The following is a 288,358-nucleotide window of genomic DNA, read 5'->3' on the forward strand; positions in this document are numbered from 1 at the left end:
AAAAAGATTAAGCTTTGCATTAAGCTTACAGCTGTGATCAAGGGTGATTGGACCTAAAGCCAATAGTTTGTAGCACAGAAGACAAAGCTAAGATGGATGCTAGCATTCAAGTATGGTCCTGGTAGTATTTTCACTCATTTAGTACACTTTTAGACTGCAATTCAGGTTTCAGGGAGCACTTAAGCTATGGGTAGAGTTATGGTTAGAGTTAGTGTAGGATTAGAGTTATTTAGACTTAAACTGGCTTTAGGGTTATACTGGTTTGTTAATGCAGTTCAAGTGTCAGATTAGGCACAGCTTTAAAGTTTGGTGCGAGTTTGGTATGAGGCATAGTTGTGAGGTCAGTGACTGGCATTAGGATTTCTTTCAAGGTGATAAACCAAAGGTTCTGATGCAAAGTAATATAAAAAACCTACAATCAACATGCTAATTTTTCCCTTTTATTTCTTGCTGACAATAACTGTGATTCATCCGACAATTAGAAGTCTTCTGGGCAACAGCAAAATGAGTTTGAATAAATCTGGAGACATCATTTTCTAATTACACCACAGGACAATACTCTTGTACAGAATGTGTACAACTGGATAGGGGTTACGTTTACATACTGAAATAAACTGGGATTAAGTTGGGCTTTTTATTTTCAACGTTATTTTTTTTAATTGTAATAACTATTTTTGCATAAAAATTCAAAGATTTTATTTTTATTATAAACTCTTATACTTTTTTTTAAACATTATTTAAGACCTATTTTGTGGCTTACTGTCATGGGTTTTATTTGCTATTTTCCAAATTTAAATACCTTAACAATAACATGACCAAGCGCCTTCTGTCACGGTAATTATCTCTAGAATATTCCCAAAATTAATTTTGTGGTTGTGTCGCCAGGTTGTCTGATACTGTATTTGTAACAAAACGGTTGACTAAACAAAACTGCCAATTGAAATGATGCTTAACACTCGAATTTAATAAGGTTACAGTTTAAATACAGTATCCTAATATTGAATACTGGGGAATTTGTTTTGGGTAGTTTGAGCTAGCTAAATTTACGTGCAGAAATGCGTCATTTCGTCTGACAGTAACATAACAATTGTATTGGTAAAAACAAATCAACCTTATTGGCTTTATTCAAAACCTTCTATCCACTCAAACTTACCAATGAGGGCATTTAAATTGGATCCCGGAAAAGCATTGTTCCATGGTGTCATGGGAGATGTAGTCCACGGCCGTCATCCATCCCGCTCAATTAGAGCAACAAAAAACTACAAACCCCACGGTTTCCAGCGGCTCACACGCATGCGCGTGGAGGCATTGTTGAAGTCTGACGTTGTCGGCGACGCCATGTTGCTTGTTTGAAAGGAAATAGGGAGTGCTGCTGCGGGTGATTTGCAGTTCAGGCTGGAATCCGTCTTCATCTGGGTTTTTGTTGCGTTTTAAACTGGGAGGAGAAACGCGGAAAAGCCTCGCAGCAGCTCCGCGAACGACAGGAGCTGGGTAGTGGAGACGGGGGACCACCGAGAAGGCAAAAAATACGAGGCTGTCTCCGCAGGACTCGTCTCCCCTGAGAGAAGTTAGAAGAGTCACCGGAGGGGTTGGCACTTTTTTTTTAGCCCTGTTTATTTCCAGCTACGAGACGGGACTTCGCCCGCGTCTCGTTTTTTTTTATTTCCTTTGAATTATTTCAGTCCTAGCGGCGTTCTTCTTGTTGGTGCTGGTGGTGGTGGCAGCAGCCGGATCGCAGTCATGGCTTGTGGGGCGACTTTGAAAAGGACTATGGATTTCGACCCCCTGATGAGCCAGGCGTCCCCCAAGAGGAGGAGATGCGCCCCCATGTCGCCGTCGGCGTCCACCGCGTCCCCCCAGAAGTACCTGCGCCTGGAGCCGTCGCCCTTCGGCGAGGTGTCCTCGCGGCTGACGACGGGTACGTGCGCCCTTGTCCCCAGCGCGCGAGCGGCAGGGGCCCCTCGCGGCCGCTTCCTGCCGCCGCTCGAGCGGCGCGGCCCCCCGGAGCCGCTGCTCCGCCAGGCCGGGGCACAGGTGGGGGTGGGTGTCGGTGTCGGGGGCCTGTGCCTTGATGACTTTCTGGAAAAAAATAAGCGTGAATTCAGCCGGGCTGGACTCCGCAGGTCCAGCTTTTGTTGTTTTTTTTTGTACTCGTGTGAAACTCGGGCGGTTGAAGAGGACGTGTCTCTCTCTCTCTCTTTTTTTGGTTTGTTTGTTCGTTTCTCTCTCGTGTCCCTGCTCTGCCGTTCGACTTTCTTTTTTTTTTTGAGATGTGAACCGTTATGTCCGGGGTTCACTCGAAACGCGTCGCTCGTTGTGTTCAAACGCCAGTGTTTGTAGGAGGCACAAACATGGCCTCGCCACACACGGGTAGTCGTGAAACATGGCTGCACTAGGGCTTGCGGATAAGGAGATGGGGGTTGGGGGGAAGAGACCGATCAGCTCTGTTAGAGAAGTACGCTTATTTTTCGGTCCGCTCCACGCAGGGCGAGCTAAACCTTCCTGCTTCTTCACGTTTGTGTTTCCAGCACAATTGCTGATCCGCCGCTGGATGTGAATCTTCCCCCTTCTCTCGCCCGACAGTGCTCGGGGGGATTGGAAACCCGGGTTCTTCAAAGCCAGATCGATTTTTCCCCGTTCTTGGCAACGTTATATGTGAGGATCGGCGGCGCCTAATGAGGTGTAATTACAGCCATTTGTTTGGCAAATGCCTCGGCTATTCGCCTGCTATTCGCCTGCGTTAAAATGGTGCTCATTGGCGTTTTAGCTCAAGATGGAGGCTTTGATTATTTTTTTGTTTATTGGGGTGGGGTTTTAAGAAGCCGAATTGGATGTTGGGTGAAAAAAAAAACACCTTGAAGTTTGTTTGAAACAAGTATCCCGGGGGTTGCGCCTCGTTGCAGTGACTGGGTTCGGTATTTCAGAAGGCCTGGGCATAGATAGGCGCCCGATCATTTCCCAAATTGGCCTCTCTCAGGTCATTGTGCGGTTTGATAGTGGGAGAAGTATTTCAGGTGTTATTACTGGTTGACTGGTCGTTTTGCACCAATATCTGACCCACGGTTCTCGGGTGCTGGGTGTCACATGGTGGACTCCTCTAGACTCGCTTGGGTTTGTGACGTGACGAAATGTGCGCAGCCCCACTTTTCTCGTGATAAAGACTTTTCTTTTTTTGTGATACAAGGTGTTGCAGAGTTTTTCGTGATGTCGCTGTGAGCTCACGATTCCTTTTACAGCTGAAAACTGCTGTTGGTTTCTTGGTGGTGTTGCATATGTGTCAGGTCTGCATTCAGCTCCGATCTTTTCAGACTTCCAAATTTGAAAATCTCTGTGTGTTGGCGTAGTAAAGTACAAAGTGTGCCCAGTAAGATTGGAATAGTTTGGGTAGTATGTTCAGTGAAGTTTCATTTTTTAATGTTTATGGTTTCGAGTATGGCTTAAAAACTCTGTTGAGGGGAGTCTTCTAGCTAGGTGTCACAGATTGAATGCAAACCCAGTTTCCCACATGTAAGGCTTCTGAATGGCTCGGCAGTGGCTTGGTGCAGAAGACCAAATTGCTTACAAACTAGAGGCCATTCTGCCCATTTAACCGGTTTGGTAGTTAGCAGTCAATTGATCCAAGGGTCTCATCCAGCTGTTCCTTGACAGAAGCTGAAGTGGCAGCTTCAGCCACAAGGCTGGGTGGTTTGTTTCACGCTCCTTCAGTCCTGAACCTACAGCCCCTGGTAAGTGACCCTGAGGGTCCTAGCAGAGCTTCAGATGTCTACTTAGCTGAAGTCTTTAAATCCCATGCAGTGTTTAAGGAGAGGAAGCAGAGGGGGTGCTAATGTACCCTGGCTGCCATCGAGCAGGGCCATTTACCACAAGCGGTTGACGCTGGTGGTTTTTGTGCTTTTATATACGCTTCCTGGGACGAGGGTGTGTGGGGAGGGCTTGAGCATGAGAGATGTGCTACTTTCTCTTGTTCAGTGGAGGCTGTGAGTGAGCTGTTACAGCTTATCCAAAGACAGACCTGACAGTTCTGCTTGCACACTAACCAGAAAAACATTCTCAGAGATGTTACCTGACATCCCTGTGTTTTGATCATTACAGCTTCAGATTCGTGTTCATCTCTGAAAGATTCACTGTTATCCTGTGTGGCAGAAGCCCCTGGGTTGTGATGCTCCCTTAGATCTTCAAAGGATTTCTGTACTGAGGGAAATGCTTCAGTAAAAGGCTATTTTGTAGATGTTTATTTCAGAAAGAACTTGAACCTGAATGTGTTGGCTAAACATCCAGCAGCTATATCCCCCTGCAGCTCACCACTGTCAACCCAGGGAAGCTCAGCAGGTGTGAGCCTGGTCAGTACCTGGATGGGAGACCTCCAGGGAAGAGAGCTAAGGCTGCTGCTGGAAGTGATGTGAGTGGGGCCACTAGGGGGCGCTCAACCAGCAGTCTGTGTGCGTCCTAATACCCCAGTATAGTGATGGGGACATTATACTGTAAAAAGGTGCCGTCCTTCGGATGAGATGTAAAACTGAGGTCTTGACTCTCTGTGCTCATTAAAATCCCAGGGCATTTCTCAAAGAGAGTAATAATAATAATTGCTTATACTTATATAGCGCTTTTCTGGACACACCACTCAAAGTGCTTTACAGGTAATGGAGACTCTCCTCCACCACCACCAGTGTGCAGCCCCACCTGGATGATCAGCTATCAGTGGGGAGGAGAGCAGAATAATGAAGCCAATTCATAGATAGGGATTATTTGGAGGCCATGATTGAGCCATGAACAAGATGAATCATGGCTTCCTAGTAATCCCCGCCTGTGAATTGGCTTCATCATCAGAATTGTTCCATTCCGTGGTTTTTTGGGGGATATTGTCCATTGGGAGGCTGATTTATAGGAAACCTGGTCTTCTCTTTCAGAACAAATCCTGTACAACATAAAGCAGGAGTACAAGCGCATGCAGAAGAGGAGACACCTAGAGAGTAGTTTTCAGCAGACAGATGCTTGCTGTCCGCCCGACACACAGCCCCATGCGGCCATTCTCAGTGGACCCACTTTGCCAGGTACGTGTGAAGTTGCCCACTTATTAATTTATTTTTAACACAGATGTTCAGTTCAAAATTCAGACTGAGCAAGTTGATTTTTAAAAATCACAAGTTATAGTAAAGAGCTTTGTGGTCCTTAGAGATGAAAAGTGCCTTATAAAATGAACAAGTAATAGGTTTATTCCATGCCGAAAAGAGAAGAAAGAAAACGTTTTGGCTGTGGAGCCTTCTTCGGGTGTGCCTTATAAATGCCAAGACTTTTTGTAGTTTCATGGCTTATCTTGTCTTCCCATTTCAAAGTCTTGGTTGTTTCCCAGAGCACAGCTAATGAGATAGATGGACCACGGTGTTAAAACCTGCATCTACTGGCTTATGCTTTATGGTGCTGTCGTTTTCAAACTGTGTGGCTCGTAAGGATGGTTGCATCGTTTTCTTACTGCTTGGTGCTGTCATTGGGTAAAACCAAGTTTAGTTCTGCCACCTTCCATTTCTGTTTCAGAAGTTTTGGTGGTGCATCCTGTAATATTAGAATTTACTAAGTCAGACCGGTCCAAGTACAGATTATGTCTTAATGGAATTGGTAGACCTCATATTTCTAAGCTCCCTGTCCTCTACACCCTTTTAGAGGGTGAGGTCGGTCTTAACCTTCCTGGGGTTTAATAATGTGATTTTGAACCTGTGGGAGTACCAGTTACAATATAATTTAAAATGGGCTTTTTGAGGCATAGATTATTCTCCCTTCATCATTATTTCAAAAGAAAGATGTTGAGACAAAAAACTATTTTTGCAAGCAGCTGCTTTCACTAGGTCATTTGTCTTTCAGTGAGGCGATGAAACAATTACTTGAATCCTGACCCGTGACAGGTTTCGCTTATAATTGCTGAGACAGGAACATGCTTTCAGTTTTCATGCAGAGCTACTGCTCTGTGTAAAATCGCAGTATTGTCCTGTATATTGAGAGTCAAGTGTGTACCATATGCTGTCACAGTATATAGTTCAGTGGTGTGATTTGATGTCAGTGTGTGTATTTTCAATTTGTCTTAAACTGTGATAGTCACATCAGTAAAGCCATAGATTAAAATGCTGCATAGCTTTGTAACTCCTGTTTTTAATCATTATCTGTGGTCTTGAATGTTTCATGGACATAACAGGTGTCTCTAGTAATGTGTTTAAGGTAATTTATTAGGGTTCAATGATGTTAGTTCTGAAGAGATAACTAAATCAGTTCAGATCATTTCAGTGTTCAGTCATGCATAATGCGACTGTGACAACCTTGTGCAAATTCTCTTGATGTGTAATGAAGAGTAATGCTTTAATTCTCCAGTTAATTTACTAGTATTATAAGATGACTCGCTGCTTTTAATAACTTCATTCCGATTTTGTATTTCAATGTAAAAATACATCCATCCAACCAAGATGGGTAGAGGGATTCATCCCAGGGGAGTCTAAGCAGGTTTGTGTTTTTAAAGGTACGTCCTCTGGAGCCTCTTCTCCATCAAGAAAAGAACAGCCTTTATTTACCTTAAGACAAGTTGGAATGATCTGTGAACGTCTATTAAAAGAACGTGAAGATAAAATTCGAGAAGAATATGAGGAAATATTAACTTCAAAACTTGCAGGTATGTGGTCTTTTTGACTTTGTAAGTCTTGTCCTGGCTGAAGTATGGAGTCAAGACCAATTTTATTCGAATTTTGTGCTGTTTAGTTTAATATTGGCGTTTTGTCCCAAGATTAATTTTACATGCATTGTTGTCCGCAGAACAATATGACGCTTTTGTGAAGTTCACACATGACCAGTTAATGCGACGATTTGGAGAGCAACCTGCTAGTTGTAAGTATTTTGTGTCCACCATTAAAACTATAAAGAGGAAACATCCGAAGAACACATCCTTTACTTACAATTCAATTATTGTTGAGTAAATACACAGGATGTACAGAGATTTGGATATTTAACAACTGAAAATGATTATCAAGAATAAGTTAATATTTTTAAAATGAATAATTTTCTGTGGAATGTAGTGCTTTAAGGATCATGTTCATAGCTCATTATATTAGAAGTTCGTAACTTTTAAGTAATTAAGATTATGGCTAAGATATGTGAAAAACTAATAAGGTAGTTTTTCCTCTTCTCTGCAACTCGTGTGTTTTTATTGTGCACCAGAAAACCCTTACATGACGGAAAACATGATAGTTTAGTGGGTAAAGATGGAGGAGTCCAGATGACACTCCTGAAACTGTAGGTAATGATTTTTAGAATAGCCCTGTTAAGGGAAGTGATGATTTATATGAATCAATTTTTCATGTTGCAAAAGTTAGATTATTCTGATAGTATGTAATGATTGGAATTTAAAATGAAGTTACACTATGTACAGTCAAATATCAGTTTTTTTAAATGGCACTGAAGGGTTAAAGATTAACTATGAAATAAGATTTCTACCTCATTTCAGAGATTAACATGTTGAACCTTGATGACTTGTGGTTTAAGCTAAACGTTCCTATATTTATAGATTTTGATTTTTAAAGTGTATGGTCAGTGGCATCTCACTTCATTCCTCTTTTTCTTTGCCTTGCAGATGTTTCCTGAATAACTGCTTATACTGGACTGCCAGTTCCCTTTCAATTGCTGCGGGCTGGGTATTTTTAGTGAAGACTTGTAGCAGTGCCATATTTCCCCTTTGGGCACAGGCTGTTTCAAGCTTTTGTCAGTGGTAACCACTTCTTCAGCAACCGGTATTTGGAGTGCTCCCTGATGTTAATGTGTATATGGACCTCTGCTACCTACTACTCTTACCAGTGGCCTCCTTATGTTTCATTTGCTGTATTAATATTGATTAGGCTTTTTTTCTGATTCCTTTTATAAACATATCTGGCATTCCAGAATCTGCCCTTCATTGATTTTTTTTGGGTGTGTGTATCATAAAGCAATGTAGTATGCCATGTAAGTTTAGCAGATATTTAGGCTGGGAAGGGGTGGGATGGTCAGAAGCCTGATGTTCGCATGTTTGCAGATGCCCTGGTTGTTGTTCCCCTCTTTCTGGATTCCAGGAGCCAAGGGTGGGCATTACTGCATGCTGGGGGACATTAATTGGGTTCACCGTTGGTTCAGTGATTTATATATTTTCCTTCTTAAGATACGTTTTTTATTTATTTTAGTAAATGTTTTTTCTGCATTTTTCATTGTATCATTGTTTTACTGCCCATGTAGCATAATGGACTTAAGTTGGATAAAAATAAAATGTTTACATTTGATTGTGTTCTAAATATACAGCCTTCTTTCCTGTCAATTCCAAAAGCATGTTTCTAAGACCTGATATGACTTAACTGATTTTCTTCTCCTGAGGGTTACAGGAGTGACCAGTGCAAAGACTAAAGTGGATTTTGCTTTTGCTTAGGAATCGGCAGCAGCACAGTCATTTTCAAGCTTAAGCACACAGCCAGTGCTAAGTGTGCTTTTATGCTGCTTATGTTAATGTAATTTGTGCTCTTGAGCACTTCATAATTCCAAACTTCTAGGGGGAGTCAGAATAAAAAGTACTCTTACAGTAACGGCATGTAACCTATGTTGGGTATATAGGCGACAATTACCAATTTGCCCAAAGTGGTGGCCTTTAACCCAGCACAGCTGTGTCGTATGGATTTCATAGACCTGCATGGTAGAACAATTGTGTATCTGACGCAGGCTCTGAGATAGTCCTCCAACAGAACTGCAACTCTGGACTTTAAGCCCTGTCACATTCACAACCTTGAAATGTGGTCTCCTTGTTCACCACACAGAAATCCAGCTGATGGATCTGTTACGTGTTTCATGTTCTATGTTCTGTGACCTTTGCCTGGATAAGTGTAGTGAAAATTGATTTTTTTTTTAAATCCAGATGTTCATTTCAAATTTAAATAAATTAGAACTAATTATGCCCTCTGCTCGCTATCACTTTCACCAGTGACATGAGGAGCACAGTTAGGGGGAACTTGACCCTCCTACTCGTGTCTCACTCTGCTATCATGAAAAGGGAACTGAATAGCCATTGCAAAAAAAAAAAATTGCAAGACTGTTTTATGTTAGTGTTGGGGTTTTAAATGTTTGCCATTTTTAAATTTACAATCTTGTTTTTTCATTACACAGAAATGTTAGGATTTAAATGTCAGTCCATGAATGTAAATGAGTTGGAACCTTCTCTAAATACACTTCTCACCTGCTGCCACTAACATCCATAGTGTCCGCCTGTCCATCTTCTGATTTATCCAATATGGGGTTGGGGGGGCAGAGTCTATCCTGGTCAGCTCACCCCTTTGCACCAGGGATGGAGTTTATTCAAGCAGATGTGAATAAAATGCTGCTAAACTACATACTTTTTCTGTAGCCACACTTCTGAGCTGTATTGTAGCCAAGACCAAAGCTGGGTAGTAGATGCCAAAGTCTAAAAACTATGTTCATGATTATATCTTTTAAACCAGAATTTTCATAGTAACAGCTATGTGTGATTTTAGTGGATAAAGTGGTGGTTAAATAGGGTGGAATTGTAGTTTCAATATTTTTCAATGACTCAGACTTAAAAAGTGCACTAAAAATTGGTCCCCGGCATTACAAAAACTAAATTTATCATGAGAAATGTTTCAAGTTATTCAAGTGCGATGAAGCCTCTACTCAAACCTTCAACCAATTTAGTCAATTTATGAACACAAATTTCAAAACCAGTACCTAATGAAGGAGAAATGTGCGCCTCCAAAACTTTCAACAGATATGACAGCTGAGAGTTGTTATTTTGTCCATTACATTCTGAGTATTCTCCCTTTATTCTTCATTAACTGGCTTGTATTGATTTCTCAGAGCAGTTAAATGCAGCCACTGCAGAGAATATGTACCATAATATTCCCTTCTCCCTCTCTCAGTGCTGAGCATAGTAAGCACACTGAGACAGCAAGCGGATGTCTGGCCCAATGGATGTGAAAGTATCAAATCGCACATGAGCAGTATCGGTATTAATCACATAGTGCCAGACAGAAACTTTTCATTCTGAGCAGGATAGATTACAGTAGGTTTTGACAGTAAACAAGAACGATGGTACCAAAACAGTTAATCCAATTTAAGAATATTTGAAGTGACAGAACCATCTGAAACACCCTTCTGGCTATGGAGGGTACAGGTACATGTTTGCCCTGCGATGGACTGGCATCCCATCCAGGGTGGATCCTGCCTTGCACCTGTTGCTTGTCAGGGTAGGTTCTGGCTTCCCCTGCACCCCCGTACAGCGGTTTAGAAAATGGATGGAATTTCAGTGGAACACACTCTAATCCGATGTCAATGCAGTTTTCCTTTCATGCCCACCCTAACTGCCCGGTGCATGGACTTCATTTCCAGAGAGCTGGCCCAGGTGGCGCTGTACCTGAAGGAACTCCCACGGTCTGTGGAACCACAGCTGAGCCAAGCCTTAATGGTGGAAAGGGCCCTGTCTGTCACTTTGATCAACCAAAAGTAAAACACTTTTCTGAGCGAAGGAGATGTTAAGTAGCTAGAACCACTTGGGCAATACAGTTGGACAAATGCTCCACACAAAGGCCTCGAGATAGACCAGAACAAGGGATTCCACGTTTTCTTTTTTAGATTTCAACACTTTCAGCCTTCATCGACATATAGCACATCTATACTTCATGAGAGCCACCTCAGAAAAATATCGAAAAAGGTATTGCACTGTAGCGCATTTGTTTGGATCCAGCTGCTTGTAAATACTGTTTTTCAGCTAAAGAGAGCACGAATTAATGATCTAGAGGGGGATAGTTTGTCCCTGGAAAAGGATTTGTTGCATCCCTCCTGCAGAGACACGGTTTTAATTCTTGCCAAACCGCTTTTAGTTCTTAACGTGTTGTGTATTTTACATCATTTGCGGAGTTACAACACGAAGGACACCACAGAGGCGATTTTTTCTGGTTTAATATGAATAGAAAAGTAGGCAGGTTATTTCAATGGAATTATTTTCATCGTTTTAATGTAAAGAAAAAAACCCGAATAGCATGGCATCCTGCCCGTGACGAAGTATTTTCTGAGTGTGTGGGGAGAAAACGTCTGGGTTTATTATATCCAGTACCGAAGGGGGGCGGGGGGCTACAGCGGCCTAGCAGCCCCCCCAGGTCAGTCGTGCCACGTGGTCCGTCTTCTGCTTCGTGTTTTTCACAAAGCCGAGGAACTCCAGCTCCGACACCGCCCGGATGAAGCGAGCACTGCGGGTAGGCGTTGAGGAAGAGAACGGAAGAGTGGCCGTCTCCTACTGCACAGGCTTCTGCTCTACACCGCCGGCGGCTCCCACCTCCCCGCACTCAGCTCCTCGGCACACTTATTATTCTGGACCGGAAACAGCTTGAGTTTCCTCACCCGTCAAGGAGAAGCACCTCAGGAGCTCAGGCCTGCCCGCACTCTTAATTTCAGTGCAAGAGAAAAGTTCCGTGTAAACACGTGTTGATTAGTGGAATTTAGAAACCTGGCCTGCTCGGGAGGGTGTGGTTACAGAGACAGCAGAAAAGAAGGATTTAGACTGGAGGAGGGTGTGGGGGCAAACTCGCCTCCGGGGTGGGGGGGCTGGCGTCTGCTTCCTTTTTTGTTCAGCCCGAGTCGTTAATAAAACATTGAACTCATTATTTTCTTAGATGTATACAAAATGTTGCTTAACTTCTTCTACAGTTGATAATTCCAAATACCCACTTCATTTAAGGTAGTTGCTAAAGAAACATCCCAGAGCCGAAGAATGTAACGAAAAGAGATTGTGAGCAAAAAACCAAATGAGATAACATTGCGTTTAAAAAACAATACTTGTTTCTTTACAGAAGTGTCATTACATTCATGTCTGTGCAAACCGACACAGAAATACTGTTTCTTCTCCCTTCAAATGACAAGTTTCCTGTGTAATTCTAAATTCAAATGTATTTGATGTAAGCACAAGAAGAAAGTTTTTGTGCTTAAATATTCAGTGATTGACCAACACCTACAGTAACACTAGCAGTCAACCAACAGTAGGTACAGGTCTTACTGTGAAGGCATCGTAAAGCTTTTTCTGTTCAACGTGTAAAGATTAGGCAACCTATCAACATGTTTCCATGCTTAACATGAAGAATGAAATAGGTTTAGAAAGCCGTATCTGTTTAGGAAATGGTGAAAAAGACACGTGGTTAACCTAAGAAAGCACAATCACTGGGTGTAACAAGACCCCTACGCGTGCTCCTTTTGACCAATTAATTTACACAAAGAGGAGCGTGATAATATTCTCCTGTTGTTAATGACAATGGGACATTGCATATACAGTATATTGCAACATATAGTATTGATATAATTGGCAATATTGTTTACTAAGTAATTATTGCAATTAAACACAATGTTATCTCATTTAAAGGCAATATTATCTTTTTTAAACAAATGTTCTCCTGTAGTTTGAACAGGCTTCCTTAGGAGGGCTCGGTTTGGAACAAGACAGCAGCCCCGACCAACACCCGCAATTGAACCCCAATCCTCCTGACAATATAGAGAAACTTCCACAGCGAAATTCTTGCCACCCATCTCCACACAGACTCATGAGCATGAATGCCAAGCGAAGATGATTTAGAAAAAAAATCAATAAAGCCTTGCCGATAAAATCGGATTTTGAAAAGGGCAATCTCTAACCAATGGTCCGTATCAAGATAGCCCTCAAAAACTGAAGCTCTGAAGCTTTTACGGTTTTAAATTAACTTCTTTAACCTTGGGGATACAAAAAATGTTCCAAGGAGAATGGACGTTTGGGTCTCAAAGCACTGTACCTGCATTTCTGTATTTCTAAAAGATGTTTTTTTGAAACAACTGAAATATCCACTTCTGAAACCCAGCATACAGTAAATATTAACAGCAAAAAAAGACTTTCAAGCTCTCGCGAAAGTGAGAAAGGATACTGCTTTTCTTCGTCAAATGTCCCAGCCTCAGTGCCATCACGGTCTTTGCCTTCAGCTGCTGCGACAACTGTTCTGTACGCCTGTCCAAAGCAAACCCATGCACACGAGTGAGTCCTGCAGTGCAGCACTTTCACACACGGCAGAAACCTTCACCAGCTATACCACAAGAACTGTGCGCAGAACAATCAATGCACATCCTGATTTGTTGAAAATATGTGGGCCACATACAATAAACAATCTGTTCATTTCGGACTTTAATCTATACATACTCTATGGTACTGCTCCGTTCTTTGAAATCTATATGAACTGAAGGGTGCCTAATACCTAAGATGACGTGTGTAAGACATTACTGGATTACAAAAGACAGCGGTCAAAAAAACAGTTTCACATTCTTTGCTTACGTGCCTTCATTTCTGCACAAATTTACTATAACATGGGTTAAGACCATGCAATGTCTATAATCCACCCCAATACAATTTTGTGTCCTCATCTTCCTGGAGCTTTTGGTTGAAAAGCCCACCAACACCCAGACCTCGCCCCTGTGCAGTTTGCTCCCTACCTCCAGCCAGTCGTACAGGTTGATGAGTCTCCCGCACTCCAGGTGGAGTTTATACACAATGCAGATGTCTGGAGCTGCGTTAGAAATGGCCCCTTCTTCACTCTTCAGCGCGTCGTTCTGCAAAATCGGTGTTTTTACAACTGGTGAGCCGTCTTTCCTTCGGCAGGTTCAACGGGTAGCACAGGAATTTTAGAGACAAGCAAGAAGACGCCAGATTTGCAAAAAACAATCTCTCGGCGCTATCATCACAGCAGTGGCAGTGTGCTCTGAAATACCATTTAGAGTGCTGTACCAGAAAAAAAAGCACTTGAGATAAACAATCAAATATTAAATATATTTAATCATTTTGAACAATTGTGCTCACGACATGACTACTTCTGAACAATACCTGCATCTGAGGCTACCCTACGCACAGGGCAAGGACTCCTGAACTAACTGCAACTGCACAGATTACAGTTACGCTCTGCCACTGATTTTTTAATTGAACTTGCAACTGAAAAAGCACATCCTCCCTTAAAAGCTGAAGAGCTTGTATGCAAGGTAGCTCAAGATGAGTGGCAATGAATTAACGAAGGCACAATATATAGCATTCTAAACCAGAGGTTAACAATCCTCGTCCCGTGAAGTCGCACTTTTCGATTTGTATCCCTCCTGAGCACTCCATTATAATAAATGAGCCCCTAACAGATGAAATTATAGGTTTAATCTGAGCTCTTTGCGTTCAGCTCCTAAACGTGCTGGAGGTTGAATTTTAGCTATTGGCGGCCCGTGAGTAAGGTCTCCAACGTTCCAGTGGCAAGAGATCTCGCCAGGTGTCTGAGCCGAGCAGCCGGCTGGTTCAGTTAAGGATCTGTTCGACTCGAGGGCTGGGCTGCGGGGACCTGCTGCGAGACCGTGGGGCTCCAGGACCAGGGCTGGGGCCCCCCTGCGCGAAGAGAAACGAGGCGGGGGGGCATCACCTGGAGGTAGCAGTAGGGGCTGCTGAGGGCGGTCTGGATGGAGGTGCGAGGCGCAGCGTTCAGGCGGCAGCGCACAGTGCCGTGGGAGCTGTAATAGCACACCTCGTGAAGAGCCTGAGCTTCCGGAGGCACCAGGTGCTTTCTGGGAGGAGAGACGCAACACAATAGTTACATTTACAAAAACTGCCAACACCTGTTTCATTAGGACGAAACCCAGAAGTACTGTACCTATACATCACGCAGATTTAATAATAAAATAATAATAATTATTACTAATTGCTTATACTTATATAGCGCTTTTCTGGACACTCCACTCAAAGCCCTTTACAGGTAATGGGGATCCCCTCCACCACCACCAGTGTGCAGCCCCACCTGGATGATGTGACAGGAGCCAGTACCAGTACCAGTACACTCCCCACACACCAGCTCTCAGTGGGGAGGAGAGTCATGAAGCCAATTCAAGATGGGGATTATTAGGAGGCCATGATTGATAAGGGCCAATGGGAAATTTGGCCAGGACACTAGGGTTACACCCCTACTCTTTTCAAGAAACGCCCTGGGATTTTTAATGACCACCGAGAGTCAGGACCTCGGTTTTATGTCTCATCCGAAGGACGGCGCCTGTTTACAGTATAGTGTCCCCGTCACTATACTGGGGTCCCACATGGACCGCAGGGTGAGCGCCCCCTGTTGGCCCCACTAACACCTCTACCAGCAGCAACCTTAGTTTTTCCCAGGAGGTCTCCCATCCAGGTACTGACCAGGCTCACACCTGCTGAGCTTCAGTGGGCTGCCAGTTGTGAGTTGCAGAGTGATATGGCTGGTAGCCACCTAGATTTACTGACTTTTCAAATCAGCCACATGCTTCATTATCGGGACAACTCAGCCAAGGTGAATGTCAACACACACTGATGTTTGTAAAGCAAATTTAAAAAGCACGTACTTGACAAGTGTTTCTATAAAGTCGAGGGCTTCGTTTCGGAGAACTTCAAACCGGCTAAGTTTTTTCGTCCTCCTGGATTCTTTCATCTCCAGCAAAGTCTGGAACGAGAAGCGTTTGCTTCTTGAAGTTTACAGATAACACTAAACATCTGCAGTCATAAGGATAAAAAGTGATGGCTTTATCAGAAATTGATGCATTTCAATATTTATTCAACGTTGGACCAATCTTTGTGTTGAAATTGCTGAGTCTCCGCAACACTTGGAGGTCATGGGTGGACAGTGAGCCCCGACGTCTAACAGTTCAAAAAAGGAGCACATTTTCACATTAAACATGTTAAGAAAGAAAGCTTCATGTCAGCCACAGGCAGAGGGACATCCCCACTCTCGACCTCCGATGTGCCCAATGTTGTGGAAATGGACCAGGTTTGTGAAACCAGCATTTTGTGCTTCTACACCAGGTATTCAGTATCAGTGGTAACAATTCTTCACTGAGATAAGTGAAATCAAAGCCTTCACAGGCAGTATGCTGCTAATGCGATGGTGTTGTATTATACGCAGACACTACACTGGTGTGCTATTTTGATGCAAACAACAAAAATACAGTCGTGATCCATCAAGCAAGAGAGTAAATAACTCTCTGCTCTCGAAAGCACCTGCGGCTCATGTTGGATTGTACTCGGGGTAAACTGTCCAATAACACAAAAGAAGCCCTCATCGCTCGTGAACATGATTCCCTACCTTCTGCAGGTGGAACAGGTCCGTCTTCTTCTGCAGACGGGGGCGCGGGGAAGCGTCTTCTCCTTCCTCTGTGCACTCTCCCTCAGCAGAGCGGTCTTCTGCGCGGACAGGAACACATCAGGAAAAACCTCCCCCCACCGCAGCTGAGGAGCTAAGTCCCAGGAGGTGAACTCGGCCCCAAGCCCTTTCTCCGACACCTCACTCACTTCTATGACGAAGAGCCGCGGGGGACTGAAGGTGCGCCCCTGAATGCTCACGCGCTGGGATTAAAAGCGTCTTGGCATGCTCACGGATGCCATCCCTCGATAGTTATGGCTCACAGACAATATGCTGTCTGTTGTTGCTACTCCTGCGCTGCTTCGTATCCAGTGGCTAAGTGTGGGTCGGCAGAGAATTCCTCAAAGAATTGTTCATTCTCCAGTCACTGTTTGATTCAACTGAATATCACCTCATCTGTCCCTGTGCAAAAGTAAGGCCATACTGTATCATGTTCATTCATGTTGAGAAGTCTCGACTCAAAACGGGCAGGGTACCCTAAATAAGGAAAACGTGACAATGTTTCTGTTTTTTCAGAGCTTTGTACTATTAAATATGTTTCATTTAATCTTTCCCTGTACAAAAACGACGGTACAAGGATCATAACACATTCATTCACATTAAACAGGATTGATTCAAAGTGGGCCAAGTAAACTAAATTTGGCAATAGCTCCCTCAGTTTGTTAAAAGCTTTGTACTGTTAAATACTTCATATTTCAATGTACAAAATACACTCTAAGTAAACAAATATTCATCAGTGGAAATGTTATAACAAAATAATAGATTTATATTAACACTTTGTACCTAGTATAAATATGGATCTAAAGCAGCTTAATAATTTTTTTACAGAAGTTTGAAAACTTATAATATTCTCAAGGGCAACTTTGTTCAGCTTTGATAGGTTAGAACACAAAACTACCCCTGTGAAACACAGATGAGAAATGGGACACCCCGAGTGGGAACCCCCATATGAAGGGCACGAGACTGCAAGTGTGGATACTGGGACACAGCCAAGGTCTCCTGCACCCTGTGTACCAGGGGGGTGCGTCCCATCCAGCTGCCCACTGAGATAAGGAAAGAAAGTTCCCCTTTCACAGAAATAAATGCAACAAGTCTCCCTTACAGAGCTCCAGCTGCCAGTGTGGTATATCCTTACCCTCCCTAATATCATTGTCAGGTCTACAGAAGGCGTATCTAAATGGAGGCCTACAATAAGACTACATGTAGTTTTTATTCTTGCGAGAAGCATGAATGATCTGTAGCGGGCGTTAGAAGCACCATAATTACAACCCAACACCGTTTTATGTGCAATACAACGGCGATTCCGTAACTTACTGTCCAGCTGCTCAAATCTTCCGATGAAATCGTTCAGTTGTTCCGACACGCATCTCAGTTCCTTTGACTTGACAGATTCCAGAATTCCTGAGCATTGCCGTAAAGCTGCCACAAGCTCGTCTTTCGCCAGTATCCTAGGAGAAATCACAGTGTAATCTATAAACCTGGCGTTAACAGGAATAAGGTTAAAAACTGGAAATATTAATGATACTGACCCCACAAGACCAATAAGGCATTTCATGTAAAAGGTACCACATTCTAAAGTTACAGGAAAAAATGTATGGGATACGTAATGTATCACTTGCATGGAAAAATATTTTTTTCCAGTTGTATCATGAATGGGGGGGGGAGGGGCGAGGGGTGGAAAGGGAAACTAAAAGTAATAGACAGACCCAGATGTCACAATATGTTGCTGTCCTGGAGACCTCACACTGGCTTCCTGTCAAATTCCATGTGGACTTTAAAATCCTCATGCTCACCTATAAGGCTCTGCATGGCTTGGCACTTCAGTACCTGTCTGAACTATTATCGCCCTACTCCCCACCTAGCAAAGTTCACTCTTCTCATTCTGGTCTCCTTACTGTCCCCCAAGCCCGTCTACATTGTATGGGTGACAGGGCTCTGGAAGTCTCTCCCTAAGGATACTGGAAGCTCTGGAAGTCTCTCCCTAAGGATACTGGAAGCTCTGGAAGTGTCTCCCCAAGGATTTCAGAGCGTTACCTTCTCTAAACTCCTTCAAATCCAGACTCAAAACCCTCTTCTTCAGAAAAGCCTTTACTGAACTGGTTCCATTCTTTACCCCTCAGCTCCTACTTTTCTTAGTACCACCATCCACGGTCTCCTCTGTGTATTGTAATTGTGTTTTATCTGGTGTATTCTTTTTATTTATTGTTGTTGTCATTCTGTAAAGTGCTTTGAGAAGCCACCTTTAAAGGCGCTATATAAAATAAAGTTTATTATAATAATAATAATAATAATAATAATATTATAGGACAGAAAGGATCAGAGGTCATTTTGGCTTCAGAAGAGTTACATTACAATCACCCCCCACCCTTCACACTCACAAAACCCAGACTTTTCTCAGTTCCACAAATTGAAATAAAAGTTTAAACTTTGCTGGAACCAGTAATTATCTTGTAGGGGAATTTTGCCCGCGAGCACAACAGAGTACTCTACTTATAAAAGGCCGAAGACGGAGAGCTGTCTCACGGGAGCTGTGCCGTTCGAGTTAGATAATGAGGTCTTTCCGTGACCCTCCGTCGTCCTCCCACTCGTCAGAAGTCTTTTCACCCTCCCCTCTAAAACCATTTTAGGCACGGGCGTCCTCGACAACGAGCCTAGTCTCTCCGGACACATTTACCTCAGCAGCTGGAGAGCGGAAGCATACTCTTCACATTCCCAAACGTTCCTCTCCAGACAAGTGACATGCAGCTCTCGGATCTGAGGAAAACAAAAAAAAAAACCGGACGTGAAAGGATCTAAAACCGACTACTGGGCAGCCGGTTATGCCAGTGCGTGTGTGTGAGATGGATGAGGCAATCATTTTTTTTTATTCCACAAGTGGAAAATGACCCTTTGTATCTTAACAAATTAGTCTAAAGCAGAGCAAATGAGACAGGACACTCGTTATTCCTCTGTCTCAAGCAGCTGTATATCCACTTGCATTTGGTTTCCGTTTGTTTTCTTTAGACCCCACTCTTGGCTATCAGCTTGACACTGAGCAGGTATTTGGTATTTGAGTTGATAGGGTCAATTCCTTCGAGAATTTTTTCCAAGACTTGAGACCTCAAACTGCCAGGTCTTTTCCGTGCTAAAGAGACTGAGATTTTATCCTCTGAGAAAATCTAATCTTGCATCTAGCAATCAGGTATTTCTCAAATCATGTGATGCAGTAACAGAAGTAAACAGGTGAAAAAATCTCCTTTTAACTTGAGAAAACTACTTTTCTTTTTCTTTCTGTGTCATACAGTCTGTTGCCTTTGCAAATTCCTGAAATATTTTACAATTTCATTGAGCGTAATCCCTCTTGCATCTTTCCGTGCTCACCTGTTTACCCAAGGGGTGCTTTGGAAGGGTGGCAGTCAGGGTGTGCAGGCACCTGAGGACAGGGTAGTACTGCTTGTGGTAAGTGTGAAGATCTCGAAGCAGTCTTTGACACACATCCTCAAATGAATTTTAAAACAAAAGAATACATCAGTCTACCTCACAAACCACGCTATCGAACAGCACGACGTGAAAACTAATTTCACTCATTATCGAGCTCAGAGGATACTTTAAACTCTGCGATGCTAAGGTTTTGTCACACAAAATCTTATTTCAAATAAGGAGGTCAAGCCATGAAAAGAATTCACTGCAAATGTATCCTACAGATGCCCATGCCAAGAACGCTATCCACTGAACACCTCAGAAAGAGATCACATCCTTAAAAAAAGGCATTTTAAAAGTCAAGAGACACATGACAGCACACAACAATCTACCTAATGTTCCTTTCAAATTTTAATAACCTTAAAAAATTACCTGAAATAAAAACCTCAATAAAAATAAACCATACAGATTACAATTAGGGAACTGTGCTGATCTATGAGTAGTTCAGTCCCCTTCCAAATTATTTACCTTCAAGTGCTGATCATTTGTTAACAACTCAATCTGCTCTTGAGGTTCCTGATTTTCAATGTACCTGATGAAAAATGATGATCAGAACGTGAGAAGCAGTATTTGGAAAAAGTCTATCTGTGAACATGGTAAACTTTCAGCACAATCAGAAACGTTCAGATCTCTCTGAGTGAGCAAAAAAAAACTTTTGTTCTAAGATATACATTTAAAAAGGCACAGCTACTAATTATAAAGTGCATGCATTTCTCAAATATGTAGAGAAGCTCCACTTTATATAAAATCATAAAACATATATTGTGCACTTTTCTGCATTTCATCATTCTGATTCGGCTGTCAAGTTGCATATTGATCCAAAGATGTTTTCCAGGTCTTGAAAGATTCCTGGGACTCTGAAACAAGCTGGGCACTTTGTTCCAGATCCTCCCAGATCCTTTTTTCCCAGGAAGTATCTCCTGCCTTGGGCTCCAGCAAGGAAGGCAGTTTTGTTACCTGCATTATCTTCATCAATAGCTTCAAAGTTTAAAAATTTCTGCAAATCCTCAAATATTGTAATTTTACATTGCATTACATTGGGGTGGTGGCTCTGTGGCTAAGGATCTGCGCCTGTGGCTGGAAGGTTGCCGGTTCGAATCCCGCGGATGGCAGAGGAATCCTACTCCGTTGGACCCCTGAGCAAGGCCCTTAACCCCAGCTGCTCCAGGGGAGACGTATAAATGGCTGACCCTGCGCTCTGACCCCAAGCTTCTCTCCCTGTCTGTCTCTCATGGAGAGCACACTGGGGTATGTGAAAAGTCATACCTAAAACAAAAAATTGTATATGGCCAATAAAGTGATCTAAGTGACATACCATCCTTGAGCTGTTAAAGAACTCTGTCCATGTTTACTTAAATCCTGACAAATGCCCACAGAAAATCAGTTCCCATTTGAGATTATTAAAATAGACTATACTAGCTTATATAAGCAAGAAGGTCAAACAAAGTTTCATCTGACTTTTCATCAGCAGATGCCATGGAGCTGGTCCAGCATTAGATGGTTACTGTACATGCCCTGTACAGTGACTGAAAGGCAACACTCTGAGGTTTTGATAGTTTCAAATGTCATGGGAACGAAGAACCCAAGTTCATGAGTAGTCTTTCTGTAAACAACTTCTGCTTTCCCTTCAGATAAAAAAAAAATTTGAAGAAAAACTCCAGTTCAAAGCTAACTTTGCAATATACAGTTGATCCAGGGCGAATCTTAATTGAGTCAAAAATTAAAATAAAAACAACAAATGATGGTTGGACAGCTTGTTCCAGTCTCCATGCGGCCCTTTTAGTGTCCTTCTAAAAACACAAAACCCCCATAATCCTTTACTTGATTCCTGTAATTTTCATGAACTTTTACCCAAACCTATCTCCATTCATTCAAGAAAATTGTGTGGTCACTGTCAGTCATTGAGGTGGGTTCATTGATTATTTGTTCTTTACATATGACAGGGTACAGCCTAGAGGTGGTGCGTGCCAATTAAAAAAAAATAAAAACCAAATATCAGAAGAAATCCAACGATTCTACACACATGATGGGAAAATGCACCGTTTCCCTTACTAGAAATTTTGTAAATGAGTTGCTTTTCACAAGAACTTTGTGGTTTAAAAAAAAAAAAACAACCGAGGGAATATTAGAAACTGCAATCAATAAAGTATTTTAAGTTCTACTCATTTACCATGCATAATGTAGAGAGGGTGAATATTGTAACCAAAACCCCATTAATATGAAGCTGGAGATCTAAAATCGAAAGGGGCCTTTATTGTGCAACTGAAGAAAAGCGACAGCAAAGCGGCAGGGCTGCGATGTACCTCATGAAAGACGGCAGCCGCCGCACTCCCTCACAGTTCTCGTGGCTGAGCTGCTGGGCTCGAGACAGGGCTTCTCTTTTCTTGCAGCACAGCACACTCAGGGGCGAGTTGTAGAAGTGCTCCAGCAGGGCCAGCTGCCAAGGCAACAACCCCCGTTCAACACAAGCAGACGCAGCGAAGTCAAGCGGAGCAAAATCGCCCCCCGCAAATCGACACTGTTCACGTTCAAAGGGCAACTGCGCCCACAGTTTCTGGGGCTGGTTATGGAATCTCGAAAACAAAATAAATTAATTGACGGTACAGAAAAATCTGACAAAATCTGCAAAAAACGTGAACTTTGTGAATGCAGCGTATGGTCGCCGTGTTGTCGCAAACCCCTGGTCTCACTACGGGCAAGAGCACGTGTTCACAAGAACTGTGACATGAATCGGCCCTTCCTGCTCACTAGTCACTTTGATGACTGATGTACTGTAACGTACGAGTGAATAAGTACAGGTTGTGCAGCAGACATTTCACTGCAGAAATGTTCCAACGTGATCTGCACGCAGAGTTAACAAGTAGTATTTGCTGGCAAAACTGTCTTCGAAGTCAAGAGCAATAATTCTATTGGGTGAAAGCAATGTCTTCACAAGCCTGCTCGTTTACAATGTAATAAGATGTCATCTGACTTTTTATTGCCTCACTCTGAATTGCAGAATATGGCGCTTTGCGTACCTGGAAATTAGGTCTATTTTGTGATGTAAATTGGAGGTTTTACAAGGTACTGTGCACATTTTACTTTCATTGTGGTTTGAAATGCACTCAAAGCTGATTCTTTCGAACCTTGAAATATAGAAACAGTGTTGCAGTTCCCCTTTAAAGGGCTTAACATTCCTTCATAACCTTACAGAATAGCAGGGAACACAGGAATGAAAGATTCGGTATAAATAACAAGGCACATCTTTTTACAATTTAAGGAAACTACAGAGTAAATCTGAGATTGGTGATGTCTTTGGGATTTTCTTTTGTGTGAGCTCTACAGATTTCCAAAATCAAGATCAGATCTCATATGAGGGACAGTTTGAGAGTAAAGACAGTGAAAGCTCTATCTTATAAACTACCTATTTATATATATATAATAATTAAATCCATGTCATAACTGAGAAGAAATAAAATCGGATACTCAAACCCACTATCTTAATGGAATGAATCCTCACACTAGGAACCTCACTGAACTCCCAGTATCACCTGAGCTCAGTCATATGTAATGGCAAAACCAGTAACATCTTTCACCTCTACCTCACCTGCAGGCCTTTGATGAAGTTCCTCACTGAGAAGTCATGGTACAGAAAAATACCAATGAGAACACGCAGCACCTTGCCACTCAGCTTGAGAGGGAACTGAGTGGTCAAAACAAGCTGTGGAGGTGAAGGGAAACAAGAGTTTATTCAACGTGTTTGATAGAGCAAATCAAACACAAAGGCAAAGGCTTTAGAGTCTTAAACATCATACAGTACAGCCCCATTTGAAAGTCTCATCGTGAATATTGGTGATATGTTTTGTTCAACATGGAAAAACAAATCGGTGACTTATGACCTCACCCTGCTCAAAAATAGAACTTGGTGTAGAAATCGGAGTCTGGCCTGGTGCTATTACTCCAGAACTGGCTTAAGGGAATTTTAAACAGGCAAGTGCTGTTGTGCATGACCCCTCAGAAATAGCTGAAAGGCGGAATAACATAATCAGGAATAGCCACTGGGTGACAAGTGGAATGGTGGCTCGTAAACCTCTGTTCATGGTATAAACATACTGGTCTCTGACTATACAACCCTCTGTAACACTGCTGCAATTCAGGGCACTGTGGGAAATACACCTCGTACTTCCTCGTGTGCCTCTCCTTTAGTGTCCTCCGGGAACATCCATTTCTGTCACCATTAAACTCATCTCAAACCATCTGTGGACTGCACTGTGACTCCTTGCAGTCCTACACTGGGATAGCAACCTTACCACCTATTTCCCACAATTTTCTCAGGTGTCCACCTTCGGTTCTGTTACAGCACAGAGATTCATCTACAGACCTTTTGTCCACATTTGCCTAAATACTGACAAACTGCCGATAGCAAAATCAGTCCCAATTAGAGACTATTAAAATTAGTCTGTACTTTAAAATGAAGTATAAACAAAGTTCAAACAAGGTTTAATTTTGGCATCCCCTTTATTTTCAACTACAATAACTAAGACATGAAATAAAAAATTCACCTGCCGAATTTTGTATGAGACAATTAACCACCAGCTCCTGAACACTGAAGTATTATTAAAGAAAAACAAAGATACACAATTTAAAACATTAGCATTAAAGCTGCAAACGTACTACACCTCAGTTTAATGGGAACAAATTAAACAGCAGATTTTGTCAAGCAAGTCGGAACACAATCCGCTTAAACAAAACTGACAGAGTGGTCCTGTGACCCAAAAAGACATCTCCGACAGGAAAACACTGGGGGTCCACCGCTATATCTGGTGGACACAGATCGCGAGAAGACAACTCACCGTCCAGTGTACAGAGGTACGATTGAACAAACGAGACACAGCCTTTATCAGAAGGCAAAACCCCAAAACATACTGATCTAATACACAACTCCACAGGAAGTTTTCACTTGGATGTTCCCATAGCAATGGACAAAGACAGACCCCCCCCAACCCAGCCCCACTGCACAAACCAGAAACATCAACCCCCAGTCTCTCCCCAGTTACAGAGACGCTTCTCGTTCAGAAGGGGAGCGGAGACTTGTGCAGCAGAACCCAGTGGTGACAAACAGGGGCTGAGGCTGATAAACAAAGCTCGGGTGCGTCCATCTTACCCAAGATGAGGAGCAAGACCAAACAGCCCAGTTAAACTCCAGAGTGTGCCCAATGGCCAGTCTGTCTTTTTGGGACTGGCCATTGGGCACACTCTGGAGTTTAACTGGGCTGTTTGGTCTTGCTCCTCATCTTGGGTAAGATGGACGCACCCGAGCTTTGTCCGCGTACAACAGCTCCTTCAATATGGTCCCACTACGTGGACGATCGCGGCGCCACGCGGCTGCTGTGCCCCAGCTCGGCGCTCCCCGGTTACCTTGTCGATGACCATGGCCAGGTGCTCGGTGCAGGGCACAGACTGGAAGAGCTCGATACACAGCAGGGAGGACACGGAGTGGGGCAGCACGTGGTGGATGGTGATGGGGGAGGTAGCAATCCCAAAGACGAAAGTGAGGGGCAGCTTCTGGATGTACTGGCTGGTTTAGACGGACACGAAAGAAAGCAGGGAGGACAGTTTCATTTCTCAGGTCTCAGGTTCACGTTTCTTGACCCAATGTTCTACATGGGACTAGGATGTTTAAGCCACCAAGCTAAAATGAGCTAAGAGGGGATGAAGGACCTCCTGTTCGGAACCTGCTCGATGTTTAATGACCGAGGTTCGTCTTAGAAAGGCTGAGATCAGCGAGTGATCACTAACAGCACAATCTAAAAAGTAATTTTTCGCTCCGTTTCTCAGCATGTACACTGTTCTACTGTGGTCATGGAAAACCTCTAACCCTTAAACCATTTAGTTACTGTAAGTTTCTAATGTGCTCAATAGATGATTCGCGAGACTGCTATCTTTCACTCAGATGCCTTGTCATTACTCCCCCTCATTAAATCATTTTGGTCGTAAGAATTGACAATTAAAGAAAAAAAAAAGCATTAAATTTCCTGGGGTACAGACATTAAACCGTTTCAATACTTGCACCATTCGGCAATCTCCTGCACAGCTCTTCTGGAAAAGTTTGGAAGTTTCGTTTTCATTATTCTTCTGGAAAAGCAATCATTACCACATATTTCCAAGAGGTCCTCTTTACACCATTACGCCTCTCATCTTGTTCTGAAATAAATCTGGCCAGCAGTCTGGGTTCTAAAAGTCACGTTCAACGGTCAGATCGCTGCGAATGTCAGAGTACAGCTGCTGCTGCCTTTTCACATCACATCCACCTCCTCTTCCTCCTTTCTCTGCTCCTGAAAGTTTCCCTAACTCTGCTTGCGATCAGCGGTTTTGGTCGATAGCCCCTATAAAGCAGTGTCGCTTCCAAGCAGCCTGCTGTGAATACGCTACAACAAGTGTAGGCCGGCGTGTGTGCATGGACACCCGCTCTTTACATTCCCCATGTGCCACAAGACTCAACTTTCATGCTGTGCCACACACATGTTGAATGAGGAATCGTATAAAACATGTTACTCAGAAATCTGCTCGGTGCTCGCCGGTACATGTTGCCTCTTGGGAATGTCAGAGTACAGCTACTGCTGCCTTTTCACATCACATCCACCTCCTCTTCTGTTGCGTTGATGAAGGGGGCCAATTGAACTGTGGGGCCCAGGACAGCTGCCCCCTAGCGACTGCACCTGCAGGTCCTCCCATCTGCACCTACAGTTGTCTTCGCTGCTACTATCTTGCACCCAGAGAAAACCCACATGAAATTAGGGAGAGCATGCAAACTCCACCAGGTTAGCAACCCATCTGGAATTTGAACCCAGGGTCCTGGGGAAGCAGGGCAGCCATGCCAACCACTGTCCCACCATGCTGTCCAACACTAATTATTTCACAAAACTTCGATGGCTCAGGAATGTTTGTGAATGCAGATGACCTTGGATAAGAGGTGCCAGACAAGCAAATAACCATAAGAAGAAGAAGAAGAAGGTCTGGAAAGCTCCAGCTTCTAATTTCTTACCTGCAAATGATGATGAAGTCTTGCAGCACTCTGGGGTTGAAGCTCTCGAAGTCCTTAAAAATCACCACAACGGGCGGGCCCTGTCCGACACCGTCACCAGGAGAACCGCGGCTCTTACACGGAGAAGGCACAGCAGCTTTCTGGACAAAACCAGGCACAAAGGAGGGACACCATCACACCCACACCCTTATACAGCGTGCACTGTATGTAACCAACACTCACACATCTCAGTGGAGCTAAAGACATGGGCACTTGCATCCCGCGTCTGAACACGGCTAGTTCACCTTCAGTTGTAACTGCACCCTGATAGGATGAAACCTCCTTCAGTTGTCTGTGAATAGACACCCTTCATCAGCAGTTCATCAGTTGTGTCCTGCGTTTCTCATTATACAAGCTGTGCCAATAACATCACGGACCACTCCTCTACAAAGATGTCAAACTGTGCCGTTTTGGCAAAAGGAATGAAAACAATTGTGTAAGGGTACCAGTGTATCGGACAGATATTAAACTCGTGGTCTGATACTAATGAATGGGTCTCGGGAGAAAACTGTTAGGAGAGGGGAAAAGGGATGTAGAAACGATGTAGAAATAAATGAGAGGCAGTTTTAGCACTCCTACGCACAAAGATCAATTTGTACCTCTGCCTGTAGGCCAGTGCTCTGCAGCAAGCGGACATCAAGGAACGTGAACATGGACAGTGGGCCTGTGTTAAACCTCTAGGTAGCAGCTTGCTTGCATGATCACAATATGTCTTAACATTGCTTTGGAATGGTCAATACTGATGAAGAATGACATTTGACACCCAGCCGGTCAACTCAAAGTGCCCCAACTAGCTCTGTCGGTAGAGCATGAGACTCAGTCGCAGGGCAGTGGGTTCGTGTCCCATGTCAGGCGCCAGGTTCTCTAATAACCCATACAGGGCGGCAGCAGGGGTGGGGTGGTGTTGACGGTGGAGGATCACGTTTCCGTGCCAACTATCTGAGGGTGAAAGACACTGGCTCGACGGCACTCCTACTACCACCACCACCACCAGGTCAGCTCAAATCTTACACCTGCATTCCAAAACGTTATTTTTGTTTTCTTACACCTGCATTCCAAAAGTTATTTTTCAGCGTCCCCGATTTCCACAAGTCATATAACATTCATTCCACATCTACAGCGGTAACTAAAAGCCGTTACCGTTTCTAAAGAGGGTGTCTGGCGAGACATCTGCTTTCAGTATCCCACAGAAACGCATCTCAAAATAGCAACCTTACAGCTGGTAATAATATACTTGAGGGAATAATCTAATTACAGACGTTTATCATCTGTTCCTTTATTCATTTTATTTACAAGTAGTGCAACAGTATTACATACATTTATATTAACTTAATATGATGTGTATGGACTGTTCTTCTAAGACATTGTTGGTCCTTGCGTCTATTTTCTTTGCAATTTTAAAAATAATTAGAAGTAGTAGTTTGCATGCTTTTTTTTAAGCTCCCAAAAGGATCTTGTGATGAAAAAACTGTCGCAATGTACACACTGTACACTGTACACACTGTCGCAATGTTGCATCCCAGAAAATCCAAAATGCGAGCTGTGACAAGGGTTTGGGATGGCAGTCTCTCACAAGTCACGTGCACGAGCTGAGACCCTGGTCCCTACATCAGCAAAAGGATGCGCATGGCAAAAAAAAGGTCAAATGATGGGCAACTAAGCATATTCTTCGATTATCAGAATTATTATTACTTGAATCTATCCACTTAAGGAAGAAAGGACTGAAGCCTTCAAAATACAAGAATAAATTAAGGCGTGCATTTTGGAAAGAAAATCTGTTTACAACAAAAGCCCAATGCAAACAATTTCTGTGGCTCTGCTGGTGAAGAGATTAATTCACCATCTGCTGGCATTTCACAATCAGGCCAGACTAGGAAAACCAATGGGGGTCACTTAACATCACCACAATGCACTCTCTTATCACTGGTCGGGAATTTCAGAACCGCAGGCAGATTTGCCAAGACAAACGTGGTTCTCCACTACCCTACACTTCAGGAGAACTGGTTCTCAAGACGAAGTAAGAGAACAGCTCACAAAGAACGAGGAAAAACAGACTGACTTCTGTCAGCAAAAGCTCCCAGGGCTACCATAGCTCTGCTCCACTCAAAACAGTCTATCCAAAGCAGAACGGAAACTCAACTCGTCAACTCAGTCTGTTTCTTCAGACCTCAACATAGAAAAGACGCGTCCGCGTCCTACCTTCTGGACAGCCTGGTACCAGTCGCAAAGTGTGGCCAGGGAGCAGTGCGCCCGTTTCCTGGGCAGGTCCGCGGCCTCGGACAGAGCCGGCTGCTCCTCCTCTTCCTCATCCAGAGAGACAGTGCAGCCCATCAGCTGCAGGAGCACCTTCTGGACCATCTGCTTGAGGGCTAAGACCACACACACACACACACACACACACACACACACACACACACACACACACACACACACACCGGCGGCATTAAACACTTTCCACGGCAGGACGCCTGCCAGTCCAGGTCAGGTCAGGTAAAGACTCAAGGCCAACGCCAATCGAACTGCAGACATGGAGATCACGATCACGATCACGTGCAGTGCTGGTCACCAAGGGAACTCCGCTCATTTTTACACATAAAACACTTTACAGACCTCCACCACTTCAACAGAGTCGCAAGAAAATAATGATTTCTAATGAGGGCTGCCTCAAACCTCCATGACAACACATTCCAGTACAATTACTGAAGCCAACTATTTGTTCAATCAGACCGTCGGTTCCGATTACTGTAGAAAACTGCACGTCCTGACACAGATCTCCCACATATCCCTTAACTGAACTATCTGCAACGCACCAGAACACTCCTTCGACTGCAGGGAGACCACAAAGGGCGTCGCAGACTGCTGCAGAAGCTCAGACAAGCGCCGAAGGGTCACGTCGTGGTCAGGCACGTTGACCCCTTCAAGAGGAAGACAAGAGAGGCAGGCTGCTTTACTTTTCAGACGGATCGGCTGAGACCTATTCCCGTCATCACCTGCAGTAGCTCTGCACAACACTCAAAATGTTCAAATCCTATCTGAACCATCAGAAGGGGGGAAAAACAGAAAAATGACACTGAATCATTACTCGGGATTTACCCCTCTTGATTTTCTTCACATATAAAGTGCACCGCATCACTAAAATGTTGTTCTCTTGAAATCTTTCCACAGTGTTTATCGTCTGAATCCTGGAGGACTCTTCAGCCTCATTCCGAACCCGTCAACCCCTAAAGCATTAACTGACTTTGTGCTTTTTGAATAATAAATTCTCTTGCATTTAAATACTGACATACAGTCAACCAAGGCCACCCGTACCGGCAGGTCACTGCGTCGCGCCCGACAGGACTGACCTAGCACCAGAGCCGCAGTGGGGATCTCGCTGGACCTCATTCGGGACGCCCAGTCGTCCGCAGTCGACCGGGAGGTGGCCGTGGACTTCCGGGCGAACTCCAGCAGGCGGTCCAGTATTTTCTTATTGAGTTCTTCCTGAAATACCTGCGTACGAAAGGAAGTGCCAATCTGGTTTTAAAAAAAACTAACAGACCAAGACAGCTGGAAGGATTTGCATTTCTCTTTTTAAAAAAATCAATAAATAACGGGAATCGCAATTTTTTGAAACCCTCGTGATTTTGAACTGGCCACTGCTGACCACACAAGGGGAGAGACGACGTTGACAGACACTCGCCGTGAGGCGCTGTGAGCTCCAAGGTGACTTATAGTACTGCCAGCACCACGTGGAGAAAAGAGTCGGGGTGTTACCCCGGTGTCCTGGCCAAATTTCCCCCTGGCCTTTACCAATCATGGCCTCCTAATAATCCCCATCTCTGAACTGGCTTCATCACTCCACTCTCCTCCCCACTGAGAGCTGATGTGTGGGGAGCGATCTGGAGCACTATGGCTGTAAAGTGCTACATTACCTGTAAAGCACTTTGAGTGGAGTGTCCAGAAAAGTGCTACAGTATATAAGTGTAAGCAATTATTATTATAGCACCATCAGCACCACGTGGAGCAGAGACCAGAAGACAGGAAAGTTTACATGGGAGGGGAGGCTATTCCTTCCATTTGGCAGCTAATTGACCCCAAGTCCGCTTCGCGAAGGAACTTGAGTTATTGGCTCAAGCTATCGGGCTTTGGCCTCATGGCTGCTTGTTCCAGACTCCCACGGCGCTACGAGCAAACAAGGGCCTCGGTTTCAGAAGCATGTCCACACAGTCACTGAATGGCTCGTGTTTCACCGCGTCATCTCCTGCTGACGTTCCCTCCAACCTCGCAGGCCCTCGGCAGGTGGCCAAGAGCGGTGTCCCGTTCAGCTGTGGGGCCTGCGCAGGGAATCGTAGTGTCTTTTGGCCGTGAAAGGTGTGGACCTGTGGGTTATGGCTTCAATGTCATGGCAAGAGTCCTCACCTCAACCTCCGTCTTCATCTGTTCCCATAGCGACTGACAGGTCTGGAACCGCAGTGTGCTGGTCTCCGGGTCAATGTTGTCATTTTGAAAGTAGTCCTCTGAAAACCAAATTGAAAACATAAAACAAATAGGTTGTTTTTTTTTTTGGGGGGGGGGATAGATAGCCTGTCACGCTGTGAGTAAATAAATAAAATACATACAGCTTTAAATTGTGGTTACTTTGACACATTTTACTAACTTATTAACTGCTCCATAGAATATTTCCATAAAGTATGCTTTTCAAAAACTAGAATGCAGCTAGATATAAACAGCTAGACATTCTATACCATATTTACAAAGTTTCAAAACCAGTCAAGAGTAAAGTTCTTCTGAAGTTCATATAGTATTCAGGAATTATATTGCCTTAGCCCAAATCGTCCCATAGTCCAAACGCAGCCAGATCTGTGCAAATATCTCTTGTCTCTTATCTCTTGTCCACCCAGCACCCACCTTTCCAACAGCCCACTGCCAATCCAGTTGACAGTTTTGCTGTCAGGGCTGTAAAGCTGCAGGGGCTTGTGTTTCACACCTACCTTCTCCACCACAAGCCCCTGCAGCTTTACAGCCCTGACAGCAAAACTGGACAACTGGACATCTGTCAGGCCATGCTTATTAGACGGCAGGCACCCGCCAGGACCAGAGGTGGACACACTGACGGGCATGAGTCACACCTGCGTGATTTCAGGTCACATGGTACTACGCCAGCAATCCGTACCAGCTTGGCCTACGTTTGTATTGCTAAACCTGCGTGGAGCCATAAAACAATCTGAACTCATGGGATAGCATTTTTACTGCCTCTCAGCCTTTATATAACAATGGTATCAGCAAAACATAAATAAACAAGCTATTATTGTAACGATGTCTGAAATGAGGTGAGAAGTCTATTAATAAAACAAATCTAGACTTCTGATTAGCAAGTATACTCTGTGTTATTAACACCATCAGTTAAACAGCAACGACGACACGTCCGTAAGGCAATGTGATCAGCACTTGAGAGGGAGCACGAAGATCACTCACCTATTGATAGAGTCCTCCTCCTCTTCTTAGAACTTGGCTTAAACACAAAGCAGCCCTAAAAATAGATGTTTAAAACATATTCGGCGCAATCAGGGTTTTAAGGAGTTTAATTATTCAGATATTTGTGCACTGTTTTATTTTCATTTTTCTTAATATCAGACAGAGGCAGCGAAGAAAAAGAAGGTCAGAAGCGCGCAACAGGCCGCCCGGCGCTCACAGGCCAGACGGCATTCATCTTGACAACCTCAGCAGACATCAGCATGGACCGACTGGCAGCCCAGCCCGCTGGTCTTAAAAGCAAAGCACAAGGTGTACTTTCCCACAGCATGTTGCACTGCTGCAGTAAGCACGTAATTCACCCCGATCTGAAAGCGCAATGCACATGTACTAAGGCCCATGAAGTCCAGCAGGTCCTGGAGCTCTGGAGGCTGCAGTCCAGCTCAGACTCCTCAGGGGTTTACCTGAACTCAACACGGCACAAGTCAGGGAACTGCAGTTTCTATTACAGTTCACGAACCAACCAATCACTGCTGACAAGTATAATACAGTGATAAGAACTCCATGAAGTATCTGTGCACTTAGAAAATTTAAGAAATATAAGGAGTGGGATAAGCCTAGTTTATGCTAATCATAAACCATTCAAATTAGCTGGCAGCGTTTCCTAACAGGCATTCAACACTAGGTTTGACACAAAGTATTGACCTGGACGTCACAGATGAAGCCATAACATCGGCCGAGCCTTGTATTTTAACTAAGACAGAGCGCTCACAAAGTGTCTGTAATCTCGATAATAAGTTCACCTGTGTTGGATGATTTGGAACAGGACCATTCAACACAGAAATGCAGAGCCCAGGTTCTTGACTGCTATGGTTCATGGTCTAATTGTCTATTTGTAAAATTTCTGACTAGTGGGTCAGAATTTCGCGTGGTCTCCCGGTTATTAAGTAGGGAGAAGTAACAGGTTCACCAGCCCAGCCCTGTGAACCATCCGTGAATTCCACACCCTGGCCGTTCAGACGTCCAAAATCTGCGTCCTTTACAGCCTCAGAAACGTAAAATGTAAATTGCTTTTTGCAGCTTTCCAAATGCTTCAAGTTAAGTTCACGACATTCTACTGTAAGATGGGCTGAACACCACTTAGTGCCTAAAATTAAAACAACAATGTAGAGATAATGATCAAATAGCATCTAGACACCTCAAGTCCTAATTCCAACATTTGCTCTAGTAATCAAATATGTAAGGGATACAAAAACAGAGCAAACGCTTAGCCCCCAAACTAACTTACTACCTTGCATAGAAACGCACGATTTAAGAAAACAATGTTCTGACACTCGGGTGAATTCACTTTTATAAAATATTAACCATTTTTTAAAATGATAAGAATACTAATATGAAGAAAATATTTCAGCCTTACTTTCGACACAGAAGAAGTGGCCATCTGTAAGCTCTTTTAGCCTTAAAAAGAAAACCAACCCGTCTCTCAAAAATGAGCAGCGCAAACGTGTTTTCCCGCGGTAGTGACGTATGAGGTCACGGTGGGCGGATTCGGAGACGGAGCGCTTTCATTGGCCGAAATACAGACGTAAACGTAAGTTCGAAGGTCAGATAAGACGCAAATCGGAAGCATGGACTGAAAGTCATCTACAGTATCTCAAACAGAAAATGAGTTAGGATGTATATAGCAATCAGAAAAATTACAATATTCTATTCAATCTGATTTTCATTTTACACATGGCTTGCTATTTCAGACGAACGATTGCATCAAAGGTAGTTCTCTGTAGTTATACCTCTAAGTTTAGATGTTGGTGTCAAAGTCATATTTGTATGCACGACTGACATTCGTGTTTTGTTTTTCTTTTTGCTGGTATTTAGCAGGCATACAAGTGTGCCTCTGTCGTCTAACTTTTCCTTGTTATTGTAAATAATTTAGTGACGCATAACTGAAATGTCTTAGATTGTAAAATTGTAAGTTATAGGAGATTAGAATTTACAATGTTGTTCTCTGTCAAGGTTACTGTAAAGAAATTGCTTGTGCACGTTGTAATACTTGCGCTTTCTGATTTAGCTATCCAAGGTCCTGGGGTCATCAGAGGAGTCCTTCATTGCAGCAGTGTCGGCTGTCCCTGTCTCAAAAAAACAGTTAAGTGTGTCCCTCTGTCTGCTCACACTCCAGGTTGAGTTTGCCATCAGTCAGTCAGCACTCGTTCACTTTTTTTGTCCTGCACCGTGAATTAATGAACACATCTCGCGTTCCCGGAATATCTGCTTCTGCCCACTGTTGCTCCTGGCTGCGGATGTCTTTCCCTCGGAGTTTCATGCTGACACAACCTCAGACCCCGTTACTCGGGAAGAATCAGCAAGTTGGGCTGTCTTGCTCACTACATGGACCTGAACAATCACCCCTCTTCCATAGTCACTGAAGTGTCTTCTTGCACCTATTCGAACCGTCATTACAGACAACCAGGCCCGTCCAGGACTTCTGTACATAACACTAAGCATTCTGCCTTGTTATTTGATTAATTGATCTTCCAGTGCGGAAGCCCTTGATTGAGATCCCCCATTTATTTATTTTTTGTCCACTCTTTTTTGTAGTATTTTCTGTAACTTTTCATTTACTATTTTAAGGGCCTTCAACAGCAAGTTTAGAATTGCTGTGCTGTTTTCCAGGCAGTCCCCTGATTTCCGTGTGTCTGTGAGTTCCCTGGTGCAGAATGGCCTGCTCCAGTCTGCGGGGGATATCCAGACTCGGACAGAACTGCTTGCTCAACAGGTATTGACCATAGTGCTCCACACATAGGTGATCCCTCAGCTGTGGGATAAATACATAAAAGAGGGATGGGACTGATCTATTTAAAGCTGTGAATTGGAAGAGCAGTTTTTCATGAATAATTTGTACTGACTATGTCTGCGCATTGTGATGTGTTATCTGACCTGAAATCTAATGTTCTTAATTTCTTAATACCTGAATCTTTCAAGCAATTGTTTGGTCTTCAGCTTCCCCAGCAGTTACAAATTCAGAAGAAAAACACCTATTTCTTTAACCCAAAAAAGGTGGAATGCAAATTATTGCCCCACCCACAGATTAAAAGATGCCTGAAGTTCAAGAGGCATAAATCCATCCATTTTCTAATTTATTCAGCATAGAGTTGAAGGGGAGCTGGAGCCTATCCTGGCAAGCAAGAGACAGACCTAATCATGTTAATAAATAATTTTAATTTGTGTTGTGCTTTCATTAACATTCAGAAGGATGAATTTATTTTAGATAGAAAGACGTTTGTCCATCTGTTTTAAGTAAATGCATTATATCATTTAACTCATATTTTTGTTCTTTTAGATAAAGAGAGACAGTGTGGTTGAAGATGTTGGAGTTGGCACTGGAGTAATCCATTTTAAAATAAACCGAGCACTCTTGGCAGAGGTGAATCTTACTAGTCTTTACTGGGTTTTTAAGAACTTTGGTAATTTATCAATTTTTGGAAATGCTGAGGTGTAGATAACACATCTATTGCTTTGTGTCCTTATTGACACTTTGAAGGATGCAGTTGGATGGTTATTGATGTAACATTCCTCCATTCTCAGGACCATGATCTGAGGTATAAAATTAACTTTCTAGCAAACAAAAGAGAAAGATGTACGTGTAGCAAGTGGACTCTCCTTGTCTCTTAGCTCTCAAATATTCTTGAATGTTTAAGTATTTGTCTTTAATTGAAATCTGAATGTGCTGTTGTGCTTAATCACACAGTTGAATGAGCTGATGGGATTATTGGACATGAAACTACAGAACAGAACTACAAAACAGCTACAACCATTATATTCCTTTGATTATTAGTGTGGGTGAAAAAAGTGAAACACTGGAGCTGTTTTAGTTTCATATTCTTTAAAATCCACATATAAATCGCTGTTTTTTGACAGCATTGCTTCTTACTCTATGTTATCCAGGAAACAAGCGCTGCTAACGCTGGCTTGCATCAGCAAAATAGTGTTGGTTTCGAGGTCCTGGCCTGCCTTGAGTAGTTATGAGATCGGGCATGAAGGTCATAATGTTGCTGTCAAAGTGAAGTGATCTTGCACTGGAACAAAATCATGTATTTTCCAAATGAATACAGCTACAGTACTTAATTGTAACCAATTAAGTACTGGCTTTGAAAACCAGAAGTGGTCAGATATTTAGAAAGTAATGTAAAGAATCCCCTGAGCAGAATTCATCAAGTTCCAAGATGACAAAACTGTTATTGTGATGTGCCGTTTTTTAAGCCAGATAGACATTTGTGTGTGTCATGGGCACTGATACAATACACAGAGGAAAGTTTTCAATAAAAATTAGAAGAATATGTGAAATATAGCAATATGATGCACCAGACAATATGGGGTTTTGTCCTTCAGTCATTCTGTGATCCAACTTGGGCTTTCTTGAGAAATTAACCCCTACGAGTGAAAGACACCTCAAGTTCTTATGCTCACAGAATAGAATTTAAGGGAAGGTAGTATAGGAAATGTGTTTAGATGAGATTGGGCAGTAAGGTAACCCCTTTGACATTATGCCAGTAAAGTTTTGTAATAAATGTGTAGCTCTTAAATCAGAGAAATCCACGTGTTTTCATTTTTTTAGGGAAAGGAAGGAAAATAAAGCTAAAAGTAATATTATCATATAATCAAGCCTTTGTGGAGCTTTTCTAGAAAATTCAGGATTGAGACTCTAGAAAAATATATAAAGCTAGTGATGCACATAGTAGTTGTCTTCGGTTGCAAGGCATCTACACTGATTTTTTTTATGTCTCGTTTGTCTCGTTTTGTTAGAAGGTTTTACAGGAGATATCCATCAAAGGTTCAGATTTTGGCGTGAAAAGTGAACTTTTTAATCAGCAGCAAAAAGGGAAAAAAACCGTGGTAGAATTCAGGTGGGTGATTTTCCTCCTTATGATATTTTAGACTCCCGACTCGTACAATACATCTTACTGTTGACTGACAGAGAAAACAATACTGCTGACACCCAAGCTCAGTGACCTCATGTGGGCTTGTTAGAATCCACATTGTAGGCACTTCGAAATACTAATTAAAAGCTAGTTAGTGTACTTCCTACACTCCAGCAAAGCCAGCACACGACATAGTCATTCTCCCTTTCTTCTGCATTTTTCGGTTCAGTTAACACTTTACCAACACCAAACTCCACAATAAAATGTTCGTACCATTTACGGAGAGTACCAATACAGAGAACATTTTAGTGTGTGGAGAGATTAACGTAATGCAGAACATCAGAAATAAGACAATGTCTCCACTTGTCAGATTAACCACTTGCTTCTTAACTGAGTCAGTTTCTGTTTCCTTATTTTGCTTAGTTCCCTTTCTGTTAAGAGGAAAAAAATTGCTTGTCTTGGTTGTAAATTGCCTGTGGTGTAAATGAATGAATCTGTGGAATGTCTTCTGTCCTGATCGCCCTTTCTCCTCGTGATCGTGATTTGTCACATTTTTGTTTCACAGTTCACCGAATATTGCAAAAAAGTTCCATGCTGGACATCTGCGCTCTACCATCATCGGTAAGGCTTCTGCAGATATTAAAATCTTCTCCCAGTGATGAGAGTGTTGGTCCTGGGCTTCCAGAGGCTGTTCTGTTTTCAGAACCACCTGGGCCCAAATTATTGCATCCATTCCATCATTCTCTTACCAAGCCCGTTTCAAGCTGTTAACCATTGCGGATTTAACAGTGCAAACAGAACATGAAAGAAGTTGACACAGCAGGTAAACAATTACCTACAATACTTTAGCTTGGGTTTAGACTACCTAGATCAAATGCAGTATCTTTTATTTTCACAGCTATTGACCTCCTTAATTTGGATAATTGATTACATATTTTACTTTATATATAGTATATCTTTTTTTCATCATATATAAATGTTTCTTATTTAATAGGTTCATGTTGTGTTGGATGTATTGTGTATTGTGTTATGTCTTTCAACTGCCTGCAAAGCAAATTTCCCATCTGGTACAATGCAAGTAAAAGTAAAGTAGCATATTACAACTCTGGCCTTTGTCCTTCCACTGCCTACTTAGGTGAACAGCACTCATCACAAACCTCATCTCCTTCTGTTCTTATTTAAACACTACTGTCAAGATGAGCAACACAGGTGAAGGGGTCATCATTGAGCCCTTGCTTAGTGGATCAACGTCACACGCTCACTACATGGGTGTTTCTTGGAAAGAGACGGAAAAGTTTAATGTGTTTTCACGCCAGTAGGGGACAGGCTTCTCATGGGAAATCAGCTCGTTCATTAATCCCCAGGCTGTTCCTGAACTATTGGTTAAGAGTCTGTGGCAATGGGAGTTTCTATAAATAGCTTTTGCTTAATGAAAGATGACTGAATGTGTAATCCATAAAAGGTTGCTAAACATATTTAAAAAAAAATGTGAGAGATTTCACTCAGTTTTTGACGTTAGCATGCATTCCGTTTTCCACAGGTAACTTCATAGCTAACCTTAAGGAAGTCCTGGGCAACTGCGTCATTAGGATTAATTATCTGGGTGATTGGGGAATGCAGTTTGGTGAGTGCAAATACATTTTTCTATTCGCTATTCAGAGCACCAGATGAAAAGTTCAAAGGCTCACGGTTGAAACACCCGAAGGCACATCTTTGCGAGTTCTTGCGGGCATTTGCAACAAGAAGAGCAAGGTTTTGGGTCATGCACACCAGACATCCTCCTGCTTTGTTCTCAGGAAATTGAGCTTGAAACAAAAATCCCGCTTTTACTGGGGGTGTGTCTTATACAAGAAGAGAGAGGAGTTAAGGCCAAATAGCATTTCATAGCAAAGTGGTTTGAGTTTTGAGGTCTGCGTTTTCTTTTTTCTTTTTTTCAATCAATAGCTTTTACAAAGGTTAAAGGTTTTAAAAACAATTAGCACTTTTTTTTCCTATCATTTCCATTTGCTTTGATTGTCAATGTGTGACATAGTTGAAGGCTTTTCAACTTGTAGAAAGAACCCATGGAAGTGACTTGGGATATTTATATCGGGAACTCGATATCCGTGTCGAGACACTGAGCACTCCTCTGGAAGAACCCCATTCTCAAGGATCTCTAGAACATGAATCCTCAGCATAGTAAAGGTTACAAGTGAGAGGAGTCCATTTGGTTAAGCTGTCTGTCGCTCCTTTGGCTGACAATAGCTAATTGATCTGATTGTATTGTATTGTATTATTGTTATTGGATCATTCGTTACACTGTGCTGTGTTGACTGTGTTAAGCTGCTGTTGCACTGCAGTTTCCCTCACGGGATCAGTAAAATATCTCTCTATCTCATCCATCTGTTCATGAAAGTGTCAGTGTACGGGCTTCCCCAGTGTGACTTGTTTCAAACAGTGCGTAGAGGAAGGACTGTTGGTCTCCACAGTGAAAATAGTGACATTTGACATTGAACAGTTTTTTAAAAAGCTGTTTTACTGTTGTGCAGAACAGAATTCCAATAATTTCAGTAAGATATCTAATATTTGATCATTGTAACCCTATTGGTACATCTCAAAGTATCTGAAAGCAGTCATGCTGTATCAGTTTTAATGACTGAAAAGATAACTTTGCTTGCAAGGTTTTTTTTAAGAACCACAAGTCAAGGTTTTCAGATGTGTATGTGTGTATACTGTATTAATTGGTCACAATTAAAACTTGTTTATGGGGAAAAACTGTTTGGTGGTTTTAGGTTCTTAGATGAACACCATTACAGTTGATTCATTTTAGTTAAATGCCTATTATGTTGTCACAATACAGATGTACATCATACTTTTAATATTAAGGAATAAAATGTGCACCATTATTAATTGCTTCCATTTGTCTGTTACATTTACATTTTATTTTATTATTCAAATAGTGCCATTAATGAGATTATTTGCTCTTTATCCCATATACAGTACTGTTTTCTCAGCCAAATGTTTTGGAATAGTTTTCTTGTGAAAACTGAAGACTTGTTTCTGCTGATGGCTTTGTTGTTATTCCAGGTCTGCTGGGAGTTGGCTTTCAGCAGTTTGGTTCAGAGGAAGAGTTAAAAGTAAACCCTCTACAACATCTGTTTGATGTAAGTTAACATATAGTTGGATTTTTAAACCTCTTAATCAACGTTTCTCTTCTGAGAGTACACCAAGATTAAGTTAAAGTGATACTTTCAAAGCCAATGCAAACCATTGTTACTGAAATTGCAATCATAGTCTGATGTAACTTAGCAACAAAATATTTTGATGTTCGTAGGCCATTTGTGCAACACACAATAATTGCAACTGCCACAAAATGGAATGGTTTGAAACCAAAATAAATTTGCTAGAAATGCAACAAAATTAGAGAAATTATCTTTAAATTGTCTCAAACTTGAAGCTAAGCACTTTGGAGAGTTTTAAGAAACCTGAAACTTGCTCTCCCCTGTCTATGTGGATGACACACAGAGGGAAGCACAACAGCAGAGAAATAGGAGAATTCTCTGCATATTTCCTGATAGTAGGATTAGACTATTGTTTCCTTAAAATTGTGTAATAAATCAACATGAATTTGGTTTCATAATATTTAACTATGTCCAGGTCTTGGGGATGCTGTGGTGTGAAGGGAGCTATAAAGACAAAACTTCCATAACTGGTATAAAGCGAGAATTATCTCTATGTGCTTCATTGATTTCTTGATCTCCTGCTGCTGTCTGCTCTGCAGGTGTACGTGCGAGTAAACAAGGAAGCTGAGAGAGATGAGAACATGCAGGAAGCTGCGCGGGAGTTCTTCAGGAGGCTTGAAACGGGAGAGAGTGGTGCTCTGTCCCTGTGGCAGCGCTTCAGAGAGATCAGTATTGTAGAGTACAGACGAGTCTACGAGGTTAGAACTCTATTTAAGTGCTGTGCTTTTTCTCTTTCTGTTCATCGCCTTAGGTCAGCTTTTTCAAAAAGGGTTTCTCCAATCACCTTTCCTGACTGTGTGAAAACACAGTTGTTATTTGTATTGTTATTATTTGCTCTGCGTTTCGTGAACTGGCCATCTGCACTTCAGTATGAATTTAGTAAATCGTGCAGAGGCTCCGTTTGAAAGCCATGAGTTCATTGCATGTGAACTTTGAAGAAAACTAAGTAAAAATGACAAAAAGGCCTCGAAGTTAAGGGGTAAATGTACTCACTCTGTTAAAAGACACGGTGTGAGGCCATAGTAGATGTTGAACCAAAAGGATTGCATGAAAGGTGAAAGTAAGACCGGGCTAAACCCAGTCTTCCCCAAGTCCTGAGCCTTTTAGTGAAATATTTCCAACGGGAATTCGTGTTTGCAGTGCAGATATTTTCAGACTAACCCATTTTGTTGGTATTTTATTACAACTGTGAAAAAGAAAAGAGTAAATAAAACACGCTGACAATGTAAACGTTATCCCCCCACGCACAGACACTGTTTCTAAGAAAAAGTCCGCAACCCCTGGTTGAAGACGCCTCAAACCTCTAAAACGGTAGACACGAAATAATTCAAGTAGGCAGCAGCGTCAGCATGCGTAGGCCGCAAAGGAACAAGTAAAGGGTTATTCCCTGCTGAAAAGAGAAGAAAGTAAACACAGTGTTTTGGCTGTGGAGCCTTCTTCGGGTGTGAGGAAGAGAGGGAAGCCCGCTCTTTCTCACGCCGAAAAAGAACACGGAGAATGTGAAATGTTTTTTTTGCCATGTACCCGCCCACGGCATGCTGTCTGATTCCCGATCTCCGCTCCCTGTGTGCCCGCGCAGCGTCTCGGCGTTCGCTTTGGGGAGTACTCGGGGGAATCGGCCTACCAGGGGAAGACCCAGGAGGTGCTTCATCTGCTCCGCTCCAGGGGCCTGTTGAAAACCACACCGTACGTCACAGGTTTTGGAAAAACTTTGCAAGATAAAACTAGAGCAGAGTTTAAATAGAGCCCTTTGACAGAGGTTAGACCTCCGTAAATGAGATGTAAATGAGGATGCCCTTTCCTTTGAAACAAATGGGGCTAATATGTGAATCAACGTGCTCGTTTCATACAAGTGCAAATAACAAGGGATGTTATTTGAGAGGGACGTCACGGCGGCACAGTTGTTAGCCACACAGCACTGGGGCCCTCAATTCCAGACCTGGGGGTGCTGTCTGTATCTCCGGGGAGTTTTTTTGTTCTCCCTGTGTGTGGGTTCCCTCCGGGTGCGCCGGTTTCCTCCTGCAGTCCAAAGACATGCTGGTAGCTTAACTGGCTTCTGGGTGGATGCATTTTCTCACAGTGATCAGCAGCCATGCAGAATCTGTGCATGTGGGTTTACTGGTACATTTAACAGTGTGGTGAAGCCTGAACAGAGAAGGTAGTACATAGATAGCAAATCAAAGGAAATTACAGAATAAATACGGGTAGGACTTTTTTAAAACTTCATCGCTGACTTGCATGTGAGTCATTTTACTCGTCCAGAGTTCCCGAAAGCTAGCCTGCAACGTGCCTGTTGAGATAAAAGATGTATCAGTTTTCTTTTTACACATGGCGGAATTCCGCGAATTTAGGACAGAAATAAGTACACAGCACTAGAGAATCGGAATAACTGATAGTCAGGAACAAAGTGAGAGAAAGTAGCTTTGTATTGTTCTTGGTGTCGGAGGCTTGAGCTGAATGTTTTAACAGTGAGCTGCGCAGCAAAAGAGCTGTAAGAAATCATTTCAGTTTGTAGGGCACTTTTCCTAGGACGCTTGGTGAGGTCAATTAAAAAAACCGTGCCATAAGCGAAAAGGTTCTTTAAACTGTAAAGAAAGATGTTAAGAGAGAGTGGAATAAAATATGTTCTTGTATTTACAGTGTATGTTCCCATAATCTGCGGTGATTGTATTCTGCTTGCTTTAAGGACAGGAACCGGTGTAGTTGACCTTTCCCCAGCCAAGGATATGTCGTCGTTCACTACCGTCGTACGCAGTGATGGGACTTCTCTGTACATTACCAGGCAAGTTGAGCAAAGGCCTTCATACTGCCTTGACTGGCTCAGTCTTTAACTGTGAAGGGTCGGGATTAAATAGGGCCAGTTTAATCCATGTGTTAAAATTCTTCAGTTACACCTGCCTTTTCTTTGCTAAATCATTATTTAAAGTTCATTGTGGGCACGAACAGATTTAAGTTCAAGGAGAAGTGCTGTACCTGGCCTTGCGCTGGTGTAAATGATGACAGGTTTTAGTTTGTATTTGTCTATTGTATTTTACAGAGATCTTGCAGCAGCTGTAGATCGGAAGAATAAATATGATTTTGATGAGATGATTTATGTGGTAGGTCTTTTTACACTCATTTATTTTTCCCCCATTAATTTGAGAGTAATATGCTAGTCCAGTCCCATCAAAATTGCTCAATCCTATCCTCTCGCTTAAAGTTTTTGTATTTTCCCCCAACCAAATTTCAGTGTGCAAAAATGAAGTTTCCAATTTTATGTTAATGATGTTGTATGCTTATATTTAAGACAGATAAAAGTCAGGAAACCCATTTTAAGCAAATTTTCCAAGTCCTTCAGGCGATGGGATTCCAGTGGGCAGAAAGGTAAGAGGTTTAAATTATTCTGCAGTCTTCCCATCATGAGAAAGAAACATAGGCCTACCACCAAGTACACTAACCTACCAAATGTTTGAGTCTTTTAATGACTTTTTAAATCACAATTGTTTCCGCGTAACGGTTTTTACATCTCCTGGAAATGTTAAATCTGTGCAACAACTATTTTAAATCTATGTTAAATCTTGCACTCGTGTCTCGGGCTGTTTGTAAACGACGGTGCCATTTTTCATTCATCTTTCGGCCTGCCTCCTGGCCGTACTGACTGGGTTGGCTTCCCTGCAGCTGCCGCCACGTTCCCTTCGGCCTCGTGCAGGGGATGAAGACCCGAAGGGGGGCCGTGGTCTTCCTGGAGGACGTGCTCGATGAAGCTCGCACGAGGATGCTCCAAAACATGAGGGACTCCAGAAGTAAGGAGGGCGCAGGGACCCCTGCACTACAATTATAACGAATGAATGAATCGATCAATGAATGGATGATTGAATGGCTGGTTGGTGGATTGACTGATTGGCTGATTGACTTGGTTGACATAAACAAGAAACTCTGCTCAACAGGTGTTCAGTTAGAGTGGAGTGGAGCTGGTCCACACTGCTTGTTTCATTTTCTTTCTCATTGTCCTCGGCATGCTTTGTGAAACGGCTTAGGGTGTTGGGCGCAAGAAGTGTCGCAAGCGAAGAACAGGTTCTGCTCTTAATCATCGGGTTAAGAGTCAAGACTGCAGATGAGCTGCGCTGTACACGCCTTACAACACTCACTGCTTTATATTCTTTCATCCTAAAAACACCTCTTTTCTTCTTCAACTTAAGGCTCCTGTGATTTGTGTAGTTTTAGCATCCTGTTTGTAAATGAGACCATCAGGCTTGGCTTAAAAACCTGCTCCACTTAAACCTATTAGGTAAACCAAGTGTACACTATTAATACACCTCTTGCTTGTATGAAGTTGATTAATTCACAGGAAACAAAAAATTAAAGATTTAAACTAAAGAAAAATTGTGTGTAAAACATTGCAAACTCAAACCATTGATAATATTGTGACAGTGTAGGCAATGGCCATTTACAGTACACATAACCCTTTTTCAAACAGTGTTTTTCTGTGTCTGATTATCACTGCGACCCTGAGCTTCCAGGAGACACTACTTAAGTAGGCATAATAATTATACCAAAATATAGCTGATTCATCAGCAGGTAAGGTTGAATGACAGTTGGACTATCCCATCTTATTAAACTGGATATCGAAATTTGCCTTTTACAATATAGTCTTAGTGACATTTCAGAATCAGGCGTTTAATGCGGTTACAGTGCACAGATGTTAAAGTGTGTGTTTTCTTCTGCCGCCCATATAAAGTCAGTGGAAGGCGAGTGGTCAGGCTCTGTGACATTATTCTAACACACAGCTGGGGTCTGGCTGGCTGGGACTCTTCCTGCCTTTCCCACTGCTGTCCAGGGGGGCTCATCTGCTGTCTGCAGAGTTCCTCGTCGCTTTCTGCCCGACCGCTCCCCCCTGGCTGCATCCTCCGCCGCCTGCCTCTTCCCAAGCAGGACCTCTGGAGCCAGGCTGCCTGCCTTTTAGAGATGGTGCTCTTGACACACACGCGATTGGCAGCCCATTTGCAGATGAAACAGTTTGTCAGTGCGGGAAGCTAGGAATTTCCCCCCATTGTCACATTCCTTATTTGACCAATCCTGACTCGACCCCGGTGGAGGGCTCGGACCATTTCTCTGACCAGGCGGGTTCCGGTTACAGCCGCTGGGCCCACCTGCAGGGAGGCGCAGGAGCTAGTTTGGACACGGTGACGTCAGCGCCCTCCCTGCGCGCAGCAGGGACCTCAGCCGCCTGGGCTGGGGGAGGTCTCCTTTAGCTCGCTCGCCTGGCTCCCTGTTGCGTTACGCCGGAGACCCGGGCTCGCGCCCAGGTGTGGCGGGACGAACCGGCGGAGGGCACGAGCCCGCGCGGAACCGCGACGGTCACAGAAGCAGCAGTCGTGTTGTGAACATTAGACAGTGGCTGTCTCGTGAACAAAGCCCTGAACGGAGTGTGTGTTGGCCACACTGCAGATTGAACTGAACTTGAACTTTATTGCCATATGTAACCGGTACTGGCACAATGGAATTCTTACTGACAGAAAGTCTCTCGATTGTAAAACAAGTGTAAAAAAGACAAAGTGCAAACAGTGCATCAAGACAATATACAAACAAACAATAGACAATGTGCAAGTAAACATGTAGACAGTTTGAATGTAAACAATACAGACGTGTAAACAATGACTGGACATGTGCAAGAGATAAGAAATCATAAAGAGGTAGATAGCGATGGTGTAGGTGTGGTCCGAGGGGGATGGCTAAATGTGTTCGCCAGTCTCACTGCTTGTGGATAGAAGCTATTGAAGAATCTAGTGGTAAGTGTCCGTATGCTCTTATATCTCTTGCCTGAGGGCAGTGGGGTGAAGAGCTCAAGAGGTTTCAAAGTTCATTAACGTGTGTGTGAACGTGAGGCCCCTTTGTCCTGTCCGAATCGCCCAGTCTAATAGCAGCTCCTGGCTTCTGAATGAAACGATTGGGAACGTGTTTCTTTTTTCTGCAGCAAGCAAGGACCTGGAAGACCCTGAGGGCACTGCAGAAAAAGTGGGTGTCAGTGCACTAATCATTCAGGTAAGTAAGTTTTCCTCAGTGCTCATTCTGAAAAGGACTGCCTCAAACACAACAAACAAACACATTTGAAAAACAACAACTGATAAATATTGTCACAAATGGGGGGCTAGGAAAACGGTGAAAATCAGTATTTGACCGAGCGGTTTAGTCAATCAATGAAATAATTATTCAAAACCCCCGTCTTGTAATTCATTTCTAGTAATTACCCGAATGGCTGGTGTAACTAGAGGCAGGTGAATTCTTTATTCTCTGGCGCAGCTTTGTTGAGAGGAGTAATAATCCAGGCACACTTGGTTAAAACAAATATTTATTACAATCACAAAACACAAACTACACTACACACCACGTACAACACACAAAGTTACTTTATATATACGGTATTTACAAACAAGGCGTTTCAGAGGCCTGACATTCTGGTCACCCAGAAAACCCCAGACTGCTACTAAGCCCTAAACTCTTAATGCCTACAGAGGCCGCACAAGAGATGAGCTGCTTTCTAACTAAATACAAAGTAACCTGCAGTTAAATCTTTCTCTCTGCACCCTGGATACCACAAAATAAATGGGAGCCTATATCCTTATCCATAAAATGCCCCCTAATCAGGAAAGACGTTTCTAACTGAGGTATCTTTTACCCAGGAAACCCAAGTCCCCTAAAACACAGAATAGCACGCTCTGTCTAACAAGGTTCAAATACTGAGCTCCAGTCAGGTTTGATTTGGATGATCATGAAGTAGGGGCTCTCACCTGGGGCAAGCTTCAAGTCCCAACTCCTCCGGACTCCTCACTCTGCTCTCCTTCCTCTCCTTGTTTCTTCCTTCTTTCTCTTGTTTCCTCTCTTTTTCTCCTCTTCTTTGTGCTCTCTTTCTGTGCTGCTCCTTGACAATCATTAATCCACAACTTCCCTAAGTATACTAAGGTGTAAACTTTACTATTGCTCAACAAACATCCTCTCTGATTTGAAGTTAGAAGTATCTACTCTTCCCAGTGTCACAAACTTTATCTAATATCTTAGAGACACTTCTAAGTCACCTAAAGCTGTAACAATATTTACATCATATATTTGCTATTCTGTAAAACATTTGCTGTGTTAATCTTGGCAATGGCAGTATTGTCCAGCCTTGAGCGATGGTGTAAGTGCAGCTGCCTTACAGCTCTCAGGTCCCTGGATGGATTCTTGACTGCAGTGCCCTCTGTGTGGAGACTGCATGTTCTCCCTGTGGGTTTTTCCTTGGTTACCCTTAAGGCCCTAGGTGACCACTCCCTGTATTTTTGCCGAAAAACTTCCTGAAACGATTTAGATACAGTGAAACAGCTGGCTGGACAAAGAAATTAAATTCTAGGGCCTACAGTCACATGTGTTTGTCATGAGAGATATTTACCAAGGCACCGTGCCCGTCCTTTACACAGCCACTGGGAGTGGGCCAGCGGACCAGAAATGCAGAGATCACACAAAAAAGCAGATTCTGACTGGTTGTTCTCCCACATTTCCAGGACTTTAAAGGCCCACTTCTGTCTGACTACAGGTTTGACTGGGACAGAGTTCTCCAGAGCCAGGGTGACACAGGAGTGTTCCTCCAATACACACATGCCAGGCTCCGGAGGTAAGGCACTTGTCTCCCTGCTTGGCCTTCTGTGGGTTTCTCCAAAGATACTTGACATTTCCTGTTTCTAGAACACTGGACTAGTTACAGAGGAGGGGAGGCCAGTGGACACAATTAGTCGCCGACTGATCCGAGAGTCTCATGCAGCCATGTCTTGAAAAAAGGTGGATCTTTGACAACATGGCTAGGTAGCTTGTTCCAGTCTCCCACAACCATTTGTGTAATAACAAAAGTACCTCCTGTTCAACTTTGCTAGTGTTTCTTGTGGGGTGCCGATCGATGTTACACATGAAGTACGTAGCTGGCAAGGAATGTATATTGATTGTTCACACCTTTTTACTTTTGTTTTTCTCCACTGTAGTCAAATTTAAAAGTCATTTCTGGTTGTCTCTGGAGTTTGAGGGGGACGCACCCAGCCTTTTTTCTGCTGTTGGTCTTTCCCTCCTGTTGTGTCTCTTCACAAGCAAACCAGACTGAAGCAGAAATACTAAACACGAATGAAAAGCAAACAACTCCTCCATCCTTAAATGCGTATACAGTACGTCATTGCCTGGAGCATAAGAAGGACAATGCGGGAGGTCCAGGCTTCTCCATTAACTGCAGGCCACTTCATTCACTGATATGAACTGAAACACATCTTTGCAGAACTCGACACAGTAATATCCTACTAAGCTGTCTGTTCCCCTTCCTGGGTATTTGGTGACGACTACTGTGCAGTGGTACCTGAATGACAATTGCCCTGTCTTTCAGAATTCCTGACACCTCAACTGCTTCTCTCCAGTAACTACTATGGTTATAAAAAGTGTAGGATCAAATCCTTCCTCTTTCTAAAAGAATTTTTGTGAATGTTGTTTAATGGGACAGATTTAATCCTTTGTGGGGTCTGCAAACGCCTTCTGCTTTGGTAAATTCTAAAATACGGGATGAAGTTAATCTCCTTTCGGTCTTAACGTAGGCTTTTCCCACATGGAGTTGTCCCACCACAGTTTTGACTGTTTCAGTTTGCTGAGAATGTGCGATGGTGGAGAAGACAGGAACTTCGATCCTTCTCATCTTCAGGACCATGAGGCCACTGCTATTCTTCAGCACCTTCTACGGTAACTTTAATTGTCTTAGACCATAAAAATGAAAAATAAATTTGGGAAATGAATCCACTTGTGAATCCACACCTTCTACTTCAGCATGGTCTTTGCGTTCTACAAATTGCAGTTCGCATTCACTCAGCGTAGTGTCTTCATTTTGGTCATTGTCAAGCGACCTGAGTTTATAAGCGTTTCCTCTGGCCCTTTCAGGATTGAAAACGTTTGAATATCTCAGGTTAATGCCTCCATTTCTGTTCCTTAAGGCTGAAATTCTGTAAAGGAGTCGGACTGGGTAGCTTTCAGTCCTGTCAGTACCCTGGTTTGTCTCGTCGAAAAGAAGCAGGACTTGCGGTGTCGAGCAGTGTTGGACATCCGGTTTGCCTGCGTGGTTTTGAGCTGGATAGCATACAGACTGTGTTTTCCCTTCCACGTCACAGGTAGTGTGTAGGGTGATGGCAAATTTGTTTAAGAAGCCTTGGTATGCTTATGCAAAAGATCACCATATACTCTTGTTTAGTTTGTTGTGCAACTTGTTCGCGTGTGCACCTGCTAAGTGCTGAGTGTTTCCATGGGCAGACAGGAGCTGGAGGAGACTTGGGCTGTGCTCAGCGAGGATGAAGGAGTTTCTGCACAGCTCTGTCGGTGCAGCTGGATCATCGTCCTTGCATTGCTGGGCCTATACGAGATTCCTCGTATCTTCCCTGAGTGTCCCCGAGCCCAGTATCACTCCTCCGATCAGTGCGAACGTTCCAATAATTGCAGGTTTTAAAGGAAAGCATGCAGTGTCCTTAATTCTCCTCCTCCACATACACACCCTGTGCTGGTACAGGCTTTGTAGCTGTGTCAAATTTGTTAACAATTGAGGGTTTCATCTTGGGAGGGTGTGAAAAAGAAAATCATGGGTTTGCCGCTACAAGAAGTGCCTGCTGAAGGGTTAAGTCAATAACATGTAAGTGAGATGACCTGCTAATACCTGTTAAGTTAGCTTCCTGCTGTTTAGGCAAACAGAACTATTTACATAGTTTTAACCCACTGAGAAACAGGTGGTTTGATAGTGCAGAAGTGCGAGAATTACACAATCTCCAAAATTCATGGTTACGGTATGGCACCAATCAATTCATAATATTGAAAATAGTTGCTACTTCTGTAATGCTTTCTTAACAAAATTCCAGGCTTTTGTTGTTCCCCAACAGTTCAAATACCCATTAGCTGCAGCTGTTTAACTGTGGGTGATGAGTTTATGAATTACTGGTTTTGCCTACAAGAATTATTTCTGTTTTTCCTTAGAACCCTGGATGTTTTTTTTTTCACCTTTGGATTTCAATTGTTTTCTTACACCCCAGCACTCCACCTCAGAGCCTGAGTGAGGCATTTTCAAATCTGTCCTGTTTAATTGAGGACTTCCGGGAGAAAGGGAGTTAATCATATACCCGCGAAAGCCCCCTTTTGTACAAACCTGTGCCATGAGCTCATATTGTAAAATGAGGCAAGGCTGTTTAATATGGCCTCATAAAGTGACAAAGTACATTCAGTCATTGCTGTCTATTATCAGAGAGGGGATTCTTGGTAAGGATTATTACAGACCTGTAAAATAAACATCACAGAGTGCATCTGCAAAGACTATAAAATTATACAGATTAAAAACAGACTCCTCTCCCTATAACTGCTGACTTTGCATGCACCCAGATGATATTGTGTACAGTTCAATTATACATTAACATGTAATTTTCTTCTGTCTGTAATCTAGGAAAAAGGTTTTTGGTAAAAGGGCTTATTTTGACACTTCATTTCTAGAAAATAGATTTTAAAGAGTTTTATCACTGAAACATGCACCATATCATTGGCCACTTGGGTTCTGCCTTTATCAAAACACATTTAGATTGTTCACCATATAAAACGTACAATGTGATTTCAGGGGTGCCTGTGGAAATGAAGATATTGGCTGACGCAGACTGTGCTGTGTGCTTGTTCCTAGGTATGATGAAGTTCTCCTTCAGTCTTCACAGGATCTCCAGCCCAAACACCTCGTCAACTTTCTGCTGACACTTTGGTAAGATTCACACACCCTTCCGTGCTGTGTGTGATTCCTGAAGAATTGTGCGTTAATTACACGCGAACAACACTTTGTTTTGTTTTGCAGTCGTCTGGCGGCTGTGGCTCACAAGACTCTGCCGGTGAAGGGCAGTCCCCCTGCTGTGGCCCAGGTACCTCACACTGCTGTCGAAGAAACCACACAAAGCCCCTGACAAACTGTGCTTTCTCCACAAAAGAGAGAGAGAGGAAAAGAACAATCCAGTCAGGAGTTAGCAAACGAAGCTGGAAGATCAGTGGCTGAATAGGAACACCATAACCCTGTATTGTACTAATCAGTTATTGGAGAAGGATGGATGGTTTTTATTATCGCACACAGCAGGGCCAGTCTTCTCAGGAATGAAGGGATGACGCCTGATGGTCTGTTTGTGCATGGCCGGGACTTTTATTTTTAAAAAAAATGTTCTTGTTCCGCAGGCAAGGCTGCAGCTGTTTCGGAGCACGTGCATCGTGCTGGCCAGTGGCTTGAGGATTCTCGGCATAACGCCCGTCGAGAAGATGTGAATTCCCAAACATTTCCATCTTGGATTCCTTTCAAGACCTGTTCATACCTGAAATGTAGTGATGTAAGATACTGAACCAATAAAAAGTAAGTTTTCAACCGCTGTGCAAGTTTACTCATGGAAAGGCCCCCAAAGGCTGTGCATATCTAATGATGGAATAAGTTTGACATTAAGACGGGTTTAAAGCGGGATAAAGTCATTTGATCCTTCTAGTTTATGTGGTCTAGCTAGAAACGAAGGATGTCATCCAGGCATTTCCTTAAAGAATCCTGGGTGTCGGCTACAGCAACATGGCTGAGGAGCTTGTTCCCCACTCCCACCACCCTTTGGATAAAGAATACCATACCTCTGTTCTCAGTTTTAAATGCACTTTAATGTTATTTCACTGGTGTCCTCTGGTTTGTGTTTTATTGTCAGTTCTGAAGAGATCTCACAGGTTGACTGTCCGGTACCTTTGTGGATTTTGGAAACTTGAATCATGTCTCCCTCGGTTTTCTCTGCTAAAGACTAAAAAGGTTCAGTTCTTTCAGTCGGTCGGTATGGGACATTCCCTTTAGCCCCTGGTCTTGCTCGTTTGATAAGACAAAGATCTATACAAGCATTGCCTCTTGCATGTTCCCATTAACTGTGCAAGAAACCTGTCAGCAGCCCAGTCTCCACTGCTATCGGCTGTACTCAAGTTTATGGAGGGAAAGTCAAAGTCTTCCACAAACTCTACTTCATGTTTTGCACTTGAATTGTTAATTTTATTACAGTATATAGAGTACAGTGCTGAATTATAGTTTCTGGTCTATAGCATACTCCTAACACTATACTTTTGGTATTTTTTTACCAGTTTCACTTGTATACATTCTTGTTTCTCCTACGTTTAGTTCCTGCACTTGAATACTCTTTTAAAGATATATAGTGCTATATTTGAATACTCTTTTAAAGATATATAGTGCTATATATCTCCCCCTCTTCTCTCCTGTCTCCAGAACAGTGTGCACTAAAGTTGTTTTTCATCTTCTTTATTTCATGTTAGCCATGTTTCTGTGATTCCAGGTATAGTATAGATCAATAGGTGTTATGTGAAAACCGGAAATAGCTTTTGATCACTTCCAGAGATCTGATAAAATGAATATGACCCATCAAGGATGGGTTTGCTGCATCCAGGAAGGTGCTTCAAGTACAGTGAAATCAGAACCTTAAATGTGAACAAGAGCACTTGTTTTAGGTTTTTTGTACTGTAAATTGGGGATACTTGTTTTCAGTTATGCAAGTAAAGAGGGGTATTCTAAAAACACCACACCCACCCTCTCAATATGAAAACGTACAGTAAGTTGCAACAGAAGTCTCGACAGGAGGTGCTGTACCCACTACAAAGCTGAAAAACAAGACTCCTACAAAACATGAAACCAAGTAAGACCACCAGATTCCCATCATACCAGCTCCCCTTTGGTCCACTTCCAGGGTTAATTAGGCAGGAGATATCCAGCTCTGCAAAGCCTTGTGGAAACTACTCCATGGATTCCTGAAACTCCAGCCCACCATCCCAAGTATGTTTTTGTTAAAAAACTAAACACTGCCCCCAGGCTTTAAGCTCATGGTCGTTCTGTCTTGTGACTTTTCCTCTTGGGCCAGACTATTCAGAAGCACGTGGCGGTTGTGGTGACATTTGTGTTTGTGAAGCTGGTCATTGTTTCTGAGGTCCCATGCTTAGGTTTGAAAATGAAAATTAGGCAAAATTCCAGTGAACAAACTTAAGATTTTAAGTTTAACAATTCTGTTCTAATGAATTTAAATAATAATTAAAATATTTTGCAGCCAACCTAGTGTTTCTCAACCCTGGCCTTCTGTGAGTTACAGGCTAATCAATTTAAATTTTAAATTTGATTGACCGAACAGATTTAGAAATTTGTTTAAGTGCTTAATGCTGTAAATGTTATCAACCCTTTACCACTTTCTAAGTTTGAAAAAAACTCCACTCATTTGGGAAATTTAGAAGAACAGTAACCAATCTGTCCTCTGCAGAAGCACCTACACTTATATAGCGCTTTTCTGGACACTCCACTCAAAGCCCTTTACAGGTAATGGGGACTCCCCTCCACCACCACCAATGTGCAGCATCCAGCAGAAAAGATATAAAGATAGAAATAATGTAGCAAACGCTTAACACGCTGAGGAAAGTGTAACATTACGTATGCAGAGGACATTAGGAAGACTATACTTGAAGAACAAACCAGGACAGTGCAGAAGTCATAAGCCTAAAAAAACAAGCAGATAGATTAGGTGACATTAATTAGGCTCAATTATCACCAGAGTTGGGAACCACTGGCTTAAACATAAAGGAGTAGCAATTTAGTATTTAACAGTGAATGTCACATTTCTCTATTTGTATTAAATGGCCACTTGAGCCTATTTGGGCAAAAGCAAGCTCTTACTTTGGCAGAGTATATCAAGTGGAGAACTCTTAGAAAAAGATACATGACTGGTCCACTTATAGCCATATATCAGTGGTAAAAGGTTTTATTGAAAAACAAAAATTACTGAAACTTGTCTTAACATTTAAGAACCGGTTAAAATCGGAAGTGGAAACTGGAAACAGAAACAGTAACTTCCAGAAAAGGATGCTGTGCTGGCAGCCATGCTGAGAGTCCAAAACGTTTCTTCCTCTCAGTAAAGACAAGAGTGGTATTGTATCCTGTGTGCTGGCTGACTTATTTATCAGCAACCCCCAGTGAAACAAGACAGTTGGCTTGATATTTTGTTTAGCAATAGTGCAAACGTCAGGCCAGGTCTTCACTCTAACTAACTTATCTGGAGAAAATATAGTTATTCAGTGCCATTAAAGTGAATGCTACTGCATTTGGTGACAGGAAATCATAATTACAGTTGCAGTTCAGAAGAGCAGTGATTTGGGAAACACTGAGAAGCTTATCAACTGATACTGAACGGCAATGTTTCAAAATATTTCCATTACACATAAAAATAAGTGCCAGGTTGTGTGTTATAGTTTAACGCTTGCTGCTCCCTGCTCAACATAAAAATCATCCAGTGATAATTGCTGCATTAAGTTTAGAATATCAATTCATTTTTAAATCAAAAGACACTATTTTGTCTCCAATTATTTAAAACCGGTTTTCTTGTTTAACCTGTCTGGCAACAAACGGCATACATTTAAAACAGTGACAATTGAACAATCATTAACCTGCACACTTCACCCCTGCTCAGAGTCTTTCAAAATCCCAGATGTTATACTGTGATAGTTTGACCAGAAATCTTGGTGTATTCAATTACGCTTCAGTGTTTGGATAATCCAGTCTGTGTTCAGAGCTGAACAGCAAACTTCATGTCTGGGATATCAATCCTGTTTGATTCCCGGCGACAGACTGCATTTCATTATTCTTGCTCAAAAGGTAATATATTATTTTAACAAAACACCTATTATTCTTGGTCTGTTGAAGTTTTTTTTTTTAAAAAGCCATTACAAAGGCTTATCAGTCTTCTTTTGCTTAATAATACAAGAACATCCACTGGATCAGAGCACCCAAGTGTTCAGTTACTGGACAGACACCACTGTAGCTCAACAGGGATCTGAAACCAGAATTAAATACATAATCCGCACATAAAGTTGCTAAACAAAGTGTTGGCACCCTGTATCTAAAACAAACAAAAAAAATACTGCTTCTTTTAAAGTTGATGACTCTCTGAATCTTTAAGATGCTCTATTTACAGTGGTATCTGGGGCAGGGGTCCCGGATTCTGGTCCTAGACAGCCCGTGCCTCCTCCGAGTCTCTTCGAATGTGACGGCAGCCCAGAGGACAAAGACTTGACTCGTAGCACCGCAGGCGTCACACAATTTCAACAGAGGCATGCACACGCTGGAAATGTGTGAGGGATTCCTGCTGCGCAGATGTCTTAGAAGTCTGTGCATCTGTCCAGCTGAAACGGACTTTTTGCAAATGTTGTGGAACAGATGAGGTTTTAGCAGACACAAAAGTCACATATTGTTCCATATAGATTAATATCCTTTTTGTGTACATGGCCGATTCTCTCGCTACAAAATGATGCCCGACGAGCAGTATTCTTACTCTAGAGATTCAAGCGTGGTTGCTTTTTGGTGGAAGCCGGAATTTTGTTTGTCGTCTCCAGAGATTTGGTCTTCAAATATAACGCTATTATGCTGAATGGTATCATATATGGTATTGAATGTGTTGCTTAAATCTCTCTTTGCTAACCTCTAGGGTCACTGAGAATACATTGTGAACCATCCAGGGAGTTACCAAAGTGATGTCAATCCAGAGACGTCACTGCTATTTGCCCACAGAGGCTGGGCGCTTGGCAAACGGCCTTAGGTGACTCAGGAACTGCCCGAATTTGGCAGCTGTTCGTGATATTGATATTCTTCTCCGATTAAGGCTTTAAATGTTTCCTTGTAATGTGAAGAATACTCAGCCTTTCTAATACACCAGCTGATAAAGAGTTTAAATAAGGAGTGGCGTTGAAAAAACGTGTCGTTCATCTTTCAATGATAAAAAACGACGGCAACTATAAAAAAACAGGTTTCGAAGCACAAAAAAGGGAATTGTCCTCCTCTGCTCCTCGACGACTCCAAAAATAATTTACCGCGAGGATAAAAAAAAAAAGTGGCCGTTCCTTCCTTGCTTGTCTTGCGGTGTAAGGAACCGCCAGTCCAGCGAGCAGCACTCGCGGAGCTCCGTCACTTTCCTTCGCCACACTGCCGGCTGCGCTCACACCTCCAGCAGCTTGGCTTTCGCCTCCCGCTCCACCTCGTCCCTCACAAGCTTCGTCGTGTCTTGCTTCGGCAGGCCGTACAAGTATATGGAAATACACACCACCAAAGTCCCGGTCGCAAAGGTAGCAGCTGAAACAAGAGGAAGGGAGAAGGCGTGAAAGCGTATTGCCCAATTCTAACATGAAATTTGGGGGGAGAAAAAAGAGGATTTGACGTACAGTGGGCAAAGCAAGTTCAAGTGCAAGTAATTAAAAATAAATGGCAAAAACTGAGAATCCTCCTCAAACAACCACATCAACAGCCAACGAGAACACCAACCTCAAATTTGAAAACGCAAAACGTGCATTAATTATGCCCGATGATCTCCGTGCAGCCAGTTACTGCGTTGAAGAACATGCTGCACGCAGACAACCAGGCCAAACGACACACAGGTACACAAAATATTCAGAAGAAAAAGACAGCAGTCGCTTTACTCACTGATCTGTAAACCGAACAGGGTCACTGAAGCGATGGTGGAGAGAATGATGGCAGCAGCCGCAGAGAAGCCCTTCATTATATTGTCGGTGTATTTCACCACTATCGAGGTGTACAGGCCGCCCACGCTGGACAGAACTACAACAAAGGGCCCCGTTCGTCAGCATCTCTTAAAACTACACACTCGATTTACAACAATAAAAGACTTTAAAATGTAATCGGCTTTGTCATTCCCAGGTACACAAAATCCAAATATAACTGTCCTGCGCTGGAAAACCTTCGCTGGCTGCCAGCCTCTCACAGGACAGACTTTAACATTCTCTGGTTGGCTGACCAGGCGCGTCACGGTCCGTCTCCTGTGTACTTTCAGGAACTGCTATCCCCACCTGGCCCACGCTGGCAGTAGGCTCTGGGACTGCGCATCGTACAGTTAGGGGCCCGAGCGTTTCACTGGCAGCCCCACGTCTCTGGAATACTCGAAACATACATCTTTTCAATAGTCTTCCAATTCGTAATCTATTTCTTTCAATGACACATTTAAAATGTAATTGTACATGGTATTTTCAAGATAGATAAGATTTTATTGTCCCCTGAGGGATTTTTTTTATGGACACACAGCACTCCTGTACATTTAAATAGAATACAAAAAAAAACATTGCACATCCCTCTATTGCACATGTACAGTATTAACACATAACAACATGTAACATCACTACATCATGTAACACCTCACAAAACATACTGCACTCAAAGGGGTTGTAAGAACCCACTTGAAGTTGTTTTGTGCTCCCAAAACTTCTTCTAAATGTATAACGTATGTTAAGTGCCTTGAGAACACTCTGGTTTGAAAAGTTCTACATACTGCAAGAATAAAATTGACTAGAAACGTGGCCATCTTTCCTTGCAATGACACTAAGTAGACAGAAAAAGAACTTAAGAGCAGACAAGGTGACCACTCCTGGTAACCATGTTCTGGTAAATCCTTTCCCAGTGAAATAAATCATAAAGGAAGATGTGAAGATTTTAACACAATGCTGCTAAACATTTGCGTTTAAGGTGAGTGGTGAGTGGGTTCCTGGCTCAAATCTGGCCCGAGGTGTGCTGTGTGTAATTCGCATGGTCTCCCCACATCGGTGTGGGTTTTTGCCAGATATTCTGTCTCTGACTGCTGCTGCGCCCAGGAGTCAGGACAAGGACTGCCTCGTGCCCTGTGCTTCTGGGATAGGCTAGGTTTCTGGCTTTCAGATAACGAATGGAGGCATTGTTGCATCAGGCTGATGCTCAAACGGGTAGAAAGCTGTTAATTAAAATAACATGCTGCCCCATGGGGCATCAGCCCAACAAGCTGGAATTAATAGGCTAAGCAACACTGCGTGGGCAAACCACCTTATTTTAACGGCACTAGAACTTCTGATTCCTTGACCGAATCAATTTAAAAGCGTTAAAAACTGAAACCGTTGTAGATTTGATAGTAAAGATTATTCTATTGTTGTTGAATAACCTCCACGTCAGTATGTTTTTACAGTTAGATCAGTCACAGCTTATCGTTGCTAAAAGCCTGAATCTCTTTGGTATTAAGAGAAAATATTTAATAAATCGTGTTCACCTTCTATAAGTCAGAAGCCCAGTGTAGCACAAAAATAATGCTGATCTTTTTTTAAAAACTTTCATCATGGAACACATGCCAAAACAATAACCCAAATACCCTGGGGTATTGGAAAGGAACTTACAAATGACAAGGCAGACCCATGGTGTGTAGCCAAAGAAGAAGCCCTTCTCCATCACTGCGGCTCCGTCAGTCGCAAAGACTCCTATCAGAGTGACCACAATTCCAGACAGGTACATCTGGATGTTTCTCACCCACAAGGACGTGTCTGTGCTCTTGAGAACCTTTTCAAAGTAGACCCCTGGCAGAGAGAGAGGTCCCAGGCTCTTTAATCACAACAGCATGGAACTATTAACTATGGTAAAGTCCTAAAAGACCAGAGGGCAATTATTTCAACAACACCAATAAACAAAACAGAAGCGAAAACTCATGTCAGCTACTTAAAGATTGAACAATACAAACCACAGACAGGGGTATTCAAGAATACAGACATACACTTTAAGAAGATCGCTTTGTCAGTGCAGGCTAATGCAAACCAGTGCTTTTCAAGAAATTAAAGGGCAATACTATGGAATAAAGATAATACACATAACAGAAGTAACAAGGAGAAAAAATGACGCGGCCAAAAAAAACATTTATAGGGCTCTTCATTTTTTATTTTACTTTCCAAATTCACCCGTGTCTCTATAAACAGTAATTAGCAATTCGCAGTCACTGAATAGTCACTACATCTCAATACAGTGAAAAGCATTTATTGCTCTCTGAATTAAGGGTGACTTTTATTTCATATTTTAAACATTGCATGCTATAAATATCTCCATTTTGCAGAAAGACTGTCATCTCGATGTTGTGTACGCCACCTGCCAATGTAAATAGACTCTACAAGAAAAAAACCCACTCTAGGCGAGATCTGTGAAACCGCAAGACTTGATGAAACTTGAGTTACACAGGCTCTGGAATCAGTCATCAACATCACCTGCAGCTCTGCTCCACACACTTATGAGGCTGGAGACGCAAAGAGCTCAGTTTATTTAACAAGAGCTTTAGTGCTGTAAACGGGGAAACGGAATGTGCTTATGGTTGAGTGTACAGGGGTGTCATGCCATCGAAAATAAAACTTATTAATTATTAACTTAATTTCTGAAAATGAAGAGCCCCTCCTCCACAAAAGATCTTACTGAGCAAAAAACATGCAAAGGCACACTCAAAAATAAGAGCACTGGAGAACCACTCCAAACGCACACAAACCTGTTAACAAGGGCAGATACATGCCATACAGCTCTGCTATAAACCAAATCCACACCTCGACAAGGGTCTAAAACTCAGTTCCTGGAGAACCCAGCGTCTCCCCATTTAATTAAAAACTGTCCTCTCAATTACATGCTGGGTCTAATTAGTTTGCCGTTATTTCTAACTTCTAACTACCAATCAGGCTAAATTAGACTAATGACGTCCTCTTTTCTGCCACCACCCTCCTCAGTATTAATTACACATTTTTCTATGGGGAAGATTTTATTATTAGTGAAAATAAGGGTACAGGTACATAAATGGCTTCTTCCAAGATGTGGCTGGATGAGACCCTTGAATCACTTAACTACTAACTACCAAATGGGCGATATGGGCTAAGGACACTCCTTTTGGAAACATTCTTTTGTAAACGCATAACACCATCCTCTCTCATCTGTAATGTGAGCAAAACATGGCAGAAATCAATGAAGTTCTTCCTTTTAATTTCAATAACAACATCTTTGTGTAATTCCACTGGCTCTCCAAATAATAATTACAGGGACACACGTGCTTTTTAACGCTGACTCTAAAAGTCAATCTGTGTTTGATGGGTATTACAAAAAGCAACTAAATGCTTAAACAGTGTTAAAACTAAAAATGTTTTTTGCCTGGTAACATTGAAGAAATGGCCTTATTTAAACAAACATGCCCATGTACCTGCAAATCCGGAGCACAGAACAGCAATTGCAACAGCAACAAAACCCAGAAATGGGTTTTGCTCAACCTGTAAATGAAGAAATACATTCCTATAAACCATCATGATATAGCACAGGAGAAATAATACAAACTTCTGGTCTTCCTGAAGTGATATGTATGTGGATGTCAGTCTAATGAATGCACAAATACCGTGTAAGAAAATACAGATGTTTCATTCAGAAGTAAAATACACCTTTCATATTGATTTCCAACAAACACTACCTTCCATAGATAAGAAATACTTTTATTTCATAGAAATACAGGCTCCCCATTAACAAGAAACGACTTCTAAAGAACTGAATCTTGGCAAATGCTGTAAACGAAATATGTTCCACATTCACAGACACGTAGTGCCATGTGTCAGTCATTCGTTCCTAAAGAAAGGATTTTCCTAAGTCATCAGATCTAAATCCACAGTCCTGTGCCACAGAAAGGAACAAATTAATTCACTGCTACGTTATTTATAGTGGCGTTGACTGTGGTCACATCTCTTCTTCCATTATGGAAATGAAAAGATACACATTTCTATATAATATCTTTACTAAAGACAAAACCTCAAAGGTGATAAACACTTAAAAAAAAAGTTATGTCTCTCCATGTCCAGCTGAACGTGTGGTCTGTGATCTGTCAATGCATACGGAACATGTTTTGTGCGTCTTTACTCCCTGGCACTCCCCTCAAAGTGAACAAACACACGTTTCTGAAAGGTCACAACAGCCACCAGGCAGCTGAAGAGAGATGGTGGTGAGTTGTGTTGAAGGTCAACCCAACTCTGTACCTGAACTTTAGTTGCCACTGAGGGTTCCCACTGGACAAGGGTGACTCCGCCACACAGCATGAAGACGGAGAACCACTGCAGTTTACTCAGGGATCTCTGCAGCATCAGCACCGTGCACAGGGCAGTGCAGGGGATCTTCAGCTGGTAGGTCACCTTCATCGAGAAAAACAAGGAGTGAGGGCTAACGCCAAGTGCTACACTCAAGCTACACTCACCTCCTGCATGACAGGCACTGGCACGTCACTACAGATACAACTGCTGATGTGCCACAGTATTACAATCTTACGCAGTCCCCACACAGGGCACCAGCAAATGAAAGGCCTCCCCAGATGCTTAACAACTGCCAGCCTCCCACGAAAGGAGGGGCGCAAAGATTTCAAGACAAAATCCGTACACATGTGCAGAGAGCCCACAGTCCCTTAGACAGATCATAAATTGAGCATCAGAAGAAATGCATCACTTTGAAAATGTGTCTTAAAATGTACAGGCATACAGTAAGTAAAATAAACAGATTTGGGTTACTGATTAAATGTTTTGGGCGTCACGTGAACTGATCTTCCATCACCAACAGTGATACACTGTTGGTCACTATGCCTGTCACATTAGTCTTGTGCACTAACAGGGGAAGTGATCAAGCCATCAGAAGCCCTTAATTGAGCAGTCTCTATCCAGATCATTACTTGCCATGAGGCCCTTCCCTGATGGCCTGAAAAAAGGAACCCAAGCTGTTGTATATTATGGCACCATTTTATAGTAACTGAAAGAATGCAGAGATTTGTAGTTGTAAATAAGTGTTTTCATAGTTATCGGATACAAAGGGGAAATTGCACATTGTGTTATCTGGAAGAGGTTTATTTTCTTACAGAGTTCGCTGGGGAGGCTTAGAAAAAGTTACGTGAAATTCAGAGCAAAAAGAAAGTAGAAACTTGTTTCAGGTGTCATGTGGAACACAATGAGTCTAATACCAAACACCACCTAATGAAACGAACACAGACGACAGATCTGGAAACCCATTCTAATCCACATGACGTCCCTTAATTACATGAAGATGACAAAACAAATCAATGGCAAATGAATACTTTTACACTTTTACACCAGGCGATATAAGGGTGACCTGTAGACAGACCAGACTGAACAAGACCAAGGTGGAATTTAGCCAGGGCATCAGGGCTGACATTCCTGTTTTCACAAATAATGCTTTTAGTTTGGAGTCTCCGATCTCAGTACTGACCACGCCCAGCCTCGTTGAGGGTCTGAGATCGGACGAGATCAGGCTGGATAGTGATCACGTCTCCCTCTGGAACATCACATTCATTCACAAACAAAAGAGGGGTAATTTCACAATTAAAAAAAAACTTGAACGAACACCAATGCGCCTTTATAACTGAGAACAGGAGGCACATCTTTACACAAATGGTTGTAGCTGTGAAAGCCAGTCTCATTGCTCCTTTAGAGAGACAAGGTCTTTATTATACCCGGGGGGGGGCAAGTTGTTTTACAGCAGCAGTGTTGGTGTACAGACGGACAGAAGAAAAAAAGACAGGAACAACAATATACATGCATATTTGCATAGAGGGTCAAGTGTTAAGTAACGATATGGCTACAGGTATGAATGAGAACTTCAACCTGTTGGTTTTGGAGTTGGGGAGTCGGTATCTGCGTTCTGATGGGAGTAACTGGAAATGATTAAACAAGGGGTGTGAAGGATCGTCGCAGATGGATTTTGCTTCACGCAGAACATGAGAATGATAAATGATGGAGAGGGCTGGGAGATCAGCCCCAATGGCTGTTCACAAGGCTTGTTCTTGCTTCTCAGATTCAGGTAGCCAAACCAGCAGATCAGGGTGAAAGGGTAACAATAACAATTTCTCAAATACGTCTGAGAAATGGGTGGATGTAACCCACAGGTGAATAGGTAACTGAAAATGGAAAGAGGCTGAATGACCTCCTCTCACCTGCAAAGCTTAAGTTTTTATCTCTGGGTTTATAATAATAATAATAATAATAATAATAATAATAATTGCTTACACTTATATAGCGCTTTTCTGGACACTCCACTCAAAGCGCTTTACAGGTAATGGGGATCCCCTCCACCACCACCAGTGTGCAGCCCCACCTGGATGATGCGACATAGTGCGCCAGTACACTCACCACACATCAGCTATCAGTGGGGAGGAGAGCAGAGTAATGAAGCCAGTTCAGAGATGGGGATTATTAGGAGGCCATGATTGGTAAGTTCCAGGACGCCAGGGTTACACCCCTACTCTTTTCGAGAAATGCCCTGGGATTTTTAATGACCACAGAGAGTCAGGACCTCGGTTTTATGTCTCATCCGAAGGACGGCGCCTGTTTACAGTAAAGTGTCCCCGTCACTATACTGGGGCATTAGGACCCACATGGACCGCAGGGTGAGCGCCCCCTGCTGGCCCCACTAACACCTGGCCATGTGTTTATGTGTAACAAAAACAGCTCTGTTTCATACATTTGCCCACTTCCATCTAAAGTACTTTTTAAATCAAGACATACATGTATAGCACAACATCAGGGGCATGATGCCTACAGTTTTCTATGTAATGAAAATCTGTGTTATTGTCCTGTCTTGTAATCCGTACTGTAAGTACTGTTTAGTGATGTGCTAGACTTGTGCTGAACCAAAGACTACACTGTCTGTAAAAAATAAAAATAAAGTGAAGGTCACTAAAAATATTACGTGGATTTTCATTGACCATCACTGAAAAATGATGAGATGGGCCACAAAAATAAAAGTTAGCACCCTCTGCAAGAGCTCCCAAGACCACTACAGGAAGAAATAAGAAAGCCCTTGATTCCTGTAAAATGGAATTTGTGCTAAAACATCAACTGACATACCCACCTGATACACAGCGGCATCGAGATTACTTAGTGCTATGAAGGCCATATTGTTCTGAACAGCATAGACCACAGATGGAACACTGAGTTTTATCAGCTCTTTGGGACTCCCACAAATGTTTTCAGTGATCGATAACTTCAGCCTCCCAAAGCTCCCAGTTTCTCTGCAACAAGAAATGTCAATTGCAAAAACATGCTACTAAGAAAGCACAGAAAACAAACCCTGACAACAATGGCATGAATACAGCAGCCGGAAGTGTCATTTTTGTATAATGAGGGCTTTCAATGCACTGAGAGGGTCCACCTGTCATTCCTCAGGTCCTCGTGCTTCACTCTGATTTCAAGTTCAACTGAAATCGCTTTTCCTGTCCAAGACACCACCAAAGTAAAGACCAGGCATGCTTGAAGAACAACAGTGAAACTGCTCTCGTCAAGCAATGACTAACCTGTTCAGTTGTACAAAGGTGAGATGTGCAAACAATGAGACAGATACTGCTCTATGTGTGCACCTGTGCTGCTTCCCTCTGAACAGGTATGTTTAGATACACTAAATCAGCCCAATCATGGCTTAATGATCAAAGACAGAAAACTGGCCTGACTTGAACTGAACCCTCACGTACGCAACAAGAGCGACTGCCTCATGTTTACTCACACTTTATACCTGGTTATGAATTGAGAAACATCATTCCAGTTGTCACAGAGGAGGTCTGACTGTGTTGCACAACACTGACATTTTTTTTATCTGAGTCTGAAACCATACCTAAGGTATTCATCTTTTGAGCAGCTGACCTTAAATGTCTCTGCTCCCCAGCAGACAGTTATTAATAAAAATACAGTGCCTTTCAACTGAATTGGCTGATTTGTCACCTTTGATTGATTCAGGAAGATAGATATTAATATGAATATCAGGCACTTCTAAATAGTTTTGGTCGTACAGTTTGGCCAGGAGCCAACTCTTCACAAAGGGCATATCTTGAATTTAAGTTCTTCAGTCATGGATTACATCATTTTCACATGCAGCTTTGTAATTTGATTTTTTGTGATGTGTGCTTTCCATGCATGGTAAGGTACATTCAAGATGCTTGCTTAGAAAAGCTCTACTGTATAGAAAATAAAGTCTCTGATTAGTATAAGCTAGTTTAGCGGTATTTGTCTTCGGCGGCTGCTTTGGCTGTGCTCACTTAGAACTAAAGGGGACTGTCAAATCCTCTCCTAGTCGGCCCCTTTGGTTTTAAGCTACTCCATATATGTTCGCTTTACCTGCGATATACTACATGTTCAGGTTGCGTAGAAACTTATCACAGTTGAGCCAAAGAGACCATTTATCTTCCGACTCTGGTATTTCAAGTGCCAAGTAGGGCAGACGGTAAGCCGGTTAAACCCACTCATTCATTAGTGAGAAAAACGTAACGGTACTTACTTCGCTAACATTCCCAGGCTCAGAATTAATTTAATAACTTCCGTACTGCACACCGCGGTAGTGGAGAAATACAAATCCGACGATAACGTCCTGGTGTATCGCAGCACCACGATATAGCTCGCCGCCACCAGCGTCATTACTGCCAGGCAATACATCTTGAAAAGAACAGTTACTTTTTCTGAAAGACACAACAGCGTATTCAACTATTCAAAACCTGCGTTTCACTGTGCCGCGGTGATGTCCGTTTTAACAAAGGCACTTCCAAAGTGAACTTCATTTAAGTAAAAGCAAATTTACGTAGTTACTTGTTAAGTATTCCAACATGTTCAAAAACGCCTCATACTGTATAGCATCAATCACGTTTCCACAGGTCCCCTATGTGCAGAACTACTCGGCAAAGAGGCTATATGAAATGAGTGAACTAATTAATAACGTTAATAAAACACTTCAAATAATGCCACTTTATACATACACGGTACGTGTCACTAGCGATCACAAAATTAATTTTAAAATCCTCCTTCCAAAAACAAAAAGATACTGAAACCATGAAGCCTATATGAACTTAAGTGAAGTTAATTTAAAACAAATCTGGTAAAAATCTCTTTTAATCAATCATTACCTTTAGAAGCTATAAACCAAAAAGCCTGTATCTTAGCAATACATTTTAACAAATAACCAAACCTAAAAAAAGGAGATCCGTTTTTCCCAAATTATGGAGCAAAAGTAATATTTACTTACCGTGAGCCATGATTATCGGTTGATATTGCTGTCCGTTATTGCAGCAAATAATATATTCTGAGAACAAATAACTGCGACGATATTACTCACATGCTACACAGATCAATAAGTCTACATACAGTGTTCGTACTACATTGCTTTCAGAATACAGTACAGTATACATTGCACGACGGTCGTGGCTTTTCTTCTGTCGTGACGTCAAACTGCCGAGACGGAACCGGAAGTTTGGAGAGTGACGGATGGTGTCCTGCGTTCTGTTATCTGGGCGTCACTGCTCTTGCGATTGCATCGCTATGGTGAAATTGTTTTCGTACAGGGATGCCGCTGCGGGCAATGGATTTTAGTAGTGATAGCAGAAACGGGGCTTTTGAGGGATCGAAACAAATGAAACGATCGAGTCGGAAAAAGATTGAAACGTTCGAAACATCGCATCACAGTGACATCTGGCGGCCAGATGGTGCTCAGAAATACCCCGTCTGGCAGACGGACGGGATCGGATCATGTAAACTGTGGATGAAACTGCAGGAGGAACAAGGCGTTCGTTATGACACTATAGACAGTGTTTTGGAGAAACATGTGCAAAGAACAGAATGCCTATGACAATGTTTTGTTTTGTAATATTCAATAAACAATGATATTGTTATCATCTGTTGTCTTAATTTCTTGATTAATTAATTTCTTGACCACACCTACTTCACCTACCTTATAAGTTTTTGTGCACATCTACGGTCACTGCTTGTCTGCATTATGTGTTTTATTAATTCTAACTGTACTTGTTTACCTGTATATTGTATGTTGTCTGTATTTTGTATATTTTAAAGGTACAAATAATAGGTTTATTACATGCTGTAAAGAGATCGTGTGTGTAAAAATTATCTTTGCAAGCATACCAGGCAACTTAAACTTCCACATCCTAGTATGCTGCAGTAGAACAATTTGTACACATGATCTACAGCAAGATGTTCTTCCTCAATCATTTGCACAATATCGCATTTGTTTCTAATAATAAACGTACATTACATCAATCGCGTTTGAAAACCAAAGCGCTAATCCAAAATCAAGGGCAGTGTACAGGCAGAGGTTCAAACAGGAGCTCACAGGGTACTGTAGACTAGGCTCACAGTAATAACACGGCTCAGTACAGACACTCAGGAGATTGAGGCAAGACATCGCGAAAAAACTGAGGCTTAGACAGGCTTTATATAACTTTTACAACTTTTCGAGGGTGTGGCAAATGAGGTGACGATTAGCACCCACTCAAAATCGGGGAACAGAATTTTGTAACTTTCATTTATGTGTATTGGGTCAAAATGTTCGGATCCCTGACTATTATCTTGTGCTTAATTTTCTCTATGCCTAATCACGACAAAACATTTGAAACATTTCGAGGCTGCAAAGGAACAAGTAAAGGTAAAGGAAACAACGTTTCGGCTGTGGAGCCTTCTTGAGGAAGGCTCCGCAGCCTAAACGTTGTGTTTCCTTTCTTCTCTTTTCAGCATGGAATAAACCTTTACTTGTTCCTTCATAAGCGTATTTTTGCATGCTGTCTTTTTTGGGTCGTACGTCAGTGTCACCCTCATACTGCAGTCCTTTGTGGTATCGGGATTAGCAAACACCGTTAAGGATACAAAGAAAATTATTTAAACAAACAGACCGTACTCAAGATTGGACAATCCCCAGACAGATGTCGTTAAAAATAATGTGTTACATGTTTTAAGAAAAAAAATCAACAATTTAAGATGGGAAAATACCTAATTTGGAGAAGTACTTATGAAAAAAAATACATTTACAACTCCTCGACTGTGTAGGATAGCAATAATAAAAGCAAATTATATGTTTTTGTGTGTGATTACTATTGATCTATAAATGTAATTAAAACGTTTGTGTATCATATAGGTATATGTTGTACTCCCCGTTGAATAATCTGCTGGAAATTCAATGGCACGTTTGAAAGAAAATATTTTTCCACAACTTCAGACTAGAATTCATGCGAGTTAAAGAGTAATACATCCGACAGACCACTGAAGCTCAGCAGGTATAAGCCTGGCCAGTAGCTGAATGGGAGACCTCTTGCAAAACTTAAGGTTGCTGCTGGGAAGATGTGTTAGTGGGGCCAGTAGGGGGTGCTCACTGAGGTCTATGTGGGTCCTAACTGTATTGATGGGGACATTATAATGTAAAAGGACATCGTCCATCAGATGAGACGTAAAACTGAGGTCCTGACTCTCTAATTATTTAAATTATTTATATTAATCATTAAAAATCCCAGGCTGCTTTTCAAAAAGATAAGGTGTGTTACCCCAGTGTCCTGTCCAAAGTTTCCCTTGGCCTTTACCAATGATGGCCTCCTAATAATCTCCATCTTTGAACTGGCTTCATCACTCTGTTCTCCTCCCCCATTGACAGCTGTTATGTGGTGAGCGTACTGTATGCACTATGGCTGCTGTCACATCATCCAGGTGGGGCTGCACATTGTCCAAAAAAGCGCTATATAAGTGTAACACTTTCACATGAATTGAATTATTAAATGTAGCACAAGCAAAATAACAAATATACCTTTAGCCTTTATTTTATTTGCATACTTGTGGGAGTAGTTTCACTGATCCAGATTAGCTGGTTTAATGGTTTACCTAAAGTAACATTAGGTAGTCCAAAATTACAGATTTGGACAACCTAATGTTACTATAGGTAAACCATTAATCCAGAACTAGTGCTAATAGGGATCTGTGAAACCAGTCCATTGTACATACACTAATGTAGTACATAGATTTATAAAACAAGTATTTTTTTATATTCTGTTCAAAACATGTTATAATATTTTAACATCACTGAAATAATGCCAGGAGTGATTACTTTTATAGCACCAAAAACGGTATTTTATTCATCCACTCCTCTTGTCAAGTTGGTTTTGACCATGTGTGTTGTTTTGGTATTGCCTCCACGCAGGCCAGCCAGGTACACCCTTGGCTTGGGTACATTAGTCACATTATCTCTCTTAGTCTGGCAGGCAGCCTGCTTGGGGAGGTACACCTGGCTAATGTTGTCCCTTCTCATGTGGCTGAGATTCGTCTGCATCGAGTGGGTTACTTTAGTACGCAAATTGGCCTAGAAAAAAAAATACAAGTGTTTTATAGAATTGTGTTAAAATTATTCAATGATCTGGCACGATTTAAAAACATTCATCTTTTTATATTACACCTCACAGTACACAATGTATCACATAGAGACAACGCACATGCATGGTTAAAATAAATGAATACTGACCAACTTGATTGCCTTTCTTCTCAGCTCCCATTCATTCCATTCATAAGACTTCACAATGTTCGTTTCCACAAAATGGGTGTCTGTCTGGGTGCCACTCTCACTTTTTGTAATTGGTTTTACCAGCAGCTTCTCCCCAGATTTCATCTGTAGAAACAAAACTGCCTCAATATCATTATTGTTATTTATTTGACTAAAACTAATATCCAAGGTGTTTTACAAGTTTCACAATTAAAAAAATTATTGATTACACTAGGTAAACAATACTGTAGTTGATTTAAGATAGGTGTTTTAGGATAGGATTTAAGATCATGTACAAAAGCCAACCGCAGTAGAACAATGTATGTAAATGTGAATAAAATGTTTTACTATGTATTGAATGGATTTCAAGACTGAAAATACAATAAGGAGAAAGCTAAAGTTGCAGATGAATGTATGCTGTTCAAGTTAATTCAATATTCAAGCTAATGATTTTAGATTGTTTAAAAGTTAAGCATCATGATTATTATTAGTAGTACAGTGCTCACCTCTGAATAAGGAGTTACGGAGGAAAACTGGTGATGGAGCTCTAAGAGTTGTATCAGCTCTGCAGATTGCTTAGCCCTTTCTGCAACCAGAGCTATATACCCTTCTGGATCTTCAGCAAATCCACATGCTGCCTCAGTGGAACTAAAGATGTAGTATTTATCCCTGTGTTTCAAAATTCCAATATCTGGATTACCTGGGAAGAGTCACATTGCTGTCATTTTCTTACCTCACGATAATGATTAACACGAGGTGGTACCTAACTAATAAAGCTTTTTGCCCCTGTACAAACACATAATCCAAACTGATCAGAATGGTGACAAACAAGTGGACGTCATTTGTCTTATTTATCCTGATTGGTACTTAGTAACCACCAATCAGAGTTCGGTGTCTCTTCACACCTTTGTTCCTCCTAAATTTTGACAATTTGTCACATCTTCTTGTTAGAGATTGCAACAAGCTACACATCCAGGTTGTTGAAGTTGGTAACATCTTCTTTCAAGAAATGTCTGGATCCTCAGACGACTAACCACCAAATGGGCTAGATGGGATGGATGGCCTCCTCTCATTAGTAACCTGTATTATGTTCTTAAATTAAGAGGAGTAAAGAATGCCAAAAATAACAAAATTGGCTCTGAGGCAATTTGAGATAAACAACAGAGCAGATTGCCATCGTAATGTAGCAGTATGGGGGACAAATGAAAGTCTCTTTGGATAAAAGAGTTAGCCAAATGCCTTTACTAATTAAAAGAAACTACACCCACGTCCACCTAAAACAACAAATTGGAGATTTTTAAGGTAACAGTATGATATAGTTTATTTTTATTTGAAAAATGTCTCTGTCAAGAGTGATTTGCTGCAGGCTGAGGTGAATACCTCACCTTAACCAGATCACGCTTACATTCTATACACATTCCATATTTTCTAATATTTAGATGGATTAGCCTGATGTAGAGACCAAATAATATTACTATCGGCACTTAAATCATATATGGCTTATAAGTTCACTATCTTATTCAATATTGAAATCAAAAACAGATTCATGCCTTTAAATTGTTTTAAATTAACCATTTTAAAAAGGGTTAGAAAAGCTGATGGTCTGCAGCCGTTATACACCATATGCAGTTTGTGTGTCCTGTATTCCACAGTACCACAGTCATGCTTCTTCAACAGATACTGCTCGTGAAGGGAAAATGTGCTGTAGGTGAGAAGTTCTGTCTTTTAACTGGAGAAGCCTTGCCAGATTCTGATAACAGTAACCGTGCGTTTCTGTAACTCAGTCAACATACCTGGCAACAAGAGACCATTCTTCTTCACTAGAGTGTAGCCACAAATTCCCCTGTACTGAAGAGGCAGCTTATCAAAGTTAGCTGTCGTCTCAGGAAAAAGCCAGTCTTGGTTTTTATGCTCACTAGCAATGATACGGTTTCCTACAGAAAAACAAAAGTTCAAAACAGTTCTTGTAGATCTAGCTTTTAATAATTCTAATTAACAAGAATTATGACAAGCAGGGCCATAATCATAACAGATTTAAAAGCTTTTTTAAGCATGAAATTATTCACAAGCTTCTCAGCTTGTGTTGTTTTCACATAAAGGAGATCAGGTGGCCAGCCACCTTGAGCAATGGTACAACTCTTATAAAAATAGCCTGCAATGTTTTATCTTGGCAGATTTAGAAACACTAGAGAACATACATTTATAGCTTTGTTCTAAAATTCAGACATGTTGTTCGGGTCTTGTTATATCATAAAGTGCCTTGCAAAAGTATTTAGACCTAACAATAAAATTGCTAGACTAGAAGATGAATTACATATTTGTATATGATTGTTCTTAAAGGACTTAAACTGTACTGATGAAACTGAAAATATTTACATGTGAAGGAGGCTGAAAGTCAGCAAAACATGCAAAGAGATATACAAAGTGATATTTACTCGTTGCATATGTTTTCAACAGTACTTGGGGGAAATGCCCTTGCCAGCAAATACTGCTATTTCGTATTTTTGGTAAGGTCTCAACCTGCTTTGTACAGCAAGACCCACCTGGCAAACTGTACCAGCTCTGCTATGTTCTTTGGGGATTGCTAATGACTGCAACTGTCAGGCCTCAGCATAAGAAGATACACATTACAGATGAGAGGCCAATCAGTTCATCTGACCAGTTAGGTAGTTAGTATCTTATTGATCACAGGATCTCATCCAGTTGTTTCTTTGAAGGAAGCCAAAGTATAGGCTTCAACCACGTGACTGATTAACTTATTTCCCTAACTAATTCCTTATTTAACGACATTCTCAAAGTATTGTCTGGAAAATGTAAGCAATGCATAAATAAACGAACACCCAAGTCGTTTCATAAGCAGCTTTTTCTAAAACTCAGTATTTTCTATTTTGTATATTTTTACTACCTGTACAAAAAAACATGCACTTGCCTACATTTGTCATCTGCCAGGTATTTGCCAGGTGAATGTGATCTAAATAATTTTAAATTTAAATTTAGCGGTGTTAGCTAGCTTTTTACTGTAAAATGGTATTCGCCCATCTCAACTAGTTTCCCTCTAATATCTACCTCAAAGCATCCACAGGTTTGTTTCTCTATAGCTATTGAAGTGCTGTCAACCTTCCTGCTAACAAGAACACATTTTGTGGTCTATTCAAGTCTTTGACTGGGCTGCTCAAGGACATTCATTCTTTTCTCATCTGACCACTCATTATGCCTTTGGCGTTGTGCTTCAGTAATTGTGAATTTGTATGGTTACTAATTGTACTTCTTAATCGTGAAGTTTTGACCCAGTTGTTGATTCCTGTTTTTCCTCTAGGATTTGACTATCCTTTCACCATCCCTTCTCTCTCAATGCGGAGAAGCCTCCCAGTTCCTGCGGATGATAAGCGTCCCCATAACATGTTGCTGCCACCACCTTTGACAGTTGGGATGGTGCAGGTGATGTTCTGTGTCGGGTTTGCATCAGATCTAACACTTAACATTAAGATCAAAAGGTTGACCTTTTCACCATAAAACATTCTAGAACACATATCCAGTATGTCTCATACAAGATTTAAGATGAGGCATCCCGTTTCCAACTCATTTATGCAAACCACATTTGTGTAGGGACTGTGACACTATAATTGTATGCCCAGTGATGCCCATTCCAGACACATGTTTTTGCAGATCTTTCAGGGTCACTGATGGCTTCCCAGTGGGATCCCTAACGCGATTCTTCCTTGCCTGGGTGCTCAGTTTTCTATTTGCGTTTTACTTCTTAATGATGGACTTCACTGGTCTCAAAAGGATAAATAACTTTCATATGATCTTCTTGGTCTGCATGGCGAATTTTTCATATAATCATATGAATTGTGGCTTGAAATTAAATAGCTGAGAGAATCTACAGTGATAAGACACATTTACCCTGAAGCCAAGTTAAACCACCTTGATTACACCTTACTTTAATTTAGTGACTTTGCAAAGTACTCTTTTGTGGCTCTTCTGATTTGGGGTTGCCACAGCAAAGGGACTGAATACTTATGCAAACTGAGAATCTTCTAATTTTCTTTAAAAATCGAATTCACATACTATCAGTATTTTTTAGCTTTTGTCAGTTTGGTCCAGATTGCGCAGATTCTAACTATGAAGTCTTGGTTGATAGTGTCATGATTGCGAGCTCAGACAGCACCTTTTTTTTTAATGGGTTGTGAATACTTTTGCAGGGCACTGCTTGACCTACAGTATAATAATGGCTCACAATAGCTTATGACTAACACTGTGCTCCGACTTAGGAAGAAGTGTGCAAGATGCCTCTGCCCACCTGAAGACTGGATCAGTCTCTGCTCATCACTCTGTACCTCCAGGCCTTCTAGCAGGGGCTCCAGGAGGGGGTCTGGAAGGAGCTGGGCTTGAGTCTCCAGGAAGGGCTGCAGGCTGGCCACCGTGTTACTGAGAACACTTAACAGCACCATCTCGTCCTGCAGCCCTGACCATAACTTCGAGATAGCTGTGAAATGGGGCTAATAAGAAGACAGAATGGCATTGAATTAAACCAGAAAACAAAAAAACAAAACAGTAACAGTTATTAAGTAAGAGGACAGACTGCAAATTCAGCAGGCAAGTGCTGTCAAACTAATGGCCTAACACACGGTCTTACCTCTATTTCTTTTACAAACGAACTTTTGAGTGAAAAGAGGAATCCCACGCTTAAGGACAAAGGTTAATAATGATATCACCTGTAAATGCACAAGCTATAGTAACAGTACAGTATGATGGTTTATTATTGAAGACGACAAGATAAAAATACATCTGTATTGCACATACAATTATCTTTTGTGAAAAGTTGTGTGATGATGGTGGTGTCTGAAATCTGTTTCTGAATATGCTATCTGCAAATTTAATGTTTGACTGTTCTTATTAGCATCTCTATTTGGATCGGTTGTTGTAGTTTAAGAAATTCTACTTCTGTCGCATCCCATGTGATGAAAATTCTACTTCCCATCACAGTCTGAAAGAACAGAATGGTACAAATTTAAAACAATTCTTCAGCACTTTACAGACACCTACATAAACCTGTGCAGTGGGAACAGCAATCTTAGCTCGCACTGTGGATTTCAGCTCATTCATCTGAACTCCAAGCTGTCTCTGCAGAGATTCCACTTGCTTTGCGCATGTCACCACATCAGCCTAGAAAGATTAGCGCAGAGTGAAGACATCACTGACATAATGCACAGATACAGTATATTCAAAGCTGCTAATACAGATAGAACATATAGTATAAAACACGTTTCTAATTTTCTAACCAGTTTTTCCAGTTCAGGGTTGCTGTGAAGCCAGAGACTATCCCAGCAAGCAATGGGCTCAAGCAGAAGACAACCTAGATGGGATCCCATCACAGGGCACACATGGACACAGACACAGGCATGCACACACTCACACCAGGGCCAGTTTTCCCAGAAGCAAAGTAATTCACCAGTATGTTTTGGGAGCTATGGGAGAAAACTAGATAAACCTGAAGGAAACCCACACAAACACAAACTCCAAGCAGATAGTGCCCTAGGAATTTAAGTTTGTACAGTACGTATTTCAAGAAAAAGAAAAAAAATATTTTTAATCAGTACATAAGGATGAAGGGAGAAAATACAATTTGTCAATAGGAAGCTATATTGCTTTTAGCTCCCTAAAATTTACCTTTGGTCTATCTGTCCAGATATATAATATAAAACCCTCCATAAATGTTAATATTCCCTTATTATTATATTACCATAATAGTAAGGTATTCACCCCCATTTAATTCAATAGAAAAGTAAAAAGCAAGTTTTAATCATCTGGAATCCTGGTACAATAGACCTGTGTCGTGATTAAAATTGTATTTGTCTGTTTATTCCTCTTACTTAGATTTCTGCACAGTTGTAGTGCATTGCTTGTTCTTTAACAAGTTTACATCCTGTATATCACATAGTCATTATAGAGAAAAAAATGAAAGGTGGAGGAAGAGCATTGTGGTTCCTCTTATTTCCAAAACAATGTCAAACATTCAGAAACTGTCAAGTATGGACAATTTATGAAATTGTATGAGCCGTGTCTTCTTAATGGAAAATCATGACCTCAAATGGTATTTTAGTGGAAGTTGAACTTCTTGAAGTTGTAAAAAAAGAAATCCCATTATGCTGGATCATTGCAGTCCAATACCTTTTTCTTACTTATTACTTCAGAAAATGAAAAACCTTTCGTCTTACCAGGATGATGTTTAAAAATGATTCATGCTGTCGAACATTATATAAGGCCTGTTTCAAGACATCTGGCTGGACACTATGACTGCTCCCTGCGCCCTCTGTGTGGTCCAGCTGCTCCAGTATGGCCGTGTACTGATACGCCAGATTCTGCGTCACCTTTAGCTCTGACTCAATGTGCTTGCTGGTGGCCGGAATGGCCTCATTTAGGATTGCAGGCACTAAACATTAACAAGAAAAGTCATAAGCATGAGGAAGGCCTTTTGAGTATTTGCAGTAATTTTAAAAAGTACACTTTACAATTTTACGTATTTGAAACAAGATTCAAAAGAGTACACTTTGTAATATGCTTTAAAGTATGGAAAAAATGCCCGATCCCGCGCACTAACCACAGTTCTTTTAAGAGCATTTCTGGCCTTACTGACGAAACGGGAGCCTGATTTTCCTTGTTAAAAGGAGAAATCTGTTGGTGATGAGTAGAACTCACTGTCCTCAATGCCTTCCCCTCCCTTCCCGCTGTCCCTGTTGAAGAGGCGGATGCCTGTGACAATCATGGTGAGCTCACTCAGCTGCTGTTCTTTATCCCGCTTGATGAGGGCCAGGAAAGAGCCCAGCTCAGACTGAGGGAACACACTCTGCAGGGCAGCTGCAAAAGACATCACTATTAGGTCATGCTCACTGCTCAAAAAGACACAAACAGAAACTGGTAGGAGCTGTACAGGCACGAGCCTATTATTTCAACATGAGAATTCGTTGAAATAATACAGCTGGCACTTTTCTTTCTGAATTTACTAAAAATACAAGGCACATTATTCTATTCTATTCCTTTTCCCAAATCAACTTTTAACCCATGGTATTTAAATGAAAATATAAAACTAAACAAATACAAAGAAATAATATTTAGAAAAAAGATTATTATACTTTCTGTTACCTGACTGCACAACATTTGCATTTTCCATCTTCATTTTGAGTTGTTTTTTCCACACATTCTAACTTTTCAACTGCACTGTAAAGCATGCACCTGTGGCCTATAATGTACCACCAAGAGTTTAGTGATTAATATTTTATTTTAAAATGTAGGACATTAATGAGGTTGCATCATGCAAATAGAACATATTCATGACTTTTGGCTAAATTTCTGGTTCCTTGGCAAAGAAGTCCAAAAGTCGCCCTAAGTTTCAGGTAACAAGCCTCAGCACCCCAGACCCATGAATTAGGCCCGGTGGACCGTGTGCTTCCTTCTCCAGGTCCTGGGTGCCCACCTGTGGCCTCCCGCACGGTGTTGATGTCGGTGGGAGAGCCCAGGCCCGAGCGCAGCAGGACGTAGCTGACGATCTTGCGGTAGAGGCTCTCCAGCTCCTCGCGGCTCCGGGCGCGGCTGTCTGTGATCTCTCGGCTCGCCGGCGCCAGCCTGGACTGCAGCACGCGCTGGTTCTCCTCCAGGAACTCACCTGGCCGGCCAGGGAGGGGAACGCAAAAAAAACATACAAATAGGCCTGAGGAGCTAAAAAGAGGAACGTTTTCATTTAAAAAATCTTCCTGCTGATATATTACTATTTTCTCAAATCTTTGGACTTGGATACAGGTAACAGTTTTTAGTACATGAAAGAAACTGAAACAGATACTATGTGTAATTCTACCGATGGAAAAACAAAACATGTTGAGGGTATGCTGTTGTATGTAAATCTAAACAAATAAAATAGCATTTTCATTTTTCATAATTTAATTGATCACATTCATTTCTCACATGAAAATACTTACGTCGGGTTGTGTAATTCATGTCAAAATAAACCTGCATTTTGACTGTATCAAGAGATGGGCTTTTTTGATCCAAAAGTCTATCCACGCAAAGCTGTAAAGGTTTGTAAAAAACAACAAAGTAAAAACAGGCAATATTAAATGTATAGTTTATATCAGATTTTTTTCAAGAACAACAATAGTGCAATAATGTAGGAATGAATCTTCAAAACTATTTTTTGACTGGCCTTTAGATGGAGCTGCAGAATCATAAAACACATCTGTGTGTTTACTATGCTGTAACTCATCTTTCAACTGACATAGATGAGTTGCCAGCTATTTCATCATAACCCTGATCAAAGCAGTTTTGAATACGGTTGATTAAGTATATTTTATCGAGATGATTTGAAGATAGAATCCTCCTTTACTAAGAAAAGCTGAGTTGCAAAAATGTTAAAATTACCTTGATTAATTTCTGTACATCTTGTTTTGTAAGAGTTCGATCAACGTTAAATTCATTCCTTGGATCCAAAACAACCGCTTTTACCTGTGCAATAGAATGCAAACTTTAAAAGAATAATAAACACTTCAGGAGATGTAGCAACAATGTCAATAAATAAATAAACACAAATTTGCCTAACTCTTAATATATCCATCTATTTTCTAAACTGCTTTATACAGTACAGAAGGCGAGTCAGAGCCGATCCGAGCAAACAGTGGAAGTAAAGCAGGATACACCTGGATGGGCAGACACACAGACACAAACACACACAATCACACCAGGAGCAATTTACAGAAGCCACTGAACCTGCCAGTACAGTATGTCTTCTGACTTTGGGAGGAAACCAGAGCACAGGATAAAAACACAAATAGGCAGACAGGGAGAGAGGAACAGACTGAAAAGAAATAGCTGGAAAGAGGAGAAGTGTTTGAAAGGACTTTGTTTGAATCAACCCTAAAGACCAGATTCTAGCTAAATATCTGAACCTTGTTAAAGAGAGCTTGCAATTCCATTCTTAAGGGAACTCTTATTGATAGAGATGGAATAGGGAGTTATATGGACTTATAGAATAGGTAGGTTACCATTCACTTTGGATCATCCAGATTTATAGGAGGGCTCCATTTTGTATTCTGTTTTATTTAGGTTTAACTTTCTTTTTGGCCTGTAACCCATTATAGGACTTCTGAGTACTTGATTAGCATTCTGGGTGATCAGGATGTAGACACCTTGTTTGTAAACAGAATAAGTTGTACGTTGTGCTGTGTGTTGTTTAGTTTGTGTTATTTTCATTGTTAATAAATATTTGTTAATCCCAGATTGCCTCTGATGAATTACTCTTTCATCACTCTTTCATCAGAGCTGAACCCAAGAACAAAGAACTCAAGTACATCTAACTATACCAACCACTTGGGTAAGTTCTAACATCTTTATAATTTGGGGTTCATAATTATTTATTTTAATTATTGTTTACCCCCCTCTATTTTGCACTTTTAACTTGTAACTGCCTATTAGTAATAATAATGTGGCAATCCCTATGTTTCTCAGTTCTAACTAGGATACGCAACCCAGCCTAAAAGCTGAACAGTTCCATTTTTTTCCTTTATGTCATCGTGAGCTTCACCTTTCTGTGCTAATTGCAGTTCTGGTGAGACAAAAACTGTATTTGTACTTTATCCAACCACATCATGTGGTCCCATTTCACTTGGGAGTTACCTAGTTTCTGTTTGGCCATTTTGAGTCTTTCTATGTTGTCCTGGAGCTCTGCCACATACTGTACCACAGATTCATGAGCAGACCCTTAAATGGCAGACTTCAAAATATTGTCTTGATGACGCCTGGGCGTTTTGATGATTCCCAGTTGTTGTGTCTGAATGTAAGTTATTCTCCCAAAACACTTTTCTGACCACAGACATAGGCAGAAGCTTTGTTCTCTTCCTGGTAGGGCAGCAACCATCACATAAGCCACAAATATCATGTTATTTTTAGACCTGTTGATGCAAATCTTTTACCTTTGCTCTTTTGACAATATTCTGGCTTTGCTAATGGCAATCTGATAATCAGTCTTTTACATCTGTGTCCTCCACACTTTTAATACGCAGGGGCAAACAGACTGACGTCAAGACGTTTCAAGAAGTGTCTAGAAACATTTGAGCTTTGTGAGAATACCAGATGACTGAAAACAAGAGAGAACTGAATATGCAGCAATTATTTTGTATACCTTTATGGGGTATAAATAAATTTGGATATTGTGCATTTAGAAGTGTTATTATCTTTCCAGTGTTGCTACTGATGCATCTAGTACCACTTTTCACAATTATATCACATTCTAATTCAGAATTTGTGATCAAACATGATGTATACTGAAAGGTTTGAGCAGTCCAGGCCAAACACCTAACCATGAACTCGCGGAACACTAGCACACTAACAAGCACGAGAAAAATACACTAACAGGGAGCACAAGGAAAGGAAAAACAAGGAAGTGTTTCTGAGAGGTAGCAGACAGGACATGCTTGACTAGTTAAGCTGAGAAGCTGCGTCAGCACGCGTAGGCTGCAAAGGAACAAGTAAAGGTTTATTCCGTGCTGATAAGAGAAGAAAAAACACAATGTTTCGGCCGTGGAGCCTTTTTCGGGTGTCATAACTTGATATACTGTTACACATGTTCGTTTTTGTTTTTAATACCAAAAAACGCATACCAGTATAATTCCCGTATAAATAAAATCAATTTTAGTTGTTAAAGGTTGAGCATCCTGGACTTTTTCCAGAGCCCTGCTCATGTTTATGAAAGAGAATAAATGGCTTTTTACCCTGTACTGCTCCTATTGATTTCCAGTTCCGCCAGATTTGTCCATGCACAATTCTTACCATAAAAGCCACCAGTGTTTCGGACACGGCCTGTCCTTTGCCAGCACATTCTTGAGCAATTTCACGAATAATGTTTTTGATGACACTCTCAGCCTGTGCGCGTGACATCTTCAAGAGCTACCGCAAGGAAAAAAAAAAAGTTTACAACTATTTTCGCTTTGATTCAACAAAACAAGTTCCATTGCATTTGAACAGATTCGCCTTGCGGCTTTGGTATTATTGCAATAATTATTTTTACTCTTTTTCCCGTACTACTGTATATCTGAATGATGTATTTTCGGAATTTATGCATTTATACAGTATTTATCCATGAATACTTGGTTAATTGCACTGGGTAAAGGCATCTGCGAAGAATATAACATGGGAATGACCATCTTTGTGAACATTATGGCCGTATTCCCACAACAATATACAATAATACGTCAGGACCAGGAAACAGCTACAGACATTAAGCAATTTTTTTCATTAGTGCTGAATAAAACTCTACATTTCCCCACTTAGGCTGATTCTTCTGCTAAATGTGGCTTCTCGACTCGAGACGAGGTTCGTTTGATGTGTTTTGAAGCCAATTCAAGGTTGTGCGCGACTCATCACCTAGTGAGGATAAAAAAACTAGTTTTAGGTACCGGTCTGGACATCTTATTCCTTCTTCACGGAAATGAACATTTATATTCATAGATGTCATAAACTGTATTTGTGTTTAATGCATCAAACATCACCTGTTTAGCACATATATATTGGGAGTCTCCTGTTAAACGCAATCGGGAACCATGAGCAGGTGGCCAAGCCGGCTCTTGTGATTAACGTACATGTTCGAGAATAAGGTCGAGTGTTTGTCTCTAAAGCGCGTAAAGAAACACAAACCATATGTTACATATCGCCAATATAAACAGAGCTACGACGTTTCTTTTTATTGATGACATTAATTTATGTTTTTAAGTTAAAAAAATAAAGCCTACATTTCGACACGACTCATCGAGTCCAAAGTGCCAAGTGTCCTGGCATGCAAGAGATCAGCACTTTTGAGTATTTGGTGTGCATTGTTTGATTGCAATAGAAAAACTGGAAACAGACCAAATGACTGTAACCTCCCGGCCGCCACGATTTATCCCACACTTTACAAAAAAGGTTACAGTCACTTGAAAATCCCTCGTTAAAACTAAAGCAAAATAACATTATAACAGCCCCATGGGTCGGTATAGCAATGTGAAACATGTATGATATGGAAAAAAAACTGCAGACGAACATTTCTAAAGCGGAAAACAAACTTTAACGCCGGTTCGCCCTACCTGGTCTCTGCAGCAGGTCCCCTGTTTACTGGACGGTTGCTATGGCTACCTAGCAAGAAGTTTTTTTTTGTCGACTCCGTTCTCATCCTTTAATGTAGAGCTTTACAACGATTATAGCAATAAAATACTCATTACAGATTTGTACTGCGTTGCGAGTTGAAAACCATTAGAAAATCTGGGAACTGAATGAATGAAACCCTACGTAAAAGCGTATATTCCGCTTGTAAACGTTGAACCTTACCGTGAAGCGACATATACCTGTAGCAGCAGCATGTTTGTACTATTCAACTGCACGCTACTTCAATATCTGCGAAGAGACTATACAAATTTAGCGTATTTAGTCGGACTATCGGAAGTTATAAACCTCCCCCCACCCCAAATTATCCACTTCCCGAGTCCGTAGTAAGATGCTATCATTCTCGGAGAAGTGAAAGACCCCCTAGTAAAACAAACTGGTATACACGCAAATATGTACAGTAGATATAAAAGAAGGGTACCGCCTGTTTCTACACGACGGATATCTTTCAAAACTTATTCATGGCAAATTAAACGGAGGAATTAGTCAACAAAATCTACTGTATATAACTATTTAAAAACATAACAGAAACTCTACCCGTCTTTTTCCAGAATGTCTTCGAGTACCAAGATTACAGAGATGTACTATTTTTGTACTACGTTTTAAATTGCAATAAAAAAAAAAAAAACAAGCGTAATGTGCCAATCATTACTTTACCCTACTGGAAAATACATTAAACGCATTTAGCTGTCTCTGCCTTTGTTCCCGTTATTCTTGCTAAGTGTTTTTTTTTAAATCAATTTTATGAGAAAGTGAAAAAATAGAACTATTTACAGAATTTAATTCACTATTTGCAGATTTCTTTTATTCCAAATGATCCCCACTCTTCAAGTGCCATGTGAGCCACTTTGCACTTTTGAATGACATACCACTGAAGCACAGCTCTCACCTGGGTCACATGCATCAGTCTTCTGCACCAGCAGGTACCCGGCTATATAATATATAAGCAACCATGACTCGGGCTCCATAAGGAATCTGGGTTCATTTTAATGACTAAAAACACCTCTTGTAGGTGCACAATTTCTTTACTACATCTACCATACTTTCACACAAAAGCTGTAGCACCCTGAACACAACTGGCACCCCACTGAAGCGCAGCTTGTGTGAGCCTGGTCAGTACCTGGATGGGAGATCTCCTGGGAAAGCTAAGTTTGCCTCTGGAAGAGGTGTTAGTGGGACCAGTAGGGGGTGCTCACCCAGCAGTCTGTGTAGGTCCTAATGCCCCAGCAGAGATGGGGACACTCCAGTGTAAAAAATAAAAGCATTATCCTTCAGACGAGACATAAAACTGAGGTCTTGACTCATTAAAAATCCCAGTTTTTCTCAAAAAAAAGAGTAGGGTGATACCCTGCTGTCCCAGCCAAATTTCCCATTTGCCTTTACTGATAATGGCCTCCTAATAATCCCCATCTGTGAATTGGCTTCATCACGGTTCTCCTCCCCACTGAGAGCTGGTGTGTGGGGAGTGCACTGGAGCACTGCCTGCTGTCGCACCATCCAGGTGGGCCTGCACATTGGTGGTGATGGAGGGGAGGCCCCATTATCTGTAAAGTTATTTGAGTGGAGTGTCCAGAAAAGCACCATGAGTGCAATAGTATTATATAAAATAGGATACATTTATGTGCACCAATCAGTGCTTAAAGATTGCTATACTCTACTGGGTAATGATAGATCCTTCTGAAGAAAATTCTGAAGAAAATAAATATTTATTATAAAAATACAGATATTATACATTCGCACAGTATATTTGTTTTGTACAAACGATAGTGGAGGTCTGGTAACCTGAGGAAATGCATTGATATTTTAAAAATCTGGACTCCTGGATGAATCAATTTAAGGCTACCACAGACGTTTACCCATTGCCAAGGAAATATATTTTTGGAAAAGCTTACGGATACACTTTAGCTATAGATGCCCTTAAGTGTTACTTTACTTTTTCTAAATTATGGGAAACAATATAATATTAAGAAGTCATGATAGCCATTCTAAATTAAAGCATTTATGTAACATTTTTCCTTTTGTGCCTGGTTTAAAACCTCAACAGCATAGACCTCAGATTCTAAGGACAGGTCTGAACAGTGCTAATGTCTGGTCACCTTTCACAACCATTTGGTCAACATTCAAAGATTCAGGTAGTAAAACATCCTCAATCTGAACATCGGTGGTCAACTGTACCTCAATAAGAAAATGGTGCATTTAGGCTGAAGAAAGTATAAACTCAAAGTGCTTTAAAAACCAGAAAATGTCAAAGACCGAAATCTACTTGTCCAAATTGCATACAAAAATCTTAATTCCGTGGAGAATGACCATAAAGCACTACTTAAGCCGTTTAGGGAAGATGTTTAGATTCAATTACTAACGATGCCTAGGCAGATCCTTTTTCAATAGGAAATACCTTACCATAAGGCAATTTAATAAATGCCATTTCCTGCAATACAAATGATAAAGTTGTTAGCATTAAAGGAAAATGTACATTCCTGTCCTGTGTGTCGGATCACTTGCCCAGAATTAGCTAAGGACCCATCTGTCTTTCAAGCAGCAAGTAAACATTGAGAAGACAACACAAAAAAACATTTAAAAATGAATTAAGAGAAAAATAACATTTCCAAATGGCTTGGTGCACTAAAAGACAGTCTTACGTCCTTAACACATAAGTGGACAACAGATATTTAACATATAGAAATGAAAAAAAACAGTGACGTTAATAAAGGCATCAGATCCATTCCCCCATTACATTTATTCATTTGGGCCCAGTCTGTTCAGACTAAGGTTATGTTTAAAGATTAAACCACTGTAATTAAAACTACTGGGGCAATGACCAGACATACCAGGAGTTTCAGAGATCAGCTTTTCATGCCAAGTTCAAGCTTTATTTGTACTTGGTTTAACTGCAAAGACTTAAAAACAGCCTTCTTCAAAATAACAGTAACATTGCTTATGTCCTGTCTAGTCCAAGAGAAACTAGCCTGTGATGCTGGTGGCAAAATTAGCTCTCAACGAATCTATCAAGTAACTAGACAGTTTCAATGAACAAGCCTTTTCACAGTATCAAGTGCACCTTCCATTTTATTGCAATTAATCTTCTTAAAATAATTAGCAGCATGTTTAAATAACTTGTTAAACGGGTGCTGAACCCCTCTAGTTTATAGCCCTTGTCAAAGAACCTTCCACCACTTTGAGCTTGTTCACCAAAAAAATCACATGGAACATTTTTGCAAAGTTAAAACCCGATAAACAGGACAAAACCTGCTCTACCAGCAGAACAAGCAAATCCCTGAACACTTTTCGGTAGGACATTTAAAATAAGAAAAATATGGCACTATTAAAATCTCTGTATAATACAAAATTGCACTTGAAGAAGATGAGAGGCCCACTTGGGTGAGGCTCAGAAACACTTCCTGAAGACGACCTGGGGGCCGAACTCCTCGTACTCGGCCTGGGTGATCCACGCCGTGGAGAAGGAGGGGAGGCTGGCCAGGGCGGCGCCCCCGCGCCACACCGCGCAGTCCCTGTCCTCGGGGCTCACCACCCGCACGCTGTCCCACAGCTCCGCGGGCGCCATGGCGCCAATCTCCTCCCGCAGCCGCGGTGCCAGGCCGGCCAGGAGCGTGTTCCCGCCTTCAACCAGAGCACACACACACACACGCGCACGGCTGTTAGTCACCTCGAGGCACCGCGCACGAGCGAGGGGAAAATAAAAAAAACTCAGCGGAAAGCACCAGTCATTACTGGACCCTACTGGAAAACACATTCAACTCATTTAGCTGTTTCTGGCCTTTTAAAAAAGTGTTTATTTTAAAAAAATCTGTTTTATGAGAAAGTGAGATGGAAAAAATGAAACTATTTTTACAAGTTAACCCACTATTTTATTTTATTTTTATTGCAAATGATCCCCAAACACGCTGCAAGTGCCAGTGAGCCACTCTGCACTTTTGAATGACATACCACTGAAGCACAGCTCTCACCTGGGTCACATGCATCAGCCTTCTGCGCCAGCAGGTACCCGGCTATATAATATATAAGCATCCATGACTCTGGCTCCATAAGGAATTTGGGTTCATTTAATGACTAAAAGCACCTCTTGTAGGTGCACAATTTCTTTACTGCATCTACCTTACTTTTCACACAAAAGCTGTAGCACCCTGCAACTCCCAACTGCCAGCCCACTGAAGCTCAGCAGGTGTGAGCCTGGCCAGTACCCCGGACGGGAGACCTCCTGGAAAAACTAAGGCTGCTGCTGGAATCTCATATACCCTTATAAGACCCGCTTTTAACATGCCAGCCTGCGTAGCGTTCAGGCGGGCTAAGCTATGTCGCTCAGCCATCTAATGTTGCACATGCCTGATGAAAGGCCGGAGCCCGTTGCAACAAAGAAAGCGAATTACCTGACAGAATAATATTTCCCACAAAGCTTTTCCGGAGGTCGATGTCGCAGCGCAGAATGGAACGGAAGATGGCCTCGTGCATTCCATAGTGGTCTCTTCCAATCAGTCCTGGTCTGAAAAGAATTTCAGGGGCTCTGTTAAAAGAAAAAAAAACTATTAGACCCGACAAAGTTCTGACCTGCAGCCACATAAGCAGCAATGTTTCAGCCTGATCTTTCAAACAGGTGGCAGCTCCAGGCTGGGAACCAGTCCAGGCTTTGTGGTTTGAGGCTTGCATCATGTTGTCAGAGGACTGTAGTCAGAATACAGCTGCACTTTTCTAAAGAAATTCCACGAGGTCCTCATTCCACCAGTGTTAATCAACACCTGAATTACAAGCAGATAAACTTGTCTGGATAGCCTTTTTTCCTTGAAAATTGCTTATAAGTCATATAACACTTCTGCTTATACTCATTCAATAATAATAAAACTTAAACCCTACAAAGCTTTGACCTGCAGCTCCATAAGACTGGTTCAGTTTGATCTTGAAGTGGTTGCAAGCTGCTGGTTTTTGGATATACTGTATGAATGTATATCCAATGTGTAGCCAGAAGAGATAAGGGAGACATCTGGGAGGTGAGAATATCATTTTTGTATTTTTGCAAACTATGCAGTCTAGTGGCTTGTAGTTGGCTTTGCACCCAAATATACAAAGATGCTGCCCGTCCTTGGTCAGTAGGATTAAAGGGCATCTATGAGGTACTGTAAGCTGGCTGTGTGCCCAGAACATATGAAAGGAACTAACTTTTGTCTAGTCTGCAACTTAGATATGATTAATAACAAGATTGGCATGTGTTGTCTGATCATTCGTTCAGAATGTTGTAGTAACTTGTTTGTTTTTGCGGTATAAAAGACCATCTTTAGCTACTTATTTTTTAGTTCAGTGGCTCCAAGCCCTTCTTCCATATGCATATAAAAAGAGATACAGTACTCCTACTACACAGACACTTGGACTTTGTCATTCGGATGACAACACCAGTTTTCAACCAAGGTGGTGTCATTTTTAGGACCTTTCACATGAAATGATTCATTATCTAAAGCTGCGGCTTGCTCCGAATGCACACTAACATCCCATGTCCTGACTATGGAATCTTTACTGTACACAGGCTCAAAACTGCAGAATTTCATCCCTCCAAGTTGAAACTGACTTGAGATGTACCCAGCCACCAGCCATTTAAGCTGTGCTTTCCCCCTCCCACAGCCTACGAGCAGGAAACCGTGCCACAGTGCCAAGGGTCTGAAGACAAGCCTATTATAAAGGGCTCAGGAGAGAGCCAGCGTGTTACCGGAGAGCACACTTACCTGAACCTCTCTGTGCCTAAACTGATGACCCGCCCGTCGGGCAGTGTGTACGACATGTCCACGCCGGCGGCCCTCCTCGCTCCGTTCAGCTCGGCCTCGTAGTCCCGAGCCACACAGCAGCACCTCTCCTTGATCTCCCGCACAATCTCGAGCTCCGCCGTGGTGCGGAAGGCGAACCCTCTCTCCTGCAGCAGCTGTAGGGGCACAAGACCGTATCATTCCTTAGACCTGCGTAGCGCCTTTCTGGGCACTCCAATCAAAGGACTTGACGGGTAATGGGGATGCCCACCAATGTGTGCAGCCCCACCTGAATGACACACCAGCCCGCTCACCACACACCAGCTCTCAGTGCGGAGGAGAACAGAGTGATGAAGCCAGTTCAGAGATGGGGATTATTAGGAGGCCATGACTGGTAAACTACAGCAGGAAATTTGGCCAGGACACCAGGGTTAACATTCCTATTCTTTTCAAGAAGCACCCTGGGATTTGTAATGACCACAGAGAGCCAAGGCCTTCACTGTGAAGTTACAAAGGCATGAATCGGCAGGTGGTTTTGGGGAGTTAATAGCTTCTGCGGCCTTTTCCACATCGTTAGCTCAGCTGCGGCTTATACAGCAAAACAAAACCACATCTTCTACACCGCTGGATTTCTCTGTCCAAGTTTAAAAACGTGACAGCAGATTTGACAAGTCTGTAGCACTCTGAGCTGATCATTTTCACACCCTTGCCTTTATTACATGGTAAAACCCCACATCCATGCGTTTTCTCAAAAGAGAAACTTTAATGCTTGAAATACCTGAAAAACCTGTGATGGTTTCATACATGTCAGATGATCAAAACGGAGAAAATGCTAAATCCCCAAATATTTAACAATAAAATTAAAAAAGTAAGTATTTATGAGCTGAATTACCTAAACTAGTAGTAATGCCTCAAACTAACTGTTTTACTGCCATGTTTGAGGCACTCTCTCAACCCTAAAGGTACCAATTACTCACGAGATTCAAATCTGATGAGAATCCATTTGCAAGGAATAAAACCATACCTCAATGATTGCACGCGATCTCATTCCTACAGAACTCATTTCCAACTCTTGTTTGATGCACACGGGACGGAAGTCTTAATCATCTCTTTAGAAACGGTTTCTCTCGCACCTTCGTCAGATGCAGGGTGACGTCCTGCCCAGCCAGAGTGAAGCGCTGCACTGCGTGAGGCAGACTGTATCCCTCGAAGATGGGCACACTGTGGCTAACTCCGTTCCCAGAGTCCAACACCACACCTTGTGGAGGAGGGGACAATAAGAGAAAACCTCCATTCAGAACCGCCCCAAGCGCTCAAGGTGCGACCTGCAGGGATACCGCCGTGGCCAGCGCCATCATACCTGTGGTTCTTCCCGACGCATAAAGGGCGAGCACTGCTTGCATAGCCACGTAGGTGCAGGGCACGCCGAACGCCTCAAACATGATTTCTACCATTCGCTGCCTGTTCTCGCGGGGATTCAGAGCCGCCTCGGACAGCAGCACAGGATGCTCCTCGGGATCGACATGCAGCTGGTGATGGAAGGTGTGGTGCCAGATCTGCCATGAAACAGTTCATCAGAACCGCACTGCGGGTGAACTCCTAATCAGATGCCAATCACTGGAATGTGAACCTGTGGAAGTCTGGACTGCAATTCAATTGTGCTGCAGCCAAGCAATAAGTAGAAAGTCATAGTTACCTTTTCTACTTCGTCCCAGTTCTGTATTATTCCATGTTTCATTGGATATTTTAGAGTCAGAACTCCTCTCATGTGCTGCGCTTCATGTCCAATGTAAGACTCCCGTTCAAACTTCCCATTCATTACCTCCTTAGAAGGGAAAAAATATATAATTGCTTACACTTATATAGCACTTTTCTGGACACTCCACTCAAAGCGTTTTACAGGTAATGGGGATCCCCTCCTCCACCACCAGTGTGCAGCCCCACCTGGATGATGCCATAGTGCGCCAGAACACTCACCACACACCAGCTATCAGTGTGGAGGAGAACAGAGAAATAAAGCCAGCTCATAGATGGGGATTATTAGGAGGCCAATGGGAAATTTGGCCAGGATGCCGGGGTTACACCCCTACTCTGGGATTTTTAATGACCACAGAGAGTCAGGACATTGGTTTTACGTTTCATCCGAAGAATGGCGCCTGTTTACAGTATAGTTTCCCCGTCACTATACTGGGGGCATTAGGACCCACATGGACCGCAGGGTGAGCGCCCCCTGCTGGCCCCACTAACACCTCTTCCAGCAGCAACCTTAGTGTTTCCCAGGAGGTCTCCCATCCAGGTACTGATCAGGCTCACACCTGCTGATCTTCAGTGGGCTGCCAGTTGTGAGTTGGAGAGTGATATGGCTGCTGGCAGTCAATCACAGTTCGCCCATGCTGTGCCTGCCAGTCCTGTGGAGCTAATCCTCTTTCCCACAAAGAATTTTAAATGGGCAACTGAACTGGAAAGACTTCACTGTTAGCCAGACACTGCAACCAAGCCACTGCCAAAGGCCAATCTCATTACTCATTACCTCTAACAAGAGAGCCATTTCTCCCTTCAATTAATTCATCAGACATGCACAAAATGTCTCATTAAGCCCTAGAAACTGTAGTTCAATCTGCCTCTTTACTGCGTAAAGACCTGAATAATCTGAACTTGAATGGTAATTACTAGGAAAGTCAGTCTGGGGTAACCAGCTGGCTTGTGGCTTAATAGGTCTATCCTACCGAAGGATAAGACATTTTCTATGCATGGGGAAGTCCTATTTCTACAATAAATGTGTCAAAGTTCAGTTTAAACAAGTATGCATAGTGCTGAGTGACAAACTGATATTCCTTGTACAACAATCACCCAAACAGAAAATCTCTTACCTCGTATTTAGGCCACCCAATGACTGTGGGGAATATGGTAGTCGGCAAATCTTGGTCAGCAAAGCCGGCTTTCATGAGGCTTGAACCAGTATCTAATACGATGGGGGTCTTAAAGTCATCAACCTATGAATTTAAGCAAGAACCTGCATTATACAAGGTATACTAGAGCACTTGTTTTCATCAACTGTGAAATTTACAACCCCCCCCCAAAAAAATAAGGAAAGTCCGCAATGTGCTTCTTTTCAGTTATCAGTTTGGTTTCTGAAAAGTTGGATCACAGCAAGAGGCCCCAGTATACACGCCACTAGCGAAATCGATCAACTGTACAAAATCTGAGGTTTTCCACTAAGGAAAATGTATTTAAAACTTGTATAACTATTAGAAGCAGAGGCCCAGGAATGTCATTTATAGACTTAACTGGCATTTACCTCTACTGTAGTTAGCTCAAAATGCTGTTCATTGAAAGGGAGCCGGCAAGCAGAGGAAACTGCAGTAGCACTGTAGTGTGTCAAACATTCAAGTTCTGGGCTGCGCTGGTCTCCGGGCTCCCTTGCTTCAGCCGAAGCATTCATCGGAGATAAGGTTCCTCCGTCGATGTCATTAGATTCAAGATATAAACACTTCTCCCCGCTCAGCGCTGTAGAAGGACATTTTACATCACAGTTGAGAGCAGCATCAGAATCTAATTCGGCCTCCAAAGGAGCAGGTCTAGATGCTGTTTTTGTGGAAGAGGCCTTCATATTTCCCAGTCCCACATCTCGAGGAGTGACCTCTGAAGCTGGGCTTCCTTCTGTTGCAGTTGCTTGATCACCGCTGGGTTTTCTTCCAAGTGAACCAACATCAGGCTTTTCAAGCTGCTTAACGGTCCTCCTTTCCCTTGGTTTTGGAGGTTCCTTGCGTGTTTGAGCCTTTGCTGCCTCAGCAGATACATCATTATCTCCATCAGCAACCAGGGAAACCTGATCAGTCTCACCACTGTGATCCTCTAAGTATATGTTCGGCAGGCTTTGTTCAGCTTTCGGTTGTAGAGACACTCGTCTTGGTTTTGGTACTGGAGTCTTATTGATGATGCCACCAGGGTCAAATCCATCACTTCCTACAGGTGGTACAAAAACTGCATCTGTACTCTTATCCTCTTTTACAAGACTGCTTCTTCTCTCAACACTGAGATAAATCAGGCTGTCAGTTCCCGGTGTGCTTAAACCACTGTTCTCAATCTCGCCCTCTCTTGTGCAGTCATCTAAAGTATTGAATGTCTCATTTCTAAAGCTGTCAGACAATTTGACAACTGAGATCTCAGCTGAATTACAAGCTGGTTTACACGTCGCATCAGCCATGAGTTTTCTCTTCAAACTTTCAGGACTGACTGCACTATGCGAAACAGAGCTTGAGGAAAGTGCTTGTCCTTGGAGCATCTCTCCATGAGCATGTCTGCTAACACTAGCTTCACTGACATAATTAAAAGAGGTCTCTGAATTTGTTATGCAGCTCAGCTTCACTGGTTTATCATTAGATTTATCTGGTTTATCAGTGTGATTTTGGTCGCTATGCGTTAAAGTCTTCTCTGTGATGCGACAGGCAGTGTCAGCACTGTCCTCTGGGTGACGAGAGTCAGTATGTACAATGTCATGGGGCTTGTCCTTGTCCTTACAGCATGATGCAACAAGAACTTGATTCTGAAGTGTTTTATCTTCTGGGGGTTTCGACCACTGCGAACTGCTGCAGGCAGGCTTGGAGCCCCGACCTGATCTGTGCTTCGGTTTGGATTTCCGAGCTCTCTCACTGTCGAGACTCTTCTCCATCTCTTCCACCTCGCGTTTCTCCTTTTCCAGTTCTACCAAGAATGTATCCCTCTCCGGCCTTGGCCTGCGTGAACCTTCCTGGGAGCAGTGCCTTTCATTCCACAGCTCCTCTTCCTCGGAGCGCCTCAGCTCAATTAGTTTGAGGTTCTCTTCAAAAATCTGCTCGTCAATGATGTGCAGGCCTTTAAGCTCTTCGAGCAAACCAGAACTACTGGAGCGGCTGGACAGTCCTCGACTCCCCGCCAAGCCCATACTGGCTTCTGTACTGTTCTTTGGGCTGAGATCCGCTGCACCATTCCTCTGGATGGTAGTGCCAGGTGGGCTGTGCAGAAACTCGGGGTCGGTGGTGACAGGCAGGGGGCAGCCCTCCATGCCAAGAACGCCTGCTTCTGCCAGCTCAGTGGAGGTCATCGGTGTCTGGGAAAGAAGTAAAGCAGCTGTCACACTGACAATTCACATCCCATGAGACAAAGCACGAGATGTTCTCAGACCAAACGTGTCCAGCCTCTCACTGGTATCTAATACATGCTGGCCAAAGCAAAAACCTCTCCAGCAAACTATACCTGTACTGAGAGTTCTCGCTATGCATATTGAAGGCATGACACTGCAGATGACCAATCCTTGACCTACAGAGCTACAGTCAACATGTAAAGGCCAGGAACATGCAAGCTTTGATCAATTTAATACTAAACTAGCTCAGCAAGGACCAACCATGGTCCTTGAGAGCAAAAGGGAGGTGGTATTTTTGCACCTCAAACGATCGCCACTTAAGAGGTCAAACCAGATTGTTCCAAGGGCTTAGAACACTTCATCTTAAGGGTGATCCGTGAAGCCTGCTGGACTGTGGCTCTGAAGGGCCAGGGCTGGCCACTCCACACCTCTTTTAAACCACAACAGAACATGGAAGCAGCATGAACTGGACTAAAAGGAACGCGTCAGTAAATAGGTTGAAAGCATCCTATGGTTAACTTTAAAATCACAATACCTAGGGAAAGGCCTTGCCTAACATGCGGATAGCCCGTGCGTCTTCAGAAAGCAGTTATTGTTTTACGAGTCAGCAGTGGTCTCTCTAGTTCTTACACACTTGCAGTCCAATGTGAAACGTCTTTGACCCAACGTCCTAATGATTTCTCCCTCAAACACACATGGGGGAGTCATTAAATCAGAACTGACTAATGACAAAACACTTATGCATCTATTAGAAAAGTAACCTAGGGTATGCGGAGCTTACACCACACTTCAGAAGAGCAGTGCGAACTATAAACCCTACCACGTTTAGCCGGTCTTCACTGCCCCACAATGCCCACTGCTTGCTGCAGCTCTCCGTCTTCACCAAGAGATCCAGCATCTCCTCTTGCTTCAGCACGCTCTCTTCTTCCTAGTGTTGGCACACATTACAAGGGTAAAAACCATTACCCACAACGTGCCTGTCTACTGTAACACCTCACACACTGCTCACCAGATACCTACTGTATATTCAAGAGCATACTGCTGTAACATCTGCTAATATCCTCGCAATGGTTAAATAACACTGACATGCCTTCAAGGAAGCAAAACAAGCTTCACCAGTACTAAGCTATTGGCTGGCTTCTACTAAAAAGATTATCTTGGGTCACTTTAATGGAAAATAGCATCTTTTCCTCTGATATCTTGGATGTTATTCCAACGTGCTATTTCATGGAGATTTAAGAATTAAGGACATTATTCCAGGGGTTTTTATAAGCTTCTCAAACTGCAAAACTAAACATAATTAAAAAAAACATTTTACACATTTAAACTGAAATTTAAGCACACCATTTTAAGTTTTGCCTTACATGTACAGTATCTGTATACGAAAGAAAGCTGTATCGAGTTGGAGATAAGAATTTACTGCACATCTCTTAAGGATCATTTCAAAACGCATTGTGCTCACACCCCATCCTCCTGTTTTCACACTGCTGCTTAAACAGAGCTAAATACACTAGCCTCCAGAATGCCAGCTGCCCGGTGGAGGGTTTTCTCCACCTCCCTGAGGCTCTCCTGCTCTTTCAGGTCCCAGTCGCTGAAGGAGTGCTCATCAGCCACGGGATTCCACCACCTAAGGAGATTCCACATAAGTAACTCCAGGATTTACTACTTTAGCCAAAGCCATTCCCAATCGGAAACCGGATTTTATCAATTCACAGAGTGAGCAGCATTCATCTGCTCTATCTAATGCTCTTCTGTTCTTTGCCGTGTGGTATGGGACGCTGTAGAACAAACCTCTTCCCTGGGGGACTTTCAGAACTTATGAAGATCCATCAGCACATTGAACTCAAATGCTGCTTTCCCAACCCCCCAAAATTAAATAGCAGTTTCAGGTTTACTTTGGGGAACCTTCAAGACAGCAACACACACCAGCAGACAATTACATTTACACAGTTGAGGTAGACGATGGCATCCCCCCCCAAGTGAACCAAAGTGTGAAAGGTGCTGACAATGGTCATACTGCCCAAGACCAATTCAACAGCAAAACAAACACTCAGAACAGCCACTGCTGTACGTAAGGAGCCATTTCAGCACAAGCACTGAGTATTGTATCACACAGACACTGGGGGCAAGGTGGGGGGGGGGGCTGGAGCAGAATCAATATGCAGGCACAAGTATTTTCTACCCGAGACGTTCATCCAGAACTAAAATATCAGGACTGACCAACATTTCTGTGCCTCTTACCTTTACAAAGGCACTTCCGGATCTTCAGAAAATTACTCATTTGAATGTGACCTTTCATTTGACTAGGTTATGTTTGGGTTTTGTTTTTTAAGCCACAGATGTAAAAGGAGTTTACAGGTTCCTCTGTACTAGCCATCAGAAGTGTGGAACAACATTTGTAAAAAATTGAAAGAATTATCTTTAATTAGCCCGATAGTTGGGCTTCTGTTGCTTGTGAAACTCGTGAAATTTCACACTACCTGACTTTGAGGGAGATCTGGACGAGGGCTCCGTCTTAATATAGCATCACTCCCTATCAGTAAATCCTACGCATTTCACCTGGAATGCACCGTGATGCAAAACAAATATACCACAGAGGCCAGAACACAGGATACTTGGGTTCCAAAACAAACTCGTGTCCAAATTGTTTGGTTGAACCAGATATGAAGGCCCCTTCCTAAGGACACCTTAAATCCCATTATGCCTCAATGAAGATGTAATCTCCAGCAGCCATATCACCCTGCAACTCACAACTGGCAACCCACTGAAGCTAAGCAGGTGTGAGCCTGGTCAGTACCTGGATGGGAGACCTCCTGGGAAACACTAAGGTTGCTGCTGGAAGAGGTGTTAGTGGGGCCAGCAGGGGGCGCTCACCCTGTGGTCCATGTGGGTCCTAATGCCCCAGTATAATGACGGGGACACTATACTGTAAAAAGGCACCGTCCTTCGGATGAGCCGTAAAACCGAGGTCCTGACTCTCTGTGGTCATTAAAAATCCCAGGGTGCTTCTTGAAAAAAGTAGGGGTGTAACCCCGGCGTCCTGGCCAAATATCCCATTGGCCCTTATCAATCATGGCCTCCTAATAATCCCCCTCTATGAACTGGCTACATTACTCTGCTCTCCTCCCCACTGACATCTGATGTGTGGTGAGTGTTCTGGTGCACTATGGCTGCCGTTGCATCATCCAGGTGGGGCTGCACATTGGTTGGTGGTGAAGGGGAGTCCCCATTACCTGTAAAGCGCTTTGAATGGAGTGTCCAGAAAAGCACTATATAAGTGTAAGCAATTATTAAAATTATTATTAATCAGTGTTAGTTAAATAACAGCCCTCCAATCGTCCTATACTACACTATCTATACTGGCATAGCCATTACTGTAACTATTTAAACACCATTACAAAGAAGATGGGAAAGCAACCAAATACCACTAAATGTCACTTTGCACAAGCCTGGTATGAAATGTCAGTAGAAATTTAGCAGTCTAAGACTTTACACTTTGGAAAGACTGCAGCCAAGGGCCAGTGATTGGTTTTAAAAGCCACACCTCTGATGATGGCCGTCTGCTTTGGGTGTGGTGGTGTGAAGGTCATAGGTGTCCCAGAGCAGAGTTCTGTCGGCAGATAAGTTCAGTTGGTCCAGGCTGTCATTCAGGGTACTTGAGAGAGCACAGCAAATCGGGCTCAGTGAAGAGGAGCTAGGCAGGAGGCCCTGAAGGACTCCGGCTTTTTCCTCCATCTGAATTCCACACTCCGTGAAAGCCCCTTCTCCTCCAGAGGGCACATCGCAGACAGGACTCTCGGTTTGAGTTAGCTGGTCTTTCAATTTCCCACAAGCCTCCAGCGCCTCGGATATCCGCGATGCAGGAGGACCAGGAGACTCGTTTTGGTCTGCCTCCTCTGGCCTTTTTGGCGTGATGGTCACAGTATAAGAATTCTCCAGGTCCTCAAGGGGAAGGCTCAGCCACGGGTTTTTAGGCCGGCTGGCAGATCGCTTCACCTTGACTTCAAAATTCAGAGAGTCAACCAGAACCCTTGGAACGATCTGGATTCTGGCCAGCGATCTCCTCCCGCCGCCGTCGTCCTCCCCCTTGCAGTCCTCCGAGTCGGAAACGCTCAAAAGGTCTTCACGAACGTGGGGCTGGCTCGCAGCCGATCTAGAGAATTCTCTGACCCCCTGGGGCCTGTGGGGCACTTCCCAGCTCTCCCTCACAGCACCGTCAAGATGGCAGCTTCCAGCTCCATCAAACCCCGAGTCAAAAGAGCACAGCGAAGGTGGCTTCCCAGACACAGCCAAGGTGCCTGTGGCGGTGCTCGGGAAATTTTGCCTTAAGAGTCCCTTTCCTGGCTCCCACTTGTCCAAGCTGATATCACTCTGAGAAATGGCTTTGGTGGGGACGTTTCCCCCAGAGTGCACATCGGTCGATCCGGTGTCCCCACAGGCCTCGAAGGAACCACAGGTGTTCTCTGCGGTGGGGATTTTCTTGTCCAGTCCTTCAAAACCCTCAGCGCCCGCCTTTTCACCGCACTGAGGGGGCAATACTTCAGTGCTCTTCAGAAACTGCAGCTGCCACTGAAGGGCCAGCTGTAGGTCATGCACAGCGATGGCTCCTGGGGAGGTCAGCAGTTTCCGCAGAAGCATGCATCTAGGAGGAGAGTTAAAAAGGGTACGAATTTATAAGGAATCCAGACACTTGAGCTTGATGTGAAAGCACAATGGATATTTTTCTATGTAGCATTTTGGAATTTCATCTAAAATCCCCAATTGCGAAGGGGGAACTGCAAGACGGAAGGAAGAAAGAAGTCTCACCGCTGAGCGATCTGCTTTCCCGACTGCCGCGGGAGGACATCGGGAATGGCGTCGCACAGGTGCGCCAGCTGAACCAGCTCCTCCATCTCCGGCGCGGGGTTGCGCCTCAGGAAATCGCCCACCTCCCGTTCCCACGCCGCCATGCTGGCTCGGGCTCGGGCTCCGGCTCCGGCTCCGCTCCACAAGGGCTCGTGAAAGAAATTCTGAGACAGGACTGCGCTGTGCCACCTCTTGGCCTGTTGGGGGAGGACAGAAAAGATGAACGCTGAAATATACACATCACAGCACGCCTCGTCTTAAACAGGCCCTTCAATACAAAAAGCTGGCAGTCCTGATCCTCAGCAGCAATGAGGTGACTTAACACGAAAATATTTACGTGTTGCTAATAAAATATTCATAATGCTGAGCTATCATTCTTTACTTTTATTAAGTCATTTTAAACCACCATTCAACTGATTTTATACATCATATGCACAAACAGACTTCAATGGCAGCAAAATACTTCCTTCCACAAGTCACAGTACAGAAATTGATATGTCTGGGGAAAGTAAGGGTCTGAACCAGCAGTCAATGACCCTCGCCTTCTTACAACGGCTGATCCAGTGTGCACACTTAAACACAAGGTTAACACAAGTAAATGGCCTGTAACGTTTCAAAAGAGGATGTTTTCATGGCAGATAAAACAGAAAACCCAAAGTGAGGCTTAAGTCGAGACACGTACTTTATTAAAATAGTAGTGAAAGTCAGACACTGCTCTGAGGGTCTGTCGGGGTAGTTCAACAGCAGCACGGAAGCTTTCTTTCACCCTGTACAACTCTTCAGCCCAGCCCTCTTGGCTCTGTCCTTCCCTGAGCACTGTGGTTTCAATGAGTGTCTGCAGCACATCGGCACGCTGAAGCAGGGCCTGCGAACAGAGAGCGTCTGTGATGTAGCCAAGTCCCGCAGCACGCCTCTGAGCCACAGCAGCGGAGTTGCACACTCCTGGGTTCAAGACCAAGCCATAACAATGAAATTCATTTAAGCCAAGTGACTGAGGACAAAAAGGTGTTGAGACAAGTGTGTGTGTGGTAGGGGAGTCACTTACCAAACCAGGATTATAGATTATGGCCTCAAACTCAGACTTGAAAATCTCTGCTTTGGTAGCATCTTTAGCTACCTCAACCCTGTAGGACTGCAGATTCTCCATTTCTTTCCGAATTTGTTCCGTGATCTGTTTGAGAAGGGGGGAAGAAACATTTGGACAATGAAACAAACCTAATTCTCAGTGTACCGTCACTGCAAATAGTAAATTGTATGATGTTAGCATGCCCAGAGGGGTTGGGCAGCCAGTTGACCTTGGACCGCTAGAGGGTTTTTTTTTCCTCCTTACTGAGGAGTTTTTGGTTCCTCTCCTCCGTTGTCACCTGGCCTTTCTGTCTTGTAACGTTGTGTATTGTCACACAGCTTAAGTGCCTTTGGGCAACCCTGTTGTGAAAGGCGCTATATAAAAATACATTGAATTTAATTGAATAAAGCAGCTTAAATGTAATACTTAAAAAGAGGAGTAAAAACAATCCTGGTTTAAGTTTTGGGAAAACCACACTGGCGCCAAGACGTTTTGACCCCACAGGAAAAGGCCGGGCTGTACCTGCAGGGCTTCACTCTTGCGCTGAAGTCTCGCCAGCTGAAGCTGGGCCTTGGACAGAGCCTGCTGCCACAGTAACTCCACCTTCTCCACCGCAGCCGTTATCCTATAAAGACAGCGAGCATAAAGATAAACCCGCTTCCCTAAAGGAGCACAAGCAGGAGTCCAGTGTGGAATGTGGCCTGGCTCTGTGGCTGTTGAAGCCTCCCATCCACTCCTCTAAATTCCCCCCTCCCCCGACTGACACATTGCAAACAAGCTCTTGCCCCCCAGAGCGAACCAACTTCACTTGGGTGCAGAGGAAAATGAATCTGCAATGTACCGTACATACTGTGGTACAACTCACCGCATGTTAAATTGGAAGAACCGTAACCAAATCCACCCTTCGTCACCCTTACACTCAACCGATTACCGCTGAAGAAAAATTAAAAGCACACAATACTCATTAAATGTTAAAGCTAGTTGTAGGTTTTAAAATCTCACAAAACAAGGCTCTTTGTAAGCGAGACACTGGTTGCCAGGCTTCCAGACAAGACGAAGGCACCAAACCGGCAGCTGCACCTGCTATAGTTCTCCAGCATCTCGTAGGCGGTCTGGGTGAACAGGGCGGTCCCGGCCATGGCCTGGTAGCAGGGCTCATTCTCTGGAAACCGCAGTTTGTCCACTATCTGCTTGCAGTGCTGCAGTAACTCATCGAGGCCGAGATCCCTGGCGTTCACAGGGAAGAAAGAAAAACCCCTTCGGTGCGGCTCCTGATCTGAACTCCACCACTTACATTTGCCAAGGCACGTCATTAGTCAAAACAAACAAACATGGCCGATTGAGCAGTATTAAACTATTTTAAATCCAACAAATGCAAACCATTCAGCAGCTAAATAGTAGAATTGACAAACGCCAAATTGTTCTTGTAAAAACAAGCATTAAAAGATTGTAACAGGAGCTGTGAAATCTTACCCTTCCGAGTGAAAGTACAGTACAGAGGGCTCTGAAAAAAACCCGTGCTTACAACACCCATGAAAGGTTTGTGCAACGACCCTTCCTCATTCATATAAAAAATGCACAGGTTCTCCTTCAGGGACCTGCTCACCTCCTCAGTGCCTGAAACCGGGCCTCGTTTCTGGAGCAGTACAATAGGAGCTCCTCGAACCCACGAGGAACTTCCTGCTGAGATAACTCCTGGATGGCAGCTATATAGGATGGCAGCCTATGCACAACTGAAAAAAACTCCTTGACAAAAGCGTCGATTTCCTACAGTGGGAGGAAAAAAAAACGTATAATTCAACTCTTTTTTTTTAAAGTAAACTTTGCCATATTGTCTTGATGCACTGTCTGCACTTTGTTTTTACACTCGTTTTAACAATTGAGACTTTCTGTAAGAATTCCATTGTACCAGTACATGTACCGGTTACATATGGCAATAAAGTTCAAATTCAATAAGAATTGAACAAAAACAGTTATACTGAACCATTTTCAGTGCATGTAGTCAACCATATATTCTTTCCTAACTTGCCTTACACAACTATGACACAGCTTATATCCATAGCAAAACATTACCAAGACCTTTGAAATGAACACGAAGCCATTTTGGTGAACGTCAGAATTTACTCATCTTGGCAACAAGCAGAATCCAAGTGTAAACCTGTTTCTGTCCAAACCCACAGAGAAAAGGATTTCCTCTATTCCACTGCTGTAAAATCCCTGCACCTTCAATAACCAAAAATGGTCACCTGAACACTGAGTCACATCTCGGTAAAATGTGTACAATTTGAAACCCTAGCAATGATGCTTTTTAAGTGCACCTCAGAGCATTACTGAATATGATGAAACCAAATGAACAGAACCGCCTTTTCAGTTGTTAATGAGGTCAGATGAATTCCTTTCAGTGCTACGCAGGCTTCTCCTTGGTAACAGACAAAAGGCTGGAACAGCATTGCATCAATTCATGAATGGAGCTACAAATGGAACATTCCCCACAGCTGGGGAAGTCATGAGATGACGCTTTAAAGCCACAGCGCACAGAAAATCCTGTGATCTGTAAAGAACACCAGAAGCCTCATAACATTGGAGGAACATGCAAAAGAACTAAATGTAAGTAACGGCTTCATAAAGGTTAGGAGAGACTTGAATGGAATAAGGGGCCTTCGGACTACAAAGTACAAGTCCTTTGACTCGTTCCTTCCGTTTGTCATAACATCGGCTTCCCAAACGAATCCCTAACTTTCAACAACTCCATTCACAAAATGCCCATAAAAAACAGAATTGGAATACTGCTCATGACTACAAATGTTTTCTTTCCTCTTTACGCTTCCTTAATAGTCTTTGGAAGTCATTTTAACTGGAATAGTTCAACTAATTTGGAAGTAGTCTAAAAAACACAATACAACTTCAATTGAAAGTGGAACCTGCTCGTTTGATGGTACCACTATTTACACTCAGTTTTATGAAACAACTGCTTACGTCTTAAATGTATGAAACTGCTGTAATTTCAAGAACTACCTTTTACTACTTTTAAGCTGTACCAAGCCATAGGACCATCCCAAATTGATTAACAGTTACCACTAATCAATTTTTTTCTAACCAAAAACAAGCAGTTCATTCAAATAAAACTAAGTGCAGGACAGACTAATTCTCAGGAACTAGACATTAGACATAAAATGCACAAATATTTGCAAGGACAAAAAGACCACTCACTTCTTTGAATTCAAATGCGAAAACAGGTAAGCTGAAATGAAATTCACGACTACACAAAAACATCCAGAGCAGCAATGCGACTACACTGAAGTCATACACTATCTTAGAAATTCAGTAGTTAAATAAATCCTACCTTGATGAACTGCACCCAACTTCTGTGGCAATAAACCAGGTAACCACCAAGAGCAGCAGTTAACTGGCTGCGGTCAATGTAATTATACAGCTCACAGACCTCTTTCAGGAGAACACACTGTTGCAAGAAACAAAAACACTTGACATTCATTCATGGACGTAATTAAATGTATTTAGTACTAAACTCCATTGTGGAAGAAACTTTCAAAAACTTAAAATTACACATCAGACACTGCAGAACTCATGCTCTATATTCAAATAGGCATCTTACCTTATAGGGAGCTGAGTTGTATTTCTTGGAGGGACTCAGGCCTAACACTTTTAAAAGATGTTTATGTACATCCTTCTTTTTGGACTGGATTACATATATTGTCTTAATGGTCCTCTTACATTGCTTTAAAAGAAACGTGATGAAAAGAAATGTTAGTATTCTGTAACCACTAAAAAAACAACTTTTGGCAGTTTTCTTCAATTTACAATAATAATTCTCAAAAATGAGAAAGTATAGACCTTAAGTTACTGAAATTTGAAAAATTATGCCCAAGAGAAGTTTGTTCCACTTATTAGCCTAGTAAAAGCTTAGAAAGCTCAAAATGTGAAAGCTGAATATAAAAGACAAAAGCGAGCAGATGCACTGTTTCCCTAACTCAAAGCCAGACAGCCTTGGTTAAGCATATGGTCACCTGCGAGTTTAATAATAATAATAATAATAATAATAATAATAATAATAATAATAATAATAATAATAATAATAATTGCTTACACTTATATAGCGCTTTTCTGGACACTCCACTCAAAGCGCTTTACAGGTAATGGGGACTCCCCTCCACCACCACCAATGTGCAGCATCCACCTGGATGATGCGACGGCAGCCATAGTGCGCCAGAACGCTCACCACACACCAGCTATCAGTGGGGAGGAGAGCAGAGTAATGTAGCCAATTCATAGAGGGGGATTATTAGGAGGCCATGATTAGTAAGGGCCAATTGGAAATTTGGCCAGGACACCGGGGTTACACCCCTACTCTTTTCGAGAAGCGCCCTGGGATTTTTAATGACCACAGAGAGTCAGGACCTCGGTTTTACGTCTCATCCGAAGGACGGCGCCTGTTTACAATATAGTGTCCCCGTCACTATACTGGGGCATTAGGACCCACATGGACCACAGGGTGAGCGCCCCCCGCTGGCCCCACTAACACCTCTTCCAGCAGCAACCTTAGTTTTTCCCAGGAGGTCTCCCATCCAGGTACTGACCAGGCTCACACCTGCTTAGATTCAGTGGATTGCCAGTTGTGAGTTGCAGGGTGATATGGCTGCTGGCATAGTTTAAGTGCAATTAAACAACGATGTTTACCTCAAGCAGCAAGAGGGCTTCCCCAATAGACTTTGCTGCCGTTAGCGTAGCTTGACGGAGATCGAGCACCACCGAAATCAAACTTTCCTTCTCCTGGTATTTACTGGAAAACAAAAACATTTACAGTACTCATTCATTCTGTCTGCACAACTGCACAACAAGTGATCAGCAACACTTTGGAGGCAGCTATTTCCCTACACAATGTAAAAACGAGGCAGATATTGCCACAACCGAGCCTAACCCCTCCAACTGCATTCTGCGCAACCCATCCGTCCCCTTTCTAAACACTTCTGCCAATTCAGGATCGCAGGGCAGCTGCATCCCAGCAAAGAAATGGGCGCAAGGCAGGGTACGCCCTGGGCAGGACACCAGTTCATCACAAAGCACACACACAGGGCCAATTTTCCCAGAAGCCAACTAGGCTATCAGTATGTTTTTGAACTGTGGGAGGAAACCAGAGCACACAGAGAAAACCCACACAGAAAACACAGGGAGAACACATGGTACAAGCTCGCATTTTAAGCAACCATTTTCAGACATTTTCTAGAAAACTAGAGGAAGGAGGACACCAGTCGCTGAGGGTCAGATTCCTTTCAATTAGCAACTACGACCAACAAACCAGGTCTGACTTCAAATTAGAGCTAGCAGGTAAAAATCAGAGGCGAACAAAATCAGTGGTGCTCAGGGAACAGAGGTCTCAGCGTGATATTCCCTGTTCCAAAGGCAGAGTGAAGACTGAAAAGCATTCATGCTGCTTACTTATGCAGATACAGGAAATATCTTATGAAACTGACAACGTCTTCTTTCGCGAGATCAGTAGTTAATTTGCTCTGCTCTTCGGCAGGAAATACAACAAGTGGGCATCCTTGTTGATCAAAGCCACCTGGAAAAAAAAAAGGAAAGATCTTAATGCACAAGAAAACCAGCGCCATCAAAACATTTGCGCCATTGTGCTCATTTAGTTCCTAGTAACCATTTGTCAGCTCTGAGGACAATGCTGTGCCTCTTGCACCACAAAACACTCCCACAACCCTGTGTAAAAGAGTGCCTCCCTGTTTGGGGTTTTAAAAGTACACTACTTCCTCAGTTTCCCATTTGTATTGTCTGATGCCTGTTTTACAGGTGATTCTGCAGCAGAAACATGAACAGAAAATAAAACGAGACTACGACTGCAGTAACGTGTATACAAACACCTAAACGTCCCCTTGCTCTAAACAATTCTCTCAGAACCCTACCAAGATGGGGTTGCGGTCTGATTCATTCCCCAACACCAGGTTTCACTGGAGCCAGGCAGAGAAGAGTTTTCTTTTTAATGTAACTGATATAGAAAATTTATTTTTTGACGTTTTTACCGTGAAATATGACCGCTCCCGAGTTTAAAACCTGATCTGCAGGCAGTTGCAAACAGGGAGAAGATCCCTGGATTCCTGTGCGGGGAAAAGGAGAAATTTATGAAGCAGCGCCAACCTCCTTTTTTACTGTTTGCTGTTTTAGCTCCAAGCAGGAATTCCAGCTATTCCACTTCCTCGTGAAGTTAGCTGAAATAGGTGTCCTTGTCAATGAATACAATGAAAAGACTGCATTTCAATTTGGCTAAACCCCCAAACCAAAACGACACGTTTCACTACAAATGCGTCTAGACGGTTAACTTTTCAGCTCATGATCAGAAATACGAGAGGGGTTTAAAAAGTACGCTGCACCCAGACTGTGAACAAAATTGTTCAAAGTGAAGTAAATGTCTCAATGTTAAGTCACAAGTCTGTCTAATTCACAGTCAATCTAAGTGTACAGTATATGATGACCCTTATCGTAACACTATTATACGGTTTTACACATGAACTTCCACCCCAGGACCGAATTGTTAGCTAGACCTAATGGTCAACGTATTTCATAAGCAATTGTGGAGCACAGAACACCTCTAGCACCATTTGGAAACCGCTTTTTAATATCTTCCATGGAGATATATTCGGTTTCTGTACATGGGCGACTTAAACCTTAAAGTTCACACATAAGCTATAACAGGACAATCGACGTTTAAACTTTAAAATAATCTAGTACGATGCTGGACTGTTGACGTTTTAAAAGAAAAGCTTGGAAGTGTTTGGACTCCATTAGACTAAGCTACTACTGTAACTGATAACTACTAAACAAGTAATTTCTTGTGAGACATCATAGCCATTTCATTAAAGAAAATGATCAACTTTGGGAAAGACAATTCCCGAGAACATGATACAAATGGCCATTTATTATAATGCAGCAGCAGCAGCTGGTAAAGAGAAACTGAATTGAACAGCAGATGAGAAACGTGTGATCTGCAAGTATTGTAACGCCTGTGCGGAGTTTTTTCATGTTTAAAAAAATTAGGCGTTTTAATCGGGCAATACAGAGTTACCAGTAACTAGACTGTACCAGTACAGAAGTTCCCTACCTGTTGCGTTGCTACTCATTGTGTGAATTCTCCAATACACGCACAAGGTAACCCGGTTTCCATAGTTTGAGGCTACACGATCCCTCTATATTGAACACGGACGAAGAAACTATCGGCTCGTCCTCTCCGACGTGCAGGTTTTGGAAATAAAATGGTTTTCAAAGCAACCCTAAGGGAAGATAATTAGGATGCGTCGCCCTCGAGTTTCCGCCATATTGCGCGCAGTCCGGTGAGGATCAGGCAGCTGAAGGATTACCTACAGCCCGTGGGGAGATCCAATTTATAACTTAGCAGGGGCCCAGGACTGACCAAAGCGGTGTCAAGGGGGGCGTAGTACTTCACGAAGCGCAAGAGAGGGAAAGAAACTCTTGTATGTTTTTTTGTTATTCGTGGCAGGTATGTGTTAATACCGTCATTCATTTGTTTTACGCGCCTGCTCGCTTAATATCTGAGCAGAACCCACACCGTTCGCAGTTCAAAACGGACTGGTCTTGAAAAGGTTAATCAGTTGTGAAGTGAAGATCACCTAGCTGGCGAAGCGATGTTTGCATCCTTAACCACTACCACAAAGATGATTACTGCGTTGTACTATAAATGTCACCTCAAAGACTGCGGAGAAAGTTCCTTTTTACTGCTATTCTAATAAAAACCAAACACAAACTGCAACAGAGACGTAAATTACGCTTTACAAGAAATGAATGCTACAAGGCACTGATTTGCAAATGTAATGAACTGCACGGTCAGGGAGTCGTTAAAGTAAAGGCACATTTGCCTCAGTAAAAATCTGTTGAGGTATACTGTACATACATTGTCTGTTAGTGCAAATGGCCTCTGTTGACATAGAGAGCCGTGGAGTTCCCAGCACTGGGCGGAAAAATATTTTGTTTCCAAGCATGGATTACCGATTGATGATAAAAAGTAAATAAAATATTCTGCACAGTTTTGTCATACCTCATGTTTCACTGTACTTGTGCCGGGACCAACGCATATTAACGATGTTTTTGAAGAAGTGAACTGAACGGAACTGCTGACGGTTAAAATACTGGGTCTCAGGTTTGAATGTCACAACTTTTCTGGATGAGGATTATCTCCGAGGACAGTAATGTTCTTGTGTATAGATATATATATATCACAAAAACCTATCCTATTTTTTAAAAAACACACAAAGAGGCTTATTTTATTATACCAGTCAAGGTGTATGTTTAATAGCATTTTAGGGTGCATTTATGTATAGTATAATCAGATACAAATGCACTAAAAAATTTGAGAACTATAGGACTGGGTGCAAGAAGGCCAAAAATCTCAAGAGTTTTCTAATTACACTGATTGACCATAACCTACAGTACCACCTGACAAAATGCACCTCATTCCAAAATGAAAAGCCTTGAGTAGTTTAGTCCAGTTTGAATGTGAACTTTTTACCTGCGACCAGGCTTTTACGACAGCTTCTTTACTCTTCTCAAACTTCTTCAAGTACTGCTGGTGTATCTTTCCACCAATCTCTGTAAGTAATGTGTCATACACCTTACAACGCAAGCTGGGAAAAGACACGTGACAAAATTCTAATTAAATTGTATTGCAGTATACTCTGAGTATGCTGTACCTATTATTTTGATGTGGGTATAACATTGTGTCCCAAGGGGTTTTGATTCTTCATACAACTTGCTGATGGAGATTATTATTAGCACCTCCTTTCTGCATAATTCTGTCTGACACACCTGTGGACTGCAGAGTCCTAAGGAAACAGGTTCCTGTATGTGACATGGCCTCCCTCCAGCTGGATTACTACAAATGCATTGGTAATCTGATACTAGTTTAACAAACTCATTTTTCATTTCCAGGCACAAATAATTGTTTTCTCCAAATGTTGTTTCAGTAGGAAGCAAAGCTGATTGATCATGAGTCGACTGATTGTGAGGTGCCATGTACTGTAGCAGGACACCACAATAGCCCTGTGTCCACTCCTGTGTCCAATGAGTTCTGGAGTGAAGCTATTGTGATGCAGTAGAACCCCATTGTTTATGTTCTTCCCATGACAGAGAGCTGACAATAGAGTCAATCTTTCGGCAGAAGACTTAGAGGAGTATAAAAGTCCGGACCTCTAAATTCAAAGAAAGCTTCTAACTCACAGCCATAAGGTTCCTAAACTGCACTTCTTAAATCCTCACACCCCCACCGACACCCCCGTTTTTACACTGAACTCAAAATATTGCCACTACTTGAATTTTGCACACCACTGCTATGGGAATACTTAAAATTACACCTACTGCCATGTTTCTGTCTCCAACTACTTGTAATGTCATTTGTCAGGAGAGGAAAACACACAAATAAGCATGTACTTGGGTATGTAAGACTATAAACCTGAACTTGTTGGGATATACAGTATGAATATTAACTAGCTGACCATTTCATAAAGTCAGTAAGTAGAATTGTCCAAAGGTTTCTAATTTTGCTTTGTTTAAATTAAATCAGAATAGCCGCCCTTACTACGCAAAAGTATAATTGTATTCCAGAAATAATATATACTGCTTGAAGTTTCTCAAGAATTTTACAGTTCAAAGGTTTTACAAAATATATTTCTAATAATAATAATAATAATAATAATTGCTTACACTTATATAGCGCTTTTCTGGACACTCCACTCAAAGCGCTTTACAGGTAATGGGGACTCCCCTCCACCACCACCAATGTGCAGCATCCACCTGGATGATGCGACGGCAGCCATAGTGCGCCAGAACGCTCACCACACATCAGCTATCAGTGGGGAGGAGAGCAGAGTAATGTAGCCAATTCATAGAGGGGGATTATTAGGAGGCCATGATTAGTAAGGGCCAATTGGAAATTTGGCCAGGACACCGGGGTACACCCCTACTCTTTTCGAGAAGCGCCCTGGGATTTTTAATGACCACAGAGAGTCAGGACCTCGGTTTTACGTCTCATCCGAAGGACGGCGCCTGTTTACAGTATAGTGTCCCCATCACTATACTGGGGCATTAGGACCCACATGGACCACAGGGTGAGCGCCCCCTGCTGGCCCCACTTACACCTCTTCCAGCAGCAACCTTAGTTTTTCCCAGGAGGTCTCCCATCCAGGTACTGACCAGGCTCACACCTGCTTAGCTTCAGTGGGTTGCCAGTTGTGAGTTGCAGGGTGATATGGCTGCTGGCTAATGATTTTTGAGTATTTTTATTGCATAGAGCCAATGTTTTAGGATTTATCTCTAGTATAAACTAGTCAATGGCCATGTTAGCAAAGACTTTAATCTATGTAATCTCAACCAAATCCGCTGAAAACGTCTCAGAGGGACTTTGCCTTTCAGATGTTGAATCAAACACAGGCTGTAGACCCACAGTCCAGTACTTCTGTTGACATTCATACAATGTATAAGTACTGTATATTGCTGCCTTTCACACAGCTTTAGAAAGATGGTGTTCAGGAGCATGGAGAATACATCTTATTCATAAGACTGGATATAAATCCATCCATCTTCTAACCTCTTTATCCAATAGAGGATTGCCAATAAAGGACCACTTCACCACCATGGTGCCCTGGATATAATCCATACAGTATATACAAATTTATATTGGTTGAGTTTATTACACTGAAAAAAACATTTCAGCTTAGAGTTTAGGAACTCTAGGAATACTGCTAAGATTAGATAAACATGACAGACAGTAGAAGCAAATTTAAACAGCTTACTTATTTAAAGGCTATATTTCTTTTTAACTGGAAAAAAAAGATTTACAAAACAGCATTAAAATCAATGGAAGGAAAATCAGAAATGTATAACACTACAAGCATGATAAATTAAAAGAATATTGAAAATGACTCTCACATCAAAAAATACATATTTATACACTCTCCGTGCATTTGTTTACTGTAGTTTTTGACGTCTTATTTTATCACCAGTGTTGTATTGGGCATTACAGCTGAAACAGTAAATAACACTGGTAGGTCAGTTCCATTATACCCAAGAAAGCAATGCTCAGAGCACATAATCAATCCCATCGGGATGATTTTCTTCTCATGTGTCTTGTTCCTTCGCTGTCAATGGCTTCGTACAAGTCTTGCTTGTTCTCTGTGGTGGCATGAAGATATCCAAGGTATCCCACACACAGTGAGAGTGTGAGCAGTCCAATAGCCATCACAGGCTTGTTCTGTAATTTAGAAACAACAACATTACATATACTGTAGGATAAGCATCCGACATGTTGCAAAATTATTCAGACCCTTGCTCAGTTTTTACATTTTGCTTTAAACATGCAGTCATAACAACTTAAAGTAACAAATAATATATACGGTACACAACCTACTCCACACATTCAAAAACAGAAAGCAAGAAGCAAATAAACATGAAAGATACTGGAAATACAAAAGTTATGGGCATATAAGTATTCAAAGCCTTTGCTGTGGTAATTCACAAAAAATCACATTAACAAACCACACAATTATCTGAGTTGTCTCTGTTAGTAATAATAGTGGTTAATGATCAACATTCATTTTTTTGAAAGAGTTGTTGTTCATTGGCAGTGATGGAGAAAATGTCCATGGACCAACCATACCCCTGTCATTACACAAAAGGAGTTTGTATGGAACTGAAAAAAAAACTTGTTGAATCTAACATGGGATTTTGCAACAAAGCACCTACATGACACTGTAAGTGTGTGACAAAAGGATCTGGGTCAGACAAAACAAAATCGTAACTTTTTGTCTAAATGCAAAACATGACATTATCTAATGCAAACCAAACATGGTGCATCACTCAGTCAGCCTCATCCCTGCTGTTGAGCATGGTGGTGGCAGCATTATGTCATAGCTCTGCTTTTCATCGGCAGGTACTGGGAAGATTGTCAGGAGATGAAGCAAACAGGGAAACTTGCTCCAGACAAATTCTGGCTTCTTAAGCTAAACCTAAACCGGGGACAAAAATTAACCTTTCAGAAGGACAATGATCAAAAGCAACACTGTAGTGGCTTGAGTATAAGAAAGCATTATAAAGCTGACCTTTATAAGTTAAACTCCTGACTTGAATCCTATTGAGAATCTGCAGACGGGCTTGAAAACTGCTTTTCATAAGCAATCTCCAAGCTACAGTACATGAGAGGGTTTAAGCAAGGAACTATGCATTTACTTACAGTAACTCAGTATTGAGTTATAACCCAATGGACATAAGGTGATCGGATACTTCAGAATCACCATGTTCATGTCAGTGGAAAGTGCAAGCTGATGGAGTAAAAAAAAGTGAGCAGTCCATCATAACTTCCCACATCATCAGTGACAGGACATCGTCCCATGAAGATAAGGCACTTCCGCTTAAAGGGAGCAGATTTCTAACCAAATAAGAACTGAAATTTATCACACTTCCAACCAGTGTTATCTTGATGTTTTCTGTCTCACAATGACAGTACTCAGCATTTGACGTTCATCACTTGCTCTTTGGTATTCATTATCCTTCAGCAGGCCTGAACAAACACTGAGCCACGAGTCACTAAAGCTCGCTAGCAGCCGCCGGGACCCTTACTGGTTTGATGAAGAGCTCGGGGTTGATGGCACGGAACAGCGTGGTAGTCTGAACTCCCCTCAGCCCCGGGGCTCTGTAGCCCTGCTCCTTCGGCAGCTCGGTCTTTGCCTTGCCCGGGTCAGGAGAGGGTGAGGACATGGTCAGGGCCTGCACACAGAACCTGCACACAAGCACGCATCACTGTCCTTGGCTGCTCCCGCTCACAGATGAAAGCAAGTTATGTTCCGCCGTTAATTCACTGCTTAAACCTTTAAAATCCTGCTGCACCATCTTACATCCTGATTAGAAGAAGGACCGTGACATTAATATAACAGAGAGAGATGTGTTCTGCAGTGTCATGTACTGGCCCATGGTAACTGTGCATTACGCTCTCAGAACTCTAAGGCACTGATTTTCACTCCTGGTTCTTGAGGGAAACTGTATCTGTTCTCTTAATTGGTCTGCTGTCAGTGTTTCCAGCTCTTTTCTTGGCCATGATTATAAATTACCTACGAACCCTTTGGGACTGTGATTCTTATACTTGTCCTAGAAACTGACACCTGAGAGATGAGATCATTGAATTACACACTACTGACTGGGTCGGTGTAACACAAATCAATTGGACCAACGAATAAACTAATACTAAAAAACAATAAATGTGCCCTCATCACACACTTTTGTTATACACAGGGAATACACGTGGCCAAAAAAAATAAAATGTATAAAATGTACAATCAAGGTCTTTAAACTTCGTCTTCCGAAGGAAACATATTCACTTGTTAGTTAGAAATAACAGAATAACGCGCTGTGCTCAAGCCCCTAAGCATTATTTAAGCACACGCATAAAGCTAAAGAACTGTCGACTGTGAAATTTTTGAACGATTATGTTATTAACCAGAAAAAGCAAATGATCAGTGACTGCTTATACACACCGAAAGTGCAGTTTTATTGTGTCTCGTTGAAGTGGTTCATTTTATTGACTAAATGGCTGACAATGATGACAAAAGATCCCTATTTATACCTTGTACATTTATGTCACATATAACCCACCTGCTGGTTCATATTCATTGAGTATTTAGGTACAATACATACTCTTTTAATACTCGATATATTTGGCCTTCTGTAGCTACGATATTAAGCACACGAATTCATGGTTCCCTTTTCACTATTATCGTATATCTGCTTAGTTAATGTCTGAAGCAGTAAATACGCCTCAATTGTCCAGCGCTCATATTTTAAACCGAAATCAAAAGTTAGTTACCTGCTCACTCCTCTGTAACAGGCAACAACATAAAACAACCTACTTCCATCGGGAAGAAATTGTGAAGAGCGATGAAAATACTTCGGCAAACGAGACAGCGCCCTCTGCTGCCGGGCATACCGACACGGTACATTGAAAATACTGTACGTTGCCAAGGAAACCCCTCGCTTATTGGTGCTCCAGCAGATCCAGTAGATCTCTAACTATACCGATGCTAACACAAATATCCGTGTCATAAATTTAGAAGAGCTGTAAAAATGTATTCATCATCCAGAAGTGTTGTTTTTGTCCATCAGGTTTGAGCCACAGTTGCTCCAGGGTGCTATGTTAAAACTTTCATAGGGTGCTATTTTGCAGTTGCCACTATGAGCCAGCTGTTTTGGTTTGAATGAACTGACTGACGTGAAGGAATAATTCCATTGCCGAACAGCAGGAAGAAAGCTCTGCTTTTGCTAAACAGCTGGAATGTGGCTGCTGACCTGATCATTTTTGAGGCCCGGTAAAAGATGCCTTCACTGTAATTGATCTGCTTTTTAAACCTCATCTGCACACAGTCCTTGGCATCACCAATAACTTAAAGTACATTATTTTCAACAACACACATAACTTGATGTAGTCTTTCCTCAACATGTTAAGACATCACTCCCTAATTTCCGACTGAATAAGTCTTACGTGAAAATCTTCAGATGAAGATGAACAGACAGCCAGAGAGCTGAAAGAAAATGTCAAATCTCAACTGAAACAGAAAACTGAACTCAGCTTGTCAGCAATGAAGAACTTTACTGGGTCCAGAACAAACAGACACAGAGGAAAGTGGTTCCCCCAGATACAATTTGAGTGGTCGGTACTTTTTAATTAGCACCTGATTATGTCCTGGAAAACAATTGACTTTTAAATGTCTATACGCAAAAGGAAAACTGCATTCATAAAATAATTTTCCACAGGTGGGCCTGCTTTTGTAAACTGAGGCAGAAAAAGAGCCTAACTTTGATCTGTAAAAAACTACATTCAAATAAAGAAGATTGACATATTCTGTCTGATGAATTTAAAAAGAAAACTCTTCACTTCCCTTCAAAAATACAGCTCCTGTCCCAAAATGTAGTCTTGAGTCCCTACTGTGGCCAGAAACTGATTTCAAACCATTTAGTCTTCACATGTTATATTATCATACTTAATAGAATTCCTCAAAAATATCTCATCTGTGTTTGTATTTTTTGTTATCTTCTGCAAACGTTTTGATAGTGAATCTGAATCCTTTACCTTTTCTGAACCAAATGGAAATCCTGGACTTTATTTGGGCTATCTGTCAGTTTTGAGTGAGGTTTGTGTGTGAACAGCCTCTTCAGTCATGAAGAGAGACTGTGGGGAATGAGCTGCTGTCCTCAGTCACCTGGCCAGCTGGAAGAAGACAGTTTTTGAAACCAGAGTGGAGGCCAGCAGGTGACTAGAAAACATCTGTTCTCTAGAGACAGAGGGCTGATCTTGTGTTATATGATTGCATCAGAGGAATGGAAGTGTCTGACCAACCTGGTGTTTAATGGATACTGGACCTTTTGAGAATTCTGGACATGTGTTTTGAGAAGAGACTCAGACTCAGATTTCAAATTTTGACATTTGAAAATACTGTAGCTGTTTTGAGAAGAGTCTCCAAGAAAGACAGTGAAAGAGTTTCCGAGATAAACTTAAGTTTTTAGTAAAAAAGTTCGATGTGAACATTGGTGTTTGGAATCTGGTAAGCAGCTAAACTGCCTGGTTATTGTTAGAGAGGGAAAGGAAAAGTCAGATGTTAAAGGAAAACCTTAGGCTTTTGCTTTATGTGTTTTTTGGTTTACATTCATTCCTTGCACTGTAAATAAAGAATACTGATTACTATCTCATGACTGCACGTGTGTGGTTTACTCAGGACCTACCTATTAAAAGATAACTGCTATGGATTTGTATTTTACACCCTTTGCTGTGTTACTACAGTATGTACTCCATTTTACCTTTTATTTTTTGCATTGCTATAAAAAAGCAGACGCCGAAAGAAATGAATCAATGACTGTCCACTTGTTTTTTTTTGACTGTGTGTTCTAATTATGTTTCTTCTATGGCATAATTCTTATAGTTTTCTTACCAATATGCACAATTTTACATTTACTTACACGGAATTTAATTTGCTATGTACAGTAGAATGTTGAGAAAGGATCTTCAGTTAAAATATTGTTTTACCAAATATTTTTTATTTTGTATCAAAGAATATCTTTTCTTAAATAGCCTTTCTCAAGACGGCTTATATTTAACAATTTATTTCTTTGAGACACAGTGGTATATGGAGTACAAAACATGATTAAAAAATCAGTGTATGTGAAATAATAAGAGAACCTCCAGTTTACATAGCACAATTAAGGGGGCAATTATAATCAGATGGTTAAACAATTGGGAAACAAGTCAACAAGGACTGCATTTGGGCAGTCAGGAATCTACTGTTCATAATGGTTAGAAACTTTGAGATTGGTATTTACCATACAGATTAGCAGAAACATATCGTGCCATGTTAAAAAGAGATTTCAGAGGACCTCAGAAAAGTTCATGCTCGTGAGCCTGGAGAAAATCATTTCAAAATATTTGATCATATCTATACACTGGTGGCTCTGTGGCTCAGGATCTGCGCCTGTGACTGGAAGGTTGCCGGTTCGTATCTCATGGCAGGCAGCGGAATCCTACTCCATTGGGTCCCTGAGCAAGGCCCTAAACCCCAAATGCTCAAGGGGCGCTGTACAATGGCTGACCCTGTGCTCTGACCCCAAGCTTCTCTCCCTGCCTGTGTGTCTCATGGAGAGCAAGTTGGGGTATGTGAAAAGACAAATTCCTAATACAAGAAATTGCAATAAAGTGATATTGCCAATAGAAAATATTCAAGACTACAGTGATCATATCCAGGACCAGTCATCCTAAAGAGGAACATGGGAAATCATCTACAGTATGAAGTCACAAAGAAGACCAGAGTAGCATCTAAGGATCTCCAGGCCTCTATGGTTGTGGCTAACGTCAGTGTACATGCCTCAGCCATCAAGAAAAGAATGAACGGGAATGGTTCAGATAGCCCAGAGGATAGAGGAGGGCCCAGAAGAAACAAAAAGAACAAAGACAAAGAAGCTAATCAGAAAAGCAGATGTACCTTAGAATGTCTGAAGAAGACAATTTGCATTCTGGTCTGGCCAACTCAAAGAATGGACCTAAATCCCATTGAACTGTTATGGTGGAACCTGAAGCAAACTGTTCATGCGAAGGAATCCCTCAAATGTCACTAAATTCTTAAAAGCCATCGTGAAACACTGCTAAACAGTTACGTGAAATATCTAGTGGAAGTAATTGCTGCTCAAGGGGGTGCAACCAGTTACTAAATCTAAATTATTACACACTCCTTCACAAACTCATTTACGGCTGGATCATTCTTTTAATTAAATCATCTAGATACTGTTATGTCTTTATTTAGACTTTCATGAAGAACTAATTATGTTTTTTCTTGCTAAAATACACAAGGATCAACCAACATTAAGGGTTCCAAACTTTCTTGGTTCCGCTCCTGCCTGCCATTTTCCCTATCTCATGTTAGGAAGTGTCTTTCAGGACCCTATGCAGACAGCACAATCCGGAAGGGGGTGAACAGACACGGGGAGGAGACGAGGAACTGGGCTGGTAGACGAACAGGGGGGCATGACAAGTGTGCACTGGTGCTCAGGGGGGCGTGGTCCAGGCGAACAGATCCGAAGGAGTCCAGGGGGAAAACCGGGGCGAAGTCTAAAAGTCCAAAAAACAGGATATCCAGAAAAGACAACACGACAAAAGTTAAAAACCGGAGTGGGATCCGGTGCAAGGACGGGGAATAAAAAATGGGTAACGGGACCAGGTGCTCCAGGCCCTGGACTCGGCTGGTTCGGGACGCCGATAGGAGGCCTATGCCCTCGAGCCGCGGGCGTAGGGTGACTCGGTGGTAGGTGGGCCTCCGGGCGTCCATGTTCCAATGCAGAACCCGGAAGAGAGTGAGCATCTGGCTTTTGAGGTGGGCTGGAACAGGGAGCAGGTGCAGAAAATCAACTACAATGTGAAAGAGCCAGAGCACCCTTAAGGGGGAGGGACTACAGTCATGACATCTCTGTTTACTGACCTAACAGTACTGTTTTGGATGGTTATTCCTTCAGGCTTGTACCATGGGGATATATGAATTATTGGTTCCTCACACCTTGATGAATGCCAATCATTTCTACATGGTTATGGGTTGAATGGTATCAGAATGTTTAAATGTCTTATCATCCGTATCCCATTCTGCAAGTAAATGATGGGCACTCCTTAAGCGTTTGCACAACTGCCTGAATAGGCCCTGACTCACCTGTGAGCCCGTATTGGGAAATGGATGCATGGATCCAATTGCTGATAACTAATCTGATAAATTCAATCAGCATCCAAAAGGCCATGCAGAAATCAAGATGAACAATAACAGAAACAGAAGTGAGCACAGAGACCAACTCTTTATGGCTTTATGAAAAGGACTGCTGACTTATTATGGTAGTGGAAATGCTGAGTTCCTATCTGTGATATCAGCAAGGTTATAATATGTAACTTACTTGTGTAGTGATGTATTGTTTGGAATAAGGAAAAAGGTTTCCATTCGTTCTACAATTGTTAAGCGTCCATTTAGGGAGTATTTTAGCTCTGAGTAGGATTTTTATTTCATGAGACACTGGTTCCCTCTTTCCCTTTTAAGGTATGCACGCCTCAGTTACAGGGGAAATTGTGTTCTTCTGTTTCTGTCAGAGGCAGCACTCACAGATTTGTAAGTATCTGTATAGTCATGGAGGTTGTGTGTAAATTGTTGTAAATAAATATTTGTTCTTTTTATGTTTTTATGTTGATGTCATGGGGTTATTATTTTGTTACCACACTGAAAGGAGTGTGGAACAAAAGAAAGGAGAGTTTAAAATGTGAAAAATCACAAGGTTCTGGAGCTCTGGGTAAACAGGTACCTTTACCACTAAGGATGTTATTTGCTGTCAGTGCTACAGTCTACATTATTTAAAGATTTTTATTATTTGTGTAAAATCTTAATTATTACAGAAAACTAGGTCATGACACGATATTTCCTCTCATTATTGTATTCAATTTCAATCGTTTGCTACTGTATTTCCAAGAACTTCATCAACTTCCCATGAAGTTTGTCCCACCATTTATAGCCAGCAGCTGTATCACCCTGCAACTCACCAATGGAAACCCACTGAAGCTCAGCAGGTGTGAGGCTGGTCAGTACCTGGATGGGAGACCTCCTGGGAAAAACTAAGGTTCCTGCTGGAAAAGGTATTAGAGGGTCCAGTAGGGGGCACTCACCCTGCAGTCGGTGTGGGTCCTAATGCCTCAGTATAGTGATGGGGACGCTGTCCTTTACATGAGACATACAACTGAAGTCCTGATTCTCTATGCTCATTAAAAATCCCAGGGTGTTTCTCAAAAAGTGTAAGGGTGTTACTCTGGTGTCCTGGCCTTTACCCATCATGGCCTCCTAATAATCCCTCATCCCTGAATTGGCTTTATCGTTCTTTTCATCTCCCCATTGATAGCTGATGTGTGGTGAGAGTACTGGTGCACTATGGCTGCTGTCGCATCATCCAGGTGGGGCTGCACACTGGTGGTGGTGGAGGGGATCCCCATTACCTGTAAAGTGCTTTGAGTGGAGTGTCCAGAAAAGTGCTGTATACTTTTATATAGTGTAAGCAATTATTATTCGTAGTAATGTAGAACAGTCCAATTAAAAAGATTCCCACATTAAAAAAATGAATTACTCTCAACCGACTCAGAAATACAACGGTGAGAAACAAGAATCAAAATCGCTTTCACAGAATACAGGGCAAAGTAACCTTAGATTCTGCTTTTCTTTCTTACTTCACACAAAATATTACTTGCTTTTGTTCCCTTCCGGTTTCTTTCAGTCCTGTCAGTTTTGTTTTGAGCATTTCTTCAAAATAGCAAACACGGCTCACTTTCTTCCTCTTCCTCATCACGACGAGTAAACTACATGAGAATATAATTGGGGATGTTAAGGACTGTAAAATATTACACCTGCAAGTTCCAACTCCATTGATTATGAAACTTGGCACATTTTATCAGGGGAAAGTACTGTAAGAAAAGGGACACAGCATGCTAATAGCATTCTAAGTATTAAGGTCCTCTCTACCACGGTTTATATCACGATTTGGTTTGAAATAGTTCAAACTAATTTAATCCTTGTAATTTTCTCTAGCTATCAATGTAATTGAATTTTACATCAATTCACAGATAATTTAATGTTACATTACATTTATACTTTGCTAAGCTGCTTGATGACAATAAACTTACTTCTTTGCAGCTAGTTTATTAATAAATCATTATACGAGATCAATGACACATCTTTCCGTGTTGTTAATATTTAAAGACACTCATCCACATGTTTGACAATAACCAAGCATATTAGTCCAGAGCAGACATTCTACAGCTTCAGAACTGGAGAACCTCTGTACCCGAGAGGCCTGGCCGAAATACATGTACAGTAGATACTCAAATTGCATTTCCATGTGTTTTTTACACATTATGCATATTGGTAAAATATACATACGGTATTCATACACATGTCAGTTTTGTTATTTCATTACAAAAAGAGAGCTGAAGAAGGTACAATGCCATAATCCATTGAAAAATAACTATTCTGTTTTGCACTCCACGCTGGTTTGCTTGTCTTTTCAAAACCACGTCTCTCCCTGCTTGCAGGACGATACGGTCATTGTACTCCGGAGTTTTATTTCCTGCGTATACTGTATGGATCACACCACAAGTTCACATCTGAAACGAAACTAAATCAATGGTTTGGATAATTTAAGCCCTATTTGTTTTTTTCCGCATGAGCGCGGAGTGTTGGGGCTTTGGCACCGACAGGTGCGCCAGCTGCTCAAATAGAAACCATTTCATTTGCTTTTGCACGCACCTGGACTTTTTAAAAGTACATTTTCATTTTCATTCTTTTCTTCTTCCATTAGGCAGTCAGTTGCTATTTGGTGACTGTATTGTTAATGACAATTACAGACCGCACCCTGCTCATTGCAATTTCACCGCTTTCACACCCCGTTTTCTTGCGCACAATGCTCCATCACAAACAAACCAGATTCATGGTTCTTATTAGCCCTGTCGCTCATATGTTGTAGCAGACACCAGTTGCATGACCGCCTCTTAAATTGCAGTGGAGAATAATGCGTTTTGATAAATGTTATTAACACTCAAGGGGAACGAACGATGTGAAAACTTCCAAGCGGTCATTCGTGACTCATTCACGACGATATACAGAAAACTGAAACTCCTGTCAAGGGGCTTTCGTTGAGGTTTACTCGAAGGACCCCAGTTACCACAGTTTTAAACCACACAGACCTCTTTCTCTGGGTTAAGTCTGTAGGATTCACCGGGAACGCGAACTTTGTAGATGGTTAATGTAGTTTGCGCTCCCCATGACCGGATTGCGCGGTACGAGACCTGCTCGACCTGTCAGAGAAGAGTGCGGATCCTGTATCCGCCTTATCTGTCACCTTGGTTTTCTTGCAAGACCGTCATCCTTGACCGCCAGGGACAGCCTGTGATTGGAGTCAGCGCATAGGGTGTGTGGAGGCGTCGCAAATAAATAAAATGCAGAGATGTAGAATGCGGGAGTCTCACTTGTTGCAGAGCTAGGGTTAATGCGCGAAAGAGTTCAAATCTTAGAGGTAAAGCTTGAGACATCTTATGGATTTTGACCTGCTTGTCCAACGGCTCTATATTTCTTCCCGGCACCTATTTAGAGTAAATATTCCTGCTGTTTTTTTTTTGCAATTCAGACACCAAAAAAGACAGTGCTCCTTTAAAAAGTATGTCTCCCCCTCCCCTTGACGACCGAAAAAGGTGTGGTTTGGCGTTAGTGCCAGGCAGGTGTATTTGACAGGCAAAGAGGAGCATCAGATAACACCTGAGACCTGGGCTGTAGATACCGCATAGAGATAAAACCTCTCTCGTTACCAAAACTCGAAAACAAAATTGTTTCACTAGTGGCCACAGGTAAGTCGAATTTTTCTTCAGGCTCTTATGACGATAATTTTGCATGTTTCTGCGCATTGAAATGTTTATGCGTTGCATTCACCTTTTGAGAGTGTATCTTCACTTTCTCTGGAAATTAACTGCGTGTAATTTTCGTTTTTCACGGAACAGACCATTCGCGATAAGTGAAAAATAAGGGAATGTGAGAATCTTGCAGACGTCGCCTTCATATTAGACACATTATGTAATAATTACTGTTCAGTATAATCATTCTATCTTTTTAAAATGAGATGAACGAGAGTTACCAAAAGGATGGTGGCCAAATACTATTCTATGAATAATAACAACAACTCTATGGGCTTATATTTTTTCGAAGTGGAATGACCGAGTTTTAAACCCGTACCTAGTTGAAATATGTAATAGAAAATAGCGAGTAAGTGATGTAAAACCACAGACACAACGAACGTGTCTCTCTCTAATACAACAGGGGTTGTGTAATATGCACTCTGCATGTATACCCAGAAATAGCAAAGTAACCTGGAATGTCCCCTAATTTAAATTAAGATAGTATTACTGTAATATCTCTCGATTTCTCTCAACGTATAAGTATGTTATATTAAAACCTTTCATACAAATCTGGTTTATAAACAATTTACAGATAATGATGAGGCAAGTGGTACATTATATCCATGATGAATATAATTGAAATATTGGTATATTTCATAGCTGTGAAATAAGTTATTTTGCAATTACAGTAGGTAGTAATGGACCACGCTGTTTAAAATCCTCATATCGGGTGTTGAGAAACATTTTTGCATCTCATTACCTATTTGATAAAAACTAAGTCTTTATAGAAACATAACTGTAGTTAAGCAAGTTACTGAACTGTGGTAACATTTACTTGAAAGTACCTGATTTCCCTATCATTTAAACAATGTGCACCCCATAAAAAACTAGTTTTCCAGTCTTTTATTTGAATACTGCAGTTAAACATACTCTGATAAGTTTAACGATGATCGTAGAGCAGTCTTTCATTTAATGTTTCCAAGGAAGTTTTTAAAGAAATTGCAATATAATCTTCATAAAATGTAAATTGTAACTCATAAATGCGTGGGTTACCTAAAACTCATTGATTAAAATCTATCTTTGCTGAGAATCTCAACCATCACACGCACACACTGCAAAATTAAACTTAAAAGCAGATTTCTAAGCGCTAAATGGGCTTTTGCATTCGGTAATGCCCATCATAAAGTTTCTGAACTAATCTTAAAAACGGAAAACAATAGTATCTTTTTTTTGGACCAATCATTCAAAGCGGGCCCACAGCCCACCAGACAGATTGTACAAATGGCGACTGCAGAAGACCCAACACCCTTTGCTTTCCCCCCTCTACAGTGCAGGCTCCTCGGGGAAAGCGACCATGAACTGGGGATTCCTGGAAAACGTGCTGAGTGGAGTGAACAAGTACTCCACGGCCATAGGCAGGATCTGGCTCTCCATCGTCTTTGTCTTCCGGATACTGATTTACGTGGCGGCCGCGGAGCAGGTCTGGAAGGACGAGCAGAAGGATTTTGTGTGCAACGTCAACCAGCCCGGCTGCGAAAACGTGTGCTACGATTACTTCTTCCCCATCTCCCAGGCCCGGCTGTGGGCCCTGCAGCTCATCATGGTCTCCACCCCGTCCCTCCTGGTGGCCCTGCACGTGGCCTACCGGGAACACCGAGAAAGAAAGAGCAAGAAGAAGCTCTACGTGGACAAGGGAAAGATCGACGGTGGCCTGTGGTGCACCTACCTCATCAGCCTCATTTTTAAGACCGCCTTTGAGGTGGGGTCGCTGCTGGCCTTCTACTTCCTGTACAGTGGCTTCGACGTTCCCAAGCTCCTCCAGTGCGATCAGACCCCTTGCCCCAACACGGTGGACTGCTTCATCTCCAAAGCCACCGAGAAGAAGATCTTCCTCTACATCATGGGCTGCGCCTCGGTCCTGTGCATCGTCCTCAACGTGTGCGAGATGTTGTACATCATCTCCAAGCAGTGCTGGAAATGCTTTTCCAAGAGCTGTGTCCCGCTGGAGGAGAAGGTCCACTGCCAGTGCCAGCAGCACCCAGGAGCCAACGGCTCTACAGCCTCGAGCCCAGACTCGAACAGCTGAACAACCCGCGGTTAAAAAAACGTCTTGACACACGAGGTGTTACCAGCGATTGTTTTGTGTGTGCACAACTGACAGGCTAAAGCAGGAATTCAGAGGAAGGGCTGTGGCGTCTCCTTAGGCCAGACAACACGAAGCTGTCAAGAACCCATCATGAGGAACGGGAGGCACAGAGGACCTGCCTGCCCTCATCTATTCACTCGTGAAATTTCTGTCTTTACGTCCTGCTCAAATTCGAGCAAAACACTCTGCCCACTCTGCAACTTCCTTAATCAGCGCAATGTTGCAGTACACATAAAAAATGACTTTCGTGGCTTTTGAAAGCAGTTCCTCTGGAATATTGTGATCCTATTCTGCTGTTGTCATTAGAGGAGTTCAGCGGAGTGGAAACAAACTACAGCGAATCTGAACAGCAAACAGGAAGAGAATGGCCAACAGCTACAGTGGTGCCACTGCATAATTCAGCCTCAATAAAAACGAGATGATACATAAGATCGTACCGGGTGATACATTTTCTAATACGATTTATTAATGTTGGTTTTCGGTAAGGTTACGTGTCAAATCGATCATTAGAAATGTTAACACATAATTTAAGTTATACCTGACAAATGATAAAACCTTGTTAATTGCAGAAAACCTTAAAAACCATTCATGATACAGATTTCTTATGCTTTTAATTACATTAAAACCCTACTAGTAATATTCTTTATAAGAAATCAGCAGAATTATGTCCAATCTAAAATATGTCAAATGAATAGAGTGATTTCTAGATTTAAATTAGATTTCTAACATAGGCTGACAAGTTCAACTTGTTACACCCTCAAGATCCAGCATTCACATGACTTGATTTCTTGATGTTAAACTGGATATATCCTTTCTGCTGGACGTTTCTTTATGTGAATGAGTGCCATTGTAAACATAAGCTGCAAGAGTGGGCTGGAGGCTAAAAGACCATCCTAATCACCAAGTAGGACTCTTCCCGTGCTCCAACCCTTTGTCCCTCACCCCTTTTGAGAAATCATCTTAAGAAACTAAACTGCATGGCTCTTCCCGAATCTGCCTTATTTAACTTTTGTATTTAATTGGATCTTCTTCACCCTTCAAAATGTTCCAGCTTTGAGACCAGCCTTGAATTCAGCCAGCTGTAAATCACCATGAGGATGATTAAGAAAGGGGTATGGCAGAGCCGATGGACTGGTGGCTGGGGTATCCTGCTTTGTGCCAGTCACTTGCCAGAACAGGCTCCGTCTCCCCCGGGACTCTGAATTGGATAAAGCTGTTAGAAGATGGAATATGAAAGACCATTCATTCAGAAAACATGAAGATCTTTACCTGTAAAATTGAGCATGAGGCTGTATTTATCATACAACTTATTAAACAGCTGCAAATAACAGCAAATTGAAGTCCAGTAATTTAGATTCAGCAATTAAAAAAAACAATGACAGGTATTAAGCATGTAACAAATACTATCACTTACAATAAGCTCACAATATTTAGACTGTGGAGCCTTCTTCAGGTGTGAAGAAGACCACACCCGAAGAAGGCTCCACAGCCAAAATATTGTGCTTATTTTTCTTCTCTTTTCAGCACGGAATAAACCTTTACTTGTTCCCATCGGTTACAATACTCACTTGCTGTGCAAGACTCATTTGTTTGTAGAAATGGCACTGCTGCTTTTTCTCATACCTCAAATCTTAATGCTGCTTGTGTGTGCCAGGTTTATTTTTCAAAGCTGTGTGTTACTATCGTTGTGTGTGCCCTGCCACGAACTGCTGGCCTGTGCAGTGTGCAGGCCCACCTCACATCCTGTTCCTGCTGGCTGGGGCTCCAGCTCCCTCTCTAAGGATAAAGCAGTTTCTGAAAATGGAAGGACAGTTATCTTTGTCCCAGAGTCTTCATTTTACACACCATTTTAAAACGAAATGTTCTATTCTTCAGCTGGCCCTTCTGGTGAAATTCAACAGGTGTGATCAGGCACATGTAGGCTTTTGAGATGCGGCACAACAGAGGAAGATGGGGGAAAAAGCAACACATTGCAAATGTCATCTCTGAAAAGGAGATAACCCAATTGATTCACAGTTATTCACATGAATACTAGAATACAACAGAAAGACATACAGACTTTATGATGTTCAAAAGAACTACATACTATTGTTATTGATAATTGCAGTATTATTGATAAGGACAGCTCTTCAATTTCTATTTTAGACAATCATATCAAGTGTTCTTTTTAATTTACTTTCTATGACATAGCATCCTCTTTCTAAGGCTCCTATCATATTTCCCCATGCAATAAGCGAACACTTGAAGGTTTGTGACAGACTAAAACATGAACCGGATTCTGAAACTTTTAGTTTAGCAGGAAGTGTTGAAAAACTGAAAAGAACTATGGCCTTGGCTTTATAAGCCACGTAAAAAAGTCAACATCCATTGCTGGAAGAAGAAATGTTTCTGTAGTCCTGTTTCTCACGATATTGTACATAGAGGCATATTTTCATTCAGCATGAAAAGATGAACCAATATTTGCTTAAATAATGCAAACAGCCTTGGCCTTTGCCATCAGACTAAAGCCCAAGATGTAGCTTGAAATGATACTATAACTAAAGGCAGCAGTGTGGAGTTGTAATTAAAGCTCTGTACTCACAATGGCATGAAGTGTGGGTTCAAACCTCAGGTATTCAGATTGCTCCAATAAAATCCCCAGCTGTATCAACTGGTACGCATGGAATCTTTTTTGGTGAGGTGTCCGATAAAAATCCTTTTAGCCCCACTTACCAATGTTTTACAAATAAAGTACATCTGTACAATGTGTTTATGGATACAGGAAACCCTAACTATGATATACAATTCACCACAGATTTAGAGGTCACAGGACAAAAAAGGAAATAATGTTAAATAATTATAATTATAATATGCTGCTTATAGTCATGAATTTAGACTCTGCAGATCTTTGACATTCACACATTTGGTATTAAAATTCTGGGGATAACCGGAATATTTTAGTGAAATACAGGAAAAGCTTATGAAAATCTTGATAATTATTCTGTAAGTCAATAAAATTACTGTACTTTTATTGCATCTCCCTTTTGCACCCAAAGAAGTGTTTTTAAGGTTATCAACTTCTATCTAAATACACAATTTTTATTCTCCCAAACCTGATTGTCTTCTCACATAGTTTACTGTTTTGATGAAAGATTAGAACTGCTTAATGTATCAACATCTTCATTTCCTTTGTTATTGTGACCTTGTAATTTGGCTTAGTGCCCATAGGCGGAGCGGTGGCACTGTGGCTGAGGATCTGAGCCTGTAATAATATATTAATAATAATAAACTTTATATAGCACTTTTAAAGGTGGCTTCTCAAAGTGCTTTACAGGATGACAATAACAATAAATAAGAATTTATTCTGTAGCTGTAGGGTTGCCAGTTCAAATCCCGCAGCCGGCAGAGGAATCCTACTCTGTTGGGCTTCTGACCAAGGCCCTTCACCCCAACTGCTTCAGGGGTGCTGTATAAATGGCTGACCCTGCGCTCTGACCCCCAGCTTCTCTCCCTGTCTGTGTGTCTCATGGAGAGCAAGCTGGGGTATGTGAAAAGACAGATTTCTAGTGCAAGAAATTGTATAGGGCTAATAAAGTGATCTTATCTCTTATAGTCACAGGCTAATCTTCATAATTTATACAACATTGTTGATGTTTTCCCTTTCAAGTTACCGAACAGCACCTTTTCTGAACCAATGAGCTCTTCCAAGGTGAACATTCATAAAAAAAACAAGGCTTGGACTTCCAAACAATCTACTTTCTTGGATGTTTCTTGGACAGCATGATTATTCTGCCATAGCAATATTTGCTTGCACGACTACCAGTTTTTCTGCATCTGCTGCCAGTGGACTGCATTCCATTTTTACAAATGGGACATTTTCAAAAACATGTATCGTTATGTACTTGCTGTCATAATTGCAGACAATCGGATTCCATCTCCAACGGAACTGTGGCAACATATGAAAATCCTGTTTACTGCGTTCGGTAATGTGGAGGAGGTAACATGTAGCTACAGGTAATGGCCAAAACAAAGAAATGTCACTTAATAGGAAGTTTGGCCACAGTGTGCAGCCAGTACGGCCTGGAGCAAAGTGTGCGGTGGAGCAATCAATCTACTGGGGTCTGGAGTTAAACAGAAAGAATGCTTAATCCATCTCTGGATTATGGGAGGCACCGTTCCTTAATGAGAAGAGTCAATCAACCCAGACCTGGTTGCTACAGGTAGAAAATGCTGCCGCACCCATTGCTCCAGAACATCCCACAAAAGCTGGATTGGGTTCAGATCTGGTGACATGAGAAGACTACTACATACTGTATTGATGACATCAGAGTCATGCTCATCACAGCACTGGGTGCCCACATGTACTCTGTGGATGTGGGAACTGTCATCCTGGAAGACAAACAAGGCAACAAACAAAAAAACAAAATACAAAAAACTAGGTGCCCCCATAATTTTGACTGCCCCAGAAACACATGGTATGTGCACAAAGCACTACACTCTTAAAAGAAAGGCGAGGGTTGGATGGGGGGGGTGACCTCTGCTATCTATTGGACCAAAGTGCTGACTCGTGTCTAGATCACTTGTTGAGCATCACTTCATTCTGGAGCTTGACAGGGGAAGGTCAGATATTCATATTCAATACAGAATACACATCAGCAAATTTCTACTTACAGATCTACATATTTAGAACACAAATAAGATATTTAAAAGGAACTTATGCTTTGCAAGGAATTGTGTTGTTTCAAAATGTGGACCCAGCCCTTTCCAATGTACACAAGGTTAGAGAAAACAAACGGTAGAATGGAAAAAGTAAAATTACAACGTAGCTACTGTATGCTATGAGAAAACAAAGCAAAAACCAAGTTATCCCACCTTAATACCCAATACCATAGTAGATACCGTGGTGGACAAAGCGATCATCAGGAAGAATTACTGATACACTTTCATCGGTGTATTGGACACTGTCAAGTGCACTGGAACTGCTGGTCAATGCCTCCAAAGCCTATGGAGAAACTTAAAGCTAAGAATTCGGTGTCATCTATAAAAAGACAATACACCCCTGTTCAACAGCATCAGATGGGAACACATTTGATGTTTCCAGCACATGCAATGCAACTCTTTTTTTTTGTTTTGGTCCATTCCTTCTTGTAATGTTATTTTGTAAGGAGTGGTTGCCTTGGAAGGTGAACTATAACTTCAAAAATGTAAGTACTGTGATTTTAGACATTACACTGCATATTTTGGTAGATACCTTTGATAAGGATGTACTTTTGCTTTTGTTTCAGTATCCAAGTAACAGTATCTCACTGATCATGCAAATGCATACTGGTCAGATGGCCTGACTACTTACAGTATACTCACATTTACAGCTAGTACTTTTTAGTGGAAGAGCTCATCCATTTATATCTGATTTTTTAGATTCATATATTATTGTCCTTGAGGATTAAAATGAGATACCTAAAAATAATGTTTTAGTCACATACTTATAAAATTAATTTTGAAAGTGACAAATACCAGTAAACATAAAACAAAAAATAAAAATAGATGAAATCTGTAATAAAACTGAATTTAATAGGTGTGACTTACAGACTGCTGGTGGCAGTAGTTTTTCCAAAGAATAAATATATACACAAAACTTATCTACAACTTACAATTTACATGGTAAGTGTACGAGAGCAACCAACCACAGACAATACTTAACACTTTAATGGGAAGAAATAAAATCAGTCCTAATTTTTACAGAAAGGCTTTGTTGCAAAAAGTCCCATGGGGATATATTGAAATTCCATGACTTGGGTGTCATTTTTATACTTTTTTTTTTTGCAAAGGCAACTTAATTCGACAAGAGAAGCTTCATGATTTACAAACATGCTCTAAAGTTCAATCTTCCTACACTTTAACATGGAAACTCTAAAAAGGACAGCTTAAGTGTACAATTCATCTAATAAAAGAGCCAAATGAAAGGCTTTATTAAAACTGTTTTACAAAATTAAAACTAAAATCATAATACAATATTTACCTTTTATCTAGTAGGTTCCAACCGAGGAACATGATAGTGTCGAATGTTTAACTATGCAAAATGACTTTTTTAATTCATGATTTTACAAACCAGTCTGCAACCTGCTTGTTGCAGTTCTAATCCTGAGTTCTAAGCGTTGGTAATGGAAACATTCAGCCTGTCAGTTTACACTTAACTGTAGAGCCATTTTTTAAGTATAACTATAGGTCGCATTTCTTGAAGCTGCTTTAGCAAAAGGTCAGCACCATCAGAAAAGGTTTTGTCCACCACAATTTTCACATTTTTTACCGATGTAAGATTCAAGGGGTTTCTAAAATCTATTAGGTTTTGACAATCTCTGGTCCTAATGTGAGTTTCAGATGTTTTACAGATGATATTCTCTGTTTTCTGCTGCAGGGTTCTTGGCTGCTTCGATGCAATGTCATCAGGATGATTCTCCTTAGCTTTCCTCTTTGGAGCACGTGAAGACTCTTCAAGGAACTTTAGGAAAGAGACTTCAAATCCCATCGGCTTGAATGTACTCAAAGCAATGTTTTGCTGTGGTTGCTGGGGTTGTGCAGGAGGGCCGGTAGTCGAGGTGGTAGATTCTGAGCAATTACACGCATTGCTTCCTTCATCGTGTAACTTGGGTTTTAACCCTTCCTCGTTTTTCTTCTCTTTAATCTGTGTACATTCCTTGGGTCTTTTTTTCAGGGGTCGGCCTCTCTTGCTTTTAACCAACACGTTCGACACAGTCAGGGCCCATTTCCGTCTGGCTTTCCTCTTCCTAGTGGGTTTGACTCCAGAACTTTCATCAGTGGACTGCTTGGCATCGGACAATTCGGTATTTTCGTCAGCCTCATCCTTACAGGAAATTGCTTTTGAGCTCTCAGTTTCACTTCCTTCGGGGCAGGTCTCCGCTGTATCTTCATTGTCTGAAGTCTCTGTCACAGTGCCCTCCGATTTCTCAGTCTCCCTGTCTCTTTTAGTCGATTTTGCTTTATACCTGTGATGTGAACGCTTCTTGCAAAGAATAAAATCACCTCTTCGCTCCTCTATGTATCGATCTGTTAGACTATGTGTTGTATAGTGTCTGAAGATGTTGCGTTCAGAGCTTACAACTGAAAAACAGCCTTTTATCATGCAAGGAAACTGTAAAGGGAATTTTTTAGTACACATGGCCAAAGCTTCCTCATTGGTTTTCAACGTAGGTCTCTCAAATTTTGTCCAGAAGGCTCTCTTTGAACTATTTCTTCTCCTTTTGTCATTTCTCTTGAATTTTGGCTTCTTATTATTTTGAACATTCTCTTTCCCATTCAGTTTAACTCCAGCGGACTTCGACTTCTTGTTAAAGTGTTTGATTTTAGATCCAGTTTCTTGGCTATATTTTTTCCTTGGTCTGATTAAATGGGCTCTGTGGTACTCTCTGTGCTTTTTCAAGAGGTGTCGCAACAGATTGGATCTGGTGGCATAGACACGGTCACAACCCTCACAGTCGCATTTAAACAAACCTTCCCCTCCTTCACTCTTGAGAACTTTATTTTCATGGTCCCCTTGAATGTGGCTGATGTACTTCCAAAATGCAGTAAAAGAAGCTGTGCAATTAGCCTGGTCACACTGAAACCTCCCCAAGTTCATGTTCGACATCAGAGCTCCAGCTTCATCCAGGCTAAATTTGTGAAGATGCAGGTAGTGCTGCAAGAGACTAGTCACTTCTGGGAATATTCTTGAGCAGTCTTTGACTTGGCACCTGAACTCTTTGATCTGATGCTCCTCCTCTTCCACCTCATCTCTGACCTCATCCGATTCTTCTTCGTTGTCGTTGTCAAAACGAGGCAGCTCAGACTGATGCACAGCTCTGTAATGAAGAATTAAGTTCTGCTGTATTGTGAAGGCAGCAAAGCAGCCTTGGTGTACACAGCGGTACGGTCTGTATGGACTGTAAGAACAGACAGTCTCATCGTCTTTTGCTACTGCTTTTTTTTCCTTCCTTTCCTTAGGTTTTGTCTTCCGAAGTTTTTCGGTTTGGGGTTTTTCCACTTTAGGCTTGCTCAATTTAGGCTTCTTCAACGTGTCTGGGCCACAACCTGCTGCCGAGAATAAACCAAGAGCTGCTTGTCCTGCGGCAAGTATCCCTGCTACAGGCTGCTGTGCTACAGAGGCTCCCGCAGGCAGAGAGCTCACGGTAGGCTGCCCAGTGACAGCCAGCCCCACTGCAAGCTGCCCTGCTGAAGATTGCTCAGCTCCAGGAAGTAGCACTGGAGCCTGTGCTTCTACAAGAGGCCCAGTGACAGGAAGGGCCAGTGGAGATTGGACTTCTGCTGTCTGCCTGGCTACAGGTATCTCTGGCATTGGCTGCACAGGGTGTGACAGCTGGTTATCTTCTGATAGCTCCCCAATGGCCTGGCTGGGTGCCGAATTCCCTTCGAATGAACTTAAAGTGTATTCTGGTTTCTTCACAGTCACATTTTCTTCCATCGGAAATGTATTCTGTACAGTGGACACTTCCGATGGCTCCTTCTTAAACTCTAGAGAAAGACACACCTGCTTAGCACTCTCATTAGCTTTCATCTGACTCAAGTCGGGCACATTCTCAACACAGAGAGGATTATTTTTGTTCGCTGTAACTCCACTGTTGCACAACAAGCCAGGAGGTGGCTTTTCAGATTTCCTGCTATATGGACGTTTTATTTTCATCCTAATCATATCCTCCTGTGATAAGCAATGCACTGTCTGACAATGTGCTCGCAGATTTGAGTTTCTGGTAAACGTCTTATTGCAAATCTGACAACGAAATGGAGCAAACTTCAATTGGTTCTTCCGGATCTCATTCATCATGTCTTCGGTGTAATTGTGCACTTTAGAATAGTGTTTGAATAATGCATCCTTTGTCATAGCACTGTAGGAACAACCTTCACTTTCGCATACAAACGGCTTAATAAGGGTTTCAACGGACTGAACTTCCTTGGTTACAATAACGGGCTTTGGAGCATCCACATGATTATTTAAAGTTACAGCATTGGCTGCATGACTATCCTCATTACTTTCTTTATTTAAATTTAGTCTCTCAAAAGCTCTTTGAATTTCCATTATTTTTTCATCATCTTTTTCAATGCCACAGCCTGAATCTTGATTATTTGTAGACTCTTCCCTTGGAAGGGACACTCCTGGGCCCAGGGGGGACTCCCCACTAGGCAGAGAGTTACTCATCAATGCCACTGAAACATCATTCACTGCTACTCCATCATTGTTCATTTTAATTTTCTGCTCACTGGTGGATGCGGTCTGAATCACCTCGGACAACTCTGAGCTCTGCCTTCTCTCAACAAACTCCGAGTTTTGCTGTAAACTGGTATTTGCCACAGGATCTAATGGTTCCAATAAATTCCCTGTTTTCCCAGACTTTAAAAGATCAGCAGCCAAGATCTGGGCACGCAATTTTTTCTTCACATTCCTTTTCTTTTGAGTAGCATCATTAGGCTGATCCTGTTGTACTTTTAAAGGCTGCTGGGGGATTGCTGGAGCCACCTGTAGCAATGGATTTGACAATAAATTCTGTGTTAGGCTAGCCATTGCAGCCAGCAATCCATCATTCGGTAAGATGTTTTGCTGCAGGCTTCCCGTGTTAACCTGTGGGTCTTCATTTCCTTTACTCTTCATTAGGAGTGATTCGGCTCTCAATATTTGGTTGAGATGGTTTGTTACAAGGCTTAGATTATTTAAAGAAAGCTGGGAATTATTATCTGTTAGCATCTGTGAAAGCAGAGGATCAGAAAATATATCATTACAAAACCCAAGCTCTCCTCCCTTGGGCATATCTTCCCCAGAGCTATCATTTTCTGTCTTTACTTGGATTTTTCCAGTGTGTTGTATGACTGTGCTTTCTGGCAAACGTCCATCTGATTGGAAAGTACCACAAGGATTCTGAAACGTCTGCTGTGAAATTCCAGAGGGCTCAAAGAGATTTGGAATGGTTGCAGTTTCTAAAGATTGCTTCAGAATCTCATTATTTTGTTCAACTTCACTGGAATCACAAGCTGCACCATTAGCTTGGGGGAAAATCACATTCGGGAAAAACCTTCGCTCTGTATGGTCACTGGGCTCTAGTGACTGACTTGACTGGTCTTTCAAAGACATACCGGGGTTCAGGTTTGCAGATAACTGCTGATTAAGAATAAGATCAGCAAGAAATGAAGGAGGTATTGGATTCTGCTGAAACTCTGGAGTCATACTAGTTTCTTCAAAAGGTACACAATGAGAACGCTTTGACAAATGCCCACCAAGTGATTTTGGACTGGGGAACTCTCTGAAGCACCTACTGCAGATGAACTTGCCATCTTTTACAATAGCTGGCCACTTTGCTCTCTTGTTGTGTTTGGTTCTTTTTACTTTCAGAGTTTCATCTTCTGATTTCGGCACACTAGGCAGCCTGTGTTGGATAACATTAGCTCTTGCCTGCATGGTATTATTGCCTTGGGATGGAAAAACGGAATCAATACTGCCTTGGACTGGTGGATTAGCTACTCCTTCTACCGGAGAAGAGAAAGGAGGTAAGGAATTGCTTCCGATTTGTGGTAGGAGAAGAGGATTCACTGGAGGTTCTAGCTGACCTGATAGAACTGATGGTACCTTCAAGCTCTCCAAGTAGGAAGGCAATAATGGATGGGATATATTTTCCATTGCTGAGGGCAGCAAAGGCTTCGTCAGCTCTTCCACGTTAGAAGGCAGATTAGGATTTGATGAATTAAGCTGGGGTAGTGCTATCTTTGCCATACTACCCACTTGCGGGGATTCATTAGAATTTATATCATTGATCACATTTGAAGAATAACGTAGATGTGAACTTTCACATGAGGTGGGTGCTGTTGGATTGGAGCCATGATCTAATGGCAAATGTGGACATGCTTTTTCAGCATTATGAGTTTGTACATCAACCCGATCTGTTTCATTCCGTGTTGCTAAAACTGAATTTGTACTTTCTACTAACTGTGGGGTTAAAAGGGAATCTGAATTAATGCTCAGTTGAGGCATCACAGTTGGTTCCACGTTTCCATCTGGTGGCGAATCCAAAACCTGACCTCCCCTATTATGCATCTGTGGTACTACAACTGAACTGGACTGAGAAATCAAAGTTGGATTTATTGAACAACTTGCTTGAGCATTTGGAAGGGGGGTTACTGTATTGCTTCGAGTGACTGCAGCTTGATTTGTTACACATACTTGTGTCAGAACATCCAACGTAGTTTTGTTCATCTGAGAAGACAGTTGACTGGCAAGAACTTGCAGATGCAAAGGTAACAGTTTCGCAGGACTTTCAGTTTGTAAAGTGAGATTTGGAGTGTTTTCATTTTGTGACAGCAAGAGTGGATTAGCTTCAATTTTTGACTGTAGTGGTATACTTTGGTTTTGAGGATTACCTAAATGGGACAACATGATTGGATTTATGATGTTCTCTATTTGGGTTGGCAAAACCTGGCTTGTTATATTTGCTGCGAGTGAAGTAAAAGCTGGGTTTGCTACTGTAGAAGTGAATGGTAGCATTGTGTTTGTTGTATTAATTTGTGAAACGGGTATTTTGCCCTTCTTAGCACTTGGAATTAAAAAAACAAGCTTCCCATCACTGGAAACATTTTTGATAGGAGTCCTTACAACTTTCTTGTTCTTGCGAGCCAGTTTTAATTCGGCATAGTATTCAGGGTGTGCTGCCTTCATGTGCTTACTGACGCTTCTTGTAGAACTGTAGTTCCGAGTGCAAGTCTCAAACGTGCAGTTAAACCTCTGGACAACCTTTACAGAACCTTCCATACTGGCTTGTTTTTCACCTTCAGCTTTCAGCACACTGCTCTTGTATACAGACGGTGGAATGACATTTATTCCTCCAATCACAGCAGCAGGTAGAGAACTAGTGTTTGGAACAGTCACTTCCGGAGATACAGGCAGCGGTCTGGGAACGGTCATTTCACCTAAACCCTCGGTTTTCACAGCTGAGACATTATTCGGGATTTGCTGTAAAGAACTAGACAGTGTATCTTGCGTGCTTTCGTTAATCTCGTTTGGTCCGCTTTTCAAAAGCGATTCCGGCTGCTCTAAAGGCTCTAGTTCTGTGTGGTCAGAATTCACAGCTATTCTTCCATTATCACAAGCTTCATTAACAGGCAATGCCTGCTGAAAATACGGAGTACTATTTTCCGTACAGCTGCTACTACAAACTGGCTCCTCTTTTGTTTTGGCTTCCAATAAACTTAATTCTAGTGGATATATGTTTGGATGTAGCAAAGGAGTCTGAGTTGCATCTGGAGGCTGATTCAGATGAAACCAGTTTGGAGTTCGGTTAGGTAAAGAATCCTGATTGTGTAACAAACATTTATTTGCATCTTGTAAAACAACAGGTTGAGGAGGTGGTAGTGCAGTTTCACTCGAATCTTGTAAAATCTTTTGGGGAGGTAACAGAGACAGATTCTGAATCAATGATTGCCGGGCAGGGAGTGGAGCTGGTTGAGGGTCATGTATCATAGCTTGGTATGGATCAGATAGCTGAGATGGATTTTGTGACAAACTTCGATCTGGGTCTGGCAGCAGAGTTTGTGTTAAGTCCTCTAACACATTTTGACTAGGGTCTGGTAAGTCATTTGGAATTGGCGTTTCTAAAATTGAAGCATGGAGATTTGGTACTGGAGTTACATTGAGATGCTCTGTATTGGCTTCATTAGCCTCCTTTGACAGATTTTGGGACGAATCACACATCAAAGCCTGAGAGAAGTCTTGTATGTTCTGAACTGTGTTTTCGATTTTTATCTGCCTGATACCTGGTTGCAGAGTCTCATTTGGCAAATTAAATGAGCTTGATTCCACTGATGCATTCTGGAAGGTATCTGACATTTTGGGTGAGTTTGGATCCAAGGACATAGCTTGGCTTTGCTCTTCTAAGTGAGACTGGTTTGGGGCTGGAACTTCAGTCGTGTTCAAATCTGGTAAAGGGATCAATTCCTCAGTGTTAGGGGCTTCTTGCTTTGTGACATGATCTTCCTGGTGCACATCCAACTGAGCCTGAGAATGGAAGATTTTACCACAGTTGGGAAGTTTGCAGGTGAATGTATTATAATGTTGGGCTTCATGATCATAAAGCATGTAGGCTTCATAAAAAATCCTCCCACAGTTTGGAAACATACATTTGGCCTTAAATGCTGTGTGTTCTTTCCTGTGCACCAGCAGCTCTGCATTACTCAGAAAACTGGACTTACAATTTAACTGTATACAAATATATGGCTTTGCGCCACAGTGCATTTGTAAGTGATCATTGAGGTGGGTGACACTAACAAACTGCCGACGACAATACTGACAAACCACCTTCTTGCTTTGCATTTCAAGAAAACGTTTGGCTTCTTCATTGTTTTTATGAGCCTTCACATGCGCTATCAAATTTTTGAAGTACTTGAATCCCTTCCTACAGTTTGTTACAGGGCATGTATATTCCTCAGTGTATTCTGCCCGATACAGAGCAAGGTCAGGCTTTGGAAGTTTTGTTTTGACCGTCTCCTGACTGTAGCTGTTTTTAGAAACTTCAGCATCATTTGAACATGGACGGCTCTTTTTCTTGGGCTTGCTGTCCTGCATCTCATTGGTTTTAACTTTCTGAGGTACACAATTGGGAAATGGCATTTTAGTAGGACTTCCTAACTTCCTACTAGTTTTCATAGCAGCTAGCCTTTCTTTGCATGACTGTTTCACATGCGATGTTACATGGGGTACAAAAAGCTCTTTGCAGTCAAAACTTTCTGCACATATGGGACAACTGTAAACTCCATCTTTAACATGCTTCTGAGCATGGCGTACAATCCTGTGACCAAGAAACTCTTTATCACACAGTACACAGTACTGCATGTAGGCCTGCCAATTTCTAAACCTAGCAGATATAAACCCTTTCTCCCTCAGTTTCTTTATTTCCCTTTTCTTCTGCTTTTCATCAACAATTTCATTAAGCACATGTGTTGTATCCAAAAAACAATCTGTGAGATCTTTAAACTCTTCGGGACCTTTGGTTCCATCTTCATCCTCGAGCTGATCGAGAACTTCACAGTCATTCAGTTCGTCGATAGATGAAACAATGGAGGCCTCCTCACCCATCAATGCCAAGCAATGCCTTTTCAGAGTCTTCCAATCCCAAAATTCAGGATCAAAAGGCCACTGCGTCTTAAACACCAACAAGAGTTCACAGCGCAGTGAATTGGGTACTGGGAGGTTTTCCTCTTCAAATTTCTGGTCCGGTTCATTGTAGAGTGTCTCCACAGCATAATATGAATCAACAGTAGGCTCCAAAAGGAATTCAGTAAGCTGGCAGGCACGCTTCACTTCCAGGTCATTGGGCAACAAACAGGAAATAGTTTTACAGATGGTGGCTTTTATATTTGCATTATCACCCGTCTCCAAGCGTAGTGCTCTGACACACAGTTCAATGCAGACTGGCAATCCCACATCTTGTACCTGTGAAACACAACATTAAATTAGTAGCTAAAAACTTTCAAAGAATAAAATCTAAGAATTTGTGGTATCTTCACATTGCATTCTCACTTTCTGCACTTCCTAGTCTAAAATGCAAAATGACAATCAGCTACAGAGAAAAATCATTTATTTGAGACTATAAGATACAACTCGTGCTGCAGACTAGCTCATTGCCTGGTTACGTTCCTTGTTTTCTAATCATATCTTTAGTATTATCATTTCCACTTCAAATATATACGATACATAGAAAAAGGTCTCTTCTCTTACATGAACTTTGCAATCTGAATGACTCAAAACTCACCTCTGACTGGATAACCTTGATCAAAAAGAAGATATGATACACCGTCTTAGAAAGTAGAGACATTTGACGACAGTGGTCCAGAAACACTTGTGTAGATCGTTCCAACCTTTGCAGTAGTTTGCTCCAAAACAGTGTGAGTTCCCTGTGATGAAAACCTTGTGTTACACTCAAACATTTAGGGATCCTTTTACTTTTAAACAGAAATCTCTTCAGAACATATTCTTATGTTTTATTAAGTATCCAAGTCCCACAATCCTACAACCTTTGTAAATACTGAGAATTAGAAAAACAAAAATCACACCAAACCCTAACCCTAAACCTGGCCAGCTACCATTTTCCGCTCTTTAGAAAATTGACTTGTTCTCTAACTAACCCTATCCCTGACTCCTGGGGGTGTCACGTGGTGTGGGAAGATTATGCAAACCTGGAATTGACAAACATAATATAACTCAAACAGCAAAAATATTTGATTAAAATACTGCTAGGCAATAAACAAAACTCAGAAGTACAACATACACTACCATTCCATTCTGCATTATATTAGGCTTAAGGAATTAAGCTTTATTTAAAGTACTGCTGAATATATTTTTTGAACTACAACATTATGGTGTAAAATTCAAAGCATAAATCCTCGGGGAGGAAAAAAGAACATCGTTCTAATATCAGAAAGCTTATTTATCCCTGACTGCTCGAAAGCATACTGGCATAACACATGAGATTCAAACTTAATCTTTACTTTTCATCAGGGAATTCCCTGAGAGACCTGGGAAGGTCTGTAACTAATACCCCAGGGTGTCAAACAGCTGATGAGTTGATGGCAGAAGGGAGACAAACCCTGTCCTCCCAGATCCTGATGTTCAGAATAATCTGTAAATCGTGTCTGTTGCCTGAAAAAAGCAACTATGCTTGACCCATAGTTTACCTGGATAACATTCTGCAATTAGAAGTTAATATTCCACTTAACTATTTAAATCTTTTTTTAAAGAATGAAGAAACAACTGTTAAAACAGATTAACAGATGATCAACTGGGTTTTGAATAGTTCGGGTGGGTAGCTGCGTCAGCATGCGCAGGCAGCAAAGGAAAAAGTCAAGGTTTATTCCATGTTGAAAAGAGAAGAATGGAAACAACATTTTGGCTGTGGAGCCTTCTTCGGGTGTGGCACTGAAGAAGCCAAAATGTTGTGTTTCCTTTTTTCTCTTTTCAACATGGAATAAACCTATGAATTGTTCCTTTGGGCTTGAAATAGTCACATACTGTATAATCCAAAGCGCAGTTCTTAGTTTCACCTTTCAAAGCATTTTGATGAAGAACATTTTAAAATTTTAGGTTAAACCATGATTTTCCATTTAACCTCATTTTACAATTAAAGTTTTTCTCTTAGAATACCAGAGATACCATCCATAACATGCATTACTAACAAGATAGATTACTGTGTCTCTCATGAAGTGCTCTTCCCTGCTGCGAGTTCCCTCATATAATAACACTCATCTTTCAGCTCTGGTTGCCAGAACAGTCACTCACCAGGCGCAGTACATATCTCCTTGGAGAAGCTGCCGAGTTAGAAAGGCTGAGCACAGGCTCAAAGCACCTTTCTCATCTCCCTCAGACTCCAGGTTGCAGATCATTTCAAGTGCATCTTTACAGTCCACTTCAGAAATCTGTTTTGAGGGTGAAGGTAATGGAATACATGAAAAATGAGACATTTACAAGTCTGTTGTAACTGCAGTGATGGAAAACCTTGGAATCCGAAAAGCAATTAAAAATAACTTCCTGACAGTGGGCATTTCTGAACGCCAAAGCATAAGCCAGGAAGAAGATAGATAAAATGAGGTCCTAGCAGGTTTAACAATCTCAATTCTTGCAGATTGTTTCAAACCAAAACAGAAATATTTTAGTACATTTCCATCTAAACCTGTTTTTTTTCCCCGAGACTGTTTCACAGGTACTCTGATTGACCGTAGTTCAGTTGGAGTTGCATGTGAAACACCTGACAGCCACGTTATCGCGCCCAGATGTCAATCAAACCAAGTAACGGATCGAATTTGAAAATGTGCCTTCAGTTTGTTGAAGACAGAACATTTTCGATTTTTTGCAACACAAAAACAAAATAAATTCCAGTTCACTTGGAGACGGGCGGCACTAAACAGCAAACCAAAAGGTGGAAGGGTGTCATCCTTACATGCAGTGCAGGCTTTAAAGGACCTAAACTCAACAAGGTAAGCAGTTCAGAAGATGATTTTGAAACGTTTTTCTGACTGCTGCTTTGGCTGCCAGGGGACCAATTAATATCTCAGGATTAATGTATTGCTTTAACAGCATGTGTCTTCTGGTATGAAGCTGCTTGGTTAGTACTTGGAGGTCATCCCAGTCACACCCCAATATCAAGTATGATCTATTGCAGTGGCTCCCAGTCCTGTCCTGGTGACCCACACACCTGATGGTTTATGTTCCAGCCGAGCCCTCAGTTACACAATCAAACCTTCATTAATTTAAGAATAACAATAAGATGAATTTGAACTGTTTGCTCCCAGCTCTTAAAAGATCTTGGCGCTTTAACTGCTGTATTTTGTAAGTGAAATCAAATCCCAAACTTGCAAATAGAAACAAAAAGCAAGTATCCGAAGGAAGCAATTTCTTAGACCAGGTAACACTTCAATTATCTCGTTAAAGTGGCACGGAATGAAACCCAGCAGGTGTGAGGGGCACTGGGGCCAGGACTGGTGACTACTCATCTACTGCTTCAGCACATACATTCTTAGGCGCAACAAAACAGATGTAAGTTTACGATAATGTAGAATCAGTTGTTTTCACAAGATGGAAAAAATCTTTTTCACGATCGCACGGTTAGGGATCACGGTCTCTTCTATAAAGACCAACGTGGTTGGCAAGCTTATGGCGAAAGGCTAGACCTCTACAATACCTGCCTTCACTTTTCCATTCGCATCTCACAACTCAGGAACCGCTCAGGAGTTTGCCTCAAAAGGATACTGATTTCCGGAGAAATGCACAAACTTCTTGAGGTATAATTACGTTTCTTTGGCAGTTACTTGAGAAGCACCAAATAAACCAAAGGAAACCAGAAAGAAAGCTTCCGCTTAACTGCATGGGAGCCGAACCCAGGTGGACAAAATGCCACATCGCAGCCTTGCACCACAATTGTGATCTGCAAGTGCACTCAACAAACACATTTGAATTAAATGTTCCAAAAGAATGTAATCCCTGCTGATATTCATATTTGCACGGGTAGTTCACAAGCCCTCAGCATAACCAGGCCGCTAGATACACTGGTGGTTCACTCACCTCCTGCATGACCTGCTCTCGCGGAGCTACTGAACAGAGACAGACGAGGTAGGTCTGTTTAAAGCTGCTCTTTGCCCCAAACTCTGGGTGCTCCGCGCACACTTTCGCTACCAAAGCCGCCTTTTCGATGTGGTTCTCTTTGATAAGGTGCTTTACCCGCATATCCAGCAGAACTGCACCTTCCTGTTCAAGGAACTCCCGAACTGAGGAGAGAAAAGAAGGCTGTTGACGTGGAATGGAAACCCGAGCAACACTGTAACTAACAGGCGTCCGTAAGAAGCAGCAACATCCCCGATGCTGAGAATCAGGAATACTTGTTGCACAATTAAAGCTCTTCTTAAACAATTCTGAATTAAGAAAATCAGAAGTACAGGTATTTTTTCCCCACTTACACAAGAAATGTCTGCAGCATAAAGTCAAAAAAGCATACACCCATTAACTGAAACAGGTTGAAGACAACCTGTATTTTATTACTGTATTTTTTCTCTCATTATGTTATAAGGTTTACAGCATAACTATAAGAGTTTTTTTTACAACATTTCCACAGTATGTAATCACTACTAACCTATAACATTCATTTTTCCCCCAAAGACATTAAGAGCATTTTTTAGTTCTTATGAACTAAGTTCTGGAAAAGCCATTTTTATAAACGATAATTACCCCTTTTCCACTACTAACCGCTTTTAACCTGGCCCGTTAGCTATAAGAAGTTTGATTGGGGATTGACGTCAAACTTCATGCAGCAAAAGAAATTTAATTCCACGCTGGAAAGTAGAAAAAGAAAAAAAAATGTGGTTTTGGTTGTTGAGCTTTCTTCAGGTGAGGGAGAGGTGAGGGTGCAGGGGCAATGGAAACCAGACGATAGTGCCCTAACAGCCTGAGACCTGGAAGACGAATTCCTGGAAAAATGTGAAAAGCTGCAAGCTATAAATGAATGAAGGGGTTTTTAGAGCTGATGGAAATGTTGGAGGATAGACAACCAACACGTTCTGGAATAATGTCCTAACACCCCTGTAAAAAGAAGGCGGACAGGAAAGTCACCATATTCATGGGCATGAGATGTTAAATAAGAAACTATCATCTTGGAGAGATCTTCGATTGTCACTGCTATGAAGCGAAAGACAAATTAGCCTGGATGAATTGATCAGGCTGGAATTAACCCCAACTTGCTCCTTTGTCACGGAGGTGAGTGGAGACCATTAGGACCCGTGGGCACACTCCTATAATGTGCCAATGTTTCTGAATGGCATGTTGAAATCTCATTGTAAGCTGCAGGTTTGCAGGCACCCAACAGATCCCAGGAGTTGCCATCAAGAGAGCTGAGGCGAACTTGGGTAACTCATGCCCACTCCTGCCCTCGCCAGTACCACAGTGCTATTTGAGAAGTCTCAGCTGCAGTCACATGGCACTGCTCAGGTACGGACATACAGAACTTAAGTAAATAACTCATACAAAAGCTTAGACCAACCCTTTTCCACTTCTGGTGTCTCCTTTGAAAGAATGGACTGTAATGTATCATTTGCCCATACACCCCTCTCCTTAGCAATGGATGAGAGCATATGCAGTTCACAGTTTCCACTGTCCAAAAGTAAACTGTGTGCCTTCTGCAGAGAGACAAAACAGACAGTTATGTGTATAACTATCGACATCATCGGCCCAAAGCATTAAGTTTTCATGTTTCAACAAAATAACATCTCACATGCTCACATAAAAAAACACTTAAACTGAAACTCAAATACTTTTTAGAACAGAGCTCATCAAAAATATTTCCAAGACCCTATTTTTAAGCCCTAAAGTGGGGGCAGGCAGAATGCCCTGAACAGGTATAAATAAGCATTAATGAAAAACAAACTTAAAACTAAATCCCAGACCAACTGAGTGATACAGTTATATAACACTTTCAAAAAAATACAGATTATGAAGCTCTCACCTGCACTGAAAACTGAAACTCCTGCCATAAGGCATTTGGGATTTCCTCTGGCAGTGAAAGCAGAAGCTCAACACAGCTCCTTCAAATAAAACAAATGAACATCAGGCCCACAAATTCTGAAAGAGACTTTTCCCTGTGCGGCAGCACGAACGGTTAAAGGAACCCCTGCTTCAGAGACAAAAACAATTCGAGCTTTGAGAAGGAGGTCTTGGTTGACTGGCAGACAAAACCAATCAACTTTTCTCTTAAAACAACAACAAAATTAAAGTCCTGATGATGCTTTCATGTTTGTTTGATTTGGCTTCAATGTTTCTTTACATCAGTGAATTAATGTCTAGAGGGGAGATGCATCTCTGGATGTGCCTCAGAATTACAATCAGGCATAAGATAAAAAGTATACCAAATACCCATTTCGTCATACTTGGATATTAGTACTTTTGCACCAGCCCTGGGAATCGTCTAATGAAAATCTTTCTCTAGAAAGTGCAATTTGCAACAAGATGGGGAAACATGCTGCTGAGGTGTGGGGCTGGATACTTTTCAACAAGGAAGAGCAGATGGGGAAAAAGTCCCAAAGCCACAACTTAAGCAGCTAAGTTGCAGTCTAATGATAAAAGGCAACAGGCTTTTGAGAAGCTAAAACAGGAATCACAAAACAATACCTTCACTTGCTTGGATGATAAAAACAATAGAAACTAATTAAAATGCATTTCACTGGGAAACCATAACGACCTGTTCAAAGTCATTATTTAAATGAATTAAGTTCCCCTTTAATAGACTTATAGAATCAATGGCTCCCATTCCAATACACTGTCATTAAAAGAAATGACTTGCTGGGTTTAACTAAACCAAAATCAGAAAGATTTTTCCTCTTCAAATTCTCATTTTGCACCAGCTGCTGTCACAACCTGGAAGTAAACTGAAAACTGTGCACAGTAGCTTTTAGTAGTAAACCTTGTGCATGGCAAATAAAACACTACCGTAAACCACTACCACACAGTTTCACACAAGCATTAAAGAAGGTGAACGACAAATACTTACAATGTTAACCGTTCAAGTACGAGGGATACATTTTCGCATTCGGAGGTGAGATAGTGGCGTGCTTGAGCGTAGCTTAGGATGGCCACCATGTACACTTCCACTAAAGGCAGGGGATCCTCCGAGATCTTCCATCGCCCGGCGTATTCTACCAAAGTCTGTGGAGAGGACACAGCGCACAGCGTCACATGCTGAACAGAAGCTTTCAACCAACGGAAAAAAAAGCTAAGCAAGTTACAGCGAGCAACTCCACACTAGCTTCAGATGGGATACATGCACTCCTGTCTACTCATGTAACAGTAGTGGCTGGTGATCTACCAGTAAGATGAAGCAGAATTATGAAAATACTGGTTGGGGAATGAAGGGTAAAGAGCAGCAAACAAAAAGGCTGAATCCAGCTGTGCCACTTTAGCCTTTAGGAAAGAAAATGAGCTTCACCTTTTGTCCCACCTTATTTACCGACTAGCTCAGCACAGGCGCACAGCGGTTAGCATCCTAAAAATGGAACCCAGGCCCCCAGCGCTGCAGTGTTATCCACATGGAGTTTCCTCCCAGAGTCCAAAGACGTACTGGTAGTTTAACTGGCGGTCCTGACGCGAGGGTCTGTGTCCGAGTGGGGCCCGAGTCGGACTGGCATCCTGTCCAGGATGTACCCGGCCTTGTGCTCACTGCTACCCAGGAGAGGCTCTGGCTCCCCCGAGCCCCGGACCCGGATAAGCCATCACAGAGAGCGACGTGATGATCTTCTGACTGTCTAACAAGTAACTGCGATTTTGTTCTTTACATCTCGGTTCACAGCAACAACTCCTCCAACCCACACACACACCCACTCATCAAGCTCCTCTTTCACCTGCTGCACACTCCAGTGCCTAAACAGCAACTATGTGACAGGAATGTTTACATAATTCCTTCTCCGCTCTTAAAAAGGTGTTACATGTAATAATCCTATGTAATGCAGAACCTGTTCTATTAAAGCAGTTTTAGCACCTCTTATGAAACTTACCTACCGCAGAGAGAAAACGGGCAGAGATTCTATTCAGAGTATTTTAAGATGGTTGGTTGCTGCTGATTAGGCAACTTCCTAAGCTCTTGCAGACGAGCAATAAAATACGTAATGTGCCAGAGCTGCTGAGTATAACCCACTCAAGGGACAAGATATATTTCATACAGATGTACCGATATATATTAATGCCATAATTATGTACAACTGCTGATAAACTGTGGCAACTGCCATGCAAGTCATATAAAATGAACATTGCTTTCCACGTGACCAGATCACTAAGAAAAGATTATAAAAATACACAGTGATGGAGTCAGTCCATTAGCAACACATTACAACCGGGGGAAAAAAAAAACATTCTAAGTGAAACTAAGTAAAACAGCAGCAGATCTTTATCTTGGGAAGACACCACTATTACTGGGCTGATCAACAACAATGATGAGTCCGCATACAGGAGTGAGGTGGAGCTTCTTACAAGATGGTGCCTTGACAACAATCTGGCCCTGAATGTTACCAACACAAAAGAACTGAATGTGGACTTCAGGAGACCCAGAGGGAGTCAGGCCCCAATCAGCATCAATGGCACAGCAGTGGAAACTGTCAGCTGCTTCAGGTTCCTCAGCCTGCAGATCTCCACTGACCTGGCTTGGACTCAACACTGTAGCCAGTCTGAAAAGGGCACAACAGCGCCCGCACTTTCTGCAGTGCTCAAAAACATCCGGTACGGGGAAGCAGCTCCTCATGAACCCTTACTGCAGCACCATAGAAAGTGTTGTCCCTCACTAGTGGTTTCACTGTGTGGTACAGCAGTACTGCCGTGCATGACGGAAACGCACTACAAAGGGCTGTCGCAATGGCACAGAGGATCACAGGATGTGATTTACCATCAATCGGGGAGATTCACATCATCCGCTGTCTCAACAGAGCCCGATCCATCATTCAGGATCCCAACCATTCCCTGTGCTCTGGCAAGCAGTACTGCACTATTAAAGCAAAGGACCAACAGACTCAAGAACAGCTTCTTTCCCACTGCAGTACGCATCCTCAACAGCTAACTGCATGTCTCAGACTCGTTACAAACCTGCACTATGCACTTTTGCATGGTCTACCATATTTGTTTCTCACTACTATGTATTTATTGTACTACAATATTTATTGTTCCTGTTGTTAATATTTATTATGTTTGTAATGTACCGTCTACATTGTGTGGTGTTGTCCGTGGTACTGTGTATGTCCCGAGAGATCAGCGTGTTTAAGAATTCCAATACAGGTGTACATATGGCAATAAACTCCTCTACTCGACTCTCTCTACTCTCCTCTCCAACCCTGGTAGGACAGAGTAGGACACTAGCAGGTTTTATAAACAGCCACCAAATCATCCTTTTTTTAAAAGAAAATGTAGAAATGCTAAACCGCTTAACAGTGCTTTTCTCTTAACTAAAACGAACAAATAAGTTCATTAAAATCTTCCAATATTTAAGATGGCATTTGGGAATTATAACCGATAACTCCTGTTATTGTTTTTCTTTTGTTGTACAGGGCCTTGATTTACAAGTTCTGCTTAAATGACAGACTTGCCAATCTGCGTTTTCAAATAGTTCATTGGCGAGAAGTATAATTTGGTTTTCCTGTGGAATGCATCTTCTTCATCCTTCTTCATGTTACAAATGGAAGTTCTACACAACCACGCAAGTGCATTATAATAACAAAATGCTTAAAACATTTAACAGAAAAATTCTATCCTTAGACACCCAAAATTGTGTTCTGACACTATATTAGGCTAACCGCAAATCAAATGTCCTTTTAAAATTTAAGAAAATACGTCAAGATTTACTGAATTAACATTCTTTCAATCAAGTCCGATTAAGGAGGGATGGCTTGGGTGTTCTCATTCTTTCATCAGACATCACACAAGATCAATGCAAATCGCTACCTAATGATATTGAGTGATCAGCTTTACCCCATGTTGCAGCATTTTTCCTGGGTGTCCCCCAGGGTGACAATGCCCTCACCCACACAGCACGTGCAGTCAACCAGTGTTTGGAAGAACCCGACACTGATGTTTTCCCACGCCATGACCTTCTCCTTCTCCAGATCTGAACCTAGCCCGGCACTGATGGGACTTTCTAGACCGACCCCTGACACAGCAGCTTCCAGCTCCGCCAATCGAGCATGCGTTTCTCCTGGAAGAACGTGGCCACGTCACTCCTCTGGAAATCCCAGATGCCTGTAGACTCTAGGTTGGATCCAAGCCCTGTTAAGTGACTTTACATTGATTCAGCTCATGTTTGCCCACTATCTGTAAAATGTAATCTAATTGAGCTGAAATCTCAGTTTACATAATATAAAATGTAAATACCTCAATACCAATTTTCAAGTTGGCACTTTACAATTATCACTGACTTGCCTTGAATGTCTGAGTGCGTCTCCACCTCCCCCCCCATCGTACCATCTTTAGTAGACAGCTAGGTCTGAAAAACGAATTTATGAAGGAGCTTTACATGTTTCTGCATCCTTGGCACTGGGCAAGGGAGTCTTTCCTCCATGCCTCTCTCAGCCCAGACATGACAGCAACAACGCGATCCCAGAGAAACGCAGGCGGATAGGCAAAGCTGGTCTGCTTTGAAGTGTAAGAAAAAAAATGGCCATTAGAGAGCAGCTTGAGGCTTTACTGCCATTTTACTTGTTTCCTTGGCAGCTGCAGGGCCTTCGGAGCAAATTCCTTTTGTCTATGATCCACTGAACCACACGTCAGCTGCTGCAGCAGAGCACCTCTCCCCCCGAGGAGCGTGGCTTGCAGGTCTCGTTCTGATCAGTATTGATGGCAATGGCCTGCTTCACCCGCGTGATCAATGAAGCTTGCCGGCTGTGATATGAAGCTTTAGAAAAAACAGTTCATTAAGGCTACGGAAAGTGGCACCAGAGTCAGACTGTAAAACTGCATTTAAAATCAACTGCTACATGCAAAGAAGGTAGCAAGCGATCTAATATTCAATATCCAAGTGTTTATGATGTGTTTCAGAGAGGCTGCAGAACGACTGCCCGTGCAGCTGGTTCAGGGGCTAGGATCTCATCCAGCAGTTCAGAGAAAGTAACAATGAAAATATCCGCTTATTGTGATTTTTGTAATTAACCTGTTTTCTTTAATTAATAGACAAATACACTGAGACATGCCACTGAAGCACGAGAGCACTGCTTTCACCGACTGTCTTCTCAGACAAACACTCCCTCTGGAGCACATCTGAGAAACTACATACAGGCTGCCCAACGATAAAGGGCTCCAGGCAGAAACTCCAGTTTCTGTTCTGAATGCACGGGTGAAAAGAGGATTTACATAAAGCAATTTTCACCAACAACACAGAAACCTTCGCCCCAGACGGCTTTACAATGGAAAGCAAAGAAAATAACCATACATATTTGACCATTTATGTCCCAGGATCTCCCTTGTGTACCATGTCTATGTTTAAAAAAAAAAGTGCTGAAACATTGAAAACTGAAAAAGAAAAAGGTTTTGGCTATAGAGACGTCTTCAGATGTCACGGCAACAATATTTTCTTTTTAGTCTTCATTGTGGAATTAATCTTTACTTGTTACACTACAGCTTGCATGGCGATGCAGATCCCTTCTCCAATATCTTCTTTAAACACTATACGCACATCTCTTAGAACGCTGTTTTTAATTATTTTTTATGAAAAACATAAAAATAAAAACACGCCCGTCTTTGAAGTATCCAGGAGGTACACGCGTGATGGAAATCCCTTCAGTGTTATGGACCATTTCCAGAGTGCAAGCGCAGTGTGAAGCCTTTCAGCCAACACTGTTTGCTCCAGCGCTTCCCTTTTGCCTTGTTTTCCCTTTTCTTTTGCATTTTTTAGACTTTGCAGGCCAAAAGGAAAGCTGCTATTAAAAGTGGCAAAAATATCAAGATTAACAATATGGATGTTAAGATGCAGATTATAAAATCAGTGAAGGCTGGCGAGTGTCCTGTAGATACCAGTGGCAGTAAAGCCTTTTGTTTATCAATGCTTTAAAGGGATAGTCCAACTATTTTCATATTTCGGGGTGAGAAAGAATTGGAATTGATCGGAGCAGTTCACCACATGAAAGTAAAATGTACACAGCAACATGTTAAACACCCAATTGACTCCCGGTATGCTCAGCGCCATGTTCTGCAATTCAGAATGAGGCAACAAGACGTCTGATGACGTGGAGCGGCCCCATCGCATTGTAAACAAGCAGGCTTGTGAATACATCGCTTTTAATCCAACAGAAGTATTGCTCCCGACTTCGAGATGGTTTTGCTAACAAATACTACTTACTTGTTAACTCTGCATGCAGTTCATGTTGGCACATTTCAGCAGTGAAATGTCTGATGCACAACCTGTACTTATAGTACAATCGTACATTACAGTACATCAGTCATCACAGTGACTAGTGAGCAGGAAGGGCCGCTTCACGTCACTTCTCGTAAACTCTCACTCTCGCTCGTGGCAAAACCAAGTGTGTGTGACAACCAGGTCGAACTGCGGTACGCTCACAAAGTTCAGGGTTTTGTGCTCAATTGGGAATCTGTGAAATTTTGCAATACCATACATGAATTTGTTACTGAGATTTACTAACGATCTGAGAAATGGATATTGCAGTTCTCCCCTTAAAGAGTTATGCATCAGTATCAGTATTGGAACTATTCCCAATAAACGTCAAGCCCTCGTGTATTATTCACTGGTAAAAAAATGCTATGAAGAACCCATCTCTGTTAGGACCATGTTATAATGAGCTCATAAAGCTCTCAGCTTCTCTGGAATGCAATTTCAATATTATACTTTTTAAAACCCATTTCCTGTCATTCTTAACAATGAAATTATAGAGCATTACAACTCAAGGCGTTTGAAGGTCCGATACAAGACTTCCATGATACAACCAAGTAACTTCACACACTTTAATAAGGGACATGTGGTTTAAATGTATTATTCTACTGATATTGGAATGAAAAGTGTAAGCAGAATCTAATAACTCCTTACTTTATACACCAGGGTAACTGGAGCCAATATGCTCCAGCTGCCTCATTAAGGGGAAAACTTGGGAGTAGAATTCAACCTGGACACTGTAGTAACATTTCTACTGTTTTCAGAAGTTCCATGGGATCTTTAATGTTCAGGCAGTGGAAAAAACTCTCCACTTTCTGCGACAACTTGTTAAGGGGAAGAAGGGAGCCACAGAGGCTGGTTCAACAACATTACAAGTGCTTCAGCCTCCACAATGTAAAACAGTAGGGATTCTGCATCTTCTGACCATGAAGCTGTTGTAGAGTTTCAGGAGCACCTAAGAGAGCTCATGTAAAAATCAGAATAGTTTGCTTTTACACTGGGACGCTAATAAAAGGGCTTGTGTCAGAGCACATGACTTGGATTGACTGATGTGGGCTCTGTGGCTGGGAGCTTGCCGGTTCAAATCCCACGGCCAGCAGAGGAATCCTACTCCATTGGGCCCCTGAGCAAGGCCCTTCACCCCAACTGCTCTAGGGCCGCCGTATAAATGGCTGACCCTGCGCTCTGAGCCCAAGCTTCTCTCCTTGTCTGTCTCTCATGAAGAAAAAAGTTGGGGTATGTGAAAAGACAAATTCCTAATGCAAGAAACTGTATATGGCCAATAAAGTGATCTTATAAACTGAAGTGCTACTTGAGCTAAAATAATTTGATTTTCAAACATAATGCCCCGATAATATGTTTACTGCAATTTTCTTTCTGCGTCTAGCAGATGTTTTTAAAATGCAAACAATTTCTTCCCTATACACAAACAATATTTTGCACTATTTTATTATGCTAAGAACGCACAGCATACAAATATACATGAGAAAGCCTTTGAATTTCTATTTGTGCCTTGGGGGTTGTAAGAATAAAGCCCCTACAAACTTACATCCTGTGTTTTTGAAAAATCCTTTAGTGATGCATTGTACTTGTGAGTCATGCTCGTCTTTCAAAGGAATTAGAATACTGAGAATCCTCTTCTGCAATTTCTAATACAATGTAAGTTTAATACCAGTATTGATTTAATATTCAACACACTCACAGTTATTTGATGCAGTACAGACTCTGGTGCGTACAGTTCATTGCTAATTAACACAATAATGAAAATGAGGAGTGAAGTTCTGGGTTTCTGCAGAGACCAGCAGGTTGCTTCGTCAAATAAAGCATTTTCAATTTGCAGCGGTTAAGAAAACCATAAAGCAAAATATCCTTCACATAGCCTTTAAGAGAAATAGCTTTCAGAACTTGTAAAATACCTTGAATAAGAGCTTAACTGTATGAACATATAACTACCAAAAATTAATGACTTCAGATTGTTAGGGTTTTTGCTTTCAAAATACAGTTGTCTGGTTCTTTTTTGCAGGAGCATGAAATTATTTTTCTTTAATTTTCACCCAACTTGTATTTCAGGAGGTCAGCTCAGCTTGTGTGGTTTAAATCGTTCAAAATAAAACATATCAACATCTTCATTACGAACCAGTGCATTTTCTGCCCTGCAAACAACACGTTTCGAGACAGCAGCACTTTTAAAAGAAGGACAGATCTTTCCTCGTTAGCTCTCCAAATTCTGAAAATATCACCCGCAGTATGTCACAGCTGCACTGACACGCTCAGCAACCCTCTGGGCTCCCTTTACTGCTGGGAAGTACAGTGAAGAAACTTTCGCAGGTTTCATAGGTGCCAACATGGTGCACCTTCTGATTAATGGCAATATAAAAATATATCTTGTACAAGCATTTGAAACCAACAACTTGATCTGAAAATTGAAAATCACTCCTGCAGCAGTTTCGTCTGATTGGAATGATTTCCGCTCAGCTGGAAACAATTCTTTTTAAAAATCCTACAAGTCTGTTTTACAACACTGCTATATACATTCCAGTATTCACCCCAGTACAAAGCCAGTGTCAGCTCATAAACTACTGGCAACACTGGCTCTGACAGCAGTCACATTTGTCTTTATTGCTGTGGATTTGTTAACACCCAGTCTACCAACAGCACTACTGCTTTGACCTTCCTGCTCCTTATCAATCAAGAACTTTCATTTCATCCTCTAAAGATATTCAGGTGGGCGGCTGCGTCATCACGCGTAGGCTGCAATGGAACAAGTAAAGGTTTATTCCATGCTGAAAAAAAGAAGAAGGAAAAAGAAAAAGACACCTGAAGAAGGCTCCACGGCCGAAACGTGTTTTCTTTCTTCTTTTTTTCAGCATGGAATAAACCTATTACTTGTTCTTTTGCAGCTTTTAAAGATGTCCCTGACATTGCAAACTTAGCAACCCCAGATGCCTCCCCTCATTCTCATATGCTTCAAAGACTTATGAACTTTATATTCATTATATTTTGAGAAATACTCTGTTTTAATCACTTTCACCGCATGGTACAATCAGCTACCAAAACGTAATACTGTACAACAGAACGCGTGTAGCTCTTAAAATGTGCACCCGCAAGAGGTAACATCTAAAAGGACATCTAAAGGCATGTCAGTTCACGTTTACTTTCATATAACGGGCTGCAGTAGACAAGTGGGCATAAAGAACAAAATTCGCATTCAGTAAACTCATGGCTTGCAAGGGAAGACTGTACTGCCATTGCGACTGGCAAGTCTTAAGCGTAACTACTGTATATCACGCAAATAATAAAAAAGGCGATTTTGACTCCTTGACTTCTTGAATCATGACTTCTTGTAGAAAGTGAGCAGTTGCCGACGTGGACAGCAGACAGAGTGAATAACGCGCAGCAGTGGCCTTTACCTGCGGTCAGGCACGCGACTCTCCTCGCCCCGCCACCCTGAGCCTACTTGAAACGAGCAATTCGGCGTCCGTGGGCTGCAGTTAATTTCGACTAGCTCGCACATTGGAACAGATGCTGCCTCTGCCGAGTTTATTTCATGCGGCTTTTTGTCTACTCCGGTTTTCATGGGTGACTTACAAATTACACAGCGATACATAAAGCAAAGGTAAAACGCAGCACAAACACGAAAGACAGAACAGCAAGGGAGGTACACGCTAGAAGTTCAGTGCCTCTACCATGCTAAGCAATTTTGTTTCTAACAAATTTACTGCCACACAAAATACAACAAAACGAGGTTCGGCTTTCCCTGATGCAGGCCATGATTAATGACTTCTGCAGGGCACGTTTCCAGCAAGTGCCATTAGGGTCTTCCTTGCGCAGGCAGGGCCACATGGGTCTGCCCCCACAGATCCAGAGCTGCAGCACGCTCACACTGGAGGAACCTTTCCACAGTTGCTCGCTTGATAAAAGCGGAAGTTCTGCAATCTCGCAGGCCGCCCGCACAACATTTGTCTTGCGTTTTCTGATCATAGCTGCCGCCTCCGCTGAAAGGACAGCGAGGGTATTCCCACACGCTCGTCTTGCTCTGGACAGCTGTTTTGCGTTGGCGTTCCCAAGTACAGTCCTATTACAATAGGTATTACTTCAGGGAAATAATATCTTCTCTAAACAGGGCATAAATACAGCTTAATAAATAACATGGGGCATTTTTAGACCTTGGTAGGAGCGTATCGGTAGGTATGGCCAGCTTCCTCACTACAAGTGGCTTTCCATGTACAGAAGCCCAGTGTCCAGACATCGCTCTTCGCTCTGCAGCCCCCCGAGGTCTAGCGCCACCAAGCATCAACCAGGGAAAGCGGTGCGATTCAGCACGTGACTTCACAGTTATGCTGCTACCACCCAAATGGTGGTGGTGTTGGAGCTGCAAAATGTTTTCCCTAAAAATAGGAAACTGGCACAAGTTCGTTCAAAGTCACCAACAGGACTTTCATTTCTCTTGTGTGGTCACAGGGAAACCTTCAGACGCAAAGCATTCCACACAGCATCATAAATCTCTTCAGTAATCACTAACTGCTGACTTTCAATAGTGGTAAGAGGAACACTTAATCCGATTACAGCTGATCTTTATTTGCAAAATTCACCAGTTTTTTTTTCAGGCGTTTGCTGGTTGCTAATTGACAAAAAACAGTAAAACACGCAGGGTCTCAGCTCTCAAGGAGTGGAGTTTCCCCCTATCCCTGTTATATGTACTGATGCAAAAACACCGAGCACCAACACAATTTTAATAAGAGATTTGTATGCAGCAGAAAAGAAATGTGCTGTGATAAAGTGCAGCTCCCGGAGCGATATAATAACTAGTGTTCAAACTTAAGTCACAACATCATCTCTACAGCACTTAATGTAATGAAATCCAGTTATCTGGAAAAATAATTTTAGTCCATTATTAGAATTAATTAAGAAACACTCAAACTAAGCACAAAGGAGCCCCATCAGTATTCTCCGACGACAGCGATGACTAATTAGTAAATAAATGGAGAAAGACAACTTCGTTACAAATTGTGAAAAGCTGCATTATTGATAGAGAAATGCAAGATGAAACCATTTTCACCTCAGCATGAAATAGCTTCATTATTAAGTATCAGGACTGCAATGATGAGTTTTAGAAGAATACAGGAACAGACTGCAGGCGAGAGGAGGCCACCCTGCACACCTGCCTGCTGGCAGCTGAACGGTGCGAACCGCTGGGTGACTGGCTTCACGCTCCTCTGTGTAACAGATGCCTTGTGATCTTTACGTGTAGTGCCCTGTTTCTAGCGGTGTCCTCTTGCTCTTGCTTCACTGTACAAGGGCGAGCACAATGAGTACACTTGCCCCCTTATGGTCTTGAACTTAGAAAAACTGCAATGGGGGGGCTGACAAATAGAGGCATGCCAGTTTTCACATGCAATGCTGGCATGCACAAATGAGGCATTACAACAATGGCATAGCGCAGTGGAGGCGACAGGGGAACTACACTCTGAAACAGCTCCAAAACCTAATTCCAGTTCAGGTCCCAGTCACATAATAGATTCCTTATGGGAACTAATAGGATTAATTTAACCTCTTTAAACAATTTCCTTTTCCCAAGCATGTTGCAGGGAACATCGGAACTATAGCATTTCAGAAGTAAATTTGGATCTCCAACTTCTGACTACTAAAAAAATGGTACAATCAAGAGGCTTCTTAGTTCAATTAAGGATTCAATTAAAGAACTCAAGCTGAACAAAAACCAGCAGGTAGGTGTGTGTGTGTGTGTTCCAAGGTGCAGGGCTGGGAGGCCCTGCAATACTGTATTCAGGGTCTATCCATTTACCCTCACTAACTTATTATTCCTCACACTTATATAGCACTTTTCTGGATACTCCACTCAAAGAGCTTTACTGCTTTCTCAGGAGGAGGTCTCCCTCCAGGTTCAGAAACATCAGTGGGTTCCAGGTTGCCAGGCTTATTTAAGTCTCAGTATATCGGCAACTTTGTTTTGGAGTCTGCTTGTTTTTATCTTTGGCAATGCTCTTCCATAACAATTCTTACACTGCCATGTCACATGGATCACTTAACCTTTCAGCTGGATCATTCTCATCTCTCACGTTGACAAGGAAGTGTCATTCAAGACACTTGGGATGTCCAGCATCCCAGAGGAGGAGCTTGAATATAGAGGACCAAGTGTTGGAAACCAGCTTATTGTTTCACGTAAAGACCTCACAGGCAAAACATATAAAATGAAACCATGCATTCTTGTCTCGTATATATCTTTTCCTGTTTTACTTCTCATGCTTTTCTGCATACCTCCAGTATTTAAGGTAAAGATGACAAATGAGAGGACCTCCGGCCCATCCAGTTCATGTTTGCTAGCAGCCAAGTAATCTGATGGTCTTGTCCAACCATTTCTTGAAAGAAATCAAGGCATCAGCTCCAATAATGCAGCTGGGTAGTGCATTCCAGACTCCTGAAGCCCATTTTGGTTAAAAGGTTCCTCTTGTTCTCAGTTTTAAATACACTTCTGTCTTATCTTGGGTGAATTTACCGATTCAGAAGATGTCCAACGGGCTGACTTTGTCAACGCTTTTCAGACTTCTGAACACTCACATCATATTCCCTCTTAGCTTTCACTGTTCAAGACTAAAAAAAAATCAGTTTTTCTGAGTGGGACATTCCTTTCAACTCCATAATGTAGTTGGCTACTCTTCCCTGCACTGATATCAGAGTTGTGAGATCTGCTACGTTCTTATTGTTGATCCACAGACTTAAAAGTGGGCCCACAATACATCTCAATAGAAAGTTTCTCATGCCACATTACAAGTGCAAGCCCAGCACCGAGTCGAGGCAAGAAGGCGATATGCTGGATATTTTGGAAATAGCATCAAACAACTGTGAAAGGATGCACATTTTTGAAAACACTGCCGGTATAGTAATGTGAATGATATCCTTAACCACCCACGCCGGCAGATATATTAAACTGCAATTCGCAACGGGCAGCCCACTGAAGCTCAGCAGATACGTGCCTGCCCAGTACCTGGATGGGAGACTCCTGGGAAAGCTAAGGCTGCTGCTGGAAGAGGTGTTAGCAGGGCCAGTAGGGGGCGCTAAACCCTGCAGTCTGTGTGAGTCCTAATGCTCCAGTATAATGATGGGGCCACTCAAATACATAACATGCTTTGGATAAGATGTAAAACCAAGGTCCTCACTCTTTGTGGTGATTCAAAATCCCAGGGCATTTCACAGTAGGGTATTACCCAGGTGTCATGGCCAAACTTCTCCCTGGCCTTTACCAGTAATGGCCTCCTAATAATCCCCATCTATGACAGGGTTACACACTGGTGTTGGGGGAAGAGTGACCCTGTTACCCGTAAAGCGCTTCAAGTGGAGTGTCCAGACAAGCACTAAAGAAGCTATCATCATCATCAAGACATCGTATAAGCGAAATGAAATGCATATATTTTCAAACATAGCAGCATGGATTCATAAGGCAGGGTTTTTTACTGTAACGAATACAGAGTGCTATTAGCGAGTTCCTTAATTGAAAAATTGTGTCGAGAAGGAAAGATACGCTCTCCAGGCAAAACATTTCTATTTGTATCTATTTACTTGAAAAAAAGACAGAAAATAAGCATTTAAATAAACAATAAATCTTAAGAAGCTATTTAAATTAAACAGAAAATAAATCCTTGGTGATGATTTAATTTAACTCACAGTACATGGCTGAGTAAAAGTTTTGCGCAGTTCACTTCAGTTGGTAATCCCTGTTATTGTACAACGTGGCAGATTTTTTGCTCTTTTCATTACCTGACTGTCAACAGTACTGCTATTAAAAATGAGGGAGGCAAAGTGTGCTTAGCAAAACACGGAACCTGTCCAGTAGAGAGTATCTGATCTGTCATTTTTACTAAATAAATAACTGTTTCTTCGCTTACAACACTATCACCCCATGTTGACCAACAAAACCACAGATCATTCTCACACACAGACACACAGACACACAGACACACAGACACACAGACACACAGACACACAGACACACAGACACACAGACACACAGACACACAGACACACAGACACACAGACACACAGACACACAGACACACAGACACACAGACACACAGACACACAGACACACACCGCTAAACTGTATCCTGAATGTAGACTCGGAAATTCTAGATATTCAGGAGATCTGGACATCCAAGGATCACTTTACTCTCAATTTACTTTATTATTACACAATTTCTTGCATTAGGAATTTGTCTTTTTCACATACCCCAGCTTGCTCTCCATGAGACACACAGACAGAGAGAAGCTTGGGGTCAGAGTGCAGGGTCAGCCATTGTACAGCACCCCTGGAGCAGTTGGGGTTAAGGCCTTGCTCAGGAGACCAACGGAGTAGGATTCCTCTGCCAGCCGCGGGATTTGAACCGGCAACCTTCCAACCACAGGCGCAGATCCTTAACCACAGAGCCACCGCTCCGCCCCAAGGATGCCGAGATCCCCAAAAAAGTATCCCTTCTGCAATCTGGTTGGTCCTTTAGATAACTCTGCTTAGACTGGTGCTCAGCCAACTGGGAACTCCTGGCCTGATCATTACATCTGCAGCGTCTGAACCTGGAATAAGCAGCTTTCTGGTCAGTGACGGATTGATTCGAACTAAATTTGCTAGGCTGTAGGAGCTGTCTTGCACAGCAGCAGGATACCAGTCGACCAATCCTTTGAAACAAAGCGAAAAAACAGCACATTTGTTTCTGCTGTCACAGATCAATTGCCAGTTCATTTTCCCTAAGCAAGAACACAAATGATGCATTTTAACTTGGAAGTCTTCTGGGTCATTCATGTGACACAAAATTGATTAAAGCATCATCTTTCAACTTTAGTTAATGAAGACTGCCTTTATGAAGTTGAAAGTTTGGCTCGAAGGACATTTAAAATGATAAATTTAGTAAAGATAATAAGAGCAACAAAAACTAATAGCACACCAGCTATTATGCTGCTTGAATAAAGAATAATTATTCAATTTACTCTTACCATCACCCTTACTGTCTGCAGATAATTCTGAAACTAAAGAGTTTATACAAACCTATTACTACATTAAACATCTTGATCTAAGCGAAGTCATACGTGAAACAAATCTGCATTCTGGAGTAACAATGTAGACAGTTTACAAACACAAGCATGCGTGCCATTCCCAGAGGCAACTCTTTTCCTGAAAACTGATTACATCACAGGACGTGTGACCTTTTGACATCCTGTTCAGATGCACCCAATCAAGTTATACAGCTGAAACAGAAAATTGACAACCTTCAATAAAGACAACAACAGAACGATCTGTACTAAAGTCTGTCCGAGGACACACTTGGTCCTTCGGTCCATAGGCTCCAGAATTTTCAAGTGTTAGACCTCGTCCTGACATGCAATATTAATATTGTAAGCCGTTAACACAGCATGTCTGATGACACTATTATGAAGTAGATTTTATTAACATGCAGGTTATGACTATGGACCCTGTTACACCTGTAAATTTGAACGTTTTTTCAGGAAACCTGAAACCACCATTTTTATCAAGTTATCATTAATAATAATAATAATAATAATAATAATAATAATAATAATAATAATTGCTTACACTTATATAGCGCTTTTCTGGACACTCCACTCAAAGCCCTTTACAGGTAATGGGGATCCCCTCCACCACCACCAATGTGCAGCCCCACCTGGATGATGCGACGACAGCCATAGTGCGCCAGAACGCTCACCACACATCAGCTATCAGTGGGGAGGATAGCAGAGTAATGTAGCCAATTCATAGATGGGGATTATTAGGAGGCCATGATTGGTAAGGGCCAATTGGAAATTTGGCCGGTACACCGGGGTTATACCCCTTACATTACATAACATCCAGAATCTTGGCTATCACACCTCTGTAGTTTCGGCAAGACATCTAAACACACCAAACCAGTGTCCAATGCCACACTTTGAAACCCAGAGCTCAGGAGTTTTTATTAGGCTTATAATTCTACGTGCTTTAGGCACAGGGCAAGACCTCAACTGCACAATTAGAATCCAAAGTGGGAAGAAAACCTCAAGATCTCGTGGCCCTTAAGGACCAGTGCTGAGAAACACTGCAGCAGCACTATCACTATTACCAGTATTTACAGGTTACTGAGCTATAAGGACACAAAATGTATGTCAGACCAGAAATTGCATTGGCACCCCTTATAATGCATATGCAACAGGTCATGAAGACTGGGGGAAGAAAACGTTTATAAACATTTATTCTACTGTTTGAATATGCTGCAGGTTATCCTAAAACTAACCTACAATGTAATTTGGCTTCAATTAATGAACAAAATGCTTGCATGCATTTAAATAGCTTTTAACTGAGGGAGCAGTGAACTATGATATCTTGATGTAGATTCTCACCTGAAGACAAATTTGACAAATGTAAGACCTTCCGTTTTGACACCTTCCAAGGATATGAACTTTACACCAACTGCCTAAGGACAATATAGTATTCTGATTTCCTATACGTTCTGTCAGCTTACTAAAATAACCAGTGAGAACAGGTAGCACTGCAGGCGTTTGCAGTATTAGCAGGTGGAAAGCCTCTATGATGAAAACAATATTTGATCATCTGTAAAAGTAATCACTTTTCTTTATAAATTTGTAGACTTACAGCCCGACACTCTCTAGGCAACAGTACAAGCCACAATCAATATAAACACTACAATTGCAAAAAATGTATAATTTCTTTTTTCCCCCCGATTGCATTTTATTCCAGACTTTTTTTAAATAGAGGCTGCAGAACAAAAGGATCACAGCATCCCAGTTTTTCACATCTAAATAATATTAAAATGGAATTCCTGGTATAAAACCCATAAAAGTTGTTTTTTTTATGGCACTATATGGAACACATTGACAAGTTAGAGAACTTTTGAGGCAGACTGATCAACATTTCAATCTTTTATTTAACCAGATCAGCTGGTTAAATATTCTCCTTTTTAAAGACAACCTGGAGAGTAGCCTACTGATTTGTAATTGCTCTGCTTTACTGCAGCAATCTGAACGCTCTCTCCTTCAGCAAAGCACAGCAGCCGTGTCCCACCCAGGACGTGAACTCCTGACCTTCCCCGAGTCAGAGGCCTAACCACTGCTCCGCACTGCCAGCCTCTTGCACATGGCCCACACCTTCTGATGGATTTCAGGAGACTGAACAGCAAGACCACAAAGGTTGCACTACGGCAACAAGCTGTCCTACCCCATCCCCAGTTTTGTATATAGATAAATTAATTCAGATTTGGGTCATGACTTGTTCCACAGACCATGCTGCGTATGTCTGATGAGATTTTGTGTGTGTTCTAGGATAATCAGTAACACCACTTTTTAAGTGGGGGTAAAACATTGAAAAAAAATTGAATTATTTCTCTCCCCAGCAGTCAAGCTCCTTTCTTCTTGACTCATGTCAGCATTCCAGTATATGTTCTTTTTTTTTTTAAATGTTGCTGCTTGAACAGCAAGTAACTTTTTCACAGTGTCAAGTGAACAGTACAAAATTCTCCAATGGCCATACGTTTAGAAAACCGGAATCTATTCAAAGCATGATTTAAAAAATACGGAGTCTAGCTAGATAATGTTACAGAACAACCTTTTTAATTAAAGTGTTCCTTACGGCTTTTACTTTGTAATAGCCTTTGAGCAGGAAACCACAATGATGGCAATTCTAGAAACTGCCTGACACCTACAGAAAAAAGGTTTAATTTCTCACTCAAAATCAATTACACTTCAGAGCCAATATTAAATAAGAAAAAGCTTGTAATTATCAACATAAAATTAAAATGGAATGACTAGGCAGTGCTGCTAGAGAGCTTTAAACTGCGTAACCTCAGATACAAAATCCAGTTCCATGACAGAATTAAACGAAGGTCTGATCTTTGCTTAGAAATTAGGAATGACATTTATAAACAATATCACAATTCAAGCAACAGGCAACCTACAAATCAAGGTTAAACTATAAACATTTTGAAACAAACGTTAAAAATGCTCTTTATGGTATTGATTTATAGAATGCATGTTCCTCTAAAATGTTTATTGTTTTCTAAGTCATGCCTCAAAAATAGTAAGGTTCAATATAGTTCATTTTATAATGCACCTTTCTTGGTATATCTCAATGTGATAGGGGCAGATGAATATAGTAAATGAAAACTGAAAGTCAGAGCATTCAAGTGAGAGTTGTAGGCCCAATTTTGAAATTGCTGACTGACTGCAAGATCTAACAATGAAAAGAGATCATGGCCTTGGAGCCACAGAACACAAAGCATGGTAAAAACAAAGTAGCCATATAGCATTGAAAACTATTTTACAATCAGTGGTACAGTTTTACAACCTTTTACACATTTCACAAAGAGCAGCTGAATTTGTTAAAACCCCAGCTTTTAGCTGCACGATAGGGGGGAAAAACAACTTGTGAAATTCGAGGCATCCTGATCAGTTTGGTGTCGTTAGCTATTCTAAATGCACGCGTAGAGACACAAATAAATACACTTAGATGAGTAAATATATAACTGCTATTAAACACGCATGCAGCCATCAAGAGGACACAAGCTACACGGACTACATATACAAAGGATCTTAGGGCGAAACTGAACGTCCAAGAACTCCATGATGAATGTAGGTCAGTCAAAATTAAAACTCCAGGGGGTCAGCACGTACGCCTCACCCTTGTCCCAGTCCCTCTCCCAAAACCTTCCCATGCCCACTGCTGTGTTAATCGAGGCCGATGGACGGCACACACGGGAAAGGTACACTGGATGATGACGGTTCTCCAGAAGGCAAACACGGACGCCAGGACAAAACCCTCAACCATTTTAGAGATAACCTGCGGGGTTTGCCCTTACAAGAAACGCCTCGCAGTCGCGATCTTTTGTCACAGTCGTGCTCTTCCTCCAAGCAGCCCGGAATGCGCTGCCCTGCTCAATATAAATGTCTCGAAAACACAACACATCCTGGAGGCCTCGAATCCAGGTTTCACGCAGTTGGGGGCTTTAATGATCTGTACGCGAGCACACTGACTCGGGGTAAAACACCAGCACGTCCTGCAGATCGGGTTACAGAAGGCAAAGCGCTACAACGGCTACGCGCTTGAAAAAATCGCTTGATGGAGCTGCAACTCAATTCACGCTGGGACTGGCAAGCGCTACCACCAGGACTGGGAACAGGACAAAAAGCTGGGAAAATGCACGGCGCTCGGCTCTGCACTCCTGACTTCTGCAGATCAAAACAGACGTGCAGCGACAACACACACTGCACAAGGCTGCAGCTGCTCATTGGGGGGAAAAATGGAAAATAACGCCTCGGTGCTTGGGATTTTCTTTTCTGCCCTCTTTACTATACCTACACAAAGGAGCACCTCCCCCTCTTTGGCTCCGGCAACCCCCTCCTCAGCAATGAGCTTGGTTAATAATAACGATCTGGTTTCTGAGGGTTTATTTTGGATGCGATTGCACGCACGAATAGTTTAAGAAACGTTTGTCTAACCTGACAGAAATCCTGGCAGTACTGAGCGGCGGACTGCACGGCAGACTCCCGGCTGTCCTTAAGCTCGGTGGCCAGCTTCTGCAGCCGCTCTCTGAGAGCCACAATCGCAGCGCTGGTACCGATCTGTGGACTGTGATCCCGCTCGGCCTCCTCGTCCGCCATCTTCACACCCAACTCCGCCGCGTACGCACACAACCTCACGTGATCCGCAACTCCGACGCACAGCTACGCCAACCCCGGCGCACGGTCATGTGACCACAGCTTCAGCAAATCACGTGAGTGAATCAAAGTCAGCTGTGATTGTTTTTTTTTTCTGGGACACGGTCATGGTCCTTTGTTATCTAGAGACGTGCTTTGGGAGAAAGCATAGCATACTCGCCGTTCTTAAACGTACACAAAGTATGTGTCATTCATTTCAGAACATGTGGCCCCAGAAGACATACTTTTCCCTGCGATGCTGACTGCTATTAAAACATATGGTGTAATTAAGCAGCAACACCTTTCTTGCAAACAGGGAGCTATTTCGTTGACTGACTGTACAACAAATATATTCGAGCTATAAAAGCATATTTTTAATGACGGCAAATGGTGTCCGGCTCCTTCAAAACGTAAAATCAGGATTAATTTCTGGTTTGAAAGTTAAAACGTTAGCTACTTTCAGTTATTATAGGATTGGTATTGTTAACGGTAATTTAACAGTAGCATTGGTACAATATAATTACCTGTTAGTTTTTTTTTGTGTTGAACACAATATGCTATAATTTTGTGTGGATATAATGATTTCAAATTGTATGCAATGCTTTGGCAAAAACCCAATAAAATCTTTTATCAGTCCAGAGAAGAGCAATGAGATGCATTTTGACACTCAAAGAAGTGTCCTACACTGACAGGCGAAAAGGCTGAAACAAGTTAACCTTTTCAGTTTTGAATTTAGAAGACAGGATGGGAGTCAATATAAATATTCAACATCTTCAAAGGCACTGTCAAAGTCAATGCACTGGACATCTTCTTAAAGCTTTCTTCAAGAAACAACTGGATGAAATCCTTGCATCAATTAACTACTAACTACCACGTGGGCTAGGTGGTCTCCTAGATGGCCAAGTGGTCTCCTCTTAATTGTGACGTTTCTTATGTTCTCATGTAATCTTTCCCTAGGATGTCAAATGTCTCGGTCTAGAGAATGTCTAGGATACCCCATCCATTTTTCTATCTGCTTTTTCCAATTCAGAGCTGTGGGAGTAGGAGACTATCCAGGCAAGCAACAGGCACAAGGCAAGGTACACCCTGGATGGGACGCCACTCCATCACAGGGCAGATACACACTCACAGAAGGGTCAATTTTGACAATTAACCTTAGAGTCTAACCTAAGAGATGTCTTTGGACTGTGGGAAGAAACGGGAGCACCCGGAGGAAACCCATTTGAACATGGGGAGAACATACAAAACTTCACACAGATAGGATCCCAGGTCTAGATTTTACCTCAGGGCCCCAGCACTGCAAGGCAGCAATGTTAACCTCTTCACCACCATGCCTATGATATGAAATTTAAATATATTGTAACGCTCCCGGGGTTCGCCGCTGGAAAGAAACAGGCGGAGGCCCTGACGCGGGTTGGCAAGGCATTTATTAAAGGGACAGGGGAGATACAGCACTGCACCACTCCTACGCAGACACAAGAGGAAAGAGGGCATTTCCAGCCCTCGTCCCACTGTATACGGGCAGTCAGTGCCGCCCCTCAGCCGCCGTTCCCAGCCTGCCTTGCGTGCGCATGGCTACAGCGCCCCACATGGGCGCTACAATATTATTACCTCCAACGTTATGCTTTAAAGTATGCTTTACATATGTCAAGTTTGAAACAACGGTTCACAGTTTCAGAAAAGCAGACTATGAAAGAATGAGACAGATTAAGAAAAGTAGAATGGGACAGGATAGATACTGAATCAATAGGAAAGGGATGGCAACCGCTTCAAGATTTGCATAGAATCAATTTATTCTACAAGTATGTTGAATCAGGAAGGCAGTGGCACAGATGGTTAATTTAATCATTGTGATGCCACATGGGACAGTTCACAACAGGGGCACAGGTTTGAGATGGGGCCCTACTCACAGACACAGCCACGCACAAGTCTTTAAATTAACGGCTTGTTTTGTTTTCAGGTACCATGTACAGTATAATATGACTGTGTCAGTGAGCACAATCTATGATTCCTTGAGGAAAGTAGTGGCCCCTCAAGAATATGTCCTTTCTTGGCATCACATAATTTATAATAAAGTATAAGGAAAAACAAAGCACTTTAAGTAGATCCAGCTCAGGAAAATGAGTACAGTGAATGGCAAACAAAAATGTTAAGGTATATTAGAAATGCCAAAACATATTGCAATTGAGACTAAAGGATTAACGATACATAATATTAAAATAAAGGGTTTTTTGCTTTACAACATTAAAAAAAGAGTAACAGATGAAGTAAAGTATTTCAGAGATAAAAGTAAGACAATTTGTTAGTTTTTTATCACCTTTTTATGGATAACATTTAAGTTCATGGACAGTTAACAGAGGACATATTAAGATTATATAATGAGTTGGGTGCTCATTATAATCCCTGTTCTTCTTCATTTATAATAATTAGTAATAATAATAATAATAATAATAATAATTGCTTACACTTATATAGCACTTTTCTGGACACTCCACTCAAAGCACTTTACAGGTAATGGGGATCCCCTCCACCACCACCAATGTGCAGCCCCACCTGGATGATGCGACGGCAGCCATAGTGCGCCAGAACGCTCACCACACACCAGCTATCAGTGGGGAGGAGAGCAGAATAATGAAGCCAATTCATAGATGGAGATTATTAGGAGGCCATGATTGGTGGTGGTGGGAACTTTGGCCAGGACACCGGGGTACACCCCTACTCTTTTCGAGAGACGCCCTGGGATTTTTCATGACCACAGAAAGTCAGGACCTCGATTTTATGTCTCATCCGAAGGACGGTGCCTGTTTACAGTATAGTGACGGGGGCATTAGGACTCACATGGACCGCAGTGTGAGCACCCCCTGCTGCTCCCACTAACACCTCTTCCAGAGCAACCTTATTTTTTACCAGGAGGTCTCCCATCCAGGTACTGACCAGGCTCACACCTCTTAGCTTCAGTGGGCTGCCAGTTGTGAGTTACAGAGTGATATGGCTGCTGGCCAATGATCTCAGTCAGCCATGGACAATCCTTGACCCACAGAGCTGATGTGTCTGCAGATTTCTTCTTCAAAGCACCAGTACCTGTGGTGTGGGGAGAAATTATTATTAAATTATTAAATTGATCGATTTAAAGCAGTAAAGAACTGACCCTGATGAACTTACAAATATCCTTTGTGTACCCCAGCCGTCCAGGACAGAAAGCACAGACCAGATTTAGTCTACCATTTTTATCTGTGGAATGCATCAACACTAACTGCAAAGTCCGGTTTGTAATAACAGTGGTTAGGTTTTAAAATAAATTAGTTTGGAACAATTTGATGTTCTCATTGGTAGCACAGTGGGTAAGGCTAGTGGACTGATAGCTGACCGAATGCACCTTTAAGAGAGGTACTTTGCTCCTGTTCACCCAGCTGTATGATTAGGGACCAGCACTTGCTGGGTGGGGGGTAATCCCCAAAATTGACCAGCATCCCATCCAGGTGGCAGAAGTCACATGCTCTCTAGTCTGCGTAGCACTACAGGAAACCAGGATGAGCTGTGGCTCTGTTTGGTGGAACTAACTAACCTGGTTGCGTGGCGGTATAGGAGTATAGGATCTACACACAACCTGTTCCCCCTTTTTATTATGGGAAATATGGAACTGGGGTTGACACCCGACCAACCCCACTTTGACTTACGTCCCTTATGTGCTGGTCTTCCCATTTCCCACATAATATTAAAATAAAGTTTTTTTTGCTTTACAACAGCAAAAAAAGAGTAACAGATGAAATAAAGTATTTCAGAGATAAAAGTAAGACAATTTTGGGGTTTTTATCACTTTATCATTTCCCCTTAAGGCTGGAATCTGTTTGGCTGATCCTATTTGGCCAGGGATGTTTCTCAAACAAGGAAAGTTAGCACCCACTGACACAGCAACAGTTGGGCTATATTTTGTTCAACTGCAAGACTAAACGTTTTCCACTACAGTCGGATTCTCACCTTGAGACTTTAACAGTATATCCTACACTTTTAATTTACCACACCTGTTGAGCGTTGAAATTTTGTATACAGGAATCAGATTGCAGTCTGCTGGAGTCCATTCCTCTCACAACCTCATGCCAAAGTGGAAACTTATTACCTCCCTCTGTGTTACGGTCTTCCACCACATCTGGCCCCATTAATTGCACTCGTTACCTCATTTTCCAATCATGTCCCTTTTTCTTCCCTATTTAAACTCCTTGTTCCCACACTTTCTTGCTCGGTATTTTGAGTCACAAGCTAGCCAGTTTGCTGCTTGCTTGCTTTACTCTCAACCAGCCCTTTCCTGGAAATTTTACTTGGATTTTGACCTCTCCTTTCGACTCTAGGATTTTGCTCTTTTGGACTACGCCTCTCGGACTTGTTTGCCTTCTCAGACACTCGCTTCACAAAGGGTCCAACCTGTTTGTGGACGCCTTGGCGTAACACTCTGCCTTTGGACTTATTCTAAGATGCCCTCTAGTGGACTAAGCATAATCGACACTCCAGATCCAGCTGCTTGATTACACTCTGGTGTGGACCTATTGTAAAATTAGTCCTCTAACCGGACAGAAGCATGAGTGTATCACGAGTAGTTTTATGTGTCCTTCTAAATTAAATCTAAAATCATCATATTAAGCTCAAGTTTTTTGTTTTCCTGACTGCTAATGTCTCAGAACTGAGTAGCACTTAAAATGACAGACTTCACCTTCAAAATGAAATGACATTATTTTGAGTGTTTCTTTCACACAGTTGCATATATAGGAGAGTTTATTAAGTGACTATTAAGCACTATTTTATTTAAAAAATTTGGATGAAGTGTTTTCTAACCTAATAGGGAATTTGCATGTTATAGACTAACGTTAACTGAAAGTTGTCCATTTCTTTAGATTACATTATAATTACTTGTTTGGTATATGAGGTGTCTTTTCATTTTCTAAAAACATTTTTTGGGGAAATTTACAAAGGTTCAGAATAAGTATTTCAAAGTAATGTTTTATAAATTCTTAAAAACATTTTGGGGAGTATTTCTTTTTCTTTTTTACTGATTCTATACAGGTCATAGTGTCATATTTCACATTACATGTCACTGTGGATGTGTAAGTGCAAAAGACAAAATCAACAGATGTCATTTTTGTGAGTGTGTACAACATTCCTTAAAATGTGCCCTTTTCTCACTGGGAACTGAGACCTCAGAGACTCTTTTTGTCCCCCTAAATTTACAGTATTTCATTCAATGTGGCAGCTGACTCCCTTAAACATGCTCTGATTCTGTTGACATGTTTCACAAGGTGTGCTCTTATCCATTCAGGAATTTGCCTTGCAGTTTGCAAGAGCGAGGTCTTACTCATGATTTTTTTTGGTGATTTGGAAAAATTGATGGCACTGATGTGATTGTGCTATGAAATTACAAGAGTCATGGATTCAGCAAAGACGGAGGAGTTCCAGTTAGGTTTCCCTTTCTTCTTTGGGTGTTTGTATGGATTTGGTGGTCTGGTTAGACTCTTGTTTATTATTGGGGGCAGTAATACCTTATTAAGAAGGAAAGATAGGGATACAGTTGGCTACTGTTATTGTCACTCCAGACTTAGACCTAGCTCACTGTTCCTCAGGCTGTGACAACAGTCTGTCCTCTCTGGGCAGCCAGGTCTGCCTGTGTCGCCCAGTTTCTATGGCCAGGCTGTGGTCACTGAGTCTGTACTTTTCAGGGTCTGTTTGTTTTGCTGTTTCTTATCTTGGGCAAATATTCGGCTAGTATGTATTGTCTGTTTAGGGTTCTGTAGCATTCCAGTTTATGTTGTGTTTGTGTGTGTGTGACACTGGTTAGTGTCGGTGTGGCTTGGGTCAGTGAGCCTCAGGAGCAGCTCTGTTTTGGGCTCAGCTCTTGGCTCAGCAGGGCTTTGTGGTGGAAGGAATTTTGGTCGGTGTTTTTTAATAGTACCCAATACTTTAATACTCTTTTCTGTATGTTTATCAATAGTGGGTACTGGCCTAATTCGGCCCTGCACCCATTGTTAGGTGTTTTTCTCTGCACATGGAGGATGTTTCTACAGACCTCCGTGTGCAGAGTTTCTGTGGGGTGTTTGTCCCATTGAGTGTAATCCTGGTCTGTGAGGGGACCCCACACTTCACTGCTGTATAGGGCAATGGGTTGGATTTTTGGAGCCAGATTCTTGTTGGTGGGTTGATGTTGAAGAGCCTACTTCTTATTGCGTAGAAAGCCCTGAGTGCCTTCTCCCTCAGTGCCTTCACTGCCAGGTCAAAACTCCCTGATGAGCTGATGGTGAGACTGAGATATGTGTAGCTGTGTATATGTGTTGTTGTTGAGTGTGAATTTGTACTGGTCTGGCTTTCTTCCGGAAAACCATAACTCTGATCTTGTCCAGATTGACTGTCAGCGCCCAGGTCTGACAGTACTGCTCCAGCAGTGCCAGGTTCTGCTGCAGCCCCTGTTCTGTGAGAGACAGCAGGACCAGGTCATCTGCATAGAGCAGGAACTTGATTTCTGTGTCGTGTAGTGTGAGACCAGGAGCTGCAGACTGTTCCAACATTCCTGCTAATTTGTTGATATACTGTAGATATTGAACAGTGTTGGGCCCAGGCTGCAGCCCTGTCTCACCCCACGGCCTTGGGTGAAGAATTTGGTCCTTTTTTTTCCAATTTTCACTGCACATTTGCTCTCTGAATACATTGATTTAATTATGTCATACACTTTGCCCCCTATGCCAATTTGGAGTAGTTTATAAAACAATCTTTCATGCCAAATCAAATCAAATGCTCTTTTGAAATCGACAAAGCAGATAAAAAATTTTCCTTTGCCTTTTTGGTGGACATGTATGTCGATCAGTATGTGTAGGGTGTAAATGTGATCAGATGTGTGGTGATCTGGTAAGAAGCCAATCTGACTCTTGCTCAAGACACTGTGTTCGGTAAGAAAGGGCAGTATTCGTGTATTCAGGATACTGCAGAATACCTTCCCCAGGTTACTGTTCAGACAGATGCCCCGGTAGTTGTTGTTATCGAGTCTGTCTCCACTCTTATAGATGGGCGTGATCAGTCCTTGGTTCCAGGCCTCGGGAAAACATCCGGCTGTCATGATGAGATTGAAGAGTTTGAGCGGGGCTTGTTTGCTACTGTGTCTCCGCATCTCATTGTTTACTCCATCTTGGCCTCAGGCTTTGCGTGGTCTGAGGGCCTGGAGTTTGTCCAGTAGCTCCTGCTCAGTGATTGAGGAGTCTAAGGGGTTTTGGTTGTCTTTGATAGCCAATTCCAAAATTAAGTGTTTTTCATACAGTATATGGTGTTTTGGTATGATTGATTTTCATCTGTTTGCAGAGCTTTTGATAGAGATTTTCAAAGTATGTTTGCCAGATTGTTCCATTTTGGATGGCCAATTCTTCTGGTTTTGATTTATTTAAATTGTTCCACTTCTCCCAGAAACAGTTCTGATTTAGTGATTTCTGAAAGTCATTTGTTTTTGTATGTGTTTCTTTTCTTTTTCAGTGTGTGTTTGTAAAGTTTTACCGTTTCATGATAGTTGAGGCACAGATCTGTGTTGTGTGGTTGTGTTTTTGATTTGAGAGTTTTCGTAGTGTATTTCTGATGTTTTTGCACTCTGTATCAAAACACTTTTCTTTTGCTTTTGTTTTTGATTTTGGTGAATCACCTGTGTTTGTAAAAGAAATACATTGTCTGCTTGTAAATTAAGTTGAGTTCCTTATAACAGTTTTGAACTTTGTGTACTGTACATAATGCAATATGTTTTCAAGGAAAAACTTTAACATATTTATTTTCATATTTTAAATACAATTTTATTTGGTTTAGCACAATTTAGAGCAACATTTACAAAGGAAGTTGAGTGAATTTTCAGAATATAATTAAAAATCAACAGAAAATGCAGACTTTTGTGACTTAGCTGGTACAATTATTTATTTTAACTTACATGAGTGCCCCTCCTTCACCACTATGTCTCTGGAGAAGCTTGGTAATTTTTTGAACAAACGTCTGATTGTTGAAGCAAAAATGAGCACATACAGACATTTATTAATGATTGTGGAAATATTGATTAGACAGATGCATAATGGAGAAAAGGCCAAAATGCCCACAAGACAGACTTTAGCTTAATCTTTTAAAAATATTTATTTTTAGATTTTTTTACCTTCATTCAGAGAAAATAACGGTTCTTTAAAACAGCCAGGCTAAGAAGGTTTTGCTTTTTTGGTGGAAATTGAATCTCCAAGCTTTGCGCCACTTGTAAAGCACATCCGTTAGAGTTTGTTGTGTTCTTTGTGGACTAGACCTTGTGGTAGTAGCAGGTGCTGCAGTGGCAGTCAGTGTGGTTCTCCAGCTTCATGTTGTCCATCATGACAATCTAGGAAAACAAGTCAACAGCCCAGTGTCAGTCAGGCTTCAGTGAACTCAGGAAACAAATTCCAGATGAAAGATTTAAAATGAAACACACAAAACGCTTTTGGAAAAAAAAAAATCCAACCATTTTTTTTTAGATCAACGTCTGCATGCGTACACTTTCATGAGTGTACAGGATTGTACTGTGATACTGGACGAAAGCTTAGAGACGTGCTGATAAAAAAAAAAGGAATTCAAAACCTTTTACGCAATCGAAAGAGCAAGATTTACCCAGCAGTAAATCTTTGTTCTGAAACGAGATACTGGTTCCACATCTGGCAGAGGGCTAAGCTGTTTACCAAAACATAAAAGCCTAAGTGTTACAGTAATTCTTAAGCAGTGATTCTGTTATTTCCCGTATTTACCTCTCGCTGGAGTACGTCGGTGAAAAAGAAGGCTCTTACCCTCTTGACTTCTTTCGCCACGCAGCATGTTGCCTCAGATGTGATGTTCTTAGGAACCAGCATGGTCTTTTTGGACCTCATTGGAGTGGGGTAAGCTCTGGAGAAGCAGCAGCCCATACACTGGTAGATAGGAGTCCCAGGCCGTGAGAAGTACTCGTTTTTCTTCAGTTTGCATTCCTGGCAGCCTGTTTTAAAATCGTCAGTTTCACTTTCTGTATGCCAAAATGTGTCCCTTGTCTCTCTTGAACTGCCTTTATAAGCCTACCTTTCTCTATGAGGCTTTTAACACTTTTGTCTTCAACTTAGCTTTCATATTCCCTTCACAAATGTATTTTTACAGGTTTCAAAATAAATGTCCCCCTGCAAAAACTGTAGAACTGGGACATTTGAAAGGAAAACTATGGGATATTTTAAAAGGCATTTTAAAAGGCTATTTATGAAAGCCAATGAGGAGCCAATGGTGCAGAGCGACCACCTGTGTGATTATGACTAAATGCCTCTAAGTGACAATCCCGCCTAAGCTTTACCTACAGCTTTCATAGATAGAGGATTTTTTCAGTGTCTGAATTTTGAAGAGGAACTTACTGTATTTGCATAACCCAAAACCCAATACTTGCTGTTATAGTATTTCGTTTTGTTTCCAGACTGTAAATGTTCTTATTTCAATATTGTACATATGTGATATGGGGGAAAGTGAACTCATGCAGGAAATAGCAGCTGGTTTCTGAAATGAGCTGTACATTGTTGGGATGTCTTCAACAACTAGACTAAGATTTTTTCGGATCTAGAGTTTCCTTATTAGAGGAAAGGCTTCAGGTTAATGCACTTGAATTATTAACATCTTTCGTATACAGTATTTTAAACAAATTACAATTATATCCATGGTTTGTTTGTCAACTCCTAAATTCAGCCCATCACGCAAATTATATTTGGAAAACTGTAGAATTATCATAGATTAAGCTGACTTTCAGTACATATTTTTAAATAGGAGACTACCATTAATAGGGGAGTAGGGTTTCCAGATTTCTGGAGTAAACCCAGTAATGTTTTCAGTAATCTAACAGATTCTGTAAAGGTTTTAAAACAGTTGACATTACTACTGTATGTATAGTAACACACAACAATTTCTTTTTTGTTTTGTTAAGAGAACCTTAGCCAAACAATGAAAATCTGTACTTGCTGGTATCAAAAATAATATACAGTATTTATAAAAGTAATGCAAAGTCATAAAATGACCTAAATAACTTCAGCATCACTTACAGATTCAAGTTACACTCTTACTAATGGATTACGTGTGGGATTGTCTAACTAAATTTGTGGCAGCCGACTCTAGACATTCAATTCAGCTTAAACATAAGATGTTTTCTTTAAATTTTCAATACTGAACAAACTACTTCTAATAGCTCCCCATCAAAGCAGATTCTTTGTTTAGAAGGTAAAGAGTAAAAACAAATGTTACTGTGTTACTTTGATGAGCTTCACCAGTGAACTATATACCTTTGCTTTAAAAAATAGTGCTTCATTCAGTTTGGAATTTCAGCATAATGACTGCCTGTGAAAGTAAATTGCTTAGCTGGGTGATAGGAAGCAAGGACATGGTGCTGTATAATCTTATTTTGTGAAGAGATTTTCCAAAGAACTTTGAAAGGAACCTTGAACAGTGCAGAAACTTCAAAACTCACATTGAGGAATAGAAAATCACAACAATTGAACGAGTTTTCCCTTACCCTGGACTGGGGAATCCTGTGCCTCCTGGTATTCATTTCAGATGAGTTCTTAATTTACAGCTAGTTTATTTCAATTTACTATTTGACATATTATTAATTTTGCTTTCTGCTCTTTGAGCATTACATTGTTATTCATATCAACCCTGTAATGATTTCTGAGTAACAGGGCTCGCCTTATTCGCCTTAACACAGTGTGTTATCTGAGATTTAATAACCTGACCTTCTGCAGAAGTTAAAAAAGCTCATTGTTTGGATGTTCGATAAGTATCATCCTCACTTGTCTGTTTGTCATAAAGTCATCATCAAATTGATACCTGTTTAGACAGAAATAAGGGAAAGAAATGCTTAGTCAGCTGTGGAGAGATATAAGGTTCTATACTGGAAGTAGAGTGTTTTGGAAAGCAAGTACTGAGTGCAGAAAGGATAAGCCTAAACAAGCCTGGGTATCAGTTAACACTAACGATTACAAGTTCAGTGGAGTGAGAATTCGCAGACACGCGTCCCCCAGAAGTTGAGTTTGGAGTTATGATATTCCACCATCAGTTTTTCTGAGGCAGTGTCTAATGCAAATCACAAACTTTTTTTTTACAACGCACATAAAACATTTTACTTGAATTCATTCGTTGACCCTGCACCATCATCATAATAAAATAATAATAAGGTTAAAATATAATTTTCAAATATAAAAGAGAATTAAAAATCGGCACACGTCAAACAACACGTCATGTTATCGCCATGAAAGAAAGAACTTGCCTTGTGTCATCTCTCCGTTTGGATAAGAATATAAAATGTGAAACATCACTGACAACACAACCAGGGACACTCCAAGAGATTTCCGGTCGCAAGTCATCCTCTCTGTAAGGGTGCAGATAAATGGTAATTACTGACCTTTTAATTTATAAATGCCCCCTTGCTGTTTCTTCAAACTTAATAAGGAAGAAAGAGAGACTCGCACAGTGTATCTCCACACAGTAGGTATTTCTGTGAGCATATAATTGCCCTTCTTTTTTTAATGAAAACACCCGTCTTTACTGAGATTTCCTCCTGTTTCTTAGACTCTCAGGTGTACTTTTTCCTGTATCTGTGCCGAGATTCAGTTGGGGGAAAAAGAAACAGAGTGATTTTAAATAGTGAGCTCTAATGCACAGACATAGGGCTTTCCAGTTGTTTTGGCTGGAAAAGGCCTTTCCATGAGGGAACGTGGCAATAAAAGAAAAATCAAACGGAACTCCCTAATTATGATTGAGAGCTACCATCATGCTTGCAAAAACTTCAGACCTGCACATCAACAAAGCTGGATCCAATATATTGCCAAAGAGTGCTGATAATACACCGCTAAAATTAGGCTAAGAACTTTCCTTTTGTTTCCGAAGGCCCTTTGTTTTTGTAAATCCATTAAATATTTTTTAATTTGATTCCCTGTGATTAAAAATAACATGAAAACTTAATTTGTCAAAGCAGGCTGGATGATTCACTACACAAAACTGTCAGTAACACTCTTCTACTGAATCTCTGAGAGAATCTGGCCATTAATGCAGTCTTAATGTGAAACAATCAATTTGTTTAATATTGTCTTTACATTTATACCTTTTGATGAAAATAGATCTAGAGAACATATTCCAGGCACTGAAAGATTTTTATGTAGTAAAAGTTAGATATCTAATTCTTACGTATTTACCAATTATAAAAAAAATACTAAAAATAACTTCCGATTAAAGAACTCTCATCAATTTAATGACTAATCGAATTCATGCACTTAAAAAAAGTAGTTTTTGATTAGTGTGCACAGATCGCATCATGCTTCAGACAGATCTTTTGAGTGCTTGGAAAGCCTTAGGTCAGAGAAAAAAATGCTGTTTGTTTCCATTTTGGAATCAGCATTTATAACAGTGCACTCTGTAAAGAAAAAAAAATTAGAACGATTACATGTTCATAAAATGTCCAAATCAATTTCATTGTTTTCCAAAAAGCATTTTACCTTTTTCAGCTGGAGACTTCCTGCGCTTCACTTCAGATCAATAACTTCTGTGCTGCTCTCTGTGAGATCACTCAGACTGAAGAGCAGTGAGGCTTTATATGTCCAAAACCATGGCTACATATGCCCTTGGGATTAGACAAAGCTTTGAGGTCTTACCACTGATCCGTGTGATTTTTGTATCACTTTTCATCCTTGATGTCTCCAGACTGGAAAAAGCACACATGCCATAATAACATCAATGCTTTGTTTTTCCAAAACAGGTTTCTCATTATAATTGTAGTTAATCAAGGTTTTAAGGATGGAACTGATCAATTATTGCTGAGGAGTACAAATATATTTGCTGGTAAGGAACATTTCATTAGATTAGTTGCGACTTTTAAAAATAAAACATCACCTCCAGACAGCTGAAGCTTTTATGTCGTCTATTTCTACTGATACAGTCTAAAAGCCCAGTGCATTCATGGCAAAAGTGGGGTACTACTGACCGTTGGTTGATCTGATGCTCGAAAAGGCCATGAACTTTTAGTTTTACACACTCAAAAATATCACATTTTATTGTTATGGTATTGTTAACATTTTCTTAAAAGCCCCCCCCTCCCCAACAGCCACCCCCCAAAAAAAATATTATTGTGTGAGAAAGAAACTGTAAAAATATGTCCTGAAACAAACATTCTAGAGCAAATGCATCATTATTTTTTGCAATCATAATAAGATTCCATCTAGATCTTTTGATGCTTAGTAGTTAAGTGATCTGAGGATTTCTGCCTACAATTAGGCAGAAGCAATAGTTTCTACTGTCAGGTCATTCTTTTGAGTCTGGGACTGATTCTTGGGTGCAATACCTTTTTTTCTGCATTATAGCTGCTAAAATTGTGTTTGGTATTCTGAATGTGTTCTTACTAGTGCATTGTGAGCACAACAGCCCTGGATTCCATTTCTACTCTTTTAACTACGTATATGGTCTATAATCTGCTTGCCCCTTTCCCTACATTATCTAGATGATTAAAATGACGTGTCCACATACCCAAGTCTTTTTCCCAGATCTGTTTTTCAAACTCAGTTTTCCCCTACTTGCTAGAGTTTAATTTTGCCACCAATACAGTATGTACTGTAGCACTCTGCTCTCGTCTTCATCAAATGTGATCCTCCAGGTGTTTGCCTAGTTGTGAATTTGTAAAAACATTTAGGAATGTTGTTTTTTACACTGCAGTATTTATAGTGTTTGCTAATCCTTACTTTTCTATTATATGCACATTTCACTATTTTACTCATGTTGCCAAATCTAGAGTCTATATAAATAAAGTTTCTAAGTTTGGTAGAACAGTGGTCCTAATACAGAACCCCTATGGTACTCCGGTCATTACATCTGCCCTACTGGACCATTCACACTTTCTGTTTGTTCCTTAGTAAATATCAACCAATTCAGAGATCAAACACACACATTCCCTCAATTACATGCCACTTGCAATCTGAGAATTCAGAACATTTTCTGAAGACTGTGTAGAGGGGATGTGGGCAAGACTGAGGTGTAGCTATCTATGCCCAAATAAATACAAAATACAAGGTAAGACACAGGCGATCAACCACAGTGATTTACTCTCTGGGTAGTTACTGTAACACCTGGGTAAATCATTAGAACCTCTAGATTAAACCACAAATGGTCAACAATGACTACTCCTAGGGATGTTGCTAGCCAACCTCCAAAGAAAGGAACTGCAGCATAAATAGAGGGACACTAGGACACAAAATAAAAAAAGGGGAGAAATTAAGGAAGAGACAAGAAGAAGAGAAACATCATTGTCATCATCCATTTTTCTCCTCTTCCTTTAAAGCTTGAGCCGTGCGAGAAATCCCTGTTCTGATCACTCCTGGAGACCAGAGCATTACTCCACACGACCCTGTGTCTTATTTCCCGGGATTCTGATTTCATGTAATGTGAAATCTTCAAGATAAAGACATTCCCTCCTATGTTAGTGATGCATTGTTAGAGAAAGGGAACTGGGTCCTGTGTACCTGTGAGCATCCATCTCTTTAGAAAGGGATATTAATCCTGTATAATATCCATTCTTTTTCTATTAAGAAGCAGGTTTTCTTTCTTTGTATCCTGGTGCTAGAGAACTCAATGCTGTCCAGGACCCAGGGAAGTGATTTTGCCCTTCTGTAACTAGCTCAGTGCCAAAGTGCTGTGTTACATTAACCTATGAAATAGTACATCTGGAAAACTTAAAAGACTTAGCATCCCTTCTAATGTGCATCAGGAATTGTGCAGTGTGCTTCAGGAATTGACTCTGGGTTACTGCAGCCTTTTATGGGAAGACGTGACTTATTGCTCATCATACAGCATATGGATTATAAGATGTAGGGCAGCCAGTTACCTTGACTTGACCTCAGTTATGTTAAAGTGTGCTGTACATTGTGGTAACTTTTTATACATTTTATCGCACTCAACAAATTAGAATCTTACTAATGCACCTTAAAATCACAATGTGTTTTACAGTAAAATCAATAGGCAATTAAGAGCCACAAGAAAGATAAGACAAAGGACAAAAGACATCTTGCTCATGGCTCATGCCAGTAGGTTTCTGTTGTAATACAATAGTTTTGCAACTTTCTCCTTGAAACAACTGTGTCCTATTTCGAGGTGGGTTGCAGAAATAGTGCAGATGAGGGAGTTGTCTCATAAGTGTGATTGTAGTTAAATGCATCCTCCTTATTCTAGGAAAGATAAGTAACAGGGAAATATGTGTTTATTAACTCATTTCTCATGATAAGATAGATTTTGAATAGTTTTACTATCGAGGAGAAAACACACATGTTTTGAGGGAAAACAAAATATTTAGTACAATGAAAGTTCTGTTTGACATAGGAAAGTTTTCCTAGGAAAATTGGGACATTCTAGGTGTCATTAGTGTCTGCAAGTTCTGGATGCACAATATGTGTGAGTCAAGGGATTAAAAGGATTTTTTTTCCTGCTCTGTCTCATTGTACCTGGTGTTTTCCACACTTTTGGACAGTATTGTATATGCAGTGTGTTTCTAGTTCGGCGAGATGGCTAAAAGAAAGGTACCGTAAAACAGGAAGAAAACATTCTAATCCCATAATGAAGAGAATTAGTCTCTCTGCACTTATGAATCGCAGACTGGCAAAGTAAATGAAGAAGAATCTGGTTGCAAGATGCTTCCTACTAAGACAGCTCTCAAATATTGCCTGTTGCCATATAAACACTAATCTGGATGCTAAATCTGATACTGTGGAATATGAATAGAGAAGAATCCAATTACTTTCTAGCTTTATGAAAAGGGAAGTAAAGTTAAATAGATGTGGTGGATGCTATAAGGTGCTCAATGCCCATGGTAATGGAAACAGAGCCAAAAAAGAGACCAGAGAAAAACAAAGCAGATCTGAAGACAGGGTTTTGGATTCAGTATTTGGGCACAGGTGGACTCTAGCTTTGTGTGATTCAGTGTGTTTAGAACACAGGGTGTCACTTGCTGAATCTTAATGTTTTTGAGTCACTCTATAGGTTGTGATGCATCAGGCTAGAGATATTAAAATAAACTAGATTTGTCCCCATTTTAGATGCAACCAGGCACAGCTTCCAAGACCAGATGTGGAAGCATATTGTTTTAAACCAGGCAGCTGGTAAACAAGAGGTGAGAGAGTTATGAAGGAGATTGAGTCTGCCTGCTTTTTCTCACACCAGACATTGATGCAATCTCTGTTTATTTTGACTTGTTCACCTTACACCTTGTTCGGTGTAAGTGCACATTGAATCCCCGGCTTCTGATGTAGTTGCTATGGAATTGTACAATTCTCAGACTTCACACCAGTAAGAGCTGTGAAAAAATGTGTTATGGTTTTTCTAGGCCTCCCTCCGCCTGTTTCCTGGAGACACACACACAGAGTTGAAACAAAAAGCGAAAAATTTCCCGAGGGAAAAATTCAATGTCAATGAGCCACGTAATTATTCTGCTTCTACTTAAATGGCAGAATTATTAGAAACAGAATACGAGAAGTAGTAGTTACTGCAGTTAATGCTTTAGCAGGCAATTAAACGGCTAATAGATACGGATGGTGACTAAGATAAAACTAGTGGTGGATATTGTAGCGCAATGTGGGGCGCTTTAAAGGCTGCTCGGTCCCCTTTACGCAAGGCAGGCTGGGAACAGAGCCTGGGGCGGGACTTGGGGAACCGGGCTATGAGGAGGCGGAGTCAGTGAGGCGGGCTCTTCCCTTCTCATTTGTGTTGGTGTGGATGTAGCGCTGTAATCTCTGTCCCTGTCAACGGTTCCGGTTAATTAATGTGTTGTTTAACCCCTTTCCTGAGTCCTACGGCTGCTCCATTCTGTACCGAAACCCGCGGTCGTTACAATATTGTAACGCCCTCTCCCGGTGGTGAGGAGGAAGCGCACCTAGGCACTCATGGTACCGCGAAGCAGGCTGGGAGTTGTAAGCGGGGGGGGGGGGAGTCTGAGGGTCCGCACGATGACCAGCAGCTGACCCTGCATATGTAAATAGTGTTATAGTAGTTTTAGTGTCCTGTGTAGCTTTATAAGTGTATAGCCTGTTGTTAATGAGTTACCACCCTAACGATGTGTACGTCGGTCTCGTCATGTGTGTGTATATCCAGTGTTTGATTTTTGTGTGGTTTCAATGGTAGAATAAAGTAGTCGTTTGGTTTGCTATTTCGTCTCCACTTGTCCTTTGCCCTGTGGGAACTTGAAAACGCTACAATATTATGCAGCATTCTGAAGACACAGGGAAGATTTAAGGGGTTGGGATACTGCACTGTACATCAAAAACAGCATTTAGACCTAATGTAGATGGAACAAGAATTTAACAACGTGTAGGGGTTAGACATAAAAAGCAATTAAAAAGTGTATTGTGAGGTGTTACATACTACGTAAGCCCATTAGCACCACAGACAAATAAAAATAATGTTTTTTGCTTTCAAACAAGATGATTTTGCATTTTAGCACAGTATGTTTTTTTGTAATGACAGCACATACAATCTACCGATATCTTTGTTGGAACTGTGGGTCTATACTTCCTGACAATGTGTAACCCTGCAAAATGCGCACAAACTTACTTTCCCCCGCTGTTGACCACTCTGTTTTGTTACACAAGCTTGGGTTTGAGGTTGGCTTATGTGGAACCGTCCTTAAGCGGTTTACTTCATATTTAACTAATCGATTTCATTATGTTCAAATATCTTATAATTGTACTGCTTCGTCAATGTCACCAGTTCAATTTGGGGTACCACAGGGATCAGTGCTGGGACCAATATTGTTCTCTCTGTACATGCTGCCACTACGTAGGATAATACGAAAACATAATATTAACTTTCATATGCTGATGACACATTTGAATGATCAAACAACAGCAACAGTAGCAATAAGCTATATAGGTGTTATCTTCAAGTCATTGTAAAGTATCGTGTTCAGTATGTAAGACTAAGCAGCAACCTATCTACGTTTCTCTAGTTTGCATGAAGAATAACATATGTTTGTAAAGCCATCTCATTTCTGCTTTTCACAAATATGGTGAAATTATATGCTTTTAATACTCACTGACAGGGTTTTCTGCTTCATGTATACAAAAGACAGTAACGTGCTCCTTCAGATTATTTCATTTGCACAAAGAGGAGTTTGAAAATATTCTTCAATTGTTCATAGACAATGCTACTTTGCATGAGACAATATTATTGCATATATTTCACAATGATTATCATTTTAAGACACAGTGTTATCTTGTTTAAACACTATTGTCAAAAGTGACTGACAATATTGTCTCATTTAAAAACAATACGTTATTTTTTTTCCACGGTGCTAACCATCTTCTGTAACATAAAAGACCTCAAAATTATAACATATATATAACTTAGTCTTCTGTGATTATAACAGAAACACCCAATAGCCAGAACTATTAGGAAAAAAGTAAGAATTTGAAGTTACTGTATTATGGTGTAACGGGAAACATGACTAACAGAGTGTGATATACAGTATATGGCCATGATGGATCCACAACTTTCTAGAGAGACAGGAAAGATGGTGGAAATCCTTCTAGCTTGTCTGGTTCCTTGTTACTAACTGAGCATGGATCTTGTCCAGCTGGTTCTTGAAAGAAGCCAGGTTATCAGCTTGAATAACATGGGTAGATTACTCCCCACTTCCACAACCCACTGGTAAAAAAGTGTTTCCTCTTCTTAGTTTTAATTTCATGTCCACAAGTTTCCATGTGTGCCACTGGTTCATGTTTCACTGTTGATTCTGAAGACGTCCACTAGGCTGACTTTGTCATAACAAACCTTCTTGAATTCTCCTCACTCAGAGTCTTCTTTACTCAACACTGAAAAGGTTAAGTTATTTTAGCCTGTCAGTGCAGGGAATATGTTTAAGTCCAGGAATGTGTCTAATCTGCCTTCTCTGAACTGATCTTCAAACTGGTTTAGGCAAAATTCAAGGGTAGCCAAACATTTTCAGAGAATTATATATAGATAATGATAACAAACTATAAATATAATGTAGGAACATGGAACTCCCAGAGGTTGTCTATGGTAAAGACTAAAGTGTTTATGATGACATAAATACTGACAATCTGGGGAAGTAAGAAATAAGGTAAACAGAATGTTAGGATATATACATTTAAAGTTGCAGACTTTAAATCGAGGAAGGGTAAGTTAAAATTGTACCCTGTACAAGTGAAGACCACATTTAAAATATTCTTTAACTTTTTGGCCAACACTTAACATGAAAGATGTTCTGAAATCAGGAACAATCCAGGTGGATGCTACACATTGGTGGTGGTGGAGGGGAGTCCCAATTACCTGTAAAGCGCTTTGAGTGGAGTGTCCAGAAAAGCGCTATATAAGTGTAAGCAATTATTATTATTATTATTATTATTATTATTATTATTATTATTAACAAACACAGTTTGTCTTAAAGGAATGCCCTACACTGACAGACTAAATGCACTGAGCATGTTTGTTAGTGAACCGAGAAGACAACGATCTGACGTGATTCAAGTACTGCATTCGAAACCCTCAAGAGGTTTGACAAAGTCATCCCAATGGCCTTCTTCAGACACAAACCAGAAGACAGAAGTGGAGGCCAGGGGAAAGTGAAAGTATACAGTTACAATACCTGAGAACGGGGGACATATTTGTCCACAAAAGCCAGTCCCTGTTTGGAAAAAGCGACACAGCCATGTTCTTAAGGAAGATGACACCCTGTTTTGTAAATGGACTAATTAAATCCTTGGATTACGTAGCTACTAGAGGGCCAATGAGGGTGATGGGCTGAGATTGTCCACTCTCATTTGTAACCTGGCATATGGACTTATTTTTATACATACGTGCAAACATGGTTTTCCACTAATAACAATATCAAAACGTTTTCTCCTTTTGTAGGCATAGTAATAGGTCCATTAACTATTATAGTTTATATTATAGACTTTATAGTCTGTAATGTTGATGAAGAATACTGTTAATCTAATTGCCTTATCTTAATAATGTAGGAAGCAATGGAACAACAATAGTCATTACAAAGTTAATCCTGTAACATATTACAGACCAGAAAACATAAACCCACGCATTATCAAGCATTAAACCGATCCTTTGTTTTTTCTTCAAAGACTTTCCAAGTAAACCTTTCAATGAAATAACACAATCTGTCTACATATTATGTTAGTAGTTTCTGCATTTGATGTATTTGTGGTTCCAATAATCTAACTGGAACACTCAGGTTCTGTTTTGTACTGTGAATATGGTTTGTGTTTTGAAGCTGCTGGCTAGACTGTTTAAGCCTGTCAAGTAGTAGCTCTGTGTGCACGCCGATACCTTTCATATGTATGAATATACTAATGCAATAAGCATAATGACACTGGGCATGCACACTGTTGCTTTGATATTTCTTCCTTGCCTTTAACAACAACATCCATGTTTTAATGTTTGCTAGCCAAGAAATTAAAGTAACCTATTTTTTACTTTTCACTACTGAAGAAAGATACAAGATGTGAAGAAGGGGTTAACTGATTCCTTTCTGCATGAGGACTGGACTTCTAAGTAACAGGCTAGAAGTTATGGCAGGAAAGGGGGATAAGTGATAAGGATTCCAGATGCCAGCTAGGAAACCCCAAAGGGACGGAAAACTAACACTGACCATTTGGCCAAAGTCTGTGAAACTGTCCAAATACCGTGACCTCTCCCCTATTACCATAGTAATGAGCTACGTCAGAAGCGGCAGGAAAGGGTTTATAAACTGAAAGGTTTGTACCGGCACTTTGAACAATACTTTGGTTTTGTTGTTCCTTGCATGCAATAAACTCATCTGTTTAACTTCATCTCGGGATCCAGACCTTATTTGTGTGTTACAACACTACCAATCAAGCAAGGAAACATTTTACAATAAACCTGCACTGGGAACCCCAGGGTTCTTCATTATTTTCTCACCTGTCCTGAAACTTTCTCTGTAGACAAGAGTCGATATCAGACTGAAAATGACTTTTGAATAACTTTTTGGTGTCATTATTGGGGAAAACTCGAGGACGATTCCTTATCCTCATATTCATTAAGAATGTTGTGAATGAGTGAAAACTAAATTACGAACATTGCTTATTTACTTAACCAATATCATTTCAAGCATCATTGATAAGCGTGACTGATTTGCATGGGTATCTTCTACAGTATGTACAGGTATGAGTCACTCAAAGCAGAAAGCAAAACATGCATCTGGAAGAGAAAACTATTTGTGTATTAGAATTTATTTTTTCTATGCATGATATTTGCATGATTGAACAGTCAACTGAAACAATTAGAAAGAACAGAAACAGAAATATAGGTTAACTGCAGCATAAGCTTGTTCCTATCCATGAGTGTTTGGGTTTAGGCAGGTAATGCCCATGGTGCAACATTGAGAGGTACTGTATCTCATACAGTAGTTCTGGTCACTGATGGTAGGGGAAAACAGGCTTTTATTGTCCAGTATGACCATTTTATACAATCTTAGCAGGCCTGACATCTCTGTGGACAGATTTGGACACTAATGAGAATGTGAACTGTGGATTATCGGTACCTTGAGTCATAATGAATGTTTATGTTTATACACCACATCCATTTTCTTTTTTTGGTGTTTGGCCTGAGTTGTTTCAGTCTTTTATTTATTTGCCGAAGGGACTGGGATGGAACGGGTTATTCATGGTCCAAAGACAATGGGCAACAGAAGTGTGAGTGTCACTGTCAGTAGTCAGGTTGTGCTGTCACTGACACATGGGAGATCTGTAGGTGTCCCAGAGCAAAGCTAAGCTTGGCTTTCTGGGTTATTTGACAGCTGCTTCCTCCTTAGTCACTGCGTGTGCTGTCAGGCTGGTGCAAGGGATTCTGGGATCTCTTGACCTTCCCACACAAAGTTCTCCTAGAGCAGAACGGCAAGATCTGGAGCAAGAGGATTTGGAAAAGGGGTTCTGAGAAGAGGACAGCAGGGAAGCGTTAACACTGTGGTTTTTTTACAGTTCTATAACTTATACATCCCTCTGTTACAATAAATGTGGCTTTATCCAAGGAAAGGTGTCCTGTGCCTATGGTATGTCTTTGAGATAAGGACCCAGAATAAGGAACCTGTGGAAGAAATGGTTCAATCAAAGGTAACACTGGACTAGATTTTAGGATTTATTTTCTGGAATGTTCTGATATATTACAGTCCACCACCTATTTTGTTAAGTCCCTGCCCAACACCCTGTAGTTCAAATAAACAGTATGGGACAACACGAATGTGTTCAAATGACTCCTAGATCAAAGTCTACCACTGCCTTTTTTGTAATCCTATGATAATTTATTAATGATGTTTTTTAACCCTATGCTAATTTATTAAACCTGTCAATCGGGAATTAAAAACATTTAAACATTGTTCCTCAACACAACTGAACTGCCCTTTTCCCATTATCAATATGCAAGTTAAAATCCAAATATATACAGTAATTGTATGAATGTTCGGTTCTATTTATATATCTTTCAAAGAGTTATAGTAGTGATAGGTTTTCCAACATGGCCTGATTGTGGAGGTGTGTTGTAAAGCTAATTGCTGAGAAATAAGACTGAAGGCTCCCAACAGCACTCATTAAGGGGTTTACACTGAAACCAAGACCTGTCCACTAACCTTAAACTCAAACTTTATTGCTCATTCATTATTCTCTAAACATCCCTGGAAGTTACACAGGGACCAAATAAAAGCATTGATGCACACTGTCTGAAAGCTTTGTAAAAATTTAGAATTCTCTTTGGCGAATTTGTCAGCAAACTCTATTACAGAGAGAACATTGTTTTCGTTCAGGTGTGACTCATTCTAAAAATTTTGTTTTGTTCTGAGAGCAGCAAAGCCTGTTGGGGGATTTGTTTGAATTAAAATCCATTCAGGTTCAGTACAAGGACAAAAAACAGCAATTCAGAAGAACTAGTTTCAGAGGAAGTGTGAAGGCTACTGGCTAAGGCCAGCTCAAATAGCCAGGGCCAGAACATTTAAGACCTGCTCAAATACGATATGTTGTAATTATGCAGCTCGGTGTCAAATATACAGTCATCTTTAATTAAATGATTTGTCTCCAGCGCAACCAAAATACAGAAGGCAGGAAAATATCAAAACATTTCAGAGCTAAAAGCTTTTCCAAAGAGATAACAGAATATTTATGGATGTATGACACATCACACAAGCCCTTAAATCACAAGGAAAGAAAGAAGGAAATCTTTTAAATGATAAGTTTTTCACCAGATCCTAATGTGAACATAGGGCTTCCAGTTACAAGATTAGAAAAGCAAGACATGCTATTTTACGTGCTGCCACTGTTCATTAAAACTGGGGGTAAATATATTCACTTTCTTCTTCTGACCATTTTCAATATTTCGTAGGACTACATAGGATAGGAGACTTAACGTTAAAGCAGACCTTGAGTATGAAAAATGCATATTAAAATGAACATTTGGAAGGAGGTTAAACCCTAATTTTTTTAACTGCCTCTTGAACTCTTGTCAGATTTTTAACTTCCCTGCTCCCATCATTAACAGTCTGCTCCCTAATTATAATTTATCTATCCGCTCTCTGACCAAGCTATATACCAGATCAAAGCAACAGAACGACACGCTGCAATGTGGGGCTACATGATATCCACTGGGTCCCAGTCTTTCACTGTATCAACATGATAATCTACAGAATTAAAGGGGTGCTGAGTAGGACACCTAGAAGGCTCCAGAGTGGCTTGGCCTTTTTGTATGTACGGGCATGACTTAATTAATCAACGAATCAATCAATCAATCAAGCAATTTTATTTGTATATAGTGTTTTTCAATTCATATAATTATCATAAAACACACATCCAATGCATATTATGCATATCAACTCAAAACCTAATCACCTCTTCAGGCATACCAGTAACATAACTATTTGCAGTTCTTCTCATTTCAACTCACATCAGCCCACTAAAATGTTTTAAACACTTTTTACACTTACCTTCCTTGACAGAATGCTCTCACAGCGACATTGTCTGTCTTGCATTTAAGTCACTGGAGGCTGGTTTACCAGTAAGGACAAGGAGAGAACATAAGTAAGGCATAATTCCTACTTGGGTGCAAAAGAGGAATCTAGTGCAGTTGGTTCCAATTAGGTTCTTCTATAAAGCGTTATAAATAGCAGGAAAAGGCATCTAATGGTTAAGTCAGTCACTCTCTTAGTGCAGGGATAAGTAGAAGTGGTTTAAAAAGATCTAATCATTTGAGCAAGCATAGAAATTATTAAAGCTATTTGATTTTATTGCGAAGGTGTGTGCCAGTGGTTCAAGATGTATGAGAGGAGAAGTATGGTTTGCTTTCCCAAAGAACTGGTAAGCTAGTGTGTTTCCAATGGGAAAGGAGGTAGGAGCCCTCACATGGGATTAATAACTTCAGGTGCTGTTTTAGAGGAAAGGATCTCTGTTGTGGTTTTGACAAAAGGGAAAACTGGGCTCTCCAAGTGATACAGACCGAATAAGGGAGTGACGGTGATGCTATTATAATGGGGTTGGTGTAGCCTCAGGCCCAGCTATTCCGTTTCAGAATGTAAATGGAGCTCCAGGTCAAAAAAAGTGCTGCAGTTGCAGCTGACCTTCCAATAGAGGTCATTATACAGCCTCTAACCTCTGTAAATAGCCACAGTGGGTGTCGATTACCTAATCACTGGCTAATTGGTGAAGGGTTGAGAATTAGCAATTAAGATTGAGGTGTAATTAAGCTTTTGCTGGCATACTGTATGAAGGGTGTACATGATAAAAGTAGTGTTTGCTTTTCAATGCTGTTGTTTTGTTGTAAGAATCCGAAAAGACTTAATAAGCCAATAAACCCTCCCGGACTTCACTTCATCTGGGCATATTGAGTTTTTATGTGTGCAGATCCTTGGGACTGTCCTAAAGGAGTGTGGGGTCTGTTATACTTGTCTGTTGGATGGTTAATGTGCAGAGGTCTTCCTCTGCGATGCTACCAGTTAAGAAGAGACGGCCTCACAAACCAAATATCATTGTTTCTAGGTGTGCACCAGAATGGCCTGATATTTTTTGACTTGGAGAATTTAAACCAATGAACATTTATGTGCCATCAATGACTTGATGAGTTTCTGATAGGAGGAGATGGGCAAGGTGATCAAGGAGCCACTGTGAAATGCTGTACACTTAAAGTAGTGACACTTTACTGTACAGTCAGTGTTGGGGAGAATTACTTTTTAAGTAATCTATTACAATTACAAGTTGCTTGAATAAGAGACTACCTTTTTGATTAAGAAGCAATTTGTAAAAAAATTGGTTTTGAGAGGTAATGTATTTTAAATAATACATTGTATTTAGTATGAACACATTACTTACTGTAGATCACTGTAACCTATGAGTTTTTAGGATTTGTTTCCCTCAACGTCTTGTTGGATTTGAAAAGTAGTACCTTACATTCGTGACCTGTAACTGTACATTACATTTAAAAGTAACTCTTCCCAACACAGCGTGCAGTTATTGTGGTGAGAACACTTTTAGGAGAACAGCTTGTTTCTTTTATACAATCATAGACAAAAGTATTTACACCCATAGTTTGAGAGTGTTATTTGTTTACTCATTTACTTTCACAAATACTCATCAATGGTATCTTTTTGAAGATTGTTGAACATTTATTCATGTTTTTGTGCATTTGTAGAATTCAACATGATACTGTGTTCTTGATGCAACAGTCATTTTCTCGGTTGAAAAGTAGCTTATGTCTGAATTGCATTTTACAAATATTCCTTACTTTCATTTAGTTGAAATAAGTAGGACAGAATAAGATTGAACTAATACTAACTTAAGTAGTATTATATGAGTAATATGAGTAAACATTTTTTTTTCCAGCCGTGGGCACTCAGTGCTGTAAACGTGGACTTGTGTTAGACTGAAAATGATGAAAGACATGTCGAAATAGCTCTTTAAAATAACAGAGAGACGGGGGAAATAAAAATGCCCAAAGAAATTCTGTATGGATCCCCTGCTTTTTCAGATCGTATAGCAGTTACTGTAAACATACTCTATTTAGTCAGTCTTGGCCCCTGGACAAAACAAACTTGACAGCTGTCATCCTTGAGAGTGTTAAATAACATGATGGTGATACATGGCAGTCACACTAGCTGACTTCATAAAGTTCCAGAGTTTCACAGAGCCTGAAACGTGTGTGCATAAATGGGGAAATAGAAAATAAAGCAATGGGAGATTACGGATAATGGCTTAGATGTGGCTTTATTTATATATGGAACGAACAGATGCCAATTCCACGCTGAACCGTAAGAAAAACAGTTATTTGGCTTTGGAGCCTTCTTCTTCAGTCTTCCTCACTTCTTTTAAATATATGTCCATTTGTAACATTTTAGTTTTATTTAAAAAAAAAATGAAAACGCCATTGTACATACTATTCCAGGATGGTCCATAATCCACCACATTATTCCAGAATTGCTCTCCCTTAATGCCAAACGATTTGGAGGGCTATTTGCACCTGACTAGTTTTTTAAAAGCAAACTTGAAATCCTCATTAAAGCTGGTATAGAGCAAAGGATTGATGAGTGAATTCACGTAGCCCAGCCAGGTCAGGAAGTCTGATATTTCAGCCGAAGGGTCAACGAAGCGGAGCCCAACCAACAGTTCCTTGATGAAGAAGGGCAACCAGCAGATGACGAAGGCCCCGAGTATGAGGCCCAGGATGCGGGCGGCTTTCCTCTCCCGCGACGAGGATATCTGGTTCTTCTCGCTGGTCTCGTCCATCTCGGCCACAAAGGGCGGGACGCGAATCGTAGCGTTCAGCTTATCGAACTCCATCGTGGGGTCAGACATGGAGAAGTCTGACACGCAGAATGTCTGAGTTAGCCTGCAGTGGGCAGTGGAGTTTTGACTGTCGTTGCTCCTGTTGCTCAGGTGTCGGCTGGAGCCTCGTTTCTGGTAGAGGGTTTTGGCTGCGTGGTAAATCCTGTAGTACAGAATTAAGATCAGCGTCAGTGGGATGTAAAAAGCCCCAAACGTTGAGTAAACGGTGTACAGGATGTGGTCGTGCTCAATAGTACATTGGGTGAGATTGTTGGTGCTGTAGCTGTGCCTCCAAAACAAGGGAGGCATAGAGATTAACACAGAAATGGCCCAGACCGTCATTATCATGATTGCTGCTCTTTTTGCTGTTCGTTTCTGTGCATATTCAATGGCGTTTGTGATCGCCCAGTACCTGTCTAGTGCTATCACGCACAGGTGAAGGATCGAGCAGGTGCAGCACGTCATGTCCAGGCTTAGCCAGGCCTCGCAGATTATGTAACCAAGCGACCATGTTTCCATGGTGATGTAAATAATACTCAAGGGCATCACCAAAATTGCAACCAGAAAGTCTGTCACAGCCAATGAACAAATAAGATAGTTGGCAGGCTGATGCAATTTCTTTGTTGTGCAAATGGCTACGATGACAGCGCAGTTCAACAGTGTAGTAAGGAGTGTTATGACCCCCAGGGGAAATGAAATTAGCATCTTTTCCGTAAATGATTTGTATTTTATAAGCACACTAGGTTCCGAGGTGAAGTTTGTGACATTCATTGTTCCAGAGTGCTCCAGCAGAAGTCTTTCCTTTTCCATTAAAATGCCAAACTGTTCCCCTTGATCAAAGCTGTAAATATTCGGAGTGGCATTTTCTTCTTTGTCCTCTGAATTCGGTGCTCCTGTAAAAATGTAACAAATCTTTATTATTACAATGCAACCTGCATTGATGCTTAACACCCTTGCTGATTACTAATATGATATTGCACAATACTGTGCTGAGGACCTACCATGGATCTTTATTAAAGCTTTACAAATGGCTGGCCTGTTCAATAAATGGTTATTGTACTGCACTCGTAGGTTGTTCAATTAAAAATCCCCTGGTGAATTGCTCATTTTGCTACTTTTTTTTATTCATCTTTCTACATGTTTCTGTTACTTTCACCATCTATCAAGTACTTGCGATACTCGCTGGTTTTAGTTATTTTCTTTTATGGCGCTCAAGATCAAACCACCAAGAAAAACACATTTATTTTTGTCCAAAATAAAAGTAATTTTGTTTTAAAGAAATTACAATGCAAATGTATGGTCTTCAAGAATCAAACTTTTGTACAGTTGCAAGGTCATGTTATGTGGTATGCTGTAATGTAACTGAACATAATTTTTACATACTGGACTGAATTAACTTAACTCTGTACAGATAGCATTAATCTCATACCACAGGAGGTTTAAGTATATCTATTTTGGAACTTGCGTGGTACCAATACTTATGCTGCTATTAAATGGCTTTCTACTTTTTTTTAGCTAGATACAATTCATATGTTACAGTCCTAATGTTTAAGGGAGATTTGGTTATGGAACATGCCCGGTTTTCAACATCTTGAGACAGAGTAAATAATTTAGCTCATTGTCATCTACTGCTGAAATTACCAAACGTTTTGTGATGTACGATACATTACTGCTGTCTCTATGTGTACATGCTTATAGAACCTTTAGTGGACATCCAGAAAGTTCAAGGCTAACTTAACTGTACTTTTTACTTTAAATACTAAATAAATATGTTATTTATTGAGGTGCTACAGGGAGTCTGCACCCCTCTCAATGCAGTATGAGAGGGTTTGAATATTCCAAAGCAATGTCTGTCACTGTTTTTTTTCTGTGGTTGGCAGACGTCTTACACAGTACAGACAGAGGATCTCATCCAAAGTTACTTCAGGCTCATAAGGTCTGCAAACACATGTCCCTTCTGTTCCAGTTGCAGACCTTTGTGTGTCAGACTTGAAGAGCTTCATCTAACCACATCATCCAAATCCAGGTCGCGGAGGAGCTGGAGCCTATCCCAACAAGCAACAGGAAGCGGGCGGGATACACCCTGGACAGGACAATATTCCATTGCAGGGCACACGCAGATATGTACACATTCACACCAGGGCCAGTTTACCCAGAAGCTAGTTAATCTACAGTACCAGTATGTCTTTGGCTTCAGGGAGGAAACTGGAGCACCTGGAAGAAAACATGGGGAGAACATACAAACTCCAAAGACATGGCACCCCAGGAATTGAACACAGGGCCCCTGTGCTGCGGGACAGCCACACCAGGGAGCCCCAAGGTACAGAATTTCAAGCTATATTTGATCTGCAAACGGGAACAGGGTCAGACTCCAGAAGCACAATTTGCCACTCCAGTGCGCTACCCTCTAGGAATATGAGGGAATAAGGCGGTCTGGCTTTTAAAGACGTACCAACTCCATAATCAAATGTCTGCAAGGCTTGAATGCTGTGGCTATGATTGCAAACAAGGACCTGTGGTAATATCAACACAGAAAAAAAATATTTAAACATTTTAGGTTTATTCAAAAACAGTTTACCATTCATATCTCTGATCTAAAAAAAATGCCACACAAAATATGTTTTTTTTTTATTCTTCAGCACAGGAGTTCAGGCCTACAGGACAGTCTAATCAATGTGCCAGCAGAGGGCACAAGTCTACCACCTGGGTGCTTCACCTGTTTCACTTGGGCTTCAGACATTTAGCCACATACCTTTCAAAAACTAGCTATTTGGATTTGTGTGAGTACATTATTTTTTACAGGTATCATTAGAGTATATCTTGTTTAATGCCAAAATAATATCATTCTTTTTGTTGTGTCTAATATGATATAATATTATACTAATATTAGTATATACCAATACTAATATAATCTCTGAACTGGCTTCATCACTCTGCTCTCCTCCCCACTGATAGCTGGTGTGTGGTGAGCGTTCTGGCGCACTATGGCTGCCGTCACATCATCCAGGTGGGGCTGCACATTGGTGGTGGTGGGGGGGAGTCCCCATTACCTGTAACGCTGTATTATTAATATGTTCAAAAAAGTTTGACAAGTTTTCTTCCAAGCGAAGCAAACCCATTTTATTTTTATCCCAAACCCCACCGGCTATATGAGAGCTGTCTTTGTGAATTGCTCCGGAAGCTGTTTTTTTTTTTTCTCTGATTTAACTTGCACTTTCTCCCCAGTCAGATTTTAATACCAACAGAGAAACAAAGGACATAAAAAAGGCTCAAAGTCAATTCTTTGAACAGAAAGAAATGGGCTTGGAATGTTTTACATTACATGAGCTATGAATGTTGTTGTAGTAACAGACATAACATAATAATAACACCAATCATTATTAGTAGTATTATTAATAATATTATTATTAGTAATTATTATTCCTCAATTTCCCTTCGGGATCAATAAAGTCTTTATCTATTATTATTACAAGTCTAGAACCCTGGTCACTGCTCACACTGCTGCCTGCTACTGATCTCAGCTCTCAGACAACCGGTACACTCAGAGAGGCAGCGTCTACTACAATTCCTCTGCTCCACTTCTTTTAATCTACTACTCTTTTTTTCTAAGGGTCTCAAGTCACTCATTCTCTACAGCTTTTTTCCCGTTCAGAGAACTCAGCTGACAAGGAGTGAATTCATTTACGAAGGTTTCTTTTCAATCGCCAATTAAAAAAAAAAACTCCTCTGGGTAATTAGGGGCCGTAATTGGCAGGCGAAGTATGAATTACGTGTCAGACATAATGAACCGTTTCAAAGTCTGTCCTTGACATCAATACATTTACAATAATCATAGGCAATCCTCTAATATTTGAGCATGAGATCTCCCCATGCCCCGAGGAAGTCCATCAAAGATCTCCACCTGTCAGTCGCATGTCATTCATGTGTAGGATTATTCTGACATCCGATCTGCAGCTTTCAAACGTCCTCGCTGCCGGCTGACTGCAGGAGAATACTGAGCTCATTGCCCTTCTTCCTCATAGGGGTTCTGCATGATTTATTTTAGACTTGTGGGGATTTCTTAGATGTGATCAACCTTCGAATAAAAATTATTAGAATCTTTACGATTCTAATAATATAAAATTAGTAAAGCGACTGGCTTAGGGAATAACATTAGTTTCACAAGCAAATTACATAGACATATTTTACAAGCAAATTACAAAAGCAAATTGCAATACATATTTTACAAGGAAAACACCTTTAAGGTTTACGGGCTATATTTTAGGCGCACACCCTCACTTTGAATTAAGGGAGTGAATTGTTGTTAACACTCGGTTTTTCACAACACCAGAACAGAAGACAGGAATGCTAAAAGATTTCACAAAGCTTTTTCTGCTGCAAATGTGCAAAATACAGTATGTGAAATTTGAAGTCTCTTTAGTCCAGAGGTTCTTCATCTGGAGTCCATGGACTTCTACAAAAGATGTGGTTTATCGTGTTTTCCTAACTCTGAAAAGAATGGTATGTGTTGTGATAGGTGTAAATACTGATGGTTTGTGTATCCTTCAGTCTGTTATACAGTACAGTATGTAGTCCTAACTGTGCCTTATCTCTGACTGTTCTGAATCTGGAACCGTGCTGAATCTCCGTGCTGAATCTCTGACTGTACTGAATTTCTGACAGCTCAGGCAGGTTCACAGGGTATCTGCACATTTCTGCATATTTGACAAAGATCTTAACATTTGTATTGTAAACCGTGCTTTAAAAACTCAAGGATCTCGACGGAATCCAAGCATGCCTGAAGTAATTTATAGATTTTTTAACCAAACTAGTAACTCCTCTTTAACTTTTATTTCGAATTTCTTTTAATGCTGTGGTACAATGCCGGGAGTGTGTGGGGTGGGAGGTGGAGCCCCGGATTAAGGAAGACGCGTTGCCGGGGAAACCACACCTGACGTGATTAAGTGAATGAACGGCAGGTGTAGAAGTGGTTTAAAGGGGGGAAAGATGCAGCAGGACACCGGCCTTGCTGTGGCTGCAGTGGTGAGAGGACAAATGTGGAGGCTCTGCTGGGAGAGAGCCGGGCTGAAGCAGGACAGTAGCGGTATGAGACGCTACTAGCCGGGGCGATGTTAGAAGGGCGTGCGGCCATGTACACTATGAGTGAGAAAAGATTTGATTAGCCGCTGTAGTAACCCCGAGAGGGGGTGGAGAAAAACGACAATCCTGGAGGGGATTGTGAGAGGAATAGCCTGCGAGGAAAAGAGTGGAAACGTCAGTCTGTGAGGAGACTGACAGAAGAAACGGAGCTTTATGGGATCATCGGAAGATTTAAAAGGGACAGCATCCCGCTAGGGTGTAAGAGCAGGGCTGTCTTGTCTGCTGGATGAGTGAGTTAGTGTGTGTGGACCAGAGTGGGTTGTGTGGTAGAGGGACCCTTCCCCTGGAAATACATTGGTATCGAAGAAGTGAGTGGGCTCTCTCTTGCTACACCCTCTGGGAGATGGTGCAGTGGTGGCCGGGCACAGTGAGGTGTGCTGGCAGCTGTGAGTTCACAACCTAAGGGTGTGAGACTGAGGTGCCAGAGAGGTTGTGAGTGCGTGTTAGAGAGGGACAGTGTGTTGGGGCTCGGCACGGTGTGTAGTGCCGAAGAGACTCGGTGATGTAGGTAGCGTGTATGTGTATGACCCAACCTGGTGGCGTTGAGAAGAGGATGTCAGGGCTGGAGGTGGATGTGGGAGTCTGAGGTACTGGTTGTGTGTGAAACAGTGACCTAATGGAGTAGGAGCAGGAGGCTCCGTGTTGGGGGGGTCTTGGAGCAGGAGGTTCCTAGCAGTGAGGACAACAGGATGAACGGCAAAAGGCCCAGAAGTAATGGAGTGCGGAGTCCTGTATCCTGTTACCCCGATGAGGGGGTCAGTGTGATCACCACTCTCGGAGGAGAGTGCGTGGAAGATAAAGAACAGGAGAGTATAAAGGAGTGTGACGTGGGAGATGGAGAGCCTGTCCATGCCCAGTGCGGTGTCAACTACCCCCAGGGCACCGCAATGCCTAGACTGCTCATTAAAGTTGGATGGAGTCCAGTTTAAACAAGGAAGTGCCAATATTATAGGATTAAAAGTTAAAGAATTAAAAGTTAGCTCCTGAATATTATCATTCATAACCACAGCTGACGATTGGGGGACAATTAATTTTTCTCAAGCTGCAGAACTGTAATTCACTTGATATCCAACAGGTGTCTCTGTACAAAAAGCAGTCTGGAGCTGAGCAAGTGGTTGTAAAGAAATTAACACATTAAGCTCTGGAAGAAGTAGAGTAGGGAAAAAAAATCAAACCCCTGCCTCTTTCAGAATCATCTGCTAGGAAGCTAGCCTTGCGTAGCATGCAGAATGTTTGATCACTCTCACTGGGCCAGGATTTCACTCTCCTTGTGGAAAACAGGCAGAGTTTGGCATGTTTCTCCAGGAAACAGAGTATCCTTTGTGGAAAATGTGAGATTTTCAAGTTAAAGTCACGCACATCCCCCTAGAGGTCTTCATAATAAGCAGTGAAACCCAAGCTGAAGGTACGAGGAAATGCATTTAAAACTGAAAGGGGAGGTTAGCGTCTTTACACAAAGAGTTGTGGGAGTATGGAACAGAATAACTATCGGTGTTGTTCAACCTGATACTCTGGCTTCTTTTGCAAAATGGCTGCATGGGTTCTTGGGATTAATTTGATATTGACTACCAAGTGGTCTACTGTACATGGACCAAACAGCCTCCTCTAGTTTTCTAACCTTTCTAATGTTTTTAATGTTCATAGCCGTATACTATGACTGAATAACTCATTCCTCATTGACCAGGACAGCGTTGGTGATTATGTCAAAGGGACGATCTGAGTTGTGCTGTGAACCAAGGAAGTATCGAAAGTAAGGATACTGGCGAAAAATGTATTATAGTACTGGTGTTATATGATTAACATGATGTCTTCATTTAGCAAAGCAGCCCCCTCTTTCATTGTTGCTGCCCCCAAACTGGCTCCACACTGGGCTGATGCACACGAATGTTACTGCACTGAATTCAGTTTGCGTCCTTGTAAGGGAGAGGAAAGTTTTTGAAAACAACACTCCTAAGAAGTTCTCTTTTCTCTATTTTTCTACTGGAGACTTATGAAAACATAGGATATTAATGGAAACTTATGAAAACATAGGATATTAATGGAGAGTGGGGCATGCTGGTGATAAATGAGGGTCCGGGGGGAGGGGCTGTCTAGGTGCAGAAAGGTTAAAAATCCTCTCTTTAGAAAGCTAGCTAATATTCATTGAACAGATGATGCCACGCCAGCACTCCAAAACGAAATCATAGAATTATATATTATTTTATTTCAAAGCTTCTTTTGTACCTTTCTTTATAAAATCTACTGGCACTTTTAAAGTAAATGCACTGAGCCTCCTCCAGTATTGGTCTTAAAAGAGGCATGCAGCGTATGTGTTTGGGTTACGTGGGTTTTTTTCGTTTTTTTTTTATAAATGATTTGGACATAGAATTGAGTATTCCTGATGTAATAATGCGGGTTCTTGGGACGAGCCAAGGCGAACACCGGTAGAAGTCAATGCCCTGTTTGAGGGGGCGGACGCACCGGTGTGAGGTCAGCAAAGGAGGGAAAAACTAAAAAGAAAAGGGAAAAGAAAAATGTACCACATGGAACAGTGGCATCCAGCCTGGACTGTCCCTATTTAGCGCGGTCCAGACTGCAGAAAAAGAAGAGCGAGGCCTAAAAACTCAGCCTACCCCAGATGATCCATGGCGGGGCAGGAGAGGAGAAAAAGAAAACGAAGAGAAACCAAAAAAAAAAAGACGGGCTTGCGCTCTTTCTTCACAATCCCCTTCGGGACTGTCACTATAATATTTTCCCCTTGCGGGGTTCCTGGACTAAGTCCTGCTAGCTGTGTTCAGTGTGTTCCTAACCGCTCCCACAGCTGTAGCTCATCCGAAATTAACCGCCCCAGCTGTGGTTGTCAAGGTACTGCATCACCCTCAGACAAGGGCTCTGCCTCCACACTGAACACGCCCCGAGTAATGCTGTACTGGGTACAGCTTTCTGAACATCATATGTAAGCACACTACAGACAAATCACAACATTCAGTAGCACCTGTGACTTATTCGTATGATAGTCTCAGGAGTACTAGTGGAAGCCCTTTATGTTTGATTGAGCATTACAACAGAGCTTGCTTCGTGACACATTCCCTGCTGTAACTGCACAGAGCTTATACCCATCATGGAATATTCTTAAGGTCTTGTCATAAAATCACATACCGTAGCACTAAATAGCTAACAATTTTCTTGACCGAGCCACTTTACATCAGCTTTCTGCTGACTGAGAAGACGTGTAAAACATAGCAATGGGCCTTTGTCTACATTAGAATTTACCCATAATAACAGAAATCTTTGCCTATTGCTGTACAAAAAAGTAAAAGTCTGATTCTTTTCAGAATCACCAATATCAATTATACTAAAAACATACAAACTACAGTACAATTATAGTAAAATAATAATTGTCAATACCACAGTGATAGATTGGAATAGATGTGATCCTGAAGTTTCACATCCTTTAAAACTTTTGAGACACCTGGCTCCTCTTTGAGAAAAAAAAAGTATAAAAAAACGGATGAATTGCTGTGTATTTAACAAGATTTCAGGTACATTATATCCATTGCCCCCTATAAACATAAGACGGTTTATTGGCTTCTTATAGCTAAATGATCCTCCAGCTGTATCTTGAAAGAAGCCAGGATATCTGCTTTAACAACGCGGCTGGGTACTTGTTCCTTATTCCCACCAACATTTGTATTAAGAAGCATCTCTTGTTCTCAGGCTGAAGCACTTTCAAGTGGTTTCTACATGTTTCCTTTAGTTTGTTCTTTACAGGTGTTCTGAAATGTCTGTGTTATGTGGACTTTGGGGACTTTCAATACTTCAGTCAGGTTCCATTGTAGTTAGTAAAACATATTTTAAGACATAATGTCGCTTTTCCTACAGGGTTTTTGATCCTTTGCCCTAAAATTAATTTTCACAGCTTGAAAACAAGAAAATGAAACTGGGACTGAAACCAGACCAACTCTGGTCTAAATGAGCCACCCTGACTTGTAACTGAAACCTCATTGGATTCCTCTACAAATCTAACCTTAATAAAGGGAGAACAGTGTTGTGCTTTTCCCTCCTGACCTAAACCTTCAGGGAAGTCAGGAGTTCAAACCCTTTTTAACCACAATGGAGAGCCAACCTGCTGTTCCCTTATAACCTTATGGGAATCTGACCTTTTTCTCTGTTCTAACTGTGACAATGAAGTTCTCTGACTCCACAACTACCTAGACCTCTTTTCTTTTCTTCTTTTTTAACAGAGATGTCCAATTAAACGCACACACTTGCAGTCTTATGCGTATACCTAAGCATATTTTCTCTCTTAGACTGGTCTCTAAACCGCACACCTGCACCTCAAACTAAGAGAAGTACAAAGATACAGCTTTTCATTTACAATGCATATACTGGACATCCATCTTCTAACAGCTTTATTGAGTTCAGGGTTACCTGGCTGCCAGAGTCTATCCCAGCAAGCAACGGGTGCAAGGAGGGATACACTGTGGTGAATTTTTGTCTTACCTTTAGGCCTGAAGCAAGTTTTCCTCTGAGACTTGCCAGTACTTTGCTCCATCCATTCCCATCAGTCTTGACAAGCTTTCTAGTACCTGCTGATGAGAAGCAGAAGAAGCAGAATTATAATATAATGCTAGCACTGCCTGACAGTGTGGGTGGTGCATCAGATGTAGCGTGTTGCATTTATCTTGCCTTGCTCCTGTCTTGCCTTGTCCATGCATCCATGTTCTAACAGCTTTATCCAATACAGGGTCGGGAAGGAGCCGGAGCCGATTCCGGCTAGCGACAGGCACAAGGCGGGATAAACTCTGAAAGGGTAGAGTCCACGGCAGTCCATCACAGGGCAGCAAACACAGACACACCCCGACTGTCCTAGGAGTCAATTAGCCTTGCAGTATGTCTTTGGACTGCAGGGGGAAACCGGAGGACGTTGAGAAAACCCACACAAACGTGGGGAGAACATGCAGGATCAACTCATCGCAGGCAGCACCCCGGAATTGAATCTGGGGCTCTAGTGCTTCAAGGCGGCAATGCTCCCACTGCATCCACGTGTCTAGTCTGACCACAAAACCCTTTGCCACGTGTTTGTAGTATCACGTAGGTGCTTTGGTGCAGATCTCATCCGGAATCTGAATTTTTTGTTTTGTTCTTCGGCTCTGAACAAGCCATCTTTTTCGGAGTGACTCATGGCCATATCACCTCATGTCAGCCACTGAAACCTGAACCTCTCTCAAAGTTGTTAATGCTCCCACAGTGGCATCCTTACTTTGTTTCCCTTTTACCCAGCTGAAGCCGGTCTGGGTATTTTCTCTTTCTTAATGCTGTTAAAATTCAGATAAATAACCATCTCATTGCAATTATCCCCTTGGAACCCCTTCAGTCTGGTTTAAGACAACTACACAGTACAATAATTGCCCTGTTTAAAGTCATGAATGATCTTATGGTTTCTGATTCTGGTTCTCTTTCCATCCTTATTCTCCTTGGTGCCACTTTTGACACTGTTAACCACGCTATCTTACTGTCTCATCTTGGGACTGTGTTTGGAGTCTCTGACATTTCTCTTACATGGTTCAAGTCTGATGTTACTGATTGCTGACATTTTGTCGCTCTTGGCAGTTTCAGTTCTAATGCTGGACATGTTCCCACTTGGTCAACTATTAAGATCACATGGTCTAAAGGATCTTGTCTACGCTGGTGATATTCAAATCTGTGTCCACGTTAAACCCGACACTGGCTCTGCTCTGTCTGATTACACCTTTGGCATAAAAACATGGATGACTCAAAACTTCCTTCACTTAAACAGCGACAAGACTGAAGTCATGCTTCTTGGCATCCCCCATCAACTATGCAAAACCAATGCAGTAGATGATACCGTACTTGAATTTCAGTCCAAATGGAAGAACTTGGGGCTTTTGGGAAGAACTTCTGGCCTGACGTTTGACCCACACGTGCAACATCCTGTATTCTTCCATGTTCCATGCAAAAGTGTTGTTGCTAACTGTTGCTGAAACAACACTTTTGTCTTCTCTCGAATTGATTACAGTAATGCCATACTCGCTGTGGTATCTAAATCCACATTGAATAAACTACAGCATGTCCAGAATTCAGCCACCAGCATCCTGACCAGGTCTAGTTCAAGAATTACATTACTTCTACCCTGGAGTGCTTGCTCTGGTTTCGTGTTGTCTTCAAAATCCTCATGCTCACCTATAAGGCTCTGCATGTCAGTACCCATCGCCCTACTCCTCACCTTGCAACCTGCATTCTTCTAATTCTGATCTCCAGTCTGTCCCCCAAGCCCATCTACACTCTATAGGCCTTCTGTTATACCCCCAAAATCTGTATGTGTATCCCTGAGGATATCTGTCACGACCACAAGTCATTGGAGATCTACCTGCAAACGAGTTAACTGGTTTCAGCGGCTCACTAATTACAACAAGTGTAATTAGCTATGCACGTGTTAGCTAATCACCTCCTGCTGTCGCGTCATACTTAAACCCTCATTCCTCTCTGCTCTACGCTCGGTATTAGTTCCTCATCTCAAGAGCTCCTACCTCGCCCTTTTTCTAAAACTTCTCTAGAACGACTTCTTTGGATATGGACTTGGTTTCTCATTCTTTGACCACGATCTCGCCTGACGATTCGGAGAATCCTCCAGTGCTCTTACCGACTGCCTCGACTCTCTCTCTGTCTCTCTCGCTCATCTGTACAGGACCTGTTAACATTCTGGCATGGATTTGCAACAATATCAGATAGCCACTTTCCCTGAGCTCTTTCAAATCAAGACTCAAAAGCTTCTTCTTTAGGAACGGTTTTATCAAATTGGTTCTGTGTCTGTCCCTTTGCTCTCCTACTGTGTTCCAAACCATCATTATAACTTGTGTAATTCTGCTGTCTACTCCCACTGTGAATTTTTTTGTATTTTTTTTCTCAAAGTGCCTTTTAAAGGCACAATATAATATATAGTTTTTCATTATTATTGTTGTTCACACGAATTATTTACTTCTTTTGGTTTCTGTGCTTTGAATGTGTGGAGTAGGTTGTGTATATAACAGATATTATTGCTACAAAGTGTCATGGCTGCACTAATGCATGTCACTGAATGGGAAACAAAAAAATCTATGAAGATCGATTGGATTGTTGGAAGTAAATAAAAAGCATTTGTGATGAATAATTAAATGACCAACAAGGGATAATATTTGTCAGATCAACTTGATCAAGCCAGGGTGAAAAGATAATGGTTTAGATTTTGTATAACAACTAAACAACAACTATAACAACTAAGGATTTGATTCTATTTGCACAACAACCAAACTGAGTTGATAATAAGACACTGAGTTGCAGCCACATGTAGAGTGGCCAAGAGCAGTCATTTTGAACTGCACTCTGTAATACAGAAGGCTCAGATTTGATATTTTTAAGCAGGTCAGGCTTTATAATCGGATACATTTTTACCAAAAAATGAAGTTCACCCTGTAATCTCATAAAACATTACCATAGGATCTTAATATTTCACAGCCAAAGTGTTGACAGTAAATTTGATATCTTATTAAAAAAACAGAACTGATTACATAGCTCAGACAGGAAACATGAGCACTAATATTTCTTAAAGTGTAGTACAAACCTCAACCAGCCATGGCTAGCTTCAAAAATCTAATGTGATCTGATTTCACAGTCATGTCTTGACATGATACAGTCACAGAGTGACAAAAGTAAAACCTTTAAATGCATTAGCTTCTCCTCGATTCCCATATGGCTTATTCATCTCCTATTACAATAAAGGAAAGCTGATTCTTTTCTTTTTAGCACCTCTTCATCTAGGCGGGTGTGTGTATGCTAATACATTAGTATGCACACATCTGTCTAATTCCTGCGATCTTTAACAATTACATTAAAGGCATTGATGCTCTGAAATTAGTTCTGATGTTAATGGAACTAAATCTGTTTAACGGTGCACAGAGGAGGCTAAGAGGGTCCATTGGTTATTACCTTTACAGCACATTGCAGAAGAACGTAGTAAATCAAGGATGCAATGACGCTACTGGAAACTAAAAGAGAGTGCCTCTGTTACTACAAAGGGCTTTTACTCCTGTAAACAAAGAGTTGTGGACCTTGGAACAAAGTGACCAGCCATATTTTTGAAGAACATTCCCTGGGACCCTTCAAGAAGGAGCTAAATGAGATCAACTACCTGCTGTACTAGCAACAAAACACAGATATGGCAAATTAGTGCTTCACATCTGTAATCATAGTTGTAATTGCCTCATAAAAAATACAAATAAGAAAATAAACACTTCACCTTTGTCCAGCAGCAGTAATGGACTAACCAGTAGCCAGCGTTCTCCTCTAGATGAAACTACATTACTGAAACCATCCACTTGGGGGCAATAAATGCGAACAATTACGAATAATAAAGAGCTGCTGCCTCCTGTGGGGACTTTCTCTTTCCTTACGGCGTGAGCACACAAAATACACCTGAAATAAAAGGAGTCACAAATCAAAGAAAATGCCAGCATGGCTGTTTTTACTGTAAAAAGCTCAAATAAGACAGAGACACAAGGGAATGGGTACTCTCTCTTTCTGATCTTGAATGTTGGAAAGTTTCTGTTCCTTCAGTGAGTGAAGAAATCTGGGACTACGCCTTACAAGGACCTCTTACAGTGTACATGCTGAGGTGGCAGAACACTGCTGAGTCCTCAGGACAGCCCCTGACTAATGATAATTAAAATGGACAAGGAGCCACAGTTGTGCCATTACTCTTTTCATCTGCAAACTCCAATGATACTGCAATAGCCGAACCATGACCAGGTATGAGCTGCTCAGTTCGGTCATCATCGATTTAGTTCCTCATTAAGTTTTTTTTCTGCAGCAAAATACTTTATTTATCTCATTGACATCGGTTCAGCTAGTCTCGAAAGGATACATTTGATCATTTCAGAATCCATGATGAATCGAACTGAATCCAGTTCATGTGGCCGTCCATACATTCATTCATTCAACACTTTCCCACCATCAGGTTGACACAGGATGTGGTTTTGTTCATCAGTGGGGGAATTATCCTTCATGTACCCAACTCGCCAGGCAAATTGGTGAGTAAAAGCTCATCAAAGATCAAGCCCCAAATTTCATTTATTTGATCATGTCAACATCACCAATTCATACTTTGACAAAAGTATCTAGGCACCTGTACTTCAATATTGTGTATGTCCAACCTTTCTTTCCTTTGCATTTCTTTGTTTTTGTTAGTGTTGTGAGAGTGGTATCTTTTTGGGCATGTTTTTGACCATATACAGCTTTTACTGTAAGCTGTTCTACAATGTTTCTTTGTTTTTTTTCTTCTTCAGTTAAGTCTTCAAAATCTTAAATATAATCCATTCTTCTTTGCAGAGTTTTTGTTGCTGACTTTGCAGAATGCCTAGGGTGTTTTAAGAACACATGGCATAACAGATCACTGCCTGTTTGACTGTTCGTCACCTACTTAAAGAACATAATCTTCCTTGAAGTACAGAGATTCAACACAGCCAGCCAGGCGCAGATTGCAGTTATATGTGGTGACACATACAGTATATTTAACCTAGCTGAAGTGACTAAACTGCAGGGGATTCAATGCGATAATGATTAATTGTTTTTTTTTAAAAAGAAGCAAGAAAAACTAATTATCTCAGATAATTCCTGTATGGAAAATGTCTGAAGATCACTCCTACATACATTTAGAAAATCATGACCTCATGATTTAATGAGATGTAAAAGATAATGCTGTCCAACTGCAATGGCAAAATAGCTCTTTATTACATGAGATGGACTTAGGTGCAACTCTAGCAAAGAGTCTCTGACATTCCTTTTCTTACAAGGAAGGTGATTTATTGCCTAAAGGCTAAATAAATCAGTCTTTCTTCTGTTAAATAGTCAAATAGTTTGGTTCAGTAGCCAACTCTAATTGGGATGACCGTGGATCAACACTGCAGCAAGAATCTCATCACGTTCTGAATGGAGAACAGCAGCAGGCAGAAGTACTGGCACGTTTTATTTAAAACAATCTTAATCACAAATTTATTTAGGAGGCACGGTATACTAGCTCTAAAAGCTAAGGAAAAGTGGGTCTATAATACAAATGATACAGTTTGTGAGTAACAATGAGCAATAGAAAGGTTACCCAATACAACACAGTTTCACTCGTGTCATGGTCGGCATCTGTCCCCTAGCGGGCGCTCTAATCTGCTAGCCTTCGGACTTTATTATTATCTGGTGTGTCTTGTTTTCGTACTGTTATTTAAAAGCTGGGCCTCGGGTGTTTCGGGGCTCAGCATTTGGAAGACGGACGCCCGGAAGCCCGCTTACCAGCGGGTCCAGGAGCGACCCGACGGCATCGGCTTCATCGCGGCTTCCTGACCGCTGGGTCCCGTTCCGTGTGTCAACGTGTCTGTGTCCTGCTTCCCCCCTTCCGGGCATTTCATCCCGTGTTTGTCCCGGACAGATTACCTGGCCTTTCGGATCTTGGACTACCCCCTGACTACCCGCCTGGGCCTGCCTGGACTTGGATGCCTGAGGCCGCTTTCCGGATCACAAACTATAACCCCTCACTGCCGTCGCGATTAACCCCCTGTGTGTCTTCCCTGAACCCCGACTGTGGTCCTGTTTCCGGAATCGCCGCCTCGTATAGGGTCTGAGCCCCACCCTCCACGGGAGACCGACCCGGCTCCCGTAACAACTAGGGGCAACACTACCCAAGAACTGAATGCTTTTAATTTATTTAGTGGGATAGGTTTGCCTGAACTCGTTTGGTTTACGGGTAGCCTCCGGGTCCGAGGGTGAGAAGTCTTGAGCCCCAGTAAACCAAAGGGCAGCTGTAAGGGGGAGATGGGGTGGAGGAGGGATGCTGAAGACAAATGCAAACAGAGGCGTTTATGTTCGATATGTATACTGTATGTATACAGTAGCTAATCTCTGTAATGATCATGACTAGGTACAGCTGTGTGAGATTGACTTCTTGTTGTTATCCCTCCCAGACTTAGTTACCTCAGTAACTTGCAAGGTGTTGCAAGGTTTTGTTGGTCAAGCGACCCACCACAGTTGCCTATGTAGATATGGACAATGAAATCACCCCCTATTTTAAGCACTTTGACTTATGTGAAGGAAATCTACAGTCGGCATCGTCATGACTTGTTTCCCCCAAGTGCTGCACGGAAGATTCTGAGGGAGGTGTTTGCTAAATTCACATGGCTGACTGAAGAGGAGATCAAGGAAGAAAATCCAAGCTCTCCAGAACTGATGTTTGGTTACTCAGCGTGACATCACCTGAAAACAGGAGTTTCTATGGGAACAGTAAAATTCATGATAGCACCAAACACATTCTCTTGAGTTTCATCTTCTTAAGTAAAATTGTCTGAGCGACCACATACCTCTTATGACTATTTGGTGCTCATGTGTAACTTACTACTCATATAGAGTAGCACTGAGTTGCAATCGTTTGATGTCTATACCACAAAGGTACATGGTCTATACTTATTATGATGAGGTAGAGGAGTCTGGAGTGATGAAAGTAGATCAGAGGGCTGGAAATGGAGCTCCATCACTCCGGAGATCAGAAGAGTCACCCTGTTTATTCTGCACTGGGAGGGCAGAGAAATTAGCAGAGCGCTGATTTCTCTCTGTATATAAGACCAGACAGGGAGAGAGTCTTCAGTGAGAGTTGCGGACCGGTAACATCACAAGTGTGACAAAGTTTAATGTTGCGGCCGGATACAGCAGCACAGGTGTTGATTTGTTAGAACCCAAGTGCAAGAGACCGGAGAGTGGTGGAACAGCCGAAGAGACCTGACTGACAGGGGTTCCAGAGGGACGGAAAAGGGGCAGCCAGAGAAAAACCCAAGGAGCAGGGGCGGGATTCTCTCTGCGACTGAGGGGGCTGCTGGGCTGGGGGAAGGATAAGAGCAAGGGGAAAGCCCTGGGGTCCCGGATGAGGGAAACTGCCTACGGAAACGGGATGAAACCGCAGGAGAGGGAGGCCAGCAGGAAGACTCCAGGGTTCCAGGGAGGAAGATGAGAGCTGGTGTGCACACTGCTGTGCCAGGCGACACGGAGGACAGGATTGGAAGCACAGAGCCGAGTACGGGCCTGAATCCGAAACTGCCGCGCAGAGCCAAACGGAGGACGCACCGGAAGGAGATCCAGTCAGAGCAGCAAGCCCTGGAAAACTGTGAGCACTCGCGGGCATGCAGTGGTTTCCCAGGGCAATAGCGGAGGACACCACAGAATGGCTGACCTGACACGAAGTCTTACAAATCGGTTCAGGGCCAAATAGAAATCTCTGACTATAGTAGGAACCTGAAGGAGACTCCACAGCTGGAACATTGTGACTTTTCCTTTCAGCATGGAATAAAACCTTTACCTGTCCCATCTCGTACTATAGTTAGGTAACGGCAGCACGGTAGTTATTGTGTCATACTGTAAAGGACTAAGGTTATTTTCCCGAACTCTGACCAAACAGAATATGCTCGTAAAAACTCCAGAAAATCCTCGGGTGTAGAAAAGATGAGTAGGTAGAAGAGAGAAAAGACCAAGTTAAGGGCAGGGTCAGGTAGAAACATTGGATTGGTCTAATCTGAGCTATAAAAAAACCTCACTAACACAAAAAAAGTTAGGGTTTGTGTATAAAGTTTCTTCTACTCAGGCGTCCTCAAGGAGGATCTGTTACATTGCGTGGAGTGGCGCTCACTGTTAAGCTTCCTGACAAACGTTGATATCGAAATACACGAGTACAATAATGTTAGGGCATATTTCATTTTTAAACAAAACATACAAATTTAGGTTGCAGAATTTGTATTATATACACACTTTTTCTTCTGTTTTCTTAATTGTTTCCAACACTGCGTATCATTTCTAATTATTCTATACTTACATGACAGGGATATCTTTTCAAAGTGTAATGAATACTTATTTACTTGAGCATATGGTGATAAAGAGTCCAGGTGAATTACCAGAAGCCAGATGTGAGATGCCAATACATAGCATCTTCTGATGGAAAACCAATATCTTTTCAAAAGTAATTGAACACAGATTCATCCTTGTTTGTTTGTACAGGTTAGTAAATTACCGAAGGAGCTACAGACTCCTGTGCGAACCTAATTAAACACATATCTTTCCCACCGCTCAGAAATGTTACAATCTTTATGCTGTTTATAAAAATATAAAGCATATCGAATAGCATATCAGTGCTTCTTTCTATAGTATTTGCTTGGCTCTGCCTATTTTAAAATTCCAGCTAAGCAATTTAATTTATTGTGACTACACATGGCCAGGCACCATAGGCATAGGCACAACAGCATAGGCTGTTGTAAAAGTCTTCCATACAGAGCAGTTCTGGACAGGACTTTCAATTTCTCTAATGGCATGTCTCACCACACAGCTAGAGGAGCGCAGGCTCCCCTCTTGATGTAGGTGCTAACCCTGCAGCAGGCCTGTCCAGTCCTGTCAAAGATCTCCACATTTCTGACAGTCCACCCCTTTCTCCCTGCACATGCCACTAAGTCTGACAAGACTCCAAGCGTTCCACACCAGTGTGGAGCTGGATTCAGCACAGCAGGTCACATGGCTGTCACACACCCCACTCTCCCTCGCAAACGCCGTTACATTCCCAAACCCACTGTTTCACAATCTCATTCCTGACTGAGCCCATCACATTCCCAAAGGCACCAGATTCCACGGATTCTCACTCCTCAAACCCAGAGCCTGGGAGCTGTCATGCAGTTCCTTGGCTGGTGCTTCAAGCCAAAGCAGCTGATGTTTGGATCAGTTTCGTTATGGAAAAGACTTGGGTGTTTTATGCCGACACATTACCTACATTTCCCAGGCAATGTGAGGAAGCAATAAAAAAACAGGCAAACAAGACATATACAGTAGTTAAAAGCTTATAAGTCAAATCAAGAGATGTCAAGTTAAAACTGTATAATGATCTAGTAGGGTCGCATTTAGAATAATGGTCGCAATTGTGGTCACCATGTTACAGCAAAGATACTGTCTCTATGGAATCAGTTCAGAGAAGAGCAAACAGATGCATTGTGGGACTGAAAGGAACATCAGGCTGGAAGGAGACCTATTATGTTAGTCTTGAATAGAGAGGACAATGAGGTGACTGTCATGTGCCAATCAACCTTATTTTGTTCATACATTCCTACAAAGCTGGGCATTTTACTGAGGCAATGTGAATGAACTACCTTGCTTAAGGGCATAACAACAGCACCCCACAAAGGATTTAAACTTACAACCTTCTTGTTAGAAGTCCAAAGTCCTAACTATTGATCCACGTCACCATATCATGTAATAATCATAATGGCAATTCCTTACACTTATATTGCGCTTTTTCTGGACACTCCACTCAAAGTGCTTTACAGGTAATGGGGATCCCCTCCACTACCACCAGTGTGCAACATCCACATGAATAATGGGATAGCAGCCATAGTGCGCCAGTACACTCCCCACACACCAGCTCTCAGTGGGGAGGAGAGCAGAGTGATGAAGCCAGTTCAGAGATGGGGATTATTAGGAGGCCATGATTGGTAAAGGCCAATGGGAAATTTGGCCAGGACGCCGGGGTTACACCCCTACTGTTTTCGAGAAACACCCTGGGATTTTTAATGACCACAGAGAGTCAGGACCTTGGTTTAATGTCTTATCTGAAGAACGGTGCCTTTTTACAGTACAGTGTCCCCGTCACTATACTGGGGCATTAGGACCCACACAGACCACAGGGTGAGCGCCCCCTGCTGGCCCCACTAACACCTCTTCCAGCAGCAGCCTTACAGTAGCTTTTCACAGGTCTTCCATCAAGGTTCTGACCAGGATCACACCTGCTTGTATTACAGTTTGCTAAGAAATAATGAAATGATAGGCTTTATCTATAAACTATGATAAGCAATAAGATGCAATAAAAAACAAATAAAAAACAAACAAACAAATGTTGTGCTATCAGTGTTGTCTCCATAGTCTCAGACTTTTACACCATTGAAATGTTGTGGGATGAGTTTAAGAGCAGAGAAAAACAAAGCTATCAGCATAACTATGCTCTTGTGGGATGACTGAAAGGAGATGAACAGATAGCTCACCAGTGTGCCCCTTTCATCGAAACATCAGAGCAAAAAATAATGTTATTTCTTCAGAGATGGATAATTAATTTTCATACATTCTATTTGTTTATTATCATTCATACTTTATTGGATGTATTTAATATTCGCATGTGGCACTAGAAATTACATTAAAGGCATATGTAAATAAGACAACCATTTTAATCCCCAAACCATCCTAGAAACAAATGTTTGATGAACAGATTGATGCCGGATCCTAAAGACCATTATCAAAACGTAATCCCATTAATCAGCTACTGTACTTCTAAAGTTTCGTTCACGTTCTTTGATTTGACAGTGCATGTACTGTCAATTTCCTCACATTTGTTGTTGAACTATTTGTTCTCTTATTTAACTTATGTTCTCTATTGAAGTCAAATTTTGTTTAAGTACAAGGAACAGTGGTGCAGGTACAATAGGGTAAACAAATATAAATGAATAAAATGGAACTACCTGGAAGAGCAACACAAATGCCGTCCATGAGCTTTATCCTGTAGATAGTTAGATACCTTATTGATTGGAAATTGGAGTGCAACAGCAGCTTGACACAGTCAACACAGCACAGAGTAATGAAATGATACAATAATACAATACATACAATACAATCAGTACAGTCAGTAAGAAGTGCATTAGGAAGAGTTGCTCACAGCCCTGTAGATAATCTGCAGCTGGTATTGAGCTACAGGCTTCAGGAGCTTGGCACAGATCACCAGTGTGATACTTTAGTGTCATGCTAGGACACGCGTCTAAACAGTTCTATTGGTTATACCTGTATGCAAGCCAGTTGATGAGAGTAAAAAAAAAAGAAAAATATGAGATAGAAAGTCAATTCTTTCTCAGGGAATGAATAAACAGTGAATTTTGCATTTAAAGGGGAACTGCAATGCTTATTTTATATTTTGGGGTTAGAAAGAATCAGCATTGATGAGTGCATTTCAAGCCACACTAAAAGTAAAATGTTAACAGTAATGTGAAAAAAACTCCAATTTACATCACAAAATAGACAATTTCCAGGTATGCGTAGAAACTTATTGATGTTGTTGTCTGCGATTCAAAATGAGGTAACAAAAAGTCCAGTGACATGAATTGGCACTATGACATTGTAAACAAGCAGGTTTGTTAATATATCTATTTTAATCCAATAGAAATATTGCTCTCGACTTTGAGACGGTTTTGCTGACAAATACTACTTACTTTTTAACTCTGCATGCAGATCACATTGGAACATTTCTACGGTGAAATAGTCTGCTGCTCAAGCTGTGCTTATTCGCTTGTACATCACATTACATCAGTCATTACAGGGACTAGTGAGCAGGAAGGGCCACCTCACGTCAAATTTGTGCAAATTCTCACTCTTGCCCATGTTGCAACTGTCACAATACGTAGTTTAGGACCCTGTGCAGACGGTATAATCCGGAAGTGACTGGAATAAGACTTCTAGGGAAACAGCAGGAGCAGGACGGGAAGACAGAAAGGGGGGTGTGATGGCTGTGATCTGGTGCTCAGGGGGTGTGGCGCAGGTGAACAAATCCAGTGGGAGTGTAAAAAGGAAAAACAGGGAACAATCCAAAGTCCAGGTAGCCAGGAGATCCAATCCGAGACGAGACAAACAAGGTTAAAAACAGGAACCAGGAGGATAAAAACAGTAACGAGGCCAGGTGCTCCGAGCCCCGGGCTCAGCAGGTCTGGACGCTGATGGGAAGCCTAAGCCCTCAAGCTGCGGACGTAGGGCGACTTGATGGTAGGCGGGCTTCTGGGCGTCCGTCTTCCAATGCAGAGCGAGGTATAGCGGGAGCGCCCGCCTTAAATAAAGACGGACAAAACAAGGGGCAGGTGCATGAAATCAACTAAAATACGAAAGGGTCGGAGCGCCCTTAAGAGGAAGGATGACGATCATGACAGCAACAACAACTTTTCCATCCTACAGGATGATCCTTCCATTTGGGCCCTCTTTTCTGCCCCATCATCTCATATCGCCGATCACTTAATCTGCGCAACCTTCTTGTTCACAGCTCCCTTGACCGCCCTCAGCAACCATCCACACCAGGCACCTTCCCCTGCAACAGAGCTCGCTGTATCACCTGCAAGAACACATCCACACCACACTCATTCAAGGCCCCTCAGGACAATTCCGGATCACCCAGATGGCATCTTGTACCTCCAGCAACCTTATTTACTGTATCTCTTGCAGTAAGTGCCCAGCCATCTACATTGGAGAAACAGGAAGGAGACTCGGAGACCGCTTCAGAGAACACGTCAGGGCTGTGAAGATTAAAGATCTCTCCAAGCCCATTGTTTCTCACTTCACCTCTGACGGCCATGACCACTCTAATCTCTCTGTCTGTGTTCTGAAAGACGGTTTTCCAAATTCATAAATCAGAAAGACTACCGAAACCAAAATGATCCTGCAGCTAGGATCACACCTTCCCCCTTCTCTTAACGACAGACTACTCTTCTTCTAAATTTTCTCCATTCATTGGAAGTTTCATTTCACACCTCTCTACACCCATTCTGACTTCACACCTCTTGATTGGCCTCTCTTTCTGTCCCCTGCTCCCGCCTCTCGCTCCTCCTCCCTCCCAGCCTTTGTTCTCCCTCTACATTACCTTTGCCTACTGCCTTGTCTTTCTCACACCTGAAGAAGGCTCCACAGTCCAAATGTTGTGTTTTCTTTCTTCTTTTTTTCAGCATGGAATAAACTTAATAAATAAAATGACTTGTTCCTTTGCAGCCTTGTTCGTTTGGCGTAACTTGCCCAGCAGAGGGAACATAACCCTCATGGTAAGGATGAGCCCCCAGAAGAGCCCCAGAAAGACTGAATTCTTAATGGGAAGCTCAAGGGTTAGACTGGCAGGATTCACTTGGGTATATGCAGCGTAAGATGTGGAAGACCACCGAGTGAGCATTTTGATTGGCTGCTGAAGGTGCTGTGACAATACTGGAAGAGAAAGGCTCAGCACTGAAGCCAGCCATAACAATACGGTAGTAGTGACCAGTGCTGAGTAACTACGGATGAGACGGCTGACTAAGACGAATGAAGGGAGTAATAGGAATAAAGAGGCTTGTTAGGGCTGATATCAGACTCGAGCATTAAATAGTGAATGTAAACGCCCTGACCTGACTGATGAGTCTTTGCTTGTCTTGAGGTGCTAAGTGATTGTATTATCAGGGAAGACAGATGCTTGAAGAGTCAAATCAACCAGATGGGAATGGTCGCCATTTCATAGCGAGAACCATTTTAGGATTTCAAAGGTAATAGGGAGATGTTTAGGAGGTCCTTTTGGTAGAAAGCTGATCTGAGGATGGGTTAAAGTAGAGCAGGGGTTTTGTGGGAGTATTTTATGGAAGAACTGTAAACCGGGTCAATAGGAGTGGAGGGTGTGGGGTGTGCTGCTTGGGAGACCCACGTCCCGAGAGAGAAGGGACAGTGCATTTGGAATGAGGAGCAATCAGTACTGGTGCTTGGTCCAGGTCAGGAGCTGAGGTCCAGAATATCTGGAACTGAAAATGAGACAATCTGCGACTTGGTTTGAGCACCTGTCCACTTCATAGATGTAGAGGGGTTTCATGTTTCCTCTAAACTAAGAGGTAAAGGCCCAAGTGGGAAGGTGGAGGGGGAATAAGGCGGTCAGCTTATTAAGGGGCCCAGAAAACCACCATGGACCCATTCTAAATGACTTTCCAAAATAATGTGACGGTCAGACTGTAGAAATCGTCACTGACTACAAGACTTCAGACTAGTCATAGAAAAAACCTGAGCTGGGACAAATGCTGCGACACCATTTATGAAAAAGGACACCAGAGACTCTTTTTTCCAAGGAAACTAAGCTATTTCAAGATATATAGAACCATCCCAACTCTCCTACAAGTCTTTTATTGAAAGTGTCTTAAAAGACTCTCACTTGCTGATAAAGTGACTTTGGTACCATTGATTGTAATAGGCTGGAAAGACTTGCCAAAATAAGTAGCAAATCCATGTGGGCAAATCAAATTGCCTTGAATATCCTCTACAAAGGATACAACCTCAACAAAGAGGTTGAAAAGAAACCTAAGTCTATTATGAAGTGTGTCTCTCACCCCCTCCACTGAGTGTTCACACTTCTCCCATCTGGGAGATGCCTCTCTGTCCCCAGGTGTAATACTAATAGACATAGGAAATCTTTCATCCCAACTGCAATAAAAAAACAACGTAAAAACAATTCAAACAATGTATCGTAACTATCTTCTCACTTATTTTGCTGTAACACTGTTGCACTGACTTCTTGGTTGGTAAAATGTTGTCCGTCTTTGTGATGTTATGCTGGGAGTGTGCTGTGAAACAAATTTCCCCAATGGGACAATACAGCTTGAATTGAATTGAACTGAATTGAATCGAAAACAAAAACTAAACTGGGGGTAGTTTGCAGTTTCTTGGGAAGAATAATCCCAAAAGGCAGAATGGAAGAAAAGACAACAAAAACACAGGAAAATCTTAGATACGATACAAAACCTCTGGGAAGAACAGGTGTTGCGGTTGGGGTGGAGACATATAAGAGTTTCTGGGGCGGTGCAGTGTGGTGGCTCTTTGGCTAAGGATCTGCGCCTGTGGCTTGAAGGGTGCCGGTTCAAATCCAGCAACCAGCAGAGGAATCCTACTCCGTTCGGCCCCTGACCAAGGCCCTTAACCCCAGCTGCTCCAGGGGTGCCAGATAAATGGCTGACCCTGTGCTCTGACCCCAAGCTTCTCTTTCCCTGCCTGTGTGTCTCATGGAGAGCAAGTTGGGGTATGTGAATATACAAGAAATTGTATGTGGCCAATAAAGTGATCTTATCGTTGTTCCAGAGGTGCAGGGAGACATCAGGAGAGCTGGAAGAAATAGCCGACACCACGGCAGCTGTGAAGAGCTGGATGTTCCTCCGGGAGAGAACAAGGTTGAATAGCTGCTTGCTCGACATGTTCTGGGGAGATGATGAGGCAGATGCCAAGCAAGTAGCGTGGGAGAGGCACAGGTGTAACAAAGACAAGCTCTCACAATGCAATGGCTTGCCAATAATCCCCATCTTCATCACTCTGTTCTCCTCCCCACTGATAGCTGGAGTGTGGTGAGCATACTGGTGCACTATGGCTGCTGTCGCATCATCCAGGTGGGGCTGCACACTGGTGGTGGTGGAGGGGATCCCCATTACCTGTAAAGCGCTTTGAGTGGAGTGCCCAGAAAAGTGCTGTATAAGTGTAAGCAATTATGAATTATGTTCTTGACAAATGGACTGCTGCACATGCTGCAGCAACCAAAAGAACCCTACAGCCCTGACACCTTGACTCCAACAATGAAGGGGTCTGATGTTTCCAATGTGTTGTGGGGTGTAATTTCCTGGCATGGTTTGGTGGGCTAATTCCCTTAGAAGGCAAAGTCAGTGCTAACAGCAGTGTTTCCTACAGTACCTGCCAGGAGGAGTGTCTACCAGGATGACAATGTCCCCATCCACAGAGCCCATGTGGTTGCTGAATAGTTTGAAGAGAATGACACAGATGTTAGCCATTAGTCATGGCCTTCTCAGTCACTAGATCTGAACCTCATTGACCTCTTATTGGAAATTCGGGAAAAATGTCTGAAATAGTTTCCCACAGCCATCAAACAGGGTTTGGCTTTGTTATGGAAGACAGGTGCAGAACAATTCCTGACCCTAGCAGACTGCAGGCTGTACTGGCCATACGTAGTGGCACCATGCCCCATTAAATGATTTTACATTTACATTGGTGTTTCCATTTTTGTCCGCTATCTTTAGGTAGGGATCTTAGTAGGAAACTGTGCATTCCAATGAATCAACAGCAGTATAAAAGTGTTTATAACCAATCTCTAATTATATCAAGTGAGAAAAAAAGTGAAACTGATCAATATTGCTGTTATAAAATAACTTTACATTATCCCACCATTTTGTACTCATCCAGACTGATATGTTCTGTAAAGAAAAGTGTAACATTAACTACAAATGACCATACACAACACATTTTCTATTGTTTCCAAAATACAGCATACGCATATCCACGAAATACAAGGCATTAAGTTTGATTTCACAGCAGTGAAACTATTCTGTAAATGAAAATTAAGCACACAAAGTAACCCAAATCAAATTGTGAAAGCTAGGTTACGGATGTATGCGACTTCATTTTTGTGCGTGCTGTTGATATAGCTACAGAATGAGATTTTCAGACATGCATTACAAACACTAATAGCTTGCACTTGCAGAAGATGGTTATCTACCAGGGTGCAGAGATGGCACAAGAGACAGAATGAGAAATAAAACAAGATAATGTGCATTTTACAATCTCAATGAGAGAGACCAAAAGGCTGAGTTTGTGCTTTGCATCAGCAGCAGGTGTAAAAGATGATTAAGGGCATTTTTCCTGTTGAAACAGCAAACCCTAAGATAATGTGATAAGCACTGCCTTTTGAATCTTTTCCATAAATGATTTATATCACCAGCTGTTCGCTCAAACACATCTCCAAAAACATCCTGTCTCTATATGCACTTTTCAAAATGTGTTTGTGTAACTGGCAAACATAGATGTGCCAGAAATCAATTCAGGTATGTTTTTTTCTTTGAACTGAAAGATACTGTTCTGAAAGTAAACACTAAGAAATGTAAAGAATAACTCAGTGCTTAACAACGGGCATAACAAGCCTACCCTATTACAGCCGTTATGTCAGCGACGGTTCCCATCTCCTTTTCCTATCACTCACCTCTGAGCCCCTGCAGATCCAGAGATAAAAATGGATTCAGACACTAATTTGTGCATCTGGTGTAAAATTACTTCTAGATGCCACTGTATGCATACTTTTAACTTCACAACTTAAAGCACCAAAATGAAAGGCAATACAATTATAGCTGATAACTTTACTGGCAATTGCAAACACGCAAATTAATTACTTTATTGGAGTACCATATAATAATTAATGAGGCCTTGGGACGGATAATATAAATAATTTACCCCCTGTAGTAGAAGGAACTATGAGAGGACGCTCACATTTTGGGCACTGTATTCCGACGTTGGTAGGCATGTCAGGCACTGAAAACAGCCAGTAGAACAGTATTTCACTGACATGAAATCCAGAGGCAAGATTCCTGTTCAGAGAAACTAAACTCCGACTCAGCATCATTGAATAAACAATCTTCAGTCTGACAAATGACTAATAACTGCTTTACTTTTAGAATTCTTCGTCACGACTACACATACTGTACATTAACCGCGTATGAACATATGTATATGTATATGCACATATACTACAAATGTATACTGTATATTAATGTTATAAATATATCATGCCTATTATAGTACATGAAGTATAATACGTGTGCCAATCGCGGCTGTATTTTCATAATCCTGCGCGAAAGACTTATTTTTTTTCAGTTTCGAATTTCACTTAGAAGTACAGTACTTTATGACGGTCTTGTACTCACAATACGTAATATCTCGTTAATGCTTCCCATCTGAAAAATATTATTATACTGCCACTATTGACAAAATGTATTCTTTGAAAGATGGAATATAATCTACAAGTGGATACCCTCGTTAGTTGTTTCAGGTGCCTAAAAGCTATTTAATGTGAAGTTTATAATTCCTTAATGGTTTTATTCTAATCGAGCCAATGAGAACTCCATTTATTTTTATAGAGATACGGTAATTAGCCTGCTTACCTTTTGTCCACATCCTTTAGGATTTTCATATATATTTTATGGGAGCCCGCTAAATTAGAATCCATTTGAAATTAACAGAAGCGCGTCCTCCGAAGTGCCGCAACTAGAAGAAGTAGTGACTACATTTTCGACCCGTGGCTTCGTTTATCATTTCCTCGAAATCATACACGCAATACTCCGCTCTTCTTCAGATCAGCTCATTGCGCGATTCCTCAGGTAGACAGGCGCTCCTGTACTTGTGGAGTTAGGAATGATCCCGAATAATAGTCTCCCCAGCGCCAGCTCTACACCTGTGGACGTTGTCCAATCTGTTAACACGGCGAACCGGCGAGAAAGCGCTCGCACAGCGAGCGACCAAGATCAATCAACAAGACGCCCGAAGCTTTGCAGTTTAGTATCGATGCCTTTCACAGCACGACTACTGTATTCTGGGCTCTTGTCCTCTTCCCACCAGTCTAAAGCATAACACCAGGGGGCACCTTTTAGCCAGCCCGATCGCCGCCCATCTAACATAAAAAAATATTGTAACTTAAGTTACTGTACATGCACGAAGACGTGCCTGTATATATTTCTTTCACAAGCTTTGAATAGCTGCTGTGTTTTTCTGGCGTTGTCTCGTTTCGCACCTTCCACAATAAGTGCTAATTTTCTCAGCTGTGTCTGTTTGACTTGATTTAGTTAAGTTTTTGTCCTTGTGACGCCTGTCTTTTACCGAGCGCAGGTAACAGAGTTGGGATTAGTAGATCTACAGTACGTTGCCCAGCATCCCCCTGAGAAAAAGACTCAGACTAAGTTGTCATGACTTCTGAGTACACTACACATCCAGGTGTTGCTGCACATTGGTGGTGGTGGAGGGGAGTCCCCATTACCTGTAAAGGGCTTTTAGTGGAGTGTCCAGAAAAGCGCTATATAAGTGTAAGCAATTATTATTATTATTATTATTATTATTATTATTATTATTATTATTATTATTATTATTATTATTATTATTATTATTATTATTACACAGCTGCCTCGCATGCCGGCTCTTTCTCTTGTGGAAAAGGGTTTTTATCCAGAGGGATGCTGGTAGCTGCTCATGAATGCGTTTGTATGGTACCCTGGATGAAATTTTTCGGCGTTAACATAAGTTTCCCTGGATACAGAACTTAAATTAAAGTGAAGGATATTTACAAAATTCCTTGAGTATACCGAAAATCACTGAATTGATTTCTCTGGGAACTATATTGTTCCATTATGAGATAAGGACGATGGGCGGCAATGAGACTATATCCAAGGGTCGATTGTCAGTAATTGGAGACAGCAGAAACGTGCTTCTCTTATCTCTTAAAGCCTGTATTTACTGCTGAAAGAAAAGTTGCATAGTGACAGATTTTGAATACAGGCCAGCTATGTTTTGCACATTCTAACATACTGTATGCCTCACATTGTTAAAGATAAACATAAACATCCATGTTACAAAAGTGAAATTTACAGGAGTGTAATGTTATATTTTTACTCTCCCCCCGCCATCAAATTTCAATAACAATAAAGACGGCTCCAAATTAAATGGATTGAGAGGAATGCAAAAAATCTTCTCAATCCAGTTAATGCAATGCATCCTGTCATCTGTGTTATTCTGATTAATCTCAGGATCAAACCCTTGCATTTAGTTTATTCATATTTTCCCCCTGCCCAGCAGTTTTGTTCACTGGCATGCTAATGATGTTGTTGTGTTCTGAATGACACCTATATTATTTAATATTTCCTAGCTTACCTCAGCATTAAGTCTAGGCTAGATTGGACTATTGTCGAACTTCTATTATTCAGGTGTGTATGAATAAAAGAAAAGAATGATTGCCTTGTTTGTTTTCCTCTTTCCACTCGAAGAGGAAAATGTTTCTTGTGGAAGTGTTTGATACATTGTCATTTCCTCCTGTGTCTGTTATCTGTGAATTCATCAACTGTTAACAGCAGTAATGACAGAAAGAAGAGAGATAACTCTTAACAAACTAAAACAGAATTGGTGACATACGGTTCTGAATGCTAGTGCAGATGGAAAAGCACTAGCATTCAACACTGGAAAAGCCCGCTCGAAGCAGAATATTTCTAAATGTGGATACAGGTAACCAAAATTCAAAAGAAGCAGATCCTTTAAAGTCAACAATTAGCTGCAGTAATCAAGTGGATCACAAGCCAGGAGACACCCCAGGACCAGCACTGGAAACCCCTGTTCTAAGGACAACCAAGATGCTCTTGCAAGTGGTGTTGGTGGACCAGTAAGAGGTGCTCTTTCTGGCCAAAGCATATCCACAGTGCAGAGGGGTGTGAATGTCCGCTTTCTGACTAAATTCCACTCTGGGCTCGCAAAATCTGTCTAAGTAAAAGTGAAAAAGTGTTTCAGTTGTTTCAGGTCTGTGCAGGAGGTGTGCTGGTGGGGGCTGCACTATAGTGATGGAAGACATTATCTCCTAAAATAATAACAACAACAACAACAACAACAACAACAACAACAACAACAACAATAATAATAATAATAATAATAATAATAATAATAATAATATTTGATGGCATCTGGCTTCCACAGAGAGATTTAATTGCATGTTGTTAATATGATATAATTTTAAATAATAAAGAAGGGATGCCTTACTGTAAATTTGTACATAGTGTAACTTGTGTGTTGTATGTTTATGTTGTGTGTAGTTTAGAGGGCATATTGTCATTATTAATTAACACCTGTATAATTGAGCGTGCCTGAATTATTACTCTTTTCTCCAAAGATGTGCCAGAGAACAGATAACTCATAGGCCTCTTATTATAGCAACCACTTGGGTATATTTTTGGCAAATATCTTGTACGAGTTGGGGGGTTAGGGTTATTTATTTTATGTATAGATTAACCTGCTCAGGCAATTCCTGATTTTCTCTATTTTTCACCCTTTTGTAACAGTATCAATGGGTTAAGAAATCCACACACTTTTACAAGGGGTCTCAGACTCTTTGGACTGTGCGATGTCGCGCGGGGTGAGAAGATCTTGAACACAGACAAACCCCACACACAAGATTGAAAGTGAAGAACAAGGTTTTTATTTTTTATTTATGCCAATGGCCTGGCAGATGCTGATCAATGACAAGTGCAGAGTGAAGCATGCAGGTAGCAGAGACATAAATGGAGTTTATAACAAAAGGTCAGGAAGGATGATAACAACCAAGCTCAATCGGACTCAGCTGTCAGTAATTAGCAAATCCTGACAATCCATTCCTCTCCCAAACGCTATAAATGCCTACGAGATCCCTATCTCTCTATCTTGCATCCCACCTCCACCCCATCTCCACCTCTGGAGCTGCCCCTCGGTCACCCTGCAGGGGGGTCCTGGTCTCCTTGTCCTCTGACCGGGAGGCAAGCCCTCAGCCAAGAGGGTTAAGCCACAATTTCGCTCCATGATACTTTATTCTTGGGTGTTTGTCATTCCTCGTGAAACTACAGTAGCTGATGCATTCAAGTTAGACTAAAAGTGGCTTTTGGCATTACCCTTTACAGACTTAGACACAAAACTGAATGTGCAAGTTAATTGTGTGTGACCCTCTCCATGACACTGTGTTCATTTCAGAAGAAATGGATTTTCTATGAGGATTAAAAGTATCACAAGCTAACATATCCTATGAAATGTAAGCATGCACCTCATTTTTATTTATTATAAATGCTTCCCAAGAAATTGAACTTTTCTGGTGACTGCATAAAGTAACACACACTACACAAAGATATTTACAGTGTATACAGTGCAAAATAATTTTTCTATCAACATTTGCATAGCCACTCTTTTATGAATTGGATACAGGTAACAACCTAATAATATAGAAGCATGACTTAATTTAAAATGCATTTATGCCTTTTTATACTAGTTGTAGTAACCAGCCTAAAGCAAACTCGTCAGTGTTTTCAGAATTTGTTTATTTATGACCAGAAAATTGTCATGCAGTCTTGCATTATTGCATGTTCGACACAGAAAATGAATTAGATTAGCAGATAATGATCACCTCAAACTGCGCTGCCTTTGAAAAAGGTGGAAAAAATAAAAAAGGTAAATAAAAAGGTGAAGAAAGGCAATCTAATTTTATCTTCCAGGAATTCTCCTTTGGCAAATTACTACCCCTGAGTCTATTATAATTTTACTTCTCGGAAATAAGATCACTCTTTATTATGGTAAAAGTGGTGCTTGAAGACAGTGAAACCAGTGCGTGGATCTATTAGCTTCTGTCTACCACCTCCAGAGTGGCAGCTGTCATACACAGTGGAAGACGTTTTTTCCTGCTATTCTGTCCTAAATATCTGTTTCTGTCAGATGTGCTGTGTTGTTAAAGGTCAAATAAGGCCAATTTGCAAAAAATTAAAAAATGCTTTACCTTAACAGTGAGTGACGTATGTCCAGCTCATGCTTCAAAGTATGTCAAATACTGTGTAAAACATCAAAATCCTTGGATCCTGAAATAGTACTCAACTCTGTGACATGAAGATGTCTAAAGCACATACTGACTCAAACTATACTGTGCATGACAGCATAGAGTCCATATTGAAACAAGTGTTCTTTGACATTTCAGTCCAGATACAAATATTTTTAATTTTTGTGTCAGGTATTGCAATATACAGTATATACAGTACAATATAAAGATATTAAATTATGTAATATTTGAATTTTTATGCAAAAGTTCAGAATAATAGGTAAAAGTTTTAAATTTATTTTTATAAATTAAAAAACAAGCTTTAGTGGCATAGCATGTTACACATGTATTGCCAAAGCAGTAAAATTAAATGAAATAGTATTACAGAATATTAGCAGTGTACAAATATGTTGAAGTGCAATATTGTGTATAGAAACTTTCTGTATTTTAAATTCACTGTCCAGTAGGATTTGTTCTCAGTTATAGTTTGCATTTTGGATCCAGGATTGTATTGTGGAGCTCAGTGATGCTAATTTGATTTATTTTTTAAAAAAGCTGTTTTTCAAATTGGGCCAAAAGTCATGTTTTGTGCAGCTTTGGATGTGCCAGCTACCGTCAGTCGTGGACCTTGATTTGAGTGTTCTATGGGTTCAACTATTGTAAAGTGCACCAAAAAATGTTGTTTCATATTTCAGAATGATTTGTTCTGGTCTAGTGTGGTCTAGTGTGGTGTGCACTGGTCTAGTGTGGTCTGGTGTGCTCTGGTCTAGTGTGCTCTGGTGTGCTCTGGTCTAGTGTGCTCTGGTGTGCTCTGGTCTAGTGTGCTCTGGTGTGCTCTGGTTTAGTGTGCTCTGGTGTGCTCTGGTCTAGTGTGCTCTGGTGTGCTCTGGTCTAGTGTGCTCTGGTGTGCTCTGGTTTAGTGTGGTCTTGTCTGGTGCTCACATTCCAATGTATGTCTCTTGAACAAAGGCTCTGCCTCCCCCTGAACATGATCTGTATCACAGGGTGTTTTAGCCCAGGTGGGGGGTGTTTATTTGAAAAGTGCTTCACTTGGCTTCAAAACCAAAAATAAAAGCCTCGCTCCCTTTCTGGAGCACTGACTTTTATGTTCCTCACTACCAGCTATCTAAACAACAAACAACATCCAGGCAGTCTTCTGGTTTCATTTCCTCCCTCTCTCTTGCTTTTCAGAAAGGTCATAGACTTTCCCCGGTCTTTTCAACCTGCTCACACTGCTTCTCAGCTGGAAACTGGAGTTTGCAGACAGGTTTCTCTGGAACCCATACTCCTCAGTGATCTGGCTCCCTATATTCCCTTTAAAAACCCTCTTAAACCCACTGTTCATCCCATCATGCCTTCATTCTGTAACACAACACAAACCTCACATGCCACCTGCAGGTTCAGTCACAAACAGCACCTAACAATCAGAACAGTCTGTTTCTGTAACCTTGTATGTATCAAAAGTTTCTTTACCACAAGAAAATACCAAAATAAAGTTCTATGTCTGTTTCTTTTATTTTTGCTGATAAAATGATCCATGTGACTCTTCCCTTTGATGCAGTGTGGGTCAAGTAATTCCCATTTCAGATTCTCAGTAATACAGTATCTGGTCCAATGTATTGTGCCGTAGTGTTCCTGCCATAAACAGTAAAGATATCACTTACGTTTTATGCCAATATGTAAATTCAATTACAGCATCTCATATGTGTAGTATCTGCAACCTGTATATGGAAGATGAGGATGAAATTACTGCTATATTTTCATTTTGGGGACTTTAACGATGCAAAAAGTGGAATTCTGCTGTACAGTACAAATGAGAAAGTAAAACTCAAAGTCAAATTGTCACTGTATATGTGCCTTCATTCGGATTCATTGCTTGTATGATAAGTGCTTTTGCAGCAGTAATGACAAATTAAACTATAAGTATTATTTACCAATTGTACAGCAGAAGCCTGTATTAAGGATTTCTTGGAATACAAGTTTACTTGTCCTTGTACAATATTCATACTGTACGAAATTTTCAGTAATGATTCTTTCTTTATTCTTTATTACCACACAATAGTTGGTGGGATTTACTTTCGGTACAGCAAAGAACACAGATGAGACAAACATTCAACATATTTAGTACACATTTAAATAGGACAGAAGACAAAACATCATCACATACATATGTAAACAAAGTTCCATATAGCAGCTTAATTATACTACGAAATTCAGAGTTCAACGTGAGTTCAAAGCTCGTATGGCAGTGGGAAAGAAGCTGAGGTTGAAGTGGGCAGCCCTTGAGAGGAAGGATTTGAAACATTATCCAGAAAGGAGAAGCTGAAAGAGATTACAAGCTGGATGAGAGGGGTCTGAAATGATTTTCTTGGCACGATTTGGAGGTGCGACTTGAGTAGAGAGATGAAACGGAAGGGAGTTAGAGAATGATCATGTCCTGTATATGTACCAAGCTAACAAAATGAAAAGTAGGGCAAGCACAAACTTGAAGAGGAACTCAAGTGCTGCACCAGGCAAAATCGATCCTGAACAGCCCACAGGAAACAGCCTGGCCGCCTGGCGGCCCGTGCTCCGCACGTACAGGGAACAGGAACAACAGGCAAAACAAGGGCAGCCAATGAGCACAAGCAGAGCTGAGAGGCCACATGCAGCCGCTGAGTCTTCACAAGAAGCCAGGGACCGAACAGCTCTGATCGCTGTGGGGAGTGCAGGGAGAACGAACATACAGTAGCAGCACACAACATGTGTGCATAGCAAACATGGTCAAAAAGAGAGGGGGAATAAAATATAGAATGGTAAGAGGTAAGATCACATTATTAGCCATATACAAGTTATTATATGAGGAATTTGTCTTTTCGCATACCCCAACTTGCTCCCCATGAGACACACAGATGGGGAGAGAAGCTTGGGGTCAGAACTCGGGGTCAGCCATTTGTACAGCAACCCTGGAGCATTTGGGTTTAAGGGCCTTGTTTCAAGGCCCAAAGGAGTAGGATTCCTCTGCTGGCCACAGGATACGAACCAGCAACATTCTAGCCACAGGCACAGATCCTTAGCCAGAGAGCCACCACACTGCCCCACAAAAGGTGCACATTCCATGAGTGAATACTGTATAAGTAACTAACCTGCAGAGCTCTTATAAATGTAAGGCCATAGATAATTCTCAATGCACTGATATCTCAGGACAGTGCAGGACTACTATATATTAAATTTAGCTTCTGTTCCACTTGTCCTGAATGAAAAAAAAAACTATTAACCAACCAAAGGAATTTGTGAGGCATGACCAAGCATTACAAAGGCCGTCTTAGATTTGTATAGGAATCCAATTTTAGTACAACAGATGCAGAAGGCAGCACATGAAAAATTATGCTGCTTTCCTCTACTTCTGTGACTGTAAAATAGCACGCACATCCTTCCAAACACTACTTACAGTATTCCACCTACACGATCAATTATGAGTGAGAGATAGTTTGAGAGGTGACAAACGTTTTATCCTCCTGACGTAGTTTTTTCTTAAAACAAGCTAAATCATTACAGTATATAGGTATCTATTCTGGAGTGTTGGAATCTAAATAAAAATGTTATTATAAAGAGGCAAACAATATTGCAGAATTTAAATTTCTGACTCTATTAATTGTGATTTACCACATACTATACAAGAATTGCAACACAACTCATACAGTTCTCTTCAAATTGCAAGCTTTGTCTTAAGAAGACCTTAGCATTTTTGTCTTATGTATGGAGTTTTTTATGCAAGGTACACCTCAAGAGGCTAGAAAGATTATGTTTTAGATAACTGGGTCCAATTTATGACAACCAAGAGTCCTTTTTCGGGCATTTATTTTATCCATGCTCAAGAAAGGCCAAGACAATAGATTTTATTTTATATTTACTCAAACTTCACAGATGAGTACCAAACAGTCTCATGGATAGATCAACCCACCTTTACTGTTGTTTTCTACAAACAAGAGGAAAGCAGTTAATGAGTTAAATAAGCCAATAGATAAAATGGATTTTGCTTTTGTTCACAGTGCATGTATGTAATGCCACTGTGTTGTGTGGAAGTTTGAGGTGGAAGGTCTGAGTTGTTTTCTGAATACCTGACTTTTCCACGAGATGGAGTGACAGTGTTGTAAAGATGGCCGCCCCAGCACCAGAGTTTGCCGTTACTAAGCAGCTAAGAGACATCCGGTGTTTGTTTAGCAAGTGTCAAAATGCTCATTGATGAATTCAAACAGACATGCTTCTTGCTTATCAGAAGCTTCTCTAGTGACACAATACAGAAGGTGAAGCAGACAAAAACGTTTGGTCATAGTTATAATTTCTCACATACTGTATACATTTCTGAATATTATATATAATCCCCTTCTCTCCCTCACATCCCTTCTCCACCCATCTCCACCTTTGCAGATTGGTCACTCCTCACTCCTCATGGGGGTCCAGGCCTCCTCATCCGGTGGCCAGGAGGTCAGCCCGCAGCCATGCGGATGAAGTCAATTTTTACTGTGACTCAACCTTTCAATTCATTTAAATCTTCTTGGGTGTTGTTTTTCCTAGTGAAGTGTAACACACTCCCCATGACTGTGAACCACATGATGCTTCATCCCAGAGTCCTTCTGCAGCATGACAAAGTGCACCACACACAGTGGGGACTACTAGGACCACGCACTGAGCACGTCTGCTTGTGTGCTGCTAAGTTGTTACCTCACCATCTGGACCAAAACCCTTCAGATATTTATTTGCTTAACCCAATCAAAGAGGTCCTCTGAGGTTGCAGCTTCAGTGGTGTTGGAATGAGAGCAACTCAGATACCAACAAGTATTTTTTTATTACTAGGGCAACCTCAAGAGTGTGAAGTGGTGATAGAAGAATGTGGAATTGTGAAAACAGGTCATGCCGCCTGTTAACCAATTTTAGAGGATATTTCACGAATTAACTTTACTTACTGTGTCACATTTCTGCACATCGTTCACAACCACATACAGTACATAGAATATTCCACAACAAAATAAGATCTTAAAATATGTGTTTCTTTGATGTGTGAATATTGTGTTTCTGCACTTTTAAAAACTTGATACAGAGATACATAAAGATCTCTCAATTCACCATTTTATTTATTTTTTCTACAAGAGAACAATCTGTGCTTCTCCATACTTTGTTTTTAGGAGTTTAATGATACAGTATTAATAGCACGTTGGGTCAGATTGCTGATCTTTAAACTAAATGAAGCTGTTGTTTAATTAAGGTGTCCACTACTGGAAATAAAACGAGAACTGCAGGCCCAATTTCTCTGACCAGTTATTACATCTCGGCAACTAAAAAAAAATAATTGACGTTATAGAAAACTTTTATGAATTTCAAATTAAGCAAAAAATCATGAGCTTTGTGAAAGTATTGTAAGTCCCCATTTTGTCGCAGACTCGCATTTGAGTTCCCACAAATTATAATGATAAACTTTATTTTATATAGCGCCTTTAAAGGTGGCTTCTCAAAGCGCTTTACAGAATGACAACAATAACAAAAAAAATACTCAATATATACACAACGGAAATACACAATGAGAGGAGACAGTGGATGGGGGTATGGAATACGGGAGGTGCAAAGAGGTAAATAACAGAACCAAACCAGTTACAGTAGGTTAAGGCCATTCTAAAGAAGATGACTTTGAGGCTAGAGGTGGAGAGTCAGGCTATAATGGCTCAGACAAGTACTGAGGTACAGAACCTTTTAGGTGCGCATGAGGATTTTGAAGTCGACATGAAACCTGACAGGAAACCAGTGCAAGAACTCCAGGATAGGAGTAATGTGATCAGTTGAACTAGATCTGGTCAGGATTCTGGCTGCCGAATTCGGAACATACTGGAGTTTGTTCAAAATTTAGAAACCAAGCAAATAGAGTGTTACAGTAGACAAATGTGTTGAACAGCTTTTCAGCAACAGTTAGCAATAACATAGGAAGTAGTCTGGTGATATTTCTGAGGAGAAAGAATTATATTTTAACAATTTCTTGCACATGTGGGTCAAATGTCGAGCCTGAATCAAATATTGCCCCCAACTTTTTTAATTTTGACTGAAGCTCAAGTACAGTAACATCCACAGTTAGGGTTACAGCATTGGCTTTACAAAGTTGATAGGGGGTGCCAATAAGCATGACTTCAGTCTTGTTTCAGTTTAGGTTAAATTTTGAGTCATCCATGTTTTTATGTCAGAGGTGCAATTAGAGAGAACAGAGACAGTCACATCAGTGTCAGGTTTAGTATGGACGTAGTTTTGAGAATCATTAGCAGAAAAAATATAACTGAGACCATCTCAGATATAATTTTTAGTTAGTTATAACATGCCATCTTAAAAGCTAACCAAGTGGAAACTTGTAAGTGTTGAAAAGTAGGGGGCCCAGTATTGAGCCCTGAGGAACACCAGACTTAATGAGTCCAATTTCAAATGTGACAGCCATCAGTGAGACTTGAGCCATTTAATTGCAACATGATGCGGCCCTTCCTAGTCACCATAATGACTAATGAAATGTGATATACGAGCGATGTGGTTCCGCAGACATTTCACTGCCTAAATGTTCCAATCTGCATGCAGTTAACAAGTTAGTAGTATTTGTTGGCAAAACCGTCTTGAAATCGAAAGCAATATTTCTAATGGATTAAAAGGTGTCTTCACAAGCCTGCTTTTTTACAATGTCATATGGCAAAAACACATTACTGGATATTTTGTTGCCTTGTTCTAAATCACAGAACATGGCACTGAGATTGGAGGTTGGGTTGTAAATTGGAGGTTTTACAAGTTAATGTGTACATTTGACTTTTATTGTGATTTGAAATACACTCATCAATGCTGATTCTTTCTAACCCCGAACCACAAAAAATAGCTCTGCAGTTCCCCTTTAAAACAGCTTTCAATGTTTGAAATTTTAGATATAATTATAGCTAATGCTTTAGCATGATATGTCTGTATGAAATACAAAATTGTGCGTCTGCCCTTAGGAAATAGGCATGGTCATGATTCCACATCGTTTTGTTTTTTTTTGCCTTCAGAGCCTGTCAAACATTTTCACTGCAGGGTGTAGGGCAAGCCTTCAGACAGTTTTAATGAGAGCCAAAAGGAGGAAAAGCATCTCACTTCCAGCACATTAGTGTTGGAATACAGCTTTGATCTTATGAATATTAAATCTGAGAGGGTAATGAACACAGTGTAGTTTGTTACTTGTCATTGTTCCTAAATGTCTTTAAAAGGATGTCTTGTCTTTGGAAGATCAATATGAATATGTACATTAGCAGCTATGAAAGCATAAGAACATAAGGTTACATATGAGAAGAGAGCATTTGGCCCATTTAGCCATTTTGGTAGTTAGTAGTTAATTGATCTAAGCCTCTCATCTAGCCTTTTCTTGAAAGAAACCAGGGTATCTCCATTTCTAGGTATTAACTGAACTTCCACTCAGTTTGCAGTTGCTCTCTCAAGTTTGTGTTTCACTGTTCATTAACATTTAAAGACATTTATGAAAAACTTTATCAGCTTTTCATTTTTTTGTTTAGGTTTTCCTTCTCTGCTTATTATTAAAACCCCGTACAAAATTCCTGTAGAGTGCAGGCGTACACAGTATGAAAGCCGCAGGAGAGCTCTTATGTATCTAACTGATCTAACAGGGCAAGATGAGACTGTGAAGGTAGAGGTCACGACTTCACTTCTCTCTAAACCTTTTCAAGAGAAAAAATTAACAGTTGGAGAAATAACAGTTTCCTTTTTCCTTTTTTCCTCTTGCTTTTTCCACCAGCAAGAGGCCAGTGGCCAGTGGATACTACTGCCTAGTAACATGTGTGTGTGTGCAGACACCTGGAGCTCAGGGACGCCTGAGTGGATCAGTGGATCAGGAAGGTGCAATCCTGGATCTGACTGCTCACACTACACAGAACGTCTCATTCAAGAGATAAGATAAGATCACTTTTTTTGGCCATATATAATGTTCTTGTATTTGACATTTGTCTTTTCGCGTACCCCAGCTTGCTCTCCATGAGACACACAGACAGGAAGAGAAGCTGGGGGTCAGAGCGCAGGGTCAGTCGTTTATACGGCACCCCTGGAGCAGCTGGGGTTAAGGGCCTTGCTCAGGGGCTTAACAGCTGCAGGATTCGAACTGGCAACCTTCCAGCCACAGGTGCAGATCCTTAGCCACCACCCCGCTGTTTATGTGCATGTTGTCTATTCCTAGGTGCTAAATATATATAGTTTGCTAAAAGGCTCAAAAATAGTGTAGCGCATTCACCTGGTGCTGTGGCCGAAGAGCGCCCGGCTGGGGTGCGCGGCGAGGGGCAGGACGGGAGTGGTAGTGGTCAGGGCGGGGACGAGGAAAGCCGCTGACCAGTGCAGCTGACCCACTGCGAAACGGGCGTACAGTCTGCTAAAATCGCCCGGATTCGTGTAAATAGTTCCCTGGTTTCGCACCCCTGTTATACTTGTATCCAATTGCCACCCTATGCCTGTGTAGCTACCCGAATAGACACCAGTGTGTTGCTCTCTCTTGTCTCTCTCTGGCGCTTGCGGGCTCAGGAGTGCTGTGCTGGCTGTGCTGAAGTTCAATTAAAGCTCTGTTTTCTTTACTCCATCTTCACTGAACTCGAAACTATAACAATATACAGTATATGCTTTTTAAGGAATCCTTTCATCTCAATTTGCTCCAAACTGTGGTGTGTAATGGACATATAGTACAGTTGGTCAGATTAAAATCGAATTAGATTTTTTTTTAAATGGAAAGCGTCTATGGTATACAGATTCTGTGTAATGCATTTTGTATACATCCTAATTCTTTTTAAAAAGTACATATTCATCCCATACCCTGAAAATCGTTTTTCATAGAAACAACAGCATGGGTCATGTTTTCATTGTGTGTTTATATAGACAAGCTCTGCACCTCAGTAAACCAGACTATCATGAGGTTAAACGCTTCCCAGTGCAGATAGCAAACTATTCCTCAAAATTGTACAGTTATTGTACATTTGAGCAGATAAAATGTTTACACTTTAGAATAAATGAGTTTTGCTGACTGAACATGAAACTCATCTATTACTTGTCCATGTTAATTTATGTTGCCTTACACAGATGGCTGATTTAATGCATCGTCACCCAGAGTCACTGTCTGTTTTACGAGTTGTGCTTTTGCAATTTGAAGGATGTGCATTTCATGCAGCTTTGTACTGGTTTACTATGGTAATAAACAAAAGAACTTCAGATGAAAGTGTTCAAACAAGCAAAGTCTTAAAGTATTTGTTTAAAAGATACTATTGAAACCCAGATCTGTTGGGATTAATGTGTCACTGTACAGCTGTTGAAGGGGTGCAAAACATAAATACTGTACAAGCGCAAGCAAAACCATTTGCAAGTCTATCTGTGTGGGTGAGCTGAAAACATCAATGAGCTGTTGAGACTGTTCATCATCCAAAGTTATCTCTCCCCAAGACCATAACTGTGAGATGCTTATTCAGATCACATCAGCGCCACTATCAGCCCAGGTCTTCAATGAGTCGTGACAGATTTTAGTGCCATTCAATGGGGGATAAAATAAGAAAATACATGCCTTGTACAGCTGTAGTTGGAATTTATTTTAATCTAATACTATTTCTCAGAGACACATTACCCTGTTGTGAAAAAAAATTGAGAATGAAGAAACTGCTCATCTGTGGCAGCTGTGGGAGGTTCAGCAAAGCCTTTTGCATGGAAATCTCCTTGCAGCCTGAAACACCTATTTAACACTTACGCATGTCTAAAAAGTACAGCATCACAACGGCCCAAGACAACTCATCATCACTTGCAGTTGCTGAAATACAGATAATCTATTCTAGGGCAACGAAGAACTGTGAATGAGGCTCTCGGCCACATGAATAAAACTAACATCAGACAGCACAAAACTTAAAAAATACAAATATTAGAAAATAATTGCTTGTTTCAGTAAATCAAACAAAACTTGAAATCTGTCGAGTCAGATCAAGATTTTAAAATTGGAGCTACAATTCTTATAATCAAAGAAATAAAAGTTTTAAAACTTTTTACCTATTGGAGATCATTGCCTGAAATCCTGTATTGCATTATTACATACATATTGACTTATATAATAATACTGTTATGAACTGGAGATGTTTTTTTTAAAACTAATATTTCATATTCCTGTCTTTACCTTATTGACTTAATTGCTTTTAAAATTACCTGTCATTAATTCAATTCAATTCAAGATGCATTATTGGCATGACCAATGAGTAAAATCAGTGTTGCCAAAGCAAAACAAATGCAATTCACATAAAACAAAAATTTACAGACATTTACAATAAAGACACAATCAGAAGATATGTACATACTGTATAAACATATGGAAGATTATTGGGAGACAGGCTCACTGTTCCTGTGACAGGTCACATACTGGGCTGCCAGTTCAACTGAGTTCCCTCCTCCCTCTCCCAGTAGGATTGGGAGTGGTTGTGAGTCTGGCAAGTGTGGAGATTTCTACATTTAGGGAAGAATGTTTGTCTAATCCCAGAATGTTTGTCACAGTGCAGAAGGAAGTGCGCCTCTGTCTCTAGTTCTCCCCACTGGCAGTGGGAACACAGCCTGTCCTCTCTGGGCAGCCAGGTCTGCCTCTGGCCCCCAGTTTCTATGGCCAGGCTGTGGTCACTGTGCCAGCACTTCATCAGGGTCTGTTTCTTTTTGCTGTTACTTATCTTGGGCAAATATTCCGCTAGTGTGTATTTTCTATTTAGGATTCTGTAGCATTCCAGTTTCTGTTATGTTTGTGTTTGTGTGTGCCAGTGTGTCAGATATTGCAGTTTGATTTGTGCTGTGATGTGGTTGATGTGGTTGTCCTGAGGCTGGCTGGTGTCGGTCTGGCTCGGGCCAGTGAGCCTCAGAACCAGCTGGCTCAGGGGGCTCTTTGTCGGGCTCAGCTCTTAGCTCAGCAGGGCCCTGTGGTGGTAGGAGTTTTGGTCGCTGTTTTTTAAGTGTACCCAGTACTTTATTATTCTCTTCTGTATGTTTATCAATAATGGGTACTGGCCTAATTTGGCCCTGCACCCGTTGTTAGGTGTTTATCTCTGCAAATGGAGGATATTTCTATAGATCTCCATGTGCAGAGTTTCCATGGGGTGTTTGTCCCATTTAAGGTCATCCTGGTCTGTGAGGGGACCCCACACTTCACTGCCGTATAGGGCAATGGGCTGCATTATTTCAGCATCCCCTGTTATAGTTTTGTTTAGGTCTAAGAATCATGCAGTTTGGATATGTACCCCATATTAATATGATAATATTTTAAGAAGTTTTCAAAGTTTATCTTTGTAACTGTTTTTACTGTGCGTCGTGAATACAATTCTTCACCTCATGTCCCTGCTATAAACATGTGATAGGAGGCTTTTCAAAAGTGCATTTTGCTTTAATTTGAAAAATAGTATGACTGGTTCATTAGGGATACACCTAAACACATCAAATTTCAAATAATTTTGATATTAAGTTGACGTTAAAACATAATAAAGTTTACAATGGAGAGGATGCCATGGGGCTATTTAGTAGCCTGTTTAGTAGTGAGTAGGATCTCATCCAGACCTACTTATGTTTCTTTCCAAAAGAAGGAATTACTTTATTTTATTTTTTTCTCCAGCAACCCTTAAATCGCTAAATAAAACCTGGTGACTCAGTGCAGAAGCATTTTCAAATGCTGCCAGTTGCTGAAGCAGGTCCATGGTTTTTTTTTCCTTGATACTGTATATGACTCCAGAAGCGCAATGAATCAAGACAATCATTGCTGACTTTGCAATCACACCTTTTTTATCTTCTATTAATGTGTCTCCTGGGCAGTGCCTGACTGTTAGTCATGCAGGGTTTACAGTATGCTGCTGCGAAAATTATATTTATTTATGGTCATGTTTACAAAACAGTCTTGTTTCACCTGTGCTTTTTATAACTGAACGCATGCGAGTGAATAGACTGCATGGTAACAAATGAATGTTCACAGGAACATTAGTCATTGGACAGTGTCTTCATGCTGGAATAACTTCCTTGAGTATGCATTCTGTTTGGTAAAAATAAGTCATAATCTGAATTACATGTCATATTCTCCTGATTTGCTCTGAAACAAGTATAAGAGAATTTCCACATATACTGTATTCATTATATGTCATGATACGCTGTACTATGTCAGTATGGAGTGATAATACAGTATTCTCTTCAATTACTTTTGACCAGTAGCTGGGGGGACCTTTTACATAGCCAGTTGGAAAGCTACGATCACTTGGTTATGTTTTTGCTACATTTTGCTCTTTAAAACAGCCTGTGCACAGCATACAGTAGGACCTGGGTCCAATCTATTAAGACAGGTGGGGAGAATTGGATCCACCCTGGGCTATAGTGCTACTGCTGACAACAAAGATGTATTATCTCCACTTATCAAATGAAACATGTTTGGGGAAGACAAAAATGCAACTGAAAGGATCCAATTAGGCTGCTATCTTAAATGAATATCTTCCTTCGTGATTGGTTCATTACAATGAGTACTGCATTTGAGCTTTACACAATCAACAGGCATATGAAGTTTATTAAAAACATACAAAAATAATACTTACAATTGAATGATATATTATGGCACTACATAGCATTACAAAGGGGATGTCTTTCAGTCTAATAGTTTTCATGATGCTCATTGAAAGTCTACAACGCATTGGTAAGAGCTCATGAAGAATCTACTTAACACATACAGAGCCACTCTTGAATCAGTTCCACGAAAGGCATCACAAGACTAATTCTTTGCCGTAAATAGATTTGTCCTCAACAGACAGATTAAAGGAAAGGAATCTGTAGAACTTAACTAGGAGACTTTGAAGAGACTTAATACAAGCAAATGTAAAATTTTGAAATGTGCTGGCACAGTAATCGCAGATGATTACAAGTGGAAACGAAGAGGCGGTACCTTTAGGACTGAAATCAGGAAGCACTTCATTGAACATACTGCACAGTCACGCTGCTCTGGGCAGAAAATGTGATTTTCTAACACTCCTTCAAGAAATGGTTGGATGAGATCATTTTGTCAGTAGGCTACTAACAACCAAACAATGCTCCCAGTATTCCTATCTTCTTTAATTTTAACTGGTGTACAGTATTTTCCTGAAGTCAATGCTTCAGAATCTTAACTGTGATTCTGTGAATAGCTCTTCAGCAAAAGTAGTGATAATTTTTGCACTAGTCTTGTCTAGTGGTGAACAGTGGAGAGATCCCTCTTTAATCCCCACAGTTAGATTTCTCCCCTTTATTGAAAACTATGACAGTCATGGCATCCTTGGAATCATCTCGGATGATTTTTTTTTACTCCAGATCTGTGTGAACAGAGTGTGGGGGTGTAGTGCTAGTTCCTGTTCACCATGCGTGCAAATTTCACTTGGATTTCCACCACCTTCTGCTGCTTTGCTCTTTATTTGTGCAATGGCTTTCATCACCTCCTAAAGTGTTGGTAGACTGGTTATCTGTTGACAAATATGATAGGTCAAAATATTTTGATCTATTCTGTGTTGAATCCTAAAGTCCTGGCATCACACCTGTACCTTATACTTTTCATACACTAATTGTAGCACAACAATATACAAAATTAACATAGTTTCATAATATGAATATGAAATGGGAGGAGACCATTTTGTGTATCTTTTCTCATTTTGTTGCTAGTAGTTCATTGAACCAAACATTTCATCCAGCTGATTCGGGAGGGGTTCCAGAGTATCTCTTTCACTGCGCCTCTGCTCCAGACCCCCCACAACCTTCTGTGTTAAGAAATGTTTGCTCTGAGATGGTCATCACGTTCCAATGGGATTATGTTCTTTCAAGGCTTAGTTTATCAAGGATTATCCTTGTCACATGCAGATGGCTGTGGGTGTCTGGAATGAGCTATCAAGATGCAAGAAATTAATCAGCTGCAAGAACGCAAATGTGCTAAATGGTCCAAAAGGCCTCCTCTTGTGTGTAGCTTTTCTTTTGTCGTTATGTTGTCAGCAACCATGTAATACTGGGGAATATTTCCTTTTTATAGGATAAGATCACTTTATTGGCCATATACAATTTATTGCATTAGGAATTTGTCTTTTCGCATACCCCAGCTTGCTCTCCATGAGACACACAGACAGGGAGAAGCTTGGGGTCAGAGCGCAGGGTCTGCCATTGTACAGCACCCCTGGAGCAGTTGGGGTTAAGGGCCTTCCTCAGGAGCCCAACGGAGTAGGATTCCTCTGCTGGCTGCGGGATACAAACCGGCAATCTTCCAGCCACAGGCGCAGATCCTAAGCCACAGAGCCAGCACTCCACCCTGTATCGGTTCACCTAATAAAGAAATCATCAAAGTCATCCATCTACAAGGCCCAGCATGACACGATAACAAAACAGGGGGAGACCAGTTTCTGGGCGATGAAGGCCAGGGAGTCCCTTGCTCACCACTCACAGACACGTATAGTATACAAGATAAGTGAACACCAAGAGCACATACAGCAGGGCCATACAGACAGGGAAACAGTTCCACAGGTCTTGGTCAGAGCTCACTTAAAATTCCAAGTTCATCTGCTTGTGACTCACCTGCAGGACATAATGAGGGAACCTCTTTTCACTACGATATGAGGAGTCGCATTGTGGCTGTGTGCTGACACCCTGCTTAAAGAAAAGGCAGTTTTCCTAAACAGATTGCTTGGAATTTGACAGATTAAGAGGCAGTGTATGTATAATACTGTACCTTATGGGACAACATGTCTGAGATCTTAGTTGAAGATTAGTATCCTATTGATGCTGTGTTTTACATACGTACTGCAGTTATGACATGATTCCATTTTTGTGTGTGATTACACAGTACAGGACTGCCCGATTTCTTTTGAACATACCGCCAGTACAAAAGTTTATAGCAGAGCAATTTGTTGTTGGTTTTTTTAGATTCAAATTAATCCGATGGTCACACTTTTAAATAAGAAAAGACCCTAGGTTGAATCAGAAATCAGGGAAAGGCCAGATCAGAGCCAAAGAGGTTCATTGGGCCTGAGCATATTTATAAAAGAAAGGATCAAGTTAATATATGTCAGTTTCTGGCAGGACTGTAACCTCTTCTCATCACTGTTTCCCTTTGCCATCCTCTGCAAGCCAGGCTGTTCCTAGGAAAGCAACTCAGCATCACAGGGCTTTAGGCTTAGGCTTAACTAGTCCAAAAACTCTATATTGTTTACGTGCCTAGAAAAAATAAATAAATTATTGAAAACAAAAAAATAAAATGATTATTTTCATTTTTTCCCCTCAGCAAAGCCTTTTCTAGCTTTCTGAAGACATCTGAAAGAAGTAGCATTGTTATAGTATTTTTTTCATTTAATCTTTCCAACAACTTGACATCTTATTCTGTTACAAAAAATGCACTGAAGCAAACAAGATGAAAGATGTTCTGACAATATTTAATCAGTTGCCAAAACCCACAAAAAGATTTTACATTTGTATATCAAAGACATGATAGGTTTAATATTTTGTTAAACAAAAGGAATAGATTTTATTGCAATCAAATGGGTGTACATTTCCTCTAATTTCATTTTTGTTGTTTGCACATGAGTAATTCATTGTCAGCTACTTAAAACATATTTGATTCTTTTTAGATTATATAATCTTAATCAAATCTAATTAATTAATTCTATAATATTTAATATATTACTATTAATCTATTAGTGAATAAACATTTACATGAAAAATAAGAAACAAAGCTGTTCTTTTTATTTTAGGTGATGTTTTAACTTTAGTAGTGTTTCTTTGTACCCAATTACCCATCTGTACAGTTTGTTTTTCAAATATTGGACAGAATTAAGGTTATAATAATTAAAAAGTAGATTACAGTAAATGCATTGCAGGATTCTGATATTCTTAGGAAAGAAAAATAGCTGTAAAATATTACTTTTTATTTTACTTTCATAGAATCTATTTAATGTTATTTCACACTGTTTTTAAGAGACAGTTACAGTATGTGCTGGGTGGAATGAATGTACTGTATAGGTTTTGAATTTTCTTTAATATATTAATGTGATGTTAATGTGAAGATATTGATGTACATAATAATAGGTTAAAAGCATCCCAAGAAAAAGTAATGTCTTTTCAGTTTTTTTTTATTTCAGTTCAATTTAGTATTTGTGATTTGCAGTATTCAGAAATTATGTAAATATGTATCTTTTCTGACATCACTTGGAAGGTTTTGTAATGTAAACAAGGCCTGGGTTCATGTATGTCATTTCTAAAGATGTCAAGATTAATTTCAGCAGGTGAGCAAACACCCCTTACCACAGGCTGAGCTGACATTGTGGTAGGTTTTACTCAGTATCTCACTCATTACAAATATTTACACCATCTCCATCTCCTACCCATGTACTGTTTCCATAGCTTGTGGAGTTCAATATTTTCTTCTGTTGATATCCTCTAAACAAACAATGATCCAAATAGTGCTCTGTAAAGGAAAATTAGATACATGTTATTCACTTTAAAGAGGAACTCTGCTTGTGTTTAAGGTAATAAAGGCGTATGGAAAGTATTTGTAGTGTTGTGAAATACTGTACATAGATGCACTTCATCAATGTAACCAAACAAGCTGACTGAAAAATGTGGGGAGGGCTCATTAAAGGTGTTAATTATTTTTGTCTAGATTCTTAAGACATTTCAATAGTCACTCCCAATAACAGTAGTAATATGTTACCATTTATTCTTTATTTTTCCCCTAACGGGGAGATGTAGTGGCATGTAAGTACGTGGATACCACTCATTCGATTCGATTCCTTAAAGTGTTAGAAAAGATGGAGTGCCTTTGCTGCTCTATGATATGCTGTACTTGTCAGTAAAGTTCAGTTTACATTACTGCACACCCGGAGTTTGCTCCTACACGAACAACAACAACAACAACAACAACAACAACAACAACAACAAGCAAGAAATAAACAACATGAATACAGCTCTTGAGGGGAAAAGATACAGGCAATCTTGTGGTTAAATAATTACAGAGATGTTTTTCATTCCTTAAATACACGTCCCTCCCAAATATTATTTTAGCCCATATTACACTGCAAATAACACTCATTCCTTTTTGTAATCTGTAAAACATTCCTCAAAATCCTGAAATACTGTAGTATTCCATCACCACGTTCTCAAAGTGAGTTTAAATAAACATATAGATTTGGAAGACCCACTGCAGTGAAAAGCTGTAAAGTGTATTCTCCTGCAATTCATTTTCATTTTGTAAAGTATTTTGATGGTTTGGATGAATTTCAGTTAAAACACGATTTAATAAAGCTTTGAAGTATTTTTATTTGAGATTGAAATCAATACGTTTCATGCTATGCAACCTTCTGAACTGCACTACTGTATTGTGTTCAGGTGCCGCACTGAGTTAAGAAATGTACAATGTTTGTTAAATTTTAAAACATACTGCAGACAGGTCATTAATCTAAGGTCGTGATTCCTAAGTAAGAGTACTGGTGAAAGCTGTACTTACAAAAAAGAGATGTAAATGAGGAAATTATTCAGATATGTTTTTTGTGAGTTTAGAGGTATACGAGGAAATGTTACTGAACTTCAACTGAAAAATTAAAATCAGCATAAACTGATGTGATGATGAACTACTGATTTGTAATAAAAAGCATTGTTAACCTTCACAAAATAATTGCGAAGCTCACCAGATAGCACTTAATTAGGGTTGAGGTTAAATGACTAGGAAAGCTGTGGCATCGTTTAAAAAAACAGATTTGAGTTATTTAGGGAAAAGTCATAATATTGTTTTTTCTTTTCATTTCCACAAAATCAGTGTTTTAGATGTGTTGCTTTGTGTAGTACCTCTACCATACTCTTAAAAAGTCTTGACCCAGACTCCCCTTCCTGAGTTTATTCATTCTAATGAATATACTGTTATAGTAGCATGACAGAAGTGACTCAGGTTTTCCTTCTGGAGATGAAAAGTTCAAAGCTTGTGCCTTCACGAATACTGTATTTACAGTGATGTCCTACACTGGGGCCAATTTTTCAATATCACTCACCTATACCCTCTTAGGAAGAACAGAGAAATCAGCTGATGACGCGTACCGGACCCTCACACAGCTCTCTTGTCTCAGTAACTGACGGGACTCTGAAAGCTGCATGTTTTCCAGTCTGTCATTCATTGCTTTGCTCACAAGACTGCACTGATGATTGATGATTGTGGGTCAATTCAGTGGGAAGGCTGCCACAAGCCGGTTGTCACAGATGTCGGAAAGGGCATGCCGTGGAATGGCCAGGAGAGCAACAAAGACCCTGTGCGTAGCGGCAAAGTGGGAGTTAGCCCGGGCTCAGGAGTTCAGACAATGTCGATGATGCTCTTGGTGTAGAAACCTGTGCCCTCGGGCCGCGGAGGAGACGGCCTGGTGCTGGGCGGATCTCAAGACATCCGAACCCTCAATGCTGAGCCAGGAGGAAAGCGTGACCCGGAAATAAATACCCCCAAACGAAGACACACTGGAAGGACAAGCAAAGCACAGGAAACTAGGAACAGGACAGAGTAGGAGTGCCCTCTAGCTGTAGAGGGCTTGACAACAGTGTGATACAGCATTGCAAAGGCAGAGGAGGAATAAACAGGGGGTTGAAAAGCCTCTGGGAAAAAAGGCCCAGTTTCCTCTTTCTTTTGAACTCATCTTTTGCTGACACGATTCAGCTAGTGTCCTACTTAAACTAAGAGTGGACCTAATTTTGGTCATACGTTGCCTCATAGAGCAATTTGGACTCTTTTGTTTTAAAAGGAACGTTTTCATCTATCCTTATCTCTCAGTATCTATCTTAATATCTTTTTTCACATATGGGAACCTCAGAGCTGCTACACATGATATCCCTTCTTTAAAGATATGTTTACTAGTGTCCTACTTTAATGTTTTTGACAATAAGAAAATACTGGATTCGTTTTCAGAACGACAACAAGAAAACAAAAAATAAAGGAGAATGGGATGTGTCACTGAAAAACAATGCAGATAGTTTGAGATTTAGTGACCATTAAGTTAAAAATATGTATTGTTACTTATAGCTGGACATGATTATAAAAATGGCATCCTGGTTAGAAATGAAATTAGAAAGAATATGAAGCAGTTGATTGTCATCTATTTAATCACAATTTGTGTATGATTAAATTATTTCTATGTACATCTAAAATCTACTTCACACCTTTTTACTTTATTTTACAGTAAGCCTACGCATTTACAACTGACAATTCAGACAAATCTGTTATACAAAGATCACTTAGAAATTGCCTAATTTTACAACACAGCATACAGTGAATAAATGCTGAATGGAAAAAAACGTGTTGTTTAAACCATTTTCAAAAGAGTGAAAAAGCATGAAAAAAACTAGGTATTTGAGCCACACATGCTTGCTGACCTATAATGATTCTGTCTGCATAAAATTGTAAAAGACATTGATCTTGAGAAGGCAAGACGTAAAACTTGTTTTGGAGTATTAAAAATACTCCTGTTCCATTATCATAAAAAATATTAATGACATGTACCACGCGTTTAATACTTCAAAGGGCTGTAAGGTAAGACTTCAGAAGAGGCAGTGTGCAGTGAACAAAACTGGCTGTTTCTTAGCATCATACCCTTTTGTTGTTAAATAATTAAAAATAAATCTGTTGACTCAGTTCATTTTTAATGAAAGGAGTCCAATGAATTATAACCTACTTAGCATCCCTCAGAAATATATACCGTAGCTTTGAAAACCGCCTGACATAACACTTGAAAGGAACATCACTCAGCTGCACAATTATGATAAAAACTAAGAGATCTTGCAACTTGAAGGCATTGCAGTGATAAAAGGATCATGGACAATAAGGGTGTCATTAATAATTTGTTTCTGAGCAGGACAGAAACAAAATATTAATTTGTTGGAGCCAAAGGGCTTGATTTTCCCTATGAACAAAACTGCAAGAGATGTTCCTCTTATTATTGTACAAGGAGATGGGTCTTTTTGATAATGAAGACCATGTAGTATAATACTATACTTAAGTAAAGTGTTATATTTAAAATCCTGTTTTAAAAAAATATTATCATTGCAATCATCTGATATATTAGGGTTTCTCAGTCTTAGTGCCTGTTACTGCAGTCTCTGTTTCATTCATTCTAGGCTCTCAGTTAACACTTCACTGAGCTCATAACTTGCTTAATTAGGCATACGTTAATTGTTTTCATCTCTTAAATAAACATCACAAATGTTAAAGTAACCACGTACTTTAAAGATGCCTCAAAGATCCCACTGATTTAAAGTAAAAAACATCCATAAGTAACTTGAACACTACAACAAACTAAGAGCTCAAAGCAATTAATTAAATCTAATTGAAGTAGATTAATTAAATAACTGAAATCCCAGCTGGAAAGAAATCAGAATACATTGGTGTTACTGCAGTAACACTGAAAAGCTTTCAGGTGTTAAAAATAGAACTTTCTACTCAGGGATTTGCCCTGTGTGCATTGCAAATAACACACCAATTTTAATTTATTACTTATATATACAGTGTATATACTGTAGATTTTTTTCAGCATGATTCCTATAAATTACTGCAGACATTGTTTTTGTTGGGACCTTTTACATATTCCCATTTTTTCCAGTGGAACGAAATCAAGCTGGACATGGTTGTAATAATTGTAGTAACCGATGCGATATGAAAATAAAACAAAATACAGATCACGTACGCAGCACATTAGCATGCTAAAGAGTAAACTTGGTAAACTGGGTGTCTATTGTTTTAACGTCTGTACTGATTCCAGATCATTGCATTGCAAAACGCACTGTGGCAATTCCCCCTCGTTTCCCCTTGCACAGGTGTCGGTGTAACGAGAGAGGCAGGAGACTGGAACTGCAGCTCACTTGTGTCACTGCCCGTTTTGGGTACACAAGTGTGCTTGTCGCCGGGGGAAGAGAGGAAGGAGGCAAAGAGGAGCGAGAGAGTAATGGCTGCAACTGTTCATCCTGGGGGGTTGGAACAAGAGAGAGAGAGAAAGGGAGCAATGCTCCCTCTTAAGCTACACAGGTTATGAAATCAGCACACATAGGAAACTTAACTGTGCACAAAAAATTCAATTCCCAAAAGATATTTGATAATAATAAAGCAAACACGGTCGTCAATTGAAAAATGCTAAATTGACCACACAAGACAGGCTGCGAGAGGCCCAACCTGGCTGTGTGCATTATTACCGCTCGATCATTGATATCTCTGCTCTCGTCGTCTCGTACCTCCCTGCTCCTGCTCGCACGACTCTCAGTCTCTGTGACTGGGCTCGTCGAGTCGCTGTCCCGGTCTTTTGGATCTCTATGCTTCTAGTATGAGCAAGACTTTATTGTAACGACCGTGGGTTTCGGTCTGGAATGGAGCAGGCATGGGATTCAGGGAATGGGGTAGAACAACACATTTATTAACTCGAACCTGGGAAAGGTACACACACAGGGACAGGGGTTACAGCGCTGCGATTTCGATTTGTAAGAATTTTACTTTCTTTTCACAAATAAATACAGGGAATCACAAAATAGAAAGCTTTACATTAATATACATTCTTAAAACAGTATATATGATCACATCTCATTAAGTTTTGACACGGTAACAGTTAAATACAGTAGCAACAATTTATCTTGTTCCGGTGCTAATCCCATTCTTTACTTTAACATGATAATGTTTTTCCCAGCTTCTTGAGATACTGTCCTACGCCCTCTATTTCCCACAGGTTTTCTGCTTCCTCTCTCCCTTCTCTCCACAGATCTCTGAGGTGATAGTTCTCTCGGGTGATGGACAGGGCCAGGCTACCTGCTGCCTTGACTGGGACCTCGATGCCTTTGAACAGCCCCATGTTCCTCACTCTCCACAGGGCGTCTTTCCCACTGTTCACCACGGCCCAGATCCTGTCAAACACATCAGAGGGAAGTTTGACAGGAGAGATGCCGTATATAACTGTCACGACTGCCAGCCAGCAGAGGTCAACTCGTAAGCGATCAGCACCAGCAGCGGGTTATTATTAGAAAGCGCCGCCGCACGCGTTAACACACCTGCAAACGCTCTACGCCGTGTTATTTATACCATTCTAACGTGCTTCCCACTGCTCAGTATTGTCTACTCCTTGAGAGCTCTACCTTGCGGTTGCCCACGGGGGTCTGAGGTGTAACGAAGTCTTCCAGTTTTTGGACACCGACATCTCAGAAGGGAATGTGGCCAATTGGGTGAGATCTTAGAAAACTTTTAACTATCCCATAAATTGCAGGGCATGTGTCAGAGAGTGGGACATCCAGCTTGGGTCTGACACCCCACACTCTGAACACCTCCTTACCTACCTGGCAAAATAAGTCCAGGTACGCGCTTCAGGTGCAGTTGCAAAGCCTCTCAGCACAGAGGCCAGGAAAATGCACAGCAGCTTCATAGCAATATCTGGGACAGACCTCCCCCCTGAGGGTAGCGGCCTGTACATTATTTCCCTCCTGAGTCTTTCCTGCTTCCCACCCCATAGAAATTAAAACATCAATCTCCTCAGCACCACTGGAACACTGTGTGGATTGGGAAGGTAGAAGCCAGAAAATTCAAGACAGGCAAGAGCTCTGGTTTGATGACCAGCACCTTCCCTGTCAAGGTGAGGTCTCGGTCCTTCCATTGCATCAGTTTTTTATTTAAGATTGTCAATTTGTTCTGCCAATTCACTGTTTCCATCTCTTCTCCAAAATACACTCCTAGGACCTTAATTCTCTTCTCTTGCAGCCTGAGATCACGGTCTTCTTTTGGCTCCCTCCAGTTCTGATAAAAAATCTCACTCTTAGATTTGTTAATTTTTGCAGAGGAAGCCAAAGAGAACTGATCACAGCACTGCAAAGCTCTGCTAAGTGAGGCATTGTCAGAGAGGAGCAGGGTGACGTCATCCATGTACAGAGACGTCTTTACCTCTCCGCCCCCACTTCCAGGCGCTGGAATCCCATTAATGCCCTTATCCTTGCGCAAGGCACAGGCTAAGGGCTCCATAGCCAATATGAATAACAAGGGGGATAATGGGCAGCCCTGCCTCACCCCTGAACAGACTTCAAAGGGGCGTGATCTATAGCCATTAACCATTACTCTGCTGTTGCTACCTGTGTACAGCAGGTTAATCCACTTTCTCATGATGGGGCCAAACTTCATGTGCTCAAGAACCGATGTTAAGTACTGCCGGTTTAAGCGTTCAAAGGTCTAGGTCTACACCTAAAATGCACAGAGGGAGGGAGCGGTCCTCTGAGTACAGACAGACAGCCCTCGACAAGGCCAGGTTGTCACTCATCAGGCGTCCTGCTATCCCACAAGTCTGTTCTTCACAAACACACACACACACGAAAGGAAGAGGCTGTCTCCCAGCTTCCTCCCCACTATATACAGTCCCGTAGTCTCTCAGACCGCCTTGCATGTGCGTGGCTCTACAATATTAACAAAAAAAATTCAGGTTTACAATTTACACTCAATTTAGTGCGCAAAAGTTTTTGCCACTGGAAAAAAAATTGCACACCTTGAATTTTTTGTGCGCACAGGCCATCAAAAAGTAGAGGGAACATTGAAGGGGAGTCCCCTTTTTACAGACACACATACATACCGAGAGGGGAAAGGGTCAGGGTTCAGAGAAACTCAGAGCAACAGCTTCAGGGGGTGGGATGCTACAGCATCTCTTGAAAGGTTCTTTTTTCTGAGAACTATGGAGGACAGAGAAACACGGGAGGGGTGAGCATCGAAGGAAAAGCGTAAGATGGAAAAGAAAACATCCTCTGGGAATGAAACAAATTGTTTTTACATTGTGCGGTGTTCAAATTCCAAATGATCCCTACTCAGCATCACAGAGAACTAGGATCCAGCTGATGTTGGGGACCCGAGGAACCCCAATGCCTTTTCTTCTGGCAATGCTGCGAGCTGCTGTCCATGGCCTTTGTGGATCACTAATCACTCTCCCTCGGTCCTTCACAGCCAGCGTGCGCCACGCTTGCATTGTCATGGAAACCAATTTCAAACAGCTACTGTACCTTGGAAATGCAGCAATTCAGGGCCGTAATTATTTAACACAGATACGGCGCATTCAAGGTCTGATCCTCATGCTTCAGAAAACGAAACAGTGCGAGTTTGTAAGACACGAAGGTCTGTTTGATGCAGATCTTCCACGGAGCCTTTCATAATTTGCACCTGTGCAGTAATTTCTACAGTTCTGTTTTCTCAAAAACTGGAAGCTTTTGCTGACTATGTTTTTTTTTTTGTCATCAATGTTCTCCTCTACTGTTTTGCTGTTAACATTAGCGTGGAGAAGATCTTCAGGACTAAACCTGATAGTCCTGCATCACAGTTTTGTTTTCTCTCCATGATGCTGATGAATGTAAGGCACCACAGTTCAGAAAATACAATAGATCACACAAGTGCAGTTAGTTTATGAGGCAAAAAACAAAATGCCCATTAAACACAACCCTTTTTTCCCTTTCCTATTCACTGCTTTACTATTTTAAGTGAATCCTGATTCTCATTTTTGCTTTCTGGATGGTTTATCACATTCTTTAGTGACCTACATCCTTAGGAATGCATAGCTTCTGAAAAGGTTTCTTAAAGGTGAATAAAATTTGACATTTAATATGTCCAATTTATGTGCTGTTGCACCAAGTGCAGAGCATTGGTTTTCTTGGCACTAGACATCTTTTTTTTAAATCATGCTGGGGCTTGAAGTTCATTTTGTTGTGAGACGTGCGAATGTTTCTCAAGTGTCACTATTGACTTTTTCAACAAGGTGTGATTACCATTGCCTTTCTGTCAGAGTGCTTTGGTTATTACAATATGTCTGTTCTGCAATCAGTCCGCCCAGAGCCCGTAGCAGATCAGCGGTCACAGTGTCAGTGAAGAATGTCTGTCAGTGATACAGATAACACCTTCACAAAATGCCAATCTGTAAAGCAATTAAGAAAAACAACTTTTTCAGAGCATTGCATTATAACAGTTTCCCTCAGCTTCACTGACCCTGTCAGACTGTTAATATTGAGATGGTACATTTGGTGAAATTAAAGGAAAGTTACTCATAGCTGTTGTGAAGTACTGGGTCTCTGGGCTCAGTTTCTGGGGTGCTACTTTATCTGCATTGAGTTTGTATATTCTCCCCATGTTTGCGTGGGTTTCTTCCAGGTGCTCCTGTTTCCTCCCACAGTAATAATAATAATAATAATGCTTACACTTATATAGCGCTTTACAGGTAATGGGGACTCCCCTCCACCACCACCATTGTGCAGCACCCACCTGGATGATGCACCAGGGGAGGAGAATAGAGTAAAGAAGCTTATTCATAGAGGGGGATTATTAGGAGGCTGTGATTGGTAAGGGCCAAATGGAAATTTGTCCAGGACACCAAGGTTACATCCCCTACTCTTTTCGAGAAACGACCTGGGATTTTTAATGACCACAGAAAGTCAGGACACGGGTTTTACGTCTCATCCAAAGGAGTGCACCTTTTTACAGTACAGTGTCCCCGTCACTATACTGGGGTATTAGGACCCACACAAACTGCAGGGTGAGAGCTTCCTACTGGTCCTACTAGAAGGTTCAAAACATACTGGCAGGTTACTTGAGTTCTGGGAAAAGTGGTTTGTATCTGTGTTTATGTTTGTATGTGTCCAGGGTGTTTCCTTCCTTGCTCCTGTTTCTTGCAGGAGTAAGCTCCATCTCCCCTGTGACCCTGAAATGGATAATGAGGTCAGAAAATTGATGGATTAATGGCCAGTTCAATGCCAGTTGAAAAACATGCATTATCTTTTAAGCTTAGGCTTAGGTCTGTAGGCCTATTTTAATTATTCAGAATTGTTCGTGTTATTGCTGGTTATTGCAAGCAAATAATTCAGGCCTTCAGAGTCTTAAACATAACTAGGACTTTCCACATCTAAGCTTGACAATGTCAGAGAAAATATTTTCGCCTTTTCACACGCCCGTACACTGAAGGCCCCGATGGATTTTGGAGGCCATCCAGTTAAAGCAGAAGGTCTGATGAAACTGAATGGTATGGCAAGCACATGTGGCTGTCTGTGTGCTAGCTGGTCCAAACGCCAAACCTGGAATACAAACAAGCAGCAGAGCTTGCACAGCTTCAAGAGGGAATTTCTATCATAAATCATTGAAAATGTGTGCTTTCTGACTAGAATAATACACATGTTTTATCATTGAAAGGCTCAGGCAGAATGATGCGAGAATGTTGATTCGTGTACAGTATATCATCAATTAACCCCTGCACACTGTCAGCCGATTCTCCTTCCTGAGTATTGAGTGATTCCACCTTACTAATCACTAAATCAGGTGAGTTACACAGTTCAATACTTTATTTCCTGTGGGTTGGTGTGCCAGTGAACTAACCTAAACAAGAGGGTTTCTCTTCAAAGTCATACTTGGAGTTTCATATTTCATTTGAAACATCTGTGAAAGAAAGGCAATGTTATTCACATGAACAGGTCCCGTAATTCCAATGTTCTGAGAATGATTAGGTTTACTGTAAGGAAGATATCTTGTTATAACTACAAACAAAATTCAGTCACCCTTAATCTTGATTTATTTCCTGACATTGTTTAGCCTATTTTCATAGTTCAACGTCACTATCAGTCTAGAAATAGGATAAGAAACAATGGGATACATCCAAATTTGATTTTAAAATATACATATGTTTTATTAAACATATTTCAGCAATTACTGTAGTGACGTCCGCAATATGGTCCAGTAGTATTATCATGGGACTGGATATGGATAATATATATATATTTAATGTTCTACAGCACTTCCAACAAATGAAATGGAAATGGGTGGATAGCTAATCCCTCTGTCCCTTTATACTGTTTACATATTCTGCTTTTCTGGGCTTGTAGTTATGTCTTTGTTGTTCTGAGCGCATTTGTTTGAATGAAATCTTTCAGAGACCTACAGTTTATTATTATCCATTATTAGAAACAGATAATAATGTTTATTATGTACAGTACTAGCTGTAATGAGTAGCAGCATTAGCGTCTTGAAATGGAAAGATAAACCATTTGTATTGTTTCAATTATAAACAGATTCAAAGGGAAAAGGGGGGAACAATCATTCAAAAGTTGTTTGTGGGGAGCTTTTGTAAAATGACTCAGGAGATGAGAATAAAAAATGTTTTCACAGGCCAACATAGAGCTTTTCTGAACAACATTTTTCAATTAAAACAGCAATTAGAAATCTCCCTAAACTGACAAGGAGAATCCCTTTGACACTGGCAAGCATTTATCAACATAATTTATATATAAGGCCTTGGGAGTGTGTACCGCCATTATGAATGTAACCCGAAACTCATTATAATATAAATAGATCTTCTTATGAAGAAGTCCATCTGTCCATATTCAGAAAAGCTTCCTAACCCTGGTAAGAGTAGAGTCAACATGAAGTTTAGGAAAAATTCACAGAGTTCAAAGAGAGATTGTGTCACGATCGGGATCCCTCCTCTTAAGGGCGTTCCAACCCTTTTGTATTTTAGTGGATTATGTGCACCTGCCACCTATTCTGTCTCCTTATTTAAGCCTGGCACTCTCGTTATTCCTGGCTCAGGGAGACGGATGGCTGGAAGCCCGCCTACCAGCGGGACCAGGAGAGACCCGATGGCACAGGCTTCATCCCAGCGTCCTGACCATCTGAGACCAGGGCTCGGAGAGCCTGGCCTCGTTACCATGGTTTTTATTCCCCGTCCCTGTTCCGGATCCAGTCCCGGATTTTAACTGTGTTCATTTCGTCTTGGATGGATCCCCTGGTTTTGGACTTTGGACTGCACCCCGGATTCCCCCTTTTGGACTGTCTGGACCTGTTCACCCTTGCCACACACCCCGAACACCAGATCACCGTCCTCACGCCCCCCTGTCTGTCTACCCGTCCTATCCTGCTGTACAAAGTCCAAAGTTCCCTGGATGTCCCTCCATGGGGACACCAGTCAGACAGTTTAGAAATAACTAACCTAGCCAGCACACCATTGGAAGCTGAGAAGTGAATGGAACCCCCAGCAAAAACCCACCCTGTTTGTCAGGGAGCGTTCTCTCAGGGCCCTATGCAGACAACACAATCCGGGGGGGGAGTGAAGAAAACACAGAAAAAAAGGCATGCATGGGGCTGGAAGGAAAACAGGGTGCATATCCATGGTGCGCTGGTGTTCGGGGGAGGTGTGGCCGAGGCAAACAGTCAAAGGGAGTCCGAGGCAAATCCAGGAGTGTAGCAAATGTCCAAGACCGGGTGATCCATCCTGACAGACAATCAGAGTTAAAAGCTGGAGCAGGATCTGGTGGAAGGACGGGGGAATTAAAGGGGGTAACGGGACCAGACTCTCCCTAATCCCGGACTCAAAGGGCAGGACGCCATGATGAAGCCTGTGCCATCGAGTCGCTCCTGGACTCGCGGGTGGGCGGGCTTCCGGGCGTCCATCTTCCAAAGCTGAGCCCAGATTGGCAGGAACACCTGGCTTTTAAAGCACACGGGACAGAAACCGGAGGCAAGTGCAGGGGATCAGTACTGAACAAGGAAGGGCTGGTTACGATTGTGACACTGTTCACACTACGAACAAGCAAATGTGACCCAGTTCAGAACCGAACTCACACCATCCATTTGGGCCAGGTGCCCCATGTATTGGATTGGATGAAGATGCGCCTCAATGTTTATACATGCACTGCAATTAAAAAATGACACTTAAATGGATCTGCCCCCCTTTGTGAGCTTTAATTTCTTTGCTTTCTTCTTACTAAGCCTGAAAATAATTTAGTCTGTTTACTCACTTTTATTCCATGATAAATGTACATCATCTACCATCTGCCTCAGATATGCATATAACTAAAACACTTCAGCAAATTAACTAAGAATAAGTAGAAAAGCGGAAAAATATCTTTAAATCACGTAATCTTAAATGTGAATTTAATCCAAGGATGGATTAATGAAAAATAACGTATTATTCCAAAGGGAAAGGAAACACAACCTTAATGGATGTGATACATGTGTTACTCTCAGGGGAAATCTTACTAATGGAGTAGCCTTGGACAGCCGCTGGGGTAATGAACGACATGACCCGCTGATGAGTTTGTCAACTATATCACCCTGCGAACAGAATGGTGAAATGTGTTTTCATCTATTTTCTCTGACTGCGTAAAAATGAAAGCTTACATTTTTTCTTTTAGAAAATGAAGCACAAGCACTGATAATCTTGACAATGTTATGCCGTAGCCTAATTACGTAAAGTCTTTCCGAAGCAATGAAACAAAAGTATCCAAGTGGGACAGAAAACTCGAAAAAAGAAATTACATGAATTTTTACAAAAACTAAATACAGTCCCTGTATGTTGTATGTTAACATAACTGTATGTTACGCTCCCTGTTATAAACCGCTATGCCATTCGTTCGGTTTTATGTTGTAAACATAGATAAAGGCTGCTCTTTCCTCGTGGAAATAGTATTAATAAGCAGAAGTTTTCCATTCAGGTTATGTGTTTGGGGAAAAAAAAATTGCCTCCTGTCCAGCATGTATCTTGCCTTGTGCCCATTGCTAGCTAGTTCGGGGTGAAAAGGAGTTAGCTGTGCTGTCTCTTTAATCATTCGGTGGAAAAAAAGCTCAAAAGCAAAACCGTTCAAAATGAGGTCTCTGCTTAATTAGCCGATTCTATCGTATCTATAGTTGTCACAGGATGATAAGGATAGGCCATGAGCTCTCTGTTACAACGGAGCTGATGTTGATGGACACAGTCACAGAGGTGGTGACTGGACTGGACCCAAGTGCAAGAGACCGGAGAGTGGCAGAGACACATGAAGAGAGCCAACTGGTTGGGGATCGAGCGAAAGTGAAGCGAAAGTGAGTGCATGCTGAGCTTAATTAGTATTTATTAATTAGGCCTAGCCGGTCAGTAATGAAAGAAAAAGGGCAAAGACATGACAGTCTGGAGAGATGCTGGCTGGCCGCATCCCATTCGAAAAGAGGGGAAATGCTGCATAGCAGAGAACCAGTCTTCAGAGAAACTGTCCACCGCAGCTCGCCGACCGGACCAGGGGGTGTTGCTCTTTCAACTCCAGACTGAATCCCTACTTCCGGGCTCCGGGGAAAAGGGGGTCACACGGGTCATGAGGGTAGCTTTCTTGAGTAGCCAAGGATACAGGCAAGCAGAGAGGCGGAGCGGCACAGGAGATAGAAAGAAGCCACCAGAGCTCGCAGCTGGACTTTGCCCCGAAAGGCTACACTGTGAGGAGGGGCCTCACCGAATTCTGGCTAGAACGCCCAGACCAGGCATTCGCCCTCAGCTCTGTCTCCCAGGCTCCTCACTCCGATGGAAGTGCCCAGGTGTGAACAGAATCGGATACCAAGGTGCCCTTTGGATCAGACTGGGGGAGACATCTGCTAGGAAGGGGTGACAAAGTCCCACTCGGAGTCCGAGAGCACAGGAATCCTCGGGGAGCCCAGGCTAGCAGGGAGACACTTACCGAGCTTCAGAATGCCTGGCTCAAAAGGAAGAAAGGAGGAGGCGCTGCTGGGGTGCTGGAAGGTGGCTAGGAAAAGGAGAAAAATAGAAAAAGGAGCCCTGGAGGTCTAGAGAAAAAAGGTCATGGCGCAGGGCGGAGTGCAGACGGAACCGGAGCCCTGGCGCAGGGCGGAGTGAAGACTCGGAACCGGAGCCGTGGCGCAGGGTGGAGTGAAGACTCGGAACCGGAGCCGTGGCGCAGGGTGGAGTGAAGACTCGGAACCGGAGCCGTGGCGCAGGGCGGAGTGAAGACTCGGAACCGGAGCTGTGGCGCAGGGTGGAGTGAAGACTCGGAACCGGAGCCGTGGCGCAGGGCGGAGTGAAGACTCGGAACCGGAGCCGTGGCGCAGGGCGGAGTGAAGACTCGGAACCGGAGCCGTGGCAAGACTCGGAACCGGAGCTGTGGCGCAGGGTGGAGTGAAGACTCGGAACCGGAGCCCTGGCGCAGGGTGGAGTGAAGACTCGGAACCGGAGCCGTGGCGCAGGGCGGAGTGAAGACTCGGAACCGGAGCCGTGGCGCAGGGTGGAGTGAAGACTCGGAACCTGAGCCGTGGCGCAGGGCGGAGTGAAGACTCGGAACCGGAGCCCTGGCGCAGGGAGGAGTGAAGACTCGGAACCTGAGCCGTGGCGCAGGGCGGAGTGAAGACTCGGAACCGGAGCCGTGGCAAGACTCGGAACCGGAGCTGTGGCGCAGGGTGGAGTGAAGACTCGGAACCGGAGCCCTGGCGCAGGGAGGAGTGAAGACTCGGAACCGGAGCCGTGGCACAGGGCGGAGTGAAGACTCGGAACCTGAGCCGTGGCGCAGGGTGGAGTGAAGACTCGGAACTGGATTGCAGTGCAATCTGCGATAGAAGCGTGGGCCTTAAAAGTGCAGGCTGCTTCAGCAGAGAAGGGCGGTGATGGTTAGCAAAGAGACCTGGAGGTCAGGACCCTGGACGCTCAGCCTGGGAAGCCTTGGCTCTTGGGCTGATCCTGGCAGATCGGATTCCTGCTGCCGAGCTGAGATTGCCACAGCTTCTGCCCACCAGACTGGAGGAATAAGGAGGGTGGAGGCAGTACTGCAATGGGGATGAGCAGTTGAATAATAAAAACCTTCATTGCTCATTAAGACAGATCGCCAAAAAAGGGATCCCATCAGAGCGGCCAGCCCTGGAAAACCACTCGAGAGAATGTGCCGGTTTCCCATGGAAACTGTGGGTCAAGAGACACCGCAGGACAGTGATCGTTACAAGACTTATACCCAGACCTTTTACTAAACAAAGCTTTTTTTAATAGAGAGACATACGACAAAGCCATATGCTCATTTAACAGTTAAGCAAATGAATTTTCATACTGTTTTACAGGTCGTCAAAAAAACTGACCTGCACGAAAAAGCATGAAGAAAGCAACAACCACAAATAGAGGTAAAGAATTGTTCAATCATTGGGTCCCTTCTGCTGATATATTAAAATAGTGCTGAAGGCAAAACGAAGCCTTAATGACCCCCATGTCCTTGTTTTGTGCAATTTGTGCAAGTAATCAATGATGGCGATTGTGGTGTTTTATGATTAATGTGCACCTTAGCTTCTTAGAGTTTATAAGCAAATACATTCCTCATTTCTCTGGGACAATAATGCAGACTGGGAGAAGAATAACTGTAAAACCACAGGTCAGGACTGTGGAAAAATACACATTTTTCCCCAGTCTTTTAGATATCAGCATCAGATTCATTTTTGGGTGGGGCACCCGTAATGTTTTTACATCTGCAACCAAAAGAGAAACTAAATTACATGACCAAATTACTCATAAAAGTTACCCCTACAGAGCTGCTAAAAATTATCATTCAAAGCCATATCCATTGTTGCACACGGGCTTCTTTCGTGAAACACACTTCCTGATCAGTTAACTAGTAACTACGAAACACTCTAGACAGGTTTGATGACCTTTCTTCAATTTGTGTATGTCCTATCATCAGTGTCAATTTGTCAATTCAAGTCAATTAAATTCAATTTATTTTTATATAGCACTTTTCACAACATGGTTGCCCCAAGGCGCTTAACAATAAAAGTGACCATACATTTTGTGAAAACAGAACAGAAGACCAGAAGACAATGGAGGAGAGAAACCAAATATTCCTCAGCAAGGAGGAAAAAAAACCCTCTAGGGGTCCAAGGTCAACTGGCTGCCCAACCCCTTTGGGCATGCTAACATTATATAATTTTAAAAAAAAGGAAATCAAATAAATATTTTATCAGTCAAATCTTAAAGTGTTTTATTGTTTTACATGTGTGCGGAAGACCCCTTTTTTATTGCGTAGCGTGGCAAGTTCCCACATGAACCATAACCTTATCTTATGTAACCGTCTCTTCCCAGATAGCAGTAGCAATAACCTCTTGGTCGATTCCGGTTGGCCAGGTGCGCTCATTAACCGTCTTCTTACTTACCGGCGTCCCGACCCGGAAAACGATAGAGCCTGCTATCATGACCTCATCCCGCTACGCTCACCGCTTCAGATAACCTTGAGGGCACTGCGGAAAAGGCCCTGTGGAAAAGGCAAAAGGCAATCTTTGACTGCCCCAGGAACCGCTTATATAGGGAGCTAGAGTCACCAGGTGCAGCCAATTCCGTGATTTCCCTATGAGAATCCAAAGAATGTGGCTCTCCTGAATACAATGACTCCATCCCTTGATGATTCACCTGTTCTTCCAATTGCAGTTTCACTACAGTGTGATAAGTGATAGCAAATAATATACATTACCGTTTACATTGAAATTGAAACGATTTCTGCAGTAAGGTGACTGGGACCCTGCTGTTGTCATGCTCGACCCTGCCGATGAAGTGCAGAGCAAGCTAGCATTCCCACGGCAGCTGGCCAAGCCCCTACTCACCTGTTGGTTGTTCTGGTTACATTATCAGAGAGGTACCCTGTACCACCTGTGTGCTATTTACGACCTCTCCTGTCTCAGGTGGATCAGGTTGCTTAAGGTCTGCCCTGGCGGTGCTCTGGGCTCTGTTATAGCTTTCTGCACAGAGCCTTGCCTTCTTCTTAAGTTCCTGTGTTCTTGTTCTGTTTCTCCCTGGGTTGCTTGACCCTTGCTTTGCTCTGACCGCGTCTCCTGGAAATCTCTGCTTTGTGCTTGAACAGTGTTTTCTCAGTATGGCCTTGCTTGCTGGTATCAACCCCATTCTTGGATTTCCCCTTCTCTGCCTCCACGAGTCCTGGGTTTGACCCCTGCTTGTTCTCCTGTCTGTTCCTCAAGATTGTGGTTTCTGTTTGCTATACTTGCCTGCTGCTGCTTGCTTGTCTTGTCTTGCTTGCACTTGGGTACTTCCCACAACTTGCGGACACTGCTTAACAATATAAGCGGCATCTTAACAGCTGTAGCTTCAGATGAGACATTAAACCAAGGTACTGACTGCACGGTCATTAAAGATCCCAGGGCACTGATGGAAAGAGCAGAGATGTTAACCCTGGTGTCCTGGCTCTGTTCAACTCTGAGCTTAAACAATCTGGCTTTCTTCCAGTCAACCAATTTCTCTCCCTTCTCCATCTGATCTGCTGCATAGTGGTGCTGCTGACACATAATGGCAAGCATGCGACAACCAGGAGACAGCACTTCGGTGGAGTATGGAGTGTTCACATTCCTATTTGTAAAGCACTTGCAGATCTTTGGAGATGAAAAACAAAAAACCTAAGATTTTAGAAAAAGAATCTGCGTCATATGGATTATCTAAGAAAATTGCAAGCTGTGGAGATTTACTTTAATTAAACGGTGGCTTCTTCAGAGTGCTTACCTGCATAGCATTAGCTGTTTGCTTTTGAGGAGGAAAAAAACAGGAATAAATACAGTGAGGAAAAGAACTAGAAAATTTCACTTTAGCCAGTATGAGCATCAGGAAGTAAGTCACGGCATAATATTTGAACTGAAATTGGTTAAATAAATCCAAGGGTCTAGAGAAAAAGTTTAAAACTAGAATCAGTGGAAAACAATAAACAAAGACTCCTTATGCTCAAATCTGTTACCCTTTTTTCAGCAATATCTGACTTCCAGTCCCCTGTTTTTTAAAAGGGAGTGGAAGTATTCTCATTGTTAATGTTATTGCTTTTTTTCCACGTGGATTTGACTGGACACTGTCTAAGCTTAAACAGTAATGAATAGAAGATCTCGTATAACCCCCTGATCATACTGAAGATTGAGTCTGATAACATTGCAGCTGAGAATGATTAAAGTTTTCATTCCTTCATTAAATGACTGAAGCCTGTAATTATGACAATAAACTGTCATCTTTCTTTAAAGTCCACCTGTTCACCCTGCTGAGTTTAACAATGCAGTCCAATCTCTTTTGACAGTGTAATCAGTTTAATTAACAGCTTCCTTTGAAAGACAAGGTGCAGCTCTTTCAGCGCAGGTTTCTAAATATAAGCATCTCTGTTTGGCGGTATTCATTTTAGAGCAGTGAAAAAGGGAACATTTTGCAAATGGATACTTCTGTGACTATGACCATGAAAAAGTTGCATTAGTAAATTCCGCAGTATATGCTCTATACTGTAAAATGTGTGCATATATTGGAAGAAGCAGAGGTTAATTTCATGCTGCAAAGTATAAGAAAACATTTTAATTGTGCAACTGTCTTCAGGTGTATAGGCCCTCCACGCTTATGTACTGCATTGCCATAAACCTGGTTTATCTGTATGCACGAGTTAATATAAATGTTTTGTTTGCCGAAATGGCTCCTTGATAAGTATATTATCATCATTTTCAATACTCCATGAGCAGTAGAGCTTGGACAAGACTTGCACACATCGATCTGTGATCCAGAAGGCTGGAATACAGGACTGCAGTCTGGATGGGATGGAAGTCCACTGCAGGGTGCACGCCACCCACAAGCTCACAGGTGCAGCTCAGAGACACAGGTGAACTAGCCAGCCCACAGGTGGAAGACAAGAGCAAACCAGTGTACCTGGTGTACCTGGAAAAACACCACAGGAAGCAAACTGTGTGCAAACTCCCCTCAGGAGCCTCCACTCCCCAAGTCCAGAATCGAACCCGGGACCCAAGAGCTGAGAGGGCACTGTGCTGTTCTTGGACAAGCCACTCAGTTCTAGAATAGCCGTGTTGACCATTATGCACTTACAACAGTGGCAGTCCACAGTGGGAACCTGCAACTTGAACTCACAACTGAGGAGGGAGAATTAAGGGATTAATGGAGAGTCCACTCTAAAATTAAAAAAATATATATACTGTATATAAGTAACAAATTATCTTATCAAATTAAAAATGCAATATAAAATAAAAAAATAAAAGTCACATTAATTTTTTTTTAAAATAAAAGACATTTAAATTGAAAGACAATTTTAATTAGTTCAGGTGGGGAGCTGTGTCAGCATGCGTAGGCTGCAAAGGAACAAGTAATAATAGAAGGCTCCACAGCCGAAAATGTGTTTTCTTTCTTCTCTTTTCAGCATGTATTAAACCCATTACTTGACAATTTTAATTGGTTATTAGTAGCCAGTTGATCTGAAGATCTGAAGATGCTGTTCAGCCATTAATTGAAAGGAGCCTTTAGCTTTGACAATATGACCCAATAGTTTGGTACCCTAATACATCCAGCATTCCCCTTTCATTATCTAAGGTGTTTCATTATTTAAAGACTTTACTTCATCCTTTACTGGTATTTTGATATTGGATTCCTAAAAAAAAAAGTTTACTTTTTACTGTAGTAGTTTTGTTTCAAATGGCCTAATATTTTTTGGCCTGTGCTTGTAATTGATTACATTCCCTTTTGACAGCTGAATCCCAATCTTTCTTTAATTATTCTGTAAAGTGCTTTCTTTTTCTGTATATGCTTTTTGAATGATGTATAAAACCATTGGGCTACTGCTTTCTCATAATGCAACAGAAAATAAGGGAGAACTTAAAGCTGAGGTGTGACACAAGTAAGTACAAGCATATTTAATCTTACAGTAGTATGTGCAGACTTAGTCCATCGTAAATCAGCTGGTGGGTGATACAGAAGGCCTGGAATTCTAAAACATTCGGCAGGTGCATTTCGACGTGATGACAGTCTGAGAGGATCTTTCATTGGTAATGTATAGCCACAAAATAATTTGCACAAGCTCTTCCTCATTAGATCTGCTGTTGGCACTCCTGGTCCCCCAGAAAAAAAAAAACAGGAAATTGGAACCAACCCCTAGTGCAGAAATACAATAAGTCTGTTTGAAGTGAATATTCAGAGCACAGAAAAGGCTGTGTGTAGCCTGATGGTGCAGTGGCTAGCATTGCTGTCTGAACCTGGAGTTCTGGTATCTCAGTATGTGATCTCCCCATGGTCTCTTGGGTTTCCTCCCACAGTCCAAAGACCTACTGCACTGGTAGGTTAATAGGCTTCTGGGGAAAATGGGTGCATGTGTTTGTGTCTATGAGTGCCTTGTGATGGACTGGCATCTCACGCAAGGTGCATTCCGCCTTGCACCCATTAATTGTCAGAATAGGCTCCAGCTTCATAGAAAATGGTAGAATGCAAATGATAGTGGCATTCCTTTACCTGCTGTGTACTGATTAGATGACCACATGTCAAACGTGCTATGGGTTACAATCTCCCTCAAAGAAAACTGTAATAATAATAATAATATAATTGCTTACACTTATACAGCGCTTTTCTGGACACTCCACTCAAAGCTCTTTACAGGTAATGGAGACTCTCCTCCACCACCACCAGTGTGCAGCCCCACCTGGATGATGCGCCGGCAGCCATAGTGCACCAGTACACTCACCACATACCAGCTCTCAGTGGGGAGGAGAGCAGAGTAATGAAGCCAGTTCATAGATGGGGATAATCAGGAGGCCAAGATTGGTAAGGGCCAATGGGAAATTTGGCTAGGACACCGGGGTTACACCCCTACTCTTTTCGAGAATCTCCCTGGGATTTTTAATGACCACAGAGAGTCAGGACGTTGGTTTTACATTTCATCTGAAGGACGGTGCCTGTTTACAGTATAGTGTCCCCTTCACTATACTGGGGCATTAGGACCCACACGGACCACAGGGTGAGCGCCCCCTGCTGGCCTCTCTAACACCTCTTCCAGCAGCAACCTTAGTTTTTCACGGGAGGTCTCATGCAGGTGCAGTACTGACCAGGCTCACACCTGCTGAGATTCACTGGGCTGCCAACTGTGAGCTGCAGGGTGATGATGGCTGCTGGAAATCAAATGTCTGTACAAAGCAAAGCAAAGCTAAAATCATTCGAAAAACAGAGGTCACCTGCTTGTGAACTCACAGTTCACTGTCCGATCTCCTTTATAGCCCTTGGAGTACTTACACAGTTGAACTATTTTAGTCCTCTAGCCTGTCTAGTTTTTACATTAAGAACCTTTCTTCTCGCAATTATCCATTTTATGCTGTTTTTCCCTCTCCGAGACTATTAACAGATTATACATTACAGAATGTACCTCTCAGACTGATAACTGAGTCTAAAACCTGAACCTATGAGCCTATTGTTGCAGTAATGTTGACTTGCATTGCCCCACAATCATACACTGCTTTTCCTTTCTGATTTTTTTTTGTCTTTAAATGGTCTCAGTCTGTCTGAACAACTTGAGTTTTCAAATTGCTTGATCCTCTGAAAGTATTGAGGCATTTCCTAGTGGTGTAATTTTCTGAAGCAGTTAATGGTTTTGTTACATATAATGTTGGGTGACAATCGGGATTCGTTTCTACTTTAACATGCTGTCTCGATGTTTTCCAGATCAGGCTGAATATGTGGTTCTTACTGAGACTCTTTGTTTCTGCTTCTCTTTCAGTGTTTGCTTAGAAGCCAGTTTTGCCACTATGTACTATAATATTATTATTTTATTTTCTATATTATATTTAATTCCTATCTGTTTTAATCTTTTTTTTCAAATATCTAACTTTTAAACTCGGTAAATATTAACATGTACAGATATTGTATATTCTTTCAAGCAGCAATGTCAGATTTGAAATAACTGAAACTATTACAACAGTGAGAGAAAAAACACTGGCTGTGAGGTTTAATCTCTAGGGTTATGTAATATTTTTTTCATCAGGTCTTACTATTTATCTGCCATATTTCAGTAGCAAACATAAAGATGCCTTACTGTTTCTCTCTACCAGTGAAGATAAATGCCTTATCTTCTTTTTCTTTTTACCCAAAATGTAGATGATTCACTTGTACCGAGAGACATTTGCACATTTACTATTCTGACAGGTTGTTTAGACAGTATAGACAATGCATTACTAAAGTATTCAGACTTGAACATCTTTCACATTCTGTACTGCGGTCATACTGTAAGACTTTAAATTGAAGTAAAAATGAAAAGTCATGATTACATAAGTATTTTTGAACCCTTAGGTGCAAAAAAGTACCTTAACACTTAGTTGACCCGGTTTTGTGCGCAATAATAATGATTATCATGATATCAGTGGAAAAACACCTGTTTCACAGAGCTGCCTTGGTCAGGTACATGAAGAGAAAACACTACTACAACCTTTGCTAAATTCAGAGTTTCTATGTTACACATTTCCCCTTTCAAAGAAAAATAAAAACCATTCAGTTGTCATTTTCCCTAACTATTCTTGTAAGGAAAATGAGAATCTTCAACCTCCTCTTTTAGGCATCGAACAAAAAAATAACCGGGGGAAAGGGGAGAGGAGAAAAGGGGGAAAGGAGCAAGCAGAGTGGTCAGGATGAGGAGAGAAGAGGAGGGAAAAGAGAGACAAAGTGGGCGCAGGTCTTCTGGAGTTCCAGGGAGGGTTAATGGTGTTGGCAGAAGATAGAGACAGCATTTGAGAGTGAGGAACTGCTTTCTCGGGAAAAGGCAAGAACACAACTCCAGTTCAGCTTAACACAACAAAGTTAAGGACTAGCAACACTGAGACGCCTCTTTTAAATAGCACCGTATATTTACACGTGCTGGAAGTTTTTAGGAAAATGCGTAGTGTTTGTTTTTTTAATTGATCATATTCAAGATTCAAGATGTCAAGATTTCTTTATTTGCCAATATACAAGAAGTGTATTGGAATGCTTACTCCAGAGAAATATCTCTCTCTTTGTTTGGAATTTGTTTTGGAACTTCGATTACTGGGCAACTGTGAGTTTGCAAGGCTGTCAGCAAGAAAAGCGCTGCTTTCGCATCTGTGCGGAGGCACCTGCAAGTGGCAAGGAGCACAGCGAGTCAGAGGTCTAATAATAGGTGGCCATGCCAGCGGAGTATGTGCCCTTATTCTCCTTGTGTGGCACAGGGCGTTTTCACGGCAAGATGACTTGATTAATAGGCAGCAAACATAGAAACATAGAAAACGATTTGTTATTGCATTAAAAACAACAGAAATATGAACTAAAGAATTTGGAAAAGAAATATTGGATAGTTGGAATCATTCAAACGAAAAGTCTCAGATCAACTTTGATTTGAATTAGAAGCTCTTTCTGGAGAAACGTTGAAATCAATTATATTAAACGGCACAAATACCCTCTAGGTAAAGTCAATGGCGTCCAGTCTACATGTGGTCTATAGAACGGAATGTCCACTATGTGCTAGAAAATCCTCGCCGTTATAGTTTTGTGTCCTTGTCTTGCTATCACATTATTTGTTTTATTGGTGGCGATCAGTAAAGATCCCCTTCACATTCCATAATATCCTGCTGGCAGTTGTTATATAGCTCAGTGACCCTGAAAAGACGATACTAACTTGCAAAGCTGTGAAGTGAAAAATAAATCAGGGGACACAAAAGAGTCTCGGATGATTCAGCAACAAAAGAAATACATATCTAAAATACGAATCAAATATGTTGCTGTGCTGTGGCCCTCTGCTTCTCAGATTTTGCCTCGCGACCAGTTCAGAATTTGACTGGTTAAATCCATGTATGACCCTGACTTCAGAATCTGAGAATTACAGTGGAAAGAAAGATGTGGGATGTAATTGTGTTTAAGAAGCTGAGTTTCTGAAGTACTAATTATGAATGTCTACATTTCAAGTAATTTGGTGTTGCACGCAGCTGTGCTAATGGAATGTGAACTGTAATTAATTACTGCATATAAAAATAGCACGGCAGCGCGACTGTTTAAATATTAATGGTAACATTAACATATGCTTTATTAGTGTAATTTAAACTGAATTCCAAACCTGTAGAGGTTCTGTATTTGACTGGAGCGTGCAAAACAGACACTTCTGTAGTAACAAAAGCGCAAGCTGTTTGCCTGCTCACCAGGTGCTCTTGCTCGCATTTCTTTCCTCAGGTGTTGGGCCACACCACCCCCATCCTAGAGGACTGCAGTGTCTACGAGTTTTCTTCCCAGCTCAACGCCTGGCACCTTCTCCCTGTTCTTGCGGTGCCTCTGTCTCAGAGAGCCCAGTCCAGCCTGCTGGACTGCAGTCCTTCAGGCCTGGAGATGTAAACCAATGAGCTAGACAGGTGCAGAAGACTGCTCACTTGTAAGCTTTTATTACGTTCTTCTTCTTCCAGTTTGTGGTGTGAAGTGGCGTTTTAACTGATTATGCGTGTCATTCCCTGCCAATTTCCATTCCCCCAACTTGTAACGATTTGGCCAGAATATACTGTCCATGAGCGGTTGGTATATAGTAGGATGCACGTGAATTCTTTGTTCTCTGGCACAGCCTCGTTAAAAAGAGTAATAATTCAGGTACACTTGGTTAAACAAATATTTATGAACAATAACAGTGACGCCCACTACACACAACACACAACACACAAAGCCCTTTATATATACAATAAGTAGAGACAAGGGCTTTCAGAGACCTACACTGTACATTTGCAACAGCTTTTGTCAATGATTGTGATTTGTTCACATTCATACTGTTTGGTTGGGAGAACATGTCACAATCCGATGTCCGAAAATCCGATTGATTGCGGAACTGCTCAGTTGACATCCTACCTAGAGTTAGGATTAGCATTCCCACACTCCATACACAATGTTTACTCTCAGCGCTGGATTCTGGGGCCCAAGTCAGCTTTAAGATGAGTGATTATGTGCTCCTATCTGAAAATATTTTTGTCGGAAACTCTGCGGTGCTTGGATGTCGCAGTGCACCGCTCAGTAATTGCATCCCAAAACTGCGTCAGTTGGATCAATAATAAGACATAAGCTGCTTTCTACATTAAATGTCAGACAACCTGCAGTTAAATCTCTTTCACTGCAAATCCAGATGCCACTTAATAAATGAAAGAAGCCTTTTTAAAAAACACAAAGCAGGAACCACAGGACAGGAAAGGGCATTTTTAACCGAGGTACTGTATTCTTCACTCAGGAACTCCGCATTCCCTAAAAACACTGACTTGCAAGGTTTCTCTCTGAGCAAAGTTCAAATATGGAGCTCCAATTGAGTCTTTTCAGATGATCTCGAACCAGGAACTCTCGCCAGGCCCAAGGTCCAAGGTCTCACTCCTCCTGCCTCCTCTCTGTCTTGTGGTCTGACCTTTCCCTCTTTTCTTTTTCCTCCTCTTTCTCTGTCTTTCTGCCCTTATATGGTGTCTTTCTGGACTGTTGTTTGATGCTGAATCGTTTACACAGAACTTAATGAGCTAAGGTGAACTAAGGTAAACTTTCTGAGGGCAAACATCCCCTCTGCTTTGAAGCTGGAGATGTTGACACTGCCAGGTGTCACACGCTTTATCTAGACACTTCCTAGTCACCTATAGCTGTAACACTATTTTAAGGCCTTGTGAAATGTTAGACTTTAAGAATTTAAAATTTCAATTCTAATTGAAATAATAAAAAAGTTAGAAGAAACCATTCTGTGTACAGAATTGTGTACTGCATAACAATTTGGACAGTCGTATTGTTTCATGAGAAGTGGCGCTGAGATATTAAAAAAATAGTGTGCATCACTGTATGTAGAGACTTTTCACTCTGTGCGAACTCCAAGTATGCCGATTTTGAATATTAATTTTAAACGTGTTGGCATCCTTTTTATTAATCATTCATGTTTAAAAGATGATGTTTAAATGTAATACACTTGAGTGCCTTTGTACTGCATAAACAGTAGATCACCTCCTTAGTGGGAGTTGATTGGGCACAGGTGATGAGATGGTTTGACCTGTTGACTGTCTCATCTGCAACCAGGTGCAAGGCCTGTCACAGGTGTTCAGCTTGTGTTGCTTGCAGTGGTGGGCCAGACGAGCAATGAGTCAGTATCAGTATCGTGGTGGTTGTCCTTTGCCTGTGTGTTTGTATCCTCCCCACATTCAAATGCAGACAGTGGGGGCAGGAGGCAGTTAACAAGGATGGAGGAGCTCAAGGTTTGCTGAATTTTCACAACTTGACCTGGAAGTGTCTGGTGTTGCTGGACCGGTTTGGACCAGACCTTAGGCAGAGAGGGACAGGAAAGGCGAAGAGTGCTAGGGCACCACAACAACAGGAAACCTGCGCACTGACATCCAACAACCCACATTGTTTCACTAAGATTTCTCCTGTGAATCAGCTGGACATACCTGCACCTGAATCCGTTACGGCCATACCCAAGACAATGGCAAAGCCCCACTGAGTGGGATTGGCTGTCCGAAAAGGGCATAAGAAACCTGGTTAAAGGGGCTTAAAAAGACTTGCAGTCAGAGAACTCAGGACTTTGGGCTGCAAGAGAGATTGCAGCAGGCGGACCAGGAGAGGGTCCAACTGTCACGATTGTAGCCCCCCTCCCTTAAGGGTGCTCCGGCTCTTCCTTGTTTGCCTCATTCCCCACACCTGTTCTTTGTTCTAGCCTCCTTCCAGCCCCCCTTAAAAGCCAGGCGCTGAAGTAAATCCGGGCTCTGCATCTGATTTCCATATCGTGCGAGCCCGGGACCTGGTTGCGCCTGGCTCCGTTATGTTTTTAAGTTTCTATGCCTGTTCCTGTTCCCCTTGCCGGTTCCGACCCGGTTCCTGTTTTTAAATCCCTTGTCTTGGATGGATCACCTGGCCATGGACTTTTGCCCATTTTTTTTGGATTCGCCTATGGACTTATTCTTTGGATTGTTTACCTCGCCCACACCTTCCCCGTACACCAGCACACCTAAGACACGCCCCCGTCTTCATTCCCGTCTCCTGCATGACGTTTTCCCCAGTGTATCCTCACTACTTCGGATTGTGTCGTCCACACAGGGTCCGGAAAGAACTCTTTCGTTACACCAACTCGAACACCAGAGACTGAGAGCAGAGGAACACATTGTTCAGGATGCCGGGCACCGAAGAAGATGCCAAGAACCACCAGAGGAACTTCACAGGGGGCAGAATACCTGGACTGGAATTTGTCTGGCATGCCTTTTCTGGTAGCTGTGGTTCGTGGGGACCTTGTGCTGGTCTGCAATGTGTGCCCCCTGGAGAGAGTTTTGTGTCATGGGCTCTGGATGCTGGGTAGACAGGGTGCTGGCATTACTAGAGAATAAAAAGGGCTCTTAAGCAATACTAACTGTCTTATCCGGTCTGTGGGTATACAGGTGGTTCTGGATGAAGGGTCCTAGTGACATGGTCGGCACAAAGCAAAAGTAGTTACTGCATGCAGGAGTCTCCATCCGTGACATTAACTCATCTTTATTGCTACTATTGCTACAATTGTTCTTCTCCTTTTGTGTTATTTTTTATGCATTACCTGTTGTTTTTGTGGATCCACAATGATTCTCATCACTGTAGTCATTGCCTCTTGCCTGGTTCACAGTTTTGTATCAGGTTGCAGATATTTACTCCCCACTGGTTAAAGTGAGTTCATCAGGGAAAGCTAAGGGAGGAGCTCAGGGTATTAAACCTGGCTTTATGGTGTAGCAGTCAGCCTTTGTTTAGTTGTGGCTGTTGGCCTTTCCTTGTCTGTGTGCTGTTCAACAGCTTTGGTTTTCTTAAAAGCCTGACTTAAATCTGTTAATGATGCGTTCCTTACATAACTACAGTTTACATTCTGTGGTGCTCTCTTTCATTTAGATTTTTCTGCACTGAAGTACTTTAATAAATGAGCAGTTGTTTTTACTTTTTGTTTCCTGTGTAGTTTTGTATGATGTCTGTGACCATCCATTGATGTACAACAAGGTCACCATTTGAGTGGAGTGGACCACTGTACACTATGCACAGGAGATTCTAATAATAAGTCATTTTTCAATTATCCGAAAAATGCAGAAGTGAAAAGAAATTGCGATAAAAATCCTGCATGAATTCAACAATTCAAGTATGAAAATACACGAGAGTAATGGTTCATTTAATCTGACTAAAACAAAATAGGCTTGCAGACACACATTTATTCACCCTATTTATTTACAGTGATTTCCTTTTCTGGGTGAGCCATTGACAGATTTTAGAACCATCTTTTTGGTGTAGTTGTCATATTTTAAGAGCAGTTAAGTGCTTCAAATTTGGGACTCCAATTTACTTAATGTCCAAACACCTGAAGAATAGTTTTTTCAAATATTTAAAAGCATTATACAAGCATTAGCACATTAAATAAATTGTGATTTTGGGTCACGATGGTCACAATAGATAAAGGCTTCAATGAAATGTGACAAACAGAATGATCTTAAGCATTCTGAAAAGATGACACCTTAGCAGCTACATCATATAACTTGTGGAACTGTATTTAATTCTGAGTGACACATGGGATCAACAGGAATTATAGTCTTATTTTACAGGGCAGAACATTAAGTTTGAAAAGACAGCCGTCTAAAGCAGAAAGCTGAAAATACAAATTACATATTTGAAGTGTATTGTTTATTTAATTGGCAATAAATGTCATTGAGAAGTGTCTACTCGCCTCAAACTGCTGTCAGGACTGTTCTATTATTTCAAGTTTCTACACAATTATATCTTAAAATTGCATTTCATGCTAAGTGTAATTATGGGATATCTGCAGTGACTTGCAGAACTCATGCACCACAAGACCAACTGGAAATCTAAAACTGTGATGAGAATGCCATCATTAAAAAGCTATCCTGTCATTAAGATGTTTTTATCTACTTTAATTTTTTAGAATGGCTTAATGGTCCACACTTTCTTTGTGCTCCACATTCTCAACTCTTGCTGTTTGAGCAGTTCATCAATCATCTGTTTCTCTGGAGCGATATTGTTCTTGATTATATGGCACCCACTTAAACAGCAGGGAATTCTTTCAAAAGTACTATAGGGAAGTGTCTTGTTACATAGTACTGTAGCAGGGTTCTACGTGAGATTTGTACCCATGATATTTCAGTTACATTTCAGTTAGCACCCTAAACACTGTGCCACACTGCTGCCCTGTAATCATGAGAGCATGATCATAGAGTGACCTCAAGTTGCCCTGTGTTACTAGTTTGGAGTTTTGAAAAGTACCCTGCCCTCTCTGTATGTAGAGTGTTCTTCAGTTCAAGCTGAGCTCCAATAACACCACAACCTACCTGGTCAATAGGTTTTACATGATTTCTGTGATATTTGTTCTTATTGATCAGTGCTATCCCCCTGCTACTAGGTACTTAACTTTACCTTTCTTATGAAGAGTATTCTAAGAGAGAAGTGCAATGAAGCATGGATGACTAACTCCAACACTGTCTGACCCAAATAAAGAAAATACAGTTTTCTTCCGGCATTTTTAGAAGACAGGGTTCCCGAAGCTAAATAAGTTGTAGAATATTGTGTCACCATGTTACAAAAACAGTATTGCTGCTCTGGGACCAGTTCAGAGAAGAGCCTTTCTGGGCTCAAAGCCATGTCCTACATTGACGGGTTAAAAGGCCTGAATCATTTTAATCTTGAACTGAGAAAACCACAAGAGGATAAAGATCCTCAAGGAGACTGACTTTACGATTTGATCATATGGACTTCTTCAGAACCAAGAGTGAAACACGAACCAGAGGACTGGATGAGATTGTAGAACTAAGTAACCACTAGCTGCCTGTGAGTTAGAGAAAGGTGAAAGATGTTTTCCTGTTCTGGGTCTTCATCCTTCCTTTTCCAGTGGTGTGGCCTTTGTTCAAGATGGCCGCCTGATAATTGAATTAGCTGGCCCGACTGAGTCCTTTAGCACTCAGAGAGGAAGGAAGTCCAAACGAGAGAGAAGGATAAAGGCATTTCGTCTGCATGTAGGCTCCAGTTAGGGAGGAGAAAGCGTGAGGGCTCTGTAGATGTGGGGCTATTGCCGGAGATGGTTTGGACTGACTGGCTGGCCTGTGTAACTCGAAGAAGAGCCCGAGGCTGCAGTGAGGTGGGGTTTCCAGCCCCATGGGATGGGATTGCACTGCCATGAAACAGGGCTGGCCTGCTGGTTTAGGACTGACAGGAGGTGTCAGCACCTGGGAATCCAGATCCTGGAGGGGATGGCGAAAAGGTAACACTTAAAATGCTGAATAGTCACGTGACGAGTCAGCATTGAGTAGTGTGAAGTATAATTCAGAGTGTAAGGCCTGGCTTTGTCCCTGCTAATTGGTCTCCTCTCTCCAGTAGCCTGTAGCCAAAGCTTAAACCAGTATGTTAGATTTAATGCATGAAAACTACAGATATATTGTGGTAAATGTCTGTAACTATGTACTGTATTTATGTTCTATTTTCATTCAAGATCGCAAAAGAGAGCTGAAGTATTGTATAAGACAGGACGCTTGTGATCATTTTTATAGCTTAACTGGCTACTTAGCTGAAAGAGGTGAAGGTTAATTTTAGGAATTTAGGAGTTTAGGAATTTAATATTGGTATATTAAAAACTATTCAAATGGTACATGAAAACATACAATTGCTTCTTTAAGATAGAATAAGCAATATTGATTTTTTTTTTTACAATATGTAGTTACAGATGACACTGCTGCTGTATGAAATACATTTGTGTAGTGAGATAAGAACATAGGTCAATTCGCCCAAAGATAGTACGTGTTATTTTTGGAAATCTCATTAAACAACCAGTTCATAGTATGTGGTGAAAACAACTAAACAAAAGATGTTGTTCCATTATCAGTGGTTCTGAACATACCCTTCCCGGGACAAATTCATTAAATTTAATTTAATAAATTATGTCTTACAATCACAATTAACCGTTCAAACACTTCTGTGTCATATTAAGTAAGGCCCGATTGTTTGAAATAATTTTTAAAAGCATTGTTATGCAGGAATATCTCTAAATTAGCAAGATCCTCTCCCCAAGTTAGCCACCAGTAACTTTTATCATCTCTTGGTAAATCATTTTTTCATATGATATGTTTTGGTCCTTTTTTTTGTAATATTCCATTGTAAGGTCATCATGAATAAAAATCTCAACTACAAACGAGAGAGGGTGGGAGAAGTACAGAGGCTGACAGTTTCTATTACTGTTTTTCTCTTCTGACTTGTAGCACAGGCTTTCTTTTCCAGACGACATCTAACTCCTACTGTACTAATTGCTAGTGACATTCGCTCGGACTTCAGGGGCTGTTTGGATAACAGATCTCACATTTTAACATGAATAATTCTAAATATCTGTACCAAACTTACCGGGGAAAAATAATTTATTTCATTAATTGCTACAACCAAAGCCTCAATCATGAAGTTGAATTTTCCTCTGTGAGATGTGATTGTTACCCTTTTCAAATGCTTACGACTTTATTAATTTCTTAATTTGTATTTTTGAGCTCAATTATATTCTCTCCTCCCACTACATCCATTTTTTGGCATTTATTCCAAGAGAAATTTAATAACAGTTGGCAGGTGTTGACATTGTAATTCCAAATGTTGTGCTTTGAATTTAAAAAAAATTCTTCCAAACAACATAAATGTCTTAAAACACTAAGAAGACAGTAGGACAAGTAAGGAAAAAAACACAATTTGTCCTGAGGGAGCAACACTACCTGCACAATACCATAATCTACACCATCAAGGTCCGAATCTGAACTGGTTTTCACAGACGCTCACCTCACTCCCAGTCTGAATCTGAACTGGTTTTCACAGACCCTCTCCTCACTCCCAGTCTGAATCTGAACTGGTTTTCACAGACCCTCACCTCACACCCAGCCTGAATCTGAACTGGTTTTCACAGGCCCTCACCTCACTCCCAGTCTGAATCTGAACTGGTTTGCATTGATTTTCTCCTCACTCTGTCACTTTCCACCGATCAGCCTCTCTCCCAAGTTCATTGTGTAGCTATTTTTATGTGGCTTCAGGTCTCCTTCCTTTTCAGATTTAGGTCTCTGGGAAGGAGCTGGAAACTCTCATCTTGCCCACGTACGCCTACCTATGTATAAATATCGCTCTTCATGCTTACCAGTTGAGTTTTCATATCCCTTTGTTTGCCCCTGCAGCAGTGCCCTGGCTCATCCTTCATCAAAGAGGGAGGGTGGAAGGTTTGACAGATTTGACTGAGCTCCTGCATGAGGAGTGGTAGACTAGAATGACCAATAGAATAGTGCCACACAAGACAGGAAGTGAACAAGGGGAGCAGTGTCCTCACACTTTGTGTGGGATTGCAGGAAAGATATGTACAGTATGTATTTGTAATGCAGGGACATAACAGTTGGTCCCTGCACTGTTCCTAGCCTTGTGTCTCACTGTGGTTGGAGCGGCGGCTCTGTGGCTAAGAATCTGCGCCTGTGGCTGGAAAGTTGCTGGTTCGTATCCTGTGGCTGGCAGAGGACTCCTACTCTGCTGGGCCCCTGAGCAAGGCCCTTAACCCCAGCTGCTCCAGGGGCGCTGTATAAATGGCTGACCCTGCGCTCTGACCCCAAGCTTCTCTCTCCCTGTCTGTGTGTCTCATGGAGAGCAGCTGGGGTCTGCGAAAAGACAAATTCCTAATGCAAGAAATTGTATATGGCCAATAAAGTGAACTTACCTTATCTTTAATCCAGTCGACATATATTTCTCTTGGACTTCAGCCAGATGTGCTTCAGCTCATGTTGGTGGTCTGCTCATCGCTAGACAAGACATTTTAATTCAGCACTTGTATTTGGAAGAGATCAGCAACATCAATAAAATCTTATCCATCCATGTGTCACACAAGGTGATAGATACTTGTTGAAATAAAGATCTATTCTTTAACAATGCGTTAAAGCTTATGAAATGCTAGCAGTTTTGAATTTAAACTTTTTCCTTGATTTAGTGCCTGACTATGTAATCCCTTCTGAGAGCAGTCGATTTCTGCAGGATAATAAGGACAACCTCCCTGATTAGATGGTTGTTTAGATAGAGTGGATTTGTGAAAAATCTAATTAAGTTTCTCATTGATTTTTGTGTTTAAAATATTATACTGTCATGAATTTTTGCTAAATAAAATTATGCGTATTAGAAATGCAGTGTTCCTGTGGTTATAACTGTAACGCTTCTATGACTGAGCTGACAAGTCGAACATGTATGGAAAATATTATGCATTAATATACTTCATTACAGAGAGAAAGAAGGACAATCTTATAAATGCCCGGCCTTGGCTTTTTCCTATTGCAGTCGAATTGTTGTATGTCTGGCAATATGTGAAACACCATGAATTATAGATTCTTCATTAACTTTCATGATTCCCTTTTCCATCACCTCTCAATCTGAGACCCACTCACACCACGCTAAAAAGGTCACGCTTTTCAAACTGGCCTGATCGCTGCCATTTTACCTTGAACTTAATTAGTGATCCTGGTGTTCTGTGTTTTCATGGGGCACAGAATGAGGGGAATTTAGAATTCGCTTTCTAAAACGTTTTAATAATAGACAATGTGCAGAACATAACATAAACGAGTGACATAAATTGGGAGCCGAAGATGACAAATTCAATACGGATTGTTGTTTTTGCTTGGCAGATTTCTTCTCCCTTTTACTGTACTTTGTAGCTTTTATTTTCACAGTGTGCAAACGTGGAGATTTGTCAGATTGTCTGTTTTGTCTTTCCATTCCGTATCTTTACTGAAGAAAATTGATTTTCAGATAGCCTCAATAATGCTCAGATAAATGACAATCTACACTAACATTATTTAATATAGAACTTTCTCTTTCCTCAGCCTTGAGGTACATCGTCAGTTTCTTCGTTGGCGAACGCCAGAGTGAAATATGAATTTAACGTATTTGCCGTTTCACTTACAATGGCTAATTTATTCCTCTTTCCTCGACACACACAAGAACACACATAAAGGTCGGCTCTGGATGCTGCTCTTCTTTCTTTTTTTAAAACGGACAAGGACAGGGATTATTCGGCAGTTGTGTGTTTTTCTCGACGTGTTGCAGGGAAAACATTCCTAGAATTACAGCACCCAAGACGCTTCCTCCACAGGCAGCACCACAAGCATCCCATAGTCTGCCTCCTCACCCTCCCCTCAGGGGCGCAAGGCCAGTCTGCTTCCTCATCCTCCCCTAAGGGGTGCAAGGCCAGTCTGCTTCCTCACCCTCCCCTCAGTGGTACTAGGCCAGTCTGCCTCCTCATCCTCCCCTCAGGGGTACAAGGCCAGTCTGCCTCCTCATCCTCCCCTCAGTGGTACAAGGCCAGTCTACCTCCTCATCCTCCCCTCAGGGGTGCAAGGCCAGTGGGAAGTCCTGGTCACAGTCAGCTGGTGGCACAGTCAGCTAGTGGCACAGCCTCTGTGATTGAACCCCTGTTCACAGAGGTGAGCACCCTCATCAGTGGAGCCACTCGAGGGGCCCCTGCTCATCTCCTCCCACTGAGAAGCGAGATTACGCACTTCTCCATTTATGATAGTGCATGAACATTCCCCTCAACTGCATGGTTTTTCTGTTTTCCACCCTAAATGAAATATGACAAGTTACCATTCAGCCTAGGGCTTCCTGAGAAACTGAAGTGTAGACACAGAGCACAAGCACTGGTCAGGCCAATGCGAAGTGACAGAGAGAATCTGAGAACACAGTTCAAGTCTGAGGGTGTGAACTGCAGAACTGGAAGTGTCAGATGGAAACAGCCATGTGAACAGGTCTGAAAATGATGATTGGGTACCCATATGAGAATATGAGACATACAATAACGGTAGATATAAAGGCAACATTATACAATTAAAAGATGAATGCTAAAAAAGAAATCCTTAAGTCCATTATCATTGACCACTGAAGTGTTATTGGACGAGCTACAGAATTCAAGAGATGTTTCAATGTTTCTTTACATTCTATTCACACATTATGTAATCATGCCTAACTATTAGTAATGCATATATTGTATGGTATACTGTATTTGTTATGGTCAGTGGCATAAGTCTGGTGCTTCTCAAAATGGCTGCTTGAAGTAGGCAGAAACCAAATTTACTTTTTCCTGCAATAAATGAAGATTTTGACAACAGCATTATACTGTACTGGCCTATTATTCTACTTTGTTTTAAGTCTGTATTCCTAAAACAGTTTACTTGTGAAACCGTAGTGACCATGCGCAGGAAATGTAGCCAACTATGGCACATGCCAAATTTAAAGGTACTGGGACCCAACCAGCAAAGGTTGCTTGAATTCCCCAGAACCATTAGCTCACACCCAGAGCAGCAGGTACTGTAGATCACATGAGTGTAGTTTTTCTTCCTCTCATTGATTATAATAAAATAATTTTCCTCATCTCTCTCCTCTTCAAACCGTAGAATAATACGACATTAACCAATAATCACTAGAGACACGCAAAAAAATCACACAACTGTCCTCAAAAGTCATCAGAAGAAAAAGAACATCCCGAAGAGTGCTGTCTGCGTGTTGCACAGTCCTGTCTCTCCCTGTTCATTCCGCATTCCAAAAGACGAAAACCTCACAAACCGTCCCCCTGTCCTGTTGCACTATTAAAAAAAAAAAACGTGACCAACCATCCAGGCCTACCTACAGTACAGTACAAAAAAAAAACTCTGCACAGTTCTTTGATTGTCTTACTAGCATTTTTCTTGTCACAGTTTGAAATGATGCACCGTTTGCCTGGAAAACCCATCAATTACCACACAGTCTGAGGTGACAGTGTTGTGTTCTGTGAATATTTATTTAACTCTGCCCAACCATCAGGCATACCCACAAAAAAAATCTCAGTACAGTCTTTTGGTTGTCTATCTAGCATTTTTCTGGAAATGCTTCTGGAGTCAAATGTACCATTTAGCTCCCCCTGCCCTGACTGTTCAACAGTGAAGAGGGATGGGACAGTGCTGATCTCTGTCGCATGATCTACTGTACAGTATGTCATAGGAATCTGACCAAACTACTGAAGTGACAAAAGTACTGGCCTCTGCCCTGCTCCCACTCTTTCTCTACAACGCTTTTCTCACCAGAAATCCAGCTGTAAACTCTGGGGTTTGAAAAGCAATCCAATAGCTACAGTACATCTAAGAATGTTTCAGTTTTTGGTCATGTGGGTAGTTTTGTTTAGATCAAGCAGTACACCTGTACTTGGACAGAACTTCTAATCAATCTATGGATGAATCAAGATGGGATGCTGTGTTCCCTCTTTCAGGACCAGTGTTGAAGGGTAAGGTGCATATTTTTGAGATGTAAAGACTTTTAAGGTTTTCTTCATTAAATAAAATCTTCGAAAATAACATGGAAAGAATCATTGACATACACAAGAGCTTAAAAAAATGTCTACTGGTTAAAAGTTTTGTTGGTCAGAAAGCATGTTTCGCAGAGACAAAGGATTTACAGCTTTAAAACATTGACAGCCACACTTGAGATCAGCAATGCAGTATGTTTTTTGGTTTCCCCATATCATCAGCTACTTATGACATTTTACATTTGAAGGTTAAACCCTTTCACCCTTCTTCACAAGTGTTAGTTTGTGTATTATTCAAAGAAACACTGGAAAGCTACTGGATTGCAAACCGTAACAGCCAAGATTACGGACTCTCACTTAGAACCCACATATAAGGATTTGTTACTTTTTAAACATTTTCCAACTAAACATAAAAGCAATCAATAAAGAGACCATCCTTGACACTTGTTTTAAGAGCGGAGTATGCCGTTTCTGAACAGATCAATAACAGCAGGACCTTCTTTTCAGTTATACAGCTATAAATGATTACTTTGGAGGTGGTGGAGTACAATGAGATGAAATTGGTCTAAAACAAGATATTTCATGCTCTAAGTGTAACCTTGGTTTATAGATGCTGTGCATCCAATACTGTGCTTAAAGGGAAAGTTACCCTAAAATAGAAAAATACTTTCATTATTAGAAACCCATTTCCAGTTTCATGTATACTACCATAAACAGCTCTTAGGCTTGCGTTATTTACATCAGACATTTACTGAAATGTAATTCAAATATAACTCTGTACTGCACTTACTGTATGTCACAGGGTGCTAAAAGCGGGTGTGGGGTGGGTGCTTGGGGGGGTATATTGAATTTTTTTATGCCAAACACTAATGGCCAGTGTTTTTGTCAAGTATGGTGTTTCTTTCCTCTGTTGCATGTCTGTTTTCCACCCGATTTTGAGGTTGTCCTGGCTTGTAGCAAATACAGAATAACAGGCAGCCAACATCACAGGTTGAAATGACGCACCTTTTGCCTGGACACCCGTCAATTACCACACAGTCAAGGGTGACTAACTAGATGTGTGGGGTTGATGAACAGGCAGGAACTGGACCTGGAACAGAGGGACAGAGAGGAAACACAAAGGCAAAGGCAGGAAGCTCAGAGCACCTGGTGCAGGTGCCTGGTCATATACAGTACATACAGGCAGTTTCTCGAGAAGCCACTTTTTTCTGTCTGCGAATTCTTCCTGATCACCAGGATATTTCCGCCCCTCATTCCAATCCTGGAGACCTGACTGGAAAGAGGATATATTAGCCTCGGCCAGTGGATGCAAGGAATTTGCAGAAACGCTCAGGCGGGGTTGTCATCTCCTAACCTGAGATGTCATGAATGAAAGAGCTCTTAAGAAAGTGGAGAGAAATTCCTGTGAATCCACAGCTGGATGGGCTGCTGTTCCACCAGGCAGGCTACCTGAAACAGAATACACATACAGCAGGTCCCAGAACGTCCGGGAGCCTTCTTGAAATGACTAGCACTTTCCTGTCTCTCGGGATGACTGATAAGCTTGAGGGACATGCAAAGCTATATTTACTCAGCCTCCTAAGCCTTGATACGTTATGCTCAGTAACTGAAACCAAAATAGCCTTTGCAAAACAAGACACACATTGTTACACTTACAACAAGTTTGTTGAAGCTGAATGGTCAGTCACGGGTTTAAAAAGAATATTACTCTAGCAACAGTTTTAATTACAGTTCAGCTGGAACGAAAGACTCACTTTCTCAAACCAATGCCACGTGACATCATACAGCTGATGAGCTTGGGACTGAGTAATGATGTTGTGCCAAGTGAACACATGCTTGCCAGTGCTAAGGCATATACCAGGTCACACAGCACCCCTTAAAAACCACATACTGTAAATTGCAAAGCAAGTATGCAAGATTTTTAATTGTCTACCTGGTAGCAAGTATACATAAATACATACAGTGTCTTGGGAAAATATTCATGCCTCTTCCAATGATGTCCCATTTTGCTGAATTAAGATTTTTTCTCGAAGCTTTGCAAGCTTGCCCAGGCTCTAACAAGCTTATCTGGGGATTGCAGATGGACATGGGAGGCATGGAGGTGCAGTGGTGAGCATCGCTACCACGCAGTGCTGGGGACCTGGGATCAGTCCAGGTCTGTGCTCACTGTGTTCACATGGGTTTTCTCCAGGTGCCGCAGTTTCTTCCCACCTGTCTATTTTCGCGTTTGTATCTGACCTGCGATGGACTGTCTGTCACGGATGTTGGAAGGGCATGGAGAGCAGAAGAGACCCTAAGCAAAGCAGCAAAAGGGGCAACACAGGTGTTAGCCCAGGCTCAGGGGGTCAGACGGTGTCGGGTAGAAACCTATGCCCTCAGGCATAGACGACCTGAGACGACCTGGTGCTGGGCGGGTCTCAAGACATCCGAACCCTCAATGCTGAGTGAGGACCAAAAGGGCGACCCGGAAAATAAACAGCCCTAGACACTGCCCGTGACACTGGCATCCCATCCAGGGTGTACCCCGCTTTGCATCTGCTGTTTGCCAGCTCACCCTTGACCCTGTATAGGAAGAAGTCATTAGAAAATGGATGGATGTTGATGGACAACAATTTTCATGTCTTGCCACAGATGTTCTACCAAATGTAAACATTTGGATACCCCCAGGATGAAACAATCCCATCCTTCTATTGGAGCTGGAATGCTGATTTTCCAGTTTAATGGATTTAAAATAGTGACTTAATATGTAACCAAAGTGGTTTAGAAATCTGCAGTCTTCACTGGAGGCATTAGTAATTTACCTACTCTGAGTGAACTTATCTTCATTAGTGTGTTATTCTCTAAATCATTCTAACAGTGCAGTTTGCTTACAGGATGTTCACAATCGTGTCGAAGATTCTTTGAGTACACCTCACATTTCTTTATTCTGTCATTACACGACTGCAGTTGTCACAGGAAAAAATAAAGGAACTCGCTAGATTTTCTTGGCAGTATTGTGTTATTAAAAATCCAAGTTTGAACAGTTGACCTCAAACAGAAATTCGAGTATTGCGTTTGCTTAATTGTCTTTCCAGCGCTGCCTGTTTGATATTTTTAGATGTCTGCAAACCTTTCTTTGTTCTTTTCATATACGTTTCCATGGGACTGGGGTACAGGAATTTTTTATTTCGACAGCATTTGGCATCTGGTGAGTTGTTGTGGCTTGTTCCTTTCTGAGCAAATGTGGTACGTGGCTGTTGTAGAATACAGGACTGTGCTACATTGTTGTTTATGGCTCCACATCCCTTTTTGATACCTGCAGGTCTGGTTTATGTAAAAGGTTCCGGGAAGTGAAATTTAAATGGAACAAAAGTGTTATAAAACTCAAGGTTACCTCTAGAGGAATGAATTGTAATGCTTTTGTTTTAGCAATGTGGGTAGAAGAGGGCGATTAATTTTGAGCTTTTTCATTACAGTCCTGCAGGTATAAAGCTGAATAGTGAACCTTTCCAATGGGTGCTGCTGACACTTATCTCTTCTTGAACAGTAATCCAGAGGAAAATGAAACGTGAAGCATTTATTATATGTAGACAAAGGTACTTAACAAATGACAGAAAGAGTGGATCCAACTGGTGGATATAATAGTGGATGAATCAGGAACTGCATTTATTAAAGCTTCCTAAACTGCATTGGGTATTCTTGTTGAAATCGATGGCCAAATTCAGTTGTTCTGCTAAAGATCAAAATAAAAACCAATTGAGAATAATACTACTAGAAGTAACAAAGATTGACTCTGACATTCGTGTAGATCACTTAACTCTCAGTAAAGTACTTCTTTTAAAAAACCAGCTCAACTTTGCATGTCAAACAAAATGCATGAATAGTGTGATACTGGGTGACTGAATTTATTACATACTTCAAGGTCATTATTCTTTTAAAAATAAATACACTGTACTCACACACTAGATTGCTAGACTCAGTGCTAAATTGATAAATATATAAATATATTGCTTATTCAAATTATTTTTAAAAACAGCATGAAACTGTAATATGATATGGGATTGTGAGATTCCCATCAGTTACCATGTTCATAACTCGCAGCCCTTGTTTTCCTTGTAAAACAAGTGCATTCCTATGAGGGGCTGCATGCCATCCAGAGCAATTAGGACTTGTTCACGCCATTTATCTCAGCCCCCCTCATCCAATTAATGAGTGCTTCGCTCAGTCCTCCCTATTTAAGCCCATTTATGCAACTGGTATGGTGCTCTGCCATTGAGATGCTTTCAAAATACTTACCTGCATCTCCAAAAGTTATTCTCTGTCTGAAGACTTCCAAACCAGTCCCGAACCTGATCAGCCCGACGACATCAGCCTCCTCCTCAGCACCAGACCAGTGGCTCCTATTTCATAACTATCTTCCCTCCCCACAGAGCAGTCTCTCAGCCGGTTCCAGCCCCAAAGACTGTGTTCGCCTTCTGCACCGTCCTGTTTGCATCTGCCCTTATCCCTTCACCATCTCTGTCCCATCTTCAGCTGTTCCGAGCTCCACTGCCAAAATGTTGTAACCACCTCCACCTGTCCTCAACCCTGGCTGTATCCGGTTTCTTCTTAGTGCCCAAAAAACACAGATCTTTACACCCCTGTATCTACTACATGGGGCTCATCAAAATCAGGAAGAACTGGTACACTTTGCCATTGATACCATCACTGCTGGAGAGAGCCAGCCAAGCGGCCATCTTCACGAAGTCAGGCCTTAGGGACTCCTACACCCTGATCAGGGAGGGCAGCGAGTGGAAGACAGCGTTCAACATGTATCAAATATGATGAATATTTGATAATGCCTTTTGATGTTTGCGATGCCCCAGCCAGCTTCTGAAACTTCTCGAATGACATCTAGGACTTTGAGGACAACTAGACGACATCTTGATATACTCCTGCACTCTCCAGAACATGTCAGACAAGTTTGATGGGTCCTTCTGTGTCTCAGGGAACAGCACTTCCATGCGAAGCTTGGGAAGTATAAGTTCCATTGGATAGCCTCTCTGGGACATGTCCTCTCCTCCTTGGGCCTGCGGATGCATGCCAGCAAGGTTGCGGCAGTAAGGGACAGATCCAGTTGTTCTGGAAGTCATCGACCCCTGCAATTGATCTGTCACTGCTACTGGTGGCCGTCCACAAGAGCAGACATGGAGGCAGACATGGTGTCATGTTCCACCAGACTCTGGAACAGCTTCTTCCCACAGGCTGTCAGGCTCCTCAACACCCTGGAATCTACCTGCACCCACCCCAATTCCAGAAACAGGGTTTAAATCCCCCCAGTGTGGTGTGTAGATTGTATTATGTACAGTATTTGCCTTAGTAATTTGCACTATCTGCACTTTGCACTGTGTGTATCCTGTCTACAATGTCTATGTCAGTGTCCTGTCTGTATTTGCACCATGGATCAGGAGGAACGATATTTCGTTCCACTGTATGCTTGTATACTGGATGGCTGGACTGACAAATAAACGTGAACTTGAATTTGATAATAATCAGGTTCCTGGGCTAAAAATTCCATTTCTTTTAAAAGAATGGTGTTAAAGCATCTTGCAAAAGAACAGCATGATGTACACAGAACATATTAGAAGTAACTAAATTTTTTTCTGTTGCTTCAGCTTTACAAAATTGCCTTATCCAGAAACTTTGAACTTAAAACATTAAACAGGTATTAATGCTACAGAAGATTCAATGCAGTTTCCCATATTACCCCTTTGTCTTCTTTCAGGCATTGCACTGTGAAATAACTTTGGCGAATTATTGGGCAAGAAAGGATACCGCTAAAATTAATCACTCACTCCACTAACTTAAAAACCCATAACGATGAGCGTAAAAACACAAGACAGGTATCTTTCATACATGTGAAATTGAACACACCACAACATCCCGTGCCTCACAAGAGAGTGATGTTCTCCATATAGCTTTTTCATACAAATATTCTGTTGCAAATGACCACAGGTTTGATACTGGATACTTTCTTGGGTGTACAGTAAGTGTGCCATTGGGGACAGCGTACACGTTATTCTGCTTCCAACTATTATTTGTTGACCTAATTCTGGCAGTGGGTTTCAGCGCCTCTCTGGTGAGTGGAATGCCCCAGTCTGCAGTGCTTGTGCATCCTGGCAGGTCTTTGAGCTGACAGCTGGCTGAAGCACACAGCTTTGTCTGGGTGCCTGTTTTCTAGAAGATTGTAAATCCATTCTTGCCATATGTTTGCCTTCCCATTGAAAGCACCTGCCACCACTACACCCTAGTTAAGTGATATGGATTTATACCCTGAATTTACATAGAAGTTGTTTATGAGAGTCTGTGTAACTAGACAATGAAACTAGAAACAGAAATCTTTAGTTTCAGTCACTAGCCAGCAGCTGTATCACCCCGCAAGTCACAACTGCAGGTCACTCAGCAAGTGTGAGCCTGGTCAGTACTTGTATGGGATACCTCCTGGGAAAGCTAAGGTTGCTGCTAGAAAACATGTTAGTGACGGGGACACTGTACTGTAAAAAGGCGCCAACCTTTGGATGAGATGAAAATCCGAGGTCCTTATTCTTTGTGGTCATTAAAAATCCCAGGGCGTTTTTCAAAAAGAGTAATCTTGTTACCCAGGTGTCCTGACCAAATCCCCCCCTGGCCTTTACCAATCATGGCCTCTTAATAATCCCCATTAAATCAGATTAATCACTCTGCTCTCCTCGCCACTAATAGCTGGTGTGTGGTGAGTGTACTGGCGCACTATGGCTGCCGTCGCATCATCCAGGTGGGGCTGCACACTGGTGGTGGTGGAGGGGATCCCCATTACCTGTAAAGCGCTTTGAGTGGAGTGTCCAGAAAAGTGTAATGTAAGTGTAAGCAATTTTTATTATTAAATTCTTGAATGATCTAATGTATTTAGGGAACATTTCCTGGGTAAGGGTTCTGGACCTGTACCAGGATGTTTGTGAGTCCAAATCCATACACTGCTGTTGTACCCTTGATCAAGCTTCACCCAGATTTCTCTCGTAAAATAACTAGCCATATGAATGGATGCAAATGTGTGTTGCCTTGGATAAAAGCTTTAGTGGAATAAATTAGTAATCTTAAACATAATGCCTGTGTGTTGGTCTTCAGGTAACAATTTAACAGTAATTGAAATGTGTGTAAACTCACTTCTGCCTGTATGTGTTGTTTAATTTGGCATCTGTGTGAGGCACTTCAGGAAAACAAATCCAGATCTTAGGACTTTAGGTTTCCAACTGCGATATTTTCAAAGCAAAATGTAATTTAATGACCTACTGCTGCGTAATAGCAATTTACAACAAACTGGGCTTAATTAGCAGGTAATATTTTGCAAATATATGTATTTTTTGCAAACTCCACATGTGGTCATGCATAGTCAATGAGATATTAATTTTAATTCGATACTAAAGCACTTCCAGACAAATAAAGGAGATTAATCTTGAAATATTGTTCTATTTCTGTGCTAAGAGATATTAAGGTTAATTCACTGATTTAAATTCACAGTCAATAAGAGCTACAGTATGTACATTAAAAAACACAGACCCGTGTATAAGAAAGTCAACTGGAAATGCATGATTTGTATTTGATCACAGCTTATTCACACTATGAATACTGTAGCCAGGACCAGTAATTTAGGAATGCAAGCAAGAGAAATGAGTAATCTAAAGGCACCAAAAAATAAAATACTGAATTACTTATTTCTGACTGATACGCAATTGGCTAGCTACATACAGTATGTAATAAAGGAACAGAACTCACAAAAGCAAAATTGATGAATAAGTCTGTTTGAATTAATGAAAGTAGTTGGTATTCAAATCATTACACTTATAATGCCTTCACTCCTCTTAAAGGTCTGTATCATGGAGACAGCTAAATACATTTTCTTGAGTCCATATGGCTTATTTGAATATCAATTCTGTACTCTAGGTGTGGGCTGCTTAGGTCTTTGTGTTAGGCCTCAGAACAGCCACAGCTGTCAGGAAAGTCTAAAACAATGTGCTGGAGAGAAAAAAAAAATATTAGCATTCAAGGCAGGTAGTGTTGAAAGCTATAAATATAAGTGTTTTACAAAATAGTTCAAAAGACATGCTTTTTAGCAATTAATGGTTTTCAAAAGACAAAAATAGCAGAATTGTTGAAAGATAAAATGAACTTGATATATTTAAATATTGAATTCAATAGAAATGTATCCACTTTGCGATACATCATCCCTAAACCCCAAAAATGTTCCTCCAATGCTGCTAAACATATTCATTAAAATATAATATATATGTTTTATTTTATCCATCCATTATTTTTTTAATTTGATTAAATGATACCTTTTACTTCATATTTGATTACTTATACAGTATATAAACCCACTGCTTTTTTTAATTTAGGCATACACGAAACTAGCACAAAAATAGTTTAGATTAATTTTCCATTAGTAACATAAACTAAAATAGTTTGAGTAGGTACAGGAGCTGCATCAGCATGTATAGGTTGCAACGAAACAGGTAAAGGTAAAGACCTGTATTTTAGTACATGAATGCTGAAAGGAAAAGAGACACAAACTTTGGGTTGTGTAGCCTTCTTCTGGCCTCCTTCAGCCAAAACATGTCTCTTTGCCTTCCAGAACGCCTATACTAAAATACACCATTCTTGATTAATTCTTTATTTACAGTAAGTATAAGTCCCTCTCATCTACAGTACAAAACAAATCCTGCACACTCTGTATACTGTACACTCACCGGTCAAAATGTTAGGATTGTATTTATATTCCATCCATCCACTTCCTAACCAAAGTATCCAACACTGAGCCATGGGGGAGTTGTAGCCTATCCTGACAAGATATCCTGGCAGATATAATGCAAGGTGGGATACATCTTGAATAGGTCACCAGTCCATTACAGGCCACATAGACACAAACATGTACGATAGTCCCAGAATCCAATTAATCTTTTATACCTTTGTGAAGTAGCCATGCTGTCTTTTTGTGCAGGTCATAGGGGCCTGAGCAGTTTCTCAATGTTCACTGGAAATTCTTGGTATACTGGACAGTTTGTGAACTTCGTGTCACAACAAATCACGACAAATCAATTCAGCACAGCGAAGGCTGAGAACGGCTTATTTCAGCATGTTGCACCTGGCAAACCCGAGGAAAGGTATCTGTCAATAAGGAATTTGCAAATGCTGAGAGTTAAGTGCAAACATAAAACAGCTTAATTCTAGTTTTAGCAATTATACTCCCAATAAGCAGAAACCACAGGGTATGTGTCACAAAAGCACAGACTTGGGTAAACTGGCATTTTGACACTTGAGCCCAAACAGCATATCAATAATACCTACAGAGCTGTCAAAATTATTCTTAACTACATCTTTCACATCATTATTTTGACAGTCAGGTGCAGACATCTTCAATTCTCGATTCTTCACAGTGTTCTTTAATTTTGCAGGCCTGGCATTTTAGAACCAAATGTCTTTTCATTTTTCATTTCCAGTCATAGTCTTTGTCAACGTTATTTCAACCATTATATCTGTTCTCGTTCTGCTTAAACGGCCTCCTTACTCAGATCTTACTAAATATTTGTTGTCTCATGTGTATGCTTATACTGTTAAATATTATATTAGAAAAATATTATATGTACAGGTTTTCAGCTCTTCTCTTCATCACTTTCTCTAACAGTTTACGTTCAATATACTGTACCAAATAATAGAAATATAATTATCCTGTCATGTTTTGATTCTGAGACGAGGGGATATATTTTCAGTCATACAATGATTGAAGCCCCGAAGATTAATATATTGACCCATGGTAACAGGGGCTGGAGAGTTTTTATAGCAAAGTATTTTTGAATTTTTGTCAGTAGCATATACTGTACATCATGTACAGTATATACATTTTAAAATGGGAAAAAAATGTCAAGGATGTGTTTTTTGTTGATCTTAAAGGATTGGTGTCCATAATCCTATCAATAATAAAACTCCACCATAATAACAACAGCAACAACATAAGCAACAGCAACAAAACACAAAGGAATGAAGCAAGAAACACAATACTTGAACATTTTGAGATGAGACCTGAGGGTTTCATATGGTCTGTGCAGTTTGTTGATTGTGATCTAAAAATAAATAATAATTAAAATTGACTCCTTCCCGCAAGTGGGGCTAGGCATGGTCCCAACACTTACGAGGCTGGTTCAGTGGTTCAATACAGTACAGAGAAGCATGCAGACATGTCTGTTCCATAGTACAATTAAAGAAAATACAAGCCTCAAGTCCAGAACTGGTAATAGAAATATTTATGGGATAAAATCACTCTGAAGTCAAGTTCACTCACAACATGATCAGTTTGTTAGATCACTGAACAGTTGGAATTTATTTGCTAAACATTGTTCACAACTGAAGGCCAAATTGGAAGAAATGTCCGGTCTTGAGTAGGATGATATATACTTCCCCAGTCATAATTCATAATGAGTACATTAAGTAAGTTACATCCTATAACTACTGTATCTTGGAATATACACAGACGCCGATCTGTCTGTCTAGGCACATATTGACTTTATTTGTAATAAAGTACAAAAGCAAATTTACTTTCCTCCCAGGCTGTGGGTTTTTGGTGCCAGTAGTTTGGTGTCTTCCTGTGCGACAAAAAGCCAAGTATGTTGAGATTAGATTCTCCTCTCACATGTTCGGCAAGTAGAACTACAAACTGATGCCTTCAAACAGATGTTTTGGAGTTCCTCAATGCAGACATGACAAAACGAGGAATTCCTTTATCCCACATTCATTCAAACTACTCAATAAAAGAGTTCACAATAAAGGAGTACTGGTTTCTAGTGTCTCCGGGTGGTGTGAGGCATCATCCTGTAATTGTGATATGTATTGATTGACAGATTTTATGTATTGTTATTTATTTTTAAAGGAATCTTTATTTGTACTGTGTTTGTGGGTTTCTGTATATCTAAACCATAGCTACTTAGATTTAAAACACATTTCTGAGAAATCGGACAATTAAGTATCATATCATACTCTGTTTAGAATATATGATTCCTTGTATTTATATTTGTGCAAATAGGGTGTTAGAAAAATAGAGGGTTACAAAACATAGACTGCAGTAACCAAGCAGGATAAGCAATATGTAAAATAAATAATCATAACCCTCAAATTGTAAAAGATATGCTTTTGCTCTCTGGCCCAGCTCTGGTGCAAGAGTTGTTAGTCAAGAGACACTGGGATAAATGCATATTTATTAATATTGACAATAACAGAAACAGCAACAGCACACTACATAAAACATTCAAGTTACTGTTTACAAACAAGGTGTCCCAGACTCACCTGAAACAAAACCCAGACTGCTGTCAAGAATTCAAAATCCTATATAACACTTGCACAGACTAACAAGAGAGATAAACCTGCCTTCTAAATAAAAGAAAATGTAATCTACAATTAAATATCTCTATATATATAAAAATGAGGATGCTACAAATTGAATGGAACCCTATCTTCCTATTCTAAAAATTTCACCTTCTAACCAGGAGAGACCATTTTCACTTAGGGATTCTCTATACAGGAAATCTGAGTTATTTAAAAAAAAGACAGAATGTCAAGCTCCCTTAACGAGGTTAAAATAATAAAATATAATCTGGTCGGTACGGTTGAGCCGAAACAGGATCTCTTGCCTTCGCTGTCTACCTTATTCTCTCCCCTGTGTTCTTCCCCCAGTCACCTTCTCTCACTGTATCCCGTTTTCCTAGACTGCTGATGACACTCAATGATTTACCAAGAACTGAACTAATCAAGGCAAACCTTAAGATATCTTTAATCAACGTGTCTCAGGCCCCCTACAATCCAGGAAACACATCAGTTCCTGCTTGTGTTGAAGTTCCTGAGAACTGCCAATGTTGACAGTAGGTCAGGACAGTAGTTGTCCTTAGGTCCCTGAACAACTCAATAGCTGTAGCAGTATGAAGCTTTTCATCACAAAGGATCCCAAATTGCTTTTCTTAGTGGGATCCTCTTTTTCCAACCACTGAAGTGCAGCTCAACCAATGGGTTATATGCGACAGCCATTTTACACCAGCGGTACCACCAACAAACTGAGAACATGCTTCAGTTGTCACAGAATAGTAGGGAGGACCCTATGCAGAAACCAGAACGACATCCAGAGGTGTAGTCGAGTGAGCAATCCGAGGTCCGTTAGCCGTAGGTAATCAAGCCGGGCAAAAGTACAAAACCAGAAGCGGAGCCGGAAGCCGTGAGGAAGCCGAGAGTCAAGACCAGGACGATCAGTAAAATGCCAAAACCGAAACCAGGAGATGTCATCAGGGAACAAACCAGGGTCGGTAAGCCAATAACCAACTAGAAAGCCACAGCAATAAGAAGAGTAGCTCTAGCCAGGTAAATCCTAATACCGAGCAGAGGGAAGTGTGTAAAGCAGCCTTAAATAGGCTAAATTGGCTAATTAGGAACCGTGCTGGATTGACGAGTCCTCGGGGGGCGTGGCGTAACATCAACAGAAGAAACACGGACAGACTGTGATCAGCTCAGGTCCATACCGGCAAACAGCCATTTTCGTTTATGTAGGATGCTGTTTTAGTGTCTTCATTATTTCAGAAATTCTGGTGTGAGCACAAGCTCTGAAGTTAGCCACTTCATGGGTCTTGTGGTTTCTTCTATCAAATTTAAACAGGAAAACCTTTTTGTACTCTTGGGTATAAATGCCTTCATTAACAAAGGGATAACAATCACTCAATCATCAATTAGCCAGTTACTAATTACAAGTAAAAAAGAAAATGTGTGTTTAAATCGTTAAAGATGTTCAACATGTGAAAGAAATTAAATAAACTGAAAGGTGGGGGAAAAAGTGACAATAAGTAAAGGAACACCAATGGCTGTAAGCAGTCGGAGTGCTGGTTCTCATACGCTTTTGTTTTGTTTTGTTTGGTCTGAAAAATCAATACACATCCAAACAGAGATGGTGGGCTCTTCCACTGTTTTGGTGCAATTGTGTTTAATAATCTCAAGTGGCACATCAACATCAATATCATTGTGCACAAATCGTCAATGTTTCTCCGTGGACAGCTTAAAAAATGTATGTGTGTACAGCAGGATATTGGAAAGACCAAGAGAGAGACAGAAAATAATATTGCAGTTGAAGCTAAAATAAATAATAAAAGGACTTTTTATTATCACAGCACAATATCAACTAAGGTGTCTTGGAGTTAAAAAATACATTACAGGACAGATTTTACTGCTCTGAAATCAGTCCAGAAGAGATCACCCAGATAGATTCTCAAAGGAATGACCACCTGAAAGAACAGAAACGTTTTAGTCTTGAACAAAGAAGACTACAGGGGGGTCTGATTCAGCTATTCAAGGCACTGACAAAGTCAAGCCGATGGGCTTTAAAACTGGTGACATAAAAAATGAGGGACAACAGTTGATACTTCCTGGTAGAGCGTTTAAAACCAACAATAGGACACAAAGGATTGTGGGAGTATGGAACAATCTACCTTCTGTAGCCTCACTGTCGAATCTGACACCTCTTTTCTGTCAAGAAACAGCTGGATGAGATCCTTGAACCTATTAGCTACTGGCTTACACAGTAAGGAA

General features: G+C 41.4%; 11 protein-coding genes and 2 long non-coding RNA genes across 21 annotated transcripts in view; 5 read left to right on the plus strand and 8 right to left on the minus strand.

Annotated features, from left to right (window-relative positions):
• The first annotated feature begins 1,347 nt into the window (after positions 1–1,347).
• Positions 1,348–8,282, plus strand: akirin2 (akirin 2). Of its 2 annotated transcripts, XM_006626217.3 has the most exons (6): positions 1,348–1,588; positions 1,683–1,918; positions 4,908–5,051; positions 6,503–6,652; positions 6,793–6,864; positions 7,607–8,282. In XM_006626217.3, exons 2-6 carry the CDS (start codon positions 1,741–1,743, stop codon positions 7,615–7,617), a joined length of 555 nt encoding a protein of 184 aa, XP_006626280.1. In that variant the 5' UTR covers positions 1,348–1,588; positions 1,683–1,740; the 3' UTR covers positions 7,618–8,282. The 2 variants fall into 2 exon arrangements, with proteins under 2 accessions (XP_006626280.1, XP_069052560.1); XM_069196459.1 differs by having other exon boundaries at positions 1,348–1,918.
• Positions 8,283–10,941: 2,659 nt separating this feature from the next.
• On the minus strand, positions 10,942–33,699 carry orc3 (origin recognition complex, subunit 3). The gene is made up of 20 exons (XM_069196462.1): positions 33,587–33,699; positions 32,173–32,227; positions 31,117–31,214; positions 30,063–30,207; positions 29,529–29,633; positions 28,918–29,087; positions 26,680–26,819; positions 25,053–25,212; positions 23,242–23,355; positions 21,959–22,092; positions 20,124–20,187; positions 19,557–19,673; positions 18,871–18,950; positions 17,511–17,644; positions 16,140–16,237; positions 15,403–15,500; positions 14,460–14,601; positions 13,501–13,617; positions 12,942–13,021; positions 10,942–11,246 (listed from the first exon to the last, which is right to left on the minus strand). The coding sequence occupies exons 1-20, from the start codon at positions 33,608–33,610 to the stop codon at positions 11,141–11,143; spliced, it is 2,181 nt and encodes a 726-aa protein (XP_069052563.1). The 5' UTR covers positions 33,611–33,699; the 3' UTR covers positions 10,942–11,140.
• A 79-nt stretch (positions 33,700–33,778) lies between these two features.
• Positions 33,779–51,704, plus strand: rars2 (arginyl-tRNA synthetase 2, mitochondrial). Of its 3 annotated transcripts, none has more exons than XM_069196471.1 (20): positions 33,779–33,939; positions 34,238–34,311; positions 34,840–34,942; positions 35,507–35,590; positions 36,970–37,070; positions 37,651–37,706; positions 38,626–38,709; positions 40,152–40,228; positions 40,846–41,004; positions 41,886–41,992; positions 42,993–43,088; positions 43,344–43,404; positions 43,593–43,669; positions 43,964–44,088; positions 46,260–46,327; positions 47,821–47,930; positions 48,932–49,027; positions 50,988–51,062; positions 51,153–51,216; positions 51,521–51,704. In XM_069196471.1, the coding sequence occupies exons 1-20, from the start codon at positions 33,904–33,906 to the stop codon at positions 51,605–51,607; spliced, it is 1,740 nt and encodes a 579-aa protein (XP_069052572.1). In that variant the 5' UTR covers positions 33,779–33,903; the 3' UTR covers positions 51,608–51,704. The 3 variants fall into 3 exon arrangements, with proteins under 3 accessions (XP_069052572.1, XP_069052578.1, XP_069052581.1); XM_069196477.1 differs by having other exon boundaries at positions 36,973–37,070; XM_069196480.1 differs by lacking the exons at positions 51,153–51,216; positions 51,521–51,704 and having other exon boundaries at positions 50,928–51,015.
• A 253-nt stretch (positions 51,705–51,957) lies between these two features.
• On the minus strand, positions 51,958–66,523 carry slc35a1 (solute carrier family 35 member A1). Its single transcript, XM_006626214.3, has 8 exons — positions 66,213–66,523; positions 65,475–65,652; positions 64,059–64,218; positions 61,187–61,339; positions 60,370–60,436; positions 58,550–58,726; positions 56,823–56,957; positions 51,958–56,474 (listed from the first exon to the last, which is right to left on the minus strand). Exons 1-8 carry the CDS (start codon positions 66,220–66,222, stop codon positions 56,341–56,343), a joined length of 1,014 nt encoding a protein of 337 aa, XP_006626277.1. The 5' UTR covers positions 66,223–66,523; the 3' UTR covers positions 51,958–56,340.
• A 2,542-nt stretch (positions 66,524–69,065) lies between these two features.
• Positions 69,066–82,046, minus strand: cfap206 (cilia and flagella associated protein 206). Of its 5 annotated transcripts, none has more exons than XM_015353288.2 (14): positions 81,599–82,046; positions 80,807–80,903; positions 80,310–80,426; positions 77,907–77,990; positions 77,468–77,558; positions 76,969–77,157; positions 76,194–76,352; positions 75,713–75,927; positions 74,541–74,660; positions 73,795–73,993; positions 71,288–71,428; positions 70,001–70,194; positions 69,477–69,620; positions 69,066–69,317 (listed from the first exon to the last, which is right to left on the minus strand). In XM_015353288.2, the coding sequence occupies exons 3-14, from the start codon at positions 80,415–80,417 to the stop codon at positions 69,090–69,092; spliced, it is 1,872 nt and encodes a 623-aa protein (XP_015208774.2). In that variant the 5' UTR covers positions 80,418–80,426; positions 80,807–80,903; positions 81,599–82,046; the 3' UTR covers positions 69,066–69,089. The 5 variants fall into 5 exon arrangements, with proteins under 5 accessions (XP_015208774.2, XP_015208787.2, XP_069052616.1 ...); XM_015353301.2 differs by lacking the exon at positions 81,599–82,046 and adding an exon at positions 81,556–81,587; XM_069196515.1 differs by lacking the exon at positions 81,599–82,046 and adding an exon at positions 81,384–81,532.
• On the plus strand, positions 78,334–79,699 carry LOC107078092 (uncharacterized). The gene is made up of 3 exons (XR_001479088.2): positions 78,334–78,517; positions 78,802–78,855; positions 79,544–79,699. It is a non-coding gene; the product is annotated as an uncharacterized lncRNA (long non-coding RNA).
• A 1,315-nt stretch (positions 82,047–83,361) lies between the features above and the next one.
• LOC107078071 (uncharacterized) lies at positions 83,362–105,833 on the minus strand. The gene is made up of 23 exons (XM_069196518.1): positions 105,575–105,833; positions 104,499–104,573; positions 103,906–104,029; positions 103,147–103,249; positions 102,065–102,187; positions 101,795–101,911; positions 100,058–100,218; positions 99,532–99,678; positions 98,974–99,076; positions 98,431–98,556; positions 98,068–98,250; positions 97,347–97,582; positions 96,085–97,182; positions 94,056–94,167; positions 93,361–93,468; positions 90,717–92,507; positions 90,289–90,411; positions 89,115–89,243; positions 88,779–88,974; positions 88,552–88,676; positions 87,401–87,594; positions 86,060–86,193; positions 83,362–85,292 (listed from the first exon to the last, which is right to left on the minus strand). Exons 1-23 carry the CDS (start codon positions 105,591–105,593, stop codon positions 85,060–85,062), a joined length of 5,760 nt encoding a protein of 1,919 aa, XP_069052619.1. The 5' UTR covers positions 105,594–105,833; the 3' UTR covers positions 83,362–85,059.
• A 2,912-nt stretch (positions 105,834–108,745) lies between these two features.
• On the minus strand, positions 108,746–112,443 carry smim8 (small integral membrane protein 8). The gene is made up of 3 exons (XM_006626147.3): positions 112,337–112,443; positions 111,097–111,256; positions 108,746–109,732 (listed from the first exon to the last, which is right to left on the minus strand). Exons 2-3 carry the CDS (start codon positions 111,232–111,234, stop codon positions 109,574–109,576), a joined length of 297 nt encoding a protein of 98 aa, XP_006626210.1. The 5' UTR covers positions 111,235–111,256; positions 112,337–112,443; the 3' UTR covers positions 108,746–109,573.
• Positions 112,444–120,032: 7,589 nt separating this feature from the next.
• On the plus strand, positions 120,033–123,041 carry gjb7 (gap junction protein beta 7). Its single transcript, XM_015353380.2, has 2 exons — positions 120,033–120,421; positions 121,796–123,041. Exon 2 carries the CDS (start codon positions 121,821–121,823, stop codon positions 122,550–122,552), a length of 732 nt encoding a protein of 243 aa, XP_015208866.2. The 5' UTR covers positions 120,033–120,421; positions 121,796–121,820; the 3' UTR covers positions 122,553–123,041.
• A 13,721-nt stretch (positions 123,042–136,762) lies between these two features.
• On the minus strand, positions 136,763–162,735 carry LOC102687876 (zinc finger protein 292). The gene is made up of 8 exons (XM_015353648.2): positions 162,533–162,735; positions 143,663–143,817; positions 142,622–142,700; positions 142,160–142,295; positions 140,692–140,894; positions 138,913–139,049; positions 137,356–137,531; positions 136,763–136,773 (listed from the first exon to the last, which is right to left on the minus strand). The coding sequence occupies exons 1-8, from the start codon at positions 162,692–162,694 to the stop codon at positions 136,763–136,765; spliced, it is 1,059 nt and encodes a 352-aa protein (XP_015209134.1). The 5' UTR covers positions 162,695–162,735.
• A 7,777-nt stretch (positions 162,736–170,512) lies between these two features.
• cga (glycoprotein hormones, alpha polypeptide) lies at positions 170,513–175,341 on the minus strand. The gene is made up of 4 exons (XM_069196527.1): positions 175,243–175,341; positions 174,018–174,119; positions 171,538–171,722; positions 170,513–171,098 (listed from the first exon to the last, which is right to left on the minus strand). The coding sequence occupies exons 2-4, from the start codon at positions 174,112–174,114 to the stop codon at positions 171,021–171,023; spliced, it is 360 nt and encodes a 119-aa protein (XP_069052628.1). The 5' UTR covers positions 174,115–174,119; positions 175,243–175,341; the 3' UTR covers positions 170,513–171,020.
• A 13,601-nt stretch (positions 175,342–188,942) lies between these two features.
• LOC102692256 (5-hydroxytryptamine receptor 1E) lies at positions 188,943–217,899 on the minus strand. Of its 2 annotated transcripts, XM_069186145.1 has the most exons (4): positions 217,476–217,899; positions 199,186–199,274; positions 189,977–190,457; positions 188,943–189,727 (listed from the first exon to the last, which is right to left on the minus strand). In XM_069186145.1, the coding sequence occupies exons 2-4, from the start codon at positions 199,235–199,237 to the stop codon at positions 189,250–189,252; spliced, it is 1,011 nt and encodes a 336-aa protein (XP_069042246.1). In that variant the 5' UTR covers positions 199,238–199,274; positions 217,476–217,899; the 3' UTR covers positions 188,943–189,249. The 2 variants fall into 2 exon arrangements, with proteins under 2 accessions (XP_069042246.1, XP_006626209.3); XM_006626146.3 differs by having other exon boundaries at positions 188,943–190,457.
• A 63,579-nt stretch (positions 217,900–281,478) lies between these two features.
• LOC138225589 (uncharacterized) overlaps positions 281,479–288,358 on the plus strand; it is a 16,296-nt gene continuing 9,416 nt past the window's right edge. Inside the window, exon 1 of the long non-coding RNA XR_011184049.1 lies at positions 281,479–281,607. This is a non-coding gene — a long non-coding RNA (uncharacterized lncRNA). The remainder of the gene's footprint in view (positions 281,608–288,358) is intronic.

Source organism: Lepisosteus oculatus, chromosome 2, assembly GCF_040954835.1.
Source record: "Lepisosteus oculatus isolate fLepOcu1 chromosome 2, fLepOcu1.hap2, whole genome shotgun sequence".
Classification (NCBI taxonomy): domain Eukaryota; kingdom Metazoa; phylum Chordata; class Actinopteri; order Semionotiformes; family Lepisosteidae; genus Lepisosteus; species Lepisosteus oculatus.

What these genes read in the sequence shown, in the direction of transcription:
- orc3 (XM_069196462.1), bottom strand. Translation starts at nt 33,610, where the DNA reads ATGGCCACTTCTTCTGTGTCGAAA. An exon ending in AGCACCCCTTGGGTAAACAG is followed by an intron (nt 18,951 to 19,556) that starts GTGAGCACGGAA and finishes TGTTTTCCTCAG; the next exon opens with ATCCGAGAGCTGCATGTCAC. An exon ending in ACATTTGACGAAGAAAAGCA is followed by an intron (nt 11,247 to 12,941) that starts GTATCCTTTCTC and finishes GCCTACCCGCAG; the next exon opens with TGCTCGCTTCATCCGGGCGG.
- rars2 (XM_069196471.1), top strand. Translation starts at nt 33,904, where the DNA reads ATGGCTTGCTATTTCAGACGAACGATTGCATCAAAG. An exon ending in ACACATGCCAGGCTCCGGAG is followed by an intron (nt 47,931 to 48,931) that starts GTAAGGCACTTG and finishes TGACTGTTTCAG; the next exon opens with TTTGCTGAGAATGTGCGATG. An exon ending in ATTCTTCAGCACCTTCTACG is followed by an intron (nt 49,028 to 50,987) that starts GTAACTTTAATT and finishes GCTTGTTCCTAG; the next exon opens with GTATGATGAAGTTCTCCTTC.
- LOC102687876 (XM_015353648.2), bottom strand. Translation starts at nt 162,694, where the DNA reads ATGGCGGACGAGGAGGCCGAGCGGGATCACAGTCCACAGATCGGTACC. An exon ending in ACTGCCAGGATTTCTGTCAG is followed by an intron (nt 143,818 to 162,532) that starts GTTAGACAAACG and finishes TCCTCTCCACAG; the next exon opens with ACTTTGGTAGAATACGCCGG. An exon ending in GTACTTGAACGGTTAACATT is followed by an intron (nt 142,701 to 143,662) that starts GTAAGTATTTGT and finishes TTTTATTTGAAG; the next exon opens with GAGCTGTGTTGAGCTTCTGC.
- cga (XM_069196527.1), bottom strand. Translation starts at nt 174,114, where the DNA reads ATGACTTGCGACCGGAAATCTCTTGGAGTGTCCCTGGTTGTGTTGTCA. An exon ending in AAACGGAGAGATGACACAAG is followed by an intron (nt 171,723 to 174,017) that starts GCAAGTTCTTTC and finishes ATTTTAAAACAG; the next exon opens with GCTGCCAGGAATGCAAACTG. An exon ending in TGGCGAAAGAAGTCAAGAGG is followed by an intron (nt 171,099 to 171,537) that starts GTAAGAGCCTTC and finishes TTGTTTTCCTAG; the next exon opens with ATTGTCATGATGGACAACAT.
- LOC102692256 (XM_006626146.3), bottom strand. Translation starts at nt 199,237, where the DNA reads ATGGAGCAAAGTACTGGCAAGTCTCAGAGGAAAACTTGCTTCAGGCCT. An exon ending in AACTTGCTTCAGGCCTAAAG is followed by an intron (nt 190,458 to 199,185) that starts GTAAGACAAAAA and finishes ACATTTTTACAG; the next exon opens with GAGCACCGAATTCAGAGGAC.
- smim8 (XM_006626147.3), bottom strand. Translation starts at nt 111,234, where the DNA reads ATGTCCTCACCCTCTCCTGACCCGGGCAAGGCAAAGACCGAGCTGCCG. An exon ending in CCGAGCTCTTCATCAAACCA is followed by an intron (nt 109,733 to 111,096) that starts GTAAGGGTCCCG and finishes TCTAAATTACAG; the next exon opens with AACAAGCCTGTGATGGCTAT.
- gjb7 (XM_015353380.2), top strand. Translation starts at nt 121,821, where the DNA reads ATGAACTGGGGATTCCTGGAAAACGTGCTGAGTGGAGTGAACAAGTAC.
- akirin2 (XM_069196459.1), top strand. Translation starts at nt 1,741, where the DNA reads ATGGCTTGTGGGGCGACTTTGAAAAGGACTATGGATTTCGACCCCCTG. An exon ending in GTCCTCGCGGCTGACGACGG is followed by an intron (nt 1,919 to 4,907) that starts GTACGTGCGCCC and finishes CTTCTCTTTCAG; the next exon opens with AACAAATCCTGTACAACATA. An exon ending in CAGTGGACCCACTTTGCCAG is followed by an intron (nt 5,052 to 6,502) that starts GTACGTGTGAAG and finishes GTGTTTTTAAAG; the next exon opens with GTACGTCCTCTGGAGCCTCT.
- slc35a1 (XM_006626214.3), bottom strand. An exon ending in CAGTGGCAACTAAAGTTCAG is followed by an intron (nt 60,437 to 61,186) that starts GTACAGAGTTGG and finishes CTTCATTTACAG; the next exon opens with GTTGAGCAAAACCCATTTCT. An exon ending in TCTGTGCTCCGGATTTGCAG is followed by an intron (nt 58,727 to 60,369) that starts GTACATGGGCAT and finishes TCTCTCTGCCAG; the next exon opens with GGGTCTACTTTGAAAAGGTT.
- LOC107078071 (XM_069196518.1), bottom strand. An exon ending in CGGTTTCAGGCACTGAGGAG is followed by an intron (nt 99,679 to 100,057) that starts GTGAGCAGGTCC and finishes TGTGAACGCCAG; the next exon opens with GGATCTCGGCCTCGATGAGT. An exon ending in TGCGTCGGGAAGAACCACAG is followed by an intron (nt 88,677 to 88,778) that starts GTATGATGGCGC and finishes CTCCTCCACAAG; the next exon opens with GTGTGGTGTTGGACTCTGGG.
- cfap206 (XM_006626148.3), bottom strand. Translation starts at nt 80,417, where the DNA reads ATGTCACGCGCACAGGCTGAGAGTGTCATCAAAAACATTATTCGTGAA. An exon ending in GAATGGTCTCTTGTTGCCAG is followed by an intron (nt 70,195 to 71,287) that starts GTATGTTGACTG and finishes GACTCTTCCCAG; the next exon opens with GTAATCCAGATATTGGAATT. An exon ending in GAAGAAAGGCAATCAAGTTG is followed by an intron (nt 69,318 to 69,476) that starts GTCAGTATTCAT and finishes TTTTTTTTCTAG; the next exon opens with GCCAATTTGCGTACTAAAGT.